This window comes from Micropterus salmoides, unplaced genomic scaffold (genome assembly GCF_014851395.1).
Source record: "Micropterus salmoides isolate LMB-PRFRI ecotype aquatic unplaced genomic scaffold, ASM1485139v1 Ms_hic_scaffold_20, whole genome shotgun sequence".
Lineage (NCBI taxonomy): Eukaryota > Metazoa > Chordata > Actinopteri > Centrarchiformes > Centrarchidae > Micropterus > Micropterus salmoides.
Genome location: NW_024041151.1, coordinates 3,207,048 through 3,495,405, shown reverse-complemented (window position 1 = coordinate 3,495,405; position 288,358 = coordinate 3,207,048). Strand labels below are relative to the sequence as shown.

The window sequence follows — 288,358 nt, the reverse complement described above, 5'->3', positions numbered from 1 at the left end:
ATAGACAGGTGAGGGATGGGAACTTTGTGAAAGGCAGGGGAAACATGAAAAATCCCATTTTCACGAAGGAGCTGTGAACAAACTGGCAGCATTAAACAGAGCAACGTTCAATGTGCTGCTCTGACATGCAGTTTCTAAAGAGAAAATGACTGTGCAGACTGAGCTGTGCAGACTGAGCCGGGCTGTCGCTCTGTGAAGTTCTCAGGCCGCGAGGGGCTACAGACGAGGATGCACTCCGTGTTTCAGCAGCTGATGCCCTACCTGCTGCTCATGAGCGGCTGCTCTAAACAGAAGGACAACTGGACGGCCAGAGCTTCCCCTCCTTTCTTCGACTCACCTGTGTCACCTCCTGCGCTTCCTTCCTTCTCTACCGCCGCTCCATCCACTCCTGCAAACTGACAAATCTCTCTAACTAACAAACTAAACAACCTCGGCAGAGAAGTAATTGCTACATTTCCCTTCCAAACCCTGCGCCTCTCTCTGTACTGTATACTTGTTTGTCTTTGATTGCACTCGCGCATGCTAATGCACTAATGTTTTGCTCTGCAGGCATTTCATTCCAGCGGGTTTCAGTTTAGCTTTGTGGTTTCTCGTGATCGTTACTTGGCAATAGTAATTGAACTATTATAATTTGGAAGAAACAAAACCAAAACAGCCTCTATCATGTGGGTACGTGTGAGTGGAAGTGGGTCAGGGATGTTTGTGCAGTAGCGCTAGTTGATGTGATTAACTGTTGTGAGATGAAAGATGAATAAAACGGCATTTGACTGTTGTTTGTAACGAGAAGGTTCCCAGTAACGAGCCCTAGTTTCCACTAATGACTGATCTGGGATATTATACAGGATTATTCACACACACACACACACAAACCAGAAGAGCGACCTGTGTTTCTTAACTGAAAAATAGTTTGATTTTACTGGAAAGTTCTTTCAGGTTTGTCAAATTGTTTACTGTAAATTCTCAAATAGTTTTAATCTATCCCCTGTCTTGTGTCTGCTCTTGGATCCGAGCGGTATGTATGTATGGTAAGTATGAAGCCTCTTTTCTGATCTGCTCCTGTTTGTCCTGTAAAATGTTTGTTACTGCATTATGCTGTATGAAAATGCAACTAATACAAGCTTGACACCTCCTGTATCCTTTTCAGATTAAAAGCCTTCTAGTGTTTCAGTGGAAAAATCACTAATACCTAACAAGGCTTTTATTGTGAACCATTTGCAGGAATGTGTTCAGTGACTCTCACGGTTCCCCTTACAGTACTTCACATGTACCTTTATGATAACATGATAAAATGAAATCATCAGTATGCTTAATTGGCATTATATAACAGGCAACTGGGGCCACATGCACAAGCCTCGTTTCCACTCCCCAGTTAGCCATTAATGGATGTAGAAACTTCAACTTAAACATTAAATATCAGTTTTCATATCAATACTTCTGCCTGATTCACTACTCATTAGTCCAGTCAATGAGAAGAACGGCAAAGAAGAGAAAGTGCAATTTAACTGATTGTGCTGCATCGGCGAACAGCTGCCATTACGTGCGACTCTCAGGCACTGCTGTTGCTGTTTATAGTATATGTTGCTAATTTACATGTCCTTGTAAACCAACGTTGTGTTGATATCTCAGTTATCATTAAACATCTGAAGGATGATTAATGATTTATTTACAGTTTACAAAGTGCTTCACAATTCAGGATAATGAAAAGTTCATTAACGAGGGCAAAAGGCTCGAATGTAAATGAAAAAATGATATGTGAAAAATGATATATGTCTTTGATCGACATTTTACAGGACACAATCCGTGAAATTGGCAAACAAACCGTGTGCATATCTGGTCTGAAGTATGTGTGAGGTGCACACGGTCTCACCACATCTTTAATAAATACCACTTTATGTGTGGGAAAAGGCGTACACAGGGTGTTTGTGCGTACACATCGTTTATATACCTGGCCCCAGGAGTTTATCCACCCCAGGCCTGTATTTGGGTCCGGACTTTATATGTTTGTAGTCACCACGCCCCCAGCTATTAGTAATATAAAAATAAAACATATTTCTCTAATAAGCTTACAAGTGTTTGTCATTCCCTCCATAAAACTATGGTGGCTGAAACACACTGGAGCTGTTGTACCTCCTCTGCAGGCTCGCTCTTTAGCAGGTAATCACATGTGGCCGGCCTACAGCCAGGATAGCAGCTCTTTGAGGTGTAAAAGCTCAGGTCTAAAATGTGTTTTACTTGAGCAAAGTAAATGTAATAATTGGCCAAAGGGTGGTGTGAGAACAAAAACAGACACACACACTACCACTAGAAATTGTTGAGGTCATGTGCCTCTTCCTCTTGAACCAGTCTTCAAAGGTTTTGTTTTATAACCTTAAAATAATCATTGGTTTTAATTGAATTTTTATATGTCACATTTAAAATTAGTTCTAGTAAGAATGTCTAATCTTTAGGGATATAAATGAAACAGGTGCCACAGTCCCCGCAACATACTGTACATTATTGCCTGAATTTAGTCCAAAAATACAGCTGAAATAAAAATGGAAATGTAATTTTTAATCAATAATCAATTAGGACTTCTAAAAGAAATCAATGTATAAAAGTAGGCCAGTGTGAGCTTAATGGAAGAGGTTTCATACAGACAGTGAATGAGAGAGCTCCACTTCCGGCTATAAAGAGCATGTTAACCACACATCTGAAGCAAACTGGAGCATGACTGCTACACTCTGTAACACCCTGCAGCCTCGGGACATGCACTGGCAATCAGACACGCAAGTTTCCTTCCAGTGGTGAATCAAATATTCAGATCCTTTACTTAAATACCTCTGCACGCCCCGTGACGCTCCCACACTTTTTGTTTTCACTTATTCCACTTGACTGGATCTCTTCTCAGGACTGTGACGCCTCAGTAGGTTCAGATCACCTGTGGGATTTCTATGAGATCGCCAAACCTAAGTCACATGACGGTTAACAGGTGGTAAACAATGTGAAACGGTTGTAGTTTGGTTAGGTTTAGGCAACAAAACAACTTGGTTAGGTTTACGAAAACAGTGTGCTTTGGTTAAAATAAGTACACTATGTAAGTCATCTACAAAACATTATTTAACTTAAGAAATGTCACACAGGACTCAAACCTCAGTCTCCTGAGTGAAAGTCCTGAGTTTACTCGACTCATCCATCCACACATGCCTAACAAAAAATTTAAATACATATAAGCTGCTGCATAATCAATCTGTACGGTGGTGTCTCTGGTGACAACAGCTGGTATTTATTTAACCCTACCCTGCACAAAAACAAAACACAACATTGCATACATATGAACTTAGGGCACCAGAACTGGAGCCAGGTGAGCAGACAACAAAATGCTCAGCTAATAGGTTAGCTAGTTGTACGGCTAACTGAGCTAAAGGCAGCTACAGTGGGCTACAGTTTGCAGTCCATCAGGAAACTCCGGAAATCATCGAGAGTTGAGGCAGAGCTGTCGGAGGACATCAGAGAGAAAACCAAAATATTTTCTGTGTAAAATCTGATCCAGTTTCACCAAAGCCAGTGAATAAACTTGTGTTTTTTGTACAAAAAGGTCCGACCGCCTTCCCGCCTTTTCTGCCACATGCAGACTCCACACATGCTCAATACAGTTCACCCAAAAACAACCTGAAGAAGAAATTTTGGTAATTTTGTATGTATATATATATACACACACTTTATATATATTTATTTACATTATATTTTCTGCACTGTAGTTTTACTTACGTAGTAATCTCAATACATCTTCCACAACTGAATAGTATTATTCATCCTGACCAGAGTCTGATACATTTGCTCTTTACATATACTACACTTGTGTATGCATACATGTTTGTGTGTGCATGTGTGTATTTGTGTCTTAGCAGTCAGATTTATAAGTGGATCTGAGCTAATTTTCTTGCAGATCATGAGCCCAAATGACAACAAACAGTTTTTTTTTCTGTTCCTGCTGCACAAAGGCGATGAATTTTGAATGTGACAAGAGATGAAATTCATTGTAGAGTCTTTGCCACCAAAATAAGGTCGTGTCTGCCAGAGCTTTCTCTCGCTCTCTCCCTCATTGTGCGGAAGCACTTTAAGTATACAGTATGTGGTCGAGCAAATCCCACCACTCAGTCAGCTTTATAAATATGTATTTAGCATACCAGAGGCCCTATTTGTCTGCCCTATATTCAATTTATAACTGAGAATAATCTGTGAACTATTAGGTAAAATGTAATCCCTTCTCATTCTCTGCTTTATTGAGGCTATTCACACAGCTGGCTGCATCCACAGTGCAGTACAGGGTGGAGAAGGTAGGTGTTTGTGATGCAGTTTATCACTGCATACCATTTACCAGCAGAGGAAAAAGTATGTGCATGAATTTATGTTGAAGCGACATATGCACACATTAGAGGATAATTCACGTCTTATAGAGTGTTTACATGTACTTTCCTCATGGTATCATGGAGCTGAAAACAAAAACAAAACTGCAACTGATACGATGCATTAGTGTCATGGATTATATTTTTGCATATATCTAATTATACTTGGGTGTCTCATTAAAAGCAAATGAGCAGACTACTTTATTATTCTGAATAATGTAAATGCACTCAGTGACAAAGACGGTCCACACAGACCAAGAAGAGAAAGCCTAAATGCATTTTACTTACACAGCAGTCCATACTATCTTTGCAGATTCCCAGTAATTATACAGAATTTTTTATTTGCTGAGTTATGTGCAAGTCTTCAAAACCCAGAACTGAAACTTCAACCTTGTCTCCTAAAATTACAGTCATTACAGTAAATGCATTTTGTAAGAAACAATGCAGTCGATTTAGATTTTTAAGACCAACATAAGCAGTCAAAGGTTTTATTAAATGTATCTACAAATGCTTGACTGTCACTTCATTTGTGTTTTTCTATTGTGTGTGTGTATATATATTTATATATAGAAATGTACACCTAGCACCTCTTAAAAAGTATCCCTAGAAGTGTCTCACTGATCCCTATAGGGACCTCTAGAACCTCCTCAGTGGCTGTTACGACCGCTTCAAAGAACTGTAAAACATCCCTAATAACCACAAGAACTTCGAAAATGTCCAACAAACTTCATTAACATCTGGTAGATTTGTGGAACGTCTTAAAGACCCAATATTACCTCTTAAACTTTAGGTCTCTAGAACCTCCACAATGACCACCAAGACCTCCCCTAAAGGACACCTAGAACCTCATCAGTGAACACTAGAACCTTAGAACGTGCACCTCAGTGACCACAAGAGCATCTTAAAGGACTATTAAAACATCTCAAGGGACGCCAATGGTGACTAGAACCTCTGGAATGACCCCTAGAACCTCTTAAAGGACCCCTAGAACTTCTTCTGTGAACACCCTGCAGAGACCCTGCTGAACCTTCTCACTGACCACAAGAGCCTCCTAAAGAACCCCTTTAAACCTCTCAAATTACCCTTAGAACCTCCTCAATGGCAACTAGAACATATTAAAAGGATCTCTAGGTACAACTTTAGATTTTCTAAATAATGTACAGATGAATGACATAAAAGTTAATTAAAATAATGTATATGTGGTTTCTCCGCTGAGAGCCTCTAGAACAGCTTCAATGCTTCTCACATGGAAGGATTCACATTTGTTTGTTTATCCAATGATTAATTCAGGTTTTTCTTCCGTCCATCCATGGTCAACCGCTTATCCTGCGTACAGGGTCGCGGGGGGCTGGAGCCAATCCCAGCTGACATCGGGTGAAAGGCTGCATGTCTTTGGAGGGTGGGAGGAAGTCGGAGCATCCGGGGAGAACCCACGCTTCTTAAATCTATGTTTCCTAGGTACTTGACAAGTAGCATATAAACGTATTTTGTGGGTTACACCTGAGAGAAACCTGGTGATAGCTCACTGTAATTACTGTAAGATACGACACCTTTGAGGCTCTATTTGAATAAGACTTTATCGCCATCGTCCTGCTTTACACTCCATCAAACAGAGCAACAGGAATCAGTGCTGATAGTAGTGAATCTCTGCAGACAGTGAAGCGAGCTATATGGAGAGCAGGAGGAGGATAAAAAGACACTCCAGATTAGCTCAACTGCCACAAGAGTGAGAATGAGTCAGAACGCTCCTTTCATCTGCTTTACTCACTAATTGTCAATCTGATTGGTTGTGTTTCCTCTTAAATACGAAAAGGAAACAGAGAGCGACATAGATGATGACTAAAGAGGTCGTAAGTACTTACTGGGATGTGTGGAACTGCAGTGTTAATTTAAGCAACTGATTTAGTTTAGTCTTTTAATGAAAATGTGCATTGGCTTTAATCTAATTTAGTTATTTATATTTTACTGCCGTCACCGTCTTTGTTGTGTAAGGTTATCATGGTGCCGTTCTTGTCACTGTTACTCGTTCACTCGTGTCCATGTGACTCTGTAGTGACACGACAGACTGACTCCTTAGTCACTTCTTGAAAGACTACTAAACATCACAAACCTCTTCTAGACTTTTATAATCTCTTAAAAAAAAATAAAAGAACATCCTGAAAAACCTGCAGAACCTGGAATGACCCCTATTACTAGAACCTCTACAAGGACCACTAAACCTCAAAAACTTCTTCTAGATATTGAAAACTTCCTCATTGACTGTTACAACCTCTTCAAGGACCTGTAAAATGTCCTTAATGACCGCCAGAACTTCTAGACTTCTAGAACCTCCTAAAGACCCAATATAACCTCTGTGTAAGGTTAGGTCTCTAGAACCGCCACAATAACCACCAGGACCTTCCCTAAAGGACCCCTAAAACCTCATCAGTGAACACTAGAACCAAAGTGACCACAAGCATCTTAAAAGGACAATTAAAATATTTCAAAGGACGGCTAGAACATCCTGAACGGCTACTAGAACCTCTGGAATGACCCCTAGAACCTCTTAAAGGATCTGTGGAACTTCCTCCTCAATAACCCTAAAAACCACCTTAAGGACCTCTAGAAACTTCTCAAGTGAACACTAATCTTCATAAACACCTTCCAGATTAGAACCAATTAAAAACCCAAATAGAGACTCCTAGAGTACCCCTGGAACCTGCAGTATCTGCAGACTACGCAGTAACACAACAGACTGACTCTCCTCAGTCAAACCTCTCAGAGGACGACTAAACATCACAAACCTACTCTAGACCTAAATAATCTCTTAAAAAACGAATAAAACATCCTAAAAACCCTGCAGAACCTGGAATGACCTCTATAACCTCTTAACTGCCTCAGTAAATCCTAGAATCTCCTCACTGACCTCTACAATCTCTACAAGGGCCACTAAACCTCAAGAGCTCACTAAACACTTGAGGAAATTCAGGGGAATCCAATCACACGTTTACTGAAGGCTTTTTCAGAGGTGTGTCAAGCAAACCAGAGACTCTTTTGAATTGTCCTTCAGAACTCTTCAAAGTAAAAGCTCTTAATTAATAATAAACTCGACATGAAGCATTGCTGCTAAAGACGTTCTTGCCCTTTTATTTTAGAGGCGCAATCACTTAAGAGGAAGTGGTTATGTGAGTAACTGTTGCTGTCATGACTGAGATCTATTTCAGCACCAGCAGTTATCAATTTATTTAGTTTTTATTTTTCTGCTATCAAAGCAATCTGGCCGCGGGCCACATATTATTGCTGGCAGGCAGGTCCTATTGCTGACCACTGTTCTAGAGGCTGAAAATCTATAACAACAATAACACAAAATAACACAACAGACTGACTGTCCTCAGTAAAGTCTAGCGCAGGTCAACATGTCAGTGTGCAGAACTGATGACATTCCCATCAGCCTCAGCTGTATGCTATGTCTACTGCTAATTAGCTAATGTTAGCATACTAACACATTAATCTAACATCTTGAACATGATAAACATTATACCTATTAAATTAAATGCATGTTAGCATTTTCATTGTGAGCTTGGTGAGGTTAGCATTTAACTTAAAGAGCCGCTGTGCCTAAGGACAGCCTCACAGAGCTGCTAGCATGGCTGAACACTCGTGGACTGCATTCCAAAGTGACCCGAATCAGTTTTTTTTTTTTAGCTCGTATATGGCTTAGATCTGATTAATTTCTAACAGTATGAACAGCCCAAGGATTGGGCCACAAGGATCCGGGACAGTTTAGCATGTGGTCCAAATCACATCCAAGTCAGATTTTTTGACATGCAGTCTCAGTCTGGACAGGGAGTTCGGGATTCATGAGACTATCTGTGTCACGTGCATGCTACTTGCCTGGGTGGAAGCTCTTACACGCTGTACAGTCCCAGAAATAGTAATGACTGCAATTAAAAAGACACAAAGCATGAAAACATTTGTCATTAATAGGGAGAAATACAGGAAATTGTGAGAAAGGCGGCCCCGGGAGTAAACCAGAAAAGGGCGATGAAAATTGGGAGGGTTAGCACTTAGAGCTAACCTTTGTGGCCTCCACGTTTACATCCTACGACAGTCTGCAGCGTGTGACGTTGTATTACTGTATTGCGCATCTGGGTCACTTTCACGCCGTAGCCAGTTCACACTGGAGTTTGATATGGGCCACATTGACAATATAATATTGTGAACAGTCAGTCAAAAAAAATTGGATCTGAGCAATAAATTTGAATTGAGCATTTAAGCCTGCAGTGTGAACACTATATAGTCCTGTTAAATGTTATTTTAACGTATTTCTGTGCCTGATGTGTGAAGCACCTTGAATTATCTCTGGGTTTGAAAGGTGTTGCACAAATAAACCAGGCTCTCGCTGCTGCCTTGGCTGGAGGGCGAGGGAGGTGAGAGGGAAAAGGGGGAGAAAGGAGAGTATGGGGAAAAGAGGGAAAAAAAGATGGATGTCAAAAAGGAAAAGGGAGACTTCCAGCAAACAGATGAATGATCCCGCTTTCCTTATCACGTTCTCGCACACGGTGTGTACATGTGTGTGTTTCTATGTGTGTGTGTAGCGCTGCATTCCTAATTCACTCTGTAAATCAGTCTTTCCCCTTTAGTCCTAGTGCTCTTTTCCTCCTGTCCTTTTCTCACAGGCCGATCTCGTTGTATTCGCAGCATATTCAATTGCTATTGTGCATCGTGTTAATGTTGCTGACAAATTACAACATGTAAATAACGTCTGTGCAAGCGGCGGTCCCTTGGCAGCCGGATAATGAAGGAGAGATTCAGCTGTTTGTTGAAAGGCTTTCACTGGATTGTAGCTCGGGGCTAGCTGTCCTCTCTTCTGTCATGGTTGTTATATAAAAGACAGAGGAAGAGTCTGTGTGTGCAAATATGTATGTGTGCTTTTAGCCAGAGGTAAAGGAGGTGTCCCTTTGGAAGTTCTTATTTGGCAGCATGTCTGGCTCTTTGTGTGCAGTATTAATCTTACCCAGGGTGGCAGCGATGACTCTCTGGTTCATAGGAAAACGCTGGAAGCACAGGAGCACATGGGTCACTGTTTGGTTTAACAGCTCTGTCTTAAATCCTTTCCTCTCTGACAAAAGGAGATGATGTCCCCTGTATATTTTTTCCAGCTCCATCGTCATTATAATCTGTGCCATTATAACTGTTTGAATAAGCAATATCATCTTCATGAATGGAATTTCAGGGTGGCCTGATAATCAGACTGAATTACCATTTCATTTTCACTTCATTATTCAGTCTGACATTGTGGCATGTTAGCCAGGGGCTGCCATGGTTATTCTGCACTAACTAGTAGGGCAATAGTGTGAGCAGTGACTGACAGAAGCTGTTGTAGCATTTGCTAAGTGTAATTAACTGAGAAACTGACCAGAGAGAATTGTTGATTTAAAGAGGTCAGATTATGCTTTTTGGCTTTTTCCCTTTCCTTTATTGTGTTATATATCTTTTTTTGTGCATGTAATTGGTTTGCAAACTCAAAAAGTTTATTCTGACCATAAAGAAAAGTATTATCCTGATAATCATCGATATTAAATGATATAACATTTTTGGAGCCCGTATCGCCTAGCCCTTATTAGAGTCCAGCCTTTACTTCTATAAACTATCTGAGTCACTATGTAATACGCAGCGTAATGCTCACCTATCAGCTAATGTGGCACGCCCTCAAAAACACTGGTGGAGAAACACACTGAGCTGCAGCACTCAGTGACAAGATGTCTCGAACATGTACGGCTGAACCAAACTTGTGGTTACCGACTGAAGCGGCTTTGTTTTAGATCACACTACCTTGCTTGTCAGTACCCGCTCTTGTAAGTAAGTAAGTAAGTAAAGTTTATTTATATAGCACCTTTCACAGATAAAAATCGCAAACTGCTTCACAATAAAATGCTCTACTATACAACAAACTACTCTGCTCTGATTTGCTAGTAGTCCCCAACTATGTACTGCGCATGTGCAACTTCCAACAAAGATCAAATAGAACTGAGATGCATCACTCTGTAGCAAAAACAGAGCGTTTAACACACAGGGTGAAAAGAGAGGCTGCCACAATATGCAGTCTGACAAAAATATGGTGTTTCTTGAAAATGACACCATGTAAACCTGTTCTGGTTCAACCTCTAAATAAAATTCTGAACCTGAAAGTGGGCATAATGACCATAATAACATAAAGTTGGCCTATAACAGCCTACTGTACAGCTGTGTATAGTATTGTGTATCTACTGATTAGTTTCTTGACAGTAATTGTTGCTTGAAGAATCTGAGTCAGTGTCTCTGCTCAGTCCCCATTAACACATGATGATGGCATTATGATTATCCTGCTCAGTGTCTTTTTGTTGATCACAGGGCAAGCTCTGCACATGCTCCTGCACACACTCCCACATGACCATGCGCTGTTTGCATGAATGCATGCGCGCACAGATTTAGGTGTCTAGCTGCGGCACAACCATTTGGCAGAGCTGGTTCAGGAAAAGTGTTTGCTTCACACCAGCACAAGCAGGTCTGAACATCAATAACAGGTTGTTATATCATTTGAGTTTAGTGAACCACATGTGTATGATGTGTCAGGGTGTTTCTGTCAGAAGAGGCATGAGGCACACCTGTAGCTTAGCTGGAGACAGGATGGGATTAGGAAGAACGCACCATCAGGAGGGGTGACAGGAGCAGACCAAGGGAATCAGCTGCTCTGTATAACAATGTTGTGGTGGAGAGAACAGGTTCCCAAAACAGGGAACTGAAGAGCTTGTGGGTAGGAGCTGAATACCAGGAATTGAGATTTGGGTATTTATATACTTTTAGCATGTGTGTGCTTTTGTGTTAGTGGTCGATAAAAACATTTTTTTTTTCAATAGAATATATATATACATTTAATGTTAGCCAGTAATGCTTTAGAAATGCTTTCATTTAGGAGGAACGAGTTAACATTTAGAAAAGATCACGGTGACTGAGGACTTTTTCACCTTCTCAAAACTCACAAGGGGGAGCACTAACGTCGTTCACCAGCAGCTCACTGACAGGACTGCCTGCAGATGTGTCCGCAGACACTTTCTATTTATGGCCTTGCGAGTGCAGGTATCAGCCGATGCCAATTATCTCAAAATGCCAGATATTAGCCCGATTAATCCATATATAACTACTGTGTTTGTCTGTTATAAAGATAATACATTTTATTTGTAATTTATACCATGAAATGTTCATGGTATGTTCAGACCTTCATGTCTCCCTTAGGATGAAGGAACTTTTGCGACCCTCTGACTTCATGTAGCGCCATCATCAATTCATCATGTTAAAAGGCACCCTGTGGAGTTTTTGATAGTAGTGTTACGGAGTAATGTTTTTCCGTGTGGGTCCGTGTTTTTGTTATTTCGTGCACACTGGTAATGTAATTCACAGTCCTGCCGATGGTTTTACATTATACCACAACTAGCAGTAATTCACCAAACGCTACATATAAACTGAAAAATTGTTTAAAGGAAAACTCCATATGGCTCCTTTAATACGTCAAACACTTTGGTTTATGACCCAGTATCTGCAAAACATTCCCAAAAACCACATGATTTTCCCATGTTTTCCACGTGTGATCATGTGTTTTTGCACATGTGAAAATTCATGAGGTTTTCCCGAAAGGGCAGCCTCAGCTCTACTTTGTATTTAGTGCTAACGAATGCTGAAAAGATGGTGAACATGGTAAACATTATACTTGCTAATTATCCACAGTGTCACTCTAAGCCTGTTAAGTACACTATTGTAATATTGGCACTACAGCAGCAGAAATAAATCAGCCAAATCAAACTGAATGTGTTCTGGTAAACTACAAGTAACCAGAAAAATAATAAAAAAAACATTTTTCATGTTTGACTTCCCTGCACACGTGGTTTCTATGTGACTCATCATCTTCCAAACATCATTATGCACAGAACACAGAACCATTATCTGTTCACGCCACATTCATGTGTGGGATGCTGAACGTTTATACACAGTTTAGACCCCCCTGGTTGTTACAAATCAATTACTACATCACGGTGGGAGTGCACTGCTTCAATTCAATTCAATGCAATTTTATTTATATAGCGCCAATTCACAGCAAGTTATCTCATAGCGCATTTCATACAGATCAGGTTTAGGCCGTACTCTTTGTGCTGTGTGGTGACACAGGCAAGGAAAACTTCCTTTTAAGAGGCAGAAACCTCGAGCAGAACTGTGACTCAGGGTGGACGGTCATTTACACAGTGCTGATTCACTTGGTTATGACTGATTATGTATCTTACAGTAACACTGCCTTTACCGTTTGGTGGTTGACAGCATTTAGCACGACTGCACTGTTTATATTAATAGGAAAATGTACTCTTTTATATTATTTTGACCATCATCCTCACTGGTAATAATAACAATGTATTCAATTAAAAATAGAAAGGTTTAAAACAAACCTGTGGTGATGCGAAGTTCTTGAAAGTTTTTAATGCTTTTTTTAATGTCAAAATGCCGACACACAGCCGCTGCTAATAGAATAAGGCTCTAAATGGTCAAACGATCCAAAAGAATACATCCAAGCAACCGTTGCTGCGGTATGATCTGTTTTTTAAAAATCTCTCGTCAAAGAGAGAAAGTGCAGGAATCCCGCACGTTGTGTGTAGCTTAGAAATAGCCTTTCCCTCTGGTTGGTTACAGTCAAGTCACCTGTGTGTAGGATGGCCGAAGGAGGTGAACCCGCAAACATTTTACCCAGTTGAAAAAGACGGAGGCAGTACGACAAATATGATATCCCATCAATGGGAGCTAAATTCAAGGTAACACCATGTTTCCATCTAACTGTCATGTGAATTTTAAACAGACATTTGAAATGTTCTGAAAAATAAAATAGTGGTTTGGAGTGAATAAACTAGGCTACAGCAAGAGTAGTTATGTCAGTAGTTGACGTTACACATGGCTGTAATAAACAAGAAGTATGGGTTTCAAACCAGAAACAGAACCAGTCGCATGAACCAAAAGGCCATTGATCTTAGAAAAAGGAATGTGTTTCAAGTGGGCAAGTTGCTACCAGCCATGTCTCTGTGCGTTTTGAGAATATCCAGCACGACGGTGACAGTGGCAACAGCTGATCAGACGTGAGCAAGCGGGAAGCTTCTGGTCAGCAAACTGATGCAAACGCAAGAGTCCCTGAAACCTGCATTCTATTGAACAGGCAGAGCAGGGGGCGACTCTTCTGATTGCAAAAAGTCCAGCTCCATTAGAAATAATGGTAAAATGTTTCTACTTCTCAGCTGATTTATTCCCTCAGTAAACACTTTCCTGATGAGTTTATGGTCTCAGTCGCTAGTTTCATGTCTTCTTCTTCAATACAATATGATGTTTGGTCCAATTTAGAGGAAAATAGACCATAAAGCAGAGTATGCTTCTGGGCGGGATTATCTATGATTGACAAGTGACCTGTCAAGAGTGACTCGTACCGACGGCACTGTGTAAATTTTACCAGCGCCGTCGAAAAAGCTTATTAGGAGTCGGCTGTTCACTTTCTCTGGTGAGTACATTTAGTTTAAAGACTGTTGTTCGCTAGACAAAATTATCAGTCCTGTTAAAATAACAGTTAACGTGAGTTACAGTTGCACCTAGCTAAGCTAGCTAGCTCCACACACAGCTGTTAGCTCCATCTTGTCCTGGTTGCACAAACTCAACATGGCGGCCGCCCTATCGGCCAAACTCGAGGCTTCAAAACGGCAGTCCACAAACCAACGGGTGACGTCATGATGACTACGTCCACTTCTTATATACAGTCTATGGATGTATACAGTTACAAGTTTGCTACGTCAGAATTTATTTGGCAAAAGTGTTTTTCCCATTTAGCGCATTAACCCTTTTTCAACAAAGGCAAAAAACACCTGAAGCGAGTATTTTTCAAATTTTGCTGTTCCATCAACACTTTCTAATGTGATACTTAAAAATGTGCATAAATAAACATTGGTGGAAACACAGCTACAGTCTTGAAATGGACAATTACAACAAGCTAGGAGAGTTAGCGTGTTTGCTGAAATGGCGCATAGATAAGATGCCCACCTTTGGTGTGGGAGACCTGGGTTTGATTCCCACTGTAAGACATCCACTATTGTGTCCCTGAGCAAGACACCTAGTTAACCCCTAGTTGCTCCAGAGGCGTGCGACCTCTGACATGTATAGTAATGGATAAAAGCATCAGCTCAGTGAATAAATGTAAATGAAATAAATACTGCCTTGCTTGAGGCACATAACATGGCTTATTACTATATATTATCTTCCACATTCACTCTGTCGGAAGGTTTCTGTCTTCCTGCATGTGGCAGCTGGATTATGTGTTTTACTTCCTAGTATTTGTTTAATTTTATAGTTTTCTCTTGGTTTGTAAAATATTCCCCTCGGCAGCCAGTAGACTCGTCCATGTTTATGATTGGTCATCTGCTGCTCACGGCTGCATGGGGAAATCCTGGGCTGACTTACAGAGCTGGTAACCAGTGTGGTGAGACCGCTCAGCCTGATCGTGGCTAGGTTTAATGAAGCCAGAAAACGAAAAGATATCCTGGGTATGTTGAACTTGCTTCGTAGTACCCAGGTTTTATGGTGGTTTATGGTTTTATGTTTTGGATTTATTTTCCGGCCCGTGGTCCACTTTCCAAGCGCTGCGGTGTTTAACAGCTCAGGCTTCGGGTCAAGGTCTGGTCGGAAGCTGTAAATCCACCGGCTCAGCCTTCATTCTGTTTTTCCTCCTCCGTTGCTTCTATAGACACCTCTCCCACTCTCTTATTCTACACTCTTCTTCACCTCTGTGTTTATCTGCAGCCTGCAGATTTGTCAGTTCCCCCTCTCCTCTCCCTCGGGATTTGCTTCTTCCCTCATTTCATCAGAGAACGTCTCCTCTCTCTCTCTCTCCATGGTAACACCGGCTGTTTTCTTCAGGTTGAATTTCATTATTCTGTGTGTTTATGCTTCTTAGGAACTGTGTGTGTTTGCTGCAGTGTGTGTGTTGACAGCCTATTAGTGTAGGAGCAGCGTTATGTGTGACGTTTGTACAGTAAATATGTGTGCAATAACTACTCTCACTACATCTGTGTGTGTTGGAGATGTAAAGGTTTGATGTTCTTTTGAAGCCTGAATTTCTCCATCAACGAAGAAAGCGAGCTGGGAGCGAGGGATGGGGAAGATGTGACGAGAACGGCGGAGGAGGGGGAGAAGAAAGGAGCATTAAAGTGTAAAAAGAGAAAAGCTTATATGGAGAAGTCTGTGAGGAGAGGAAACAAGTGGAAAGGAAACAAGGAGATAGGAAACATAAGGGTAACCCTTTGGCTACACGTAACGTTTGCAGACCGTTTTGTGGCTGTCTGGCGCCCACGTACCACGGAGACGTGCTCTCCGAATATAAAAATGGGCCATTCTTCTATTTATAGTTTTTTACGCAAGGTCTGCCTGGACCTTTTACACAGAAATGGGTCATAAAGTTTCTCTCTATATATATATTTTAAGCATCCTCATACATTAACAACAAAAGAGGTTGATTGTTGATTGTCCCAAAACGACATATTTGATGTTGAAAAGAAGATATTTCTTGGCACATTTTATGCCAGTGGATAGTGGTAGGAAACGAGGGAGAGGGAGAGAGAGATCAGGGTGCAGCAAAGGACCACAGGTTGGATTCGAACCCAGGCGCTGCAGTAAAGGACTTGGGGTACGCGCCCTATCAGGTGAGCTGAACCGCACCCCTTACATTAAAAACAGTGTCTCACAAAAGTGACTCCACCTCTCATCATTTTTGGAAATATTTGATTATCTCTTTTCATGTGACAACACTGAAGAAATGACACTTTGCTAATAAAATGTAAAGTAGTGAGTGTGCAGCTTGTATAACAGTGTAAATTTGCTGCCCCCTCAAAATAACACATCATTAATCGTTAATGTCGAAACCGCCGGCAACAAAAGTGACATTTTCACTTAGGGGTACTCACTTTTGTCGCCAGTGGTTTAGACGTAAAGAAACAATATAACAATCATCTGTGTCTCTCTCTCAATTTCAGTTCAGTTCAATGTGCTTTACTGGCATTAATGTTTGGGTTAAACAATACTTTTAAAGCATTCTGCAGAAAAGTTACAACAATAAAAATAACATAAAACAATATTTAACCTACAATAGTTCACTGAGTCACTCGTTGTCCATCCGGTTGAGACACAGGGACACGTACTTGTCAGCAAGATTTGCTGTATTTACTTATACTAGGATGATTCTTAATTTATTGTTATCTGAAACTTCTTTGATATGTGCTGTTAAGAAATGAAATTGTTCAAAATATTGCTCTCTTATGCTTCTATATTTATCACATTTCTGTCTCTCAGTCGTTGCTCTCTGGTTCTCATCCCTCTCGGTCGCACTTTGTTAGCAGCGTTTCCTCTTCAGGTGATTCAGAAACACTTGCAGCCAAAACATTTTTTAAATCTTCAGCCTCAAACTCTCCTATAACTCCCTCCTCCGTCTTCCTCTTGTACACTTACACTCCCTCCTTCCTCCCCGTCTCCTCCCCTCTTTTGTTTGAAATCAATACAGCTTAACCTTTTCCTCCCCGTCTTTAACCTTTTCAACTCTGTAGTCTGCAGGTGTATAATGTGATTACTCACAGCTGGGCTCACACTGATCAGACTTTTGTAGCTGGGTAGCAGGAGGAAGCTCACGGTGGAGGTAGAAGTAAACATTTCACTGCTGCTGTACAGTTGTTTTTTTTACTGTTCATACCCTTGAAGTTCAACATAAATTAGAGCTGCATCACTCCACAGAGAGGGAACAGAAACTCAGTGTGGTGACATCGGCACTGCGGGGTAATTATAGCTGGTAAGGTGGGTTGATTTGTATTGTTATAAACATTTAAGGAGAAGCAGAAAACATGCCAAATGTGAAAGTGATGTTAAACAAAGTTGGCCCACTGTAGAGTTACCCGACTCTGCAACTAACTGTCCAAACGGGAATGAATAATACATGCTTGAAATGAATTAATTGAGCTTATTAGTTTTTTAAGGGTTGAGTAGCCCTAATTGTTGACGTCATTGCTCAGGTTGAACAATGCGATGCATCTCTGGCACCTTCATTACGCAAAGTCCGAATAACGATTACAGTAGTGGATTACGTTCATGTTCAGCCTTAAATAGAGGCTAAAAAGCCAGAAGAATCTTTAAAATTATTATAAAATCAAATGGTTGTTTCACACAGGGTTGTAAAACTCCATCCATCCATCCATTGTCAACTGCTTATCCTACGTACAGGGTTGAGGGGGGGCTGGAGCCAATCCTAACCGACATCGTGCGAAAGGCGGGGTACACCCTGGACAGGTCGCCAGTCCATCGCAGGGTGGTTGTAAAACTCAACATTTCACAGCTTCTTCTTTCACGATGCAAGTCTATAGGAAATTGTCTGGTTTGGTCACACAGCTCCCTCTGAGATACTAAAGGACACCTGGAAACACCTGGAGAAACAGGCTGATGTAGAAAATGATTAGAGTTCCTGTTTAAAAACACTTTCAGTTGCCGAAGTCCCTCCGTTCCGGTGGACCACCGTGGGACCTTACTTCGGGAAAAATATGTTCGGTGGTCAAAATCAATAACAAGAGATAACTAATATGAATTACACACGATGAAGGTCAATTTAAAATATACATTTAAAAGTCAAGAAAGTCACAGTTGATGTACTGTTGAAGTATAAGACTGTGAAAATACATAGTTACAAAGACCACAAACCCAAAAGTATGTGATGTCGTGACTTTTTCTCTCAATGACTGAAGCTAATGTCACTGAAGCTCAAAGAACTTCCATGTGTACATGATAAAAGGACCGAGAGTTGTTGGATAAAACACATCAGGTGAGATATATTTTTTATTTAGGGCACAGTTCAAACAGGTTAAAATAAGTTGTCTCTCGCTGTTGAGTACCGTACATATTTTTACCGAAATAAGGTCCCATGGGCCGGAAGCGGACGTGAGTGGCTCTCTCGTGGTCAGATAACAAATCAGATTTTAGTCTTCTGTGTAAATCAGGGTCGGCCCTCCTCCTGTGCTGATGCACCTGAAGCTGATGACCTTAATAGTTTGTTATGTCTTTCGAATGATTGTTTCATCTTGAAATCGCTGAAGCCAAATTTTCCCCGAGTTTTTAATGAGAGAACAACGGCTAAGTTAGAGTAAATGAAAGTGTCTTAAATCTCCTGTGGATTTTATCAGGACACAAGATATTTCAGGTGTAAAGTTTAAACCTGTGGTGTTTGTATCTACATTAGATTTGTGACCATAGTTGGACCTCAAGGCCTTCGTTGGCTGAAGTTTTACTTTTAGGGAGCACGCACGCGCGCACGCGCACACACACACACACACACACACGTAATGTGCCGTAACCATAAAGTGATTCTACAGACACACATGAAAACACACACTGTTTTTAAACCAGCACTGGACCTTTGGGTCGCCCCAGAGAACATTTCTGAGCACAATACGTGCTGATATTACAGTCCTGTGTGTGTGTGTGTGTGTGTGTGTGTGTGTGTGTGTGTGTGCCATAACTGATAGTGAATGCAGTGAATTGTGTTTTGTGGAGCGTGGGAAAGCTCTGCTGATTTAGCCAATTACAGCTCGGCTAACAAAAGGTCACCGTTTCATTACACACAACGCAACACAACGCTGCCCAGTCGTCCTGACACAGAGAAACAGAGAGAGAGGGGGGTGAAGGAAAATGATGGAGGACACTCATATGTTCTCAGAAACAGGACTGTAGCAGATATACTGTATTTGTATAAATGTGTGTGTCAAGAAGCGTCAAGCCAGTGTTGTCCTCAGAGGAAACCGTCTGTGTCAGGTTCACCACGTATTTCACTTCACTAACACCCGTGAGGCCAAGCAGTGAGCTGACGGAGACAAAGCAACCACATAACTGGGGCTGCAACTAACAATTATTGTCCTTATTCATTAATATGTGGATTATTTTTAAGATTAATTGATTATTAGTTGCACCAAAAACAATGTCAGGAAGAGAATAGTAAGAAAAGCCTCATCAAATTGTTTGTGTTTAACCAACAGTCCAAAAACTAAAGATACTCAGTTTAATATCAGAGAAGACAAAATAAACCAACAAATATTCACATTTGAGAGGCTGGAACCAGTGATTTTATGTATTTTTGGATCAAATGCAGCTCTACGTCTAACAAAAGGTGTGGGTTTAGTTTGAGAAGTGAGTCAGAGGTTGTTCAAATAAAATAACAAAAACCAAACAAAATTAGCATCAATTTAGCGAATAACAACCTATGAAATGCTTTGAAATTCTGTAATACTGTTTTTTTTTGATGATATCAAATCATGTGTTTCTTTGACAGCATGTCGTGGTGAACTAGAGAGTGAGCTGAACGTCTGTGGGCAAGTAATTTAACACACATCATGGCTGGGACAGTGTTGTGTGGGCCATTTACAGAGCCAGGACTGAGAACAAACACGCACAGAAAGGACAGCTAGCGGGCCGTGAGGAGATATTTGCTGGATTTGACAAATAGACGTGTATTGGATTAGAATCGCTGACCCCACCTTTCAGACCCTCCTGGAGTTCAGGTTTAACTGCCTGCCTGTGAAAACAGAATCTGTAGGCAAGGGACAAGATGTTGGTATCGGAAGCGTTCTGGTTTCATTTGTAGTCACAGTACTATTGACCAATTTAGCTTTTTTTTCAATCTCAGAAGCCCAAAGACCTTTTTATTAATGTATCTGCATTCAAATCGTCCACCATCACTCCAGCCAGGGTGGTGAGAAACTTGGGTGTCATAATTGATGACCAGCTGTCCTTTTCAGACCATGTTGCTACTGTCTCTCGGTCATGCCGCTTTTCTCTGTACAACATAATAAAAATCAGGCCCTACCTCACTCAGTATGCCACCCAGCTTCTGGCACAGGCCAGGGTTATCTCTCGCCTCGACTATTGCAATGCCCTCCTAGGAGGTCCTCCAGCTTGTGCGGTGAAACCCCTACAAATGGTTCAGAATGCAAGATTTTGTTAACTCTTACTTCTTCCCCGAGGTATTTACCCCAGGGATGTAGTACGCACTAATAGCTCTTACTAATATTTATTGCTGCTTTGTATGTATGAAAGCATTGAATGGACCGAACCTATAAATGACTGTTGGATCAGATGAATAGTCAAATAAAGGTATTGACATTCTATATTACAATACAATACAGGTATTATCTTCACTGGACGAGAGTTTGGTGACTCTGTCTCAAAACACTTAAATGCCTAAGTGAGACATTTAAAGGGACCTATTATGCTTGTTCATATTTTCTGGCATTTCTATAATGTTACAATGTCAGATGTTGAACATGGCCAAAGCTTCAAATAAAGAGGCAAAAGTATTTAATAGAAATGCCTGTGAGCCAAAACCTCAGATATCCTGTTCCGAACGCTCTGTTTTAAAATGCTTTTTCTACTAACGGCTCGTTATGATGTCATTCCGAGACTGATTTCCATATATGGTCATTCGCTCCAGGCAGAGAATGCTGGCCACGCCCACAAAGGAATGTGCAGCCCTATCCCTGCGGTAACCTGGTAAACACACAAGACAATGGCCAATTAGAAGACAGGGGGCTTTGAGAGGGGGGGCCTTAAAGAGACAGGAGCATCTACAGCTTGTTTCAGACAGATGCTGAAATGAGGGCCTGTATGATGTTCCAGTATAAGACAGAAAATTTAATCATACAAAGCTGTCATACAGGAGTCACAGAACTAAAATATAGGACTGGAGTGCAGTATAATAGGTCTCCTTTAAGATATGGATACTAAAATGCTTTAAGACACTGAACATAATCCACACAGTGTTTACGTTTCACTTTCAGCATTTGGCTAGAAACAAAGGAGTGAAATAGAAAGATCATTTCTAGGAGGCAGGGTTGCAATTAAAACAGCTCACATCCCCAAATACTGTGACAGTGCACGATCTGAGAGCTGGAGTTAAACATCGGTTAGAGTATAAAAGCATTTGTACAAGTGTGTCTTGAATAACAACAGCTTTGTGAGGGAGAAAACAGCCTGTGTGTGACTTTCAGGACAGGAGCAACATTCATTTCTCAGCCATTTTTTTCTGCTGAGCCATAAGATCTTTCCCCCAGCAAACACACACAGATCTACACATAACAGACATACAGGCGCTGGCCGGGCTTTAGCTTTGAAACGGTGGCCTTAAAATTAGAAAGCCAGCTTTCAAGTATTAATACATGATGTCATCCAGGAAAGAGGAGAAAAAACCCTCTTCCATTGACCGTGCATTAATTCAGAAAGCCTGATAAGAGTTTACAAACTGCTGCTGTATTTCTTCATGGAGCTTCTTTTTTTGGGGCTCCGAGTTTCCCTTCAGGTTTGTGTGAGGGGAGACTTAAGTTAGCTGATAGTGAACCAGTTACTGCAGCAGCTTAACACGACGCGATATACAGCGCTGATTGCAAAATGGAGGAAGAGAGGGAAAATAGCGAGGGACAAAGAAGACACAGGACAGAGAAAAAGACAGAAAGGGTCCAAAGTCTGGGATCATTTCAAGCTAACAGAACTAGCCGACCACAACAACGGCAACGCTTCAGCATCTGAGCAGAAAGCAACAGGTCTACACTCTGGACTTTGGATAACCAAGTATCCCAGAATGCATTTCCCACCACGGAATACAGTTTAAAGAGGGTTTTAGCAGGGATATAGTTGTTTAAACTCCAAATATGTGGTCGATATGTTAAGACAGAGCTGATTTGAAAATTTGTTACGACACTTTTGGAGATGTGAGGTCCCGCCTGCTAACAGGACGTGGCGTCATCAAGTCCGCTGCTTTTCCTAATGCTGAATGACTGACTGCGTGCTCCTGTTCCTGGGAGTTTGTACTCCCGAGCCGAACTCGCTAAGTCTGAGCTTCCAAGTATGTCCGTCTGAACTTGGAGAAACTGCATTTAGCAGGTAAATGATGATTGCTAGTTGAGATGAAGGCCAGGAAAGTTAAGGAACAATTCTTAGTTGTAAATGTCCAACCATGCATTTGTTGCTATTGTTCTCCAACTGGTAAGTCTGGGACTTTGGGTTGGAACGTTACAGTGATGCAAGTTACACAGCTGATCCCGGTACCAGGGTGCCCATCAAAAGTATTTCCCATCGGATGAATTGATGGAATAATCTGTAGAATACTCGATTACTAAAATAATCGACAGCTGCAGCCCTGGGTGAAAGTGCATCATTTTGCTATGTTATGGCTGAAGTAACTTAACTACCCTCATAGCTGCACTTTTAGGTAAAACGTGCTTCCCACAACAAGTCTGCGTCACCCACAGGTCACCCACAAGGCCACTTAGGGGAGGCTCAGCTGGTAACAGCAGTTAGGCTGTGGGATTGCTAAACTAACCTGTTAGAAAGCACAGTAACTCTAAAATATAATGAGAAGTACTCAAATAGTAAAAGTACCATATTGTAAAAATGCTCTGATACTCTGTCCAGCATTGGAAACGTTAGTTATTTAAAATATTGTAAGTTTAATCAGGAAAATGTACTTAAATGTATTAAGAGTAGTAAAAAAAAGGTACTCAATGCAGAAAAGAAGTTTCAAGATGGAACCATCAAATGTTTTTACATGCCCACAAAGCAAAATTAAAATCAGGTACTTCAGGAACACTACAGATGTCTGGGCTCACGTCACACGCCGTCACCCAGAGCTGCTTTCATGCCATACTTTGCCACACCGCCTGTGTTAGCACGCAGCGCACTGGAGTACATCCAGAAATTAGCTGTACTGAAAAGAGAATCAGAATTTCATTTTGAGTCAAGAATCGATTTTGAGTAAAATTGTGACCCTAAAGGTGCTTTCAGACCAAAAGTGAACTGCTAAACTTGAGGGAGAGGAGCAGGGAGCAGCTTGTGGACAAATAAACACCTGTAGTCGGACTTTATTACGCTCTGACTACTACGCCGTTTGTTCAAGGAGGAGCTCGGAGTAAACTGCTTTTATTAAATTAGCTTTTTACTTTAGTTTTTGGGATTACAACATTGATTTATCTTCACTCAAGCTTCTCAGCAGCGAACTTCCGTGCACATCCGGTTCCAGTGTTGTTAGCGTGGGTTGGCACTCAGAGCTCTGTTGGACTACTACTTCATAATTATATTTAAAAAACGGACAAAACTGGACCTTACTTGGAGAAAAGAAAGCGAGGAGGTTAAACTACCTGGTGAGTTCAGAAAACATGTGCATGTAACTTTATTCTAGCTATCGTTGTACATAACTGTGAACAAGTTAGCATAGCATAGCCCTGATCGTCCAAACTCCATTCAGAAAACAAACATTGAAGTTGTTGTCCTGCTGACAGACCTGACAAAGCATGAATTCATATGTTTAACAAATCTTCATCATGATGAGTTGTGTGCATTCGTGTTATCTTGTTATGTGTGAACACTTAAAACACTTAAAACACTTGAAACGTTGCGTGGATTAAATTCTTGTTTGGTCTGAATGCCACATAAGAACTGGAATCTAATTGTGAGATACTGAAAGATTCACACTCCTTTTTAGTCCAGATGAGTTTCACTGCAGCAAAATAATAAAGGTTCAGTCCTACCAGGATTCAGCTGTATGAATCTTTGTGATGGCTGGACTTTTGGAAGCCAATTTCTCCTGTAGGTGGCAGCCTAGTGGCAGGAAGGAAAAAAAGATTCTGATTATTCCGACACCACATGAATGCACCATCAGTCACCCCTCCCATTTTTTATTATACCTTTATTTTACCAGACAAGTTAAGAACAGTTTCTCATTTACAATAACGGCTTGGCAGGAGACAAAAAGCCTTTTGTGGGGTAGGGTACTGGGATTAAATAAAAACATAAAATAATAGACAGAGGATGCAGGACAACAACACAATCCCAACAACCAACCAGGCATAAGCTTTGCAAGCGAGCAGGAGAAGCTACTGGAGCAACATGGCGACTTCCATGAGTGTATGTAGATAGAAATGTGTTATTCTAAGGTAATAAAAACATAACGGTTCATTATGTAAGACCTTACACCACTGAAAACATAGTTATGAATATTATATTGCATTTCTGTCAATAGATCCTGAATATTACACACTGGACCTTTAACAACAATTACTAATTGATATAAAACTAAAATCAAGCTGCATGACATTTCTCTCAAAGTATTTGCATACATTTGTGCTAATTAATGCTAGATAAATGTATGTTTTTTAGCAGACAGGAGTGTGGAGTTTTATTACCTCACCCCTTCCTAATTGTCTGAGACAGCAGCAGCACTGAGACAAACTCATAGTGAAATACATCATTACTGTGCGTGCGTTGCATTCTCAAAACGAGTCACGATATCTTGTGACCTCGGCATAAAAAATGTAGTGATGGCAGGGAGAACTGGAATATTTTCTTAAAATGGAAAAGTGTGGAATAGACTGTCATAGTGTTTAGAGTCTGGGTCAGGATGGATGGTAAAGTCATCATCTGCAGAGGGAGCACAGTTGGAGGCCTGAAATCGGATGTTCCTGCTCTAAAAAAACCTCATAAAATGTGAACTGCCATAATCGAGTTATGGAGGCAGTCCTACCTGACCACATGTTGGGGTTATAGCTGTCATTCCAAATCTCATTCGATAGACGTCTAATTTAACTCCGCACCATTTGCATTTTAATATTTGGCTCCATGGAATACATTTTGTGCAGTTTTTTTAGGTCTGATAAAGGAGACGGTATTTAGGTCGGCGTGAAGAAAAAGGCTGAAGACTGAGATTAATGCAGTACGGAGAGTTTTACAGCAGAGAGCGAGGGAGCACGTGAAGGAGACGTTAAAAAGGACAAAGTGGAGATAAGAGTTACCAGAAAGATGATTACACACAAAGGGAGGGAAGTAATTAAGTACATTTACTCAAGTACAATTGTTAGGTACATTTACTGTACTTTAGTATTTTCATGTTATGCAACTTTAAACTTCCAGTCCATTAAATTTCAGAGGGAAAGATTATAGTTTTTACATGAAGCTGATAATACTTGTGTACTTTTACTGCTGAATCCTTTAGCTGAGAATACTTTTGTACTTTTACTGCTGATACTTTAACTACACAAAGCTGATAATACTTGTGTACTTTTACTTGCTATACTTTAACTTCATGAAGCTGATAATACTTGTGTACTTTTACTGCTGATACTTTAACTTCATGAAGCTGATAATACTTGTGTACTTTTACTGCTGATACTTTAACTTCATGAAGCTGATAATACTTGTGTACTTTTACTGCTGATACTTTAACTTCATGAAGCTGATAATACTTGTGTACTTTTACTTGCTATACTTTAACTTCATGAAGCTGATAATACGTGTGTACTTTTACTTGCTATACTTTAACTTCATGAAGCTGATAATACTTGTGTACTTTTACTTGCTATACTTTAACTTCATGAAGCTGATAATACTTGTGTACTTTTACTGCTGATACTTTAACTTCATGAAGCTGATAATACTTGTGTACTTTTACTGCTGATACTTTAACTTCATGAAGCTGATAATACTTGTGTACTTTTACTGCTGATACTTTAACTTCATGAAGCTGATAATACTTGTGTACTTTTACTTGCTATACTTTAACTTCATGAAGCTGATAATACTTGTGTACTTTTACTTGCTATACTTTAACTTCATGAAGCTGATAATACTTGTGTACTTTTACTGCTGATACTTTAACTACATGAAGCTGATAATACTTGTGTACTTTTACTGCTGATACTTTAACTACATGAAGCTGATAATACATGTGTACTTTTACTGCTGATACTTTAACTTCATGAAGCTGATAATACTTGTGTACTTTTACTGCTGATACTTTAACTTCATGAAGCTGATAATACTTGTGTACTTTTACTGCTGATACTTTAACTTCATGAAGCTGATAATACTTGTGTACTTTTACTGCTGATACTTTAACTTCATGAAGCTGATAATACTTGTGTACTTTTACTTGCTATACTTTAACTTCATGAAGCTGATAATACTTGTGTACTTTTACTTGCTATACTTTAACTTCATGAAGCTGATAATACTTGTGTACTTTTACTGCTGATACTTTAACTTCATGAAGCTGATAATACTTGTGTACTTTTACTGCTGATACTTTAACTTCATGAAGCTGATAATACTTGTGTACTTTTACTGCTGATACTTTAACTACATGAAGCTGATAATACTTGTGTACTTTTACTTGCTATACTTTAACTTCATGAAGCTGATAATACATGTGTACTTTTACTGCTGATACTTTAACTTCATGAAGCTGATAATACTTGTGTACTTTTACTTGCTATACTTTAACTTCATGAAGCTGATAATACTTGTGTACTTTTACTGCTGATACTTTAACTTCATGAAGCTGATAATACTTGTGTACTTTTACTGCTGATACTTTAACTACATGAAGCTGATAATACTTGTGTACTTTTACTGCTGATACTTTAACTACATGAAGCTGATAATACATGTACTACATTAAACTACTTGAAGCTGAGAGTAAAATAGTAAAAAAGTAACTTTTACTTATAAATGAGAATTTTGACATTATTGTAATTGGTGTACATTTACATGAAGATTCTGAGTACTTCTTCCACCACTGCAATAATACACAGACATGCAGTTATCACCAGTAAATGATTTTAATTCATACACATATTCCGCTAATTAACAGTGTTTGCTTACTTAATTTCCCAGGGTGCCGTTCTGCAGATGGTCAGCATAAACTGTTCAGTAGCCTCAGCTGTTCGCCAGTCATTATCTCGCTCTGTGTACACAAATACACAGGTCACAGTACACGAGAAATCATTTCTGCTCATGGAAAAGAGGATGCTTTCCTCCTGCAGTGGTGGAAGAAATACTACGATAGTATTTTACTTAAGTAAATGTACCAATACAACAAGGTAAACATCAGCTGTTAATTAAATGAGTCCAGTCCAGGTTCAAGTGGGAGAGGTGCCGAGTCTGAAGGCTCAGATAAAACTTGAATCGCTGTCATACGTTCAAGGTTCCACTGCTAACAGCTAATTCAGCTGCTTTTAATGGAGACAATTTGACTAAATATAAACAGTTCCCTGTATAGCTGCCGTTACAACAGCACATTTGATGGCTTTTATTTTTTCATATTGGTTCCCAAACCGGCCTGTATGTCGGTGTTAGCATCTATCAGAGCAGTAATACAAAAGAATAAATAAATTAGAAGCATGAGGACGTAGCTCCAGACGGGTTTTAAATGACCAAAGAACCAGCCAGAACACAGAACCACAGGAGGTGATTGTAGTTGTGATTATAACTGAGGTGAAAAATGACCCAGCTGCAGACAGGATTAAAATCACTGACCAGAGCAGGTGATGATAAAATCACCCAGCAAAGCTATTGCCTTTAACTTAAAGGTGGAGTGAGCAACACTGGAGAAACCAGCAAGAGTTTACTGGGACTGAATGAAATGATTGTCCATGCTAATTACATTCCTGCAGGAGCCACAGATACTGTGTTTTTCTCATTTTTGGGTCAGAGCATTTGATTTATTGATTGCTGTCGGGATGTAAAGAGAATTTCAACAAATATAACAAAAAATGCTTGTGAAAGAAACTGCCTACAGCAGCTTTAAGCAATCAATTGTATCCTTCTGCTTCCTTATTTACAAAGGTACAGCACTGTGATTATGCAGCCTCCCAAATATGCATCCACAGGCAGATTTAGTGTCCTTTTAAGGCTGAAATCACATTTCAAGTGCAGATCGTGTCACCGTGTTCACTGTGCAAAAGCATCCACACTCAGTTAAAGACAAATGTCTGCTGCTTCACTAACCTGCACTGAAGACAGACGATGGAAATAAAGAAAATAACACCCTGAAAGGTGTCATTTATTTGATTATTTCAGCGAGGAACACCGCGTTACAAGATAAAACCATTTATAGCAACAACTGGTTATATAGTCGTGTTTGGCATTCATGGCTCTGCATCAAGCTGCTCCCTGCTTACCCAGCAAGCATGCCTGAGGAATCAAATCCCCCCTGGTGTATATATACAGAGCAGAGCCAGGGCAGCAGCTCTGTGCCATATGATCACTTTAACAGCCATGGCAATCTCAACAGATCCTGTTATAGCAGGTGGAGGTTTGGCAGACTGGACGTATCAGCAGTTGGAGCAAAAATCTTTGGGGGATGTAAGCGTCTCAGCGGAAGTCATTCTACCGTTATTAAAACTAATCTGAGAAGCATCAGGCGGCTGTTTACCTTCATGAGGTTCCCCTAGGGACATTATTCAGAATTACCATGCATATACATGTACTTTCCCTCACACATACACATGAAACCAAACTCATTCACATACTATACTGAAAAGCTCACACACATACAAGTGAAACGCTCACACACACAACTGAAACGCTCACACATACACAACTGAAACGCTCACACATACTGAAACGCTCACACATACACAACTGAAACGCTCACACACACACAACTGAAACGCTCACACATACACAACTGAAACGCTCACACATACACAACTGAAACGCTCACACACACACAACTGAAACGCTCACACACACACAACTAAAACGCTCACACACACACAACTGAAACGCTCACACACACACAACTGAAACGCTCACACATACACAACTGAAACGCTCACACACACACAACTGAAACGCTCACACACACACAACTGAAACGCTCACACACACACAACTGAAACGCTCACACATACACAACTAAAACGCTCACACACACACAACTGAAACGCTCACACACACACAACTGAAACGCTCACACACACACAACTGAAACGCTCACACATACACAACTAAAACGCTCACACACACACAACTGAAACGCTCACACACACACAACTGAAACGCTCACACATACACAACTAAAACGCTCACACACACACAACTGAAACGCTCACACACACACAACTGAAACGCTCACACATACACAACTGAAACGCTCACACATACACAACTGAAACGCTCACACATACACAACTGAAACGCTCACACACACACAACTGAAACGCTCACACACACACAACTGAAACGCTCACACACACACACAACTGAAACGCTCACACACACACACAACTGAAACGCTCACACACACACACAACTGAAACGCTCACACACACACACAACTGAAATGCTCACACACACACACACAACTGAAACGCTCACACACACCCAACTGAAACGCTCTCGCCAGCGCTGGTGTGCTGGCATTTGATAACTAGCAGTGGGCTAAAGCCGACCCATCTGATTAGTTTGAAATTGAACATATACTTTGGAAGAAATCAAACTATGTGCGTCAGATGCAATAAACATAATGCCGTTGTACGATCAACAGTTGTTCGCTTGTATTGTGAGATGTGTGCTTTTATTTAAACAACTTCCTGTTCAACTGAAATGCCTTCCTGTTCAACTGAAATGCCTTCCTGTTCAACTGAAATCCTCTCATACAACGTACTGAGCGTTTCAGTTGTGTGTGAACTTTTCAGTATAGTATGTGAATGAGTTTGCCATTCATATGTGTGTGAGAGGAAAAGTACATGTATAAGCATGGTAATTCTGAATAACGTCCCTAGTGGCACCTCATATACTTCTGCTAACATTAGTCATACTTACAAAGCAGGGACGAAGACATTTGATTCCTGTATTTTATTTTAAATAAAATATCCAGCTGCAGTGACTAGAGACGATGTGAAGTAAAGGTACCAGTGTTTGTCCAGTGGTTGCATTATGGAAGATTCCTCAAAGTTTATGTCCAGAATAGAAAAGTCTATGCAAGAGTCAAACCAAGAGTGAATGCATCTGCTAACTAAGTATTGTGTATGTATCAGAGGCGGATGTATCTTCTTCCTCTGTGCCATACAGTAACATCATCTGAACATATATATATATATATATGTTCAGATGAAGTGCTTTGAGAAACACATGAAGAACAAACTCAACCCTCACACACCTTGAGAAAAACAACACCTACATCTGAATGCTGTTTGTGGATTTCAGCTCAGCGTTCAACACAATCTCCCCATGAAGCTGATCAGCAAACTCAGCACTCTGGGTTAAATACAACACTCTGCAACTGGATATTGGACTTCCTCACAAACAGACCCCAGTCAGTTTGGATTTTTGAACACACGTCCTCCACTCTAGTGCTCAACACCGGAGCCCCCCAGGGCTGTGTGCTCAGCCCCCTCCTGTTCACGCTGTACACCCACGACTGCATCCCCCAACATGGAGAGAAATCTTTGTCGTGAAGTTTGCGGATGACACCACCATCATCAGCCGGATTTCAAACAACAATGAGACTTCATATTCATAATCTTGTAGAGTGGTGGTCATAGAACAACCTACTGTTCAACGTCAGCAAAACCAAAGAGCTAATCGTTGATTTTAGGAAGAAGAAGATAAAGACACACACTCCTGTCTACATCGGTGGAGCTGAGGTGGAGCAGGTGAACAGTTTCAGGTTCCTGGGAAACAGCATCACGGAGAACCTGACACGGTCATCTCACATCTCCCCGCCAGTGAAGAATGCTCAGAAACGACTGGATTTCTTGAGGAAGCTTAGGAAGGCCAAATTCCCGTGCCAAGTTCTTGTCAGCTTTTACAGAACTGACTGGAAACATCACTAACATGGGAGGTGCACGGCCCAGGACCGGAGGGCTCATTGGTACCATCTCCCGAGCATCAGTGATATCGGTGAGCTGCCTACGCAGAGCCCAAAGGACACTAAAGGACAGTACCCACCCAGAGCCACAGCCTGTTCACCCTGCTGCCTTCTGGGAAGAGATATAGAAGTTCTGCTGCCGCACCACCAGACTGCAGAGCAGCTTTTTCTCCCAGGCTTTGAGACTTAAATTCATCAATTCATAAATTCACCTCAGCCCTGAACCATGTACAATAGTTTATTTCCAGACTTGTTATTTAACCAACCATCTACTATATATCATTTTTGTATATATTTTCTTTGGTGAGTAGCTTATACAACCCTGTGCTGTAAAATATCAAATAAATCTACCTTGTTTATTGCAGCCGATGGCAATCATCCAATTCAAGCACAACTTGGTTGGAAATCATGTTAAAGATCTAAGCTGGGAAAAAAAACAATGTAAACAACGATTATAAAGTAACTAAAAACATGACTGATTTGGGTACGGTGGCCCTGAGAGTTCTGCGCACTGCGACTCATGAAAACACATGTCAATTAAGAAAACTATTTGTTGGGGCATCCTGGTGTCCTTATCCATGTCACCCCGTCTCTCCCACTCCCTCATTTCCTGTCTCTCTTCACTTGTCTTATCTGAAACAAAGGAAAAAAGCAAATAATTTGTAAAAGATGCTGCAAAGTGAGAAAACACACCCAAATACAAAAAGAAAGTCGAACAAACAAGACATTATGAGTCACAAACCATGGCAACAACAAACGTGTGCTGACATGTTCATCACAACATTTCAGTTTTTGTCTTTGCTGCTTGCAGCATGTTTCTGTTTGTGGTCTCACTTTTTATTTCTAAATGCTGCACGTGTCTTGATTTGCTTGGCGTAGGACTGCTTCCTGGATCAGTAGTGTCTGTGTTTACAAGAAAACTCCACAGGAGACCATCAAGTGATGAGTAATGTGGCCCACCCAATCGCCCTATGAGTCGTGTCTTCAATTAAAAAGAATTTGTTGATAATATAAAAACAGATTTTCACACTCGTGGATTTAGAGCCGACATATTTTTAGCTTCCGGTGGAATATGGGGAGAGATATGTGGGGAGTGCAATCCAAACCAGTAATGAGCTGCATTAATCATCAGACCTCCTGCGTGTGAAGCAGGAAACGGGCAGCATCACGGCAGTTTCATGCTAAATACACACAAATGAAATTGAAAATCTGCCAGTCACATCACATGCCAGTTGGTGATTGCACAATATGTTTCCCACTTAAATCACTCTAAACTGACAAACTTGCCATCTGGCAAGACCGAACCTCCTCAAAGTAAATACTTCATACGTCTCTTTGTGGTCACATGAGCAGAGGAGCTGCTAATGCTGAAGATGCAGCGTGCAGGAAAAGCTTGAAGTGAGCATCCATGATGATGGCTGGAGTTATGGACTGTGGAGATTCTTCATCTGGCTCAGAGTGAGACGGCGTCTAAGGTAGAGGAGCAGTGTGGAGAATATCCAGCAGGGGGCTTCAGTGATGGTTTACCAAGAAGCAGACGCAGTCGCCTGCAGCTCATGTTAGATTACCAAGAGGGTGAAAGTCAGCTGCAGTCAACTAAAACGCACCTAATGTGTCCAACTCCAAATACCTGCAGAACTACTGACATTCCCATCATCCTCTGCTGTACGTTAGTGCTAACTAGTAATTGCGAGCATCCTCTGGGAGCCATGATTGTCTGTAAAACTATTAATGCCAGTGCATTCTGCTGCCATAATATATATATTTCACAGGTGAAACCTTGACCTGCTTGTGGTGCTTAGATGAAGAGTCAGAAGATCACCAAAGTCAAAAGAATACATCATTTGGCCACGGTGAATATCGGTCCCATGGCAGTCCATCAAAAAGCTGTTAGATATTTCAGTCTGAACCAGAGGTGAAACAACTGACGGGCATGACGCCCAGCTGCTGGCACGGCTAATGAGGAAAGCGTGGATGTGAAAAAAAAAACAGATTCAAAGAAACAGTAACTGATGACATTTCTAGTCACCGTTGGCAACATCACGAGAACAATTAACACCTATTAGAGTTTCCCGACCCTTTAGATTTAACTTACCAAAAGTTGCCCACTGAGGAGTGTGAAACCTCCAGTCTGTTTCAGCCCTCGCAGCTCTAATTGTTCTCTAAGGACTCGGGATTTTGCAGATTCCACATCGGATGACGATACGGTACGTCGTGTTGATAATTAGATGTTTATATAGATGCACCCTGAACAATGTCCTCTAACACGGACGTGTTTCTCTTTTTACACAGCATGTTTCTGTCTGTGGAAGTCTTTCAGTCTCGCAAAGGGTGTTTCTGCAAAAATCCCAGTGATATCTGATCAGCATGCGGTCAGTCTCAATTCACACACGGGCTTTGTCAGTTCTATAATAAAATCTACCAGTCGGCCAATTAGGTTCTGCTTCTCCTCGACGGTCTCCGCAGACCTTCCTCATTTCCTCCCTCAGACGGAGAACAGCAGGAGCAGAGCTGTTTTCCTTTAGGGTCCACTAGTTTTAGCGCAACCTACTTACCAGAGTCAGGATGTCAGACTGTCTCAGTATTCAGGTAAAGACACGACCAATTTATTTTGCACAGATTACAGTCTGCCTCAGCTCCCTCTTCAGCCTCTGTCTGTTTTTCTGCAGCTGGTCATTTATTATCTTCACTTACAGACTTGCTGTTGTCTGATGCAGCTATTTGTATCGTAGCAAAGGTACACACTGACACACATACTATACTTGAAACCAACCTTGACCTCAGATTTTTGCTCTTGTTACACCATCATAATTTGTTAGTTTTTGCTCTGCGTTCTGATGCTTTGTGTGTTTTAGTGTCCTGCCTGTGTCTCCACATTTTCAGTTTTAGGCCAGTGTTGGTCTGTCGGTCGATACACAACGTCGGTCCTCTGACTTTTCATCTTGGTTAATGACCAACAGTGTTGGGTAAGTTACTCAGAAATTGTAATAAGTTACTAACTTATTAATCCTTTAAAAAAAGGAATATATTACTTATTTAGTACTGGTTAAGTAGCTAGTTACGTTACTCATTACGTTACACAGTTGCAATGGACAACATTGTTCTTTGCATTGTAGACTGTGACACAATAATGGTGATACTTACAGCAGTTGATAAAACGCCTCTCTCCCATTCTTCCCTTAGTTTCTTAGCTAACAGCTGACTTGAACAACATTAGGTCCACCGCCGCTGAGCAGTCGCGCATTCACATCAAAGATGGTGCGTTCAGTAACGCAGCGTTACTTGGATTAGTAACTGTTATGCTATTACTGTTTTGGAAATAGTAATGTTACACTGCTAGTTACTGGGAAAAGTAATATTATTACTGCCCAACACTGGTGATGACCAAATACAAATATTACACCACTGACTTTGTATCATATCGCCTCTAAAATTCACTTTACATTCCTAAAGACACAGTCAGATTGGTCTTGTTGACAGTAATTAGTAGCTAAATATTGTAAATATTGCATATAACCTGTAAATCTATAAAACTGCCGAAGCAGTGAGGTAGATAGAAATGTCGAACACTTTAATTATAAAAGTGACTGTGGATTAGTCTGTATTCTGCTGATGATGGTGTTTGAGGGGCTGTGAGGCAACTTGAACATCTCTTCACTATTCAGACAGCAAACCTCACTTAGTCATGACAGTGGATGAATATAATTGTACGTAATTGTGAGTTTGTGCTATCGTGTGTGTTGTTTACATTTGCTGACTGAATTTCTACTTAGAGTGTGTTGTTTAAAAACACAGTTATGTGATAATCGGTGTGAAATTAAACTCCAAACTGTGTTAAAGCCTGTTGACGTGGTGTCTGTGCGGAGCGGACTGTTGCAGATATCTGCGTGATCAGAGCTGGATGACGGTGCTGCAGGGCCAGATTACCAGCCCGCTGTGCCCGGTGTCCTATTAAATACTCAGTGTGCCTCAAATAAAGGATGAGTTCTATTGAAGGCTGCTGTTGGAAAATAAAAGCACAGTAACATGACGCTGCTGTTCCTGAAATAGCCCGGAAACAGAACAGTGATGCAGCGTGTTGCCCTGAGGACAGAAATGGGAGGGAGTGTGGTTAGCGGGAAGGAGAGGGGAGGACTGAGAAAGGAGTAAAAGCCCTACCCAGTGGTGGGTTTTGGTGCAGACCTCCCCCCCACCCCCGTAACTGTTCAAATATAAGTCATTGTGCTGTGCCTTTGAGGCTGCACATCAGAGAGTCTTCTACCAGCAAAAGCCATTAAGACATTAAAAGTTGTTCTTAAAAGGTTAGGTTAGCTTTGGAATTGGCATAAAAGGGACTGAAAACAGGAAATTCAGGTGAGAAACACGTTCAGCATAGGAGGACGCAGCCCAGGTGAACCATCACTGACTGACCTCCGCTCTGCTGGGCTTCCTCCTGGGAAAGGGGGGGGGGGGGCACACACAAACTAAGACACAAATATAAAGGTGCAATCTTTTTATGAATCATTGTTGAACAAACCTAATTCCCACTCCCACAGTTACATGTCAATGGGGAAACATCAACAATTTGCATATCAGTACTTCTATTCAATTCAATTCAATTTTATTTATATAGCGCCAAATCATAACAACAGTTATCTCACAGCGCTTTTCATAAAGAGCAGGTCTAGACTGTACTTTATGATGCTATTTACAGAAGCCCAACAGTTCCCACCGAAAGCAGCACTAGGCGACAGAGGCAAGGAAAAACTTAATTTTAAGAGGCAGAAACCTCGAGCAGAACCACGGCTCAGGGTCGGCGGCCATCTGGCTCAACCGGTTGGGATGAAGGAGAGAGAGAGAGAGCGAGAGAGAGAGAGAGAGAGAGAGGGCGAGAGAGGAACAGAGAGAAAAAGAGAGGGATGTAAGGAGAGAGAGAGGGGAGGGAGGCAGCCTACACAATATCCACACAGAGGTACAGACAGTAAAGGTGATGTTGCTATAGACTAAATGAAAAATGGTACAGATATTTATAGTAGTGTTAATGGTAACAGTCGTAATGTTAATGATTATAATAACAATAATAACAATAAGACTAGCAACAATAGTCGTTGCAGCAGAGGGTGTCGAGCAGGAACACGGGGGCAGCAGGTGACCCGCAACCACAGATCCAGACTCCACAGCTCCAGAGCCAGAAAACCTGCAGGAAGTGATAGGAGGAGAGAGGAGAGAGACGAGAAAGCACAAGACTACCGGAAAGGGGAGAAGTTGTGTTAGTAACATGCAATAATGGGATAAGGTTGCATACAGAGGGAGAGAAAGTAGAGGAGAGAGGAGCTCAGTGCATCATGGGAAATCCCCCGGCAGTCTAGGCCTAAAGCAGCATAACTAAGGGATGGTTCAGGACTCACCTGTGCCAGCCCTAACTATAAGCTTTAGCTTCTGCGTGCTCCACCATGTTAGACCTGTATATGATAAGAATGGTAAACAAGTTTTTAAAGAATTGGTCAGCTTCTAATGCTGCCAGAGCAGCTGTCATTGTGCACGACTGTGGCAACCAGTACACCTGTACATCAGCAACAGGGATATCTCATCATCATCTTTTATATCTATCTATTTTAAAAACGTGGGATACAGATTGACATGACATCTTCAAATGTCTGACCAACAGTCAAACCCAACCAAAAATCAGTTAAAAATTTATTTACGACAACAAAAAGCAGGAAATTCTCACATTAAAGAAGCTGCAACCGGAGATTTTTACAATATTTTTGCATGAAAAATAACCGCAATGATTAATTACTTATTTAAACAGTTGCCGTTTTTTCTAATCGTTTTAAGCTTCTAAATTATTTTACCATATACAGTACCTATTGTACTATGACAACCCTGCACATGACTGTGCAGCATGTGTGTGCTGTGTGTTGGGCTGCTCTGGGTCTCAGGACTTAAACACACACATTGTATGATTAATGTCAGGCCGGGATACACTGTGACATAATTCATGTTAATCATGGATGCTGGCGAACAGCCCAAGAGTGCACATCATCAGCAGTCAGATCACATTTCAACACAATGTGAGCAGCACGAGGGTCGCACCATCTCCAGTGAACACAAACATCCTCTGGCAACCTGAAAGTTTCATTGTGCCACCAGATTCCTGCGCTGGCCGTCTGCAGAGATCTGACCTGAAGGTGACACTGACTGGTGATGCAACTCAGGTCCTTGTACCAGAAACACAGTGGGTATTTTTAGAAAGGTTTCCCCAACACCTGACCTTTACCTAAATACTAACTCACATGCTCACAATGACAATGTTAGCCTGCTTACCATGTTCACCATAATAGTTTAGCACATTAGCATGCTAACATTAGCCAACCAGCAGTAAACAAATGTCAGTAGTTCTACAGGTATTTGGCCATAAACCAAAGTGTTGGCCACATTAACATGTTGACCTGATGATGGCACTTTAAAAGTAGCTTATGAACATCAGCTGGCTTGTTTTTGTAGTGGTTTCAATATTACTAGAAATAAGTTTGTTTAAAATTAATAAATCTCTGCGCTCAGTTCCAAGCTCGTAACTGCAGTAATGAATATTTTGACAATGTACTTTCCACTTGTGTTTATGAGCGGTTTCTTGATAACATAGCAAATGTTCAGTTGTGCTCTAACCCCATCATATAAAGCTGTAGACATAAGATATAGCCTACTTCATTGTATTAGACTGGTATCAGATTAAAGCTGGGAAACACAGTAAAGACACACTGTGGGTGGAAGAAAAGAAGAAATAAACAGCCGGAGGGGAGGAAGTTATCGCACAGTGTTTACATTCATCCTCCCGCTGCTGCTGCTCTACCTCAAAATGAATTGTGTGTAAAATCATGCAGCACACTGCAGGATGGATGCACTGTCCGGTCCGGGGAAATATATACCACTGCAGTCTTTTGTCAGACTGCTTGTTTGGCTTGTTTGGCTTGTTCAGTTTTGACAGGTGACTTTGTTTAGCAGAGCTACAGCCACTTTTTTATCCGGATAATTTACGTGAGGCACAGAGCCTGCAAGGCTGCAAATGACTAAAGAGTCTGAGGAGAAAAAGAACGAAACTCTGTAAACGGCGGGGGCCGCAGCGCCGACAGATGTTGCTGCTGTTTCACCACATTTAATCATCTGCTTTGATATGAAAGCCTGAATCTGTTTGCGTGTTTTCTGTTCGTTTACTCACCTGAGAGCCTCCAGGAACCAAATGATGGATGTTATTTTGAAGTTGCACACAGCCAATTAAACACACAAACATCCGCCAATCAATGAATCAATTAGCATGTCAATCCCAAATAATGTGTTACATAGTAACCAGCACATGAGGCGGACTTGGATAATAATGAAGGTTTTGAAATTAGATTAAACGTGATACCCAGGGAAATATTACTTACAGAGTACAGGTACTGAGATGAACGAAATACAGTTTAGCATCTAACCAGTATGTATATATATCTTTTATAGTATGATGTTGAAAATTGTGGTGTCTCTTAAATTGTGTTGTATTATATATCTAATTTAATGTTTAGCTGTGTTACCTTGTACTTTGACGACCTGCTGGGGGACTACAGATGTAAAATAACCTATGGGCTAATTCTGGCATATTTACATTGCTAAAAAGCTTAGATGTTCATTAATATGCACTGTCCCTTTTAAATAAATGAATCCACAAATAGAAGAACATAGGCTGTGAATACTGACTTAGGGAGTGAGTGTGTTTGTGTTTATTTGGGTGAATGTGGTGAACTTGGTGCATTTTTGTTTCGTCTGTCTACCTGTGTTCTTCTCTTCTCTCCATCTCTCTCACTTTCTTCACATGGTTTTGGTGCCTGTCCTACTGCACATGATCGCGCAATATAAGTGTGTCAGACTGATTGTTTAGCTTACCTACAAGGCTCACTTGCTTAACACCAATGTACTGTTGCTGATGGCTGAAGATTTTTAGATTCCCAGGGAGCTTCTGATCTCAACAATATGGTTTATAGCTCTCATGTGCGATGGGATGTCGCAGGGTCTTGACATCATTTTTGGGACTACATGGAACCCTCCATGCAGGCTTTGGTCAGCTTCACTGTTCAAACTCTCACTTACCCCCTTGGGAGACACCAGACATCATCACAATCAGAATCAGCTTTATTGCCAGGTATGTGTATACATACGAGGAATTTCACTCTAGATTGTACAATGCTCACGATGTGCTTACTTATGCAATAATACAATAACACAATAATACAGTAATAAAATCAAACACATGCTACAATATAGAGAACACATACACACTAAACAAAAACAAAATATACAGATTGAGACAATAGTGCAATGAGCAGAGTGCAAAGGATGCATGAGTAAATTATTATTACCATTATTGTTGTTATTACGTACATGTCGGAGGTGGATGTGATATACAGGTGCACATACACATACAAGCATACATGTACACAGTGCGATGGAGCACAGTGCAAAGGATGCTGGAATAAATAAGTATTATGTGTAGGTGTTATGCACTTGAGGTAGGTGGATTTGGCATACAGTAGTATACGTGGTAGCCAGTAAACAGACTGATTAGAGACAGAGTTACTGGGTTATTGCACAGGAATTATTCCCGACATTGTGAGTCACAGTCAGCTGTTCATCAGAGCGATGACTTGTGGGAAGAAACTGTTCCTGAGTTTGTTGGTTTTGGCGTAGAGTGCTCTGTAGTGCCTGCCAGAGGGGAGAAGCTGGAACAGGTTGTGTCCGGGGTGGAGATGGATCTGCAGTGATGTTTCCTGACTCTGGAAATGTGGAAATGGAAAGTCCTGAATGGAGGGCAGGTTGGCACTGATTTTTTTTGCAGTCCTGACTGTCTGTTGTAGTCTGCTCCTGTCCTTTTTGGTGGCAGATCTAAACTAGACAGTGATGGAGTTGCAGAGGACAGACCGGATGATGGCTATGTAGAACTGGATCAGCAGCTCCTTAGGCAGGTTGAGCTTCCTGAGCTGGCGCAGGAAGTACATCCTCTGCTGGGCCTTCTTGATGATCGTGTCAGTGTTGGGCTCCCAGAAACCTGAAAGATTCCACAGCAGACACAGGGCTGTTGAGTATGGTGATGAGGGGCAGAGTGTGTGTGTGTGTGTGTGTGGGGGGGGTCCTCCTGAAGGCCATGATCATCTCTACAGTTTTGAGCGTGTTAAGCTCCAGGTTGTTCTGACCGCACCAGAGAGGCAGCTGATCAACCTCCCGTCTGTAGGCCGACTCATCACCGTCCCGGATGAGGCCGATGACCGTTGTGTCGTCAGCGAACTTCAGGAGTTTGACAGATGGGTCTCCTGAGGTGCAGTCAATGGTGTAGAGGGAGAAGAGCAGGGGGGAGAGCACACACCCCTGCAGACTCCTGTCAGTCAGGAAGTCTGTGATCCACTGACAGGTGGAAGCTGGTACAGTGAGCTGGGTGAGTTTGGTGCTGAGGATGTCCGGGATGATGGTGTTGAACGCCGAGCTGAAGTCCATGAACAGGATCCTTGCATATGTCCCTGGGGCGTCAAGGTGTTGCAGGATGTAATGCAGTCCCATTTTGACTGCATCAGCCACTGACCTGTTAGCCCTGTAGGCAAACTGTAGGGGGTCCAGCAAGGGACCTGTAATCAATCAAATCAATCAATCAACATTTCTTTCTATTTATTTCTATTTCTATAGCGCTTTACTACAACCGTCAGGTATCCAAAGTGCTTCACATCATAGAAAATAATAAAACAGCATATTATACAATAGATACATATAACAAAAAAAAAGAAAAGAAAAGTTAAAAAGAAACAAGAAAAAGGAAATTGTCACACCACTACTGCGTATTAAAAGCCATTCTAAACAGTTGGGTTTTAAGTTTAGTCCTAAAATTAGTTTCATCTGCAATTGTGCGAATATCAGGGGGTAGCTTGTTCCAGAGTCTCAGAGCAGCAACTGCAAATCACCCCATCGCTTATACTTCGACCTTGGGACCTCTAAAACCAATTGGTTTGAAGACCGTAACGACCGGCTGTGCTCACGCAGGGTTAAAATCTCAGGTAAGTACTCCGGGGCCAGGCCATTTAGGGCCTTAAAAACGAACAGTAAAATCTTAAAATTTATTCTATACTGCACTGGGAGCCAATGTAAAGTGTAGAGGACGGGAGTGATGTGAGCACGCCTAGATGTATTTGTTAAAAACCGAGCAGCAGCATTTTGCACAAGTTGAAGTCGTGAGATGAAGCTTTGATTTAAACCAACATAAAGTGCATTACAATAATCCAACCTCGAACTAATAAAGGCATGAATCACTTTTTCTAGGTCATGCCTGTTAAGAAAAGGCTTAACTTTAGATAGAAGACAAAGCTGGAAAAAACTCATTTTGACAACATTACTGATTTGCATGTCAAATTTCATGTTGCAATAAAAAGTAACCCCCAAATTTCTGACAGCAGGCTTAGGGTATGGAGCCCCCAAATTCACAGCTGAACCATCTGGGTTACCGAAGATGATGCACTCAGTTTTTGCTTTCTTTAAATTAAGAAAATTTTGTGACAACCACAACTTAATATCATTAATACAACTGAGTGGGAGTCTAGTGCGACACTAACATTCGGTTTTAAAGGCAAATAAATCTGCAAATCATCGGCATAACAGTGAAAGGACAGCTTGTGCTTTCCTATAATAATCCCTAACGGCAACATATATAAAGAAAACTAGATTAGGCCAAGTATTGAACCCTGGGGTACCCCACAAGAAACAGGAGCAGCTGTATTTGCTAAATAGGAGCTAAACCATCGAAGAGCCAAACCACGAATGCCTACATCATGCTCAAGGCGAGAGAGAACTGCATCGTCCACCGTATCAAACGCCGCCGTGAGGTCCAAAAGCACTAAAACAGCAAGATTCCCGGCATCCACAGACAAGGCAATGTCATTGTGTACTCTGAGCAACACAGACTCAGTACTGTGACGTGATCTGAAACCAGATTGAAATTTTTCAAGCACAGAATTTTTCTGCATAAAGGCTTGTAGCTATATAAAAACAACTTTTTCCAAGACCTTTGACAGAAAAGGCAGATGAGAAACTGGTCTAATATTAGATAACACTGAAGGGTCAAGATTTGGTTTCTTAAGTAGGGGCCTGACCAAAGCATGTTTAAATGCAGCTGGGACACAACTTAGACTAAGACAATAATTAATTAACGCAAGTAGACTCGACCCAATGGCGCTATTAAAAACTTCCTTCACTATCCTGGCTGGGACAATGTCTAACAGACAGTAGGTGGGTTTCATGTGTTGCACTACTTCAGAAAGCAGCGTAAGCGAAACTGGTTTAAAATCCTCAAAAACAGCAGAACGCACAGGAGCAGCAGGTACAAACACGTTAAAATTAGCACTGCAGTTCTGCCTGACAGATGCTAATTTGTCAGTAAAATAGCCAAGAAATTTCTCACATGTACTAATTGAAACCTCTGTCGGATCGGAGGTACATGGATTCAACACAGAGTTAATGGTATTAAATAAAACTCTAGGTTCATGGCAACTTCTAGTTATGATTGAAGAAAGACATCTTCGACACCTCTACAGCCTTCTGGTATGCGGCTAGGCTGTCCCTTAATAGACACATTGATGTAAATAATTTGTCCTTCTTCCACCTTCGTTCGGCTTGTCTACAATGTTGCCTAAGGGCCCTTGTGGCGTTATTTAACCAGGGATTCACCTTAGGTTTAATAGCTTTAGTCTGAAAAGGGGCAATAGAGTCTAAAAGTTCAGTGCTTGTGGAATGAAACACATTATGAGAACATTATCTGGGGAAAAAGGAGAGACCAGACCATTCATAGCATAAAACTCTAGACTCGACTACTGTAACAGCGTCCTTACAGGCTCCCTAAGAAATCCATCAGACAGCTGCAGCTGATTCAGAACGCTGCTGCTCGAGTCCTCACTAAGACCAAAAAGTGGATCACATCACTCCAGTTCTGAGGTCTTTATACTGGCTTCCTGTATGTCAAAGAATTAATTTCAAAATCCTGCTGTTAGTTTATAAAGCACTAAATGGTTTAGGGCCAAAATACATTTCTGATCTTCTGCTTCGTTATGAACCATCCAGACCCCTCAGGTCGTCTGGGATCAGGTCTGCTTTCTGTCCCCAGAGTCAAAACTAAACAAGGAGAAGCAGCGTTCAGTTATTATGCTCCGTATATCTGGAACAAACTCCCAGATAACTGCAGGTCTGCTGAAACTGTCAGTTCTTTTAAATTAAGACTGAAGACTTTTCTTTTTACCATTGCTTTTAATTAAATATTTAAGATTTTTCTTTTTATTGATAACTTACACTGCACTGTAACTTTTACTGTCCTGTTTTCTTTTTCTTTGTTTTTAGCTTTTTATCATTGCTTTTTAACCCTGATTGTAACACTGAAACTTTTATTATATTTCCCTGTTGCTTTTATGTTTAATGTAAAGCACTTTGAATTACCTTGTTGTTAAAATGTGCTATACAAATAAACTTGCCTTGCCTTGTCTTGCCTTACTGCGTCTCCTGCGGCTATTTCTCTGGAGTGGCAGGCAAGGTTTACGCCATAGATGGGCAGGTATGGACGTAAGGAAAGGCGGTGGCGTACCTGTCGACTGACCAACAGAGTTGTAGATCGGCACTTTCTCCACAGAATTATGTATATTTAACAAAGTCAGGCGGTCATACACCAGTAGCGGCGACACATTTCGAGTCAACAATAATCCCAGTAAAGATAAGCGGCGAGCCAAACACAGCAGCGCCATCTTGATCTCATGCAATCAATGTTCTTCAGGTGGGCCAACATCAGTCTTTCAAAGGCCTTCGTGACTACAGATGTCAGGGCGACAGCACTGTAGTCATTTTGTCCAGAGATGGAGGGGTTGTTGGGGACTGGGATGATTGTGGAGCGTTTGAAGCAGGAGGGAACTTCACACAGCTCCAGTGATCTACTGAAGAGCTGTGTGAAGATGGGGGCCAGCTGGTCTGCACAGATTTTCAGGCAGCATGGTGACACAGTCTGGGCCAGGAGCCTTCCTGATCTTCTGCCTCTGGAAGAGCTGCCGCACATCCCCCTCACAGATCGTGAGTGCAGGTGAGGGGACAGAGAGGGGGGGGTGAGAGCATGGCATTGGGGGAAGGTGACTGTTTGAAGATGGTGTTGGATGGAGCGGGGGAGAGGTGTGACTGTGGGCTTCTCAAACCTACAGAGAAACCATTCAGCTCGTCAGCCAGTCGTTGCGTATGTCATGTCACAGCCTGTGCTGTGGCTCTGGAGAGCCTTTGTTGTTTTCCCATGTTTCCCCTTGTCTGTCTGTGTGTTTTGGGGCGTGGTGGTGATCAGGACAGCTGATGGAGTCGCACACCGTTTTCCAGTCCTGTCATCAGCCCAGGGTTTTTAAGACTCCAGGCTGCTTATGATAAGTGGGAGATTATTTAGTACCTTACGACGGTAGAGTATCTCAGGCCTAGTGTAGGTTCTACTGTTTCTTGTTTTGTTGCTTGCTAGTAACTTTCATTGTGTTTATTTTCTCTTCAAGACTCTCTTGTCACGCCGGAGTATTCACTTTGCCTAAATTGCCATATACTACTTTGGAACCTGCCTGCCCCTTGGTCTAGCCAAGCTTCACCAGCCTCATCATATTTACATGGAAACTTTTATGTCTCCTGTGCTTTGTGTCTGCGCTTGAAAATTCTGCAAATCTGATTGTAGACTCTGACGTGTGTAGGTATATGCATTACACACATACACACACACTTTAACACTTACATGCAAACACACACTGTGGTTTTGAGGATCTGTGTAATGTCCACAACTCTGTACAACTGCACTGAAGTCAACTGTGAAAATCCATTTTCTCTGTGTGTGAGCATGTTTCATGTTTTTATATCCCGGTGGGGACTTTAACCTGAACGCACACTAACCGATGGGGACTCGTGTCACTGTAGGGTACAGAATCTATTTGAGAGTTAAGACATGGTTTTAGGGTTAAGGTTTAGGGTTCCACATGTAGTTGTGATGGTTAATTATGATAAGGGCCTAGGGAATGCATTATGTCAATGAGATGTCCCCACGGGGATAGAGGAACAAACAAGTGTGTGTGTGTGTGTGGAGAGTGGAGGGGATCTGATAAAGTGGCTTAGAGGAATTGTTCTCTCTGTTCAATTCCTGAAACGGCAGCAGAAGTCTGATGTTGTTCGCAGAGTAAACACTCTGTCACAACCTCTTGTCTTGTTTCTTTTCACCTCCTGTACTGTCCCCCCATCCCCTCTCCATCCCCTCTCCATCCCCTATCCCTCCCCACCACCACCTACTCCCTCCACCTTTTCTTCAGCACTTGCACACAAACCTTCTGATGCTGAAAACCACATTTAAGGATCCCTACAAAATAATCTAAAGTCTATATAACAGTTTTAACACAGACTATCCCCTCAAGCTGTTTAATGTGTGGGTCTGTTGCTAAGCTAAGTAGCTCTGTTTAAAATGTCCAGAGTAATGTCAGAACATGTAGAGGACACCGATCAGTGTAGTTAGTAGACAACACATGTAATCTCTAAATGTCTACTGGAATTTGTCATTGCTACATTTTTTGAAAAATGTTGTCTGATAGAAAACACTGGTTAACCTGCAGGAAACATGCTCATTACTGGTAGCGTTAGCTTAGCTACCCCTTTGGTCACGTGACACTTGTAAACTAGTACATGGAGCAGGGCTGAGGATGAATTTAAAAAGTCTGATAGCTTGGGGGGGAAAAGCTGCTCTGCAGTCTGGTGGTGCGGCAGCAGAAGCTTCTATATCTCTTCCCAGAAGGCAGCAGGGTGAACAGGCTGTGGCTGGGTGGGTATGGTCCTTTAGTATCCTTTGGGCTCTGCGGAGGCACCTCACCTCACCGATATCACTGATGATCGGGAGATGGGTACCAATGATCTTCTGAGCAGTCTGAATCACCCGCTGCAGAGCCCTCTGGTCCTGGGCCCCTGGGCCGTGCACATCTCATGTTAGTGATGTTTCCAGTCAGGATGCTTTCTGTTGCTCCTCTGTAAAAGCTGACAAGAACTTGGCGTGTGAATTTGGCCTTCCTAAGCTTCCTAAAGAAATCCAGCTGTTTTTGAGCTTTCTTCACAAGCGTGGAGATGTGAGACGACCATGTCAGCTTCTCTGTGATACTGATTCCCAGGAACCTGAAACCAGGGGCAAAGCACAAAACTGCAGATCCTTTCTGAACTCACGGCTATCCATTCTAATATCTATTATGTACTCCGTCCCCTTGTCCAGTGCACCTGCCTAAAAGTGTTGACCTGCTCCACATCAACTCCACTGACGTAGACAGGAGTGTGTCTTCACCTCCTTTTTCCTAAAATCAAGCTCCTTGGTTTTGCTGACATTGAGCAGTAGGTTGTTCTCTGTGCACCCCTCTGCAAGATTAGCGATTTTCTCTGACCTGATAATGATGACGCTAGATGAAGTCGGAGGACCAAAGTTATTCCTGAGGGGAACATGAAGGTCTCAAGTAGGCTTGTGCCGGTTGGTGACTGGATCGGCTATTGACAATTGAAAGGATTATCGCCAATTGTTTGCGTCGATATTAAGGCAATTTTAACTCACTATCAGAAATAAGATGACATAAAAACAGTCACTAGAATCTGCACCACACTGCAGTGTTTCCATTCATTGATTTATGTGTGTGACACGCCACAATATCAATGCTGACCGCCACATATTATATACTATTTAATGAGTAAAATCACAGTTCATTACCGAGCTGCACGCAACGCATAGATTTGCTCAGCACCTCGGCTTGTTCGCTTCCTCTCTCTAACACATTGAAATGGAACCGTGTGTTTAGAGAAAAACTAAAGCATTCAAGTTCAATGTCGGAGACCCACCTTCAAATAAGTTTTAAGCAAGCATGTCAGGAGCCTAGCTAATAAGGATAGCTACGTTAACGTTTGAATACAGCTGGGCTATCAAGGTTAGCACGCGGTCCATAGCTGCTATCGACTGCACTCCGACTCGGTAATCATGTGGGAAACACTGTACTGTGCATTTACAGATGTTTCATGTGGTTTCTCTGAAAGCTAATAAGCCTGTTTCTTCAGTGCTGGCATTTCACTGACTTGCTACAACATAACACCCCCCCGGTGATGAGATCACCAGTCGGTGTTCTCAAGTAGCCATGATTAGACAAAGTGAAAATCGCCCAAGCCTAGTCTGAACCACATTCCATCACAATCCATCCAACAGCTGCTGAGATGTTTCAGTCTGGACCAGAGTGGAGGGCCGACAGGCCGACATCGCTGTCTGTAGGAATGATTGAAATGTTCCTTCTCTTTGAAGAAATTCTCTTCATACTGGGACAAGATTTGTGATATTGCGTTACAGTGCAAACCAGGAGGAAACCCTCTGTTCTGTCAGGGTAAATAAAGTTAAACAGTTTCCTTCAGTGGCAGATGGTGGTGGAGCGAAACACATTCAGACTCGCCTGGAACATCTTCTTCGGCTTTAGCTAATCCAAAGAGAAAACAAACATGTGGAGTGACATCTGGAAGGGAGGGCGGAGACAACGTTCACTTGTGACAGACAGCAGTGGGCTTTGTGAGAAATATGGTCTTAATTTGTGAGATCGCATGGACATATTTTTCCATGCTAGATTTTGTGTATTTTTTCTCCTCCCTGCCTGTGATTTCTTCCCTTCCTGTCTCAGTTTCTTCCTTCCCCCGATGCTCTTATCCAGTAGATACGTATCAAGTGGGTGATGGATGCTCTTATTCTTCCAGTACTACAGATTTAGCTGATAGTGGCACCTTTAAACATAGCATCTTATCACGCAGATAACACCTCTCAAAGAGCAACAAGCTGCACTTTGAATGTACAAAGAGACGACGAGAGACACGAATAAACGATCAGCACACTGGACAACAAGTATGTTGAATCGACGGTACTGTTCTTCTTTTCCTTTGTATAAAATGTCACCGTTAAACAACACAAAGAGGTTTTCCAGTCCTGAAGCAAAGGCGATGTAAAGCTTAAAGCGGGCCTTGAAGTTTACAGCCAAAGAGGAGAAGAACAAATCAGGCGGGAAGAAAGAACTTAGGAAGGGGAAAATGAAAGAACAGCGTTGCTGTTTCACACATTCATCCACTCAGCTAGTAATAAGTGCAGCCTCAGCCCCCGCAATCCACAAACTTTCTTGTTCCCCTGAATAACGATTGCGGTCAGTGGAGTGCGTCGGTATCGACAGAGAGAGAGAAGCATTGGATTTGTTACGTCCACACACTCACATTTCTGATCAATGACCAGCTGAACCCACTGAACGCACAGATGAGAGCAGCGAGGAGACACACAGGCGATTTCACTGGCAAGCACACACGTGTACAGCGGATTTTTCTTTTTCAGGATCAGAAACCAAACTGTGCAGCTTCCAAGAAAGAATATTGAATGTATGGATTAAAAATGCTGCTGGAGGTGGTTCTGGATGTTTCCTTCCAAATATTTAAACAGTGACAACAAACACATCACCTAATTATCAGATATAACAGCTCAAAATGTGCTCTAACAGAAGGTTGATAAGGATAAAAATAGACAAAAAGTAGCCCCGTGGATAGGGATAGGGATCAAGTTACCTGCTCTTATGTCAGATCGTAGTGGTGTTTATTGTTGATAGGTCAAACATAGAACTCCTCACATAATATAGCATTTTACGTGTTGAAATTCCTTTTTTTAATCATATGGAGGTTTTCCAAGCCTGGCATCACCAGGTCCGACTGCAGTTTGCATCCTCAGTCGGCTGTGGAGAGCAGTGAGCTCAGAAACACCACCAGTTTCCTGACTGAAGTTGTTATTCTGCCTCTGTTCTCTTCCATTCATCTTCTGCTTATTTATCCAATTTAGCCCCTAGTCTGTGAACTCAGGTTGGCCGTCACAGGGAAATGACCCATGATCGTGCTCCTGATAATCTGCCTTTGTAATGAGCTTTTTGAATTTCATTAGAGGACAGTATAACCACAGTGAAAATCACCCTCGCACGTGCACACCAACCGGCGTGCGCGCATGAAAATGCAGAGTGATTTGATCAGCCTACAGGCAGAGGCCTCTGTAGGTCGCCGTAACATCCATTCAGGACGGCTTCGGTCCGACTCAGAGACAAACATTTGAAATGATTCATGGAAGATGTAGGGGAGAGCCGGGACGAATGAAACGTGGGACAAAAGTGACACAGAAAGACGTACAGAGCGCAGCACTTACTGATGGATGTGTCAGACTTTCGCAGTTATATGGAAGAAGTTGCTTCAATTCACGGAAAGTAAATTCACTCAAGCGAGATTTTCTTCTGAGTTGTGTTTCTTGTTTCATGTGTCGTTGTCATGATCATCCGACAGATTAGTTTGTACTTTACTAGGTCAAGTTGAACAGTAAGGAGTCAGAAACCCTTGTTTCTTTCCTCCCTCTAATGCAGTCGCACAGTCGTAATCAGTTGACCTCGTCTTTTATAATAAATTATATTTAGCTCAGGTCTGAAAATATCATCCAAACGTGCACTGATTTTTTGGTTAAAATGAAATTTAATATATTTTTATGTTTCACGTGAGAGTTTCTTTGTCCTGACTGGTGTCTATTTTTACTTTTGTGTCTTTCTGCTGTCTTTGAGATACCAAACACAATTTCACTGTAGCGACTACGACGACAATAAACTACCATATGTCCTTATTAAGAAGGACAATGTCAGACATTATAAATAAAAACAAGAATAACAAATGATTTAAATGTATGTAATGTCTGTGTTTCTTCTGTCCCGACTGGTGGGGACAGAAGAAACAATGCGCAACTTCATTCATTCCAAGTCAAATTATACCGAAGTCCTTGTGACCTGGTATTGATCAAACACACGTGTGAGTTGTTGATCACACCAAAAAATAGTTTCTGATTGTAACATCATCTTTTTAAATAACTTATCTGAAAAGTGTGTCCGCTTTTTTCTCATTCTTGTGTGCAAATGAGTGCAAAGTCAGCACGACCCACAGAGACACAGCTGGCATATTTATGGGAAACACGGCACTCTGAGATTTACCGGCCCTTTATCACCGACTCCCCTCCTCTGCAGCTCTGTGTGTGTCACAGCTACTTAACAGTTCCTGCACTGCCCTTCAGACCGGGTATCTGGGCCCGGCGCTCCGCGTTAACACAGGTCACCTCCTGAGGATCCTGGTGTGTCTCATTAACACCTGACTTATTCTACAGGCCGCGGCCACACAGCGACACACTCAGCTCCGCTTACAGCTTCCTGTCTCCCCTCCGGGCTCGGCGCTCTGCAGCACGCGTGCCTTCCACGTCTCGCTGCGTCTGTTTATCATATTTTATATTTCAAAGGTTTTATTTATTCTGGTTATTTTTAGGAGCTGCTCCCACACCACATTTCACACCGGGGGAGTGAAAGTGCTCCGTCTCGTGCACACATCCTCGCTCGGGATTTGTCAGACGCATAAATGACGACCTTCCTCCAGCCACGTTTCGCCTTGGGTGTGATAAGCGACGTGTCGGCTGAAATGAGAGAACGAGTCACTGCTTTGGCTGTGTGTGTACATGTGTGTGAATCTGTCACTGGTGATTGCTGCTGACATCCTCAGAGTGCTTTCATAGCCGTGTGTGTGTGTGTGTGTGTGCTGAACATCGCTGCGTACAGTAAATACAGACTGCCTTTCTTTCAAGAAGCAAATCGTTTTTCTCGACTGTGATCATCAGTGTGTGGCGGGTCCGACAGCTGTCCGTTTGATTTGACATCAGTTCCTCCACTTACTGTATGTGTGTTTCTGTTTGTAAGTGAAATTTGATGTCTAGGAGTATTTCCACCTCCCATCTCCTCCTCCTTGTCTAGTTGCCATTTCCAACCTTTTAATCCCCTCTGCCACCTCTCACTTCTTCCCTTCCAATTTCACAGTGTCAACAGCAGCCACATGTTGCAAGTGGTGGAAATTGAACGGAACGCACGGGAGCGATGTTCAGAGAGTTACAGTCAGAAGTGAACGTCGTTCCTGGTCAGTCTTGAAAAATCTATTCAGTGTCTTTATAAGGGGGAATCGCTAATAATTGTTTTACACTGTTTCTAAAGCGTGGTCATAAAACAAATTTATTGTCCATGAATGCACCACAAACTGCTACTGCCCATACAGCCAGTGGGAAGGTGTGACACTGCCTCTCCAAAGTAGCTTTTCTGTGTCAGCATCATGGCTCCTGGCAACATGTGTGCTGGAAGCTGCAGTGATGTTGACAGGTAAAAACTGTCATGATCCTGGTCTGTGCCTGTCTGTGGGACTCTTGTTTCAGTCTTCAGTTTTCCTGCTCACATGGTTTTGGTCTCTGTGGTTTTGATAATTTAGTAATTTAGTCCCGTTTCTGTCTTATTTTGAAATGTCTTTGTTGGTTGTTTGTCTGTGTGCTTGTTAACTTGTGTCTTATGGTTACGGTTATGTTGGGTTTTGGTCTTGTACCCGTTCTTGATTTCGGGTTTGTTGGTTCTGTGTCTCAGCATCTTGTCCTGTTTCCTGTTTTAGTCTGAAGTCGTTTGCGTCTCTTGTCTGTGTCTAGTTTTGCTTCCTGTTCTGTCTGATTACCTTACGCGTTAGACATGTTTCTGTTCCGCCCTGCTCGTTTGCCGTTGTCGTGCTCTATCTTGTGTTGTATGTCGAGTGTTCCCTGCTTGTTCTACCTGCTGTGGATATTACTCAACCTGGATTTATGTTTACATGTTTGAACACATGTAATCCTGAGTATTTTCGTGAGTGCTTTAATAAATCCTGAAGAACTGCACCTCTGTGTGTCCTCTGTTTGGGTTCTAAGCAGTTAATCACCTGGTAAACCTTGTCAATAACCCTAAAGGACACAGGAAAGTCTCTATCGACCGACCCGGTTTTCCTTGTGATTATGCTAATGTTACACTGTCAACAACAAATCCGTCTTTAAATCAAAGAAAAATGCTGCACACACAAACACGCACACACAGATGTTTGTCTTACTAATTGACATAATGCATTCCTGAGTCCCTTACCCTAACCTTAACCCAATTCTAACCTGAACCCTAAAACTAAGTCTTAACCCTCCAACAGCCCTTTGAACTTACAGTAAATCCTGGTTTTTGGACCCCAGGAGTATAGTAAAACACATACACAGAGCAAAGTGAGCAGAGAGGCTGCGGTGAAGAAGTGAAGATCACTTTTGATGACAGCTCTGCTCGTTACTGTAACTGAATGCAATAAATCCTTTGCAAGTAAAAAGCCAATACAGAATCAATACACCTGTTCAACAAGCAAAACATGTAATAGAGGCTAGAGTCCACGTCAAGTCTCAAGTCACTGAGCTAGAGTCCACGTCAAGTCTCAAGTCACTGAGCTAGAGTCCAAGTCAAGTCTCAAGTCTTTGAGCTAGAGTCCAAGTCAAGTCTCAAGTCTTTGAGCTAGAGTCCACGTCAAGTCTCAAGTCACTGAGCTAGAGTCCAAGTCAAGTCTCAAGTCACTGAGCTAGAGTCCAAGTCAAGTCTCAAGTCTCTGAGTTAGAGTCCAAGTCAAGTCTCAAGTCTTTGAGTTAGAGTCCAAGTCAAGTCTCAAGTCACTGAGCTAGAGTCCAAGTCAAGTCTCAAGTCACTGAGTTAGAGTCCAAGTCAAGTCTCAAGTCACTGAGCTAGAGTCCAAGTCAAGTCTCTGAGCTAGAGTCCACGTCAAGTCTCAAGTCAATGAGCTAGAGTCCAAGTCAAGTCTCAAGTCTCTGAGCTAGAGTCCAAGTCAAGTCTCAAGTCTCTGAGTTAGAGTCCAAGTTAAGTCTCAAGTCTCTGAGTTAGAGTCCAAGTCAAGTCTCAAGTCTCTGAGCTAGACTCCAAGTCAAGTCTCAAGTCTCTCGTGGTTATAATGAATGTTGTATCAGCTGCTGCGTTCAATCCAGGCTGCTTATAAAACTGCAGAGCTATAAGGGATTCTGTAACTGTAACCTGTTTTAAACCTAAAGAGCACAACCATGTAATGCAACTAATGACAGCTTATTAACTACTGTAAGTCAACACCAACCGCAGACTCTCAAACCAGTGTAACGTTATAACTAAATAAAACTGCAGCGTTACATTATCAACAATAAACCTGTAACTTGTTTGCAGCCAGCATTAATAATTAACGTGATGGCAGCCAGCGGGGTGTAAATGATTAGTTTAGCAAGTAAACAAACACTCATTCATCTTTTCATAACGAACGACAGTCGGTGGTAACCTCTCACAGGTCATAACTAAAGCAAGAAGCAAGCTAACGTTAGATGCTTGTTAACTTGTGTCTTATGGTTACGGTTATGTTGGGTTTTGGTCTTGTACCCGTTCTTGATTTCGGGTTTGTTGGTTCTGTGTCTCAGCATCTTGTCCTGTTTCCTGTTTTAGTCTGAAGTCGTTTGCGTCTCTTGTCTGTGTCTAGTTTTGCTTCCTGTTCTGTCTGATTACCTTACGCGTTAGACATGTTTCTGTTCCGCCCTGCTCGTTTGCCGTTGTCGTGCTCTATCTTGTGTTGTATGTCGAGTGTTCCCTGCTTGTTCTACCTGCTGTGGATATTACTCAACCTGGATTTATGTTTACATGTTTGAACACATGTAATCCTGAGTATTTTCGTGAGTGCTTTAATAAATCCTGAAGAACTGCACCTCTGTGTGTCCTCTGTTTGGGTTCTAAGCAGTTAATCACCTGGTAAACCTTGTCAATAACCCTAAAGGACACAGGAAAGTCTCTATCGACCGACCCGGTTTTCCTTGTGATTATGCTAATGTTACACTGTCAACAACAAATCCGTCTTTAAATCAAAGAAAAATGCTGCACACACAAACACGCACACACAGATGTTTGTCTTACTAATTGACATAATGCATTCCTGAGTCCCTTACCCTAACCTTAACCCAATTCTAACCTGAACCCTAAAACTAAGTCTTAACCCTCCAACAGCCCTTTGAACTTACAGTAAATCCTGGTTTTTGGACCCCAGGAGTATAGTAAAACACATACACAGAGCAAAGTGAGCAGAGAGGCTGCGGTGAAGAAGTGAAGATCACTTTTGATGACAGCTCTGCTCGTTACTGTAACTGAATGCAATAAATCCTTTGCAAGTAAAAAGCCAATACAGAATCAATACACCTGTTCAACAAGCAAAACATGTAATAGAGGCTAGAGTCCACGTCAAGTCTCAAGTCACTGAGCTAGAGTCCACGTCAAGTCTCAAGTCACTGAGCTAGAGTCCAAGTCAAGTCTCAAGTCTTTGAGCTAGAGTCCAAGTCAAGTCTCAAGTCTTTGAGCTAGAGTCCACGTCAAGTCTCAAGTCACTGAGCTAGAGTCCAAGTCAAGTCTCAAGTCACTGAGCTAGAGTCCAAGTCAAGTCTCAAGTCTCTGAGCTAGAGTCCAAGTCAAGTCTCAAGTCACGCTAGAGTCCAAGTCAAGTCTCAAGTCTCTGAGCTAGAGTCCAAGTCAAGTCTCAAGTCTCTGAGTTAGAGTCCAAGTCAAGTCTCAAGTCTTTGAGTTAGAGTCCAAGTCAAGTCTCAAGTCACTGAGCTAGAGTCCAAGTCAAGTCTCAAGTCACTGAGCTAGAGTCCAAGTCAAGTCTCAAGTCTTTGAGTTAGAGTCCAAGTCAAGTCTCAAGTCACTGAGCTAGAGTCCAAGTCAAGTCTCAAGTCACTGAGTTAGAGTCCAAGTCAAGTCTCAAGTCACGCTAGAGTCCAAGTCAAGTCTCAAGTCTCTGAGCTAGAGTCCAAGTCAAGTCTCAAGTCTCTGAGTTAGAGTCCAAGTCAAGTCTCAAGTCACTGAGCTAGAGTCCAAGTCAAGTCTCAAGTCTCTGAGTTAGAGTCCAAGTCAAGTCTCAAGTCTTTGAGTTAGAGTCCAAGTCAAGTCTCAAGTCACTGAGCTAGAGTCCAAGTCAAGTCTCAAGTCACTGAGTTAGAGTCCAAGTCAAGTCTCAAGTCACTGAGCTAGAGTCCAAGTCAAGTCTCTGAGCTAGAGTCCACGTCAAGTCTCAAGTCAATGAGCTAGAGTCCAAGTCAAGTCTCAAGTCTTTGAGTTAGAGTCCAAGTCAAGTCTCAAGTCACTGAGCTAGAGTCCAAGTCAAGTCTCAAGTCTCTGAGCTAGAGTCCACGTCAAGTCTCAAGTCACGCTAGAGTCCAAGTCAAGTCTCAAGTCTCTGAGCTAGAGTCCAAGTCAAGTCTCAAGTCACTGAGCAAGAGTCCAAATCAAGTCTCAAGTCTCTGAGCTAGAGGTCAAGTCAAGTCTCAAGTCTCTGAGCTAGAGTCCAAGTCAAGTCTCTGAGCTAGAGTCCAAGTCAAGTCTCAAGTCTCTGAGCTAGAGTCCAAATCAAGTCTCAAGTCTCTGAGCTAGAGTCAAAGTCAAGTCTCTGAGCTAGAGTCCAAGTCAAGTCTCAAGTCTCTGAGCTAGAGTCCAAATCAAGTCTCAAGTCTCTGAGCTAGAGTCCGAGTCAAGTCTCAAGTCTCTGAGTTAGAGTCCAAGTCAAGTCTCAAGTCTCTGAGCAAGAGTCCAAGTCAAGTCTCAAGTCTCTGAGCTAGAGTCCAAGTCAAGTCTCAAGTCTCTCGTGGTTATAATGAATGTTGTATCAGCTGCTGCGTTCAATCCAGGCTGCTTATAAAACTGCAGAGCTATAAGGGATTCTGTAACTGTAACCTGTTTTAAACCTAAAGAGCACAACCATGTAATGCAACTAATGACAGCTTATTAACTACTGTAAGTCAACACCAACCGCAGACTCTCAAACCAGTGTAACGTTATAACTAAATAAAACTGCAGCGTTACATTATCAACAATAAACCTGTAACTTGTTTGCAGCCAGCATTAATAATTAACGTGATGGCAGCCAGCGGGGTGTAAATGATTAGTTTAGCAAGTAAACAAACACTCATTCATCTTTTCATAACGAACGACAGTCGGTGGTAACCTCTCACAGGTCATAACTAAAGCAAGAAGCAAGCTAACGTTAGATGGCAAATACTGAGCTAAATATGTTCACTCACCTCAGGTTACTAATCTATTTGCATTCAGTGCTTCTTTTGTTTGGGTCTTGTTGTGTGAAGTTTTAAAGTCAAAATGGCTCGTTTTGTTGTCCTCTCTCACACACGGCCGCGCACAGCTGATACTACGTGTTACGTAGGCAGGTTATAGGTAACAGAGGGAGGGAAAAACAGCAAGCTCATCAGATGTTTCCTAAAAATAAACATTGTTCATGAGTCGAGTCAAGTCTGAAGTCTCTTGAGGACGAGTCTCAAGTTGAGTCTGAAGTCACTGTGTGTGCGACTTAAGTCAGACTGGAGTCCCCATCTCTGAAAAAACATTACTGTTACTGCTCTAGAGACAGTTAGTTGGAATTTATTCTAGTTTGTAACATTAGTGTTTTATTATTTTGAAACTATTTAAACCTCATTTTAAAACACAGTACACTGAAAATCTCTTCCATCTATCAATGTTTTTTTAATAATCTGGACTAATTTGTAGGTCAACAAAAATTACTATTGTTCCAAAAATGTCCTGTTTTTGTAAATATAATCCAGAAAAGTCTTCAAGTCCAGTTTCTCATTTATCTGTTTTGGGGTTGAACATGGTCGAGAAGACATATGTTCTGTGTTTTCATTTGATGGTCTTGCCTCAGTTTTGACCAGATATTCTAGCTTTGTAGGGCAGGGTAAACATCCAAAACTCTTTTCTTAACAATCTGGCCAATAGCTGTGGAGATCTGTGCTGGTAAGAATGACTGGCCAATTCCTTTAGATCCAAACAAATCATCAAACATCTTTTCTTCAGTAGCCTAAAAATGACACGTTCAAACATACATTCATATCTGTCTGTGTTTTCACATCTTCATTTTCTGCACATTTGCACTTCCAGCTTTTGATTGGCTCTGTGATTGGCACCTCACCCCGTGTAGAACACAGAGGACGCTGCAGACAGATGGACAGACAGAACCAGCGGACTGAGAATTAATGAGGCAGAAGATGCGAAGAAGGAAGGCCGTTTAAATATTCTCTTTCCATGGCTGCTGTGTCACTCTCCTTTTTTAATCCTGTCTGCCTCTCCGAGCACCTCTGCCCTCCCTCTCTCTAGGCTGTTTCATAATTACTATACACACACACATACATACACTTGTTGCTATAGTGACAGGCTGAGACCGAGTGTCCCTTTAGTCACAGACATTACATACAAACCGTTACAAGTGATTTATGTACACACACACAACTCACAAGCTGGGATGTGCCATACCAAACTCTAGTCTTAATTTGTACAATTCTACCCACAATGTTCGGTTTGGCGTCCTGGAGGACCCCGGGCCCTCTTTAAAGGCCCTGAGGACCTATTCTTCTGAACATAAAATGTTCAGCCAAAGTTTGAACAGTTTGGTTATTTCTAATTAGAGCGTTCTGGATCTGTGTTTTTGTTTGTGCTTTTCTCACTGGTTTGAAATGGACTCCACTCAGTTGGAACACAGTGATGTTTTTCCATAAATGAATTAGACCCTCCAGGATTTTCGCGATCACAACTATTAACACAAATTCAACAAATCCCTGCGAATTCCGCGCAACTTGCAAATTTGACCCATGATTGGCATTCCCGCAAAACGTTGTCATATGTCAGCTTGTCATTTCCTTGTTTACAAGTCGCAGCAGACGTGTGCGATAGCAACGTGTCATATTTGCCGACAGCAACAAAAAAAATGACTGTGAAAAACAGTAGCGATCTTCTTTACCGAAGCGGGCGAAACTGTTCTGCATAATGTGCAGTATTGTGGTCGAACATAAAGGAAACTGTGATTGACACACAGGGTGGCAGACGAGACACATCACTGTGACACAGGCTGTTGGTGTACGACTCCTGCTCCTTTCATCACACCATCTACACATGGAAGCTCTTTGACATTAGCTTCAGTAACGTTAGCTTCAGTGAAGTTAGATTCAGTCATTGAGAGAAACAGTTATGACGTCACATATGTGACTTTTGAGTTTGTGATCTTTGTAATTATAACTAACTGCGACTTTCTTGATGTCTGTGCAGGTTCTCAGTCATCCAGGTCATAGATAATTGTAAATGTTTGGCTGGTGTTGCCTTTTCAGCTGCTACCGACCACCGAATGGATCACATTCTGATTCATTTCGCTCGGGTTGCGACGGTCAAATATATTGATTCACTGTGTTACAGCCACCGTTTTGGCCGCTAGTAAATGTTACTTCAAAGTACTTCCGGTCCAATCACAGAGCTTACGGTCCGCGTCGACTCGACGTGTAGTTACATTTTGGAGGAGGTGCAGGTCAGGCGACGGCGTAGCCTCTGCTTAACCTCTGTGTAGCCTATGCCGTCGATTTGACGCAGAAGTATAAAATGCACTTAAAATGTGCACCTGGTGATCCTCAAACGAGTGTCCTCTGTCCTTCAGATGTGGGTGAACTGCTGAGTCTTGACCTGAGGAGTTAGTCCTTCTGTGTTGAGCCATGCATTTGTGTAGTGGTTGTTTAGTTTCCCCAATATACAGGTCTGTGCGTTTCTCATTGCATTGGACCGCATACACTGCTTTCTTGTGTTTGGGTGTGCGGTCTTTAAGGTGTACCAGTATCTGTCTTAGCGTGTTCTTGGGTTAAAATAAACACAGGGATGTGGCATTTGTTGAAAATCGCATATGGAATCACAATGTTGCGTTTACTTTCTTGACTTACTAAATTGACAAAAACTTTGTGTGTAATTCAGGGCACAATTGAAACAGGATAAAAACATTTGTTATCTACCAAAATAGGTCCCATGGTTTGCATCGAAAACTAAATGCAGTGGAAACACACTAATCTTAAGAGCAGTGGTTGAAGCCCTGGCTCCATAAACAGAGGTAGCGTGCAACGATGCAGACAGACTCAGTGGACCTTCGGAGTGAGTCCGGGGTCATGTAAACTTGTTTTAAATGACTTGGTAGCAGGTGGGCCCTGTGATGAAGCTCCTCAGCACTGTGCTGAGAGTCGCCTGGCTCCAACTGTCCTTCGGCAAGATACTGAACCCCAGTGCTCCAGATGGCTGTTTCATCAGTGTGTGAATGTGACGTAGTGTAAAAGTGCTTTGAGTGGTTGGAAAACTAGAACGAGTACATACTACAAGTACGCTATACAAGTACAGACCATTTACCATAAACTCAAACTTCCAGTGAAGAGCTGAAAACATCAGATGTGTTGAGAGATGAGGAGGCCGCAACCTTCATCACACTCCCACATGAAACAAACCGTCCGTCATCATCAGGTTTGCTCACTGCCTAGTAGTTCATCACCTGCTCCTGCCACCAAGCTTTTAAAACTAAATATGTTGTTAAGACTTGCAGATGTAAAATTTGTTGTGCCCTATCTTGTGCGATGAGGCTTTTAGTCATAATGACACAAATAAAAACTTACTGTCTGAAATGTTATGTCATAGAGAAAGTGTGAAGGTCTAACAGTTCAGTCTGGTCCCCACAAGGACAGAAGTACCACAGAAAAAACACACAGGAGTGTGACTGCAGAGGCACGCTGACAATTTAAACAGGGATTAGCTTTTTTGAATAATTCTGAAAAGACCTTTTTGACACAAGCACACAGTCACATAATCACACACACACACACACACACACACACACACAAATAAACATGCTTAAATGTGTGAAAGCTAAAGGCTATCAGCCGGGCTGCAGGGCTCGGATCGTCACTATATGAGTCAGTGGGGAGATCTTTACCAACGCTGGCTCTCTTTTCACACAAATTTAAACTTCATTATTCCGTTTGGAGACGGGCCGTTTGTCGGCTGCGTCAGCTCTCATTAACCGCAGCCCAGGCTTCCTCCCCGCAGCCTCGCCCGCACTCACCTAACCTCATCTGGTGGCTGATTATGGCTTCTTCCCCAATCCCTCTCTGGCCACTGTGTCCTGATGGAAACAAGGTGGAGCAGTAACACTGTCGCTGCGAGCCCTGCTGACATTAATCATTACAGTAAATGTCCAACACAGTTAGACTCTTACCTTGCTTACCGCCAACCTGCTTTGTGCTGCAGGAGAGGAGAGGGGAAGAAGAGCAAAGGGTGGGAGAGGAGAGGAAAGAAAGGAAAAGAAACAGGAGATCTTGGGGGCTCTTAAACACAGACGGAAATATTTTTGGGTGTGTGAAAAAAATTAAAGATAAGTAAAATGTTGACGTATTTATCTCTACACATGATAAAAGTTGACGGTTGAACGGTCTTAATCACATCACTAGAACCCGTCATGAATCTACTTTCTCTGTAAGTAAAAGGTAGTAATACCACAGTGTAGAAATACTCTCCACTGTTACACATCCTGCATTCAAAATCTTCAAAAAAGTTAAAAGTACTTATCATGCAAAATTACTCCATTCAAAGTGTTAAATTTATTCCTGATTCAGGACCAGCTCAGCAGCATCTGAATGTTGGCATGTATATTGGGAAAATGTATCTATAATAAATGCAGATTTTAGTAACTGATTATTTGTAACTACAGCTAGGAGATTAATGTGAGCATATCCTCACCAGAAAAACTACAAACTACGTCAGGCGTTCTTAACCTTTCTGGCAGTCCGAAACACATCCATCCTACTCACTTAATGGGATCAACATTAGCTATCTAGCTTAACGTTGCCTTTTTAAAATTCTTATTCTTCTTTGGCGTTTTATAGCGGTTGGCATTACCGCCACCTACTGGATTAAACAGTGCAGAATATTTACAATGTCCACCCAAAGTGATTCCATTCACAACTATAGTCCATCTAGTTATTTTAGGTTTTTTTTCTCTTCTATTTTTGTGTCCATAGTAGCATTCTCCAGGGGGTCCCGACCCCCAGGTTAAGAACCGATGATCTAGGTCATTTGTGCTGCACATTATTACAACTCATATTTACGTTACATACGTTACCTCTAGTGGCCATACAACAGCAGCAAAGTAGGAAATTGGGTGACGTACTATAAAAAGGCAGCCGGCTGTACAAGGAGTTAGGATGCGTAAATCCCTGGACTTTCACTCATGAGAACAGTCTCATGTGAAACCAAATAAATAAGTTTGAATTTAAATAGCGTTACTGACGTCTGTCACGTGACTTAAGTTATGTACTTACCTTAACCCAAACCACTATGTTTTCCTAAAAACCTCAGCAAGTAGTTGTTGTTGCCAACTTAACCAAACTACGAACGTTAACCACATGTTTAATGTCATGTGACGTAGGTCACTTACATAATGTAGTAAACTCATATGTGACGTATTAGGAGCCATAAACAAACAACATATGTTGTCATTTAGGTCGAATGACTTGTTGATAAATGTAAAAAGTAGCAAAGACGCCCCTCCGACGCTTGGCGGTCCAGGTCAGTGCGCCTCAGGCTTCAGAGGCAGCTGCAAAATGAGAGGCTACACCACTGCTCCCCCACAGAAGATATTCCCCACTGTTTGTCATCATGCCTCTTTGCCACTCGTCAATATGATCACCACGGCCTCGAACATAACTAGCCCGAAGCTCCGGATGGAGTCTGGACGGGCAGCTCTTTCACTGCTATGCTATTGAGCACGGCTGAGGGAGAGTATGTGAGGAGGGGGGGCTGTACAGCGGGTGCACGAGCAATGATTGACACTGCGTTAGAGACTGCTCTTGGCTCTGATTGGTTGTTTTGTTTAGGCATTCTAGCAAATGGCATCATGAGTAATAGCAGGCAGACGACATCCACATAAAGATACACATGCAGATACAGAGAATAGCTCTGTGTTACTCCCCCCACTTCCTGGGAAATAAACAGTCAAAGAAGGTAGTGAAGAAAAGGGAGATATGAAAGAATAATTAGCGGAACAGACAAAGTAATAAGGAAAGGAGAAAACAGATGGATCACACAAATGGAGATGTAAAAGAGGATGAAGCAGATGTGACAGAGGGATTCAGCGTGGAGACAGAGGAAATGGAGATGGATGGATGGATAGCGTACGATTTCACACAACCTGCTATCAGCGTCGTCAGAATCAAACTCAGAGAATAAGTGCACGAATTAGGCAGAGTGATGCTGAGGAGGAGATTCAAAGGAGTGACAGAGCTGTGTGTGATAAGATAAGAGCTATGAAATGCAAAAACACACCCCTCAACACACACACACACACGTACGGTCCGTAGATTGTTTTATTCTTCTTATTTAATCGTCCTTTTGATGGCCGATTTTCAAAAACATTCCCGCGTGTTTAACACATCCAGACGCCTGTCTTTCTGTCTCTTATCTTTTCTGTTTGAGTCAGTGTGTGAGAACATGCAGGTTTTAATCATCTTGTCTCCTGGCTGCTGCAGAAGAGTTCAATCTCGTAACTTATTCAGCAATCTCGGTGGCTCAGGAAAAAAAAAAAACATGGTACAGAAAGGGTCGAGTCAGAGGTCACATTTTTAAAAGCCTCTTACTCTGTTCTGAGCACATTAACCGATTTTAAAAAATGTGGGATCCAGTGGCGTTTTCTCCCAGAAGCTAAGGGAAGCCAGGCTTCCCCTGTTTTTATCATTTACATTTATTCATTTAGCTGACGCTTTTAGAAGAAGAAATACTTTATTAATCCCGCGAGGGGAAACTCAAGCGACTTGCAATATATATATGTCAGAGGTCTCTGGAGCAACTAGGGGTTAAGTGTCTTGCTCGGGGACACATTGGTGGAATGGTTACAGTGATGGATTGAGATTCTCTCGCACCAAAGGCAGGTATCTTATCCATTGCGCCATCACCACCCCACCCCAGACTCTATTTATCATTTCAATAAAAACACAATGTTTATAGTTTTGATGAATCTTATGATCTGTTGCGGTCATCTCTTCCACCTTTCTCACTATCTTATAATAAGTGAACCAGCGCCCCTCTGAATGCTGTGCGTTGGATGTGTGGTGAAACACCATATTGCACCATCGTAGACTGACGTGCAGTCTGACTACGTGGGGAGGCCCGGCAGAGTGGGCATCCCTTCGTGAAAAAACCCCCCAAAGAAATATTAACCAATCAGATGAGGCCACTGTAATCACGCCAATCAAATCACAGCATGCGATCAACGTCATTCAGGTGAAATAACGGGAGCTGTTAGCAACTTTAGCTGGTGCAGTTATGGAGGGTGGGGATTTGGAGTTTTTAGTTATAATAAATAGTTTTACTAAACTACCACTACAGCAGCAACTTAATATTAAATCTGATGGAAGACCAACACCAAAACTGGAGCTGCGCCTGGAGAGGAAAAAGGGGTTATGGACGTTCAATGAGGAAAACTAGATCCGTACAGAGTGGCTATCTGGTCGCGCCAAACTTCAACTGACTCTGTTGTTGCAGAGGACGTAAAAACCAGTGGGAAATTCTATAACTTAACCACCATGACAGACAGGAGAATGGCCTTCCTTTTCAGATAGGGTGAGTGAAATGTCACCTCCTTCTCTCTCTGAACTTAACTGAACTGCAGCTCTGTGTGCGAATTTTGATGTGTTTATATTGTTTGTTTTGCTTTGCTTGCCTGGATTTAGCTGCTGAATGAACAGTCCGTAAAATTAACCTTATTGTTTTTACTGCGGTTATAGATAATGAGCATCACAGACAGCACCTGGCACAGGGTACTGGGCACAAACGGTAAATGCAAAGTGTGTATTGATAACAGAAAGTGCCCATCTTTAAAGTTTGATTACATTTTTGTAAAATTATAAATGGCACTGTAATAGCACAATGCATTCAATAATTGCCCTCCAAAAAGGACATCTCCTCTCACCTGGCTTCCCCAAAAATTTACCCCGCCCCACACCACTGGTGGGATCCCACAGACATAACAACAGAATGAACCGATGTTTAATATTTTTATCGGGGAGGACCCTGTGATTGTCAGGAGGGAGAATTCAAGCCGAAATCGGCCCAGTCATCGTCTAGTGTGCAGCTGTAAGGATGATGAAAATGATGTAATACTGAGTACATTAAGTGAGCACGTAAGGACGATCAAAAAGGTGTTATACTGAATAAATTGAATGGGAGGATATAAGTTGGGTTGATAGGAGTTAAAAGATACTTAAAAATGTCCATAAAAAGGGAAAATTAGAATGCTTTGAATCATTGCACTGTTTGAGTAAAAACTGATAATTCATTCCTTTATAAAACAGGACAAAGTTAAAATACAATGATCTGTAGATCAGTAATCTATTGCTTTTCGGGTAAAAGAGGCTAAAAAGGTTAGTAGGATAAAAAGACGATCTATGTTTAAAATGTTTTTCTTATTTAACTTCTATATCAATTTGGGGAAATGCATCTTAAAAAAACAATATGCAGTGTTTGATTGTTTACATAAGTTTAACTTTCTTTTTGACGTATAGTTTTAAGTACTAGTTTGTGATTGGAGGATCTGTTCACGATTGCTCATGCCTCGTTCAGCCTGTGTACGGAACGTGTGACTTACGTTCGTCCATTACAACATTGGACTTGACTGAGGCTACATCGTGTCCGTGTCGTACTTTCTATTTCCCCTTTTTCAGGGGCGTAACACAGCCACCACCATGAGTTGACCGCGGAGCTCTACATGTGCAAAAGCGACGCTAAAGAGTACGACCAGGTGTTCATATGTGACGCCCTGGGATGAGAACGTGTTGCAAAAACACTAACGTAACTAAGTACATTTACTTAAGTACTGTACCTGAGTATTTCCAATTCTATTTCTTTATACTATTATTCCACTACATCTCAGAAGGAAATAATACTTTATACTCCACTACATTTATTTGATATTTGCTACAATTTCCTTTGCATATTCTGATTATTAATAAAAAAAGTGTACATTTAGCTGATGCTTTTATCCAAAGCGACTTACAATTGCTATACATGTCAGAGGTCACACGCCTCTGGAGCAACTAGGAGTTAAGTGTCTTGCTCAGCAACACATTGGTGTCTCACAGTGGATTCGAACCCTAGTCTCTGACACCAAAGGCACGTGTCTTATCCACTGTACCATCACCACACCATAAATGATATAATGTAATATTCACTAATCACCGTAAACTACCCAGCAGTATATTTAAATTAGATCCCCCTTTACCAGCTGCAACAATAAAGTGGTTTTGACCAACAATGTATCATAATTTATAATCCAATACTATATATTATTCTTAAATATACCAATCTGCATAATGAGTACTTTTACTTTTGGTACTTTAAGTAGCTACACTTTATTGGAGTAGTTCTTCTGCCACTGCCTAAAGAAAAGTTCATGTGTCTCTCTTTGTTTCATCACTGTGGCTGCAACAATAACATGAAATACAGAAGTTCAAATTAAAGCCTGTAAACTTGACAGTCGATTATAGAAACAAACATGTTCATAAAAACAGCCTGACCTCCATCCAGCTGCTGTTGATTAGATATCAGTCATGGACTGTTTCAAATCAGTTTTATCTAATCAATTTATAGGACAGCTAATGATATGCCTTTGGTGTGTTTAAAATGTCACGATTGAATTATGTTCATCGATTCTGGACTAGTGGCATAGCCAGGAAAACTGTGACGCATCCAGGCGCATCTGTATATGACGCCCTGGGGTGACTGGAAACGCTAGGGCTTCCAGTTGCTAACTAGCTAGCTAGCAAAGTTTGTGTTTAAGGCGTTGACAGTCCCCCGGGTCAACTTACCCTAACCTTAACCATCACAAAAGTTTGTGCCTAAACTTAAGTGAATAAATGTATGCTTGTCGACCGGCAGTCTCCAAACTGCAGCGTATTATACACACATAAAATTGATGTTTTGCGTACAATAACCACAGTTTTGTCAAAGCGTGTATATATGACACCTGAGATGAGAACGGGTTGGTTTAATAGATGTACTTGTCAGGGTTTGCTGAGAACAGGCAGGTAGTTCTTCAGTTCTTGGTATTCATTAACATAAGGTGAGCACACTTACAGTGACGTGGCTGAGGTCATACAGAATCCAAAAAGGTAAACATAAGAACAACAACAAGCTACAATGATCCAACAGAGACTGAACAGAACACAGGCATTGAATACAACAGCTACAGGCCACCAAACAAACTATAATCAAAATCAAGACAGGCCAACAAGCGGACTAAAACCAGAATGAATGACAATGGACCAGGATGAATGAAACAGAACACAGAATACATGTAAAGTCTGAACGGGAAACTAAGATACAGAACTGAGGACTAAAACTGAGAAGCAGGACTACACACTACGATAAGTAAATATGGTATGAGATAATAATAACCCAACTAAACAAGCAAATAAACGTAAGAATAAACAAGGCAAACAGAGGAAACACAAGACATTGAACAAAAAAATGACAAATAGTACAAGAAACCCTAAAACCATGACAGTACCATTGGATGGTTTCACAGTGCAAAACAAGGATTAGTATTTATGAATGCAAGAATGTCAGTGAACAGTTGTGGTAGAGAACTTATACTGTGCACCATGGGCAGTATGAGTAGTTGAATCATATTATCATGTTGGAGTCAAGTAAAGTGTTAGAAGCTCTCTTCCTTTTTATGTGCAGAATGCAGTCAGTTTAATGTCTTCTACTGTAATCCCAAAGCGTGCGCTGGTCATCAGTAACTGATTGTATGTTACAGAGAAACCTCAATTTGGGCCGACAGGTGAGTGTATTTTACCAGCAGGAGTTTGTTTAAAGGGCCACCACCTGGAGCGGATCAGATCCAACTGCATTAAAGACTTGGATAGCAGGTGAGCCAAGCTCTGTTTGCTCTAAGTGGGGCTGGAAACTCTTACTTCTTCCGCTGTGTAGCCTGGTTTGTCAGCTTGGTGTCTGTAGTAATAAAAGACTAGCTTAAAAATGTTTCTTTCTAGAGCTGTTTCTTAAAGATAAGATTAGTGCTGGACAACGATTACATTTTTTAATCACGATTAATCGCATGATTTTCTTGTGATTAATCACATAGTTATGTGCAAAACTGAATAATGAATTCTAAAGTAGTCTATTGTGCACTTTTAATTTAAATGTACTGCTATATACACAAAGTGTAATAACATGTGGTTTGCAAACACTTTTGCTTTTTACCAGCAGTATTCCCTTTACACAGCAGCAACAAAATATTTCTTGTAGATCTCAACTTAAACATTAATGTAATCAAATCAAATATTAAACCAAAGCTATTTGGTTGCAAAGCAAAGGGCATTACCTTTTATCTATCTTGTTAAAACAAGTTAGAGTCCAGAGCCACGATCAGAACATCAGAACAGGCTCCTTCTGAGCAGCAGGTGAACATTTATAAATCAGCAGAAACATTTTTCTTTTATCGGGGAGCAGCAGAAACCGTCTGTGTTCAGTAAAAGTGTCCCTGTTAGAGGGAGGTGAAGTGTTCGCCTCACGCAGACGCCCGCCGCCGAAGCTGAACTTTTTTGTACGCGACACGCAGCAGAAATCATTGGAAGAGAGCCTGATCCTCGCTGTTTGTGAGTTTCCAGAATCTCTTACTGTTTACTGAACAGGACATCAACAGGAGGGAATTCACACGGCAGAGCGTCCCTGCAAAACTAGATGAAGGCCCATCAGGTAAAGTTATGTATAGTTAACTTAAGTTAAATTGGCTACAGCTGTGTAGCACACAGAAGCCGTTGCCATGGTTACTCTCAATAGAGCGCCTGCCATTTACTCGCAGAGCGCTTGTCTCCCTTTCTGTTCACCTGAGAACCCGTGGGGCCAAGCGACTACGTTGTGATTTTGAGAACGTTCCTAAGACTCACATCTTTCCCAATACTAACCAGCATGCAGTGTGCAGCTCTCCACTTCGCTATGGCATTTGTTCACTTGTCCTGCTTTTGTTTATCTACTTCTCCCACAAGCTGCATCCAAGTAGTCTGCCGAAGCCTCCCTGACCCTGAGCAGCGGATTTTCAAAATAATAATAAAAACTGCGTTAACGTGCGATAAAATAATTGTTGGCGTTAGTTAATTAATGCGATAATAGCAATAACGCGTTAATGTGCCCAGACCAAGATAAGATATGTGCTCTGTTTCGCCTCTGTACAGGGAGTCTAGTCTTCTTCATTGAGTTAAAAGCGAGGAGATCTTAGTTGTTGTTGCCTGCTAGCTGCCTTAATTTCCCCTAATTTTGACACCTTAACCATTTGCACTGCTGCACACCTGCAAGAATATATCAGTTATTTTAGTACACTCCATCTGCTCCAGAAGGGTTTTATTAACAGTTTCTTAACAATGTCCTTACACGTTTTTCTTCTTCTTGTGTACAGCAATGTTGAAATTCAGCATGGATTAGCAAGTCAATGTAGGACTGTCCACTGTAAGGTGGGCTGCTCACACAATTCCTCGACAGGGCATACATTTTGAATGTAGATCTAGAGAATGCACAAGCACACGTCAGTCAGCAGTCAGCAGTCAGCAGCTATTGTTACAGATTTTACTTTTATTTAGATCTCCAGACACATATTTCAGTTACACTGCTGTAGCGCTGTTAAAGTTTACAAATATATCAGCAAATTTACAACCTTACTTTCACCTTTTTCCTCTACTCATTTCTTCTTCCCGCCACATTGTCATAAAGTGTAAAGCCCTGCTAGCGGCCCCTGGATGCTGCAATGTTCATTACAACCAACAGAATTAAAGTTTTGGACAGAAGAATAAACTGATAATTTAGCTTTTATTTAAAGCCTTAACAGTATTTGGAATTTGAAAGGTAATGTTTGTCCTGAAGGTGGCACTAGATCAGTGGTTCCCAACAGCTGATCATAATGTTTTGCTTATTAAATTACCACATTAAATCATATTAGTAATCTGAAACACTTTGTAAATGTAAATTGACTGACTTCTAATTTGGCACGAGTTACTTGTGGTGTCCCACAGGGATCCATTGTTGGACCGATTTTATTCCTTATTACATTAACTGCTGGTTAGCTGAATACTTAATTTGTTTTTTTACTTTTTGCTGATGTTGTTAACTTTTTTCTTTCACATAAATACTTACATTTGAGGCAAATTCTGAATTAGATAATATTTCTAAATGGTTTGAATTGAACAAACTTTCTTTAAATGTCAATAAATGTAATGTCATAATATTTACTAAACATTGTATCAATGTTTTGCCTTTTTAATTAAAACAAATTGCTTAACAATAATTTGACGGGTCTCATCTACTATATATATATATATATATATATGAATTTAATCTATGTGTGTCGCAGTTGGATTTGGTGCTTATCCATTACACAAAATTTCCCAAATTCTCACGTTTCAAAAAAAAAATTTCTGATGAACTAACCACAGAAGAAAACTGTTTTCTTTGAAAAATACTTTTTGGCCACTGGTCACAATTCAAAGACAAAGAACTGTGACAAGGGTCCACAAATTTTAACATTTTAAGCGGTCACAAACTGAAAAAATGTTGGGAACCACCGTTCTACAGTAAAGGTCATGGGGACAATGACCGAAAGACTGTCCTCCCATTAGACTACGAAATATCCTTTGTTCAAAATTTTAATTTGGCTTAATTATTGTGCTAGAGGAATTTTCACGGAGTGCCCAAAAAGACAAGACAATTAATAAAAGTTTAGTTTAGTCTGATGGTGGCCCCAGAGGAAAGGTCATGAGGTCATCAAAAACACAGAGATACATCTGCAGTCGACCAAGAATATCTACAGCAAGATTCAATGAAATCCAGTCAATAGAGTTTGCCGTTATTGTTTGTGTCATAAATGGAAATATTTAATTCTCTGGGGAGTATGAATGGGCCTGCACACTGTCAATTACTTGTACTCAATTTATTTCTGGAATAAAATCAGAATTTTTAGCCGGAGGATGGCAGTGAAAGGTTTAAGGGTCACCAAAAACATTTGGGGACCATGAATATCAACAGCTGATTTGAGTTTTGAGGTTTTTTTGAGTTTAAGTGTTGAAATGCTGAGGAGATTGATCCTCTGGCGACCATGAACAATCGTGATCTACTTGTGATCTGGCTAGTTCACTGCACAAAAGTGGTGAACATTGTAATTCCCTTTTCCCGACCGCTAGCAGGGCAATAATAATCATTCTCCCTCTTTCAAGTATGTAAGAAAGAACAGTAAAGTAAGGCCACACCATAATCACAGAAACTGATCTCTCTGTTACTTCCAGCTGACGGAGGGCAGGAGGTGACGACCCACGGCGACACTGATCTGGTGGTCGTCTTGAACAGGCCTTCATGTTCATGTTCCACATCCTGGTAGCTTCTATGAAACATAAAAAATACCCCACAGAGTGGCCAGAGGTAAAGTACACACTGAACAACCCACCCACACACACACACACACACACACAGACATTAAACATGTTTATGGAAGCAAAAAAAGGACCAAATTACGGTTTTTGAATTTTATGAGCAACTGAACACCTAATTGTGAAATTGAACCACTACTGAATGCTTCATGTAGAACTGTACATACAACTGAACGTAAAGCATTAAATATTTTACCTGATTTGAATTTATGAGTTCATTTCAAGTTTTGGAATTTAAAATGATTTTGTTTTTTTTCAGGTTAGGGAAATCAATATTGAAAATTCAAGTGTCCAGGTTTCCTATTGCTTATCAGACCTGATCTTTCTTGGATCTTGTAACTGGCACAACATAACCTGATTGGACAGAGGGGTTTGATCAGGCTTGACTTTTCATCCCCTAGCAGCTCCGGATGTTCAAGTTTGAAGTTTGCTCCTTTGGGAAAATGATGTAGAGAGACGTCTTGATTTGAGGCAGTTTTCATGTCTATCTCAAAACAGAGAAAATGGATGTGGACTTCACAATTACATAAGAAGAGCAGCAAAGTAATAAAGTTTAACAACTGTAAATATGGATCCCAGCGCTACTTCTTACATCTGTGAGGTTGCAGCTACATATTCGTACACGCAGCCTTATAATAATGAGCCAGTTCAGCATCCAAGTCACCGGGAACAGAAATTACTGAGTCGAAATAACAACTAGTGATGAGCTATTATATTATGGTGTGAAAAGGGTCAGAGTGAACTTGGTGAGTGAACAGCTTTTGAAAACTAACGCTGTGTTGTTACGGCAGAACCAAAACTAGTCGTGATCATGTAATACAAGACATAAGACATATCTTACTCTTCCAGACATCTGTCCCTCCTCTCATCTGAGTATGATTGAGATTGATGGAGTTTAGCTGACTCTGCTCGACACGCAATACATGATTACTGATGATTTAGATGCCATAATACCACAAGTTTGTGAAATTTCATGATTCTCAATATCAAATTCGATACCACGGTAAAAAACAAATCAATAAATCCCATGTACTTCAACATACACTAATTTAATAAAAACAATTGAAAATTTCAAAGAACAACTAACAGCTGTGAAAGAGAAATTGAGGCTTTGATAAGGAGCTATCGAAGGTAACAGCCTTAAAAACTGATGAATGTTAAATATTAAACTAATTTCACCCCGTCACTGCAGCTGCACTTGTTGCCATCTTCCACGTGTTGGATCGCCGGTACTAATGGTACCTAGAAAAACGGGTACAGGCCTGTTTTCAGAATTTTGGTATTGACTTGGTACCGAAGTATCGGTTGTCATGACATCTCTACTGATGACCAACAAAACCATTTCACTTCAATACACTTAGATCGAAACTCTTAGAGGTGATATTCTGCTTTTTGGCTTTTTCCCTCTCCTTTATTGAGTTATATCTCTTTTTTGTGCATGTAACAGGTTTGCAAAGTGAAAAAACCCAAAGTCCAGCCCAAAGGGAGTTCCCATCTTCCACAGAAAACTCTGCTCTGATCTGCTTGAAAACAGCTCGTTTGTAGTCCAGCCGCTTCCCTTTCATCCCTGTGACGTCACAATGAAAACGCGTCATATAGCTTGCCAAGCAGCTAGCGGGGTCAGGCACGCCCTCAAACCAAGCTAGTCTGAGCGGAGGCCCTTTGGCTCGACTCGCCTTTGTTTGGTTTTCCATTGTAGAAATGTTGCACCTGTATCTGCTTCCAGGTACTTTTTTTCAAATCACGAATGTCGAGGTTCCAAGTGAGCTGAGGGAAACTAAAATATAACGTGAAAACACGACAGACTGCTGATTGGTCAGAGAGAATATTCACTATTCACTGCATCATCACTGCTGCGCCAGACAGACGCCAGCAACAGAAAGTTTTATATTTTACAGTTTTCGTATGGAATTTCATGACTAAATCCACTTCTGAGAAGTTTTGATGTGAGAAATCATCTGTGTAGATTTTGAATATTGACAGTTTTACGAGTGATGGTGGAACAAAAATGTGCTTGAATATTTTCGGAGTTGAGGAACTCCGCAAGTGGCTGCGGGGGAAGCCTGCTGTGACCCGCGGGAGGAGCGTGTGAGGCCGGCCAGCCGCCCGCTCACGGAGCCCTCTGCTCCCGCCGTCACACAGACCGCTGCAGCAACAACGGCAGAGGAAAACACAGCTGGAAGCTTTTCATACCGCTTATCTGTCTTTACATTCTGAGCAAGGTTCAAACGCTTTAACTTAAAAAAGAGAAAGCTGTGTGGATCGCTGGTGTGTGTGTCGCGTTGAACATTACGTCGCGGCAGTTGTGTGTAGTGTTGCTATGACGACAAGCTACGTAATATCTCTGGGTACTGTCTGCAATGGAAAACGGAGCAGGGCCGAGTAGAGTCGAGTCTATCAATTTGCGCTATGGTAGCATTTTTCTGCAAGGCAGCATAGATCGTCACCGGCAACAGTTCAACGTTCAGTCCTAAAAGACGATGCAACTCTGGAAATTCACAATCACAACCTGTAAGTGTGCTTTATTGGTTGTGAATTATATTTAAAATAAACACGGAAATGTAACTTCACAGACTGTTCAACGTTGGCTAACACAGCTAAAGTTACAGCTATAATGCTAACGTTACACCTGATGTGAAAGCTACTGAGCAAACGTTCAAATTGTTTGGCCAATTTTTATGTAAAATTGAGTTGAAATATGGTGATTTTTGTAGTGGTTTATGGTAAGATGTGGAACAATGATGTTGTGTGGTTGTGGACTTGTGAGTAACTTCTACCATCTGCTAGGTTACGGTCTCAGTCTGAAGCGGCTTTGATTTGGATCACACTACCTTGTTTCTTACGACCCGCCCTTCTCTGCTTCTGATTGGCTAGTGGTCCTTACCTGGGAACTGCGCATGTGCAACTCCCAACAAAGATTTTGTACAAGTCAGATGCATCACTCTGTAGCTCAAGAGCGGAGCGTTCAACACAGGGTGAAAAGAGGAGCTGCAGCAATGTGCAGTATGAGAAAAATATGGTGTTTGTTGAAAATGAAACCATGTAAACCTGTTCTGGTACAACCGCTAATTAAGATTTTGAACCTGAAAATGAGCAGAATACCACCTCTTTAAAAGCGTCGTGTTCTCATAAGATTTGTTTTCATTACTGTAACTGTATTTTTGGGTTAATTATACTAATAAAACTAAAACAGAAGACTGAGTGGGGTTACCTCTCCTCAGTGGAAATTATTTGGGTGGGTTTAACGCTCTGCTTTGGTGTAGGTCACGTCTGCCAACACTGACTGGTTTTCTTTTCAGGTGCAGCAGTGAAGTCCCATCGCTTCAAACGGGGAAACTAGCACTGTCCCTTCTTCATGTTAGTAAAACACTGAGATCCAAACTTAAACTAGTGATAAAGATCAACTGACACTGACTCAAGTCGAATTACAAACAATCTAGCTCTCTGAATTTCTGCTGTTATAGCTTGTAAATCATATAAAATAATACTTCCACGAGTGAGACATTTAACCTACAAGTTAAACTGCAGTTTTTGAATGTTCACTGCTTAAAAATCCTCAAAGTGAATATTTCAAAGCCATCAATTCAGTGGTATTTAAATGTCAACATCAAGTATTCAGCAGTGGTACAAGTTTTCAGTTGCGTATAAGATTTGAACCCTTACAGCCTCTCTTTGCTCACATACACACTGAGCATCCACACACACAGCCCACGCAGAAACACACACACTCCCCAACAAACACACTCACGTAAAGAAAGACACACACACACACACTTTGTGCTCACACAGCTATACACTGACAGTATGTGAAATATACACTCTTCCATTGAGACTCCGCTGGATGGACTTTTTTCATATTCCACAGTAAATGAAGTTTGTACAGAATGTCGACACAAAATTGAGATAAAGACCCGCGAAAAGCACACTGGTGTACAGCATGAGTGTTTGTGTCCGTGTGGGGACCCTGTTTGCCCGCTAACGAGGTCTAAGGGGAGGGCGACACTGTGTGTGTGTGTGTGTGTGCATGCGCGTGTACATGTATGTGTGTGTTTGTGCTTTGTATGTATGCAGTATAGATTTCTTGCCACTAGAGAGGTCCAGGGGAGTGATAAATTGAGCTGACAAACACCGTGGAAGGATCTGTACCATCTGTCCAGCCCAGAAAGCCAGTCGTCGTCTCTCTCTCTCTCTCTCTCTCTCACGCTGCAGATTTTAAGACTTGCTGTCCGATTGTGTGTGTGTGTGTGTGTGTGTGTGTGTGTTTTCAGCCCAGCTGTCTCAGATCCAAAAAAGCTGGAGGGAATGAGTCAGAGCCGGGCTCCACAAAAAGCACACAAACCCTGCAGACACGGAGCACTGGAAATGAAGTCACTGTGATCCAAAATCCCAAGAGTCTCTCCGTCTCTGCCTTTGTTGTTTCTCGTCCTCAATAAACACAGTCCAGTTTCTTCTTCTTTATCATCGATGTGTGTGTGTGTGTGTGTGTGTGTGTGTGTGGTGGAGAGAGACGGCTAATCTGAAAAGTCCTCCTGAACACTTTTCCTCCTCAAAAGACCGTTGTTGATGTTTGGATGTCTGTTTGTTGACATTTTCTCATACAGTGAAGGGCGCCGAGTCACGTGACTTTCTCTGGGTCTTGCCAATTATGGGAGTGTGTGTGTGTGTGTGTGTGTGTGTGAATGTTAAGCTTGTGGGTGTTTGTGCGGTGTGTATGTGCGAGTTCGTATTTATGAGACGAAGAGTAGAAACGTTGGCAGGACGGACACACACACAGTCACAGAGATGTGGCAGAGGAGTGGAGCTGATTGCCGGCTGCTGCTCTTGGGCCCTGCAGAGTCCTGAGAGTCCATTGACCCCTGGGCCAACAGAGCCTGAACAGAGAGAGGAGAGGGAGGTGGAGGGGGGAGTTTAAGAGGAAGGGAGGAAAGAGAGGTGGAGAAAGAAGGAGGAAGTGATGGAGGGGAGGAAGGGATAGGCATAGAAAAAGGTAAGAGCATTAGTTTGTATCACATAGATTAAATACAAGATGTTTTTCCTGTAGTTGTTCTAAAGGGTGAGAACGGAAGTAACCCAGTAAATTCTGCTGTTGATTTAGCAGAAACCTCCTGTGAAAATAGCACCACATGAGACTTGACACTGTAGTTGTCAGAGGTGTGACCAAGTAATTATTTTGAAAGTCACATGTAACCTGCTTTCACGCCAAACAAATGTGTAACACTGCACAGAGTAAGGCCATTATTTTTAATGAAAAGTGTCACTAGGCTGGCTTGAGAACTGTGCTGAAGCTGAAGTTGTCATCATTGGCTGCGCCACTCTTGTTTTTGGTGAATGATCTCTGCCAACCTGTTTTTGTCCGCCGCCTGCCCGCTCAGCAGACTCCCAGCAAGAAACCACCGTTTTCCGTGCATTTTTCCTTTACCGCTGTCTCTGTGTCCTGCTATTGGGTCCTCAGGAATACCAAAACATGAAAGAGGTTTTCTGATGTTGACAGGAAATGGAAGTTATGATTGTGTCAGTTTCACCGTAGAGAAGAATACAGTTAATTTTGTGCATCTCTTGCAGAATTATGTAACTTTTTTCTGTGATCACACCTGCACTGAAAAGAAAATTCTGATTTATTTCAACCTGGTGTAATGTTGTAACAGGTTAGCCTGCCCAACACCCTCTTAACACTGGCCTGTTTTAATGGGACAGATTTGACTCTATGCGTCGTGACAATGATCCAATGGTAGCTGAGAATAAAAGCCACTATTGTGCTGGATACTTAGCCCCAGGTTAAAAAAAAATCCCCAAATAAAAATAATATGATAAAAACTGCACAATGTTTATCATCTCATTTTATTATTGCAATTTGAAAAATGCTTCTCTGGCACGAACACACTAAATAGACTGATCCACAGCCTCACACATGAAAACAAAGTGAAACAAGTATGCAGGTTGACCTGCATGCAGATCCCCCTGCATCCAGCATCTATCAGCCGGCTGCTCTCTGTGTTTTCTTTCAGTCAGACTCAGAGACAAGTGTTTGAATTTATATGGAAAACTGTAGGAGGCTCCTGCAGCTCGCCTGATAAACACTGTTTTGCTTGCGGCCTCGTCTCCCAGAGTCTTTACAACAGAGGTAGAGAGTGCAAAGTCAGCACAACCCATACAGCAACAATAGCCACATTTACAGGAAACACAGCAAGTTGAAATAAACCGGAGTTTTCAAGCATGGCAGTAAATATTAGAGGGTACGAGGACACCACTAAATATTAAATATTAATATTCCAGTGTAGTTAGAATTCTTGTTTGCTGCTTTGTAGGATGTGTGAAACTTTACATAACATATAAACACTTAATTTTAATAATAGGTTAATCACATTTTATAATTGTAAGAAGACACACTGTCCATTTCTAAGTGTTTATTAATGTATTTGTCAACAAATATAAGTATAAACATCCACAAGTGATGTACAAATAGATATTAACGGCTGTGATCATATGAAACTTGTTTTTTATCATTATTCGCCTCTTCTTAATTTAGTATATTTAGCATTTATCCATTTAAATTCACTCTATGACAACTGAGCAGACCATCCACTGAAGGATCCGAGTTGTGACTGAAAGCTCTGGAAGAAATCTAGTAGGTGTACCTTTTGTTTGTCAAATATTTGTTATTTCTGAGGTGAAGAATGAATCTTAAAGCTCCACATCCATGTGTAGAGACAATTAATATATGATTCATAACACTTAGGGTTTATTCATTTGTGGTTTATATATATATATATATATCTCAGGCAAACTGAAATACGCCTTTAACCTCACAGGTGCCCCCCACAACAACCCCTATAGAATCTTCGTATGTCCACCCAAAAGGGCTCAGGCAGTAACTTTTTAAAGAGTAAGATGCTGTGTTACCAGAAATAGCTGTTATATCGCTCTCTTCAAAGCCACCGAACTCCATTGACAAAAAATGTTACCGCTGCCAGGTTCTTTTTTCTGTGACTTTAAAAGATTAGTTCGGATGCGAACTAACTTAAGCTGTTGTGGTGGCACCTGTGAGGTTGAAGGCTTGTTTGCCTGATAAATGGGAACTCCCTGGGACGGGAGGTTTCCTGCATTCGGTCTTCCACGATGAAAGAGAATAAATTATTTCATCAGGAGAACTACTGGATATGGTTCCCAGTGTTATGGCTTGTACATGCATTTGCTAGTGTGTTTGTAATCTCTTCAATGCTCCAAATAGTGTCACAATTAATTACATCAAAAACACAAGATGGCGCCAGGGCCTTAATGACGTCAGATGATTCAGACTTTCATTCCATATTTTCATATTTTCTCAAATCTCCTGTATTTTTAACCTTTCTAAAAAGAAAGTAAAAAGGCAGCATTTAGAACATTAGCTGTGACATGTAGTGACGTGAAGTCATTTGGTCAAACGGCACCCGCCAATAAAACAAGAATAAGAAGGAGAAGAGCAGCGTGAGGATTCAGTTGGATGAATGTGAGAGCGATGAAGAACCTGCCAAAAAGACTTACCAAATGGGAGGAGGCTTACATAACATATACATATACTCATTAAACGCCCTTTTGTGTTCTTATTTATTAATGCTGGGATGTTACATAAGAAAAATCAATTATCTCTCGCCTCGACTGTTGCAATGTCCTCCTAGCAGTGCGGTGAAACCCCTACAAATGGTCCAGAACGCAGCTGTGAATCTGGTTTTCGATCAACCCAAAAGGACTCATTCCCCTCTGTATCTATCCCACTGATGCAGCATCTACTAGAATCCGTTGTCACTCGTAGATCTCTTACTCTACTGACGCTTCTGTGTTATTCCTCACATGTTAGTCACTTTGGATAAAAGTGTTTGCCAAATGAGTAAATAAACGTTCACAGCATTTCACTTTCAACCATCACATTCTTCACTGACTTAATGTAGGAATTAGTTGACTTAATCACTGTTGCACTGGTATTTTAAAGCAGCTGGTTGCCTCGTGGTGATTTTAGTATTCAGCGTGTGCACCCTTGTCTAAATGTAAGCGGTGTGTGGACTGTGTGTGGTAGGGGAGGTGAGATGGCCCGAGGCGGGGTGCCTGAAAATGTCCCCTATTTTAAAATCCCAGTGTTGACAGGTATGTTTTACAGAATCGCAAAAATGTTTGCCTTCCAAACCAACCACTCCGAGCACACAAGGCATCGAGAGGAGGCTGCAGAGGTGGCTGCTGGGAGCTAAACTGAGTCGTGTTTGCAGGAGGAGAGTTTTTCTTGAGTGGTGAAAGATGGTCTCGTCAGGAATGTGGATGATGTACAGCCTATGCCAACAAGACGCTGGTTAATGTTATATAGCTTATAATTTAACTACATGTGTTGAGTTTGAGCAGATAATAAAACATTTAGCTTTAAAGAGAAAAGGCTGAACCTGTTCTACATAATGTTCCATATAATTATGTTATAATGGCTTTAGAAAATGATGTGACGCTAAAAGGAGAGCTGGTAAAATCATCTTATCATGCATCTTTTAATTTGATGCAATATTCTTTACTGCAACTATTAAAACCATATTACTGTGTGTCTCTCTCTCACTTTGCTTATCTGCTATAGTCTCTCTCCCTCCTTTTGTGCCTAATAAAACAGTTGCAGAATTTACATCTGCTTTTCTCAGACATGAACTTTCAGAGACAGTTTCCTCCGCTGCAGCCGTACGTCAGAGCTCATAAATCACATGCAGTAGCGGTTTGTATAAATCTCCATTCTTTCCTCTCACATTTTTACTCCTCTAAAACTAGACAAACTGCATGAGCCAAATGTGAACCTTTCAGAACCTCTTTAGTTCTCTCTTACATGTAGTTAGTGCCTTACATAAACCCTCACAGTCAAGACACAGAGTTTACAGCGATATGTAGGTGAATCTATGGCAACCGGCAGCGCTGGTAGAAGCAGCAGCCGGTAGCTCCTTCAAACTTTGTTACACTTTTGGTTTTCATCTATTTTTTCCGGCTTTATTGCTGAAACACATGTTACTTCTGACAGAGATACAGTCATTGGAAAAGGAAGATGGGATAGGAGCCATGTTGGCCCAGCTTGGACTTAATTCTGCTGCTAAAGGTCCAGTCTGGACAAAATGGGACTCATGTCGGCCAAGCAATGAAAATCTGTGACTGTTGAGCCCACATCTTTACAGAGACCTGCCACATCGACATCCCGGATCAAGCACTCGGCAAGTGGTCCATGTTCAGAGCTGTCGGCGCAAGACTCCGGCAAGATGAGAGGAGGTGTTCTCAGTGTTTTTTGCATGTGTCTTCTGCATATAGTATGTTTTATATATTTGTCTCATTTTGTCTTTTATTGACTAGTTTTGATGATGTGCATGTTCCCCTCAGGAAAAAAGGGAACAGCAAATATAAGGGCAAGATGTAAACTGTTTTAATTTACCTGTTCTATTAGAGAAGTTATGCATCAACAGTCATTATGCTGTACAGTTTGAATAAGCGTGTACAACTGTTTTTAACCCAGAATAATCTACTATAAAGAACCTAAATAGAAAGGAGTGAACCCGACCACCTCACATACGTCAGCAGTTATTTCTGGAAAAACAAAAATACAAATCCACACAGGAGATACAGTAAAATGTGTGTGTAAGGCAGTGGATTTTATGTTTTTAATCATGCAGTTTAAAAAAAAACAAAAAAACTGTTGCTCCAATAATTAGTTTTTAAAGTGTCAAAACACAGAAGTGTGTAATCAAAGCTCCTCACCTCCTCGCACTCAAACTCATCAGAGGGGATGCACTTTTGGCCTCCATCCTGTAAAACAAGAAGTCATCATGAGAAAACATCAGAAACATCACAATCACCGCTCTTTAGTCCTCATCGTCCGCCCACGCTTGGTCAGGACAATTAACTCTGGCTCATTAAAAGAAGAACGGCTGTTACTCTCACGTTAGAACAGCAGGATGTTGTTCTCTAATCAACATGCTATCAGACACGATGACGACCGTATGCGTGATTGGCTGAACACCCGTCCTGTTCTAGTGAATCGACCGATCTACTGTCCCAGTTACTGCAGAGGTCAGAGCCACTGAGAAACACTGAGGAGATCATTAAAAGAACAGAACCAGCTGCTCTGCACACTTTCCCGTCGTTTCAGTGTTTAACAGCTGAGCCGAGCTCACCAGCTTCACGGTCATTGAAATGCAGAGCGGTGACGTCTGCGTGAACAAAGAAGCACACTTCCGCCTGCTCAAACACACACACAGCAGAGCATTTATCTCCATCTCCCATCAGCCTCTTTGTCAGAGCTTCATTTGCATATCTACTCCTGGTACCTGGGTGGGAGAGCCAATCAGATGTTATCGCTCCACGAGAAGGAAGAAAACTCTTTTCAGTGACGGGAAATCATCGAGAGCAGAAAGAGAAGCCTGGAAACGCTGCGTGCGGGATCATCATCATTTCCTTTGAAATGCACATGTGCAAACCCACAGATATGCATACATGCACATCCACCACGTTGTTATAGCGATCATTAAATGAATCATTATCATATGGACTATTACCGCGGTAACCTCCTCCGACAATGAACGCCTCCGCAGGTCCGTTTCCTGTGACGGCTCAGCAGAGCTCACAGAAAAATGTTCATGTGCTTTGGGCAAATGATACTGTTCAGAAAACAAATTCCCAGCAGCATGCGGGAGGTAACAGACAGCAGAGGGACACTTTTCTCCATCTCACTCTTTTTCTCTTATCATATCTCTGTCTTTATCTGTTTCCTGTCTGTTTCACCGTCCGTCTCTTTTCAGATGAAACTTCATCTCTGCTGTGTGACCATGGAGGTTTTCACATTTACTGGAAATGCACACGCTGACATTCCAGGTATTTAGAAATGGGTTTTGAAAGTGCTGACACACAGCAGTTTGCAGGTATTGCCACGTTGCTTCATGGACCTGGTGGAGGCGCAGTGGGTGAAATCAGGTTGTAGGTTAAATTGTGTACAGGTGTAGCCATTAAATATTATCTAACTTAGTGTTTCCTAACCTATAGGCCCCGAGACCATTTATGTGGCATTATTTTTATTTTTGCAGCATGTACAAAGAGTTGAGGATATTAACAAGAATAAAAGCATATATAAGTAATATAAATGTTATTTTCTTTGTTTATATACAACCACATATACTATTAAATTGCATGGTTATCATGATTTCCATAATATAAGCCTGCATTATAATGTCAACAATATCTGTTCAACTTAATAAATAAATAATGTTGTATTTCTATCTTTACAACACACAGTTGTTTGGATTATTTCTGGGTTTAACGATTTATCAGTAAATTAAAACAACTAAATATTTTTTCTTATCCTGATAATGCAGATGAGTTGAGGGACTTTTTACAGCTCATAATTATCCCACAAATAAGAGCAAGAGAAATAAAACTAGGACTGACAGAATCCAATAATATGAACTCAAACCTATTTTAAATTGCGGGTGAGGTCGTGCGTGTGCCACCAGTACAAAGCTAACGGTTCACTGGTCTTTTTGTTGCCTTAACTCCTTCATCTTTGCTGTCTCGGGAGAATCCTGGACCTGAAATGAAAGCACCAGTACCCTCCCACAGAATCTATGCGACATCTGCACCGGCTCAGTCATGTCTGCTGAATGGAAGATGGCCAAAAGCCCCAAAAAACCTGCTGTATATCGAGCGAGCCGCTGGCACCAGACACCGTCCCTGTGCTACAAGGATGTCTGCAGGCTCCACATAAAGGGAAACACCATCCACCCTGAGGCATGGCTGAGTTCAGGAAAGCATCAAAATGAGCCAACTGGAGACACGAGCCGTGGGACACTGCAGCTCCAACTCTGTTCTGTACAGCCAAAGCAGGCGCTGCCAAAATTAAATAGTAATGGCAGAAAAAAACATTATGACAAAGAATAAACAACTTCTCTACTTCAACAAACAGAAGTTACTTGATCTGACCACCCCAAATCAGCACGAACACATTATTTGTCAACTTTTACAAATCACTATTTGGTGATGTGACAACACTGTTGTTCGGGTTTCCACATACTGGGTAACTGGGCCGATTTTGGGTCTGACTCAACCTGTCCAGGGGATAGAAGTCTGAAGTCACGTTTGATCACGAGAGGTTCTGTGAGATCCCAAGTCGCCAGAACCGCGACTCTGAAACCATTTAGTATAAGCACTGAGTGTGTGGTCCTGCGTCTGGACTGAACCATTTGGTGTGTGCATTCTTAAGATTAAAATATTAAACATCGGTTCATTCTGTTGTTATGTCTGCGGGATCCCACGCTTTCAATCGGTTAAGATTTGAAAATCCTCTAGTGTGCACCTGGTTTTAGGGAACTATCAATGTCATTGTTACAATAATAAACATGTTGTCGAGGTTAGGGAATGATCGCTATCCCTCTGTGGACACAGCACAACAACAAGATAAACTGAACAAAATTATAAACGCAACGCTTTAGTTCTTGCCCCCATTCATCATGAGCTAAGATCTAAGACTTTCTCTATGTACACAAAAGGCCTATTTCTCTCAAATATTGTTCAGAAATCTGTCAAAATCTGTGTTCGTGAGCACTTCTCCTTTGCCGAGATAATCCATCCAACTCACAGGTGTGGCATATCAAGATGCTGATCAGACAGCATGGGTATTGCACAGGTGTGCTTTAGGCTGGCCACAATAAAAGGCCACTCCAAAATGTGCAGTTTCATTGTATTGAGGGTGTCTGGAAACCAGTCAGTGCCTGGTGTCACTGTCTGCCATCTCCCTGTCCAGTGAGAACTGGGATAAATCCGTGAAGAAAACACTCCTCCAAAGTGCCAGACGCCATCGAATGTGAGCATTTGCCCACTCAAGTCGGTTACGACGATGAACTACAGTCAGGTTGAGACCCCGATGAGGACGACGAGCATGCAGATGAGCTTCCCTGAGATGGTTCCTGACAGTTTGTGCAGGAATTCTTTGGTTATGCAAACCGATTGTTGCAGCAGCCGGACGGGTGGCTGGTCTCAGACCATCTTGGAGGTGAAGATGCTGGATGTGGAGGTCCTGGTCTGGTGTGGTTACATGTGGTCTGCGGTTGCGAGGCCGGTCATGTGTACTGCCAAATTCTCTGAAACGCCTTTGGAGACGGCTTATGGTAGAGAAATGGACATTCAATTCACGAGCAACAGCTCTGGTGGACATTCCTGCAGTCAGCATACCAATTGCACCCTCAAAACTTGCAACATCTGTGGCGTTGTGTGATGGAACTGCACATTTTGGAGTGGCCTTTTATTGTGGCCAGCCTAAGGCACACCTGTGCAATCCCCATGCTGTTTGATCAGCATCTTAATATGCCACACCGGTCAATGGATTATCTCGGCAAAGGGGAAGGACTCACTAACAAAGATTTTGACAGATTTGTGAACAATATTTGTGAAAAATAGGCATTTTGTGTATATAGAGAAAGTCTTAGATCTTTGAGTCCAGCTCATGATGAATGGGGGCAAAAACAAAAGTGTTGCGTTTATAATTTTGTTCAATATAGTTTGAGCACGTAACTCTCCTAAAACTACACATATACAATCTAAAGAAGTTAATCAAAAGTATGTTTATGTGAGTTAAAAATGACACAGTTGAGTAAAATATCTCTACATCCAGTCACATCGTATGTCGAGGCATTCTATAATTCATGCTTTAAGTCTCTTACATAATGGATAGCAATTTAAATCGGGCCTTTAACCTCCAGCCTTACACCTCTTCCCTGTACATAATGGATAGGTTCCACTTTCCCAGAAGGCAAGCAGGACGACGCTAATGTGTGAAGGTGAAGAAGAGCAAAGCACACAAATCTGTTCTGCTCAGACATCCCCAGTTGTGTCTGGATGTGTTCTGTTTGCTCGCTCCTATAGTTGGCCCGAAGTCAGCTTCTGATAAATACAAGACAAAACTGATTTTTATTGATGTTCTGCTCAACAAAGACAGACACAGTGGATAAAGGTTTAAAGTTTTCATGCTGGCCAGGAAGCTGGAAAAGAACAGGAAATAAATGCATTTGTTTACTCTCCTTTATAACTTGTTCTGTTTTTGTGAGTTCTTACAGTCCATAATTCAGAGAAATAAGACATAGCTCTGTTACGTCTCCTGTTGATATTTATGTTAAAAACAGAATAATACATGGATGCACTATTCTATGTCCACTACTAAGCACTTCAAGTCCAGTGAAAAACCTTAAATGGCAGAAAGGTAAGCAGCAAACTGCCGAAGTTAAAAACAACGTTTACGTCACCAAAACAGACATTTTCAGATCTAAAATGAACAATTAAATGAAAGAGTTTCATTCATTATTTCACTGTAGGATGACCAGCTGCTCTGTCTTCCTTCATCTATATATTATATATAAATATACAATATAGTACAAATAAAGCTTCTGAGGATGTATTAACAGGCTGTTACAAGGTGTTTATAGAAATGTGTTTCATTTCCTTCTACTGCTGCAGAATAACCAAAGAAGGTAAAGACAAAGTTTAATAATAAATAATGACAGAAATAATGTAAATTTCAGAGATAAACAATTTTCAGGGATCAAAAAATGATTTAAAGAGGTGGTATTCTGCTCATTTTCAGGTTCAAAATCTTATTTAGAGGTTGTACCAGAACAGGCTTTTCACCCTGTGTTGAAGGCTTCGTTTTAGCTATGGAGTGATACATCTTGTCTCTACATGATCTTTGTTGAGAGTTGCACATGCGTAGTTCCTAGTTACTCACTGTTTTTCCACCAGTGTTTTAGAGGGCGTGTCGGAGTAGCCGCTTGGCGAGCGTTGTGTTAGGCGCATTTAGCTTTCATCCCTGTGACATCACAGGGATGAAAGGGAAGCGGCTGGACTACAAACGAGTTTTCAGGCAGCTCAGAGCAGAGTTTTCTGTGGGAGATGGGAACTCCCTTTGGGCTTTTTCACTTTGCAAACCTATTACATGCACAAAAAAGAGATATAACTCAACAAAGGAGAGGGAAAAAGCCAAAAAGCAGAATATCACCTCTTTAACAACTTCAAGTTAGTCTGCAGCAGTGGAAGTACACTGTTCCTGTGCTCTAATGGAAGATGCTAACATTAGCATGTTCAGCTAACTACTGCTAACAGTGGAAACCTAGCTGGAGTTACGAGTTACAATTGGTTTGTCCTTATCCTCAGAGACTTTTCTCTTTTAAAAGAGAAATATAGTGTAATGTCTGAATGAAATATTTTGTAGTCCTTAATGTCCTTTAAAGCCTTTTTTTCTTACCCACACAATGAATGAATTTAGAGAAACTCACCTGCAGGTTGGCACAAGTGGAAAACATACAAGCACTGTCCATGGGCTTGATTGCGTTGCCGTGTAGAGAGGGAGCGGGTTTAGAGATGACTGGCGGCTGAGGTGGGGGCAAGAAGGTGGACGATGGCTCGGTTACAAGAAGAGTCCCTCCTTCTGAGCCGTAACCAAACGACTGGATGGCATTTCCTGTGACGGGGGATAAAGAAAGCAGAGCGGGCATCTGTTATTAGCCAAATTACATAGTGACAACAAAATGACACAGTCCGTCATTTTACTTTACTACTTTAACGTCTTCCTGTCTTGTATCAGAAATATCTGTATTTGTATTCATACTCAGAGTGGGAAAGACCTACCATGGAAGTTTTGCTGCTCACAAAATATGCAACATAACATGGTTAACCATGTACCTACATTAATCAAAATCAAAAGAAGTACATCTAAACTGAGTTTAAATAGAAGCCGTGTATCTTAGTTAAAGTTAGATATGATAAAACCGAGCTTTAACAGTGTAAATACAACTCAGAATTACGTTGGACTATATTGCATAATTTCCCAATGGATGTGAAGTTGGCCTGAAGTGTCTATGATAAGCAAACTTTCCTTGCACAGCCTTGTGTTGTATAATGAGAAATAAACTACCTAAATACCTTGACTGTCTTGTATGTGCATGTAGTGGGAAGAGTTCCAGCAGAAAATAAAGTTGTTTTGAAGCCTCTATGAAAAAAGAAAATGAAAAAGCTGTTCATAAAAATGTCAAAAGCTCTCTTGGCCAGTGTACATGACCTTTGGAGCCGGTCACATGGGGTACCACGCGTCAATATCAGAATCGGGTTTATTGCCAGGTACATTTTCACATACGAGGAATTTGCCTTGGTATGAATTGGTGCTTACTGTACGAGTAACATAAATAGTAATATAAATATATGAAAAGTAAGGAGATCAGAAAAAATGTACAAGTATATAAAAAATATAAAAAAATACAATAATACTATAAAACAATATCAAACCATGAGGTGAAAATTACCCCTGTTCAACATCAAGCTTCATCCTGCACTGAACCGACAACATGATGAGAACTCTTTTGGAGGATGAACCTCTCTAAATGTCTGAATATTGAACCTGGAACGCCTCCGTGATCTAGCCACAGACTGTTTGTTTACATTTTGACAAAGCAGCACAAAGTCGTGCTGCCTCAGCTTCTGGCAGTTCACAGTCCGTACTGTACAAACATCATCATCTGTTGATATGTGAATAATGACAAGTTTGTTTTTTGTGTTATAGCCTATCCATCCATTTTCTGCCTCTTATTCCAGACGTCCCTCTCCCATGTAGCTTTCCCGAGGCTTTCCCAGGCCAGATGAGATATATAATCTCTCCGGTGTGCTCTGGGTCTACCCCGGGGTCTCCTACCCATTGGACATGCCCAGAAAACCTCCAAAGGGAGGCACCCAGAAGGACCACCAGCTCTACGCCAAGCTCCCCCCGGATGTCTGAGCTCCTCTCTCCAAGTCCAGACACCCGGCGGAGGAAACTCAGTTTGGTCGCTCACAGGGCTTGACATTAACTTTTTTGCTTACTAGCCAAAGTTACTAGCCACACAGCATTTTTAGTAGCCACTTTTTTGTTGGTGGGAAATGATGTTTTATACGATAAAAGTTGACTATAGTGTGCTAAAATTGACTAATATTATCATTAGCTCTGATAATGTTGTGTGTATTATAATGTATGTATAATGTTGTGTTTCTTTGAAAACATGTAGTCTATTAAAATAAACACATAAAAAGAGTAGCTTCTTATTGTAAATAACAAAAGCTCTGCATAAACTGAAAAAAAAATTGTTTAAATCCTATTTATTTATAACAGCAGTGGTCTAATTACTGTAATACAGAGTAGAAAATTATCTGCTTAAGAAACAAAGAGCAAAGATGAAAAATCCACAACTAAGGCATAGGATTAAAAACAATTATGTGGGCCTATATCAATTTGTGCACTTTGACTGTTTTACAACTGCATTTCCTCAGAGCTGGGACTGGATTTATGTTTATCATCATGAAACTCTGCAGTAGCTCTGAGTAAGGATACAAAATGAGTATAGGCTATATTTTCCAGATTATTTCCATTCAAACTACTTTTCTACATGGCATGACAACTTTTATTCAAACATAGAATCAACTCTGAAAAGGTAGCTGATATGATGATATGATGTGATATAGGGGCAGCCCTGCTAGAAGCCTATGCCATTTTCTATTTTAACCAGATGGAATGATCTCTGTCATCACACACGACTGGTTGCTTGCACACGCACATCGACACGGCGTTCAGTCAGTGTGTGAGTGTGCGTGGCCGAGCAGTGTGGAAGAAGAGAAAAAATGCACAGGAGAACGAGAGACAACGAAAAGGCAGAGCTGAGGCGGAAACAAGCCAGGAGTAAAGTGCTGTGAAATGCTGTAAATTTTCATGATTTAGGGAACTGGTGGTGTTTAAAAGCAAGCGGGAGGCTGACTGTCTGCAGGTCTGAGGGACTGTGGCTGCCCTGTGACAGATTAAACTTTTACATTCTCTTTGACAAAAGTCTGGATGTCATAATTGGCGCCTCAGCAGGCCAAAACAGGCCTCAGACCACCGGGAAATCTCCTGTTTAAAATCCACGTCTTTGTGACGGAGGGGCAAGAGCAGTCACCACACCCGGGTTTGAACCTGGGTCTACAGGGTACCAAACACGTAACTTGCCCGCAATGCCAAAGAGCCAGGCTCGTTGGCATGGCAGTCATAGTGCATACTCAACCGTAGTGACCCACCACACTGCCCTCCCCATTGGGAGACGCCCCCCTGCGCTTCACGCATTCAGCCGTCCATCACACTTCCTGCCAACCGTACTCCTCCCATCACAGGGTGCCCCCATGCTTCACCCATGTCCCTCACACACAACCTTGGGGGTCCGTCATACGCCTCACACACTGGGTAAACCTCTAAAAATCCCACCACTGCCACCACCACATGTGACGGAGGGGCAAGAGCAGTCACCCCACCTGGACTTGAACCTGGGTCTACAGGGTACCAACTCATGCAACTCGAGCCAGGCTCGTCGGCATGGCGCATACTCAACCGTAGTGACGGTAGTCCGTCACAGTCTTCTTGTTTACAGTGTCGTCGGTCAGTAGCTTGCACGACAATAGGCTTCCCTAATAGACCAATGAAAAACACTATGTGCAGGTAGTAGGCCTACTCATGGGAGTTATAGTGTCACATTGCATTTGTTTGTTATTTAATGTCTTTTGACAAGACTACAATTTTTCAACACGCCAAAGTGGCTAGTGGGAGTGACTGTGTTACCTGCCACAGATTTCAGCCGTAGCAGGTAACACAGTCGGGTTGGCGAGTGTTAATGTCAATCCTTGGTCACTCGTATCCACCTTCTCATTCTTTAAGCTCGTGAACACAGGTGAGGGGTGTTGTACCGGACAATGGTCTACTACAACGCCTGTTCAAATGGTTATGGGAAATTCTGTTTTCTTAATTGTCTTTTTAAAACAGCATTATATTCAGGGATTCAACAGAAGATGGTTGAATGTGTGGACTCCAGGAAGACAAGCGATAACTTTGTGGAAGCTAACGGAGATCTGAACAAGGAATAAACAGTATGTATTGGCCTACATACTGTCCATTAACAGCACTGTAACCACACTGCTGAAACAGTAGCATGAACAATGAACAAACAAACCTTTTAAGTCCACAGCAGTCAACAAAAACAAGTCCATGGAGTCATTAGAAATTCTTGGCAGGGGACGATGTATGTAGCATAATCCACTGGTGCGTTTGGTGAATGATTGATGAACACACTCTTCTGATGCAAACCACTCAACATGAAGCAAATTAAACTCTGTTAAACTATTCCTCATGCATTAATGTAAAAGCAGGATTTTACTGCTGTATTTTCTATTATTTATTTTGAACTGTTCAGTATTGGACAGCAGCTAATGATTATTTTCATTGTGGATCAATCTGCTGATTATTTTCTCCATTACTCGATTGATTGTTTGGTTTGTAAAGATTCTGAAAATAGTGAGAAATGCTGTCACAGTTACACTCCGACCAACAGTCCAAACCTCAACACAAAAATATCATTCAAAGGAAAAGCAGGAAAAAGCAACCAGACTCCATTGACAAAAATAGTGATTTTACCTCTCTGGCCAACAATTGCCTCGAGTATGTGCTAGTTGTTTACATTAATGCATGAGGAATAATAATCTGATAAAATAATATATAATAGTACAACAGGCACGGGGACATTTTACTGCACATAGTACTTACACTCAGTATGACCTCTGATACTGACCAGGTGTCAGCCAGATGTGACTGAGGCAGCGGTAGACCAGCAGCTTCAATGTTCCTTGATGTAAAATAACTGTTTTTATCAATGGAGTCTGGTTGTTTCTGGATCTTAGGTTTATCTCTGTAGGGACCCTTTCCATAATGCTGTCAGACACTTTTAACAACAATCTGAAGCTGTTAGCTGCAAAACCAAGCACTTTAGTGAACGTACTCTGAGGTTGACTAACCGAGTAATTGTACGTCCACCACTATCTCTAACTGTTACACAATGTTTTAGCATTTATAATTATCCTATATTTGCTGCTCGTGGCCACAGTGGAAGCTGTTTAGCAAGTTTCATGATGTCACAAACTTGGCAAGCTTGTGATTTTGTTTCCTGTTTCCCATTTCACGTCGGACTTCTTCCACGGCAGGTTTGTCTGATCAGATACAATCGATTAAGCACTCTGTGGCTTGTATGATTAGATTCTGATCATGTTTAATACATGATAACACAAAGCTCTGATTCTACACTGACGTGGTTATTCTTCGCCACAGGCACATTTCGCACGTGAGCATGAATGTATATGCCCACATTAAGTGAGAGAGGGGGAGAGGGTGTTTGACAGAGAGGAGGTGCCGAGGTGATATTGTAGCTGGGTTAGTGCTATTTAAAGAAAGTATCTTGGGATCTTCAACAATCGTCCTCCTTCGTCTAGCCTTTCTCCTCAGTTATCAGACTCGCTCACACTTTTTATCCCCTTTATCTACATATAACACTTTAATGTTGCCATACTTGCAAGGACCTTCCCTGTCTCTATAATCCAGTCCTCACTCCTGACCCCACTCCACAGAAAGCTCCACACATACAACTAGAGCTGAAACCATTTGTCGATTAAAATTCATCTGTATTTTGTAATAAATTTGAGTTAACGTTTCAAGTAAAACGATCAGTTTCTTAAATGAGAATATAATTCTGCTTTTCGCTGCTTTACATCACTGTAAATTGAATTAGAGAGGATACAATTAGTTAAAGCAAACAAAGGCCATGTTTGATGGCTCCGGCTTCTTAAATGTGAGAATTTCCTGCTTTCCTCTGCCCTACATATAAACTGATGATCTTTGGGTTTTAGACTATTGGTCGGACAAAACAAGAAGTCTGATTACGTCAACTTCGGCTCTAGGATACTGTGATGGACATTTATCACATTTCTGCAGTTAAATAGACCAAACGATTGACCAATTATTGGAAAAATAATCTGCAGATAACTATTTGCAGCCCTAAATGCAACCCTGACCCAAAACGTATTCTAATCCTAATGTCCACATCATTATACAACACAATGTCTAAGGTATATATATTTTTGTCTTCATGGCTTTGTGTCTAAATGTGGCCCTCTGGAAGCAACACACAAACTGAGGACTCACTGAGGCAAGTGTTGTGTGTGAAGTCCCGGTGGAAAGCGTCACACTCTGGCTCCTGATTGCCGGTGCCCCTGCAGGTGCACCACAGGCTGATGGTGATGTTGGAAGGACTGCTGTCGCTGTAGTTCGGCGTTACATCTGAGCCTGAGAGAGAGAGAGAGGGGGATGGAGTAAATATAGGGGAGGAATAAGAATTAGGATGGAGATTAGCCGGGAAGAAAGGTAAAGAGGATTTTTGCAAATTGGGAGTGGAGTCACTGAATGTCTTCCAGCGAGGAAGTGAGTCACCTGCAACATGTTTCTCTGACAAAGACATACTGCTTAAAGAACAACAGCATCTGCTGGAAAATCCCAAATAAAAGATGGTTTTCAAATAATTGGTCCATTCTAAAATAATAGCAGGAAAACAAGGCCAGTTCCTAATGAAGACAGAGTAAATTACAGTAATAACAGTAAATTACAGTACGTTTCCACAGCATTCATTCCATCATTGCAAGAAGAGAGTCATGTTATGCCAACCATTCTGCTGCGCCGAACAAAACTTAATTGAACATATGCTAAACCCTTCTTCTGAACAGTCCAATCACAGCTGAACAGCAGGTGTGTCAGTGTTTGTCCACACCTGCACGCTGTGTTCAAGGAGCTGCAGAGAGTTTGAGTGTTTGGAGGGTGGTGTCACAACACCAAGGGCTAAAGTGTAAAGAATCAGAATCAGGATCCGCTTTAATGCCAGGTATGTGTACACATACAAGGAATTCAACTCGGGTTTGTACATTACTGACGATGTGCTTACTTGTACAAAAATACCATAACTATAATAAAATAATAAAATAAATTCAGAAACAAACTACAGTATAGACAACACTAATATACACACTTTGAACGAAACAATATAGACATATTGACAAATAGTGCAGTAATCAGAGTGCAAAGGATGCAAGAGTAAACTATTATTCTCAGGCTGGCACAGTGAGCTGGATGAGTTTGGTGCTGAGGATGTCCGGGATGATGGTGTTGAACGCCGAGCTGAAGTCCACGAACAGGATCCTTGCATGTGTCCCTGGAGAGTCGAGGTGTTGCAGGACGTGATGCAGACCCAAGTTCCATCATCCACAGACCTGTTAGCCCTGTAGGCAAACTGCAGGGGGTCCAGCAGGGGGCCTGTAATGTCCTTCAGGTGGGCCAGCACCAGTCTTTCAAAGGACTTCATGACTACAGATGTCAGATAGTCATTTAGTCCAGAGATGGAGGTTTTTTTGGGACCGGAATGACTGTGGAGCGTTTGAAGCAGGAGGGAACTTCACACAGCTCCAGTGATCTGTTGAAGATCTGAGTGAAGATGGGGGCCAGCTGGTCTGCACAGATTTTCAGGCAGGATGGAGACACACCGTCGAGGCCAGGAGCCTTCCTGATCTTCTGCCTCTGGAAGAGGTGGCTCACGTCCTCTTCACAGATCTTGAGTGCAGGTGAGAGGTCAGAGGGGGAAGGTGACTGTAAGAATGTGTTTGCTGCTCCAACATAAGGTGCTAATATCAGCATACCAATCTAACCAGATAACTGCCTACAGTGGAGTGCTAATCTAGTGTTACCGCCAAAGAGCGTATCATTAACTAATGACATAGTTTTGTGGGGTTGTAGATAACATTACAAGAAGCCCAGTTTAGGAGCCAGGATGCTACTATATCTGTAGTTATGTCAAACACATAAGTAAGCCCTCATTTTCAAAGCTTTAAAAGTGAAGCATGAAAGAAAAAAGCAAAGCTAACCTGGTAAAGTACCAGTCTGATGTTAAGGTAATGGGCCTATTAGGACCTTTTCTATACGGCAATACAAGAACAACGCCATTTCTTTCTTCCCACGTCTTCTACATGAATTTTTACCTGCGACCTCAGTCTATTAGCATGATGTTGTGCATTTAGCTTAAACCTAAACACCTGCTTTCAGGCCCTGCCTCATGCTCTCAGTCTGCCCATCTCACAGCAGATAACAGGAAGCAACATAGCCACTCCTCGAGAAACTCTTCTTCTTCATCTTTTTTGCCATTTTAGCATCAACATCAGTGCATAAAAGCTAAAGCAACATCCAAGGTGGGTTAAAATCAAGGGCATCGTGACTGGTTGAAGCCAGAACTGAAGACGCCTCAGGCTACAAGTATCTTCAATCAACTCCAGTTGCCCTTAATTTTAACCTACCTTGGATAACTATGACTTGGATGGCTGAGAATCTTCACAGACAGCAAAAGCAAAACAGTTTTCATGGCTATCATTGATGGAGAAACACACACAGAGAGACCTTTCACCTACCTGTGCTTTCACATTTCTCAATTTCACATATATACCAGCTTAAACTTCCCAGCTTCTCTGTGGTTAAATTCAAATTTCATTTATAGCAAGAAATCCAGGGAATCCCAGTAAAAAAAAAGAGTGTGATATATTCCTTGAATGCAGACATTTTAAAATGACAGGAAGTTCTTCAATCCTAGTACTAATGGAATTAAACCGACTGATCCATCTGTGCTGCTCCAGGGAGCACTACCTGAACAAGTCCTGATGGTTCCTATTCATCATAAAATTGTTATTGTAATTCCACTACTGTCACTTTATACTCCTGCACTTTCTACTGTACATTTCACATACTCTGTATAGTTTTTATAGTAAAGTTTATTTTTGCACAAGGTGTATTATTTCTACTCTTTTTTATTATTATTTTTTTTACACACAGTTGATGTTGTATAGTGTCCTTTGTGTGTTATTGTTATTTCTATTTTTGAGGTTAATAAATGAGAATTTACAGTGACATCAAATGTGTACCTTTTAAAGAAAACTGATTTACTAAACTTACCAATGAGGCCGACGTAGGACACGAGGCAGCCGTGGTAGTTATCATGGGGGCAGCTGGTGGCAGTGTGAGATGTCATTTGGCAGTTCATGTGGAAATCAGCGAGCCGAGACCTACAACAGTAAAAAGACATCTGTCAGCATCACATCACATTTGGTAAGTTGTTGGAAAACATGTTCGTAGATCAAATGATAAGGTGTTTAATTGAAAGAGTAATATGCAGAAAATGGTCATTGGTTGAAGCCCGTACAGCGCGGTCACAACAGTCAGTCACAACATTTCTCTGAGCTTCTTATTTACCGGGCCGTTTACTCCCACCTCACATTATCAGAATCAGCTTTATTGCCAAGTAGGTTTACACATTCAAGAATTTGCTTTGGTCACCTGATGCATAACAATAAACATACACATTTATAAATATAAAAATGTGAAATTAACAAGATGTATTTCTAACACATTTGTGTTTTTCTTTTCTCATTTGCCACCCGTTCACACCACAGTGGAGTGCTTGTTGTGTAACAAATTATTAAAACAAACCAAAGAACCTCTCCTGAAAGCTGAAAATCCTTGGGGAAATAAAAGGCTGATTCATGCTGTAGTTTGGGAGATTATCTTTGCATATCCAGTACGCGTGTCCTGCAGTATCCACTACATCATGCATATGTTAATGCACGGGAAACTGTCACAGGCAATAACTGTACAGCTGCTGAGCTTAATCTACTGCCTGGCCTAGTTTTGTGTTTCACCATCCTGTCTCTCCTCTTTCTTTGTCTCTCTCTCTCTCTCCCCCCTTTAATTCCTGAGCCTCTCTGCTGCTTCACTTTTCTCACACAATTCCTCTTATCTTGATGAACCTAAAGTTGCAGCGTGTTGGAGAGACGGAGGCAGAGAACGAGGGGAAGAAAATGTGAGAGGTGTCGTATGGTAGGATCAGCAGGGTGACAGAAAGGTGTGATCACGTCGCTATGTGATACCTCACGACAGACGATGTCCACCTGTGTGTTTATGTGAATGTATAAGTGCGACTCTCTCACACATGTGACAGTGTTTGTGTTTGCTTGTCTGTCTGTCGGCTGCAGAGAATGATATAGTTTGACAGGCATGAGTGCTGTGCATTTGACTTTCACACATAGGTCAGTGTGTGTGTGTGTGTGTGTGTGTGTGTGTGTGTGTGTGTGTGTGTGTGTGTGTGTGTATTTGGGGAGTTGTGTGTTGGCCTGCTTCAGTAATCCTGCCAACGATGTCATCTCTAGACAAAAGACACAACCATTATCCACACTGACAAACACACACTTTCATGCAGTCTCTCTCTCTCTCTCTCACTTTCTGTTTCTCTACATGAGACACACACACACACACACACACACACACACACACACACACACACAGACTGTGGCACCTTCATCCTTGGCTTGTCAGGGCAGATTGCAGTGTGAGGGGATGAGTCAGATTGTTGAAGAGCTGACCGCTGTGGAGTTGTGTTCGTGTTTGGCAGTCGTTTGTTTCAAAGAATCATGAGGACAGTGTTTTCAGACGTGTGACTGGGATTGTAAAGGACAAAACAGCCACGTTCACGTCTGTCAACCATTTTCAAAGCTTAACATTGATTTCTAGAGTTACACATATAATTTGCCTTTCAGTCCAGACATCATCCCTTTATGGTTTGACAGTTACCCTTCAGACTTGAGAAAAGCTACTTCACAGAACATCTTGTTAGCTTTTATTCTCATCAAAGTTGTTTTAAAGTGTGTGTTCAAGCAGCTGGAAGCTCAGATGTCTGCTACTATGGTGCGTTTGTGTGGTGGTGAGCTCAGACTGCACTATAGTTATAGTGATAGCTACTTATGAAAGACTAAAGGCGACCCTCCAGTGACCTTTCACTTCAGCATGTGTTACCAGGTGTTTGGGAGTTCTACTACATATGTTTTAAGGTGTATTCACACCTGTCTTGTTTGGTTCGGCTGAATTGACCCTTCGCTAAGCCACGCCCCCTGTAGTTACTGTTGCTAAGTCCGACAAACTATCAGACCTGTATCACGGCGCTGCCACAGTCTATTACTGCGCTCCCTGGAGAAATATTGTCAAATTTTTGGAAAACGCGATCTCAGAAAGAAGCAGACAGTTTAGCAGTTGCATTGTGCATTTGAAGGTTTTATTCAGGCTGTCAGACTGACTCAAACTAATGTGAAAAAAATAATGACAGAAGCTAAAGCCTACCAATCAGAGTAAAAGTGAACCACCGTATTATTAGTGACTTTTGAGAAAGAGGACAACGATATGAAGGATGAGCACTTCTCCCGTACAGCTGGGTAGGTCTCTATTCACGACACTACAATTAGGGGTGTGACAATAAATCGATATGGCAATATAACGTACATTTTTCCATAATACTGTATCGATATATGTATATAATCCAGCCCATCATATCGATACATGATATTAATAAAAAATAAAGCTTCAACGGTTAGCTCAATGCTAACATATAATGGGAATCTCCATTAATGTGCTAAAGGACATTAGCATCGCGATGGCTAAAATACAATCTTAATTTAAACGACACATTTTGCTTCACATGCTGAACATCCTGAGTGACATACTGTGCAAATACTTAAAGTACATGTTTCCTGAGCTCTGTGTGAAATAAAAAGAGCTGCTAACTTCACTGTCTTGATCTGCTACTCTACTGCTTCTGCACTCCACACAGACCAGTTACAGCAACCCCAAAGGGTCAAAACCCAAACCCAATATTCCCAGTGGCTTTTTTATTATATATTTTATAGTTTTATTAACAGACTGAGCAGAATTGTGCTGTTTTCTAACAGTTTGGATTTGCAAAAAATAAATAGTAAACTTTTTTTGTATTAATAGTTAGATATCGTGATGCATCACTTTAGGATTGTCTCAAGATATATATCGATTATTGCAGAATTGCTGTATCGTTATTGTGAGCCATGTATTGTGTATCGTATGGTATCCTGCGATTCCCACCCTTAATTACAATAATTAAAAAGCAGAACAGTAGGGCTTTATAACGTTATATTCAGTAGGAACAACCCAAGCCAAATTTTTCTGGATTTGTTTTAGGTTTTTGAAAGTGAATAAATCGTACTTTTCCTTTCGACTTCGCTGGGAAGCAATTGTAATTATTACAAGCGCCTATCTTGGAAATATACGGTAAAATAAAGCTATAAAATAGCTCCTGTGGTGTCAATGGAGCGCAGCCATGACAGTGTCGGACCTCAGTTACAGCGAGTCCTATACTGCGCTGTGATTGGCCAGCTGCGTATTTGGGGTGTGGCTTAGTGAAGGGCCAATTGAGGGTTCGTTTCCCCTCTTGGTGTGGATCTTTTTGATGGTAGAGGTGGTCTCGGTTTGTTTAAGGTGTGATTGTGGCCCGACCTCGATCCGACCCAACTGCAGAAAGAACTTTGCTTTTTTTGAACTTAACAACCATTGGAGGCGTCGTGGTTTGACCTGGAGCTCTGAAGAGACACGGTGCCTGATTGACATTTGGGCAGATAGCCATAAAACAGCTAATAGAGACTTTCAAAGACTTTACTTACTTCCAAAAAAAGCAGCGTCGGTTGAAGACAACAGTGATTTGTTGTTGTCATACTTCACTGTGATTGGCTCAGCTGTTCCAGAGCGATGAGACTAGTGATGCGATTGGCTGAACATGAATCTTATAATCGCTGTTCACTCTGTGAGTCCATTTTTCCACCTCGCCCATCCCTTTTACACTTTGACATGGCATGCGTATACAAGAACCAAGACAGCAGGTGCAGGCGCCCACACAGTTAGTGCACCCGAGACTCTGTGCCTGTCGTTCAACTGAAACAGAGCCTTGGCTCTTGAACACACACAGATGCTGCAACTGACAACAGGCTCTTGAGGAACATGAGGTCCCCCATTTGTAAGAGCCATGTTGTCTTTGTACTTGATTCTCGCTGCAGTAGTAAATTGTGTGCCGTTTAAAATATTTAGATAAGGTCATGTTAATGTAAAATGTGCTGTGGAGTTTGTTTTATCTGATAATACTTTTGACCAACCATATTTAAGTTACAGTAAAGTCACTTTCAACATAAGGTCAGTTTTTATATGGACACATTTTTGTTTATTTTATATTTGGTCATGTCTGTGGAATAAATGTTTCACCCTCTCTACCTGTGTCTCATCCGTTATCATTGGATAACCAACCAAACCTCCAGAAGTAACATTTTAAAATTGTACATGATCGACTACATGAGTCAGAACCATTTACACCCTGCAAGAAGCGACGAAGAAGGATCTATTTCAATCACTGACAGAGATTCAGAGGTCACAAAGTCGGCTAAGATACTAGGAGTAAGTGACAATTTAGGTACTTCAAAATCTATCAATCTAAAACCTGGTTTAACAATCATGTCATTATGTACTATTTTCAGATGTAGAGGGAATCAATTCCATGGAAGCAGAAAAATCATGCATCTGTGGGGGTTATTCATTTACCAACAACCATTGTTTAGAATCATAAATGTTTTTTTCATTGCAATTAGTATTATATACATTAACAAGATAAAGGGGCTGAAATAAACAAGTTTTTTCAAATGAACTATATACTATATACAGTTATATACTATAACTGTCATAATGACAGTCTCCACCATTAGCCGCTGGGGGGTGCAGAACAATACTGACCTAATGCCAGTTGAGACTGCTAAACCCGCAAGCAAAAACTCAGTTGTAGTTTACTTCTATATTACCGGTAGACTCTGTATTGACTGCTGCTTGATTATGTGTTTGCTACTGTGTGTTGGCGGCGAGTAGTGTGTAAAATAATAACACTTTAATATGATAGCATAAAGGGCGGAATTGTGGTATCTCCTTTAGTGATGTGTCTTTGTTGGCTTATTTTGGGCTACTGAAACTTAGACACCTGGGGAGAGTTGGCTGCTGTGTGTGTGTGAGAGAGAGAAAGTGTTGGACCACATAATGAGCAATGAAGTCTCTCTCTCTAGGCTTATTATTTATTTATTTATTGATCTCCGCCGCCTAGCGTAGCGATATTAGAGACCCCCACAAAGCTCAGATTATAACTCGAACCCTGATTGAATCAGACATGATTTGGAAATGAGTTTGTAATGTAGGAATTTACCCTGCAGATTTAGTGAATGGACTTAATGATATCATGAGTCATTTCTCAAATCTGAACACACAGACATGATCTACATATTTTTACATCCAGTGTGAATATTATTATATTATATCATATTCTGAGGTTATCTCTACCTTTGATGTCCATCGTGCCTGACAATCATCATATTTTAAAGTTTTCTTCAGTATCACAGTAATGCAGTAATAGCTGTCTGTCCATCCATTGGTCCCCTGCTAACAGAAGCTGCTAACAGATAATTCAGCTGCTTTTAATGGGGGAGTGTCAAACACTTGCACTAACTCAGTACTGAAGCCTGTAGCCATCTTGCATGCATTAATGTCCTCCTCATGTTCACACTTGCTCTGTGCTGCTTTAGTGAAAAAACCTTGGAGCTTTTAGCTTGCTGTAATACCTTCAGTTATTTCTTATTTAAATATGTTTATTTTTTTATGCATTCTGGCCTAAATGCTTTTTATCGGGTGAGTGTGGAATCTAATTCAGAGGAAACATCTTAGGTCAGAGAAAGTACAGCGCATGCACTCTCTCTCTCTGTCTTTCTCTGCTGATGATTAGTTTAGATGAATCTTTAACGAGCCCTGTGGGGGAATGGGAAAGCTCGGGCAGGATTTGATCAAGTGGTTTCAGAGGTGGCAAATTGAACCACTCGGCTATCTCTGCTGCGACTCTCCTGCTGTCATCTCTCTCTGACCTTCATTTGTCGCTCGTACTAACTGATTCTCAGACAATTAAAGTGCATCAATTAGTGTCTCGTGTTTTCATTAATAGTTATATTAGCTGTCACATCAACATCAGTCACAACTTTTAAAGCTCCACAAATTTAGATATACTAATTATAGCATTTCCAACTGGTCTAACCTCAGGCAGGGGGACAGTTTCACAACGATAACGACTGGTCTGTGGTCTTTACTTTGCTCTGAGATTAGTCTAATGCAGAAGTTTTCAATAACCAGAACTTTCTATGTGAAGGACGTGGACAGTATGGCTTTTATGGCAAAATCCTCCCCTACAGCGCTAACGTTACAGCTAATGTTAGCTTAGAAATGAAGTCTGCTAATGTCAACAAACGACCAACACAAAGTCCAAAGTCAAAGCTAACATTGGTGAATATATTTCTGTTTCCCAGACTGACCCTTATTTAACCCCTGTGTATAACTGAGTATTGCTTTCCACATGCTAAGAGAGATGAAAGGCAGAGCGGCCAACTGGACTGTAAGGGCCGTAGCATTTTATTCACATGATTTTCATCCACACCAACCCGTTCAGTGAGCCCTGCTGCAAAGAGACGTCTGCTCCCATCTCTATAATATCCTTAGATTATTATTATTACTCATGCATTAATGCAAAAGCAGGATTTTACTGCTGCAGTTAGCTGAGGTAGAGCTCATTTTCAACTACTGCAACTAAAGAAGTACAGGTACCCGAACTTTGTAGTTCCTAAGTACAGTAGTTGAGTAAATGTACTTTGTCACAATCCACCACAGATGTTTTAATTTGGAAACTATCCGGATCTTGACTGATGATTTAGCAGAAGTACTGAGTCCTGCAGCTCAGCTCTGCACTTCCTTGTGTTGTTATGATCTCTGCAGGATTTTCACAGTAAAACGTCCTGTAACATGAGTTCTCCCAGAAGGCAAACATTTTCTGTTGGAGTGAACAGAGCTGAGTAGTTTGCTGCAGCTGCCTGTTCAAAAATCTTAATTTACACAGAATTCATGGCAAATTAGTTCCACTTAAATTGGTCAACAACTAGACAGCTTTGTACAGCTGATACATTTAGATGTCCATCGGAAGTCTGTCTATATCTGAACCACAGGGTAAGTCTTGTGACCATGCTCACTGCTCATCATACGCCACACACTACAACACCTAGAGACTCACAGGAGAAGGTAACATTACTGTAAGTCAGTCAAACAGCAACCGAAAACAACACAGTTTACATTACTATCCAAACCCCCCCCCCACATACACACACGGATTAAACCTCCTCCCACACAGAGCAATTTGCTCTCATGTCAGTTCCATGTGTGCAAAATGGTCCACAGTGCAGCCGTGATGTCTCTGATGCTCTCAATTATGCCTGTGTAGTCACTGTGTGTGCAAGGTGAAGAATATTAAAATCAAATTACACCGAGGCTGAGTGAGTCCAAATGGCCTTATTACTGACTGTCAGGCAGCACTACACACCCAGAATGACAGGGACACACACACACATACTGCAGCAACACACACACATATAATTATCTCCAATGTAAACACACATTCAAACCAAATATTATACTTTAAAATAGCTTCGATTCACTTCCACCTATTTATGCATGAAGGCTGGTTTGCTGTCAGAGATGCATCTCACTCTGTCTCCCTTTGACCCTGACTTGTCAGTCAAGGTGTAACGGACTCAGAGTTCCCTCGAGTGTTATTCAATTATCATGTCTGCGTTAACGGGGATAAACAAAACACACATACCGAGAGACATGTGTACACCTAGCTCAACTCTCAACACACACACACACACACATATTCATTCTGTCTGTGAAAAGACCTTAATATAATTATTTTTTAACCCTTTCCTATAACCATAAACATTTACTTTAACCTATAAATATGGTATTTATTGTATTTGAGGAAACACTAACATGGTATGTTGGAGTGGAAGAAAAGCAATTTACGGCTCACTCTCCTCCCAAAATATGACACAGAAGGCTACATATAGCTGATAACTAAATAAATAACTGTTTTACTGGACTTGCTGTGATAATTGTGTTAATGCAACATATTTTGTATCATGACAGTAGCACATGTGACGCCCTGTAATGAGAACAGGTTGGGAACACCAAAATTTCAGACTGAAGTGTCGGCAGTTGAGTTGCAATGTAGGCACCATATTTTGACAAGGAAGAATGTGTGGAATAAAATAGACAAAACATCTGGTTCTGCTGCATCGATTATTGATCCTCTTTTTCAAAACTGTCCATCGTGAGTGTGATAATGTTGCAGGAGATCAGTGGATTGCGTGGATTCCTGAAGCAGCGCACTACAATCTAAACAGCTTCTGCAGCACTTTCTAACTTTTTGTGGAGATAATGTGTCTCCAGGGTTTAGATCTCATTAAGTTGTGCAAATACAACACAGAGCGTTTCTGTTTGTTGAGCATCACCATGAACCCCCTCTTAAAGTTATAGTGGCGTGATATGAAAAATGACACTGTGGTTACTGAAGGTGTCTGTTGAGATGTCTTTAACCTTGGTGCTCATCCGCCTTCATTTATGTAAGTGTGTGTGTGCGCACACATCTGTATGTGTTTGGTGATTAGCTGCTTTGTTTTGTCTTGATGTTCTCTTTAATTAACAGTCCCTCTGTGGGACTGCTCATTTGCATATTTACATATTTGCATTGGTTATGAGTTGCTGGATGCTGCTGTGGATATCAGCTTCAGAGGAGATTGCCTTTGGTCACACCTCTGGTTATATCGCTTTCTGCTCTATCTCCTTAGGGTTAGCTTGCCTTATTTCCCTTAAAGACTCATCCATCGCTCCTCGCCACTCCTGTAAACCAAGCGGACACATTCAGACGAGCACAGAGGAAATGAGATGAATCAGGGAACGTTTTTGTGTAAACTCAAACACAGACACCGTCACAGCGAGTGTAAGTGAGAGGGCCTGTTGTGTTGCCGGTGTCCTCTGTGACCTACAGAAAAGAGGCGGCTATTTCCATCACGCCACCACCTCACCTCACTGACCGTGTAATGGAGCGATGCAGTCGCTAGATTGGCTTCCTCGCCTTAAAACACCACTCAGCTGCTGCTGCCGGGTTTGGAAAAGCAGTTTAGCTCAACACGCCTCAGTGCACGGGCGTGTGTGTTTGCATACATACCACTGTCATTAGCGGGAGTGTTCTCCGTTTGATGGGTATCATGAAGAGCCAGATACACATACATCTCCATTCCCGCCAGATGTGTCCTGATGCTGATCCAACAAGTCTGTTAGAAGTTGAGTGTTCTTTGTCTGATCCTGTTCAAGGTCATAAAGGGTCGCACAAATCAAAATGTGTTTTCGCTAAAAACTTAACTCGAGCACCTATGACTGATAGCTGCAGGGTGACACACCTCTAGGGTTTGAAAACATGTTTATAATGATTTAAACTAACCCTTTGCATCTCTTTAAACCACCACACACAGGTGATATAATAAGAATTATACATAAATGTGAAAATATGTTTAAAAACTCACACACAGGCCCATTCTTGTCAACATGTGCCAGAGATGCTCACAAGTCTCTGAGCTAGAGTCCAAGTCAAGTCTCAAGTCTCTGAGCTAGAGTCCAAGTCAAGTCTCAAGTCTCTGAGCTAGAGTCCGAGTCAAGTCTCAAGTCACTGAGCTAGAGTCCGAGTCAAGTCTCAAGTCTCTGAGCTAGAGTCCGAGTCAAGTCTCAAGTCTCTGAGCTAGAGTCCAAGTCAAGTCTCAAGTCTCTGAGCTAGAGTCAAAGTCAAGTCTCAAGTCACTGAGCTAGAGTCCAAGTCAAGTCTCAAGTCACTGAGCTAGAGTCCAAGTCAAGTCTCAAGTCTCTGAGCTAGAGTCCAAGTCAAGTCTGAAGTCTCTGAGCAAGAGTCCAAGTCAAGTCTCAAGTCTCTGAGCTAGAGTCAAAGTCAAGTCTCAAGTCACTGAGCTAGAGTCCAAGTCAAGTCTCAAGTCTCTGAGCTAGAGTCAAAGTCAAGTCTCAAGTCACTGAGCTAGAGTCCAAGTCAAGTCTCAAGTCTCTGAGCTAGAGTCCGAGTCAAGTCTCAAGTCTCTGAGCTAGAGTCCAAGTCAAGTCTCAAGTCTCTGAGCTAGAGTCAAAGTCAAGTCTCAAGTCACTGAGCTAGAGTCCAAGTCAAGTCTCAAGTCACTGAGCTAGAGTCCAAGTCAAGTCTCAAGTCTCTGAGCTAGAGTCCAAGTCAAGTCTCAAGTCTCTGAGCTAGAGTCCAAGTCAAGTCTCAAGTCTCTGAGTTAGAGTCCAAGTCAAGTCTCAAGTCACTGAGCAAGAGTCCAAATCAAGTCTCAAGTCTCTGAGCTAGAGGTCAAGTCAAGTCTCAAGTCTCTGAGCTAGAGTCCAAGTCAAGTCTCTGAGCTAGAGTCCAAGTCAAGTCTCAAGTCTCTGAGCTAGAGTCCAAATCAAGTCTCAAGTCTCTGAGCTAGAGTCCGAGTCAAGTCTCAAGTCTCTGAGCTAGAGTCCAAGTCAAGTCTCAAGTCTCTGAGCTAGAGTCAAAGTCAAGTCTCAAGTCACTGAGCTAGAGTCCAAATCAAGTCTCAAGTCTCTGAGCTAGAGTCCGAGTCAAGTCTCAAGTCTCTGAGTTAGAGTCCAAGTCAAGTCTCAAGTCTCTGAGCAAGAGTCCAAGTCAAGTCTCAAGTCTCTGAGCTAGAGTCCAAGTCAAGTCTCAAGTCTCTCGTGGTTATAATGAATGTTGTATCAGCTGCTGCGTTCAATCCAGGCTGCTTATAAAACTGCAGAGCTATAAGGGATTCTGTAACTGTAACCTGTTTTAAACCTAAAGAGCACAACCATGTAATGCAACTAATGACAGCTTATTAACTACTGTAAGTCAACACCAACCGCAGACTCTCAAACCAGTGTAACGTTATAACAAAATAAAACTGCAGCGTTACATTATCAACAATAAACCTGTAACCTGTTTGCAGCCCCCGTTAATAATTAACGTGATGGCAGCCAGCGGGGTGTAAATGATTACGTTAATCGACCACCACAAGTTTGGCAAGTAAAGAAACACATCATTCATCTTTTCATAACGAACGACAGTCGGTGGTAACCTCTCACAGGTCATAACTAAAGCAAGAAGCAAGCTAACGTTAGATGACCAATGCTGAGCTAAACATGTTTACTAACCTCAGGTTACTAATCTATTTGCATTCAGTGCTTCTTTTGTTTGGTTCTTGTTGTATGAAGTTTTAAAGCCAAAGTTTATGATGAACGGCTCAGCAGCTGCCGGGGTTTGTTGTCCTCTCTCTCTTGAGAGAGAGAGTGGCCACGCACAGCTGATACTACGTGTTACGTAGGCAGGTTACAGGTAACGCAGGGAGGGAAAAACAGCAAGCTCATCAGAAGTTTCCTCAAAATAAACATTGTTCACGACTCCCGCACCTCGAGTCTCAAGTCGAGTCTGATGTCACTGTGTGTGCGACTTAAGTCAGACTCGAGTCTGAGTCTCGAGTCCCCATCTCTGACATGTGCAGTCTCAAACCAACTGTGTCCTGTGTGTCTCACAGCCTCATATCACCTCTTCCTCCATTCTTGTCCAGAAACTATTAAACCCATCAGTGAGACTCACTGCTGCACTAGGTCACATGTTCCTTCATCACCATGAACACACTGTAGTTTATTCTGACTCAGTCCCCCAAATACTCACTAGAGCACAACATGTGGATTCATCCGCCACTGAAAATAGTCCCCAACAAATGCACATCTGTTTAAAGATTTGCGTCTTGAGAGCCACAGACAGGAAATCAGACAGGACTGAGAGATGGACTGACATGTTGCTGGTTTGAGTCTGAACACGAGATTTAATGACAGCAATAAAAATATATAATAAAGTCATCTTTATGCTTTAATATGAAACTCCAATGTCCATGTAATATAATGTGCTCTTTACTGACAGACAGAAGGGCCAGTCTGCAAGATCAGAAAGTAAATCCATTTAATAGCAAGGAAAGAGAACTAATTCACAACATTCAAAACTATTTGTAAGTTTCTCCTTTCAGCACAGAACTTTTAATAACTGCTGTATTCGTGTTACAGCAGTAAATCTGCTGTCTTTCAAACAGCTTGTAGGGAGGTAGGGGGTATTTAATTATTACCAGAGCATCCCTGTGATTTTAATTCTGTCCAGATCAGTCAAACCATCCTACACACTCTCTTTTTCATCCTGTTAGAATCAAATTAACCTCAGGTTATAAAAGTCCCATGTCAGCTCACATTGTTGGTAATTATTTAGACGTTTCCAATAAAAGAGGAGTTCAGGTACTGGACTCTGTTGTTCCACCTGTCAAGCTTTCCACTTTAGTGCAGCACACATTCAGTTCACAATGATGACATTCGAAGATTTACCATCAACACCCACCAGAATTCAAAAGTCAGATTCCAGTAGGTCCTGGATTCAGACAGAATCTCATTTCCAGCTGATGGCTGTCAGATTTTGTCAGCTGGACTGTCCCAGCCTTCATGCAGACTCTTTTACACCCAGTTTGTGAACACCTGTCTTCATACCTGCAAGATGGCCTCACTAACTAACGTCAAGCCGCCTGTGCTGGTTTTTACAAAAAGGTCCGGCTACGGCCTGTAGCACCTCAAGCCATGCCTCCACAAGCCACACCCCCTTGCGTTAGACTCTCTCCACCTCAAGCCGGACTTTCAGTAGGGTCTGTTCTGCGCCCAATCTGTACATTGTAGTTGACGAAAGCCAGCAATAAAAAAACTAAAATACTTTTAACGATTTTATACAAATATCCTTTAACAGGGAGTCATAGTGTTTGCTAAAGTGAATTAAAATTAAAGTCTCACGCTTTGTTCTTGTTTCCATAAAATGCCTACATGCCTTAATAGTCCAGTGATTAAGGCATTGCCCTGCGAACGCAAAGACTGATGGTTTGATTCCCGGTCACAGCATGTCAACTTCAATACTGGCCTGGGGAAATATTTCTGTAAACACATTTCATTTACCAGGGTGGTTATGGCGCAATGGAGAAGACACATGCCTTTGGTGTGAGAGACCATTGTGTCCCCGAGCACCACACTTAACCCCCAGTTGCTCCAGAGGTGTGCGAACTCTGACATACATAAATTGTAAGTTGCTTTGGATAAAAGTGTCATTTTTAAACTTAAACTCAGATTTTCATTAGCACAAAAACACATTGGTTTCCACACCAGTGACAGGAAGCTTCATATAAGCAGTACTGCTTGCAGTATTAACAGTTGTATGTTGTCATGATAAGCAGAATGGACATACAATAAGCTGAACCCTCCTTGGTCAGCAATGATGGAAAATTAACTCTAGTGGATATTACATTTTTATATTGGTAAAGGACATAAAACCAATTCAAGCCTGCTAAAAGAGCGGGGTCTGTGGTAATTATTGGTCCAAAGTAAACTCCGATTCTCTCACATGCTGTGTTACACTAAATTACTCTGTCAATAATAAATGAGCAACAGTTCTCCGCAGAGCTCAGAAAAGAAGCAGTTACTGTACACCGATCAACAGCTCTCTCTCTCAGATCATTAAAGGACTAGGCAGCTCAGTGTCCTGTAGCTGTGTGGAGACTGAACAAAGGAGAATCAAGTAAATGTATATGGATTATACATATTATGTGGTGAATCATCCAAGCATGTGCAGATCTACATCATCCATCTAAATATAAACCCAGTTATTTACTGCACTGAAGAGTCTTTCTTCGTGATGGATGTCTTGTCTCATGTACGGAAGCCCATTTCCACCACGGTGATAAAAAAAAAAAAAAAAAAAGATCCAGTAAGCCATTATAATGAGAAACCTTCTCAAAATAATGACATATAGTATCTCCAAATGTTGACGTAGTATCATTATTTTAAGATGCTAAGGTAATGACTTACAGGAACTTTTTTTTTTTCATCACAGTGGCAGAAATAGGCTTCCATACTATTTACAGCACAACTGCCTCTGACTTAAGTTTTTTTTAGGCAGGTAGGTAACTCCCTATTGGAGGTAAATTGTCTAGTACTATCTTTTTAGTTGACTAATGTTCGGAGACTTTTCTGGTATGTGTCAGTTATGGGTCGTTCTGGAGGTCATATGGTCATATGACCTAGTCTGGGCTTTAATTTGAAGGGTTTGTTGCTTACAATCCTGCCCATGCAGTTTCCTGTCCCACCAGCTTTTTGTCTCAACACACGAGTAGAATTATGACCAAGTTCTGGTCTTCTGCTCCTAACGAAACACCTAGCTACCAGGGCCGTGCAGAGACCTTTGGAAGGGCAGGTGTTCAAAGTATAAAAGGGGCACATGGAACAAGGATTTAAATAGGGCTGTTATATCGAAACAGAAATATATTGTTATGTATTCCTTGATTATATACGTATACAGATGCTTCTGTATTGGAAAAGAAACACAGGGAATCTAGCAGTTGCTGTTGAGGGGTTGCAGGGGATGTTGCTGCTGCTGCTTTTGTTGCTGCTGTTATGACTGGAGGTGATCTGTGACTAGAGATATTATAACAAACATAGGAGATATATTAGCTGATGAAACAAATATGTGACCATGACAAGATGTAAAGATTGCTGACTATATACCACTGAGTATTTGGGACTGGCTCACTATGACTGAGCTGCTGTAGCTGCAGCTGCTGCCAAGGCTGGCTGCTATGAGAAAATAAGAGGGAGACGTTCACAGAGACTGCTGCACATCAAGAGGTGCAGGTAGAGAAAATAAGATACCGGGTTAAAAAAGTGTGGGAAATAATCTGGGAAGGAAACATTACTGGGAGAAAGGACTAGGTTAGCCAAGGCAGGGGTAAGAGTGAGACAGATCTATAGACAGTCTAAAAAGATGTGTGTGTGTGTTGATTCTGTCGGCCCATAATAACCATGACAGAGCAGCGTTTACCTTCACATTAACATTTCATACCTTTGTCTGAAATCTATATAGGGCCATTTCTTCTTCACTTTGATGTCAGGAATATTATTTATTTTATATTGACACTGACATTTTTACATGTATTTCCAGTTATTTAGTTCATATAATTGGTTTGTTGTTAAATCTATTCAAATAGTGTTCTGATTTAAATGATCGTCTTAAAAAGGGCTGATAAGTAGGCTATAATTCGGAGGAATAAGTAATAAACCTGTTTTACCAATGTTGTTATAATCATTTTAAGGCACACTACGTTTTTTATTAAGTTACTGTAATAATCCTAGTTCAAGTGAAAGGTTTTTAGTCAAATTACATAAAAATCGGCACAGTGTTAGTCGGCGGCTAACGTTACTTCTATAAGCGACACGCAGCAGTATAAAACTACTGTGCTGCTCTCTTTGCGTCTTTCTTGTAAAATACATCCAACAACCCACAACAAGCACATTGGGGTAAAGCCCTCTGACTGGTGGAATCGCAGGTGTCCTGCAGGCAGAGCTGCTGAATCACTAACGGATGAGGTCATCAGGTGAAAGGTCATAATGTGGGTTACTTTATTTAGTACGAAATTATTATTAATTCGTTTTACTAATAGTTTGATTCGGCAGGCCTTCACCAAAGGACCTTTACAAATTTCATCAAAGGGCAAAAGGGCAGGTGCTCAAGCACCCATTGCACCCCCCTCTGCATGTGCATGCTAGCTACACATCTCACATTTACAGCAACGGGTACAAGAAGATGGTGGCGTCATATTCACATGACCCTTTCCTCCTCACACAGGCCAAGTTTGGTTTCACACACAAAACACAAACAAACAAACAACAAGCAGCTGAGGAGCTAAGGTTAGCAAAACTTACTTTTACAGGAAACAGCTGTTCAAATAAGGTTTATTTTTATGCTCCACCAGATTTAATAATCTAATGTAAATGAAATTGCTGCATTATAACGCAGCAACCCAACAATTTCCTTGATAGAGACATAACACCTTTTGATTATTGTTGTTATTTAAAAATGGTTTACAGAAACTTCAAACCACTATTTTCTAGTCTATTACTATTTTAAGTCAACGATGAACCTCAAAACTCAGATAGTTTTATTTCCATCTCTACCTTTAACTCTTTATCTTTAACAAAGAGTTAAGTCTGTTATAGCATTATCTTTGAATGATAATCAGCTCGAGCGTCTTTATGGGAGAATAATCTGTAAATAAAAACAGCCAAATTGTGTTTTTACCCGACAATACAGAGGGGTAGAGGTAGTTTATTCAGCCCTGGGTAGTGTCTGAAGGCTCTCCTCAGAAGCTGCATACAGCTCTAACAACCTCCAACAGGTTGGTAGGGCGGCGTGTTAAAAACTAAAGCGGGTAACTGATGACTAGCGAGGAGTTTATTTGTCCACCTGTCCCACTTTACACTACACACAGTCTCCTCTGACTGTAGTCCACAGAAATGCCTTTCTGCCAGTGAAGGAGTACTTGTGTGGAGCACAGCAGGGTTTGTTGTAATTACTGCACAGAATGGTTCTATTAATATGGATGTTCAGCGTCTACGCTCCGACCTTGTTACTCCCATGCAGCAGCTTACTCTTCAGGCTCCCCTCTGGAGCTCTCATGTAAACAAACAGTTCTGTTCACATTCAGCGTTTCACACCAACAGATGTCTGTATCCTTGACGTCTAGTAAATGTGCTGAATGCTTATCATGAAACATTTTAAAAGCACATTTTTAAAAAGCATTTTAAAACCTGCATCGTTCACAGTCTCCTTCCTCACCAAATTACTGCATTGCTTGGCTACTAGAATTTTATCGACTATAAGTCTTTTCAAAGCTTCAAAGGGTTTCAAAAATGATCCACTGTATTGACCAGAAGACGTTTAATATTTAAATGAAAGTTACATAACTGTGTATTTATTACTAAAACTCTGAGACAGCTGAGTATCAACATAATCACTGTTAACAACCTGCAGCTCTGACCTGAACATGAGCTGAACAACAGATGATGTGAAGTGTTGATTAAATAACTAACAGACACATTGAAATTAGAGCCTGAAGACTTTCAGCTTATTTTCTACAAGCTACTCGATCCAAAAGTCCTCATTCACAACTGTGAAGTTGATCAGCTTAAAATATCGTTATGATATTCAAGTTAAATAGGAAATTCTGCCTGCTGACACTGACATGATCAGCTGATTGTTTCAGCAGAGAAGAGACACTCTGCTGGTCTGTTAAACTATGAAGGCACAATTTTAAAGTGATTGTAAAGAGATGAGATTTGTTTTACTCCTAAATAAGCACAATGCCTTTAAGACACTGAGCTTTAAGGCAGTATGAGAGAGCAGTCCAAAAAGCTATAGCTGTAAAGTGCAAGTCAGAAAACAAATGCTAGCAGGGGTGGCAAGGCCTCAGACAGATCACTAACTATAAAATCTTCTGCTGCGAAGGCAGAACGGCAGTGAAACAGCAGGCCCTGATGCATCCTCTACTTAAACAGTTGTGCAGATGAACTTGCTACTGTCTTCTTACAATGTTGTTGTCGGAATCCAACTCCTACTGTACGACTGAATCGTTTGCGATGTAAAGCCAGAGCTCACGCTGTATTAAAAGGCCCTCCCATGGCTCTATAAGTCTTCAATATTTTTTTCTCTTAGAGTATTTTATTTTGGACTATTTCATTTATTTAAGAATAAAACTGTTTTATTAAACATGTTTTATTGTTGTCTCTAAGTGTAGATGTAGTTTCTGCAGCAACTTATGTTACTGTAAAACTCATTTGGCAATAAACTCAAGCACACAAATATATGTTTGGTGTTGTATACGAGCCTTATACTGTAATTGATTTGTTGTCTGCACATCAGTAAATAGTGACATGTTGCTACTGTTGCCTTAGAATGTTTTGCTACTTTCTCTTTTTGTTTGAGAAGCAAATCATTGATTATATTTTCTGTTACAAGGTCATGTTTACTGGGATTTACACAAGCCTGTAAATCATATTTTTACCTGCAGTACATTTATAAAAGAAAATATAAAAATGTTTTAATGAAAGTATGGAGGGGAATTCATTTGTTGGGGTTCTTGTCAGATATCGGGAATCGAGTGTGTGACAGGCTGAATGTCATTCCCCCGTAATTATCATGCGTAACATCATCAAAACCACCAAATCAAACTTTACCAGGCACCTGAAAACACACCCGCGTAGGTTAGTCACCTGGGCGGTTAGCAAATATATTTAAATATGCTCAGCATGAGGTATCTAACGTTAGCTTGCTACTAGCTTTGTAGCTAATGGAGATTAACTTGACTAGACTGGCGTACTGAATAATTTGAAAAGATGAGTTTTGCTGGCCGTGACAATACAAATGGCTGGGTAACATAATCGTCCTCAGCTGCAGGCAGGTTCCAGGTTAATTGTTTACCATATAACGATGCAGGTTAATTAGGTTAGCTAGCCGGACGTGTTCATTTAAAGAGGATTAGAAGCTGTCATTAGTTGGAGTAATTAAACAATACCATTACAGTTATTATTGCATGCCTAATAATGTTAGTAATATTTTCCTGTTACCCTGAATCTCATTAGTTTATATCATCCAAAGAAGGTTAACGTCAAGGGCAACTGAAGACCATGACTTACTTGCCCTTGACTTTAACCTTCTTTGGATAACTGTGACCTTCACAGACATTTGTTTATATCCATTTTTTAGCCAGAACTTGGTCTGTTCTGCAGCTCTCTGTTCATGTTACAATTTTAATTCATTGTCTGTTTTCTTCACATTCAGTTTGAAGTGATGATATAACAACTAATCAGCGCTGAACACTGTGTGCCAATAGATGAAGGAGTGACGGCACATGCTCATTACAACCATAAGAGACTTGAGACTTGACTTCTAAGGTTCTTGTGAGTCTGTTTGACTTCTGATTCTGATCTCTAATCCTCTTGCAGCTTTTGACAGTAAAATTTCACAAACCAGCTACTCCAAAGTGAACATTTCCTCTATGGTTCTCATTGAAAGTTAACTTTGAACTAAAGGTGTGACTGCACTCTTTATTTGAAATGCAAATATATATTTTTTAAATTAGAGCCTTGGTCCAAAAACCTTTTAGAGCTCTCATGCATTACTTGTGGCAAAGACCATATTTAATTACGCTTTCTGTCAATCAGCGCCGTCCCTGAGCAGTCATTTCCTTCTGCCCGCTCACATCCACAGCAGGAGACCAGACCCCCACTCCGAGGCTGTCAAGACCCAAAGGACCTGCGGGATTCCTGCGATTATGCAGTTCTCTTCTTTCCATCTGAGGGTAATGGAGGCTACAACGAAAAACCTACGTTGGATTCCTTTTTACTGGCAATCAAACATGATTTATGCTCCACGCACGATATTGGGGTGAAGCCTTTACCTGCCACGGACCGTATTGTTGTCTAACTAAGTGTGGGAGGTAAATAGCGTGGGTTTGGGGGAAATCTGGGACAGAGCTCGTTAGGGTTTTTTGGTGGCCTGTAGGCTCTGCAGTGCTGTTCTTCTGTTGTATTCCCAGTTACAGATATTGATTTATCCTCGCTGCTCTCTTCTTTTCTGTAAGTCGCACATGCTCGCTCAAAGAGACACCTACTCAGTGCAAGAAACACAGAGCAACATCACACTGAACACGGCTCGCACAGCACCAGCAAATCATAAACAAGGAGGCTGCAATGGCTTTTTAACAGCTGTGTGTGTGTGTGTGTGTGAATCCTCTGAAGGCTGATTATCTAAAGGAAGCTCTTTCAGGACGGTCTTATCCTGCTTTCTGCCTCCTCTGTGCTGAGGGAGATCTTTGAGACACACACATCCTGTACACAAACCCAGCATGCAAACGATTCTGGGTTTGGCTCAACGTGGAAATGGAGAGCCAGAAAATCTGTAATAATGTAAATAACTTAAAGAGGTCATATTATCCTCATTTTCAGGTTCATAATGTTATTTAGGGGTTGTACCAGAATAGGTTTACAAGGTTTCACTTCAAAAAAACAGCTGCAACTGCACATTGCTGCAGAACCTCTTTTCACCCTGTGTGTTAAACACTCCATTTTAGCTACAGAGGGAAGCATCTCACTTCCATTCAGTCTTTGTTGTGAGTTGCATATGTGAAGTAGGTAAGGACTAGCTAATCAGAAACAGAGTAGGGCGGGTCCTGACAAGCCAGTACCCAGGGGCGAGTTCAATCTCAAATTACTTTGCACCGGTTTGCAACGTTGCACGTTGCAACGACATGTTTCCTCGAAACGGTTTGTAACGTTGTGCAACAGGCTTCGAGGTATGTTTTCTCCCGCTTGGTGGGCGTGTCAAAGGTATTAACCAATCATCTGCGACAAGTCTGTAAACACAGCGGTGCTAAAAAGGCAGGAAAAAAAGTGTGTTCAAAGAAACACCGTTTCCGTTGAAAAAAAAAAAACGTTTTGCAATGTTTTGGTGCCGCTGAACTTATCCCAGGGCTTTGGTTCAGCTGTACCTGTTCAAGCATGAGTCCGATCCCTAAACACAGGCAGAAAAACCAGAACCAGCTTCGAAACCTAAACTGCAGCAAGAGCCTTAGAGTGGTAAGTGGTTAATCTGTCACAAGTTTATCTTTCATATGGAACATTTTAACTGTGCACTGTGTCTACATCACAGTAACAGCTTTTTGTCCAAAGACTGCCTGGATGGTGACGTTCGGTAGGGAGGGTGGGGGTGAGGAGAGGCAGCGGGTGGATGTCTTATCATTGTGTGCTGCAGCTCAGTGTGTTTCTCCACCAGCGTTTTTCAGGGCGTGCCACAGTAGCCGCTAGGCGAGCATTACGCTGCGTGTTTCATAGTGACACAGATAGTTTACAGAAGTAAAGGCTTGTTGTGTTGTTAGCATGTTAGGATTATCATTATGAACATATCAGCATTTAGCTCAAAGCAAAGCTGGGCCACAAAAAACTCTACATTTAGACAAATATAAATTATGTAATAGTATATATTGTTATATCGAGTTAAATCATTCAATATCTGCCCAGCATTCACAGTATTTCTGAAACTAGTTGTTTCTTGTTCCTGTCAGACTTTTCTCAATCCAAATGACTCTGAGTCACTGAAGTGAAGTCTCAGGTGACTCACTGTGAACAGGAAGACAACAGCTTTATATTTTGTTTTCTGGTCTTGTTTTTACTGCAGTCAAGACAGATGGACTGTGTTGTTTTTATTATTCAGAATACCAACAAGTTCAAAATCAAATTTATTATGTTAGTAATAACTGCTGTTTAAAAAATTGGGTTTGAATCTGATTTTAAAAATGCAAAATACTCTTGTAGCTGAGCCATTTGGTGTTATTTAAATGACTAAGCAGCTCTGGTGCATAATGAGCTGCTCATTTTCATTGTCTCTCTATTTCTCTTTACTTTCTATTACTGGAAGCATTTTCTGAGCTGTGTTCATCAAAAGAGCACATTATTTACTGTAAATGACGAGCTTCTCCTTACAGCAGAAACTCCTGCACATGTGTGGACATAAAATCCAGCATCAGCTACATAAATCTGGGCATTTTTGGGGGTGAGAATGTGTAAAACCTGAAAACGCTGAGTGCAGCGAGGTGATTGGTGCTAAAGCAACAGGCAGCTAAGCCTCAGAAATGTAGAGTGACGGGAGGGAAGCACCTTACAGAAGCTCAAGCCTCGTCCAGGCTTCACTTCACCCACTGTCCTCTCAGTCTCTGTTGTCTGGAGCCAAAAGCAGCTCACAAAGCAGCAGAGGATCGTTGTTTACATGTGTCTGTGTTTACAAGTGTGTCTCTGAGCGTGTTCAAGCTGCATGAGGGACTGAGCCTGACATGAAAGACCAAACACACCACTGCTAACAACAGGAAACACTCACTGTAGGTGGTGGATGCAAAACAACCTGGATCCAAAGGATTTGGATAGAACATGTAATTAAAAATTGGAATACGTAATTAAAATCCACCAATTACATTAAAAATCATTTGTTTAAATAAGCAGTAATCTTTCCATTTAAAAAAACCCAGCAAAATAATAATAAATAACTGTCTGTCTATCTTGCCCTTTGTTTTTATCAACCTTTGGTTTATTAAATTTGTTTGTGTTTGATATATTTTTTATTTATAAGACACAGTATTTGATTAATGATAATAAATAAGATTATTTGAATTATTTTACATGTAGTTTGGTCTTGAAAAAACACAATAATAACTGTAATCTAAAACAATAGGATCACTTAACAAGATGAACATCCAGATGATCTAAAACACTTTATTCAGAGGTCAAACTGAATGTGAGCGCGCCCTAAATGTTGCTGTAATTCATAAATACACAGAAAATCAACCAGACAGTGAGGTTAACGCAATTGTGCAAAACCCCAGATTACATCCGATGGCAGCGGTTTTAAATTCACACTTTGCAGTATCTGCACGTCAGCTGCAGTCTGGTTAATGTTTATTCATCCGTCCATCCCCCTCCACACCTTTACTTTCCAATGTTTACACTGGATGTAAATTATGAGGTGCAGAACTGTTAAATAAAACTCACAGGAATACTGTGTGGCACAGGTTGTAACAAGATAGAGAATATAAACCACACCTGAAGTGTCAGAAATAATAATTCACTGCGCAGGAAAAGTGTGTGCCGGGTCACCTACAGCCCGTCCTGTAAAGGTGTGTTCAGGCAGAAAGTGAGATGAATTTTCACCTCACATCATTCACGCACATTTGAACGCTGAACCGTTTGTATTGGCCCCAACGTACAGACATATGTTGGGGCCAATATCTCAGCCTCTGACTGATCTCTGAACTCTGCAGGAACTCCAGCTCTGTTATTTCCCTCCAGTCTCTCTCCTTCTTCCTCTCATTTCTGTAATTTTATGAAGCAGATTCATAAAGCTCGCTCACTTGCTGCGTTTTCAAATCACACAGACGGATCTTTGAATCAACTCGAGACCCCCTCAGAGGAATTAACCACCGGCTCTGTATGCCACAGTGTTGAAATTAATTTCTATTGATCACAGTCGAAATACAAACAGTATTCAAATATAAAGGATCTTGATCATCATTTAATGTACTTTCTAAGAGAATCAAGCTCAGCCAACAGAGGGTGAGTGACTGCGGCTCGCAGCACATGTAAACTTACATTTCATTCTGATGTGTTATTTAACGTAAAGTTAGAGTGTGCGGGAGGACCTGCAGACATCTGGCCCAACACGTTCTGTCTGAACTCGAAGAGGTGGACTAGAGTCACATGACTTGGACTAGAGTCAGACTCGAGTCACAAAAATGATAACTTTAGACTCGACTTGACAAAATCAAAGAAGACTCGACTTTGACTTTAACACCAGTGACTCATGACCTCACTTGGACTTGAGCCTTTTGACTTGAGATGACTTGACTCTCCGTGCCCAAATATAAATTATGATATAAAAAAACTGCGCAGCGCATCAACATGTCCAACAACTGTGGCTTCCTCCAGCAAGGGGGAACAATCACCGACCAATCGCAATCTCTTGTCTCTCACACTCGTTTTGTTTTATAAATCCAGCGCGCCTCTTTCCTTCACAGCTGAGGCCCTCCCTAAAAGGTGTGTTCTTGTAAAATATCCACTGTGTCTGCGTCTAACGTCACAGCGATTTATAGTTTTCTCACTGCTGGTTTCTGTCACTGCATCTCCCGACAAAACACCACGGTTCTATTTCAGCGTTCTGTAAGTAACTTCGTCAACTCGAGTAGTTCACCTGTCACCTGCTCTGCTCCCCTCTGTGTACACAGACACACACACACACACACACACACACACACACACACACACACACACTCACCCAAAGCTGAAAATGTGCTGCTACCTTTTGCACTATAGATGCTGCTTAAAGTTAATAATGTTCTTATTTCATATTTCATGGGCTATATGAGATTTTGGAGTAATGCATATAATAGTTTTTAAAAAGAAAGTATCACATTTTAGAAGTTCAATAGTTTAATGTTTCCTAAGGCAATGAGTAATCCTGTTAAATAATTGTGATCTCATTATTGACCAAGATAATTAGCAGCCCTACATGAACATTTAATTTAATTCATGATATTAAAGAACATCTGTTGTGTGAAACTGCACCTCTACCTTCTTTCTGTACAGGCTAATGCTTCATTCAATACATATTTTTTTATTTTTAACATATAAAAACTTTTGAAATGGTTTTTAAATTTGGTGAAGAGCACATTATGACTTGTTTAGGACTCAAAACTCAAAGTTTAAGACTTGGACTTGGATTTGTTGGTCCTTGACTTGAGACTTGACTCGGACTTGCCACTCATGATCGGTCTGGACTCGACTTGGGACTTGAGTGCTAAGACTTGAGACTTGACTCGGACTTGTAAAACGATGACTTGGTCCCACCTCTGGCTTCTCCTCGATCTACTGTGGCTCGGATTGAACCTTATTTGTGTACCACTTCATACAAATGTAAAGTGTAACTGTACGGTAGGTCCAAATTAAGGCAGGAAGTGGGTCTTAATAATAATAATAATTAAAAATTAATAATTATAATAATAATTTTAATTTGCTTGTCCAGATAAGTTTGTTTAAAACCTCTCTGACTGCTTCTTTTTTAAACTTCTTTTTACTGATATCACATATCTCACATTTTCAAACTTTTAAATTAGTAAAATTGATTAAAATTATTTAATCATATTGTCCCCATTCAAATAAGGAAAGTCAGCCGCTCGGCACAATGTGGATTATCGGTGTAATTTCAGACCCGGGATGTTAAACTTTTTTGGCTTCATGCGCCACTGAGCAGCTTTCACAGGAAGGAACAGAGCCCCGCCTCCAACGCTGTGTCCAGCTCCCTTTATACATCCATGACTTCACACCCAGCTGTCGGCAGTCGAGTTGCATTGTGGGTAACGTAGGCACCAGGTTTTGACAAGAAAGCAGAACGTGTGGAATAAATAGATAGACGATATCTGGTTCGAGGCATCGATTTACATCCTTTTCTTAACTGTCCATCGTGAGTCTGACGATGTTACGGGACTGCGTTGATGAATCTGTGGAGGACTCTTAACATTCGCTCACGTGACCGCAAACAGCACAACGCGGTCTCATCTCAAACACCACCATGCCCTCACAATGAAACTGTGGAATCGCAACACAACCCGTTTTAGTAATAACTGAATTTAAAGTTGTACTCCATGTACTCTACTTGTTTCTGAAAAAAAAGTAATCTGACTGCTTAACACTGCTCATTATTACTGATGGAAAGAAAATCATACAGTTTGACCCTGACGCCCACACAGCTTTTACATGCTGATGTACGTCTGAGAATTTTGAAAGAAATCAATTAAAGCCCATCCTTTGTGCTTCCGTGCTTTTACCGACAGAAACACACGCTCACTTCTCTCAAGGTGAAGAGTTACTGTACGCTGTGAGAGGCAAAAAAATCATTAGTCACATTTAGCTCTCTAATTGCTGAAGACGCTCAAACTTCAGAGAAAGACAGCATCTGAGCAGTTCTGTAAGCTCGGCCTTGACTACGAGACTGTACAGACGAAAATACTGAAAGTGTGCAGCAGGAGAACAGCATCACCACCACGACTGGGTGAGTGAATTGAAATGATCCGATGTGATGTACAGACTGAATGTGTAAGCTTTTTCGTCTTTCAACCTCCTCACTCCTCAATTGTGTCTGAAACATCCTCCATAATCTAACCTCTACCCACAATTAGGCCGGCAGCCAACAACTATTTTTATTATTGATTGATCTGCATTAGCAATTGTGTCTGTAAAATGTAAGAAAATACTGACAAATGTCTGTGAATTTCCCTGGACTCAAGATGGCATCCGACCAACAATCCAAAACGCAAAGATATTCAGCTTAATATCAAAGAAAGGCGTGACCTGGGGCTGGAGGTGCAGTAACAAACTACTGTAACTCAGCTTAGCGTTAACTAAGTAATGTGCTGATGTGGGTCTTTGAGGTTCTGACTTGATCTTCTTTTATAAATACACAAAGTTCTGTTCCACCTCATTTAATAAAAAGTGGAAGAACAGATCAGCCGCAGAGCTTTTCACATTGTTTGTCGCTTCATCATCAGCAGCACCAGACTCAACCATCCATCCATCCATCGTCAACCGCTTATCCTGCGTACGGGGTTGCGGGGCCAGACTCAACCAAGTACTTTAATATGCTACAATTGTGACGGCCCTTCTGCTCAGTTCACACTGCTGTTGATTTGTTCTTTGTCTCCAGGGCTGCAGACCTGATTGGCAGGGTGATAAGCAGCATGGGACACACCTGGGCCCGGTGTGCCTCATGCATATAAGCCACAGCAGCAGCCAGTCCTTGCACAGACCTCCTCACCTCACAGCTGGTTTGGTTTCCTTTTCCTTGTTTTTACAGCACAACATCCATGCAGCACACTTTCACTCATCCGCTCCCTCCACGACTGACTTTACAGTTTCCTCCCACACATTGGTTTTGGTTGGTTTTGCTTATTTTGTTATAAATAAAGTACTGTGTTATTTAATTGACCCGCGTGTCTCCTGTTTCTGTTGCAGTCCAACACTTTACATCATCCGTCACTTCATGTTGGCCACTCTTTGGTAGTAGAAGGCAAAGACGGGATCATGTCAGCCTGTGTAAAGGTGTGACAGGTGTGCTCCCACATCACTTCCTCCCAAAAAACTCCCTGAGCAAAAAAAGGGCCTGAGCATCACGTCGCTAAAGCCTTGATTCCACCAGGCACAGCTGTGGCCCAGAAGCGGTTCTCGCTCTGATCTGTGGAGACTACGTGGCTAGTTTATATTTGACAGAAATTGTGTCAAGCTGCACAGATCAGAGCCCCAAAGTATGACGGGAGTTCAATCTACTCAGGTTTAACTCGTGGTTATTATGTCTATTGTAAGAAATTCATTACGTGTTCTTTATTTTATGTATTAAAAGAATGTATTATAGTATGTAGTATTTCTATTGTTTCTACAGAGGAAATCCACAAGAAATTATATATATTATATATTATCTGAAATTATAGTCATACATTTATGAAAGAAAAATATTGGGGGAACCACATCGCTTCAGTTTGCAAGGCTGCAACATCACACACACACACACACACACACACACACACACACACACACACACACACACACACACACACACACCCCTCTGCTGTGTATTGAAGATGCAGTGGAAAATGATATTATAGCCTACTTTATAATCCAATTTGGCAGTGAGGAAATACTTGTGATTTTAGCCCACGTCACCATATTATCATATGAACTGGGACTACAGAGACGTGAGTTGGACAAATTCAGATGAAAACACCAGAGTGAATTTTTGTGACTTTAATTTCAGGGAATTTCTGAGTTTTGTGTTTGTAAATTTAGGACTTTAATCTAGGAGAATTCTTCTCAGATTATTACCCCCCCCCCCCCCCCCGTGTCTCTTTATTTTTTGGACACATATAAAAGTCAGTCTTAAAGGGCTACATCTCAGAAAATGCCTGCTTAATGAACAAAGATCTCCTCCCTAAATCACCGAGGCTGCAGGGCTCGCTGTCTGAATGTAATGCTGTTGATTTCATTTCAGCTGCAACAAGGATGAAATCTAAAACTATTCAATGACGTTGTAGGCTATTAATAGTTCTCATTAACACCGAGTACAGATGTGGTGTGTAGGCATGTATACAAAAGTAACCTCAAGTTAACCACGAAGATAACCTGCTCTGAGCAGTTTAGAGATGGAAATCACCATGGCAGCAGACCTGCGGTAACACCTATCAACCTTTCGTAATCCGGGTTAATTGGAAAGTTACACCTGACGTCACGAAGTTACTCCTGAAGTAACCTGGATAAAACAGTTACCTCGCTCCGTAGGACAGGCCACAGGAAGTCAGACACAAAAATAGCATTTAGAATCCAGTCAATTTTCAAATTAAAACACTCTGTGCTGATTCCTGATTTTATACTAACAATAAACACAAATAAAACAGACAAAAAAGGAAACCATTTCACTACGTAGCCTACGTACCCATGGTAAAGGCACAGAAATCACAGAAAAATGACCAAATCAACAACATCTGAGCCAGTCAGGCAGGCAAAACGCTCCCTGTGGGACATGAAGCCACGGGTTCTAGGTGTTAATAAGGGCCCGATATTTCACACATTCCTTCTGCTTCTCTGCAGTAGCCCTCATTTGAACTTCCTCCCACCTGATCTTCAAATCTGCCCCCACAGAAACCTTCCCTGCATTCAACATATATTTATCCATGGAAACTCAACCAATCACGCGTGAGCTTTTTCCCGGCGCTTCTCCTTTCTCAAGGGCACCTCGTCTGAAGTCACAGAGGCAGGGAGCGAGTGCTCATTCACTTCCCCCACTTCAAGCTTCTCTAACCTTTAAGCCCACTATTTATCAATCAAACATGCAATTTTGACCCAACAACGTGCTAGATTTATCACCAATTAAACACTTCAGCAGCTGATTTCACTGATTAGTGCCTCCTCCTGCTTGATAATAATCAGCGAAACAAGCTGCATGAAGCTGAAGAGATTTCCAGAGTTTTTTGTGAGAAAAAAAAAAACGCAGGTAACGATCACACCCGATTGGCTGACGAAGGCCACGCGTCTCACCTGCAGAGAGCGTCGGAGCGGCAGGTGCGTCTGAGCTCCAGGCAGGTGGGTTTGTGCCTCTCCTGGTGGGAGCAGGAGGGAACGATGGTGCGGCGGCGGCGCTCGGCACACGCCTGGTCCGGGCACGAGCAGAACAGCAGAGGGTAACTCAACTCCCATGATACCCGCTCGAAGAACTGACGCAGGGCCTGAGACACACATAGTGCTGAGAGTTAATCATCTTTTTATCACTCATTTCTTTCCACCATATCACAAGAAATTACCAGTAGCTGTGCAAAGGTCAGAGCTTAAATACAGAGGATGGTTTATGTAAAAATGAAGGCGAGGAAGAGAAATTACATTTAGCTGTTAGCAGCCACAGTAACAGCTAAAACGTTTGCTCAGTACAAATGGGGCGAGGGAGTAGACAATGAAATGTTAATAACCTTTTAGCCTTAAATAAGCTTTTAGATTTTACAGATGCATCGCTAGTGTTACGTTACTGCACTGTGCAGCGCTCATATTCTCATGACAAAAGACTCGAGAGGTCATAAATCAGTTTTCTTCAGGAGCAGAGAAGCATTTTCTCCCTGCCATGATATTTCTGCAGATAAAAGATGTCACTGTACGATGTTATCATGAAGCTGAAAGGTGACCCTACCTGCTGGAGATGCACAGAGGAGAAAACACTAATGAGTGAGTTGCTGAACTGGCTAATGGTTGTATTCTTTTCGTTGGTCAGGATGTTCACTACTCTGAACCCCTTCGATGCTTTGTGAGTGGATTCAAACAGCCGTGATGCGAACAGGAGGTCTTCTGCACAACAATGAATGTCAGCGTGTGCTTCATCGCTCACAGACCCTGAGTGGCCACATATAAAGGGTTTTTTTCCCTCTGCAGAAGTACTGCAGGAAATGTGGAATCCTTCTTAGTTATGTTAAGGTTCCGCGAAGATACTCTGAAACTAAAACTTATATTCAAGCAGCTCATCCTTATACTGCAGCCTCTCCATCAGTTGCTTTTGGGTTTAAATCTACTGTAAAACTTAAATTAATAGCCCGGCCTTTTATTTGCTAAAATCACTGCCTAGACACTGCCTACATATAGGACAGGCCTTTAATTCCTTCTGCACAAGACTGAAATAGGCCACTATGAAACAGTTTCAACCAGTATGATCATTCATTTGATCTAGCTCCGACAGACGGCTTAGTCGGTTTTATTTTGTAGGCAGCACAACAAGCACACCCAACATCAGGTGCAGGATGAGAGAAGTGTGGCAGAAGTTAGCAGTGAGCGATGACAGGATTCATTTTTATGAAAAGCTGTTTTGTTTCTTTTGATCAGTGGACCCTTACAGACGAAACAAATACAAATAATCGAGGAACGGACAGACTATGGCGCTTCAAAGGTCGGGAGTCGGCACGTTTACTATGCTGGTAAATCTGAGGGAATTAGACTTTGGGACTCATGTTTCCGTAAAGTAAACTGAACGAGTGAATTGTGGAGAATCTAACTGATCTAACGAGGTGCAGCATGTCCATACTGACAGAAGCTTAAATATTTATATTTGTATTCACGATCTAAGCAGCTTAGAAGCAGCTAGAAGCAGCTAGAAGCAGGCAAACCGGCGGACTTTAGGAGGTCCAGGTGTCTAATCGAGACAGGCGTTTATTTGTCAAAATGTGGACCCACACCAGGCCAGGAAATAGGAAAGGCGGCAATTTGGGACTCGGCTATTCTAAGTTTTACAGTATTTATTTATTTTGTTATTATTATTATTACAGTATTTAGTTTCTGTAAAAACATATTCCACATAATGAGTCTTAAATGGCTATTTATGTAATATATATTTAACTTGTTATGTGTGTATGTATACTGTAAGTCTATCAATTTATCCATCTCTGTGTAACAGAGTTGTAAATTGAAATTGAAAATGTAATCAGTGGTTTGGTGTCTCTTTACACTTACTCTACTCTAAACCTGTCTTTAATGTCACAATGCATTTATTAAAATCCTCCGAAAACACACAAAAAGATTAGCATCGTTTTGCAGTCTGTGTAATTCTGGACCAGTTTTGTGAATAACTTACATAAATAAAAGATGTCCCTGTGAGATTTCAAGGACAAGCAAGTCTCTACGTTCCAGATGAAGACACTGAGCCGCACTTCTAAACCCTAGAAATCACCTAAAAATAGACGATTGACTCCTCAACATCTTTCCCTGTTCAGTTTATTTAAGCAGGATGTTAGCTGTTTTTTTGTCCACTGTGAGAGGGGCTTTAGAGTTTAGTTCACTAAAGACCTGGAGCAGTTTCTGTTTGTTGGAAGCTAACGCTACGCAATAAGTGGGTTTTCTGAAAGATTGTTCTTCAACTTAAATTTGTGTTTTTCCTGTTTTTTCTTCTCACAGCAGGTCAGAGCCAGTGCATCAGCCAATCACACACTTATGGATTTATTTAATCCCTTTACAGCAGTAATCCTGTCAGAGGAGGGACACATGTTTTACTCCAACATGTTTTGTTGAGGTGCCAGCATTATTTAACATTATTTTATTTATATTCTTCCTCCTTGAGTGTATAGCTGTTCTGAAATAGCTCCAGTGAATAAACCCTTTAGTATTTAACATTAAAGCAATAATAAATCATCAATGATTAAACTAAAGACATTTCTGCACCCACCTTCTGACATCTTTTCCGGCTGCACGGCTCCTGATTGGCCAGAGAGGGCTGAGGGGGCGTGGCCTTGCTGCAGATGGAGTTGTAGGCAGATCGTAGGCGTTTACACGTCTCGTTGAGGTTACAGGCCTTCGCTGCGTCCAGACAGGGGTTACAGGGTTTCCCCGCTTCAGAGCAGGGGCTCCCCTTTGACAAAGACGAATCTGAACAAAAAGAGAAGATTAAAACGAATGTACAGCCACGGACAGAAACCTCAGAGCCGTTTTAACACTGTTGTATATCAGAATCCATCTGCTGAAGGATTAATTGAACATTTCCAGATGTGTGTTTGAGCTGAGTGGACGAGGAGACCTGGTACTCTGTGTTACTGCTGGTGATATTATTATTAAATACAAATGTTTTTATAATCACTGCAGCCACAATCACTATGAATTAGTACAGCTTCATTCAACATGTAAATGTTTTCAAATATATTTTGTATTTATTACCAATCGCACATATCGTTTATAGCTTGTAGCCTTTTGTTAGCTCAGTGATCAACGGGTGTTTTTTGTCCTCTCCTCTCTCATGGTGTGTTTATCTGTTGGTTTGGGAGGCAGGCAGGTGCACTTGCAGGGAAATACACATGATTTTCATTTAACTAAATCTCAATCTACATCTGAAAATAAATATAGGAGTCAAGAAGGTAAGACAAATCCTTTCCAAACATTACAATAACTGAGCGACCTGACTTAGAATCAGTTTTAGCCTGATAACAGTGGCATCATGGGAAGCAGACTGCCTTCCTCCCTGGACTTATTTTGCCCTGGGTTATGGCCTTTGGAAAATAATCAAATACTGATATTTTGATGGTGGCTTGATAGGTGGCGTAGGCAACAAATGTGTTCTCTATATATTTAAGGACACGCCGCTATGATGATTAAATAAGAACCAAAGGAAAGATTTCACATCAGATATGCCTGGGACTAGAGATGGAGAGTAACACAAAGAAATGTGATGATGCAAATGTTTAGTCAGCCATCTGTGGCGGCGCAGTCCTGGATGTTCTGGAGCCATATGGGAACTCTAACTTGTATTTAAAATATATGCGGGTTTTTTTCTAGGTGTTAACGAACACAAGAGATTATAGAAGCATTGATTTCTTTCTAAGAACTATAACTGACAGCATACACAAACTTTTCTTTAATGTAAAATTCTTCCTTTCTTTATTAGGATCCCCATCAGCACCAGCAGAAGCACTGGCTGTTCTTCCTGGCGTCCTTTCAACTGTATGTTCATAAGTAAACATTATTATTAAATAATAAACTTAGTTAAATAACCCAAAGTGCAGCAGGTCACTGGACCTTCTTTCACTCAGACACATGTCCAAGCTTCTGTTCAAATAAAATACAACTGAAAACACAATGCAGTATTAAGGACATTACATAAGTCATGTGAGGTAACACCAGATTCACTAAAGGTTTGCTTGAGTAAAAACGTGTGCAAACTTGATATCACCAGCAAATTAACACGTAAGCTGATCTACTAACAGTGTGCATGCAAAATGACGTCTTCCAAAAGTGTTAGATAGCACCTGTTTTTAATTTAGTACTTTTGTCTTAATGAATATGCAATTTGGGGTCTTTCAAGTAGTGGGAGGGTAACATGCAAATACATTTATTTACTACATGCAATGTGATCTAACAAGCCTAAACGCAATTTCTGTAATACATTTCTGTATGTAATACTTTTGAAAGGAAAGTGTTGTGCAGAGATGGCTGCTGTTATTGTAGCGAGAAGGAGACACAGCCGTAATGAAATAAGATGTAAAGAAATTAAAAATATTAGATAATATCATTTTATATCCAATATATAGAAATACAGTTATTTTATTTTATTCATTCAATGAACTTTAAGAATTTTTTGTATTTTTTCTTTAGCTTTGGCAATACTGTTGTATTATCCAACGAAGGTTGAGGTCAAGGGCAACTAGACTTGGTTGAAGATGCTAGAAGACGTTTCATCCCTCATCCAAGAGACTTTTTCAGTTCTGACTGACTGGTAGGGAAACTAAGCTATGACACCTCTGTGGGATCGTTAACTAGGATCGTCGATACCGCTGGTTCGTTAGCGCTCCTGGCTGTGATAACAGTCGTCATGGTCGCATGACTCTGGCTGGATGAAGCACGATCTGCTGGCATTTCCTCTCATCTGGGTCATTCCAGCACACTGTATCTGTTTCTGCTGGGGTTTCACAAAGAAGTTTTTCAGGTGTGCTGTCCCAAGTACTTAGTGTAATCTCAGGCAGGACGGGCAGGACGGGCAGGTACAGACGATTTCCACATACTCAGGACGCACTGAATGAAACAAACCGAGGTTTTTACGCAGTGGCTGCTTTCCCTCCCGACTCTCCATGGCGGAAACCATTAAAACACGCAAAACACTCATTTAAATACGACCACCTCTGTTGCGTTTGCATCTGTTGTAGGCTACGCAGTAATTCTTAGTTGATAAGCCATAACAGGTGCGACAATGACACGTGCAATATTTTAGAACGCACGCGCAATTTAGTACTCTTTCTTCGGGGTGTTAGTAAATCAGGCCCTCAGTGTTTCCCAGAGAATCACAGTGTAACTTTTGTGGAGACACTTACATACAAATATTTCTGTATTATTTGAAAATATTTGAAAGACTACGTTACCTTATTTGTAGCAGGTTATTTCTTATCTCACCATTTTAAAATCTATGTAATTCTCCAGCTTTTTAATAGTGTTTCCCCACATACTGCTTTAATCTGCTCACCTTGCTTTTCCCTTCAGACACACATCTACACCTCTCTCTCTCTCTCTCTCTCTCTCTCTCTCTGCTTGGTTGACTTTCTTCATCAGCAGTTTCATAAAGTCGTCCAAGAAACACAACCAGTCTAAACCAAAGTGGTACCAACAGGTGTGTTCACTGTCCGAGCTTGTCTATCTGGCCCGATAATGTCTCTCTCTCGCTCTCTGTTTCTCTGCCAAATATACTTTGGCAGCTGCTAATATACCTTGGCGGTCCAACAAGCTTATTTTGTCACCATCTCTCACACAGGCTGTTAATGTCTGAAACATCGTTCAGCACAGCATGCGAGTATAAGTAACCAGCTCAAAATCGAATATGTGAGATTGATCGGAACCGGTCACCGGTCACCGGTCACGGCTGAAAACCACCAATTCCAGTCGGCAGCCGATCGATTGGTGCATCTGAGTGACTATGCAGGACAAGACAGTTGCAAAATGGTCACAAATACAAAGATACTTCAAACGACCTTTTATATGTCTGTACCCAGGGGCCCATTGTCTCCAGTCTGTCCATGCCAGTACATCTATTTTGTTCCGGTCCAGACAATAAACCAATCAGCACGTTGCAGAGCTTCAGTGGTGTCGGGTGCAGGTTTGAGTTGCTGTGTAACAGGTGCCAGGTTAAATTAGAAGGGGAAAATAAATGTTCGTCAATGTCTGTGGATGTATTCACATTTATTTACATTGTTAGTGCTGCTGATTGGTCACTATTGGTACTTTTACCCGCATATAGTTCAGCACAGTAGTGAATCAAGGTTACTGCATAGATTTAAAACCTGGTAGTGCAGTCATTACATCAATCCAACGCATAAAGCAGTGACTTCACTGACACACTTGTCAAGTCTAATAGACATTTGCAGAGGTAGGGTAAGTGCCTGAGAGGAAAACGATGCATCACATGGACACTACCAGACCAGCTGATCCTGAATCAGTGGAGCTGTGTACACGTGATAGTAGTGTTTACTGATAACAAGCTAGTGTGACTACAAGCTGATAAAATCTTAAGTGGAGCTTAAGTGGGCTGAATTAAACTGACGGAGAACAGATGAAAGTATGTAATAGCTCTCTGCTCGTTGGGTAAAATACATTCCAGGGACAGATGGTCAGCTAACAAGACAAGACAGAGCATTTTCTCTTCAGTTCGTGTGCCTCCTGTGATAAATTCTCTCCTTTGAGGTTTTCCTTCAACTTATCTGCAAACTGTTCACTGCCAATGTATTTGATTTGTTTGCCTTAAAAATATCAGGATCAAGATCAAGAGCCGAGTCCTTTAATATTTAGTCCCATCCAATACTTACATTTACTTAATTGTTGATCAAAAATATGTATCTGACACATTTACAACATCTGCAAGTGTAGATACAGAATCTAACACTTTTAAGCTACTTGATCAAAATAATAAAGATTGATAAAAAGTTTGTGATCTGATATGAATGAAAGACTGACTGGAGAAACTGACGTGAGATCAGCAAGCTGTTACAGAGTGGAGCTTCTTCCCTCACAGGGGATCTTTGGTCGAGTTCAGACACAAACTGAGCAGTTTACTTTTGCTCCGTCATCATGTGTCTCACAGCATTTACATGAATTAGTGACAGCGGATCTGATCTGACGCTGCTGGAGACGTTTGTCAGTTTAACCGGTGAACTACATGAATGCTGAACTGTAGAAGCTGACCGCCGTAAAGGAGAGCGGCGCTGCAACATTAGCAAGCTGAAGAGGACAAAACACATCAGAGATCAGACAAGAAAGGATTTGACTGGTTTTATTTTAGCGGATAGAATCCATTAAAATATGCCCTGAAGACCGATCCTATTGGGACCAGTGCGGAATCAGCTTAGGATCAGTTTGGCATCAGTTGAGGATCAGATCAGGACAGGAGCTATGCTAATGTATCACATAACTCATGTTTGAGGATCAGGAAGGCGGGTGGTCTTGGTTGAATAACGAAGTGAAGTCAGCAGTCACAAGGAGAACGAGACAGGACGTGTTTACTAGTATAAATTGGCCTTTGAGCACCGTGTCGCCGTGAAGCACCTTTAACTGCTGCTTATTCCTCCACATAGCAGAATTAAGATGGCGTCCGCCACCTCCGCAGTCAACATCTACAGAAAGGAAGAAGACTCCTCGATGCACCAAGTGCCATCTTTGCTCACATGCTGCAGAGTTACTGTGACATGTGATCACGTGTGAATGTCACGTCACAGAGTCAAGTGTGAACACACATACGTGGACACCATTAAATTCCAATCCAACACATCCAATAACCCAAGTCTAATGGAAAAGACAACTGTGAACCTGGCTTAGGAAAGGCCTTTAAAGTGTGGCATGATTTCCGAGTCAAAGCTGCAGCGTTATTACATATTTTATCAGTAAAACAGCAACAACAAAGAGAATTGTCTTCTGTTAGAGAGCAGAGAAAATAAGTGTTGCCTGTTAAGGTGAATAAAATGATACTGTTAGGAACAGTGATATAATTTCACACTGAATGTAAGAACTCTGTGTTCATCCAGTCCTAACATACAAATACGATGTTGATATACACGCAGTAGGGCTTCAGTTTTGTACATCTTTAGAAACAGGAAGATGCAAATCAGGCAGGAAAGGTGGTTTTAGTTTGGCTCTGAATCACAGAGCTGGATGGTTATGGGATGTAACCGAGGCTGGATTGAATCCCCAAAAGATCCAGGTCCTGCGTTATTACCTGATCGTGTAGAGCTGCTCGTTCTTTTTACATTGTTATCAGCTCAGTGCTGAATTTGACTTTTGTGTAAAAAAATGGAGGAAGTCAAAAATGTGTTAGATGGAAAGCTGCTAACACATTTAAGCCTGTTTGGGAACCAAAATGACGACATAAAAAACCAAAACCATCATCAGGAGAGCAAGCCCCTGTGAAAGCTCATCACATGTGCTGTTGTGAGGTCAGCTACAGGTCGGTTCGCTTTTTAGCCTAGATTTGTTTTTATTTGAGCGAATGAGCTCCTATTAAAAGAATCTGAATTAGCTATTAGCAGCTCCTGTTAGCAGTAGACCCATAGTTGTACAGACAGCTATGCCTGGATTACTGAGATACTAAAGAAAACTTAAACATGATGGATGACATGAAGTGGATTTCTGGACGTTTATTCTGGACATCAGAGATATATATATCTTATGTCTGTGCGCTCAGATCAGACTGAGTTATGCAGTATCTTTGCCTCCCCTTCACCTCTGCGTCGCCCCCGGGGAGGCTTTAGTCTTTCTCTTTTGTCTTTGTCCTGCTGAATGTCCATGTCTGTTACAGACCACATCCTGTCCCTTCACCAGGGTTAAAATGCCGTCCTGAACTATGAGTTAAATTACTGAGGAGCACAGTGACCATTTCATTCCACACGTCCCCCTGCGATGTTCATCCTGTCCGAACAAAGCTTTAGTGGAATATACTCTTTTCTGCTTTTTGTTCCTTTACACCTGTCTGATGTCAGTTTTTCCACGTTGAATTGAACTGAGAGAGACAGAGGTGACAGAGAGGCCACCGTTGTGAGCTGTCATCACCTCCATCTGTGATGTCAGGTTTAATTAAACATAAAAATGGCCACTATTAACGTGTGTGTGTGTGTGTGTGTGTGTGTGTGTGTGTGTTTGCGGGCATCGTGGTGTTTGTCTGCAGTGTCAGTGTTTTTTCAGATAGAGCTTCACACGATGTTGCTTCAACTCCAGATAACCTTGGTGCTCATCTGAACGCAAACAGTGACGACACATGCACATACACACGCCCTGAGCTGTACAGATAAACTGCGGTGTAGCTGTGTGTTGCCGGGAAAGGCTGATTTCGTATTGACAAGTTGCTACAAAATGAAACCAAATACTCCTCTGATGACTGAATGTTTAAATGACCCACTCAGCCTTTTCCCCCCTCTTCTGATGGAGTCAATACTGCACTGTCGAGTCCTTATAAAGATGTTCTCATCCACTGGCCTTTCATCATCACTGTCAGTTCAACATGCTCGAACAAACAAAATTTCACTCTTATTCTTTGGTGCCATTTTCTTGGGCACAACATTTGATGGAGACATTCATGGTTGCCAGACATATTGTAGATTAAGCCTAATGACTTTGGTGATACCCTGATTGTTCCTCCCGCACCATCATGTGGTTGACTTTTTAGGGCTCACTGAAACATCTTGACATCTGTCGGATGGACTGACATTAAATCTGGTGCAGACATTCATGTTCCCCCCGGGAGGATTCATAATAACTTCGTCGAGACTCTACTTTTGTTGGGAGACAGCTTAGTTGTATCTTTTGACATTTACTCGCATCATTTTTAGAGGAAGCTGTGTGTGCGGCTACTACCCAAAAAAAAATGTTTGTTCCCATGGCAACAGCAGCTTAAACATCATCTCTTCTTGGTGGTCAGATGAGTTTTCATCATCACTCCAACATAGACACTCAACGTCACATTACACATCTGCAGTAATGACAGGGAAGCCAGTTTTCTCCCTTTATGGGGCACAGCAACAGGCCTGTTTCTACGATCAGCTTTAGCGCTGACACAGCCAAACAGAGGATTTGGACCTAGACGCAGACACGTAGAGCAGATGCAGTTTTAAAAAGTTTATTGATACAAGGTGGAACTTCATGTAGACTAAAATCCATAAATCCAAAAAGCTAGAACACCAAAACAGGGCTAAAGACAAAGACTGAACAGGCCGAACAAACACTTACACAAGAGAGGTGGAGATAATGAGACACAGGTGGAACACATTAGGGCAGCTGCAAACAATTAAGACCGAAAGGACGACAAACAAGACACAATGACAGCAGAGACAGAACTTCACAATAAAACAGGAAACAGCGTCCCAGAACCGTGACACCTGTTACAGAGCTGCAATAAAAGTTACATAAAAATACTTATTCCTGCCTAGTTGGACTGGCCAAATTGCAGCACATGAACAAACACAAGGGAAAATTTTTAAAAGTCAATTTTGTATGCATTTCTGCAGGGCCCTGACAGTGGCTTTCAGGTATTCTGTATGCTATTGCTTTTAAATATGTTTTCTCCTCTTGATCAACTTTAATAAAAACCCTGCTGAGTCAGTACACATGCTGAACCTTCCCTCCTCTTTTGAGTCTCCATTTGGGGAAATAACCTCTTTTAATAGGCCTACATGGGACCTTTTCACCTAAATGATAAATTAATTCATTTTATTTCAGTTATAAACTCCTGGACTTTAATAGCTCCTGTGTTTCAGCAGGTTTTCTGCTCATGTTCAAAACTTTCTGCACGTTCAGAATCTCTCCCAGTGTTTTCTGACATTTCCAGAAAAATTATTTATTTTTATTAATTGCAATATTACGAGACTAACGTCATAATTTAATGAGAATTCATAATATTTTTAATTCTACCTGGTCTCTGTGCATTACGTTATTGATCCGCGTTAGCCTATCCCCTTTAGACCATTTGACTGACACAGTTTGGGACTGCATGCTGCATCTGAAATCAAAACCGACCAAAAACACTTCTGATCAGCCAGAAATTTGACCACAAATCCACACATGTTAACTTCAGAAGCTCCGATAAGGTGCAGTCCAAGACAGCAAGGGTGTGTTTCAGTTTTAAGATGTTTATGTTGCAAAACTCTACCTGTTATGTTGCTGTCTGGACTCACAGCGGAGTTGATTTGCGCTGAGTCTGAGTTCTCTTGCGGCAACCCCTGACATTTTGCACCGTAGGCGACTGCCTATATTGCCTATGCCATGGGCCGGCCCTGCATTTCAAAATTAAATGTAAATGCTCCGTATTCGTATAGCGCCTTTCTAGTCTTTTTGACCACTCAAAGTGCTTTTACACTACATCTGCATTCACACACATTCATACAGTAGGTTCAGTATCTTGCCCAAGGACACTTCGGCATGCAGCCTAGAGGACTGAACCGTCTTTTCAGGTTTTTTGGTCATTTTTCTTCATACGGGTCTCCTGCGGAAGGTGGATATCTTCTTTATATGTTCTGCTTTTGTTTGTGTGGGTTGCTTTTCTTTCTCTCTGCTGCACTCAGGTCTCTCTCTCAGTGAGACTACCTGATTAAATAAAGGTCATAAAAATAATGATGCAACAAACTATTCATGATCTGATATAAAAGTCAGCGTGTTTTGACCCCTTCTGTTCAGCTTTCTGTCGTTAAATCACACCTGCATATAGTGCATGAATTTAACACATGAAGCTTTATTTCTGAACAGCAGGTGGGCTATTAATGTTCTAATGTTGGATTATAGTATCCTTGGCTTCCATAATATAAACAGTTTTCTTCTTCTTGTGTCTAGTGGGTTTCATGAGGAGCAAAACTATTGTCTGGGAGTGCCGTGGCAGCAGAAGTTTGGGCCGTTTGCCTGATGTTGGATCCATCCACTGTCGACTATTAAAAACTTTTCACTTTGTCCAACAGTGCAGAAAAGATTTGACAGACAGGCAGACAGAGAGGAGACAGAAGAGAATCATATCTGCAGAGAAGATGAGCTTCAATCAAATTTTTGGGTGCACAGAGTCTGTAATAGCATCTTTCTGTCAAATCACATGATAATAAATTAATGAGCTGATCTTGCCGGCTCAAAATTGGTCTACAGTGTTGATGGTTTAGAGCTTCCTGAAGTCAGTGAGTACAACATGTATCTTGTCAATGTAATATTTTAAGATTTATATAATTTTTGCTTATTGTTATGCAGCAAGTCACCAAATCAAATTCCCAAATGTGTCAACCTACTTTGCAATCAAGTTGATTCTGAACTACATTTATATACGGCTAATTTCAAACAGTAAATACAGTTTGAAAGCAAACATAATGAATGTACCAGGCAAGGTGCAATATGTTTATAGTGAATGTGCCCTGTAAAAGATTTTCTTGAAATATCTGCTCATAGCAACTAAAGCATGATTCATGTTTTTGCTGAAATATTGAAAAAGTCAAAAGTGACTTGAAGCACCACACAGGACACATTTCCTATATTAAGATTTGAGTGAAACTACCATCTTTCTCGTTACCTTAACCAAAGGGCTTTTATAGCAGGAGCCACACTTTGGACTTTCAAGTCTCTTCTGTCAACCCGTTCTCACTCCCAAGTCATCACATATGGACGCATAGTCAAGAGCCACATTCATCAGTTTGTGACGCACTGGGGATCCCTTTACAGTTAAACACAGTGGAGGAAGTCCTGTAGCGTCAGTTTGTGAAGGTAAAGGTAGGTATAAGATATTTAAAGTTACATAAATTGACGTAAGTGACATTACAGGTTAACTGACGTACGTAGTTATTTTAACCCAAACCATGATCCTTTCCTAACCTTAACCAATTAGTTTTGTTGCCTAAACACAACCAAGTACTTTTAGTGCCTAAACCCGATATTTCGAAACGCCAGCGTTTCATTTTGAAAGTCTAACCGGACGTTGCGTATTTATTCTTGCTAACTTTAACCGGATGTTGTATGTTTGTTGTTGCTAACTTGACCGCAGAGCCCTAAACATCAGTAAATGACGTAAAAGGGGTACCCAGGGCGTTAAAAGGCGACGGCAAAGGGCTTTGACCAAGCGTAAATATGTGACGAGTCGGGAGTGAGAACGTGTTACTTCTGTCAAAGTCAGCAGAGTCATATAGAGATTAGATTTATTTGCCATACAAACAGGTACATTCTTCTTCTCATCTCTCTGAGGCAGCTTTAAACTAAGAATGCAAAGAATTGCATTTAAAAAACAGTAAATAAATACACCCTATATCCAATGAAAATACACAATATGAACAAAATAACACTAAAGTTAAATACTAAACTAAACTACAGTCTGTAGGGTGTGAAAGTGAGGTGTTTCATGAACATAGTGTAAATGAGGTGAGGAGTGTAGGATTTCCTTCTTTATGTCCTTTGCAATCATTCTGACAGCAGAAAACAGCTGTTTGTAATGTCAGACGTGACAGAGTCTGGAGACGCCGTGGAGAACGTTCTGCTGCCTGCAACATCCTCCAGCATGACCGGTTTGGCGGTGGGTCAGTAATGGTGTGAGGTGGCATTTCTTTGGGGGGCCGCACAGCCCTCCACGTGCTCGCCAGAGGTAGCCTGACTGCCATTAGGTACCCAGATGAGATCCTCAGACCCCTTGTGAGACCATATGCTGGTGCGGTTGGCCCTGGGTTCCTCCTAATGCAAGACAATGCTAGACCTCATGTGGCTGGAGTGTGTCAGCAGTTCCTGCAAGAGGAAGGCATTGATGCTATGGACCGGCCCGCCCGTTCCCCAGACCTGAATCCAACTGAGCACATCTGGGACATCGTGTCTCGCTCCACCCACCAACGTTGCACCACAGACCGTCCGGGAGTTGGCGGACGCTTTAGTCCAGGTCTGGGAGGCCACACACACTACTGAGCCTCATTTTGACTTGTTTTAAGGACATTACATCAAAGCTGGATCAGCCTGTAGTGTGGTTTTCCACTTTGATTTTGAGTGTGACTCCAAATCCAGACCTCCATGAGTTGATAAATTTGATTTCCATTGATAATTTTTGTGTGATTTTGTCGTCAGCACATTCAACTATGTTGTATTATATTTAATAGTATTTAATGAGATTATTTCATTCAGACCTAGGTTACTTTAGTTTTCACTTAATTCTTTTGAGCAGTGTATGTCAGTAACATGTAAATTAATTTAGGATTAAGCCTTTAAACTTGGACCACTCATGAAATTAGTTCTGGAAATAAAAATACGTAATAGAAGATAAAAGGTCAAGTAAATGTGCAAAGTTCTCTTAACTCACCCGTGTGTGCTACTTCAGATAAATCTGCTCAATTTGGCAAATTTCCTCACAAAATCTCGGAAAGACGTCAGCAGCAGAACCACAGCTGCCTGGATTTGTTTTATTTAAAGCTATGACATACTGTTTTGGGTCATTCACGTTAGGCTAAATCTGGTGGAATATGTCTGCACATCTTCATTCTTGACAGAAGGCAAAGATAAAGCAACAACGGGCTCATTTTCTCATCCTCCATATCCAGAGCGGACTTTGAAGGTTGGACAATACGGCGAGAGAACATGCACAAGGACTTAGCTGCATATGCCTAGAAATCTCAATGAAGGCAGCTCTGTACCACTGAGGTTTGTGAAGTACTTGTTATGCAGAACATTTGACGTTGTATTCGGGGGCGGACAGGAAACATGTGCTTCCATCCCATAAATAAACTCTCCAGCCACTCAGTGTTTCCTGCCTTAATGCAGTCAGTTAAATGGGCATATCTGGTCTCTGAGGAGCAGCTCACACCTCCTCACATCCGAGTTTATTGATTGTGTGAAATGAAACAGGCCTCCATCGCTGGAAGCGCAGTTAATGCTCTGTGCAACTCTGCGCACTTATAGTTTGAGGTGTGTGTTAATGACTGCAGAGTAAAGACTAATAAGAGCATATGAGCCTCAGATGGCTGGAACATGAGATAGATAAGCTATTCATATACTTTTGTTTCACTCAAATGTTGTATGTACTCTGCCAAGTATATGTACCATTATAAAGCTGACATCCTGGATGCTTTGGCAAACCTGGGGATTTATGACAAACAAACATGATGGTAAAGTTGACCCGTGCGCATCACATTAACTGGAGAAATGAGAAACTGTGACTCACATGGCAGAAGGATGAAACTGTTTGAAACGGATATCACTGTGTAAAATAAATCTAAATATTACCGCTGAGTACTATATAAGACGTACTATATTTTAATATTATATGAATTAATTTGCAAAAACAGATAAAAGCCACTCTTAAATGAATAAACAAACCACCGTTTGTTTGATAATCCCTGAAGTGAGCGATAAAAAACATGATTTAGATAATAAACACAAACGGAGATATCTGTTTGTGCAAAAGAACACCTCAAATATGTTTCCAGTTTAAATAAGGAATCATCTTTAATTAGATCTGTAATTAATAAATGCATGCTGTGAAATTTACTCTCATAAATAAGGTCAACAGTTGGACAAATTACGTTTAATGGATTCAGTGTCTCAGAAGAGCATACTTTCATGTATACTGTATGCATATATAAACAAAGCCTGGAAAAAACACACCAATCAGAAGGCGCCAGCAGCTCCCAGCATGAGTGGGAATTATCCCCAAACACAATAACACTGATCAACTAGCTCACAAGCAGTAGAGGTGGTATTACTTCTACTGCTTCACAGAGCTGGACGCTCAACTTTTAACTCTGTGCAGTCTCTACTTCTGATTTCTGTCATCTGTCCTTCTGACAAACCAAACAAACTTTACAAAGCAGCTCCCCTACAGCAGCTGCTGTTAGAAACCGCAGAAACTCGACTGTCCAGCTGTTATTACAGACACATGAACTAACTAGACTATTGAGTGAAATTAGATTCATATGTACTACATGTAGGGCTGCAACTAACAGTTCATTTCATTATGGATTAATCTCACAAATTTCCATGATTAATTGATAATATGTTTACTTGTGTTTCTTGAGTCCTCAAACGTGCTGTTTTGTCCACAACCAGAAGAAATTCGTAGAGTAACAAAGAAACCAGAAAATTTTAATTAATTTAAGAAGCTGGAATCTGTGAATTTGGATTATGATTCACAGCGATTAATAGATTATCAAGAGTTATAGATTCATTTATTTGTTCACAACTAATCGATTAATCTTTCCAGCACTAATTACATGATCTACAAACAAAAAATAAGATTTACAAATGTGCGCAAAATGATTTGTGCATAATTCGGTGGTCTTCACACAAACACAATGTAAAATCTTTTTAACAGCATCACAACTTGAACAACTATCAATAGTTTATGTACAGATGTTTAAATCCTGCTTTACAGATCTGATTATTTTCACTTTCGTAAAGTCAGTCTGCATCTGCAAGTGCTGGTGGAAAATCTGGGCCTTTGGAGAGTTCGTGTCTAATTTAAAAGTTGATTGTCAGCCCTCCATTACAACACACACCTATAGGCTCGATAGAGCAGCTCATAAATGTAGACATATGGTTTAAATAAGCGACTGCTAGCTGATGGGAATATTACATACATTCTTAAATCACAAAAGATGAAGTTACGCTTTAATTTAATATAATTTTTTCACTTGAACTTTAGCTGTGAACAAACAGCAGGGAAAAAACCTGATGAATTAAAAATAAACATGCAGCAAAGCATATTTCGCTCCACCTGGAGACTTTTCAAACAACCAGGACTCATGAAATGATCCATGCGGCAGCACATTTAAACCACGGTGTTAAAAAGAAGCACTAATTGTGTGTTGACACAAGCTGGATACATAACTGCCATCAATTTCTATTTTCAGTGTGATATTTTCATTAGCGTCAGTCTCGCTGTTTAACCCTCTGAACCTGAGGCACCTCCTCCCCCCTTCCTCCCCCCTTCCTCCCCTGCGTCTTTAATGCATCGCCTGGCTCGCAGTAACTCACAGCAGAGAAGAAGAAGAAGCAGCAGAAATGGGAGAGCTGTGTTTGAAAAGGAAGAGATATATATATCTATGAGAGAGAGAGAGAGAGAGAGAGAGAGAGAGAGAGAGAGAGAGAGAGAGAGAGAGAGAGAGAGAGCGAGAGCGAGCGAGCAAGTATCCAGGGCAGGAGTGCGGGCCAATTAGAGAGTTGCCCTAGGTTGTCCTGTTATCTTTCTCACACACAACCTCAACAGGATGAACACACAAAGCTCTGGCCTGGGGAGGAGGCACAACACACACACACACAGTATAACCACTCACTCACATGATGTTTTATTAAAACACGGTGCGCTCTAGTGTCCGTTCTCCATTTTACACACACACACACACACACACCACTGAGACATGATCTAACAAGGTCAAAAGAAGAACTAGAGGGAGGAAGTGGGCGTGTGGGGGGTGAATCGGAGAAGAGTGGGGAAATAAGAAAAGAGGCCGGGTTGTGACAGAGAGAGAGAAAATGAAAAGAACGAAGGAAGACGTGAAGAAGAACCGAAGGCGCTGAAGGAGGGCGAGGCGCTCTTCTGGTTAGCAGCACGCTGGAAAGGACAGCTCGCTCTGTTCTAAACAAACATCATTCCTGCGAGATTAAAAATAACCTTGTGGAGCTTCATCTCTGTGTGCTTCTACAGACGCTGAGCAGTAATTTAAACACAACGGCACAGATGTTTCACCTAAGTGTGTTTCCGAGTGTCGGGGAGGGCTACTGCACGTGAGGGAAGCCGGATCCTGTCACTGGCCATCACACAGTGTTTTGATCTATGCAAAGCTGCCAGTAGGTTTTCTGCAAACCGTCGAGTATTTTGATGAAGAGTCGGAGAGAGAGATATGGGGCGATATCTGAGATGATGATCTGGCAACCCGCTGCGCTACAGTTTGTCTGCTCGCTGCAGCACTGACAGTCTGAGCGGTGATGAATGAACAGTATTGTAACGTATTAAAAAGTCGTATTTCAACATTTCAAACAGAACTAAAAATGTCTTCCCTTGATATAACTCACGCCAGTCAACAATATTATATGAAACTTTAATAATAACTAAAGTTTTTATGGCGCATTTCTTGAAACCCAAGGACACTTTACAGAATTTACTATGTGACACAACAACAAATATTATTTAGACAGAAACTACTGCTTAAGGGAGTTTCCAGGCTGGAGTGTGGATGGAGGAGGTCAGAGAGGAACGGTGGAGCAAGGGCATGGAGGGATTTGTAGGGGATGCGGGACTTGATTGGGAGTCAGTGAAGGTGGATGAGGTGCTGGGGAGTTGCCAGGTCTTGGTGTAGATAGAGGTGGGGCAAGCCGGTGTGTTAACCTGAGGTGTAGGGCGGAGAACAGAATTCCGAGGAAGGTGCGAAGCATATTTAAAATTTATAACAATAATGTTCATAGTGATTAAAACCTGCTTTCACATGGCGGTATAATGATTTTTGTTTTGCGAGGGAGGGGGTTACAATCACGATAGCAACGTCTTTCGGTCCAATCCTAACTGGAGCCTGTCCAGGGTTTTTCTGGGGACCGCTTACAGGACTCCATTACCGTAGTCCAAACAAGAAGTTATGTTTTTATGAGTAAGGTGTCAGCTAATTTGTGATAATTGCTTTTTATCAGACAACTAACTTCTTGGCAGATGTCTGTAGGTTCTCAGTCTTGCAGGTCAGAGTTATCCAGTTCAATTCAAGGGCAACTGGACAGGTTAAGGTTACTCAAAGACATTTAGTTTCTCATCTGAGAGGCATCTTCAGTTCTGACTAAAGGGTGAGAAACGCATTTTACCTATTTAACCTCCGTTGGTCGTAGTCAAGATGATCGATACCACTGTTCGTTAGTGCTCCTGGTATTTTTAAAGAGGTGGTATTAAACTTGATGGCTTTTTCCTTCTCCTTTATTGAGTTATATCTCTTTTTTGTGCATGTAAAAGGTTTACAAAGTGAAAAAGCCCAAAGGGAGTTCCCATCTCCCACAGAAAACTCTGCTCGTTTGTAGTCCAGCTGCTTCCCTTTCATCCCAGTGATGTCACAGGGATGAAAGCTAAATGCGCCTCATATAACGCTCGCCAAGCGGCTACTCCGACACGCCCTCAGAAACAGCGAGCTGCAGCACACAGCTCTCCTCTCCCTTCCAAACACTAGCTACCCTCCAGGCAGTCAGTGGACATAAAGTTGTTCCTGTGATGTAGAGACAGAGCTCAGTTAAAACTTTATGGATACAGATTAATAACTCACCGCTCTGAAACTCTCGCTCCAGTCCATGTTGCCAAGCTGGTCGGCAACATGTACAGCTGAACCCGAGCTGTTTACCGGCTTCTCGCTGACCCGCCCTTCTCTGCTTCTGATTGGCTAGTAGTCCTTAACTAGGAACTGAGCATGTGCAACTCCCAACAAAGATCATTTAGAGACAAGATGTATCACTCCATAGCTAAAACGAAGCCTTCAAGACAGGGTGAAAAGAGGAGCTGCAGCAACGTGCAGTATGACAAAAAATATAACCATGTAAACCTGCTCTGTTACAACCTCTAAATAACATTTTGAACCTGAAAATGAGCAGAATACCACCTCTTTAAAAGACATTATGGTCATTGGAGACACCCGAGGCCGAGTGTGAACGACCATCGTTGGCATCTTCCCATGAGGCCAAGTGTGAGCTTTTGTTTTGTCTCCTGGGAAGGGATGAAAGGACAGCATAGTGAGTGGGGGATAAGTGGTGTTGTAGACAATTATTGGCAAATATAGTGAGTTAAATCATTTAAAAGAAGACTCAAAGTGTCAGTAACAGGCTAATCAATCCAAACATTTATCATCTCTGACATTTGTAATGGGAAGGATTCAAGTTTAATGAACTAACACCATTTATACCACTGCACTGTTTTATGATTGTATATAGGGTGAATTAACCATGGATCATTTTTTCAGCCTGCAGCAGAGACGCACACAGGCAGAGATGGGTGAGCTGCAGGTGAGCAACTATAATGAAGAGCCGTCTTTCAGTATAAATGCACTTCAGACACTTCCTGCTCACTTCCTGTTTATGGCACATGAGTCACACAGGTTTGTTACTGAGGAACAGTCTGTTAGCAGCTCAGCAGAAGCTGTCAGGAGCATGAAGCTCGACACTGAACACAATCCATATGATGAAGTTTGTTGCAGACAAGATTTTTTCAACTTCTCAACTTTTCTACAGTCCTTAAACACTTGATTTATAATGCAAACCACAGTCATGGTTTTCACTTGACGGTCTCCTAAGAAAGTTAAAATTGCATTCAAACTGCATGATGTAGCACCAGGCTAATCCTAATCCAAATCCAAATCCTAATCCAAGTGCTTATCCTAATCTAGCCCATTAACGTCCAAATCAAATAGCTTTTGGAGAAAATCTTGCTTTTCACATGTTTACAGTTTGTCCTGTTGTCTCAAATCTGACCTCAGAACGTACAAACAGTGAATCACGTGAAATCAGTGTAAGGATCTGTCAGCTTTGGAACACTGAAGCTTTGCACAGCACTTCTTTATCTCCATGTCTGTTACACCATCCAAGTCTCTCCACCTGCTCAGCCTGCAAACTATCTCCCGATTACACCGAGGCCCGAAAGCTGCAGCTAAACTCATTACTCTCATTTTAGCTTCAATGCATTCAACGTGGAAAATGTAGGATTGATTTAAGTTTTTAACTCACTGTTAATCCCCAAAGAACCCAAAGTCTATTCTCACACAAAATTAGCAAGATTGAAAGAAATGTTTTCATTTAATTGGGACTTTGAAAAAAAAGAATTCAGCAGCAAAATGTGCTTTTCACAAACCCTCAAGTTAAAAAAATACATGAAGCTAGGAAAACCTAAATGTTATGGTGAAAATGCGCATGTGCTCACTGCTGAGAATTATCAGGTGGCAGTCAAAATAGTTTTACTTTGAGAAGTTGAAATGGCATTAAAAAGGTCCTGGGAGATACAGTTTTTCTCTGGGTCTGTACGCCCATGAGTACACAAACTCTAAAATCTATTCACAGCCGATGGAAATGACTTGCATAATTATGAATCTCTAATCACCTGAAACTTCTTTCAATCACCAATCAACCCTTATCCATCTGTTATCCATGGGGCCATGGCAGAGGGGTATCAGTAGCAGTATTTGAGTTTGGGTTAAATTCTTTATTGGTTCTTTGGTGACGAAGGAATGCAGTACAAAAGCTGTACCGTAATCAGCGTCGGACTTGGTCTAGTCTAGGTGCTTACTGTAGGTCTTACATGTCAAAGACACACTGTACACAAGAATAAAATGAATGAAGTTTCGGAGCAAAGTCTTTTTTTCCCTTTTTTTTTTTTTTTTTTTTAAACAGTATTTCAACAGGGCATCTCACAAAAGTGTAAAAAGTGCAGGTGCAGAGTGCAGCATGGTTTGTTATCTGTTAAATGCAACAAAGGCAGCAGGCTGGATTCAAACCTGGGCCGCTGCAAGAAGGATTCAGCCTTCGTACATATGCTCTCTGCCAACTGAGCAAACAGACTGCCTGAAATATTTGCTTTTGTTGTCCATTCATCCATCTTCAACCACTTATCTGGAATCGGGTCGCGGGGGCAGCAGCTTAAAACCTCCCTTTCCCGAGCCACATTAACCAGCTCTGACTGGGGGATCCTGAGTTGTTCCCAGTCCAATGCGGAGATATAATCTCTCCACCTAGTCCTGGGTTCTTCCCCCGAGGCCTCCTCCCAGCTGGAACACCCCTGGGGCATCCTTACCCCATGCCCAAACCACCTCAACTGGTTCCTTTCGACGCAAAGGAGCAGCAGCTCTACCCCGAGTTTCTCACGGATGACTACCCTCCTGAGAAAAACCCTTTTGGGCTGCTTGTAGTCCAGTTCTTTCGGTCATGCCCCACCCTTCATGACCGTTAAATTGAGAGTTTTTCCTTCCGGCTCAGCTCTCTTTTTGTAACAACAGTGCTGTAAAGTGAATGCAATGCTATTTTCTTTTATTACATTTTTTTAATGTTTAGTGAGTGTTAGAGTAATTTTGGCCAGTGAGCTTCAGTTAGGCCTGCGTGAACTGTTTGAAAATATAACTTCTGAATGGACAAAGAACGACTGTAACGGAGCTGAAGTCATTTGTCTTTTTTTGTTCAACGTTGAAGACCTGAAAGGTTTTGAGGTGTCGGTTCAAATAGTTGGTAGTCCAAATACAGTCACTCACAGAAGTTGACACAGCAGTTGAAATAAAAGTCCAGATATTTGAATCTTCAGTTTAAGTCCGAGCACTGGAGGAAGTTGTGTCAAGCGTCACTTTGAGCCCTGAGCTGAAACCATCTAAGTGTACAGGATGAACTGAGCTGCCAGTGGAAGTCTTGAGAGTTAAGTGTATGAACTAAATTATGTACGCTGTGTCATTTAAGTATAAGAAATAAAAGGAAGTGATGTGTCAGTTGAATACAGTAATAACTGATAGGAGTGAAATACAGATGAAAGCAGTGGACCTGTCAGCTGATGTGTGGGCGCTGAAAACAAATTAACTGTCAGTCGAAGAATAAGAGAAAAGTAGCTATGAGGAGAAAACAGTGGGGCTGTCGACGGAATAAGAGATGAAAGCAGGTGAAATATCAGCAGACATGTAAGAGGGGAAATCAGTTTGAATTTCAGTTGAAGGGCCGTATTTTAATCACTAAGGTGCAACGGTGGAATATAGCTCAGAAGATTTGGTGCCGGTTACTAAACTCCCAGCTGAGCCAATCGCAAGTGCTTCTCCAGGAAATCATGTTGTTGCACACAGCACCGCAAATCTGTAGCCGGACGCAGATGGTGGGGGGCTTTTACATGACTAGTGTAATGATGATAGAACAAATAATAAAAAACTACTTTAGTGAGGCTGTTTATGACCGCATCCATTCTAATTAGGGATGCACCGAAATGAAAATTCTTGGCCGAAGCCGAAGTTGAATATAATGAAAAAATTTGCAGTACATTTCCATTTATTTTCTCTTTTTTTACCATTGCATAAATTAAATAGTCAAAATGTGCTTGTTACTCATGTGTACTCACTTTTAATGGCCTAATTTTGAAAACTGGACGTTGTCACATGTGTTTCCTCCTCGCGCTAAATTCATCCAGTCCGACCCAGTTTGATAAATAATATTGAATGTGGTTCTTGTCTTCACAGCCTCTCTTCAGGCAGGACTCTCATACTGCAGCACTTGTCTTTGTAAAGAGACAAACTGACAGGATAAAGTCTCTAACCTGCCTGTCAGCTCGCACTGGGCCGTTTCACTTACCGTAAAGTCTAGAATACGTGTATTCCAAATTTAGGTGTGGCTACAGATGGAGTGGATGTGCTAGGAGACAATTCAGCAGAACAGCGTCTGCAAACGGCCAATTTTTGCGTCTTTCTAGGACACATTGTGCATATTTACATACTTTAAAAGCTACACAGTGATGTTTGCTGAACAAACTTTTTAAACATTAGAAAGGAGCTTGAGTGGGTTAGTTGACAGCTCAGAGTGCTGGAGGTGTCTTGACAAAGGGGGCACTTTAGTTTGGGGAAAAATAATGAGTCTAGATATCCCCTTCTCCCCCAGCCTAGTCTGAATATTTTGTGTGACCACTCTGCATTGAGTGACTTGACCTCACCGCTCGCAGACTGGACCCGGACTGCCTTTATGTTAGGACAGAAAGCTTCCTCTGCACTGGCACCATCGTTGTGGCACACTTCTCTCGGCTGCCCTGGATCAACGATCGTATAAGCTGCTTGATAATATAAGATACTGCTCCACCTTGAGTGTTTCATCGTGCTTTCAGCTCATAAAAAACAAAAATCATATCGAGGGCAAGAAAAGAATTTCCTGTATCACTGTTATGTTATATCGTGAGTATGAATGTGTATAAATTTATGCATATACTTTATATATGTATGTATGTGTGTGTGGATATGTATATTTACACTTATTCTTTGTTTGTGGTCATGTTTGTATTCATTACTTTATATTTTATTTAATTGTTCCCTTCTTCACTACTTGATATCGTTCCATGAGAATGAAATATTTGCATACTTTTGTTCATCGTGAAAGCAATAAAGGGAAAGGAGGCTGTGATGAACAGGATCGATGAGCTCCGGTAATCTGGTGTCTCCGTCACAAACAGGCACATCCTGAGTTATAACAGACCAGTCAGGTGTGTGTACAGGTGTGTGCGGTTCATTTACAGTTGATTTAATGAAGGTAAACACAGCGGACAGCCGTAAGTAATGACTCTGAAACAGCACTTCTCCAGTCAGAGGCTTTATGTGTCCTTCAGGCGGCAGCAGGGATTTAATGAACTGAAGCTTTCCATACAGTGTAAAGCAGCTGTGGTCAACAGATACTACATTTATTTAAACACATCTTCCGGCTGTTTCATTAAAATCAGTTTATTTACATTGCTCCACATGATTAGTTTGCTCTTGTTAAAGTGGCATCAGATTGACGTTGCACGAGAAAAATCTTTTCGACCAAAATACCAACAACTCGCTTTGCCTCATTTGAACAAAACTCCCACCTGTTTGTTCCTCTCCTGTGCACTGAAATACTGCACAGACTGGAAGCAAATTTCAAGGTCAGAGAGCTGCTTGTGCTGGTTTGTGCTGGTGCCAGGTGAATTCACTGTAATGTTTCTGCACACTATAGCATGATTGGACAGATTTTGGGTCCGATTTGCCCTCCCATTCCTGAGCCGAGGCTGGTCAGAACCGATTATCAGCCCAAATGATCCTGTAGTGCGAGTGTTTACAGACGATCTGTAGGTCGCCTCCGATTTCAAAACGTAAATATAAAACGATGTTTGATATTCTCAGCCTCGAGTTCATCCACAGTTTGATTCTCGTCTTTTGTTTTTCCGTGCAAAAAAAACAGCACACACAAGGTCAACCAGCTGACGACGACAGTTTGTTTCGGTCTGAAGTCACGTTTGATCACGCTAGTTTCTGTGGTCTCCCATGTTTTTAAAGTAGGTTAAGATCTGAAAACCCTCTATAGAGCACCAGACATAGGCAGTTGGTATGTAAGCACTGTGAAGATGTTTAGCGCTGTAAGCTAAAGTGTACATACACACACAGTAGAACATGCTTCATTTCATTGAGACTTTGAAAAAGTGAGCAGCAGCAAGATTCTGTTTCTCTGAAGTGTCTCTGTGACACACTGTGAAAAACCACGCAGCTGCAAACACAGAACTTCATGTCGAATCTACAGTCGAGCTGTGTCAGGAGGAAACGTCTCACTGTTCACTCCCCTGTGGACTGATCATCTATTCTCTGCTTTTACAGCCTCGTCTCACGTTTCCTCTCCTTGTTTTGTCTTCTCCTCTCTCCTCAGCTCCTCTCCTGTCCTTCCCTCCTGTGCCCTTTGTCTCCTCTTCTTTCTTCTGCTCTCCTTAAATTGCATGATTAAAGAGGGGACAGTGAAAGCCAGCTGAAGCCTGAGTGCACTTCTGGAGCGTCCTGTGACGTCTGAACAGTCGCAGCAGGCTCTCTCAGTGCAGAAAGGGACAGCTGATTGAAACAAGATAGTCAGACAGACAAAGCCTCTGCACGGAGGCTGAAAACACACAGAGGAATCTCGTGGATGCAGATTTGACAGAGCTTTAAAATTATGAAGACTGAGATGAGAAATGAGGGAGAAGAGCCATTTATTTATAACCCGGTCATCAACTGTGAAGTGATTGTGTCTGATTAAGAACTGTGCAATCCAAGTGCTGGAGGACACAAACAACATGCTAATGATGTTAGCTTGTGGTGTTTTTCCTTACTGAAAATACCACGAGGTAGGTAGGAACCATTTTTGATTGTACATTAGGTTTTACAGCCAACACAGAGTACGTTTTTTAAAAAGCAAAGCAGCGTCTGTACGTGATCTGGAAATTGGACTCATATGACATAAACAAAATTATTTAATGTTAATCAAAGCCTTTTAACTTTTAATATGTAAATGGTTACGGACACCTAGGGTCGAAAGACAAAAACAGATATGGATTATGTTATTGGATTATTGGGAAAGAGCCGACACAACTGACCCTTTGGAAAGCCACGCCCCCTTTGTTACTGTTGCTAAGTCCGACAAACTGTCGTACCTGTGGGACTTTTATCACGGCGCTGCCACTGTCTGTTACTGCGCTCCCTGGAGAAATATTGTCTAATTTTTGGAAAAAGCAATCTCAGAAAGAAGCAGACTGTTTTGCAGTTGCATTGTGCTTTTAAAGGTTGAATTCATTCTGTCAAACTGACGTGAAAAAAATTAAGACAGAAGCTAAAGCCTACCGATCCCAGTGTAAAAGTGAACCACTGTATTATTATAACTATTGAGAAAGACGACATTAAGGATCAACACAGTTCCTGTACAGCTGGCTTCTATTCACTATCACAGTCATTAAAAAGCAGAACAGTAGGGCTTCATAATGTCACATTCAGCAGGAAGTTAGCTAGCGTTAGCTAACTAACATCACATTGGGAACAATCCACAGCCGACATTTATCTGGATTTGGTTTTGGGTTTTGGAAAGAGAATAAATTGTATTTTTCCTTTCAACCTCTCTGGGTAGCGACTGTAATTATTACAAGTGCCCCAAGAACAGTACAGAAAAATACAGCCATAAAAAGCTAGAAAAAGACTATTTTTGCATTAGAGTCAAAGGAGCGCAGCCATGAAAGTGTCGGACCTCAATTAGAGAGAGTACTATACTGCGCTGTGATTGGCCAGCTGCGTATTCTGGGCGTGGCTTAGCAAAGGTTAAAAATAGGGTATATATAAATCACAGGTGAAACAAAAAGCTAGACAAATTGCATCTGATCCTGTACACACCTTAATGAATTTATTAAATTGCCCTCTGGAAGGCGCTATGGAGCAGCTGCAGCAACTAAGAACATTTATAAAAAGTCTCTCATACCAACTGCAATAACTTATACTGGAATCATATCTGTTACTGGCTGTACTGTGTATGTTGTGTTATTCATTGTTTGTATTGTGATTTTTAACAATGTGGTTTATTCATCAATCAGTCTGAGAAGCCAAAGACAAATTTACACATTTGAGGACAATAAAGATCCTTTATAAATTGTATGTATTCAGTATTTGTTAAATGTCCCAATCAGGCACTCAGTTGCTTAAATGATTCTAATTATCACAGCTCTGATTTGCCAACACACATTACACACTCCCTGAAACTTAAATATTCTCACTGCTGTTACTTTCTGCAAACTGTTCACTACTTTTTTGAACTCCCTTTGTCATAAACACACACACACACACACACACACACCCAGCTCTATATTCACAAACACTCTGTCACGCCTGGCTTTTCCCTGCAATCAATTTGCGACACTCTTGTCTGAAACATACTTTAATGTTCCAGTGCTCTTTCTTCTGCCACTGCTATTTAACACACTTCTATACTATCCTCTTATCTCTCCCTCCCTCCGCTCTCCCTCCTTCTTGTTTCCTCTTTATCTGCTTTGAGCATTCAGAGGCTCTCTGGCTGTGGATCTTCACATCATGCTTTCAGATTCCAGTAGACAGGTGATTTGAGAGACACGGACACGCTGCAAAACGGCTTTACCAGACAGCAGTGCACCACCGGCTGCTGGAAACCACCGTGCACGATAACAGAATCCTGCACATGTATGAGCATATGTGTGGAGATTGATGTCATGTTTTCCAGCGGTGTTGTAGGTCAGACATTTGAAATAAATGAAACGTTACACACCACCTGCACCGTTGCACTTCCTGCGTGTTGTGCGTTTGTGTGGGAGAGAGAAAAATAGGGAGATCGAGGGAAAGAGAGTGCTTTTGAAGTTGCATTGGTTGCAGCTCTCCTGCTTTCACCATGTTTGTACTTGTGTTAATCTGAGAGAGCAGAACCCAATTTAAAGAGCTGCGAGTCTATTTCACAGCTGTTTGACCACACACACACACACACCCAGAGAAAGTGTAAATGACGATGTATTGCTCGGGGCTTCTGACATTTAAACACTCCTCAGAAACGTGTGTGAAGCGGACACAGTCAGAGAAAGAGAGAGTGTGTGTTCTGCAGCAGGTCTAATGTAGTATGACCAATCGCTGCGGTGCTGATGGACTGATGGAAAGTGGGGACATGTTTAGATTTTGTTGATTTGGTAATGTTTGCATTTTGTGCTTCTGCTGTGATTAAGTAGGCTACGTAGTTAAATTGTTTCTTTTTGCGTTTGTTTTAACCGTGTTTATTGTTTTATGATTGGCAGGGTGCAAATTATACAGTGACAAGTTGGGGGGGGGCAACTTTTTCACTAAAAAGAATACAGATTTATATTCTTCCTAGTAATCTCCCCCAACACATCCCGGAGACTATCACTCACTGCTGCTGCAACCTTGATAAGTGTGTGTCAGTCGTGAAATGACAGTGATCATGAAATGACAGAGTGGGCTCTCAGCTAGCTGACATCAGATAGCTCATTTTAAGGACTAGAATGGCTGCGATTAGCTCCGGCAATGCGTAACGTGCCATAACTGGTGTCAGTGGACTTAAATGCTTAAAAAATAGCAACGTCTCACGCTCAGGTATAATACACAGGTGAGCTGATGTTCACCTTTTGTACTGAAGGGAAACCAATGATGACTACAAATTATTCAATCAACACATTCTCACTCCCGACTTGTGACATACTGACGCTTGGTCAAGGCCCTTTGCCGTCGCCTTTTAACGACCTGGGTACCCCTTTTACGTCATTTACTGACGTTTAGGGCTCTGCGGTCAAGTTAGCAATGCTTAGCAACAACAAATATACAACTTCTGCTAAAGTTAGCAAAAATAAATATGCAACGTCGGGTTAGACTTTCAAAATAAAAGGCAAAACATCGCCATTTTGAAACGGCGCATTATTAAAGTTGTGAAACGTTGCAGTTTGGTTGGGTTTAGGCAACAAAAGTACTTGGTTAAGGTTAGGAAAAGATCATGGTTTGGGTTAAAATAACTACGTACGTCAGTTAATACGCAAGTTAACTAACGTGATTTGCCTAAATAAAAATATTTAATGTTGACTTTTTGGTTCCCACAGGACTCCACAAGAATCCTGGTCTCCTGGTTCAAAGTTGGGGTTCTGGCCCTCCATCCACTCCTTACTCAGTCTTTAAATATCATATACCTACCATGGGCTTCCTCCAATATGTTGAACTGTGACGGTAACAACTGACGACTATGGCTCTCGACCATGCGTCCATATGTGACAACTTGAATAGGAGTGAGAACAGGTTGCTTCAATATATATTTCTCTTAGAGATGAGTCCCCAGAGACGCCCCACTAGTACAGAGACTCCTTTCACTTTAGCCATGAAGGGGAAGATGAGCGAGGAGGAAGAGGATGAAGGTCACTGAGTGCTGACAAGATCTGTGGTGAAGGAACCAGAACCGAGATCAAAAAGTAGAATTAGAATAGATAAAATTGGAACAATACCCAACCCTACTTACAAGTAACACATTATTAAGGAAAATGGCACTTTCCAAATTAACGTTTGTCTAAAAAAGAATAAAATAAGTGCTGTTTGAATGGCTGATATTAATAGACCAAAGCTCCATTGGAACTGGATTTATGTCTCCAGGGAAGGTGGCATTTGTTTAACTCTGCTTTTAATTCTGTCCAGAACGACGTCCTTGTATTTTAAAGTGGATCTCTGAGCTGCTTGTTCTTCTACTTTATTTTTATCAATTCAGCGTGAAATTTGACTTTTGTGTGAAAATGGAAAATGCTAAAATGATAGCGAACGCCTGCCTATATGCCAATCTGGGAGCCAAAATGACCACAGAAAAAGCCATCAGGAGAGTAAAAGCTCATCAGATGGTCTGTTGTAATGTCAGCTTCAAGTAGGTGCTGCTGTCTCTTTTTACAGTTTATACAGTTATATACACTATATTTGTGTTTACATTTAGTCAAAATTACTCCAGTAATATCGTGCTGAATTAGCTGTTCGCAGCTTTTGTTAGCAGTGGATGGATGGATGTACAGACATTCATCACTGGATTACTGTGATATTGAAGAAAACTACTAAACAAGACGTGGAAGTCACACTGAATGCGTTTCATATCTGTGAATTCAGAGCTGACAGATCTGATTTGTCTTTGTCCTGCTGAATGTCCATGTCGATTACAAACGATATCCTGTCACTTCACCAGGGCTAAAATGCCGTCCTGGACAAAGAGTAAAAGTGAAGGAGGAGCACAGTGAAGATTTCATTCCCCACCTCCCCCTGTAACGTTCATCCATTCTGAATCAGGCTTAACTTAATTAAAATCACACTGACAGAACTGATCTATTTCTCCATATTCCCATTACTGCTTTATATTTGGTTGATGTTCAAATCTAGTAACTTTTTTAAGAGAATATTAACTGTAAAATGAAATATATGGCATATTCCCTGAGGTCTTCCACAGCAAGTCTTTTGAAACTTTAAAACTGTGCTCAAAACTCATCTTTTTAAACTAGCATACTCACTGTAATAATGTACAACACCGATTCTTATTTTGATTGTTGTTTTAAAAAAATTTTTTTTCCCCTTTCGTTTGTTGCAATTTTCATGATGCTATGTACTTTTGCTTCTTGTTGTAAGGTGACCTTGAGTGCCATGAAAGGCGCCATCAAATAAAATGTATTATTATTATTATTATTATTATTATTATTATTATTATTTATTTTATACGGTGGATTTTGGCAGTTGGACAGACAGAAGACACTGTTGAGAGAGATTTTATTGAGGACGTCAAACTGAAACTGGAAAGGTGAGCAGGACAAAAATAGGATCTAGAAAAGACAAGGAGACGTGTCGTCCCACCCACATTCACCCTTGCCATTATCGATTGAGAGCTTGAAAGATCTGACAACGGTATTTAATGCATGATTTGTTTGTTTTTGTTTTAAAACAAACAAATAAACAATCCCTTAAATCAGCTTCGTAAAGAATTGTGCCCCTGATAGGACTGAGAATGACATTTCACAGTTGAAAAATAAACATTTGGAAAGTGCAGTACCATCAGCCAAATAAAGGTCTTGTGACTTTGTGAGTTTGACTCGAGTCCAGGTCTCAAGTCTACAGCTCAATGAGCAGAAAACATTTTAAACTTGTGAAAAACAGATAGAACGGTAAAATCAAAGCAGCAGAGGCAGAAATATTCTGACTCTAAACATTTCCCACAATGAAACTCTATGGGGTTTTCACAAAGTGCAGAGGCAGGTAAACTAGGAGGTTGGACCCAGACGAGCACGACACCGTTCTTGTAATTTATTAAACAAAAAGGACAACTAAACAGGCTTATATTAAAGAATGGCTGGCAAAATCCAAAGTAAGGTTGCTGTCCATCAACACGTAACAAAAATCCAGAGTAATCCAAACAAGGGCGTCATTTTGTGTTGAGGACATTTAAGGGCTGATGAGAACAAGACAAAATATATTTTAAAACTTTTTAGAATAAATATTAAATGAAATCTACCATTGGGGGGTCTGGGGGTCCTCCCCCTGAAGATACTGAGCATTAAACACTTAATTTCCTGCATTCTGGAGACATTTTCTGCATCAATTTATGGTGTGAATGTCTTTATTTATATAAAAGGGAAACACAAAATTAAGGTGGCAGGTGACAATTCAAAATATAAAAATATACTGGAATATAATGCAGTAATCAGCAGCTTTTTTTGTAGCTTAGGCAACTTGTTTTTTCTATATCAACTTCTATATCTATTTTTTTCTACATCTACATTGCAATGCAATTCTTATTGAATTCTTGTTGTGCAAATAAACCTTTTTTACAAATGCTTTTAAAAAAGTGATAGGGACATGTCCCCAGCGTGAATGACACCTATGAATCCAAACAAGCAAAGAAATCCACACAGAACTGAACACAGGGGCAAACAAGCAGGGAGGGAGTGAACAGGTGAAACACATCAGGGTACTCAGGAAGACAAAGAGAGGAAAGACAGAGACGGATAGCATCAGAGTAAAACAGGAAGTAAAGCATGCACCATCACACAACGATGGCAAGGAAGGTAACAGAGAACACAGCCATGACTTAACAGAACCAAGGCAGGATCAAGAACACAGAATCAGGAAAAAGTACACTAACAACAAAACTTAAAACCCACAACCATGACAAGGGTCACTAGAACCTCCACGCCTCTTATCACAGGCTTTCAGTTAAATGACTGAGTAGGACTCACTACGGCTGGTACACTGACCTTTACGTGTATAATTGGTGGAGACTGGTGAGTCTGATAGCGATGTGTACGGCAGGCTACGTGATCAGCTAAAACCAGTCAATAATATGGACCGGGACCAGAAATAAATACTGAAAAATAAACAAGGGTTATCTCTCTGCCCTTTAAATAATGAGAAATGAATGTTGTGGCACAGAAGAATTTTGGAAGGAAAATAGGTTTTCAGGAAAGGGCCGCTTCAGTGCGAGTCTCTCTCTCTCTCTCTCTCTCTCACACACACTCACTCACGAGTTGTAATTACAAAGACACGCATTCATTCACACATTCACAGATGGAGCGAGCGGGCCGAGCGGCGGGGAGAGCTGCTCAGTTCATCTTAATCAGCGGGGGAGCCGCACAGATTAGTATTCTTCCTGGTAATCCCCCCCCAACACATCCCGGAGACTATCACTCACTGCTGCTGCAACCTTGATAAGTGTGTGTCAGTCTGTTGTGCGGGGCGTGAAAACACACGCACAGCTGTACCTGAGATGATGGAGGCATGTCGGAATTCCTCTGAGAAATGGATCGGCTCGTAGGGAGACGTCTCGTAAAACTCCTCTCCTGAAAGACAACAGAAATCAGAAAAATGTTAGCTCGTGCGCACACACACAAACACACACACACCTGAACATCTGGCTGTTCCCGGAAAAAAAAGCTGTTGTGTGAAAAAGCTTACAGCAGCATGAACAGATTTTATTTCAGTGGGTTTTTTAGAGTGTGTGGAGAATCGTCATTTTCTCATTTTATTAAAAAAAAAAACAAGACTATAGCCCCTGACATCTAAAAATCAGATGTATTATGGCAAAGTCATGCTCTATAATTTTGAATAAAGTGCAGCTAAATAAATTTTAAATTTGGTTATTTCCAAAAGTAAAAATGAAAATGAGATAGATCAGGTCTGAAGACGCAGTAGCACAGAGGCTTTTTAAACTGTGAGGCCCCTCCCCAGAGGGCCCGTGGGAGGTGAAGATGACTGGTGTAAGGGACAGGCGCGTGCAGGTGCTATAAGAACAGGAAGTTGCTAACGTGGTCAGCAGTTGGAGCTGGAGGATATTAAGGTCATCTAAAACACTTGTCGGCCCATTACTGCAATTTGAGTTAAAACTTGCTCTCCTCGGTGAGACACATCTTTGAAGTCCGTCATGAATAAACATCCATAAATCCACACACAGAAAAGAAGATTCTTCGTTCTCACTGCAGAACTTGGCCCAGTTACACCCTGATGTGTATGAGATCGGTCGCCACACGTGTTGGAGACGTTTCCTCCAGACGGCGGTTTCAAAGAACGAACCTTTGAATGCACCAGCAGCGGCACGTCTCTCACTCTGCGGCATTCAGACTCTGATTTGTTGTGAACAGCCCAGGTCAATCTGATCTTTTGGATTTGGGCCACTTTCATAATATAGTCCAAATCAGCGCCATTGCCATATGCATGCTACTTGTCCCCTAGTTGCTCCAGAGGCGTGCGACCTCTGACATATATAGCAGTTGTAGTTTGCTTTGGATAAAAGTGTCAGCTAAATGAATAAATGTAAAATCATGTATTGCGTATACATATTTTGCAAACATGTCATTTGTAATATGGTTATAACAGTTAGTTTTCTGTCCATGTAGAGTGAACTAGATGTCTTGTTGTTTATATGCTCTGATAACGTTAATCCAACACATCTTTGTAGTAGCGTCCATGTTGATTCCACAGTCAGACTTAAGAGCACATGAACACACACTGAAGTCGGAAGAACGACCTCACAGCTCGGTGAATGGGACCATCCGAGGAGCATGTGAATGCACTGTGAGCCACTGGTTGCAATTCACAACTCTCACCACTAGATGCCACTAAAACTTACACACAGAAACTTTAATATAATTGATTAAACTTTACTGAACTGAAGGTGTGAGCCACTGTTAGAGAAAGCCGACGCACTGTCTAAAGAGATCACATTTATTCACTAATAACCACAAATCAAAGTTCTGTATTCTTCTTTATGTCGCATGTACACTTTATTTCTCTATTTGTATTAAAGACTTAAGGAGGAATAAAAGATTCTGATTATTCATACACCACATTTGTCCATTGGGGCTACTGTAGAAACATGGCGGCGCAACATGGCAATGTCCATGTAAGAGGCCCCGCGGTGTATGTAGATAGAAATGTCTCATTCTAAGGTAAAAAAAAACATAACTGTTCATTATGTAAGGTCTTTACACACCACTGAAAATATAGTTATGAATATTATATTGCATTTCTGTCAATAGATCCAGCGAAATATTACACACTGAACCTTTAATATATTTAAGTACAATTTTGAGTTACTTTATTCTTCTACTCAATAAACAAAATCTTTTTTTTTTGTTTTACCAACACAAAATCCTGTAACATCAGATTTCTCTTTTCACATCTATATTGTGCAGTTACAAGAGCAGAAAAGTCATTTGACGTGACAATGTGTTGCGTCAGCCCAAAAAAATAAAAAGACACCAGAAAGGTGTCACCATCCGACAGTTTTAATCACGTCGAGACAGTGATTTCAAAGGTTTCCAGCGCGGTCATTCAGAAGGTAATTTGTCTTTTAAACATCAGCCACTAGGAGCCAAGGCCTGCCTGAGACCCGGCTGTCACCATTCCTCATGTTTTCAAAGCTTCACCCACTAAAACTTTCTGTTTGACTGCCAGAAAACATTGTGTACTCTCTTCTGTAATGCATCAAGGACGACAAACAAAAGCGCTGCGACTGTAAATCACAAATAGAGACAGAACTAAGAGCAGCGAGTGAAACAGTCACAAGAATTAAATGAGCTCAATTTGGCTGATTCTGGAGACATCACTCATCACTTAATATGAGCTGTCTTATGTTGTGTTTCTGTCTGGACTGGGCCTTTTCTTCAAATCATGTTGTTCTGTATAAATACGTTGCGATGGCGACAGTTCTTTTGTTTTGTTTTTTTGTGATTATCATGTTGCTATCAGATGATTATAGCTCACAGTAGTGCGATCTGTTTCGGGGGGTGCAACAGTAAAGTGACTTATAAGTTCCTGTGAATTTGAGCTGCAGGGAGGCGAAGAGAGTTAATTAGCACCTTTCAGCAACGAGGGCAATTCAAAGTTCTTCACATGTGACATAAAAATACTTTGACAGAAGAAACACGAGGGACTATATAAACACATATAAACAGCATTATTTAAAAAGAAAATAAAGTAGGAGATAAAAGTAATCTAAAATGTTATAAAACCGATGAACAGGACAATGAATGAATGAATTGTCCCAACTGTTAAAGGCTGTGTCAGACAGAAACAGTTTTCAGCCTCGACTGAAGGTTGTTCGAGATATGTGGTTATCATCATGTGCACATGGACACATAAAGACCTCCACACTAAAATAATACTCTACCCATTATTTCAATTCATAGAAAAAGTAAATTGCTGATATGAATAAACTTCTGCAGCTACAGCATTTTATAAACCGTAAAACTTCAATTAACAGCAGAGTCCCAAATAGCCGCCCTGTTTACTGGCCTGGTGTGGGAACACATTTTAACAAATAAATGCTGGTCTCCATTAAACGCCTGGTCTGGTTTTTGAATAACTTCTTTGGATGTAAAAAACCTCTTAAACCCAGCGGGGTCGCCCGCTTTAGCTGCTTCTAAGCTGCTTAAATCGTTAATACAAATGTTAATGTGTAAAATTATGATCAGTATGAACACGCTACACATCGTTAGATCGGTTAGATTCTCCACAATTCAATCGTTCGGTTCATTTAACGGAAACAGTTCGAATATGTCCGTTCCGTGATTATTTATATTCCTTCAGTCTGCCTGTATCAAAACAGCTTTTCATAAAAATGTATCCAAGTTGTGAATCCTGTCATGTGAATCCATCGCTCTCTGTCTGCTAACGTCTGCCACAGTCTCATCCCGCATCGGGTATGTTTGTTTTTGTTCCGTTGTTGCCTACAAAATAAAAGTGCATAAGCCGTCTGTAGGAGCCTAGATCAAACAAATGAGTGTGATTTGATATTATTTGATATAATATTTCTTAAACAATTCAATGACTTTATCAAATAAAAGCCCGGGCAATTAATCCAAGTTTTACGGTATACAGACACACACACACACACACACACACACACACACGTCCTCTTACCTAATGACAAAATAGGCCGATGGTCAAGCGTCCCAAAATGACGTATATGACCATTGGAAAGCACGACAACATGTAAGACCATTCCCAAAAACATGTTTGAGCATTGGCAGGTACCAGTCCAGCGACAGGCATAACGGACCTTATGTATGTATGCTAGGCAAGTCACGTGACCTACTGTATGTCACAACGTTGTAAAAAAGGTCACAGTTTGGTTAGGTTTAGGCAACAAGCGATACAAAATGTTATTTAACTTAAAACACGTCACCTTTGATTTTCTTTCACTCTTTCGAACTTCAGTCTCCTGAGTGAAAGTGCTGAGTTTACTTGACTCATCCATCCACCCCACCGCCTCCTCACATGGACTTTATCGCTCTTTATACTATGTCAGCTGACTTCTTCTGCCCCTAGAGGTCGCGGCCTAGCAATAAACCTAAATATGGGTCGTAAGAAGCTGCTGCATAATCCACCTGTACGGCTTTTCTTCTGGTGAGGACGGGCAGCTCAGTCTATATGGCGTCACACTGTATTTTGCTCCATCACGTTGCTGTTGTGCTGCAGTGAGAAGACAACAAGATGAAATGGCTGAATGTCACTTCAGGACAACACTGTGACAGAAGGAGACAGCAGGGAGCTTATCATGAACTTCACTCTCTTTCTACTGCAGGGACATTAACAATAAACCAGCACAGAGTCTTCCAGAGGCTGCTCCTCTCTCCTTTCTGAAGGAGTGTAATGTTACATTCATGGCCCGGCTCTGTCCAACAGAAGCAGCGGTAGAATTAGTCCGGCACATAACCTCCAGTAAAACACCAAAGTATCTCTTTCACCCTTTGTTTTTTTTGTACAAATTAATTAAAGGTTCAGTGTGTAATATTTCTGAGGATCTATTGACAAAAATCCAATGTAAGCTCCATAACTATGTTTTCAGTGGTGAATAAAACCTTACATAACGAACCGTTATGCTTTTATTACCTTAGAATGAGCCAGTTTTATCTACATAACCGCGGGCACCCCCTGCTGTGGAGGTCGCAGTATTTTGTCGTCATGTTTCTACCATAGCTGTCAACGAACAAACAGTGCTACAGAGCGCATTTCGTCATCACGGCGTTCTTCTTGTTGTTGTGTAATTCCGGTAGTGTAGACGCCCGTCACTCCATTGAATACGTACAAAGAAGAAAAAGCGGGAATAATAATAATAATGATAGTAAAATACAGTCTCCGAGTAGTCTTCTGGTTTATTAGAAGCAATAGGAGAAGTGACATTTGGACAACTGAAGGAGCACACGTGTTGTTTAGCACCAGAGCCGACAGCCAGACGGAGTCGGGACAGACAGCTGAAGGCAGAAATCACGGATTTTGAGGATTTTCCCATGATGGAAGGCTATAACGTTAATGTGGGACAGATGTTTTCAAAGCGGTGCTGAAGTTGTCGGTTTTCTGCTGGACAGGTAACTTTTTTTGTCAGACTTTAGCGATGCAAATGCCAACTGTTGTTTGACAGCTTTAGCTAGAAGCTGACCATAATCACAGAGAGCCGTGTTTCCCCTGTCAGTGGTGTGAAATATGGATTCATTTCACGGTGCCTACTTATTCTCCAGCCTGTGTGTTGGCTTTGCTGGTTACGGTTACGTTAGTGAGACAATCAGCTGATCAGTAACGTTAATTGGCAATAAAACCATAATGTTAGCTTAGAGCATGGAAGCATCAGCCAGCTAAACTTTTACTGACTGGTAGAACATTTTTTATTGTTAGCTGGATTGGTTTATTCTCCAGCACTGTGCTTTGGCTTGTGGTGTTATGTTAGTTGGATTAATTCCATGTAGTTACTCTCTCTCTCTCTCCAGCACTGTGTTTGGGCTTTGTAGTTTATGTTTGTGAGAATCAGCTGATCGCTAATTGGCAATAAAACCGCAGCTTCCAGCATCAAAGCTCAGATCAGCCAGCTAAACTTTTACTGCGCTGGTAGAAATAAATATGTAGTTGGATTGTAACTTCATGTAGTTCTTCTCCAGCCTCTGTTATGGCTTTGTTACATGGACAGAAATGTGCTGTTACCTTCCTGAGACAAACAGCTGATGAATATTATTGGTAATGAACCGATAACAGCAGGGAAGCTCAGATCAGCAGCTAAACTTCACATTTTACTGCCCTGGTGGAAAACATGTATTTATTTTTACTGCTAATGGTGGTATATAACAAGACCGTGTGCCTGTCAAGTGACCAATAATGAATACTTTCTGATTTTGCATTAAAAAAATGTTAATGATATTGCTTCCCACTGTGCACACAAATATGTAATTTGTACTTTCACATGCTAAATGCCCATTAAAACGTTGCACCGTTTTACCACAAGCTGAAATTATGGCTGTCAGTACTACTTTGTGTTTCTGTTGCATTTCAAAAAATTAAAAAAGACATTTTGGTAAGATTTGCATGCTTATCTAATTAAGCAAAGTGAGAGGAGCCTTGATCCTCACCTGACAATGCCTTTTTAAACTTCATGTATTATGTGGTTTATAATGGACTGTGGTGCAGAAACAGTGAGGCTTACATTGTCCTGGTATCTGTCAGTGGTCATACTTCATGCACTAGATGTGATAGTGTTCATTTACTTTGGTGTGTTAGTCCAGATGAGCCAACCCTCCCAAGATGTAAAATAATGAGACATCATGTAGCACTTAATTTCTTCATGTGGCTGCTGTTTATTAATGAACAAGTAACAATAATATTCAAAAAAAACATTTGGTTTTACATAATTTATATATAATTTCTTAACATATCTATCTAAAGAACCCTAATTTCTTGAATGCCAATCTCTTTTATCTCATAGATGACATTTTTGTCCCGTCTCGGGCACCGTAGCTATACTGCTCGCATGGGTAGGGGAGGGGTGGTGCAATTCGCAACCCTCACCAATAGATGTCACTAGAACTTACACACTGAACCTTTAAACAAACAAGATAAAATGTGTCAATCAGTGAGCTTTAGAGGAGCTGCTCGGGGGGGGGTTAGGTTTCCTTTGGATAGAGCCAGGCTAGCTGTTGCCCTCTGTTTCCACTCTTTATGCTAAGCTAAGCTAACCAGCTGCTGGCTCTGGCTTCATATTTACAGCACATACCTAACAGTGGTGTCAACCGGGGGATCTAACAGTTAAATGGACATTAGCATCAACATTAAGCTTGCTGAACATGTTTTGTTGTGCTTGTTTGTGTGTTGCATGTTACAGAGCATTTTAACAGCCTCTTTTAGCCTCAAAACGCACCCTTCAACATTACATTTAGCCGACACTTTTATCCAAAGCGATTTACAATTGCTATTTATTTATGTCAGAGGTCGCACACATCTGGAGCAACTAGGGGTTAAGTGTCTTGCTCAGGGACACATTGGTGGGTGTGTCACAGTGAGGAATTGAACCTGGGTTTTTCACACCAGGGGCATGCGTCTTAACCACTGCTCTATCACCACCCCAATGGGTACCATGTGTCTCTGGAAAAAGGAAAATAATGTAATCGGTGTTCGTTTGTCTTACACTCTCACATGTTGCATCTCATTGTCAAATTCTGCATTTCTATATTTATGGCTGAAAGAAAAGCTTCATGCTCTCTCCCACACAGAACACATCTCTGTATGACACATGCTTCATCTGACAACGGCGGCACATTAATAATGTGTGTGCCTTTGTTTTTATATTAAAACATGTGTTTATTACTGTTACTGTTCTGTAAAGTCTCACATGAGGAATCCAGAGGTGGAACAATATCAACGTGTTGATTTTATGTTGTTTTTGAAAGTTACATTTGTCTGTATTTCATTATTTCATGTCATTTTATAGATACTGAATGCCGCTTTATGTCTCATGTACGGGTGGAGGGTGCATGTGCATGTGGTTGTGTTGTATCGAGCTTCAATTCAACCAACTCAGACACATTAGAAACCTGATAAGTCCAATGAATTTCATCCAGAAACAGACAGTTCCCTTCAGCCGAGTGTGAGTGTGCATGTATTAATATTTTCTGTGGGGACATAAAGCTGTTGAAACACACATTCTGACTCGATTTTGGGGACGAAACGCAGGTCCCCATAGTGTAAATCCTTCCATTTTAGGGTGAAAGGTTCAGGTTAGGGGGTTGGGGTTAGCTGAGGGGGTCAGATTGCTTTGGGTAGAGGTAAGCGTTAGGCAGGTAGTTTAATGCAGGTCAATGTAATGTCCTCTGAAGTGATAGAAACTCGACTGGGTGTGTGTGTGTGTGTGTGTGTGTGTGTGTGTGTGTGTGTGTGTGTGTTGCCTTCGACGCATTACGTGCTGTTTACATCATGAGTCTTCCAGCAGCTGCTGCTCCTCATCACAGGCTGAACCTCTGAACAAAAGCAGCTTCATGATTACTTGAATGTAAAAATATTTTCTTGTTGTTTGAAATCTGCCCCGTGGCGTTGATTATATACAAACAACTTTTAATTACTCATCTGTGCGTATTTGTGCATTGAATGTATTTTCATCCTCACAAAACATGTTAACAGCGGATTTTTCCTACATTGTTCACACGTCTGCCCACCTGCACTCTCCTGTCTTCACTGTTCTTGGCATGTTGTTACACGTCTTGATTAATGATTGTCCGTCGGCAGAAAAGCATAAAACTGGCTGCAGGAAAGTGTTTTGCGTGTTCATGGCATTGACAGTTGGTGTGATCTCACCGCCCCTTTCCCCGTTCTCTTTCAGGTGTTGTCCTTTCTCTGTGGTGAGATGTTTGTGGCCCCCCAACCCCATTTCTGCCCCAGTGTCCGGCCCGGTGACAAAATCTGTCTGGCACAACATGGTATCCAGCTCCTCACACTATCTATACCAGGCTGCTGGGCAGGACGTGGTTTAAAAAATAAAAATAAAAAGTTATTTATATTTGGTGGATGGATTTGTGCAAAGTGAGAGCTCCAACGATCCTACGGGGGAATGACCTCAGTCAGCACTGTAACAATAATTAAATTTAAGTTTAGAGAATAATTCATCTAAGAACTGACTGCCAAGAATAAATAATGTGTTGCTCCATCACAGAAACAGTCTCCAGACTGCAGCTCTCACAGGCAGCAGGACGGGACGACGGGCTCGGTTGTTCCTAACATTAACGTGAGATGTGGTTGAAAGCTGCTGTTGTTGTTTCACACTAATGATTCTATTTTATGATTTCACTGTGTGCACGACAGACCTGTTTCTTTTGTAACCCCCCCATTTAATAAGCAGTGCACACATATGTAATAAATGGTTTATAGAGACTGTGATGCAATTGTAAACAGATATAGCTATACAGAAGCCTTTATTAATATGCAGTATTTGTCATTAGAACTTCTCTAAAGACATATTGTATAGAATTACAACCATTACTAGATTTTCATTTATTATCTGTTTATGGAGGAGTTACAGTTGTACATTAATAAACAAGTACAACTACATAATAGTGTGTATAGTAGTACTATATGTTGCAAAAGAAACTACTTTCCTAATTTTATTCCCATCAAGCTGCAACACAGTGCAGCAGTCTGAACACGACTCTGGAAAGTAACCATAGACATACTAAACGTGGCTTTGACGCAGCAGCCGTTGATCAAAGAGCTTGTTTTTCTTTTTACCTTTAACAGGAAATGGACTGAGGATTATGGTAGATTGCTCCCAACAGCCAACATTTCCCTTTATCCCTCAGGTAAACACTCAGCAGAGAGTAGCTTATTCACACAGCATTCAGAAGCAGCATGACATTTTCACTGGCATCTCCGGGAACTCTGTGCTCTGCCAGGATTTCCAAACTAACAACTTCTGTTCATTTGGTGTTTTGTCTTTAATCTTTGCAACACACATTATCGTGCCAGAGAACTCAGCTGCTGATTTACTACAGTCCTGTTTCAAAACTGCCCTAAATTCTCCTGCAATCATTTGCCACCCGTGAGCATTTGTCTGGCGTTTAGCAGAGATACGCCCTCCCACTGCTCGACTGGCACAGCTCCTGCCTACAGTGACAGAGTTAAGATCATCATATCCCGGGGAGCTCCAGCTAATTTACTCTTACAGAGGGAAGTAATACTTCATGAGAGACAAACAAGGTTGCTACAGACAAGTGGAGCAATAAATGAAAAGATGGACTATAGAAAATGTACTGCACTCCTGTGTTAATTCTGCCATGTTCGTCATCTCTTTAGAAAAGAAACTACTTCTCTAGAGGAATGATTTCTTATCAAGTAACCTCTAAATAAATGCAGGATATGAGTGCAGACTGCTTGTGTCTATTTTTGGCAGGCGGGGTAATGTCCATAGATTGGAGCTGAGGGCAGATGAAAGGAATACTAAAAAAAGGCGGAGGTATTGGCAAAAGTGCTGCTCTGAGTCTGCAATTACTGGCAGCAGCTACATTTGGAGGAGCTGCTTTTTGCATTGTTAACATGAGCAGACACGGCGCAGTATCCTGCTGGGAATTACATCCAGATTGGATGATTCTGCATTTTCACTGTTTACGTTCAGTGCCAGTGAAGGAAACAGTGTGACCTTGATGCAGAGATGTGGAAAGTCAGGGTGTGGAGGTTGGAGTGGTGGATGGACGTGAAGAAAGATCAGCTGTGGTTGAATCACTGAAATATGAGGTCTGGGACCGGGTTAAACCGGTCAAAACCCCTCGGCATAGCTTTTTAATGCACCGGGTACCCTTAAGCATCAAGTTAGCAATAATAAAGATGTCCGGTTAGATCTTCAAAATAAAACTAGTTTGGTCAAGTCACAAGTTACTGAGCTAGAGTCCAAGTCAAGTCTCAAGTCACTGAGCTAGAGTCCAAGTCAAGTCTCAAGTCACTGAGCTAGAGTCCAAGTCAAGTCTCAAGTCACTGAGCTAGAATCCAAGTCAAGTCTCAAGTTACTGAACTAGAGTCCAAGTCAAGTCTCAAGTCACTGAGCTAGAGTCCAAGTCAAGTCTCAAGTCACTGAGCTAGAGTCCAAGTCAAGTCTCAAGTCACTGAGCTAGAGTCAAGTGTCAAGTCACTGAGCTAGAGTCCACGTCAAGTCTCAAGTCACTGAGCTAGAGTCCAAGTCAAGTCTCAAGTTACTGAGCTAGAGTCCAAGTCAAGTCTCAAGTCACTGAGCTAGAGTCCAAGTCAAGTCTCAAGTCACTGAGCTAGAATCCAAGTCAAGTCTCAAGTTACTGAACTAGAGTCCAAGTCAAGTCTCAAGTCACTGAGCTAGAGTCCAAGTCAAGTCTCAAGTCACTGAGCTAGAGTCCAAGTCAAGTCTCAAGTCACTGAGCTAGAGTCAAGTGTCAAGTCACTGAGCTAGAGTCCACGTCAAGTCTCAAGTCACTGAGCTAGAGTCCACGTCAAGTGTCAAGTCACTGAGCTAGAGTCCACGTCAAGTCTCAAGTCACTGAGCTAGAGTCCAAGTCAAGTCTCAAGTCACTGAGCTAGAGTCCAAGTCAAGTCTCAAGTCTGTGAGCTAGAGTCCAAGTCAAGTCTCAAGTCACTGAGCTAGAGTCCCAGTCAAGTCTCAAGTCACTGAGCTAGAGTCCAAGTCAAGTCTCAAGTCACTGAGCTAGAGTCCCAGTCAAGTCTCAAGTCACTGAGCTAGAGTCCAAGTCAAGTCTCAAGTCAAAGAAGTTCTGAACACAACAGCATTACGTTCAGACAGCGAGCCCTGCAGCCTCGACTCTCAAACCAGTGTAACGTTATAACTAAATCAAACTGCAGCGTTACATTATCAACAATAAACCTGTAACCTGTTTGCAGCCACTGTTAATAATTAACGTGATGGCAGCCAGCGGGACGTAAATGATTACGTTAATCGACCACCACAAGTTTGGCAAGTAAAGAAACACTCATTCATCTTTTCATAACGAACGAGCGTCTGAGTTAACCTCTCACAGGTCATAACTAAAGCAAGAAGCAAGCTAACGTTAGATGACCAATGCTGAGCTAAACATGTTTACTAACCTCAGGTTACTAACTTATTTTGCATTCAGCGCTTCTTTGTTTGGGTCTTGTTGTGTGAAGTTTTAAAGCCAAAGTTTATGATGAACGGCTCAGCAGCTGCCGGGGTTTGTTGTCTTCTCTCTCTTGAGAGAGAGAGTGGCCGCGCACAGCTGATGCTACGTGTTACGTAGGCAGGTTACAGGTAACGCAGGGAGGGAAAAACAGCAAGCTCATCAGAAGTTTCCTAAAAATAAACATTGTTCATGAGTCCCGCACCTCGAGTCGAGTCAAGTTTGAAGTCTTTTGAGGACGAGTCTCAAGTTGAGTCTGAAGTCACTGTGTGTGCGACTTAAGCCGGACTCGAGTCTGAGTCTCTAACTCAAGACCCCATCTCTGTTGCAAACTGATGCCAAGGGGTCTTGACCAAGCGTCCATATGATACGATTAGGGAGTGAGAGCGGGATGCTAACCTGGCCCCTGCTCCCTTAGACAGGTCACTTTAATGCAGGAGCCCAGAGTTTATGTCCCATCACAGACCTGCAAGTCATGTTTTTTTATTAAAATGTGACCACAACCTTTCCCTAACCTCAACCATACTGTGTTTGCCATTTGCAGATATTCTAAAGCGAATAGATAACAGATATTCTAAAATGCTGGCATGCAATATAATCCAGGGTTTTGCAGAATCATCCAATATCAACGTTCTATACTGGTGAGAGGGTTGGGAGACAAAAAGCTGACCAAAATAGAAGGAATTAAATATTGTATGTATTATTCTTTAGTGACAGCAACCTCTAGAGTCTTGTTCTCCAGTGGGTGGGAATTTTTAACTCAAACTATGATGGCACTGTAATTTAATTGGTCCAATGTCTGTGAAAGCGGGACATCAGTTTCAGTTCCAACTATTTAATCCAGTGTTAATGTTATTAACTGTTGCTTAGACCCATCTGTTACCCTGTGAAGCTAGAATCATGCTTCTGCAGTGATCTTTGTGAAACCATGCAGACAAAAGTGTGATGGTTAACAGAAAATTTGACTCTCTAAAGTCACGTGGGAAATTCTGCTAAAGGCCTAGCTTGCTACCTTCCACTTGGTATACAAACTTAACAGCATCATTTGTCGTCCACAATGATAAAAGTGACAGCAGCTTAAATCACTACTTGATAACTACGGTTCAACATTTATAGTCTATACAGGATGACACTGTCTACGCAGTTATATTGATATGTATCAATGGATGTTGTTGTATAATAATTATCCTGCTTTGTTGTTTCGTTGTTACTCAGGAGAATATGTTCTGTAACCTGGTAGATGGGAACCACTGAGTAACCGTGATGGGAAAACTGCTTCTGGAAATAGATGCTGCTGTTGATTTTTTTATTTTTGAAAAAAAAAAAAAACTCCATTCACCTCCATTGTATCGGCACAGAGCCAGGGTGTCATGTGGGTGAACTGACTCTGCGTAAAGATGGATGCAAGTGTGCATAAATCCAAATAAATAGATAAATGCAGTGACCTCAGATGAAAAATAGGCGCAACAGGATAAAAATGACTTTGAGTTTCTGCACAGGAGATACATGGGGCAGTGACGTCATTAGGGAGTATGTACTCGTTTAAATTTTCTGCTCAGCCATACGTTTAATGATGACACGCTCTCTGTTTCACCTGAAGGTTAATTATCAGAGACATGTTCTTGAATTATGAGCCACCTTGAAAGCACAGAGTGAAGCAGCAGGAGAGGAGAGGGTGTATCCATGGGGGTGTGTGTGTGTGTGTGTGTGTTTAAATGAAGAGGCAGAGGAAAGAGATGGTGTGTTAGCGGAGTGCAGGGGGTGGAGATGAGGCAGCGACGATAAACAGGGCAGATGTTTATGTATGAAGCTGTAACAGTGATTTTACCTGCAGGCACGGACACACACTCTGCTTGCTGAGGCTCTACACACACCTGGCAACACACAGTGTAGGTCTGATGCAAATGTGAAGAACGTCATGAATAGTATTTGTTTTATATTTTTTGCTGGGGGCATTTCTTATTGCAGTTATTGACTCCTGGAAGTTTTCTCAGCCTGTGTCATATCAACCTCAGATGGAGCCGATAAGTCTGAAGACTAAACACATTAAAACTCTCCGATCTTCACGCCGTGAAAAAAGTACAGAAGCGTTTCCAGCAAAACTTATTAAAGTATGAAAGTAAAAGTTGTCATGGTGCACTAAAATGTACTGTCAGTGTTTCTCTGATGTTTCTGGATTAATATTCCCGCTGCAGTAATGTGTCACATTTTACTGCTGTGGATGTTTAAGGTTGAGCTCATTTTAACTACTAACTTTATGTCCTGTTGGGTGCTTTAATCTGCAGCAATGCCTCATGGTCTATAGCATCATCATGCGTTTGTAATGTTTCTGCCCTGTGAAAACCATGTATCTCTAAACAGTCAGAAAAACAGCTTGTTTTCAGCTTTGTCACGATGCATTTTACAGCTGATTCAAGGGGGGTATAAAAACTAACGGAGGCCTTAGCTTAAGGAGGAGGAGGATTTTCTCAGATAAAGGAACACTTCATCCTGTAGTTCATCACAAACTCCTGGTAATACGGTGGTTTTCACTGGACAGGATGGGGATGGACAGGATGGGGATGATAATCGTTAATGGGGTTGGAAAGTACGGTTTACTCCTCGGTGTTTGCATCACACACATGAAAGTGAAGCTGAATCCTTCTCATATATTCTGAATAGTTAGCCTGGTTCCAGCCTGTCCTCCCGAGAAGGTTTGTACTACCCATATTTACATTTATTGTGGCAGCAACCTCTAGTGGCCATTCGACGGTAGCGGAGGAGGAAGTAGGGTGAGAAAGTCCACGTAACAAGGTGGATGGGTCAAACCTGGACGATCACTTAGGAGAACGGCGCCCATGTGAAATCACGTAAACGGTGAGTTATTTTGAGTTTTAAGTTATACTTATGACATACATCACGTGACTTACATAATGTACTTATTTTAAACCAAACCACATGCCTACACCTAACAAAACTGTTCGTTTCACAAGATTAACCATGTGTTTAATATCAAGGTCCGGTCGCAGGACTGCTGCGGGAGACGCTCATGTGAGTGGAGAACAGGTTTGCCTGGTTCACAGTTTGGAACTTAAGCAAAAGTACTAATACCACAATGTGAAAATACTATTGATGATGCAACCAGAAGAGTTTCATGTCCACACAAGACTTGAACAGAACTGCGAGACTTCTCACATCATCTATGGAGAACATTCATTTTGATAAATAGACTTCGACACCGGACACCAGAGTTCGGATCCTCGCCGTCGCCTAACAGCAGTACTATTTTACTTGTACCATCTCTCGCTCTCTCTTCACTCATTTCCTGTCATCTGATTTCTAATAAAGCTAAAACAGAACCCCAGAAACATGAAGCAATAACCAGACTTGCCCCAGGACCAGGCTGTTGTACTGAAACCATCATAAAATACTGAGAAAGAGGTCAGGTTGTCTTCCTGCTGGCTATCTTTCTAATATGGACATGTAATAAGATACTGAGGTATGCAGAGCTGCTTTAATTCTTCAATTGAACAAAGATAAAACTGAAGTTATTGTTTTTGGAGCCAGGGAGGAACAATTGAAAGTCAGTGCTCAGCTTCAATCTGTAATGTTAAGAACCACAAACCAAGCCAGAAATCTTGGTGTGGTCATGGACTCAGACCTGAATTTGAGGAGCCATATTAAGACAATTACAAAGTCAGCCAAAAACCTATCCATGCATTTATCTTCAGTCGACTCGACTACTGTAACAGTGTCCTTACAGGCTCCCTAAGAAATCCATCAGACAGCTGCAGCTGATTCAGAACGCTGCTGCTCGAGTCCTCACTAAGACCAAAAAGGTGGATCACATCACTCCAGTTCTGAGGTCTTTATACTGGCTTCCTGTATGTCAAAGAATTGATTTCAAAATGCTGCTGTGTACTTCTGCTTATTCTCTTTTCAAAATAATTGTAACTAAATTATTGGCTCAACCCCTCAGCCTGTTCTTATTTTCCATTTAACTCTTTGAACCCTGATTGTACACTGCACTGTAACTTTTACTGTCCTGTTTTACCCTTTATACAAATAGACTTGCCTTGCCGTCCTAAAAATAATGTTCATTTATAACTAATCCACCTTCAGTTTTTTTATCAGCATTAAAAAAGTATCTGGAAAAAGAAATAACCTATTCTTCCCCAAGGAACATTTAATTGCATTTAATTTAGTCTCTCACAGCTCTGTGTTAAAGTTCAGGCTTAAAGACTGTGGTCTTTGTTAAATATTGAAAAGGTAGATGCTGCGAGAACCTCGAGGCAGCGCATATTGATTATTCAATATATAAAACCCAAACCACAATCTCTCCCTAACAAAGTGTTTTAGTTTGTCAAATCTACCAGGTGGGCTGCAGGATGAAGACACAAGTCTCTGAGCCATAAACTGTCCATCCCGACCTCCTGCCTACCTCCTTCTTTTCTGAGTTAAGGCTGTTAGACTTCCTAAACCGGAAAAAGACACATTTCCTCCGAAGTTGGCAAAACGAATCAGGACTGCATGAATGTGTTTTGTCAGAGCAGACAGCAGATGTTTCCAATCATCTCTGAGTGTAATGAAATGCTCAAGTGTGTCTTGAATTACGATGATTGCATTACATGATTTTGAAGAAAAGACGCTTTAAGACAAACACCCATTTAATTGTGAGGTCATTACAGCGCCCATTCTGCGGGTTAACAGGCTGATGAAGATGAGACGGCGGTATGATGAAGCAGCTGGTGAGAGGGAGCTGTGCTGCACTGCGCCTTCTCTAAGGGTCAGATCTGCATACATGCATTTTGCCTGCTTGCATGTAGAGAGAGTGTGTGTGTGTGTGCATGTGTGTGTAAAAAGCTGAATTTGAGAAATCACAAAGTGCTTATTTGCACTCCTCCTTGGTGCTCCTCTCAGCTTTCACCCCCTTTGAATTATTACTGACAGAGGAGAGTGTCCACCCTCTGAAAGACTAATTTCCCTTCCCTCCTCTCACTTTGTCTCTTGTCTTTTCTCCTCTCCTGCTCTATCTTTTGTCCTTAAAACAGACTGTGGTCTTTGTTAAAACAATATTTCTATAGTAACAATACATCATATAGCTCCTTTAAGTGAGCGAGGGCAGCTGTCTCCCGTCTTGAAGCTGATTTATAGTAATTCTTGACATATTTCACTTTATAACCATCAATATGACAGAATAATTTATTGTATTGCAGATGAATAATCATGCATATTTATTTCTTGCAACAACTAAGGATGTAACTCAGCCAGCGACCAGCAGATTTGGTACTAAACAAAGAGCCGGCTCTTGGAAAGAAACGGAGGCATAAGATCTGGCTCCCGTCAAAGAGCCGTTACTCCTCCTATTTTCAGATCTTAAGTGAAGCCCATCGATTCAAATCATTTTTTTAAATTCCATTTTCCAGTGATAACGGGATAATTGTCTCATGATCTTGATAACAAAACAGTGGTTTAACACAGGGGTCGGCAGCAACGTTTCTCAATGGTAATTTTGGTGTGGTTTTTAGTGTCACTGGTTACCTCAGTTGGTGGAGCACAGGACTCACACTCACAGGGTTGTGTGTTTGATCTTCACTGAACACCTATTTTTTTTTTCTTGTTCATGTTTTTCATAATCCTCTTCAACAAAATTCTTATGAAGAGACTGTTTCAGAGTCTCACAATAAAGCCCGTGCTGGACTGTGTGAATCCCGGCCATTGGTCCACATCCATCAACCTGCGGACTTTTCATTTCCACAATTCCTGCGCTTCTCATTCTGGGGAATCCATTTAACGTTACACATTTCCTGACAGCTATTTCACAACCTTTGAAATAGCCGTCGGGAAATGTGTGTTTGGATTCCCCTGAAACTCTTCATAACAACTTTGTTGACGCTCGCTCTCACTGGCTGTTGCAGGTTTCTGATCAGAGGCTCCCCGATTACGAACTATAAACATTACAATTTGAAATCGGGGACCCTCTGATCCAGTCAGTGACAAAGATTATGTCTGTAAACCCCTCACACTACAGGCGTATAAGGGGGGCTGAGACAGAGAGGGGAAATAGATTTGTTTCCTTTATCCTTAATGAACCCACACATACTCATACTGAGCATTGCCAAAGAAACAATTGAGAATAATTTCATCCCTAATCACTGTAATTAGCATGTGTGTGTGTGTAGCAGCTCTACATTACATAAAACACATGCCATACGTACTAATGTTGCTGTACCCAAGAGAGCTCATTATATTAAAGGTGCTTCTCATCTACATAAATCCCTCTATGAAGTTCATCTACCCATCATCCTGATCTTCTCTTTATTTGACAGTTCACAGCAGAGAGAGATGACAGGAAATATAAAAATAAAAGCCGTAAAGGATTTGAATCTAACAGGAAACTGAATCTCTAATTGGAAAATGTAGTCATACTTAGTTACGTTACTTTAAAACACAAAGGTTTTTATTTGAGAATCTTTATGAATTTATGTCGTTTGAACACAACTTGGCAAATTTACAAATTTACAAAGCAGATTTTAAGAATTGTTAGGGTTGACAAATTCAGGGTTCAAAATATATTTTAAAAAGCTATACTAAAGTTATAGTATTTAGCATCTTTAATTTGCTCCAGAAAATCAAGAAACTAAATTTGGAATTAGTAAAATTCAATGTTAAAATTTGAATGTCTGGGCTACCGAGTATAATCGGTCATGCCTGATTGAAACTGATCTGAACTCTCTCCTGTCAGGTTAAGTTCTGTCAGTCACATAATCCAACAAAGAGGAGCTCAGATTAGCGACGAGAAACCGGAAACAGGAATTTACCATTTTAATTTGAGAACTAGAAAAAATAAGATCCTGCTAAGATGAAAATTCAAACCACAAACATTCAGGTAGATTCTGTTTTTTCAAATTAAAATATCTCCATGCCATAGCTTTTATTTGTCTTTAAATCCCAACAATAAATATTCAGTTCAGTCAGGACACATGTTCAACACTTTCAAAATCACCTACAGCAAAGACTAAGACAGGAGGAGGTGGAGTTAGCAGACCAAATGTGACAAATGTGTCATGGACATACATGACTGGACATGTGACTATAAAATGACTTCTGCCTGAACTACCAGGTTTGGGTTAGCCTGGCCAGGTTCCATTAATGGTTTAAAGGTACCCTGTGGAGCTTCAATCCAGTGGTAGCACTATGGAGGAATCTTTTCTCATTTAGCTTGTAGTTTTACACTACTCTGCTGATCAACAGCAAAAGAAGCCAGCAAAGACTGCAAGGCAGCAAACATGAATGTGAACAATGCAGGATTTACAGTCTGCTTTGTTTTATGAGGAAGGACATTCATTCAGCACTTTTGTTAGACCTCAAGGATTCACACAATGTGTTTCAGTGAAAGAATCACTGAAAGTAAACATCTTTGTTTCCAAGAAAACTCCGCTGGGCTTCTTCAAACTTCACAATTATTGATGTTAAGATGTTCCGATACGAGTCTTGGAGCCAATCATCATCATAATCCACACTAACACAAACCTGCCTGAACCACGACAGACAATCTTCCAAAATACTGTTACTCATATGGAGCTGTTTTAAGCAAACACACACACATTAGTTGTATATCCTGAGGCTTGTGTAGTCAGCAGTATCCAAAATGAGCCAATAAACACAGGAATTAGGCCACTTAAGTTTGTCTCCTTCCACATACCATAATCAATATCACTACTGTGGCCCAGAGGTGGACAGCTTAACAATAAGGCTGTGTGTGTGTGTGTGTGTGTGTGTGTGTGTGTGTGTGTGTGTGTGTGGTATTAAACAGTCTGCATTTAGACATAATGAGAAAAGTACAGAGTAGGGCTGGGGCAATTCATTGGCGTAGTCGACGGCATCGATTACGTAATGTGCGTCGCTGCACCCGGTGTAAGCAGGAATTCCCCCCCCGACAACAGTCTGTAGCTACAAGACCTCGCCTTTGACCGTCTAAAGTTTGGGAGTTTTCAGACAGACGCATCAACATGGTGCTCTGTGAATTGGAAATGGCTTCACTGCAGCACGACTGCTGTGCACGAACACGCGAAGCAGCATGAACACGTGACGCAAAAGCTAAAATAGGTTTTCTAAATATTTCTTCGTCGCCTTGATGTCACTTCTGCACTGCTGCCGTCATGGTAACATAACGTTACACCATGTGTCATCTAAAGTCACTGTGACCCATCCACCATTGTGTCCCTGAGCGAGATACTTAACCCCTTGTTGCTCCAGAGGCGTGCGACCTCTGACACATAAAGCAATTGTAAGTCGCTTTGGATAAAAGTGTCAGATAAATGTAATGTTCAGACATTTAAATTTTCTGTTTTTTTTAACAGCCCCGTATGACCGAGACAACGGCTGAAACTAACGTTACAGACTTTGCTGTTAGTCCTGGTTGTCGGTTTCGGTTGTTTTCTTTGCCCCACATTGATGCAGAAACACGTTATCCTGTGATTCTCTCTCTATCTGCCTATTATCATTATTCTAATGAGCTTTATGTGTCTTTTTCAGGATGACTGAATAAAATATTGATTTATTAATTAAAACGGTTGATATTTATTTGGGATAAATTATTATATTAATCAAGTAATAAAAAAATTATCTTTAGAATAATCATAAAAAATGTGTCGTTGGATTAATCCACTCATCGAAGAAACGGTTAGATTAATCAAAATTATAAATAATGGTTAGGTGCAGCCTTAGTACCGAGTACAGATGTCACCATCTCTGAAGCCCATTGTGAATAAACGTCCATAAATCCTATTAGACATTACAGAAACAAAGACTAGCTGTCTGGACATCCAAAGGTTCACTGCTAACAGGAGCTGCTAACAGCTAATTCAGCTTCTTTTAATGGAGCCAATTTGATTAAATGTTAAAAATATAGGCTAAAAAAAATGGGGTTCAAGTTGTAGCTCACAGCTAACTCACTGACCACATGGCAACATCCTGTGTACATCACCTAAAGCCCCCACATAATGTGCATGATTATTCCACACAAAGAATAATTAAGATGATGAATCATATTTTCTGATATTACTGAGGCTCAAAATGTCTAATCACCATGGTCCTTATATTTCTGGTGTGATGAAAACCTCTGGACATACAGATGAAAAAAAGTTAGTATTAAAAAGAAACCACGGGGTATCAGGGGAAAACCTCTACAGTAAAGAGAATAAATTAGACATAAAATCCTTTCTATATGTAATTATAGACAGCGAATAATCCACAGAGGAGTTGGAGAAGTCTTTCTAGCGTCAAGAAAACTCCAATTTGAGAGAAAGAAATGGGCCGCGACAGCACGACATCTGATTCTGAAGTTTGTTTTTCTGGAACTGTCTTCTACAAAACGCTCATATTCACTCATACATTTAAAGAAAAAAAAACAAACACACATGCTGTCCACATTTATATGCACGCTGTACTGACACTCGCCAAACTGCCAGACTCGCAGCGACTCTTTCAGTGTGTGCATCTGTCAGGCGGCTGAGAATGAGATGAGTAAACAGCGAACAGTGGTGTCTCTCTGTGGAGCAATACTAATCAGCCTCCAGCTTGCTCATTAGCCTGCATGCTAAATACCTTGCTCATTAGCCTGCATGCTAAACACATCAGTCATTAGTCAGGCTCGTAAATTAGCCATTTATTTGACTGCATGCTAAATACCAATGTCAGTGTTAAATGTGTAATTTAGCAGGCTGAACTCTAAGCACCTCTGTGATTAGGTACACGCACGGGCCAGTCACTGGACAGAATACTTAAAGCCTGAAATATTAGCATGTATGCTAAATAGCTTCGGTCTAAGTGCCTCTATTAGCTAAAGGATTTGGAAATCTAGTCCGACCAATTACTTAAACACTGACTGGTCATTGTGTGCCTGAACCACAGTTTATAAATTCTGCACTTTCAGCAGCTCAGCCTTTAGCTCTGGGAGGTGGTGGTGGTGGGGAGGGGGAGGGGGTCCCACAGCACCTCCTGGCAGCTGAAGTACGCTATGTTTTTATTTTTGCAAGGTTGTTCTTTCTGTCACATTACACCCAACGTTTTAATTACTTAGCTCCCCTAAAAGAGACACGAGTTCCCCTGAAAAGAACAACTTCTTGGGGACATAATAAATGTAAATAAACCCCTCTGTCCTGTCAGTTTAGTAGTTTTAAATGTGTCAGTGTGGCAGTTTGTGTTTTCTGTCAAAAACATGACTGATCTGGACATGTAGCTTGGTGCTTTGTGTTTTCCAAATTTGAGCTTTCGTGTTGGGCCAATGTGGAACCAGAGCATCCATGTTCTGTTCCAGAAGTGAGAAAACCTCATTTATTATCCCTTTGACATTTGTAAAGAACTAACTCAACAGCATGTTGTGGGGTAAACTCTATATGTTTAGAAAAGGATAATATATTTATTTTACAAATCCGTTTTTAAAGAGGTGGTATTCTGCTCATTTACCGGTTCAAAATCTTATTTAGAGGTTGTACCAGAACAGGTTTAGATGGTTTCATTTAAAAAAAACACCATATTTTTGTCATACCGCACATTGCTGCAGCTCCTCTTTTCACCCTGTGTTGAAGGCTTCGTTTTAGCTATGGAGTGATACATCTTGTCTCTAAATGATCTTTGTTGGGAGTTGCACATGCGCAGTTCCTAGTTAAGGACTACTAGCCAATCAGAAGCAGAGAAGGGCGGGTCAGCGAGAAGCCGGTAAACAGCTCGGGTTCAGCCGTACATGTTGCCGACCAGCTTGGCAACATGGACTGGAGCGAGAGTTTCAGAGCGGTGAGTTATTAATCTGTATCCATAAAGTTTTAACTGAGCTCTGTCTCTACATCACAGGAACAACTTTCTGTCCACTGACTGCCTGGAGGGTAGCTAGTGTTTGGAAGGGAGAGGAGAGCTGTGTGCTGCAGCTCGCCGTTTTTGAGGGCGTTTAGGAGTAGTCGCTTGGCGAGATTTATATGAGGTGCATTTAGCTTTTCTATGTTTTCTGTGGGAGATGGGAACTCCCTTTGGGCTTTTTCACTTTGCAAACCTATTACAGGCACAAAAAAGGAATATAACCTCACCATTTCCCATATGCACACAGACCATCGTGGCCTACATGACACGGCTGCGACCCCATGAGCGAGTCGAGGGGTCGCAGCTAGTTCAGATGTGTAATTTCACATTCAGCCTCTGCAGCATGAACAAACTACTTTTTCTCCAGAATTGGGATCTTTAACAGTAACTGAATTTTTTAAAACACAGAACTACCATATAAACCAGATAAGATATTGTTTCTAGAGGTATTTCATATTCATTTTATTATGTGCTCGTATTTCTTTATAGAAGGAGAATTAGCATTAGACATCGTAGAGTTGGGGAAATCCTCTCCACTCTGCGGCTCGGATTCAGGATGGACGTCTGCGGGTCTGATTAAGATATTTGTTGAACCATCTGCAGAATTCACATTTACAGATTTTACACTCCACTAGCTCAACGAAACCTCTGCAGCAGAAAGGTTGATCCAGTAATATCACTATTATTCTCATTACATCATTAAGTCAAGGTCGGACTGTAAAGCTCTATGACAGTTGTGCGGTTAGCGTGAGATTTGGCAAAGACATCGTTGTATCCAAACATTGACATTCTTCAGACACAAAGACACACAAGCACTCAGTAATAAGCCCAGGATCCTGCTGCAATGTTTCCTGGGAAATGGGACCAGAATTTGGAGAACATTCCCAGGATACCCTGGGATCTGAAATCCAGGGATTCAACCTTAATCCTGGGTATTGGTGTACATTTCTGACCTATGCTGTTTTCATATTATGATACTGCCGTAGGGTGCAGTCAAAGGTGATTCAGTGCTGTATGGCCCCACGCTGTGTTATCGTGTTGATATCCACAGCTAGAAGCCCCTGTTACATTGTGTTATGTGTTTTATTTGTTAGCAAGTGTCAAGGGCGCGGTACGCCCTGCTGAAAACATGTTCCAGCAAGTATGGCTGAGCCTGTGTGCATGTTTTTATGTCGTCTATCTGCCTCCAGTGTTGATAAGAGTCACAACACATTACAGACCTGAGCGGAAGCCGCCTCCTCAGCACTGAGAGTCTCTGGGTAATTCTCTGTCTGATAGCATGTTGGTCATATTGTTGTCCGATTCCGCCTCCATATACAGTCATCTTTGTTGGCACGCCACATGTGTCAGTTCACAAACAGCAGCTGGAAGCAATCAGACAGCAGGTGTCTGCAGGGGTGGACGTAGACTCAGCAAGCAGAGCTGATGGCACTGCATCTCTGTGAATACCACAAGAGCACCTTGAACGGCTGAATTACTTTCACCTTTTCAACTCTTATCCTATCCTCTCCGAGCTATTTAAACCATGTGTCCACACTTACTTTAATCTATTTTGACTTCTCTGCTCGCTAGATAACTAGTTTTCATGCACTTTCAATGGCAGCACATGGCTTTAAGGAGGATTTTCAGGGTTAATGTCCTTCTAAACACAAATGAGTGAATATATTCTTCGAATAAAATCACATTTTCAACTTTCTTTAAAACCCCTGGAAACTATAGAGGAGCCCCCTGTGAGGTAAAAGTACTCCTTGTTGGGAATCACTGCTTTAGACCTCCAGCAATCTCTGATAGTCAACTTTAAATGTATTCCAACACAGGACAGCATTGTAATTCTGAATATCATTATCTTTTGGAGGACGAGGGGCATTTATTTATCCCTGCTTGGGATGAAATTCAGAAAATATTTTTAAAACTGCAGCCTTTATCTGAAATGATTTAAACTGTATGTCGCTTATGTTTTATTCAACACTCTGGATCAATACTCAACAACTCACACGATGGAGTCGTCGAGGTTTTTTTTGTTAATCCCCACGCAGCCTGATTATTTTAACTCCTAAAAAATACATTTGAATGCAAAATGGAATTGTTTTAAAAGAAACACTGTGCTGCCCAGATTACTATCAACATAATAAGGGAACTGATGTATCTGAAATTGAGCAGAAGCAATTAGTTGATTAGTTATCTACAGAAAAATAATTAATTTGATCAATTTGATCAAAAGAGACTTTAGTAAGATGATCAACCTGAAATAATTCATTTTTAACAGTCAACTGGTGTCTGCTGATGATCATTAAACTACTGTGTTTATGTTTACTCTGATTACACGATCACATTAACATAATTGGAGTTTGTTGTTTACTTGAGCTCTGACTTCCCCACATTACTGTCTTAATGACTATATAATTGCATTTCGATACAAACTTGGATGATTGTAGTCGTAAGGTCCAAACATGACAAACAAAAATGAGCATTGTGACGGTAAGAGAACATTTTCGTTACAGACGGGTTAAAAGTTTCCCAGAGGACACATTTAGTAGTTTAGCTCCATTAGAAAACTGCCTGTGTGCAAATGTCTAAATATACAACAAGCAGGCCAGAAAAAACAGTGACGTCGGAAGAAGGTGGGGTCTCAATGTAGATGCACTTTGTCACATTTGAGGATTAGCCCAGCCCAGAAATCTTTCATGTTCTGACCTGTTTTCAGCAACAGTAAATTACCTCTACACATTAACTCTAACATCATTTTCTGTTGCTACCTTGTTTTGCTATTTGTTAAACTGAACTTCATACCTATTTTACCTGTAAATCATTGAGCTACATCTTAATTCAAACAAAATGTAGCAATGTTATTGCAAGTAGCCTCCACTCTTTGAAGACCTGCGAGACAGGATGCATCATGAGGATTATTGCATATTAACATGGAAAATATTTTTGTTGCTGTTGTTTGAGTACAGTCAAAACATAACCACAAAAATAACCTGGCAACGCAGATGGAGGCGACTCGTAGTGTTGGTCTTGGTCTCGAGACCAGTCTTAAGACCACTTTTTGAAGGTCTTGGTCTCGTCTCGGATTCGAGCGCATTTGTACTCGGTCTTGTCTCGGTCTCGTCCATTGAGGACTCTGGATTTTATTTCAAGACCAGTCAAGACCATAACAATCAATATCAATAAACTGCTTTTGCATTGTCTGATTTATTTGTTAACATCTGAACTTTGACTGGATGGAAAACTTTAAATTAAAAATGTGTTGCTCCCGTTAAGGACTGTCTATCCGCAATGGTAAACATGGAAAAGGAGCGTTGAATAAAGACGCTTATGTTGGCTTCAGCTCTTAGTCTTTGTATGTGGGTGTTTTAGTGGGAATGTGGATCTTTCAGATGAGTTTGAGAAGCACCTAAGATCACGTTTCACATTTTATTGTGTGTCATGTAATGTGGGAAACTGGTCTTGGTGTTGACTCAGTCTCGCCCTCCCTCAGTCTTGGTCTCGACTTGGGCTCAGCCCCTAAAAGTCTTGGTCTTGACTTGTTCTCGGTTTGGGCGGTCTTGACTACAACACTAGCGACTCGTATCAGCTGCTCTGTGTACATTTATCCAGCGCTGCTGAAAAAAGCTTCTTAGGAGTCGGCTGCTCATTTTTACGGTAAGTACATTTTGTTTTAAGTTTGTTTGTCGCAAGCCCAAATTCCACATATGGTCACGTCTGGTTCCAAGAAAACAAGATGGTGATGGACAAAATGCCAAACTCGAGGCTTCAATACAATAGTCCACAAACCAACAGGTGACAGAGAAACCAACATGTACACCCTCCTACATTTCAACCCTACTTTCAGAGGCAAAGTATAAACATTAAATTAGACCGCATTATACAGGCAGGCCGGTGTATCCGAGCAGACCCCACAGCCTGGAGAAGCATCATTCATAGCGTTATCTGTGCTTTCAGCTGCTTTCATATAGTTGTGCTCATTATTATAAGCTGAGGGCTACATATAGGAAAAAAGGTTTTAACAGTAGGCAACCTGAAACTGCAGAATGTTAAATGAATGATGTTAAAATACAGACAGTTCATCAGTATTATAATTGTAACCAATCAGGAATGGCTACCAATTTGAGAACCCGTCCTCAGCTGCTAGTGTGGCTAATGATATCAGCTCCCAATCAAAGGAAGCACACATATTAACAAAAAACTAATTTCTGATGTGAAGTGTTTGTTTAGAGACGCGCTCAGTTCTTCCTCTTCCTCCGACTCTCCACTGTGGCCTCCAGAGGCGGGGTCACCTGACGGGCCCTCTGCTCTCTCTGTGCGGTGAGCGTTGCACTTTTTAGTATCCACGGCAGCAGCGAAAAACAGCAGGCAATAGAGCCATTTCCCTGGTCGGGTTGTTCGTGTGCTTTGGTCCCACCAGGAGCTCAGAGCAGAGGTGAGGAAATCAGCTAGCCGTGCAGAGAGCTACCCATGACTAATGCTGCTGCCTGCAGCCTGCCCTCCTGTATGTGACTCCCTCCAGGGACAGCTTAGGCCAATCCCTGTGCAGATTACTCCAAAGCCTCCACACTCCATCCTCCCTCAAGTCATAGGCAGACTTCTCGTTCAGATAAACCAATAATTATACAGTCTGTGTTGCCTTATAGCCTCACAAAGGCTTTATTTTTCTGAGAACAAATGTGAGCAGTCTGATCATCTGTCATGCTTTGATGTGGCAAACACTTTCAATTTTACTGTTTTTGTCCCAAAATGCTGGATCTCAAAGGGATTTAAAATCAATGAAAACTGTTTGTTTTTTTTAATCAAAGCTTTTCATGACTGTATCAAATCGATTTAAGAGGAGATGAATTATCTTCTGCTCACTCTTCTTTCAGCCATCGTTCACCTGTATCTCTCCAAGAGTAAACTGAAAGGCCAGGCTCTGAAACAGCCTCCAATTTCCCCGATCTACTGTGTGATCTGGTGCACCTCGATAAGGAAGGAAAGAACTGCTGATTCACACTTTAAAAAGCTATTTGTTTTAAAGTCATATATGAGGATGTTTTCCAAGTGGTTACCTGTTGGTGCTTTCACATAGTTTCATGTCATCAGTCTGTCCTGGGTGCATTTATTTTCTGATAACGCTGGTAATCTTCTTTTCTGCAGTACCCACTTGTCTCAGTCTGCCTTGTCTGCTTCCATTTCTGTCATCTGCTGCATATATTTTCTATAAAAGCGACTATTCGAGCAGAGAAACGTATTTGTCCTGAATATCTCTGATGAACAGTAACTCAGGAAGGAAGCCATTTGTCTTAAATATATATCCTCCGTCTCCCTTTCCTCTTTTCCTCCAACATAACTGAGCGAAAACAACCCTGTGTTTAAAAACGCTCGAACTGGCCAGTTCGCTCCCATAATACCAAGACAGTTTTGCAGCCGCACTGTTACAGTGTGTTAATGACACCCATAGACAAATAATATGTATTTATCGCTGCAAAACACAACAATGACATTTTCTAATTTAGTCTGGTTACACCAGAAAAGTTCTGCCGTGGAATTAATCCACTGATTCCACTTATTATCATCATCATCATCATCATCAATGGCTTATCAATTTGCCAAAGACAGCAGAGCAGCTAAATCATAATTCAGCAAGGGCACCAGGGAAACATCATCCTCAGACTGAGCCAATCAGAGGCAGAGTGGGGCGGCTCAAAGCTTTCAATCGCAGGGTACCTCACGATACATGGCTCACGATAATAATATCACGAGACAGCAATTCTGCGATAATCGACATATTGCTAGACAATCCTAAAATTATACATCACGATATTACCATTAATACAAACTGCCCGTGAAAAAGTTTTCTATTTATTTGCTGCAAATCGAAACTGCACAATTCTGCAGCACACATTTTCAGTCTGTAAATTAAAAATACAGAGCAACTATGGACAATTATAAAATCATTTCTTTATAAAAAGACACATAAAATGCAAATGTACTGATTTTTTGCAGATAATTCAAATTGCTGTGTACCACCTAAGTCTAATATGTACCTCACATTATAATATAACTGTTCAGTGACACCAGCGTTGTGCTGCTCTTTCTCCACCTAGTGATAGCTGTATTTTTAGGCAACAGGGAATTTTGGGTTTGAGTTTTGACCCTTTGGGGTTGCTGTAGCTGGTCAGTGCTGAAGTAGACAGTGAAGTTAGCAGCTCTTTTTTATTTCACACAGAGCTCAGGAATCATATGTACTTTAAGCAATTGCACAGTATGTAGCTCAGGATGTTCAGCATGTGAAGCAAAATGTGTTGTTTATGTTAAGATATATATATTTTTTAAATATACTGATTTGATGGGCTGGAATATTGATACAGTATCATGTGTAAAACGTATAACGATATATTGCTGTATCGATTTATTGGCACCCCTATTTAATAGACTGTGTGTCGGTGGTTGTTCAGTAAGGTGGAGTGATTGTCATGTACTGAAATATATGGGTCCTTTGTTGTAATGTTTTTGTGTAAATATACTGAACACTGAATGACAACATTATTTGTTCCTTCATTTAGTGCAAACATTTCAAAAGTGGCAGACATTAAAAAATATTTTCCTGCCACAGTGGCAGGCAGAGAAAAGTTCCTTTCAGACTCTGTTGTGGAACAAGTTTATACTGGTCCAATGAAAATCACAGATAATAAGCTACATAAGCCTCCTCCACTTTTGTCCAGCTCTCTATCATCTTAAATGTCAGGACTGTCGAAATGGCTTGAATTTGCAGATGACCAAAATTGAACTTCAGCAAAAAAAATTGGATTATGAGGCAATGCACAGGTTACAGGGGATCACAGTGTGCCTGTTTGATAAATTTGCTGCAGTTATTTCATGTGTCCTGGGCTGATCAGATATCAGGGCTGGTATTTATCAAGCTTCTCAAACAGCCATTTTAGTCTTAAGTGCTGAGAATTCATGAAATTTACTCCTACTTTAAAACTTAAGTATAAAAACAAGTTATCAAATTTCTTAAAGCTAAGAATCATTCTTACTCTCCCAGTTATTTAAGACAGCTCCAGAGGTCTCTCAAGTTGTTAGGAGTTGCCAGTAGGGGCTTGTGGACTGAGGAGACGGAGACACGCGCAAATCTTCTAGGAGAGGAAGAATGTTTCTGAATTATTTGATGATGTGCAGGTAATTATACAGTATAGTTTGGATCATCTTTGTCAGTGAGTTGGTGAGGGATGTCATCTTACTACTGACTTTATGTGGCAAAATGTTTTCAGCTAAATTGACGGTGGTGAGGACACTTTGTTCATTTGCCGCAAGGAAAAATGCAGCAATGCAATGCTGATGATTTGGAGCCATCACAACCGATATATTGTCATGGAAACAATTATGGCACCTACAGCTAGAGTAAACTTCTCTAAATTTATCAGAGAATATTCTTAAGGAAATCTATTCAGTGATTGGTCCTTGCCTTAAAAAATCCCGTGTGCGGCAGAGAAAAGTGTTGTGAAGTTACTCTCAGACTGACCCTTAAGATTTATTCCTACACTTCACTCACTGACTGAAATGCTTGATAACTACTTAATAAAAGCAGCGCTTAACTGCTTTGAGCCAAGAATGGTTTTACTCTTAAATCAATTCTTGGCAGTGTTTTTATGAGTAATTCTGAGAAGCTTGATAAATACGGGCCCTGATCTCTACAAAGCTAAACAGTAAATGGACGAGGTCTGAGACTCTCGCCAGACGTTGAAAAGGTGTAAAAGACACCTGCAACCTTTCCAGCTCCCACAGTGTGGGAGAACTGTGTGATGATCAGCAGCTAAAGTTTCACTGAAACGTCTCTGAAATTATCGTTTGTTCTGTCTCGTTAAAGCACCAAGTCTGATCCCTGATCAGTTCAACCGCTGAGTGATCCTTATGGGCGAGAGAGAAGATGATAACATGTTTTTCTCTAGCTTAACTGTCGTCGTAATTAAGTTCTTTCAGCTCCATCACCACCTCCTTCAGGACTGGAGGATGACCAACTGACTGATATAGCCAAGACGGACTGTGATCAGAGTTGTGATCTGACCAACAGAGACGTAGATATGTGACTGAGTGCACATGACAGGGGCTTAAATCTCATCTTTTATCTGGTTACAAGACACTTGAAACAGCACATGGAAATGGGATCATAAGCAGCTGAAAACAGGTGCAAAAGCCTCATTTATTCTGACCCTCAGTCTATAAGATCCACCGCTTGTGAAGTTGTATCAGGTCTGTGATCCTGCAACACCTGCAGAATAATGACAAATATTTCATTAAATATGAATGGTTTATTTAGTGTGACCTCTTCTCTTCTCTGTATCTGTCTTTGCTTGCTTTTTTTCTCCTTTGAGAAATAACTGATCTTTATTCCTATTGCCCCCGACTTCCTCTCTGTTAATGCTTGAGGCACACACACATGCAAACACACACGCACACAAACACTTAATAGGGTAATGATCGCCATTCTCGAGCGTGGTTTAATGGACCGGCAAACAACAAACATCACGGCATACACCAGGCAAACATCAGACATCAGTGGCAAAGTGATGGATCATTGTGGGGCAATCAAAAATCAAATCTCCATATATCTCCTCCACCGTGTTCAGCAGCACGTCGACGGGCCGTAATGAAAGAGTCAGACAGTGATTCATTGACCGTTTCACTGTTTCTGCCACCAAACAGACCGTAAAAACTTTACAATCAAACGTCCAAAGTTTCCCAGACGGACTTTAAACCTCTAACATGACAACAAATAATGGGCCATTTAAACAAGAAGACATAGTTTAACCTCTGTCCCAGACGCCGTCCTCTGTCCTTACAAATAAAGTATGTCAGGAAACAGATGAATGGAGGTTTGATCTGTGTTTCCACTCAGTGCCCTCTCGTCCATCTAATCTCATGTGTCTGATTTCTCCCTGCTGTACTCCATTTCCTGCCTTTTCTGTTCCTCATCCTCAAATTGCTTCTTCCTCCGTCATCTGCTGCCATCACACTTTCATCTAATTCCCTGGATATCACTCTTTTATCTGCACTGATCCTCCTCTCTTACCCTCAGCTCCTCAGCTCCTTCTGACATTCAGACAAACACTTTGGTTTAATCTGCGTCTGGTTTCTTTCAAACAGCCTGCGGACTCATTCTTTTAAAGTGAATGACTGCAGATAACCGAAGTGATTGATCTGATGTCAAAAACATTCGGAACACATCATTTTAACCACCCTCCCATTTATAAGCAGTTTATTAGCAACTAATTCATGGTTTATGATGTAGTTGGAAGCAGGTATGAGGCCATTTTAAAGCGGATATAACTGCATTTTTCAACAACGTTAACTTATGTGAAACAAGGGTAATAAACTATTGATAACGCGTTCAAAAACCCCGACACTGAGAGAACTCTGTTGTGAAGTTTGAAATCCGGCCGAAGATGGTGGTGTCGTCGGCAAAGAACGATGAGACTTCATATGGGGAGGAAATTGATAATCTTGCACAGTGGTGCACAGAGAATAACCTACTGCTCAACATCAGCAAAACTAAGGAGCTGATCGTTGATTTCAGGACAAAGGAGATGAAGACACACATTCCTGTCTACATCAGTGGAGCGGTTTTAAGTTCCTGGGAGTCATCTTACATCTTTACGCTGGTGAAGAAAGCTCAGAAGCAGCTGGATTTCTTTAGGAAGCTTATAAAGGCCAAATTCCTGTACAAAATTATTTTACAGAGATGCAACAGAAAGCATCCTTACTGGAAACATCACTAACATGGGATGTGCACGGCCCAGGGGCCCAGGACCGGAGGGCTCTGCAGCGGGTGATTAAAACTGCTCAGAAGATCATTGGTACCCATCTCCCGATCATCAGTGATATCGGTGAGGTGCCTCCGCAGAGCCCAAAGGATACTAAAGGACTATACCTACCCAGCCACAGCCTGTTCACCCTGCTGCATTCTGGGAAGAGATTCATTAACTCACACATTCATTAACCCTTCACACAGTTATGGGGTTTTATTTGTTGACACTAAATGTTTACTATAATAATGTGTCATCAACATTTATTAATTGTGTATATTCAGCTTAAAAAATGCTGAATAGAGTTGTTAAAAGAAATTAGCGCTTTGTGTCCTGATTGTTCCTCCCTCTGTTTGCCTGTGAGGTTTCACCTTGTGCTGTTTATCAGCTGCTTCCTGGATGGTTTTTTTTGTTGCTCCTGAGACTTGGCTCGCAACTTTGGGCGATTGGTATTGCAGGTAGTGTGGGATGATAAATAACATACCAACAATGAGCTCTGTAGAATATTGCTTTTCTGTTCTCTCTGTGGTCCTATGGCCACCTGCAGGCTGCTGAATAATGTTTGAAATCATTGAGATGAAGACTGCGAGTACAACATAAATTAGGATGGATGATGAGCTTTCAGGTATTCGTGCATGAAGCTGGATGAAACAAGATTTATATTTAAAAACAGCCATTTTATCAGGCTGCAGTATAAACTAGGGCAGCAGGGAAGAGAGCCGAGCGTCTCACACCTCCTAATTGAGATGTCATAGATTCGCCCTGTTTACCTAAATGAAAGTCTGCTGCTGAGGACGTACTGCAGAAGAGTGGAACATTTCTTTTTGGCACACAGGAGGCGATGATCCCAGAATGGAAAATGAAAAGCTGTCTCTTGAACAGCGATGAGGAAACTCTCTTGGCAGTTGAAAGAATGGTTGAATCTCTTCAGCATCTTCACCAAGGGGTGGGTGTAGAAATGTTTGAATGGGGGGGGGGGGGGGCAGACTGGAAAACAACTTTAAAACAATGGGGGCACATTTGTAATATGTGAAAGTTCAAATTTATAGCTGGTTCTTGGCAATAATAAACTGTATATTTTAAATAGTGATGTGGTTTATTCAGTGAAATAAATGAACTCCAAATAAACAACTTCAAATATTCTAATATGAAATAAATATCTGATATTTGTAACTCCAAATACAGACATGGACAGAATATGAGAAAGTAAAAGACTGACTGTGGCTGTTTGTGGTCGTTTTGTGGACTAACTGATGTGTTTTGCGAACGTTATCTTGGCTAACGCTGGTTGGACTTTCTGGAGAGTAAACTTCCTCAAATCCAATAAACAGCAGGACAGAATTGTGAACTTTAGCATCATTTAGCTCTGATAGCATCCAAGCCCTGCTTCCACACAGTGGATCTGTTACTTACCAACAGTTTTATATGTAATGCTGACTGCACACTGGAGGATAACTGGGCCAATTTTGGGTCCAATTTGCCCTCCCGACAATCATGGGGACGTCCCTGATCTGAGGCTGGTCAAATAATCCTGCACTGTGAGGGGTTTACTGACATTAGCCTCTGATTTGATATCTGGGAGCTTCAAATCAGAAACTTGCACCAGCCAATGAGAGCGGTTGCAGGTTGAGATGGTGTGCATCTGCTCGCACTATAAAACCTGTATGTATGTAATGTAAACAACTACGATATCTTGTATTCAAATTAGCTGCTGAACTCTGACCTTTCAAGTGACACCAAATTCAGCCCAATAGAAGCTCACATGTCTCTTTCACAGCCTACAACAGCCAACGAGAGCCCGCGCTGTAAGGAAGGGCCGGCACCCATTATTTCATGAGTAGGCTGAGCCAATTGTAGCCAATAAAATTCAGAAAAGAACGTTATCCAGCTTTAAGTGGGAAGTTCATGATCTACCAGCAAAAAAAACCCCAACACATCTGCGTCAAGCTACCGGCTGATACGGAGCGATGCAGCAGCAGCCGCCTGCCGCCAAGGGGCAGTGCTGTTTAAGAAAAAAATGTGATTAGACATATACGTAGAAAAACCTGTGTAAAATAGTCAGTTTTCATGGTATTGGTATGAAATTGGACTAGTTAAGGCGTTATGCTGTGGCCCTACATTCACTTTACTTTGGATATGCCTTGAAAAGGCGTTTTGCATTAATTTTACAGGGATGGTAAGAGATGAATTCTTCATTTTGGAAGTAATGCTACTGTGACTGTAGACAGTAAACTAGTTAACCAGACATGCTAACATTAGCACCTTCGGTTGGACCAGACAAACAGTTTAAACCTTTGCTCTTGTAACGGAGTCAGTCAGTTTTTCTGTAACTGTAGATACATCATGGCATTTAGTTGCTGCTTCCTAGCTGCCACATTTATGTTGAATTTATTCGTTCCTCTGACCTCCCACAAGTTTTCACAGCTGCCAGTTTGTTTTATTTCAGCACATTTTTGGAAACATCCGTTTCCACGACCCTTTTGTCAGCAGGCCATCTTTTCCACGACAGGCCAAGTGTAGGATTGCTTTTCCCCACAGAGAGCACATAAAAAGAAGGAACCTTAATGAGTTTGACTTTGTTCTCTCAGCATGAGAATTTCCTCTCCTGTGTCTCAGGCTGGGAGCGGCGGTCCTCAAAGAACGAATAATATAAAAGAAAGAAAAGGTTGCAGGAAAAGACTCCGGTTCTCCGTCTCCGCTCAGCTCTCTCCACCCACAACCATTTTCCTCTCCCTCGGCTCGTTAGTCATCTCCACCCTAACCCCTCCAACACCTTCTAAACTGCTCTCTGAGGATCTGCTGGCTAATCACAGATTCAACAGAACCTCCACTGTGTAAAACCTGGATGCTGCTGTCAATCACAGCTCCCTTAATTATCCTGCTGATTCTCTCAAGTGAGATGTGACATCATCCAAACTGTGACTGGATCAGCCTGCGACGAGTGAACTCAGCAGCTTTTATAACTAACTGCCTTCGTCTCAGGTGAATTTCATCTTTTCAATTATCTGTTTGGCCTCAGTTGTGGAATAATGATTTAATAATATTAATTCATGACAAGTGGGCCATCATCCTACAACACCAAGGCAGTCAGATAGCAGCATATGAAGAAGTTGCTGTTGCTCCTGAGACTGTTTCGCAGGTAGAATGAAATGCTAAAGACCGCGCCACCAACGACTTCTGTATATATATATATTATTAGGTTTTTCTGTTCTCAGTGGCCCCTCTGTGCTCCTGTGGCTGCTGAATAATGTTTGAAATCACAAAGATGAAGGCTGCAAGCACAAGTTCATTCATGACTCCTGTAGAAGTATAAAAGAAAACACACCACCTGTCCGAACGACGCCGATGCGTTTGTTTACATGTCCAGCTTAATGCCAACAAAGGTTACACAGCACATTCACATCCAGACTGTGGAGGCTGGACAGAAGCAGCGGGTCTACGATAGACCCAAAGCCTGTAGCAGAATCTTACACAAATACTACATCGCTACAGAGTAAGTCAGGTCCATTTATGACTGAATTTTATAATAATTTGAAAGGTAATATTTTTCAAATCTCTCAACTCTTACTATAACTGCTCAAGAATAATCAGAATGACAAAAAACTTTAAGCACTCTATTTCTGTGACATTTTAATTTGAACACATATTTCAGTCTAATGAGACATAACGAGCCACTAATTGGTACACTTTCCTTCAGAGTTTTTTAGCATTTCGTGACTTTGTCTGGTTTGATCTCAAGGTCTTCATGTGTAAGACAAGGTCCAGCTTCTTCTCAGAAACTCCACTGGCAAGGCTTTCATCCAAAATAACCATGGACCACTTTCCAAAGTGCCAAAATCGATGAAAAGTCAGTTTCATTACAGCTTCTTGAAGCCTGTCAGGTTTTAAAAGTCACCCGTTAATGAACGCAGAAGCCGGACACTGCTCCATTCCCATTTTACTAGACTTAAGTCCAGCTTTTTCACACAGTACATCAAAGCATCCTGATACACAGACTTCAGCAGAGGGTTGGTATCTCTGATTCAGCCTTGCAGTTGTTCATCGTATTTGTAAAGTCATTTTTTTATGTTGTTTAGATTGGTGACACTGCCTCTTCTTTAGCCCTGATAGCATGAGAGCCCCAGGGTTCAATTTCTTTAAACAGCACCAGCTTCCCCTGTCACATTATACAGTATGAATACAAGGTGTTGCATGTATTTGTTTCACAAAGGGCAGAACAATTAATCATTTTCAAATTGAAATTGCGATTTGAAAGAACGCAATTAGCTAATCGTGAAGACAGCGATTAAAATGTAGGTTAATTGTACATCTGACCTGTTTATTTGTCTGTGCGACAGACCTGCTCGCCAATCACAAGTGCCATGCTTTTCCTGTTACGGTCCTACTCACCAATCAGAGCGGAGTGTGTACGCATTTTACAACAACAAACGAAACTGGAGGATAACATGGGATAATCGTGTCAGCTGAACCGACACAGGCGGTGGCTATGTTGAGGTTTGTTGTTTGTTTATCATTTTGTGTGCTTCAACTACAGATATCAGCTCTCTGCGAGCCCGCTCCGCTCTCTGCAGGCTAACGTTACATAACCACACGGAGCATTTCAGAATTAGAGCTTTTTGCCTGCCTGATTTTGCTGACTTGCTCAGATTGTGTTAATTTTTTCAGCTATCCTTGATTTTTGGGCCTCTACTATGGGTTAAGTAGATACATAGTTAAAAAAAAAATGTTGTCTGTTTTAACTGTGTTTATTGTTGATGTACGATCGAGAGTCTGCAAAGGGCGTTTTATTTTGAAAATTGACCATATTCTCTATGCTGTTCTGTGTCTGACTTCCTGCCCGGTTCAGCTGCTCTGTGCTGCTTGACGTGGCTTCTGTAAAAAAGTAAATATTGTATATAACTCTTTTTAAATATCGCAAATTGAATCGTAAATCGCAATTCGATTTTTTCCCCCAAATTGTTCAGCCCTAGTTTCCCTGATGATCTCCATAACAACTACTGTCAGCAGATTGGATGGCCACAAATTTTCTTGTATTCAGAAAAGACGGATTTTCTAACCACTGGGCCAGAAAACCTACTGTACAACCTACAATTACCTACCTACAATAATCAGCCAGTTCATCCACTCCTTTTGAATCATCTTAAAAATTGTTAGATTCATTTTTTACCTCCAGACTGGACAAGACCATGTATCACTTGTCCCAGGCCCCAGCAGGGACAACATACAGCTGCTTTTAACCATCTGTTTTAGGATTTTAATTATTACATTTAAAGCTCCAGATTACATTTCAGCCGCCAGAGGGGACCCTACTTTGGTCCCCGGCTCTGACCTGTATAAAGGAGCTCAACAAAGCATTGTCTGTTGTATTCAATACGCTGCACATGTTTTGTGTTGTTCATTTGTATAAAGCACTTGGTTGTAACCTGTTTAAATAAATCGTTCCTATATTTAAGTCTTGTTAGTTTGCTTTTGTAATACTGACCATAACTTTGTCCTTCTTTTTTATTTATTTAATCCTAAAATCCAAACTGCTGTTTCCGCCTCCTCTGCTCGAACAGATCCCTAACCTTGGACGAAGAGAAACTTGTGAATAATTTCACTCTCACCTGTTCTTCCTCTCTGGATTCTATTATAAGTTTTAAGCTGAAAAGCCAACAAATCCTCTTCTGCCTTGTTAAATATTCATGCATGAACGAAAGACAGAAGAAAAGATGTGCAGGAAAAACTATTTTGTTCATTGTCACATGAAAGAAAAAGTATAGCTGAAAATTAAAAGTGCAAGAGCACAGTTTCTATCGGACTTATATAAAATCATCTGCAATGCAATTAACCATAAAGCAGATGAACCTTCCTCTGAGAAATAAAGAGAAACAGAGACATTTTTTAAGCTTCTTTGTGATCAAACTTCTGGTGTTGGAGAGCACATATCTGCACACTGATTGCTGCAGTGTTGGAATCCTTTGTTTGATGTGTTAAGACTGATGACTCAAGGCTGTATCCAACATAAACCCATCTACCGGTGCCCTTCAAAGTCTGCCCACTGAGGTGCTCAGAAAAAGTGACACCCTGCACCCATCCATCAGAAACAACACTTGAGATTTGACTGATTATCATCCTGTTTAAGGGTTTGGAGGAAGGTGCAGCCGCCCAGTGAGAAACCTTTATGAGCCGTGATCCTCTCTTCTCTTAATAACTGGTGCTTTGCTTTTAGTGTCTGATGGTTTCACTCCATTTTCTGAGGTTTCCATAATATATTCTCAGGAATTATTCCCTAAATAGCCTACCATAATATATGGATATACTGTACATATAGAGATGTGTGACAAATGAATGTAAAGCATGCAAGGTGTTACAGAGGTGTTGTTCCACCACGAGCCTCCAGCTCAGAGCTCCTTGCCAGAGAGATGAACTCTACTGAACAGCGTTCTTCCAGTAAGGTGCAACTGTTTGGTAAAAGGTCCTTTAGTATATGCCTCAGCATGTCAGGGGGGTAACTTTACCATTAGGCAGGTAGGCAGCAGTCGAAGTAACATAATAATTTCAACTAGACAGTATCTACATCAGAGAGAGATTTTAGTGGTTTTTATTTCATTAACCCAGAAAAAGATCTGACTTGTGGCTAGTATCCAAAAAAACCATCTGCGCCTGTAACTACTGTATGTGCCAGTCGATCAAGGCCCATACCCATCGATTTTCAACTGTAGTTTTTTTGTCTCTTTTTTATTACTATGTTGCTGGACGATTTCACCTGAAATCAAAATCACAAACATTTTACCTCGATTACAAATTATTTTGTTTTTGGATGTTGGGTTTTTTTGCCCTCATAGTTCACTGACAAGGTTTGTACAGTAAATAAGCTCAGTTATTAAAGCTGGGTCTATTCATCCATTATGAATCCATTATCTAAATGTTAGCTGATACGGTCATGTTGACGTCCACATTATTGAGACACGGTTCCTCTATATTCTGTGCATCACCGCTGCTGAATTATGACCGCTGCTACTAACTCATGTCAATGTGGATTGTGCAGCGGAGTTAACGCCAGGTATTTTAAGGAGTGCAGTGTGTGTTCGTAGCGAGTAGCAAATAAGAGAGCAAGCGTCAAAAAATGACGGTAAAAGCGAGCAGGTTTTTTGTCAGTCTGGCAGAAAATGTATCTATATAATATATCAGGCAGCAGGTGAACATCGCGTCTTCATATCTGATGTGTTAGAAGAACTTAGTTAGAATAAGGATTTGAGCGACTTTGACAATGACCAAACTGGGTCAGAACATCTCCAAAACGGTCAGTACAGTTCAGAAGATCGATCAGAAGTGGTCAAACTAAGGCGCTGAACCAGCAACAGGGTCATAGGCCGCCAACGCTCTCTGACTAGTAGGTACAGAAAGTTTTAAATCCGTGCAGTAGATGCTTCAGCAGGCAGTTGAAACGGCTTTGTGGCTGCATCGTACTCCTCCGTCAAAATGGCGTCCACAAAAAGTGCCTCAGCAGGCTCAGACTGTTACACCAGGTGTCTGACAACATCATGGAAAGGATCCCTACGAGGGACTCCCGGTGACCCACTTTGTTTTTAACAGGAAGCTGAAGTCCCGCTCAAGGACAATCCTCACCCTGACATCTCGTGAGAGGAGAGTTGTTGCAGGAAGACGCCGGTGGAAACGTGAGTCAGAGCTGGAGAGAGGACTTTGTTGTGTTGGAGCATACACAACAAACTCTCATCCCATGTTTCCACTGGTGTTACAACACAATCTTCTTCCAAGTAAAACACAAACAAAAAGAGCTCACAGCAGGAGGTCTTCACACAGCAGCCTGTTGTGTACCGTTCACGAGCCAAAACATTTAAGACGGGCTCCAATAGAGATGTTTTATAACAAGATGTTCTTCTCTCCTATAAATACCTCACAAACACACCACAGTAGTGAGACACCCGAACGCACCACAAAAGCAGCACGGAAGTCAGACACCTGAACACACCACGCTATATGTCCTTGAGTGTTGCAAAGGTCTGAGACAATGTGTTTTGCGTTTCCGTACATTGCAGCTTTGCCTTGCTTAAATGTATGTCCTGTGTGTGGCCGCCAAGTGTGTGTGTGTGTGTGTGTGTGTGTGTGTGTGTGTGATGCAGGGGCTTTGCGAGCATTGCTGGCAGTACAGAAACATCCTTAGTGGAATGGAGAACAAAGACAGAGGCTCTTAATGAGCTCTGCCACTGCTGAGACCCAAACTAGGCCAGCCAACAGACCGTGTGTGTGTGTGTGTGTGTGTGTGTGCTGACTCACACAGAACACAGTGCAGGACCAGCAGTGGGACCTGTACCAACCAAAGACGTTAGCCAGGTGTCTGGGGTGACTCAAAACAGGGCAGTGCTGCAGTGAGAGAATGTTTCGTGTGATGTTGCTTGTTTGTTCTATTAAAATTCCCACAGCACATCAACCAACCAACGACCGCAGCAGCAGAACAGGTTACTGTTTCACTCCAGAAACGCTGTCGGACTCAACTTAAATTTTTTTTAAAAAGGATGTAAATCGATGCTGCAGATATCCTCTTTTTTATTCCACACATTCTTCTGTCTCAAAAACACCCACAATGCAACTTGACCTGCTGAGAGGGGTGTGAAATTGGGGTGTGTTTTGCTAGTGGCAGCTAATGTAGATCAGCAGCAGCTACAGAGGTCCGCGAGCGAACTTCTTTCTGACTCCACACAGCTCCCTCTGAGACACTAAAGGCAGCATACTACTCTAAAACATATGCAGTTGAACTCTCCCACACCTGGAAACACACACTGAGGGGGAAGAAATCGCTGGAGATAACTTTAAACAACAGTAAAAACAACAGCAATATCTTCCTCTACTTCTGATATGTAGGCAAAATCCAAACAGAACCCCGCAATGAACGATGCAGAGCCCTCTTCGACCTCTGCATACGTGGAAAAACACCAAGATGTTGTGCTGTTTCATCTGCCAGCTCGAAACACTGAGGAGAAATCAACAGGCAGCAGGAGGCTTAATTAACTCTCGACACGCACTGTGTTGGCGGCTTACCCTCAGTCAGACCCATGTGGATGCTCCAGTAGTTCTGCAGACACTGCAGCTCTTTCTTCATGCCTCTCTTGCAGCGGCAGTCGTACAGCGGCGAGTCCTGCAGCACCTCCAGCGCCCCCTGGCACTCCTTGGAGGCCAGCATGGCGCTGCGCTCCTTGTCCCCACCAGAGAGGCACTGGCGCATGATCCGGTAACGTGAGCTGCACTGGCTGTTCTGGTTGCACAGTTCTGACGCTCGGACGCAGTCCAGAGGTTCCCTCCACCCGGGGGGGCCCAGCTCTGAATCACACACACACACATCTGGAGGGGGAAAGAAAAAAAGGAATGAGAGCTAACACCGCTAATAAGGCTCCTTCTGTGTCTGTGTGAGGGGTCTGACATGATTCACTTCTTTAACCATATTATTTATTTATAATTATATTAAAATCTGGTTATTGTTGTGGTTAAAGAAACAGAAATGCTAAGTAACTCTGGAAACATACTATATCTTAAATGTTTTGAGCAGCTTGTGCAGCCTTGAATAGCGTCTGCAGATCTTGCTTTCAGGCATCTTGGAGCCCAACAACCTTCACCAATAAGGTATGTTAGCCTGAGAAGGGCAACAAAAGGGCTGCAAAGCGCTCGCTGCTCCTTAGTGCTTTGAGTGTGCAGTAAAAGCAGAAGAGAAGCAGATCAACATTTTTGTCTATTTCTCATATCAGGAGCTGAGCAGTCAGAGGACGATGTTGAAAAAGACTTTAATAAAAGTGAGTGGGACAAAAATAGGATTTTGAAATGTCCCCAGTGCAAAGTAGGCCCTTTCAACATACTCACATCACCAGGTATATACATCACCTGTCAGGTCAATCATCTAAAACACAGGTAAAGTGATACTGGAATACTGGAAAACACGTGACATAGACCCACAATTTACTGTAACAGATGCTCAATACACACAAGCTTTTGGCAGCAAGTTCCTTTTTTCCACCACTGCAGGTGGTGAAGTCTTCTGCAGCTCTGCTCCAGTGCTCTGTAAGTTCAGTAATAAACACTGAAACTGATAAGAGGCGTTTATATTGAAGAGGCCTGAACATGTGAGTAAGTGTTCTGGGTCATGCTCACAAAGCATCCCGAGGATGATAGTAGCTGCTAACTGGCTGAGTGAACTTCTTTCTCCTGACTTTAAGACTCCTCGGGTCGGAGAGTAATTTTTTTCTAAGCTGTAAAAGTATCTGGTCAGTATGAGTGAGGAGTAACTGAGAGCTGCTCACAGTCGTGAGCCTCATCACATCAGTGTAAATACAATCACAACAAACTTCTACATCCAGAGTTTGATGGCAGCCATTTGATAAGGATTCAGTCGGCTACAGGTGGAAAGGATCCAGTAAAGCCTGAGATGACAGCTAGAACAACTCTGAGCTGATGATCTCAGCCTCAGCTGTCTGAAATCTATTTAATTCAATTATTTAGTAAAAGTGTCTCTTTGTGAAATGCTCTTAAAGAAGAGGTGTGGAGGATTTAGCGCTGTCTAGCGGTGAGGTTTCAGATTGCAACCAACAGAATACCCCTCACCTCACAAGTGTAAAGGAGAACCTACAGGGGCTGTGAAACTCTCTAGTGCCAGTGTTTGGTTTGTCCATTTTGGGCTACTGTTGAAACATGGCGTGCAAAATGGCGGACTCTGTGGAAGAGGACTCGTTCTTCGTAGATATAAGAGGCTCATTGTAAGGTAACAAAAACACAACATATTTTCAGGAGATTGTAAACTAATGAAAACAATCTTATGAATACTATATCTTCCCAAATCCTACACACTGGACCTTTAAGAGGAAACTCTTCGTTGGAAACAATTTAGGAGGATCGCTAGTGATATTTTTCGACCTCTGGACTCTGTAGGAAAGCATTTAAAAGGGAATAATACAGCAAGTCAGTTTGGGGTTTTGCAGATCAGAACTGTTGCACCAAATTCATCATAAAATACTCCATTTTGTGTGGAGCTCCTTCACATCCACACAAACTGTTGAACTCCAGGACTTCCTGAACAGCAGCCCTTTCTTTCATTTGGCTTCTAAGTGTCTGTCTCAAGAGAAAGCAACACTGCTTTTAGCTCCCAGCCAAAACCAATTTAATGGACACATATCAGAGCTCTACTTAAAGAAGGCAACAATGAGGCTGCACCAGCACAGTCCAGAAGAAATGAATATGGTGTCAGATGCATATTCTGTATTCAAACTGGTATCAACACAACACAATGTCACCATATGCAAAGCAGTCAGTCATTTATCAGCCAAACTTTAAAGGGTAACTTGGGTTTACCTCAACCTGTTATATTTCCCATAAATGTCAACAAGGCTTAAGCTGAACTTCCTTCGCAGTACATTTACACCTCACATATGCATCACCACGCTTCTTATGTGTTTAGCCACGGCTCCGTCTTTAATCTGTGGCTTAGCAAATGTTTACTGTCCTGGGTTTATTTGTGTTTGTGTCTTTTTGAAGTTCAGTTCTTTTTCATTGATTTAATCTTTTGCTTTCTTGAGGGAAATGTTATTTACTCACCAGCATGCTTTCCTGGAGTTTAGCGGGTACCTGCTCTTATGCTCTTCCTGACATCATCGATGATGTCACGGGTTAAACCAAGTACGGGGGAGATTGTATTAAGTTGACATACTGATTTGTTTGCTTTGCATTGGTAACAGAATTTGTATGTACATGGTGAGGTTCACTGAAACTCACTGACCTGTTTACAGGAGAGACAATCTGAGAGGAACTTGGCTGCCTGCACTGATCAAGTAGATTGAAAGCTTAACTTAGGCAGCTGATTTATTTTATTTAGTCTTCTCCTCCTTAGTTTTTGCCTTCAGTCATTATAATGAGTAATATTATATATATATGCACACTGAGTTCCGTGACTGAAAACTGATGACCAACGAAAACAAATGTCATTTCAGACGGCCGTGAATCAGCTGCAGTCTCAGTGTACGACGGTGGCCTCTGCCAGCTGGTTCAACAGCTCCCATTACTGTAGTGAGAACAGGAGGAGTCCAATTAACTGAGCGTCAGAAGACAAGATAAGGATACTTTGCTGAGTCTCACATCAATGTTTACCTGCAGCTGTACCGACAACTCTGTGACGAGGTGAGAGAGGACCACAGCTCCCTCTGACGAAGCCATTACTTCATCGACTACCAAATACTTTTAGTCAGATAAATAAAATAAGTAGAGCCGCAGCGATTACTCGATAAATAAATTAGTCCACAGAAACTGAATCAGCGACAATTTGGACAATGGAGCGATTGTTTCAGTTTCTTTTCCTCTTACATGGTAGTAAACTGAACATATGTGAGTTTTGGACTGTTGGTCGAACAAAACAAGACATCTGAAGACGTCACCTTGGGCGTAGGGACATTGTGGTGGGCATCTTTTGACCATTTTCTGATATTGTCCATCGATTTTCTTTGAGCTCAAGATGACGTGATTAAATGTTTCTTTCTGACCAGCAGTGCAAAAAACAAAGATATTCAGTTTAAAGCTTTGACTCCAAGAAATATTTTTTTATCTTCTCTCTTTAGCACTAAATCAAAGTAGTGAAGTGCCAGAAATCTATTTATTAAACATGCAAACAGCACAGTAATCATCATCAGTATGCAGAAAGTGGCAGGCAGTGAATGTGTATTTTAACAATATGTCCACCATATGGAGGCTGCTCTGTCACTTGCACAACATAAATAACATGATCCAACTGAGAAAGAACTTCTAGTCCCTAAAGAAATGGTATGATCCTGTCTGGGGTCGTATTCGATAGGTCAGAATTGTTCAATATGTTACATCTTCTTCATCTACATTGTAATTTATTTGTAGCTTTGGCAATATTATTGTTTTACAATCATGCCAATAAAGCTAGATTGAATAAAATTGAATTGCTCAAAGTTTTATTGTGCTCTGTTTATTGTAGTGACTTTATTCGTTTTTGCGGTAACATTTTCATCTCCTTTTATGTTTAATATGTTTTGCTTTGTGACCGGTTTGTTCTCTGTGAGGTGATGTGATCCATGCTCGATGTTTCAGGTTTGTGTTTCAATGTTCTGAAATAAACCAGATTTGGCTCAGACTGATCCTGGTTCAGTTTGTTAGGCTCATCCCATACAGGCTTTTCACAATAAGAGCTGCTGTTCTGAGCTCCCTTTGTGAAACAGCCCTCTAGAGAGCCTGAGGAACAAATCAGGCGCTCCCTGTGTAGATGAAGTGTTTCAGGACCACGGACAGCACCAGAAACCAGCACTGCGGTGGAATATGAGCGCATTTACTCAAGTAGACGTTTGAGGAACTATCATACTATTTACTTTCACTCCACTACACCTCAAGAGAACTACTATACTTTTTACTCCATTCGATGTTTAGCAGTTGCTTTGTAGATGATATCTAAAACTTGATTAGTTTACCAAACACACTGCATTGCTATAGATTTATCCACCCAACAGAAGAAAGATTAAAACTAGCTTTACCTCCACCAGCTGCTACATAAAAATGCAGCTTACACACTAGAGCTCGACTGATATATCGGTCAGGCCAGTAAATTGGCCGATATTAGCTCATTGCAGATTTATCGGTATCAGCGTACAACCCCAATTCCAATGAAGTTGGGACGTTGTGTAAAACGTAAATACAAAGAGAATACAATGATTTGCAAATTCTTTTCAACCTACGTATATTCAATTACACTACAAAGACAAGATATTTAATGTTCAAACTGATAAACTATTGTTTTTGGCAAATATTCACTCACTTTTTTGATGCCTGCAACACGTTCCATAAAAGCTGGGACAGGTGCATGTTTACCACTGTGTTACATCACCTTTCCTTTTAACAACACTCTATAAGCGTTTGGGAACTGAGGACACTAATTGTTGAAGCTTTGTTGCTGGAATTCTTTCCCATTCTTGCCTGATGTACAACTTCAGTTGCTCAACAGTCCGGGGTCTCCGTCGTCGTATTTTGTGCCACACACTTTCAATGGGAGACAGGTCTGGACTGCAGGCGGGCCAGTCTACGAAGCCACACTGTTGTAACACGTGCAGAATGTGGCTTGGCATTGTCTTGCTGAAATAAACAGGGACGTCCCTGAAAAAGACGTTGTTTGGATGGCAGCATATGTTGCTCCAAAACCTGTATGCACCTTTCAGCATTAATGGTGCCTTCACAGACGTGCAAGTTCCCCATGCCACGGGCACTAACACACCCCCAGACCATCACAGATGCTGGCTTTTGAACTTTGCGCTGATAACAATCCGGATGGTGCTTTTCCTCTTTGGCCCAGAGGACACGACGTCCATAATTTCCAAAATGTGGACTCGTCAGACCACAGCACACTTTTCCACTTTGCGTCAGTCTATCTCAGAGAAGCCGGCGGCGTTTCTGGGTGTTGTTGATATATGGCTTTCGCTTTGCATGGTAGAGTTTTAACTTGAACTTGTTGATGTAGCGACAAACTGTGTTAACTGACAATGGTTTTCTGAAGTGTTCCTGAGCCCATGTGGTAATATATTTTACACATTGAAGTCGGTTTTAATCCAGTGCGGCCTGAGGGATCGAAGGTCACGGTTTTGTTGATGTTGGTTTGTTGATGTTGGTTTTCGGCTGAGCCGCTTACGTGCAGAGATTTCTCCAGATTCTCTGAATCTTTTGATGATATTATGGACCGTAGATGATGAAATCCCTAAATTCCTTGCAATTTTACGTTGAGAAACGTTGTTCTTGAACTGTTGGGCTATTTGCTCACGCAGTTGTTCACAAAGTGGTGAACCTCACCCCATCCTTGCTTGTGAATGACTGAGCCTTTCGGGGATGCTCCTTTTATACCCAATCATGACACTCACCTGTTTCCAATGAACCTGTTGACCTGTGGAATCTTCCAAACAGGTGTTTTTTGAGTATTCCTCAACTTTCCCAGTCTTTGGTTGCCCCTGTCCCAGCTTTTTTGGAACATGTTGTAGGCATCAAATTCAAAGTGTTAGTTTGAACATTAAATATCTTGTATTACATTGATTATAGGTTGAAAAGGATTCGCAAATACATGTATTCTGGTTTTATTTACGTTTTACACAATGTCCCAACTTCATTGGAATTGGGGTTGTATATGTCAGCCGACACTTTGCAAGAAAATGAAGAAATGCCAAAGATTTTGAAGTGTCACCATTCTACAGTTTGTCCACCAGAGAGCAGTGACGAGTATCATTTTTCAACTGTAAATGTCCTGATCAGCACCTTCCTGGTCTAATTTGGTTCAAAAACACCTAGGTAACACTATCTGACAGGAGACATTTTTCTGCATAATAAATACTTTTAGTTTTGATACTTTAAGTAAATTTTCCTGTAAGTTAATTATCCTGTGATAGATACGTGTTGATCAATTGACTATTCAGGTATACTAAATGTCAGCATTTAATCTCTAGTCATACATTTAAGTGTGCAGCTTGCACTCTCTGCTCCGGCCTGGGGGAGGTTGGTTGGAAGCTCTTTTTTAGCAATGAGGCTAGTTCCAGGAAAAGCCGAAAATGTCCAGGTGTTCAACCACTCTCAAAACAGTTTATCTAACAGGCATACATCTGAGGTTAGGGGAAGGCTGGAACATGACAATGAGCCATCACTATGTCCAACAACCATTGAGAAACTCCAAATTGAGCCAAACTTTGTGACGCAGTTTAATTTTAGCCATTCGTGTTTGTGTGTGTGTATCTTTGGGTATTAAAATGTAGTTTAGGAGGAGTTTTTCAAACCTTCTCTGACATCAGCAAAGGTCTCCTTGTTCGATTCCTTTGTCGGGTGTTCTCGGATCTTTTGCATAATATAGAACTATTAATTTGATCTTAATTCTAATAGTTATCTATCCAAATTCATGTCACTATTAAATAATTTGAATATCTCCAGCATTCGCATCTTAACAAAGGTAAGTCTAGCATTCCTGATAATTTGATGTCTCTATTAATTTGATTATTCCAAAGCTCAATGCTTCTAAAAGAATATTTGTCTAATATATTGTCATACTTCAGTTCATTCATTTCTGACAAACTATTGCTATTATTATTGTGCTTTGTTTTGTTGCCTTTGTGAATGATATCCCTTTTTTACTTTTCGTAATACATAATTTATAAACTTTCAGGTAAGTCTAATGATTCATTTGGGTTTTTGCACTTGTACAAGGGGAAAATTACTCTACAGGACTCCAAAATCCAAAGGAGGTGACATTTATATGCGCTCTCTTCCGCTCCCCAACAAAACTAGCTAACGTTAGCTTAGAAATGGAGTTTGCTAACGACGGCAAACAACAGGCACCCACCACAACACAGAGTCCAACACAAAGTCCAAAGTCAAAGCTAACATTACTGCAAAGCATGTGAAATATATCATGATATTGTGGTTTTAGCTGGCTAATGTTGGCTTGCTGGCTAATGTGGACAAATTGCTAGCTAGCTAACATAACAATATACTGTCCTGGGTGGATAACGTCAATTAAGTTGGCCAACGATGCATCTCTCGGAAGATGACGTGGGCCGTGATCGTCTCAGCGTTAATCCAATCCCTGCGCTTTCTTTACGATGTTTATGAATCTCTTTCTGACAGCCCCCAGCCTGTTGTAGGCCTATGTGCCTGACCCCCTAGACAGCCAGGATCAATTTAACCCCTGTGTATAACAGCTGCTTTCTACTTGCCAGGATTTATGCAAGGCAGGGGCCGACATGCTAACTGTAACCTAAGCTAAGCTGGCGTTGGCCGGATGGCTGTGGCAAACTGGTCAGTATCATGGAGTCCAAATAAATAGAAATGTTATTCTAAATAAGATTATAGTTTATTTTTCAGCATTCAGTGTTCATATCAGTCTCCCTTATGTCACCTCGCTACAGAGTGCAGTTCAGTTAAGGGCCACCGGTGTCATCAATAACAAGGGTTTTCTGAAAGTTACACAGAACCTTTAAGTGAAATATTAAATGCATGATTGTACTTTCAATAGAGTCTTTTTACAGTGTGGTATTGATCATCAATCTCAGTACACCACTGAGAGTACAGCCTCTGCAACCAGGAGACAATAGGACAATACGCACACACATTCATTATACACTACACACTTTGCTATCATGCACATATTGCAGTTCCGCACATACCACCCTGTAGGCTACTACACAACCACCGTTGTACTGTTAATCTCACTATATTTTGCTTTTATTTATTTAACTTTTACGCGTCACACTGCTGAAGGGCTGCTAAACCATTTTTCATCAGCACAATTACAATAAAGATGGGCTATATTCTATAGATTTATAGCCTACAGCTTAAACATATAAACGCACACATTCATGCAAGTGGACGGATGAAGTAGCTGAAATGAAATGTGAAAAGTGTTTTCCTGTCAGGAGAAACTCCGACGCCTTTAACAACATCAGACGAGCATCTGAATGTGGTTTTAATCCGTGCACCTTTACCGGAATGATAAAAGGGGGGGCACACGGGGGGTTGAAGGAGAGGTGAAAGGTTTGGGGTGACATCTCAATGATTCCCGGAGGACCGAAAGGATTTAGCCTAATGAGAAAGAAAGCAAGAAATCCACATGGACCGCCTGTAGACCCTCTGCCCTCACCTGTGAATGTGTATGTAGTGCGTATGCGCGCGCGCGTCGGTGTGCGCGTGGGTGGGTAGAGGCACTGAGGGGTTACTCACCCAACACAAAAACCAAAGTGATGATATTAATTAGGATCATTTCGCGTCCAGCAGTAATCCCACAAGTCATGAAGACGAAATACAGGCTCGGTCTCTCGCGCTGTCCGGTCCGGTTCAGCCCCGTCTCTCTCCCTCCCCCGGTGTCTCTCACTCACTCACTCTCTCTCTCTTTCACTGAAAACCGGCAACACTGCCGCCGACATGGTGGAGCGAGCAAATACCCCTGGACAGTTTTAACGGGGAGCCTGGACCCTTCTTGGTGCACTCAAAGCAGGGCAGAGGGAGAAGTGTTCGCAGAGTCCGTCACGGACCGCATATTCCGGTGAAGCAGCGCGTGTCGGAGTATCCACGGTTTATCCGGAGAAGTCGGTCCATGAACGGCGAAATAAACACTTTCCTTCCTGTTGTTTAGCTCGTTCTTACGCGTTAAACATCCAGGTGCTCCCTCTCACCGCGTTACTCCAACTTTCCCCGGTGGTCTGTGATGACGGTGTAGTTTGGACGTCACAAGGAGAAACGCGACGGCTCTCCTCTTCTCCCCTCACATTAATAATATTAATAACAACAACAACAATAATAATAATAATAATATGCCTATGTGGGCTAGTTGAATGGATTTACTCCACTCTGATGCGTAAAGGCACGCGCGTCTCCCTGGAATATTGTTCTTAATCCACTCCAGCTGCCTCGTGCGTCCGCTCGTATTTCCTTCAGGAAACCTACCGCGTGCGACCACTGTGGAAAACCTAGAAACCGTTTTCCCTCCTCCCCCTAACACACACACACACACACACTCAATGCGCGTGTCAGCCATGGAGGAGGCACCATCTCTCTCTCTCTCTCTCTCTCTCTCGCTCTCCCTCCCCGTTACCTTCCTCTCACCAGGTGTCTAACAAGCACCATGTGCGTGATGACCCGGGGTGAAGCAGCGCGCTGAGGCATCAAAGCGAACAAACACAAATACACTTAAATGTGCGCGTGCCCCCACGCTCTTAACTACAGCTACGGGCGCAGTTTGGTTTCACAATCAAGTAAAAACAAACAAACATTTGTTGGTTGCAATAACAAATAGAAATTGTAAACTTCTGTATTTATTGTACTTCTTTTGCAGAGTAACTTTCTTTCAGCCCCGAGTTTAGTCTGCAGGTATGCTAACCTTTCAGGCTGCATACAGCTCCAGGGCAGCCTGTAACCTGGCAGGGGAAACCTGGGTCACCAAAACATGCTGCAGAGCACCTGTGGCACCTTTAGCTCTGCTTTATTCCACACTCTTGTTCTTTGATAAAACCTGGCGCCTGCATTACCCAGAATGCAACTCCACCTGCTGACAGTTTTGTGTAAGATTGATGTGTGTTATGCTACTAGTGGCTAACGTAGCCTGCAGCAGATTTGAGCAGCAGCTACAGAGGTCTGGGATCTCACTTCTTTCTACTGTAACTCCTCACCAACAGATTCTTTTCAGTTTCAGACTCGTAGTCTTCAGCCGAAGCCGACTCAAGTGACATCACTTCAAGACATTCACACAGCTCGCTCAGAGACGTTAAAACAGTCTTTCAGTCACTTTTTAATGTGATTCATGTAGTGTCATAAACAAACAATGCTCTGATGCTAGTAGGGCTATTTAGCTAACCTGAATCTTGTTTATTTCAATATTTTTGAACGATTGATAAAAAATTAAATCCACTGTTGCTGGGGTGGGGTGGGGCATTGACTTTTTTTGTGCTTCTGAATGGGGTGTGAAAGAAAAAGTTTGAGACCATCAGACCACTTTAAAACATATGTAGTAGAACCCCCCCCCCCCCAACACCTGGAGACACACGCTGAGGCGGAAAATCTCTGGAGTTCAATGTATTGGGAAGAACTGGAGGCGACTCAGGTGAGCATATCATCATCTTCCTCAGCTCCTGTCCTGTCTCTTGTAGACTGTGGTGGCTGGACAATCAGAGACCGATGCTTGAACCTCCATCAGCTCCAGAGGAAACGCCCCTCTTGTCCTGAAACAACCCTGCTGCATTAATTTAAGACCTGAGAGCGCAGGTTAGAGTTTTTATTATCTGCTCAGTGATTATTTAAGCCTATATGAGCCGGCAGCCTAATCTTTGTTTACTTGTTGACATAATTACTGTAGAAACAGAAACATGAGCAAACTCGGTAACACTGTAAAATAGATTAGCCCATGGTATGTAGTCAAGGCATTTAATTAATCTGCAGATTATTTACTCGATTAGTCGATCCATGAAACCATTAGACTATTAAAAATGGGTCGGGTTTTGAACTGTTGGTTGGAGAAAATAAACTATATGAAGACGTCACCGGAGGGAAAACGTGATAGGCATGTTTCAATCAACTATTTTGATCATTTTTCATGCAGAAACATTTGCTGCATTTCAAATGTCTGTCTGATAATTAACTCTTCTTCTTTCTCTCATGTGACAATAAATTGAATACCTCTGGGTTTGGCACTGCTGGTCGAACAAAAAGAAAATTGTGATGGACATTTTCTGACATTTTATAGAGCAAATGATTAATGTAGAGCTGCAATATTCAATTATTTTCATTGTCGATTACTCCGCTGATTATTTTTCAGTTAATTGATTAATCGTTTGGTCTTTAAACATCATCTTTAAACATCGTCTTTTGTTTTTTTGTCGGACCAACTGTTAAAAAAACAGAAGATATTCAGTTTACTGTGATATAAAATCAGTAAATCGTCACATTGTAAAGCTAAAATGAGAGAATTAAAATTAACTGTTGCATCATTTGGAAAATTGCAACCTCTTCTTCACCACTGCAGGAGAAGTCAATAACCTCAAGTCACTCTAACGTTAATATTGACTGTTTGCTATTAAGTCATGGCCTCGACACAATAAAGGTCAATCCCGCTGGTTTCCTATACATATTTCCAGGCCTTAAATAATAGCTAATGTCGCTATTAAATCCCCTGGGACTCAACACAAGCTGCCCATTCAACAAATGCAATATGGTGCCAGCGGCTGAGTCTGTCCTCCACTGTCAAAGCATTTATTGCATGTACAAATTCTCATATCACAACGCTCAAACCATTCATTGTTACAAAAGAGCGATTGTCCATTAAATCACATCTAGTTCACCACAGGGTTCGTGGAAATAAATGTCCTTATGCAAATGATCTGTCAGTCATTCTCAATATGGTTCACTAACATCTGAGTGCATTTTAAAAAAGAAGTATTCAGGTCTTTTATATAAGTAAAAGCTGCAATACTGCAGTGTATAAATCCTGTATTCAAAATCTTAATTACACTAATTAAATCTCATTGTGCAGCTTTATATTGTTAAACATTAAATTACTGAATTATTTTATTTGTAGGTATCGTTTTTTATAATTTTTTTAATTTTATAAATTTCGATTCTAGTGAAGGGTGAACTTCCTCCTCTCCCTCCTTCCTCCTCTCCCTCCTTCCTCCTCGCTCATCTTCCCCTTCATGGCTAAAATGAAAGGAGTCTCTGTACTAGAGGGGCGTTTCTGGGGACTCATCTCTAACAACATATTCTGTACATTCACTGCTCAAACTGATTAAGGGAACACTTAAATCACACATCATATCTCAATTAACTAAATAGTTAAAAGCCAAATCTTTACTGTACATTGTGTGATTCGTTGAGAAGAAAATGATGTCAACGGTCAATGGAAACCAAAATCAGCAATTGATTGAGGACTAGATTCACACCAAAAATAAAAGTTAAAAAACTGAAATCACAGGCTGATCCAACTTGACTTTCATCATGGCAACTCACAATGTGACTCAGTAGTGTGTTTGGCCCCCATGTGCCTGTATGCTCCTGATGAGACGGCAGATGGTGTCCTGGGTGGAGACCTGGATCAGGGCATCAGTGAGCTCCTGGACAATCTGTGACACTACTTGGCTGTGTCGGATTATTGATATATAACATCCTAGAGGTTTTAAATTGGATTCAGGTCTCGGGACCTTCAGGGCCAGTCAATGGCATCAATGGCTGAGCATTATCCTGCACCAAGGGGAACCCAGGACCCACTGCACCAGCATAAGGTCTGACAATGGCTCTGAGGATTGCCTAACAGTAGTCAGGGTATCGTTGGCTAGCGAGTGGAGGTCTGTGCGACCATCAGTGAACCACCACCAAACCAGTCATGCAGGAAATGGGATGCTACCAAGCCGACCAATCACAGTTCTTTTGGCCTGTGTCTCCACAACGTGTAGTTACATTTTTCGGAAGGTGCGCTTAGATTCGAGGAAGAGGTATAAATTGTCCTTCAGACCTACTGCATATAGAATTGTGGCAAATGTCCTTTGCATAAATAAATAAAAGGAAACATGAAGATATGGAAATTAAAAACAACATCAGGAATGTCAGTGGAGATGAGGATGTGATATTTTCTTAGTTTCTAATTTAAACACGATCATTAATTTTACACCAAACGTCACTTAACAGAGAATGTCAGTGTTCATGTTCGAAGTACAGATTTAAAAACATCCGTTCAAACATGCAGTTTGGTTCCTCCTGCAGGTTTGAGAGCTTCTAAACACTCCGGGCAGATAAAGAACAGTGTTTGATTTCTGTGGCGGGAACAGGAACCTGAAGGAGGATAAGATGTTCCAGGTCATTACAGGCGTATCCACTCATTTTATGTGGTTGTTTGCTGACTGGGGACATGACAAGTGTTCAGAACCTGAATAAACTACTGTGGTGTGTTACAGAGTAAAGCTTCAAGCTGGAATATTAAATGCACTTTAGTATCTACAGTATGTTAATGTGGAAGCTTTTAGCAGTGTGAAGCATGAGCTCGTGAACCAGCGGGCCCTTCCTCCTTCTAATAGACTGGATGATACGTTCAATTTGAGATGTTCTCATCCGACCAGCAGATTGCAACAAAGGGCACCGAGCGGCCCCCTCATTATGTCAGATTTGCCAACAAAGATCAAAGGAGTTGAAGCGGGCCCTCACACAGAGCTGTGCGTCAGCCGCGGCAAAAATAAAACTCATTTAGGTGGAAGAAGACCAAAAATACTTCCTCAACAATCCTCAACAACAACCAGTCCATAGCAACTACCTGTCTGTCATTTTAACTGCCTATCTATCTATCTATCTATCTATCTATCTATCTATCTATCTATCTATCTATCTATCTATCTATCTATCCATCCATCTATCCAACTATCTATCCATCCAACTATCTATCTATCTATCTATCTATCTATCTATCTATCTATCTATCTATCATCTATCTATCTATCTATCCATCCATCCATCCATCTATCCAACTATCTATCCATCCATCTATCCAACTATCTATCCAACTATCTATCCATCCAACTATCTATCTATCTATCTATCTATCTATCTATCTATCTATCTATCTATCTATCTATCTATCTATCTATCTATCTATCTATCTATCTATCTATCTATCTATCTATCCATCCATCCATCCATCTATCCAACTATCTATCCATCCAACTATCTATCTATCTATCTATCTATCTATCCATCCATCCATCCATCATTTATCCAACTATCTATCTATCTATCTATCCATCCATCCATCCATCCATCTATCCAACTATCTATCTATCCATCTATCATCTATCTATCTATCTATCTATCTATCTATCCATCTATCATCTATCTATCTATCTATCCATCCATCCATCCATCTATCCAACTATCTATCCAACTATCTATCCAACTATCTATCCATCCAACTATCTATCTATCTATCTATCTATCTATCTATCTATCTATCTATCCATCCATCCATCCATCTATCCAACTATCTATCCAACTATCTATCCAACTATCTATCCAACTATCTATCCATCCAACTATCTATCTATCTATCTATCTATCTATCCATCCATCCATCCATCATTTATCCAACTATCTATCTATCTATCTATCTATCCATCCATCCATCCATCCATCTATCCAACTATCTATCTATCTATCTATCTATCTATCTATCTATCTATCCAACTATATATCTATCTATCTATGCATCCATCCATCCATCTATCCATTAGTCAGTGGTATTAGAGCAGATGTATAAGAGTAGATGTGTTAGTGCAGATTTTAGAAACTGCAGTCCTGGTTTTAATGAAGCTCAGGTGACGTGTATCTAACCATGAAGAGTCTGCATTTATAATGACACTCTTTAGCCCCGAGGGAGGATTACAGCAATTAACTGACTTCCTGTAACAAAAACATTTCCTTCCTGTCACAAAATATGAATCTCATCATGGCATCATGGGGAGGTGATTTGTCACACAACCATATGAGCTCAGTCCCCAGGAGACTTTCCTGAACAGGAGACAGTTAATGGGGAAACTTAATGGGGAAAGAGTGGGTTAGGCCCGAGGGTGGCCCTGCGTGACAGGAGGCGAACCTGGTGGACGGGTTTGTACATTAAGGGGTTATGTTAACCTAAGTAGCATGTAGAAAAAGCTATAGGCAACGCTCGAACCTCCTCAATAATCTAATCAAAGCCATTTTGAGCGCATCAACTGTTTTTACATAAAATGAATAATCATTCACAACACTTTCATGTTTTGTATGCAAATATCTTAGTTGTTATAAAGTAACTAGTAACTAAAGTCAGTAGATGAATTTAGTGCAGTGTTTCTCTCTAAGATTGGACAGGCACCTCTGTTTCACTTTTCGGGTCTGAAAAGTGGAGCCAATGCTGAAGTGTCCTAAACCTGCATCAGCCAGCAGGGGGCAACTCCACTGGCAGGAATGAGAAAATGTTGCTACTTCTTAGCTGATTTATTACCTCAGTGAACACTTTCCTGATGAGTTTATGGTCTCAGCTGCTAGTATAAAGTCTTCTTCAACACAGCATGATGTTCATTTAGTAAATTATGGTCCCATTTAGAGGAACATAGACCAGAAAGCAGAGGAGGCTTTAGGGCACGGCTACCTTGTTATTAACAAGTTACTACCATGGCGACCTGTCAGTCAGGATAGAGGCAATCAATCAAACTTTTTCAATTCTGTCTCACATTCACTTTGTTTGCTGAATCTCGGATTCACACTTTGCACTTACTGGAACCGACTGGCACAGTATATCCGAGTTCATCATGATTCAGAGGCTTTCTGCTCATTCTGCCTGGATCTGCTTGAAATCGTAGCCTGCAGCAGAGCGTCAGCTGTTGCCAGTTTTCAAACACAGACTCACAGTTTTTACAGCCGCGGCGGTTTGGCTGGAAAACAATCATCTTTACATCACAATAGCCCTTTAAGATAACAGCTCCTACAAATACATCCCTATGCATGGACATGGGAAGTATGACGCTGAGGGGGCTGCAGCACCCCCTCAATCAGGCATACTAAAAACCATCAGCTACAACAGTTCAGACTTATGTTTGTACCCTTTTTACTGTGATATATAGGTGTAGTATGCGGGTATTTGTGTCAGGAAATATGTTTTACTTTATTTTATCTTATCAAAATGTATTTGACTATTAATAATACTTGCAAGTCGATGCAAGTCGCAGCAGGTTGGAGATTTTTTATAATTTTTTGGAGAGTTTCGTTTAGTTTAGTGATTCAAAGTGACCAAAGATGTCACATCCTTACTTGCAGGAGTCCAGAGATCCAGTCAGCTCCAGCTGTGGAACTGTAATTACTGCGGCTGTACATGAACAGGAAATGTAAACTGGTTACAGCCTTTGATGATACATAAAATATAGGTTGGTCTACAATTCGGAGGTTGGGCAGATTATGCATTGAATCATTTTAAAATGTTGTCTAACCTGCTTGACTTCAGTCAACAGTGCATTGGTGTTTGAATGTGCAGTCTGTTGTAGTTTGGATTAGAATATTTTACTTTAGATTTACATTTATTCATTTAGCTGACGCTTTTATCCAAAGTGACTTACAATTGGTATACATGTCAGAGGTCGCACGCCTCTGGAGCAACGAGGGGTTAAGTGTCTTGCTCAGGGACACAATGGTGGATGAGTCACAATTGAACCCGGTTCTCTCACGCCAAAGGCATGTGTCTTATCGCCCACCCAGTGGAGACAAACCACTAACCACCATCCTAGCCATTCTTCAAATCAATGCAAAAAACACCAATGCCATGTCACAGTGAAGTCAGTATTCACTTCATTGTATATACTATATAGAGTAACATCATGGGCGCTGGACGTTGGGGGTCCAAGGGGCCATTTTGTACTCACACGTCTCGCAGCAGATAGCTCTCATTTTAATCTGTGCAGCTGTCGGCGCTGGCTCTGTGCTGGCTTGCGTCTCACGCCAGGACACAGCCGGCTCACGATCTGCAGCAATAGATGTGTTCTATTTTCTCAGAGAGAGAATCTGGCAAGAAAACGCTAGTCTATTATAAACTTTTAGTCTATTTTTAGTCTATTATAAACTATATAATATGATTATATACAAATGATCAGATTCTGATAAATGATGCCATGTGCATCCCATTCTTTCTAATCCTTTTGATCTGCTCTCCTTGAGTTTCATTCCCCCGACCCACCCATGATGAAATATGAAAATCTGCCACTGTTGCAGAAGAAGTGACGCTTAATTTCTGGGGTTATTATAAAGTCTACCCTTCATGGCGCTTTCACCTCTTGTGCGTCCCCACTCTGCTGTGTCTCACAGCGTCTATTGTTTCGACAACACACATATAAACATGAGGTTGATGCCCATTAAGGCAGTGGACACACATGAATCTACATTTTGTAACCTAGGCAGAGCAGACTGTGCTGCTCTCTACTCCGGTTTCTGATGTAAGTTAAAAAATGGTAGCAGTGGCCCATGTTTCCCATCATGCAGTGTTGAACTGAGTAGTTTGTTAAGTTCCTGTTTTATATTCCAAAATGCAAATGTTACTCAGTGTTAGTTTTTGAAATGTCTGTCAGAACATGGTGGTTCATATTATGAGATCATTGTCCTGTCTTTATTCAAGAGCGTGTTCTTTCAATCTGACAGCATGACTTATTGATTTCACCTTCAGATTTTGTAATGCTTTCCTCTAAACCCTGCCCTCACACTCAAACAGCTGCTGCCTGCACTCAGACATGTTGTTGCTTGCACTCAGATTTCCTGCCTCCAGCTTCAGCCCTTCTCCTCGCGCTTAGGCGGCTTCTGTACGCTCGTGAAACGTGTGCTCTCAGATTATATCTTCTCTTATATCCTTCTCTTCAAATCATGGTTTAGAGTCTGCTCTCACATCCTGACTTGCAGGAGTCTCATCTGTATATCAAACATTTAACATGGGTTACATTTCATACATTAAGCATGACTCCAGCCTCCTGATGGGACGCCGGTGTGCTATATGGCTAGTTATTGTGGTAAAAAAGTGCAGGCACTAGTTAATTTATTTTCATAATAACTTTCCTTTTATTCCAAAAGTTGTAAAGAAAGCAAAGGAAGTACATAATAAAGCTGAGGAGGGTGGGAGTGGATGAGTAACAGCCTGTACGGGAAACTTGAAGAAGTAAAGGGAGTTATTGCAAACAAAAAAATCAGAGAGCAGAAAGAAATCTGAGAGCCAACTTTTGTTTATGCATTTTTAAATGAGAGAGACTGAAACATCACTTACTACAATGTCTGAATAGAAAGCGATCTGCGGTTGAAACATTTTGTTTGTGAAAATTAAGCAGAGAAAGTGTGACAGCCCAAAGCAGATGCAGTCTGCTGGGAAATCACTTTTACAACACGATGAACAGCAAACTCTGAGACAGCTCCAGGATTAGTCCGTCATGATTTTCCTCATCATCCTCCCTGTTACATGCTCTCTACACATCCACTCTTTCGTTACTATTTACCGTTTGAACTTCATCTCTCTCTCTCTGATTGCTGCTCTCTCTCTCTCTCTCTCTCTCCACATCTCCTGTTCTCTTTCAAAGTAGCACAAACCTGAACTGCAACGCTGACCTCTTTTACCTTGGTCTCTCGGCACTAATTCAATTACAGCCACCACTAGAAAAGGCAATTATAATTAACACTGATTAATGAGGTGAAGTCAGAGGATACATCAGTGATAGAGTGATTGGACAACATTAGGAGGGGACAATTACGCTGCAGCAGAATGAACTGAATCACACCCACACTCATTAGAGGAGGACTCGGCGCTCGTTGGGAGGAAAGTTAGGCCAGACATTAATGTTCTGCTGAGCGGCACTCCAAATCAAGTCAAAATCAACTGGCTTTTTATCAGAACGAACAGGCATATATGTGTGAATAATGTGTGTAACTCAAACTGCATCCATTACACAAAGTCAACGTGCTTCACAAAACCAATGAGAGGAAGACACAAAAACTGTGTGGACCTACAGAGAAGAGACAGAATATGACTGCTCAATCATAAACAATCTGAGTCTGTCAGTAAGAGATTCAAGTCCTCATGTTGTGGAAAAATGTTCCAACCTCTTTTTTTTCACTGAAATCAACTTTTTTCAAGTACAGTTCTAGTGCAGCAACATGTCTTAGTGGTGAAAGAAGTACTCATGAGAAGTACTACTACCACAGTGTAGAAATACTCTGTTGCATGTTGCAAGTAAAACTACAGAAGTATCATCAGCAAAATATACTTAATGGTGCAAAATGTATATATGTAGTATATTTAATTGTAATTATTGATGCATTCATGTGTTCAACATTTTGAGGAGAGTGGGAATGACGTTGTGGGGGTGGAGCTGGACTATGTTGGTGTCAAAGAGGAGGATGCTGTCCAAGCTACATGTCATCTTGGACAATGTCTCCCACCCACTCCGTGACTTGCTGCTCAAACACAGGAGCACTTTCAGTGCAAGATTTATTCCCCCAAAATGCACCACAGAGCGCCACAGGAAATCATTCCTGCCTGTGGCCATCAAACTTTATAACTCCTCCCTCTAAGTGTCTGACACACGAACACTTAGTTAGTTTTAAACTGAACAATATTATCTGTTTTGTGCAATAACACCTGCTTAAATTATAATATGCAATACGCTGCTGCTGCTACTGTTTATTCCTTTACTGTTCACCATAACAATTCCTTAATTATGGAAATACTGTATCATAACAATTCCTGTGGAATATTGTACATATCCACACTCCTTTTATATTATTATTATTATTTTATTTTATATTTTACTCTGATATTTATATACCACTATCTTTATTATATTCCTTTGCCCTTTGTGGAATGTGTGCATCTGTAACACAGAATTTCCCTTCGGGGATCAATAAAGTATTTCTGATTCTGATTCTGATGTTGCAGCTGGTAAAGATGGAACTAATTTGAATTAGTATATTAATTTATATACTGCCCGTAGCTTGTGAGTAAATTAAAATCTTAACTATAATAATTTGTTGACAATATTTTGGATTGTTAATCTGAATCTGCACAGTAGCTATGATACAATAATTTTAATTTAATTAAATGTACTACTATATACAGACAGTACGGTGCAAAAAACAAGTTCTCTTTATGCATAAAATGGCAAACAATCTGAGTCTGTAAATGTTCTTAACAGAAATATGAAAAACGTTATAACCATTTTTTATGGTTAGAATGTTTGATTATAACGTTTGACAATAAGTTTAATAAAATTACAAAATAAAACATGAAGTAAAGCTACTGACGATACACAAGGATATATGTAACTAAACACAACAGAGAACAAGGAAGCAATGATCAACTAACAAAACCCAAACAAGAACTCAGAGGCAACGAGTAAAACAGGAATGGACAACAAAATAACAGAAAAACACCACAAACACAAGCCCAAGGTCATGACACATGATAGGCTGCTGTGCCAGAAGGAAGTCTCTTCTAAAGATGATGCACAAAAAAGCCCGCAAACAGTTTGCCGAAGACAAGCAGACTGAGGACATGGATTACTGGAACCATGTCCTGTGGTCTGATGAGACCAAGATAAACTTATCTGGTTCAGATGGTGTCAAGCGTGTGTGGCGGCAACCAGGTGAGGAGCACAAAGACAAGTGTGTCCTGCCTACAGTCCAGCATGGTGGTGGGAGAGTCCTGGTCTGGGGCTGCATGAGTGCTGCATGAATGCCAACATGTACTGTGACATACTGAAGCAGAGCAGGATCCCCTCCCTTCAGAGACTGGGCCGCAGGACAGTATTCCAACATGATAACAACCCCAAACACACCTCCAAGACGACCGCTGCCTCGCTAAAGAAGCTGAGGGTAAAGGTGACGGACTGGCCGAGCACGTCTCCAGACCTGAACCCTACTGAGCATCTGTGGGGCTCCTCAAACGGAAGGTGGAGGAGAGCAAGGTCTCTAACATCCACCAGCTCCGTGATGTCGTCATGGAGGAGTGGAACAGGCCTCCAGTGGCAACCGGTGAAGCTCTGCTGAACTCCAGGCCAAGAGGGTTCAGGCAGTGCTGGAAAATAATGGGGGCCACAAAAAATCTTGACACTTTAGGCCCAATTTGGACATTTTAACTTAGGGATGTCCTCACTTTTGTTGCCAGCGGTTTAGACATTAACAGCTGTGTGATGTATTATTTTGAGGGGACAGCCAATTTACACTGTTATACAAGCTGCACACTCACTGCTTTACATTGTAGCAAAGTGTTATTTCTTCAGTGTCGTCACATGAAAAGATATAATCAGATATTTACCAAAATGTTAGGGGTGTACTCACTTTTGTGTATATATATATATATATGGAGCCTTTTATACAAAAAGACAACTTTTACATTTTATAATTAACGTAAAAAGCTGTTTTCATTGTGAACATGGGGAGCTAGACGTTGCATGTTTCTGATTAGAGAAGCTGGTCTGAGCTCTGCTGTGGTTTCAGAGAGCAGAGTAACCTGAACCCTGACTCTTTAAAAGGTATGACATGAATAATGTGACAGAGAAGACAATTTGACTGCAACCGAATTCATTCAAAACAGAAGTTACAATCAACACTTATCAGTTGTTTTCCATCACTGCTGCTCAGAGAAACATGGTCAGACTGCCAATAGAAAATCTGATGTGATGATTGTAAATAATAATAATATCCCCCGGGTAACCTTTATTTTCATTCCAAAATATATCCGTTCACCAGCTCCTAGTACATTTTACAGAAACTTTTAAGTAATAATGAGACTTTTTTTCACTTTTAGCTCCTTTTTGCTGTTTTTTCCCTTAAACTTAATGTTCTGTTTTGCTTTTATTTAGTCATTAGTTTATTCATCTTAACACACAGGAGCACAGATATCAATAATATATGTTTAAAACGTCACATAGGGCCTGAATGATACGTGACTCCCACTCTTATTTATATTTATTTTCTACTGTCACTTCATGTTAGTAGTCTTCATGTTGCTGAATGTTACCGTTAGACTCTCCACAGTTTCATCTTTTATCTCATGTTAAATATGCTGCCCTTGATCTGTGGATGTTGTTCATTGAGTAGTCATCATCAACCCTCTTTCATGTTCACAGCTGGATCAGAAAACGCAGACTTAAAGTGAAACACAAGTAGAGGTTACAGGACTGGTAAATGCCAATGTGTACGAACATCGGTGTTGGGCATAGCTACAGGGCTGCAACTAACTGCAACTTTAATTATCGATCATTTTCTTTTTTAATCAATTAGTTGTTTGGTCCAGAAAATTATAAAATAGACATCAATCAGAGTTTCCCAAAGCCCAAGATGACGTCATCTAATGTCTTGTTTTGGCCAAAACCCAAAGATATTTAGTTTGCTGTCATGGAGGAGCACAGAGATCAAAAAATATTCACATTTAAACTGTAGTTCCTGAAGCTAAAAGCTGTTTTTAGTTGAATGAGATAACATAATTACATCATTTTAAAACCCGTCCACTACAGGAAAATGTAGGCTAGTTAAATCAGTAGCTTGATCACAACTGTAGGCAGTAAGCTAGTTAGCTAACAGCAGACAAACACACAAAAACATTCTTCACACTGTTGACTCACCATCATCCAATTTAACTGGATGTGTGTGTCTTGGGGAAATGCGCAGAAGTTAATGTTACCTTGTGCTGGCTGGTGATTTTTGTCACCTCTGGAGCGGCGTCCCTATATATTGAAGTTGACCTCTGAGTTTGTTACGCAGAATGAGCTGCTTGTTCTTCTATTATTATTTATTTTTTATCAGCTCCCTGCGAAATTAGATTTTTGTTTGAAAATGGAGGAAGTCAAACATGTTAGTATGCTAAGCCGATGGAAACATGCTAACAGCAACATATAGGCACATTTGGAACCAATCTGATGCCAGAAATATTTTAAGCCATCAGGAGAGCGCGACCCAGGGGCACATGGCCGGTGTTGTCGAGGTGGGTTTTGGCCCTCGCTTTGGGGGGAACGCGGGAAGGCCTTGCTGCTGGGGGTGGGGGCCTCTGGATGCCTCATGGGTCGATCCGGTTGTGGTTCGGAGGGCTGCGATGGGATTGTCGATGCATCTTGATGCATTGTTTTTTTCTGTGCGTAGTCTCTGGATGGCTGCGTTAAGTTTGTGCATTGGAGTCATTTCTGGTTGGCTTGGAGGGACTAGTTTGCGTCCCTGGTTTGCTTTGTTGGACTCAGATCCGTGCTCCCCAGTTTCTCTGTCAAACGTCGCAATTTTGTTAGGTTTAGGCACCAAAAGTGTCGTGGTTTGGACGTGACTTTGTATGTGTTTGTGTTCAGAGTGTTTCTCTCTCCCTATGTTGTTGTCTCTGTGCAGGGAAGCATAGCAGTCAGCTCGGTATCTGGTTCTCCTCCACACCTGCAGCTGATCAGCTCCTCACAGCTCAGCTCTTAAGCACCTGCTTTCCGGAGGGCCAGTGCCTGATTCGTTTTTCACCATCCGTGGTAACATTTGTAGGTGTTGCCACATACCTCTGCATATCTCCATTCTCTCCAGCCAGACGCCGACTCACAGATCCACTCCACCTCCTCGAAGGCAGTGTACCCTCGCCCTTTTTCAACTTTTGCCTAGTCTCTCATTTGTAAATTAAACCCTTATGTTAAATCATAACGTCATGTCTAAGTCTGCGTGTGAGTCCAACTACCACCAAACCCTAACACAAAAGTACTTGATTAGGTTTAGGAAGAGATCGTGGTTCAGATAAAAAATAACGGTGAGTTAACTTACGTAAGTTAGGTAAAGTTACTTGCACAAATTTTTCCACCTTTTAACGCAAAAAACAAACGCTGGCCTTCTAATTCAAAATTCCACCCCAACCATCTCCTGACTATGACATTTCTGTTAACTTACAACTACCTTTAACATTTAAAAGTCACAGACACAGGGCTTTCCACAGTTACAGTTACAAACTGGCGCAAACATGGTCTTTACCATGCGTCAATAGTTGACTTGGGAGTTAGAATGGGTTGAATGTTTATGTCTGTTACAGACCACATCCTGTCCTTTCATCAGGGTCAAAATGCCGTCCTGAGTGATGACTTTTCAGTATCTTCAGATTATCAAATGGTTTACAAGATTTATATCTTACCACTTTGATGCACAGACATTTTGTATTTTTGTAGCAGCAGCAGCAGCAGCCTGGTGTTGGTTGCACAGGTCTTAATTAAAGTCAAGCATTATCTAAGTACATGATGTTTCCAGCAGGAATCAGACTGTTCATTTTCTTCAATCAGCTGGAGGCACTTTACTGCTACAGAGACAGACTTGACATCCTTCTGAAAGGTTTTTCAGCCGACTGACCAGAGGGCAGCGTGCTCTCCACACTGCTTTTGTCTTATCAAGTTCATTAATTCAAACCTGTATCACGTGCGTGTTTCAGGGACTTAAAAGAAAAAAGCTGACTGTAGATCTGACTAGTCATGGAGGAAACACTCATGTCTGTGTCTCCCAAAGTTTTTTTACAGCAGATGTCATTTTCAGTTACACACAGCTTTGTTCATTTAATAAAAATGTAATTAAATCTGAAGATACAGACGTCTACTGGGGAGTTCTCGGCAGGGTTCATATCCACTCGTCCCATCACGCAGGCTAAATCGAATCTTGTTCAAATGAAATCTCAAATGAAATCTCGGTTTAAGTCAAATCAAATTTACAGTTATTTTGACCAAAGATGTGAGATGTAGTAGGAAGGTAAGTGAGAAAAAACAATCCAGTGATCTGTTTTCTAAGTCTGATCTAAATTGTTTTCTCTTCTGTGTTTATGGCCTTAGAACATGTGAGGGGAAAAAAGGGTTTGCCTGCAGCCATGCTAGCAGCTCTGTGAGGCTGTACGTGGGCACAGAGGTGCTTTAAGCTAAACGCTAACTCAGGTCTAGTGTTTACTATGTTCACCATCTTAGTTTAGCTTGTTAGCATGCTAACATTTGGTAATTAGCAATAAGCACAAAGTACAGCTGAGAGTGATGGTTATGTCTATTTATTGGTCATAAACTAAAGTATTAAGTAGACAATACATTCTAATGAGCTTCTAGTGAGTTTCTTGCCAATCAGCATGTGGAAACTCAGTGTTAAGTTCTCCCTCCCAGTGTTTTTCAAATGATTTGAGGATTCAGCTGCTTTATTGTTGCAGATATAATATGTCTCCCCCAACTTTTTTAAGTTGGACCCGACCAGACTCCCAAAAGCTGAAAGAAAGCTCAATATTCAGCATTCAACCGACTCCAAAATGCACTGGATCTGCAGCAGTTACTGAACACCTCCCTTTTGATGTTGGTCAGCCAGCAACAGTGAACGTAAGTAGTTAAGAATTCTTTTTTTTTAACCCAGATGATGAAGTCAACTGACTGGTGCCACCAGCAGTTCCAGGTTTCCACCTATCCAGCTAATTATTTCAGCACCATGAATTGTGCAAACATTGTAGACACTGTAGACTCTCAGCTTGTCTTGTGTATTTTTAAAGTGAAATATGTGAGAGATACTTCCTGATGGTGTGTTGTGATTTTTATGTGAATCAATTTTCCCCTCTTCCAGTTAACAAGCTGCATTCACAAAGACTATTTCTCAAACAAAACAAAAAAACAACTGATTTCAGTGCGATCGAGCTGTGGCCATAATTTCATTTACAGACTTTAACGATCCGGTGAATTTGCCTTCACCATTTGCTGGCAGATGCAATCACCCAGCTTTCACAACAGTACTGTGTCCATCCAATGGTCTCAGGGTGCTGTGACCTCTGTGTGCGTGGGGATGGGGGTGGGCAGTGTGTAGGTTACCACAGGTCACCCGGGGTCATCCCCGCTGATCGATGGCTTCAAGTGGTTTGGACCTGTGGCAATCACTACTGCTGAAGAGAATTGATTGGCTCATCATAACCACACCAGAGGCAAAAAGCTCACAACATGAAGCATTGTTTTCCACACAGTATGCACTTCTACACACACACACACACACACACACACACACACACACAAAACAAAACCTGCTGTTACAGTTACACAAGTACACTCTTTTTCCATAATTACGTGTGAGCCATCACAATTTTTCCACATAGAAAATACGCTCGTTTTTCTCAACAAGCCGACTGATTTGTTCTCTTCCCTGCTTTGGCTTTCTGTCTTACAATACACTCACACACACCTCCAGGAACAAATACACCTGTGAGGCAGTATCAATGCGAGACATGTTCGTGAGGTTACAAAGCTCTAAGCTGTAAATGGGGACTTTCTCGCTCCCTCCGCCGAGCAGACAGTGATTTAATTTAATTTAATTTCAACTCTCCTCCACAGGGACGTTCAGATAACATTAATTAGGTTTTCTCTTTTAACTTTTTAACACCACCTTGTGTTCCTGCGGCTTTTATGCAAAGTGAGACCTGTGAGCGCTGTCTACCTGTCCCTGCCTCCCCTGTCTGTCTACCTGTCTCTCTGTCTGTCTTCCTGATTGATAGTCTGCCTGCCCATCTATCCATCGCATTCTTACATGCATATTATTTTTCACCTTTATCTCGACCTGCCGTCCTGACAGGAGCTATTTCGCCCACACACAAGCACACACACACATAAATATTTCCTGACACAGGCAGTCTGGGTGGTAGTTATGGATACGGTCCAGCTTTTTAATGTGTTTCTGAGAGCCCAGGACTGATGCTATGACTGCTATATAATTACAGTTGACAGAGGGGAGGCAGACACTGGAAGGGAATAAAAGCAATTGCTGTGCTGTGGATTTTATCTATGAATACTTAAAATACATACTAACCCTACACTAGATCACTGGAGGGACTTCCCTGAGAAGAGAGTCCTGAGCTCTCAGACCTTTATTTTGGAGAGTCTATCCATCCATCCATCCATCCATCATCAACCGCTTATCCTGTGTTCAGGGTCGCGGGGGGCCGGAGCCAATCCCAGCAGACATCGGGCGAAAGGCGAGGTACACCCTGGACAGGTCGCCAGTCCATCGCAGTTTTGGAGAGTCAAAATGGTTAAATTGCACCTGAGGTCGCAATCTGTCTCTCCACTGTCTCCTGCCATAAAGATTTCAGATATTTAAAATGTGGAACACAAAGAAATTAAAGAAATTTTTTCTGCTAAAGCGTACAGCTCTGTAAAAAGTTTGCACAGTCTGCTCAGGCCTCCAGCTCACTGTCAGTCAAACTCAAAAATCGACGTGCAAACAAAGAAACATTTATTATGTTTACCCAAAGAGAAAAAGGGATGACTAATAGTGATTTCAGCTTGACTTTTGAGGAGAGATGTTCAGGTCCCAGAGCTGTCAAAGGATCATCCAAAAACATTTTGTCTAAAAAACTAAATGAAAAATAAACATATAACTGTGAAATAAATGTTTTATATATTACTGATAAACCTTTAATAATCTATAATATACTCCTGGGGCCTCATTCATAAAACTCTACACTAAATGTATATACAAATGAGAAAATTTGCATATGCCAAAAAGTATTCTGATTTAGAAAACCGTGAATGCCCTCACCTGCAGGTAACTTTCCTTTTATAAATCACAGTCCATCTGGAAATGTGCGTGCGTGGCTAACCTCATACCCTGCCCTCTACACACCCACATGCAACCATAAATGTTCGATGCAAAGCACTCATGAATACTGATGTATAGAAATGAGCCTGCTTACGATGAATCACAGCAACAACAAACAAAAGGAAGACGGAAAAAAAGAGTGTGACACCGAAATGGAGGCGCTTGTGAGGTTAGAAAGCACTTATAGTTTGATGGCCACAGCAGCGGATCACTAACAAAATAAAATGCATTTTCTTTTGTTTGTGACCCGCTGCTGTGGCCATCAAACTATAAGTGCTTTCTACAGCAGCGGGTCACAAACAAAAGAAAAAGCAGCGAGTATAACAGAATTTTATTAATCTGAAAAAAGGTAGGTAGGTAGAAAAGTAAACATATATTGCTGATCATCTGCGTTTTTGTCATTTCAATAAAAGTAACTGCTGTTTGCCATCAATCTGCTCCAACTCCAACTTGATCCGCTCACTTTAAGTCACCATTGTTTGTTGTAGCCTACTCCAACAAAGAAGAAGAAACTGACTGTGGAACATTGAAAACCTCACCACCAGCTAGCGTTTTGGCGGTGTAATTGCAGAGCAACACAGACACCAACGCACAAGTATAAATGGTCACGATAGCATGAAGCCTCAATACTGAAGTATAAATTGGTCTGCTGAAGGCTGCCCCTGATGGAGGTAAATTGCTGCTCGTGTCTGTGAATAATGCTCCCTTGGGCTTTCAAGCTTCTCTCTGTCTCTGTCCAATAAAAAAACAAGCATTGTGGAGTTTTATCAGTGTGTATTCACAGGACAGATGCCTGGTCAGAAGACTCCAAAAAAAACTGGCTTTGGTTTTATCTCATGATGAATGTATTATTGATTCATTCAAGGCCAACAGACACAACTGAACACCACAGCAGCAAAACCTTCAGGAACATTTTAACACTAAAGCAATAATGTTTTGTGAAAATCTCCCAAAACGACTGTAAAAACTTGAGAAAGAGAAATTATCCTGACAGACCAAAAAACACAGAAAATGCAATGTTTTTATCTAACTGGGACAAGTGAACATAATGCTTTTTAAGTGAGTATTTTCACATTTAGCTGTAATCTTAAGGGACACCTACACGGTACCAGAACACCAAGCTGCCCGTTTTTGTTTTGGTCTCAAATGAAAAAACAAATGACACAAAAGCAATTAAAAACATTTCCTTTCATCAACAAGCAGGACGGCAAAAGTGTGTTTGCTTTCAGATATGTGTGCGACTGTGCGGGTGAGAAAATGGAGGCAACAAATAGAGAGCATCTGTGTTTATACATATTGACAGTGTGGGGCAGTTGTGCAGCTGCAGGCATATTGATCCTGTTGACTTCATATAACTCCCAGAGGCTTTTCAATGCCACAGTTACACACATGCATGCACTCACAATCTAACACACACACACACACACACACACACACAACAGGGCTTAATTGGTTCAGTTCAATATCAGTTAACGCTGCGTCGTTTTGTGGCTGCTAAATATCAAATAAAAGTCAGCCGGATAATTGCAAAGATGGAGGCGTACTTTTTGTTTTCCAAAACAAACTAAGTGCAAATGTTTACCATATTCAAAATGCCTGAGGAAAAACACCCTCTATAGTCTCTTTTGGTACAGTTACTCTGAAGGTTGCTTCCATGTTGCAGTAGATTTCTAAACACCCAGGACACCAGCAAAGATCTGTCCAATCATGTTTGTAATCTTCACTGATGCAGTTCTTTGCCCACAGTCCACCACATAATAACACAGCTTGTGATTAGAGAGGAGAGAGTCAACATGGCTGCCGGTGATTTCATTCACCAAAACAGAAGCCCAAAGATATCCAAAGAAGGTTAAAGTCAAGGGCAACTGAATTTGATTGAAGATACTAGAAGACGTTTCGTCCCTCATCCAAAGGACTTCTTCAGTTCTGACTGACTGGTAGGGAAACTCAGCTATTTAACCTCAGTGGGGTCGTTTGCCAGGATCGTCGCTACCGCTGGTTCGTTAGTGTTCCTGGCTGTTGTAACGACAGTCGTTATGGTCGTGAGGACTACCCAAGACTGAACAACGACTGACAAAGTCCTTTGGATGAAGGACGAAACATCCCCTATTATCTTCAACCAAGTCTAAAATAACACAGTGTTTCCTTCATGGATTACCAAGATCCTGGATGTACTATAAAATAATAAGTGTTGTCTCGTGGTAACGGCTGACAGATTATAAACACAAGCGTTGGCTAGTTGTAACGGCTGACAGATTATGTAACGGCTGACAGATTATAATAACAAGCGTTGGCTAGTTGTAACAGCTGACAGATTATGTAACGGCTGACAGATTATAAGAACAAGCGTTGGCTAGTTGTAACGGCTGCCAGATTATGTAACGGCTGCCAGATTATAAGAACAAGCGTTGGCTAGTTGTAACGGCTGACAGATTATGTAACGGCTGCCAGATTATAAGAACAAGCCTTGGCTAGTTGTAATGTCTGACAGATTATAAGAACAAGCGTTGGCTCCTTGTAACGGCTGACGGTTTCTCAAAACAAGTCTTGTCTGGTTGTAACGGCTGACAGATTATAAGAACAAGCGTTGGCTAGTTGTAACGGCTGACAGATTATAAGAACAAGCGTTGGCTCCTTGTAACGGCTGACGGACTCTCAAAACAAATGTTGTCTGGTTGTAACGGCTGACAGATTATGTAATGGCTGACAGATTACAAGAACAAGCGTTGGCTGGTTGTAACGGCTGAGATTATGTAATGGCTGACAGATTATAAGAACAAACTTTGGTTTGTTGTAACAATTGACAGATTACAAGAACTAGAGCTGGCTCGTTGCAACGGCTGATGGATTATAAGAACAAGAGTTGGCTCTTTGTAACGGCTGACAGATTATAAGAACAAGCTCTGGCTGGTTTTAACAGTTGATGGATTATAAGAACAAGAGCTGGCTCAATGCAACGGCTGACAGATTATAAGAACAAGAGTTAGCTCATTGTAACGGCTGACAGATTATAAAAACAAGAGTTAGCTCATTGTAACGGCTGACAGATTATAAGAACAAGCTCTGGCTGGTTTTAACAGTTGATGGATTATAAGAACAAGTGTTGGCTCGTTGCAGCGGCTGATGGAGTATAAGAACAACAGTTGGCTCGTTGTAAATGGTGATGGATTATAAGAACAAGTGATAGTTTATAAGAACAAGTATTGGCTCATTGTAATGGCTGATGGATTCTTAAAACAAGCGTTGGCTGGTGTTAATGGCTGACAGATTATATGAACAAGAGTTAGCTTGTTGTAATGGCTGACAGATTACAAGAACAAGCTTCGGCTGATTGTAACGGCTGATGGATTCTGAAAACAAGCGTTGGCTGATGGTAACGGCTGACAGATAATGAGAACAAGCGTTGGCTCGTTGTAACGGGTGATGGATTATAAAAACAAGTGATGGTTTATAAGAACAAGAGTTGGCTTTTTTTAACGATTGACATATTATCAGAACAAACATTGTGGGGTTGATGTTGTAATGTTGTGACCTATTAGCTGCGATGCCTTTGGTTGATGAACAGCTGGTCGAGCTAATTCTCCAGTTGTGACATTAAACCATTGCAGAAGGAGAGGACAAATCGAGATGTCTGTCTCCCACCAGAGCATCAATGTGAATCTGATTACTGTACAATAGGAATGGTGGTAACATCAAATATACCTTTTAATTGCATCCCTCCAGTGTCTCCACCTGCCTCAATGTCATGACACACACACACACTCATTGAACACTGCGTGCCCTTCTAGCTCCTGCTGTGATGGCAGATTTCGCTGCACATCTAAAAACTGAACTTGCTGTCACCTCTATACACAACCAATCAGAAATCACTCGATGTTTTGGACCATGTTTCTGTGCACAGACACACAGACACACACACATAATCTGTGAATTCACTACATGCTGTGTCAGTGTGTCTGTGCGGTCAGTGCTTCTGACCAGCGGATAGAGGCAGTGTGACCGAGCTGAAATGGCAGCGGCTGCCAGCCCACCGACCGAACTTCTGAAGCTGCCGCGTCTGAATACCAAAGAGCAGCTCCCACTGTGTCTAAACATAGGGGCCCAGGGGGGCCATGACAGATGATGGCGGCAAAACACATCCAGCTCTTAGATGCTAAAAGTCAGCAGAGAAGAGATAATCACAGGCAGAAGATACAAGAGGAGAAAACATGGAGACAGAGAAGGGGGAGGGTGAAGTGTCGGCCAGTGGAGCGAGTAAGAGAAAGGCAGTGAATATAGTGATGCTGAAGGGAAGCTGTAAGCACTGTAATAGCCTCACCACAGGACGCCAACCTGAGAGAGGCCGGCACAGCTCGTCTCTCAGACCCCCCCCCGCCCTCATACCTCGGACACAGTGTCACAACCCGAGGCAGATCTCCACTGCAGAGCGCTACAATGGCTTTATTCTCTCTCACATATACAGGTGTGTATATAGTGTGCTTCACTTAACTTCACAGTCTCCAAGAGATTATGTTTATAAACTATTTTGTTGTCCTAATTACACTGTGATGGGAAACATATTTAACATAACAACAACATAATTTTTTTTACAGTGGATTTTTTTTTTTAAAGTTTTGTAGTGCAAAGTGTATTGTTGTACAAAGTTCACAACCTGGAGTCCCACCTGTGGTTTCGTTTAGGCAATAAAAGCACTTTGGTTAATTGAAGCTAATATGAGGCTTCGGCAGTCTGATGAAACAGGTGGGTTTTTAGTACAAAATGTCCTCTTTGTGTTACGGTCCTCCCACTGCAGCTCAGCAGGGTTAGTCTCATGGAGGTAATTAAGCTGCTTTGAATCGCGTCAAAAATCTGACTGCAAACCGGAACACACAGACATTATACATATATTGTTAGATTTAGGAGTCACACTTCCTGAGCATATTGATACCTGTCACGGCCATCGGAAACATCCAAAATCTGTTTACATATCATCGAAAAAGGCGCTCCTTATAACTGCAGAACATACCTGTGAATCATGATATTTAAAAAAAAATTTCAGTATCATAGTATTCAAGTGATAACAGTTAGAGTATATCCATGAGTACACTGCTAACTGGAGCTGCTAACAGCTATTTCAGCTACTTCTAATCGGGGGCACGGACTCAGATGAGTATATCAGCATTTCAGCAACTCTTCCCTTCTCTCATCTGTATTTTGTCAGCTGGATGATAAGAGGACAGTATTCAGAGAGATCTGAAACTATTAAAGAGGCGCTCACACAGAGTCTGGGCCTGAGTGGACTGTGTGCGTAAAGATCTAGATCGGAGCGGATAGAAGGCTATTAGCAGTACAGTGTTGAAGCATACAGTTTGAGGAAATCTGACAGCTATGATGACAACACATTTATTAGTGTCTCACACACACTTTGTGGTATGAGAGCAGATGTCTTTGTTGGGCTGATAAGTGGTACTGCACTCCCTGGTGTATGAGCTTAAGAGAGCTGCTGCCGGCTATTTGTCAGCACAGAGGAGGGGGAGATGGATCCCTCGTGTGTGTGTGTGTGTGTGTGTGTGTGTGTGTGTGTGTGTGTGCGTATAGGTCTGCAGGAGAGGAGTTTTGCTTGGGAGACTTGTTGACATGTCAGTGAATTGATTTGCATTAACCAGGGCAGATCACCTATTAATCTAATCACTACACTCCACTCATTTGAGGACTTCAGGCCTGTTGCTGCTCCTCTCAGCAGTTTAATGGATTGAACGCTTAAACACTTCCCATCTGATCTCATCTGTTCATGTACCGCAGTGAACCACACAGTACATACAGTGGTGGAACATTTCCTCAAGTAGTAAGCTACTGTACCTCACTTGAGTGTTTCCATTTTCTGCCACTTTATACTTTCACTCCACTACATTTATTTTGATAACGTTCGTTACTAGTTACTTACTAGGTTATTAAAACAATATATCATCAATATATAATTGATGAATTGATATTAAAAAAAGGGGGGAAATGCACACGCTAGCAGTATATAAAGTCATTCAAATGAGCTCCACATATCAGCAGCAACATTAAAGTGATGCATCAATAATCATAATCCAGTAATGCACAGTGTTGGACAGTAACACTTTACTAGACATTAAACTGTGATATTGCTACTTTTACTACTTTACATATCCGAGTACTTCCTCCACCACTGACCATATATCTATATGGTTAACATTAAAAATGGTCAACTCTGCAACTTACTGACAACTATTTCCTGATTCATGAAAGTAGAGCTGTAATCCTTAAATGTGTTTTAAAACCTTCAATGTTTCAGTTCATTTTAGTATCAACTCAACAGTATTTACTCGCAGAGACTTGTTTTCATTGAAGTTCCTTATTTTTTAGAGTTTTCACCGTTCAGCTGCCACATAGTATTCCATTCCTGATGTTTGGAGACTCAACAGACATGAATGTTTGAAGGCACATTTAGCTCATAAACGCACTATTGCTCTACATGGAACTGAGATGTGAGCTCTCATTGGAGGATCAGGGAAGAGCAAACAAAAAGTAGTCAGCATTGAAGTAACTGCAGAGTAGAGACGCTTGCACAAGAAGATGTCAGACACAGAATGATGAGAAAACGATTACACTTTCTGGAGAGCAGCTGTTGTAATGCCCCAGTTCGAGTTTCGAGTTCGAGCAGAAGAGGAGATGATGCTGAGACGAGCAGAGCGAGCTGCATCATCAGTGGAGCTGCGGCACAGGCCAGACTTCCCACCACATGAGCGGGACATGGAGCTGCTGTTGGAGGAGTCACAGTGAGGCAGCGAAGCAGCTGACAAATCTACATGGTTGATATAAACATCCTGATATCAGTCATCCTATTGGCTCGTGGACACTTTGTTAATGATTTCTTGCGAACATCATTCACGCACAGACATTTCCCAAAACTGGTGGGATGCTGCAGTACAACACACTTCGTGAGCGTCGTTAACTATGTTCACGATCATTAGTTCACATTAGTGAACAGTTCATCAGATCAAAACATGATGACGTACAATGGCAGTAATTTGGGTGCTATTTTAATTTCTCTTTAAAAATGCAAATCAGAAACTTGAAGAGACGGGTCAATCGTCTCAACACACACAAAGTTTGTTTATGGTGTGTGTGTGAATTTTAATTACCACAGCAGCCTGTGGTGTAGAAGACAACACTGTGTTAGATTAACACACATCCTCGCTCATTTTAAAATGTTAATGCTGTCCCTATTGTCTCCACAGGAACATGTAGACACATTTTGTTGTTTCCAAATATGCCACCAACTGAACTTAAGGAATATTTTTCCGCCGTTTTGCAATTTTCCTGCAGTGTCTGTGTGTTTAGAGTTTCAACAGAAAAGGACATTTTAGTAGAAAGTATACCAGAAACATCCCTTGCCCCAGGACACCTCCACCTGAACATCTGATGGAAGAAGAAGGAACAGAAGAATCTCGGTCTGTTCCTCAGAGACAGACTGATGAGATCAGAGAGGAGGATGTTTTTTTCAGTCTGAGAGAAGAGGAGCTGAGTGACGACAGCAGCTCTGTTCGGGAGGAAGTAAGCTCTTCAACATGTCAAGTGTCCAGGAAATGTAGGTGCTGTGCATTACTTCTTCTTCATACTATGGCCAAGTGTCACTGTAATGTGGGAAAATAAAATATCTTCTGATGATTTTGTTGGGACTTTTCATATGTAGGTTGATGTCATTAAAATACCACTACAGTTTATGCGGTATTACGTGAAATAACACGAACTGACTCAAACCAGCAGTGAATGTTAGTCCTAACAAGTCCTGTGTGCGTCTCATAGCCTGATGTCTCTTCTTCCTCTGAGCCAAAGAAACTATTAAAAACACAGTGAACCTCTCTGCTGCACTGCATGACATGTTCCTTCATCACCATGAACACACACACTGTAAAGAGCTCATAGTACCTTACTACCCCAAAAGAGCACTGCGCTCTCACAATGCAGTGTTCCTAGAGTCTCCAAAAGAAGAATGGGAGCCAGAGCGTTCAGCTATCAAGCTCCTCTCTTGGGGAACCAGGCAGCATGTCGATCTGACCGGCACTTCAGCAGCAATCTACTGTTCCACACACCAGCCCAGTTGGTGGCGGTATGCAGTAGGTTTGCCAAGAAGAAGAGGTCAGCAGCAGACTTTCAAGAAAAGGAGACTTATGGTGAGATGTTTTGAATAAAACTCCTGGAGCTAGTCTGCAATTACCGAGATAGTTTTGATGTCTCATTAAAATCATAACCTCCTCAAGTGTCTCTATGTTTGGATTGTTTATGTTGTTCAAATTCGGAGGTTGTCAAAGAAGATAATGCGGTGATGGCGAGGGATGATCTGGCCCTGATCTGTCCCCTAGTGGATTCACGTTTAATCATCCAGTTACACGCAAAGTACGCAGGCAAGTACATGAACAATGCCGTTTGCGACGGCGACGCCTGTCTACGCGTATGCTTGTTAAAAAGCAAGTGTGTCTGCTTTAGTTGTGCTGCTATAGGCCTAGTCTGCCGTGGGCACTTCCAATGATGCACCGAGCTCCTCTCTCCTCCTCCTCTCTCTCCATCTGTATGCATTTTTATCCCATTAATGCATTTTACTAACTCACATTCTTCCCTGTAGTTTTGACTTTTCTCGTACCTCTCCTCTCCTTCTGTCACTTTCTAGCAGGTGTTTCTGGTTCCGGAGCTGTGGGGTCTGGATCTGTGGTTGCAGGCTTCCTGCTGCCCCGATGTTCCTGCTTAGCACCCGCTGCTACAATCAATATTATTAGTCCTTTTATTATTATCGTTGATAAATGATGATAGAAATTACAGTGAGCAGCTGTATGATTTTTTGTCATATTGGATCCCAAAGAGGCCAATCATCACTGCTTCAAGTTGCATTTGATAATCCACTCACATCCATTAGATTAACTGAACCTCTCTTGGTAAAAACAAACATGTTGGAGCCCCAAAGTTCCCCAGACAAGCCTCTGTTGCTGTGGTCTGTCAAACCTGACCTAATCTGAACCATCTTAAACCCATCAAGAACCAGTTCAAACAGCTTGACACTGACCTTTATATGTAGAAAGCTTCTGACATTTCTCCCATTTATCAGACAGAGACTTTTCAGCAGGCCAATCATCAGCACAGAAGCTCTAAAGGATATTAACACTGTTATTATACGACAGGAGAATGTCGAGATAAATACACAAAGTCACTCCTATAGGGAAGTGAGGTACGGGGCAAATGTGTCAGCTGGAGTTTGATGCTGTGTTCATGTCAGATTAAAGTTAGCGTAATGAACAGTTTCTGACATGTAAAGAAGTTAATGTCAACATCCAAGTCATAGATGTAATTGGAGATGTCACACAGCAGATATTACTATCAGGTTGGATTATTCTTTCAGTTGATTGCTTGACATCATTTGCTTTTATTCCAGTCTTTACTTTACTTACGAAGGAGCTGAGGAGTGGAAAGCGAGTGGCACAGCAGCACAAACAGCCAGTGAACTGACTGTCCAGACGTTAGCTGTAAGCTAGCTAGCAAAGGACTGTGGTTTTGCGTGTTTGTGTTCAGTAATGATTGTCTTTGAACTCAGCAAAGTCTCTCGCCTGTCCTTGAGGATATACTCAGAATTTCACTCAAGTTGAAACAAGTTGAACTCACATGGTCACGTCTTTGTGTCAGATTGTGCTGCTCCGAGAGACTTCATGTCTGATTGCATCTTTTCATTAACTTTGTATGTCTCTAAAATCTGCCTGGCCTTCTGTCTGAACACACAGTAAGGACATCAGTGTCCGCCTGCCTGTCCTCCATTCTGTCCAAGACTGAAACATCTCACCAGCTGTTGGATGGATTGTGATTAATTGGTTCAGACCTTCAGGTTACCCTCAGGATAAACTGTAATAACTTTGATCCACTGACTTTCCATTTAGCAACATCATCAGGTCAACTTAATTTGAGTTACTTTCAACTAAAGCTCTTATTGTTGTTTTCATTGTTGTATTGTGTTTGACTAAATTTGGATATGCATATTTTTAGATTCTACAATCCTTAAAACGTAGGTGTTGTAGTCTGCTTTTATTGTCACTTTCGCCAAGTGCAGAAGCAAGGAAACGGGTATCTGGACCCAAACACTAGACGCCAGAAGGAGCTGATACAGTTTATTGAGTTTATTCCAACAAAAACAGAAAACTAGGCGTACATGTAGTGGTAGCAGGCAAGAGTCCAAACGTATAGTATTCCAGACATCTAACACAGCAGAGAACACACGGAGAACAAGCAGAGTCACTGTACATAATACGATGACGGCTCGACAACACAAAGAACAGGAACAGGAACAGGACAATAAATACAGACGTACACAAGGTCATTTAACACAATTTTAATGTATACAGAGCTATGTTCACCATGCACAGTAGTTCAATCCTCACATGGCCAACTATCTTGAGTTGTCAGGGGAAGTGAATGCTGTAAACACAGGAATCTCTTCCATCTCTACCACAAATCACATGTTACATTTATTGTTCCAGATGGATTAAAGGGTTCCTTCATCATAATTCAAACAGATTCTGTTTTAGACAATTAGAACTTTTTTTTAGAAAAGCCGTATTTTTTACAATGACCAACAAGAAGCCAAAACAGTCATCATTTTCTTTTGGCTTATTTATAAAATGTCAGACATTAGAGTTGAGCAGCAGCGGTCTCTTAATATTCCCACAGACTGTCAGGAACAATGTGACGGCCGATCTCAGGTCAGTGAGGGAGGACATGGACTGGCACTGAGCCACGGCCTGAGACTAATGCCAGGTAATTTTTTGTTTTGATCGGAGCTGTCAGCCAGCTGTTCTGACATCTGAAGCCAAATTACAGGAGGTCAGACTGTATGAAGGGAGAGAGAAAGAGCTGCTTCTCCTTTGTTCTCTTTTTCTGAGACCATCAACTGCACCGCCTGAGACGAACACATATGAAAGTATGTTGTAGCTATTTTTGTGTCATTGCTTCCCTTCTGTATTAATTACTCCACGACTTCAACCCAACACTTGTACATTGTAAATGTCTGTGTCATTACTTTTTCCAGGCCATGCTCAAGTAATCAATGCATAATTTTATTGACAGTTATATTTATTTGGAAAACCTATAAACAGCTGTTACAACAGCTTGCATGTCATTGGAAGGGCGCCAGCAAGTAGCATGTATTTAATCTAAAATAACATCAACACGCATTAGAAACAGTTGAGATTCAAAGGAAATACTTTTACACTTTTACACTCAGAGTTCAGTATGAAATTATAGAATAAAATATCTTATTTCAGGGCTAATTCCTGCTTTTTTTCAAATCTAGATGCTATTTTGCTCTGAATATGGTGTTACACAGAAAGCAGCCCGTCCTCGATTATGCAAAAGCTTCTTACGACCCATATGTAGTTTTTCTGTTAGGCCACATCCTCTAGTGGCAGAAGAAGTCAGGTGACGAAGTATAAAGAATGACAAAGTCCATTTAAGAAGGTAGCGGGATGGATGGAGAGTCAAGTAAACTTTCACTCAGGAGACCGGGGTTTAAGTCCATTTTAAAAAAAAGTCAAAGTTGACATGTTTTAAGTAAAAAAAAAAACATTTTGTAGATGACTTACAGCACGTGATGTACATATTTTAACCCACAATATTTTCCTAGACCTAACTCCTAAAGTGGTTCTGTTGCCTAACCCTAACCTAACTAGGTCAGTTTCACCACTTTTACCACGTGTTAAAAATCATGTGATTTACATAAGGTACGTTATGGTATGCCTGTGGCTGGACTGGAACTTGCAAATACTCGCACATGTTGTGTTGGGGAACTTAACTATATGTCATATTAGGCCCTGTCTTCGACTTTTAAAAGGAATACGATCTTCGCCACACCAGTGTTTTTGCTGCGTGTCAGAGTTGATCTCCATCTACATTAAAACGACTGAAAACGCACATCTAGTGGCCATTCATGTACACTGGCCGTGCGTCTGCCGGTGTAAACATGAAGCAGATGGTCTATTCCGTAGTTATAGAAGATTTGGCGAAAGAATAAAGACGAAGAACCACACCAGGATTTTTTATTGCATGGACCGATAACGAGCTGGGACTGTTACTGAATATAACACGGGAGTTAAAAGCGGCTGTGGCGGCAGAAAACAGACTCGTCACAAAGTAAACGCGACATGCACAGTACAAGTGCAGGCTATAAGTGCACAATACAAAATATTTTAATAAAAATACCAAATCAGAAACTCTGACGGTAACATTGTGTTTCTGCTTTGAACTATAAGACCCAATCAGAGAGCCAAACGTGAGGGTCTGCGTCATCGTTTCTAAAGTCCACCGTTTTTGCCCATCCGCACCAAAATGCTACCGAGAGTTCTAAAATTAAAAATGGGATCAGCACAACTTTATTTTAGGTCTTCTTTTTCGCTGTTTTGGTCTGAATAGGAGGTGCAAGCGTAGCAAAAGGTCTCCATTTTAAAATGAAAATGCAGTAGTGTGGATGGGGCTTTAGAAAACGGTCTTAAATGTTGTTTTGAGACACTGACAATCAACCTGTTTTGTTGTTTAGGTTTGAGGACGTGTTGACAGATGGGTGATGTGGTGCTGCTGAAGGCTCGTGCAGACTACAAGACTTTCAGCGTCGGCCGATGGCCGTACTGTTCACACTACACAACTTGCCGTCTTGTGACGGCAGTCTTGAAGTCGTTGTGGCGTTCACACTACGTGACTGATCTGTGACAGGGGGTCACACGCTACACGAGCTGACACCCAAACTGTCACCCGACGCTGGTCTCCAAGTCGGCTGACTCCTCCAGATATCTGGCAGACGTCAACGATGTGGCAGTGATGTGTCGGGGAGCCGTTTTGATGCGTCGTGGAGTAGTTCACACATAACGACTGGCAATCAACTGCTGATTTACTCCCGACGCACACAGCCTGACGGTCTCCGAGCTCGCCGAGCAGCAAATCGGGTTAAAAATCGTGTAGTGTAAAAATGTGTCGTTCTTAAACTCAGTTACAGACGATGTGTTTTGTCATTTTATTTGGAGGACTTGTTCAGTAGCAAGGTTATTTTACAATCAAATCAATAATCTGAGTAATTTTTTCACCAAACATCTGGATTGTAGCCATTTGGTAACAAGTAGGAAATATCACAACTATTGTATTACAACTAGAGGGCCGACAAAAAAGTTTTTCCCACTTGTAATTACTATCTGTCAGTGCTTGGATTGAGTGATCCGTGTGACGTTGGTTCAGTCTGTGATTTTAGTTGAATACTTTGCACTCGTCTTTGTCTTAGCTCTCTCTCTTCAGCTGAAGTGTCCGTCTGTAATTTGTTTGCATCTGTGAATGTCAGATGCTGTCTGCAGTTGAATCTGATCAATAAATTGAAGTTGAATCTGGCATCTTTAAAAGCTCAGCCTGACAACTAAATAGCTGAAAATTGCCTCAGAAGAGATTTGTTTTAGCTTTTGTTTTGACTTCTGCAGAAATTACATTCCTTTTAGTAAATGGCAGGAAGATAGCTGTTGGTAGATTCTGCGTCTTGTGAGGCGACCCTCGTTTAAACCCGGGACATTTCAACACTGCGTCTTTGTCTTTGGCATAATGTCACCAATTTCCTTCCCTCCGGACGCGCAGATAGAGGTCTGATGATGATAACGCCTGAGAATATTGCACTCACATATTACAACACACATTACAACACTGTGCTGTGTAGACAGCTCAAACTAGAGGTTGAGAGGCCTTCCATCCAGAAAAATATAGTTTTTATTTTCCATCTCCATATTGTTAAAGCTGTTTATTCTGCCTGGAGAAGGTAATCTGCTCAATCGACCGGCATGTACACATTTCTGTGTAGCGTTTTTTTAGAGGTCTAGAGGTGCAGTGGAGGGTAAACGCACGTAAAATACCTCTTACTCACCTCTCAAACTCTGAAATAGCAGTTACATGTACTTTACTTCAGCCAGAGACACTTTTATTTGTGGCAAATGGTTACACAGTTAGATATGGTGGAAAAGGCTCTGCTGTTTGAGTGAGCAGCGATGGGGCTTCTGCTTAGAGAGCTGTTCCTCCTTAATAAACACACAGATGGACATTAAGTATTAGTTGAATCAACAACAGGAAATAACACGTAAGGAGGATTTCGGAGGAGCTGCAACAGCTGGGTTATACTTTATACTGTCTACACATGCATCAATATTTGCTGAAGGAATCATGACTCTTGTCCGTCTGGAGCAAAGGAGGAAGTCAGGTGAGTTCTCAGAGGACGGGTGGATGGTTGAGTCATCAAAACATCAGACTTCAACACAAGAGGCCACTTTTCTTTTACTGTAACCAGGACCACCATCGTTCACCAACTTTAAACCTACAATCATTGATGTTTTTGTCCTCTTGTTTTCAGCTGAAACAAGCTGGAAACACAACATCCTCAACTTCTTCCAGTATTCTCTCTCTGTTAGCTCTGTGTTTGGTCTCCACCAGCTCCTGAAGGAAATATCTGTCTCTTTCGCTGCTAAATGCTCCACAATGTTCACTAGCGACTCTCTAAAAGGACTCTGAGGTTAGAGAGTACCCAACGCGTTCTCATCCTAGAGCTTTGTCAATGCGTTTGACGCCTTCAGCGTCCGTATGAATCGCGTTTTTAAGATGTTAAAGTTGTGGAATGATGGCAGTTTGGTTAACTTTTGGTTTCCTTACCTGATGTGGATGAGTAACATTGGAGATAGTTGAAAGCTCGAGGTGGAGTACAACATGAGAGAACGGCCGATCTGGACAAGCAACACGTTCTCATTTCAGGGCGTCCTCATGCTTTAAGCCTGACAAAGCATAGGTATTTGACGCACAAGGTAGCCTTCAGCGTCTGTAGGAAATGCCTTTTTAATATGTGTTATATTGTAAACTGTACCGATACCAATACTTTTTACATTTTATTTCTAGTTTGATGTGACCTCCCCCCTCCTGTTTCTGTATTTATGAGCAAAATAAAGAGTCGGCTGTGGGCTTCCAAATAATAGCTGCATAATGACAAGACATGAAACTACTGTCATATACTTAAATTACAATAAAAATCTCCTGCTCAGAACTGCCGCTTCATAACATCATCATATTATTGTGACTTATTCTCCGTCACAGAGCCGTAGCACAAGCATGACTTGCAGAAGGAAAAGTAGTTCCTATCAACCGAGTATAATTAGACCATCCTGGTGACAGTAAGATACTTAGTAAGATAAAACACACACTCACTCCAAATGACTGTTTAGATATTGATCCTTTTAAATGAGGATCGATCCTAGAGCAAGAAACGTTGGTATCAGAAATATCAATACTTTAGTATCGATCCGCACATCACTAGTACCTTGTGTGTCAAATACAAGACAGAATGAAGCGTGTTAATGCCAATTGTGGGGTTACCTTTTCACGCTAGATTCTCAGGTCCTCACACAGTGCTGAGGAAGATTTCAGATAAGGATTATTCAATTTCTACTCCAGAACGGAAAAAGCAATCACAACTTTGTCATATTAACCTGCTTGAGCCTTACTATTCTTAACAGAGAATTCTTATAACAGATGTATCTATGTCAGAGTTGGTCGAGCCTGTGGCACCTGCAAACACTGGTGGTTTCCTGGCTGCTGGTCAGTCAATGTTAGACGTTGAGAGTGCAGGCGGTAGAGCAGTTTCCCCCTCCAACAACTAAAATAGAACTAATGAGGTTCTTGGGGATGCTGGGTTACTACTGCAGGTTTTGTCAGAACTCTTCTTCCGTTGTTGCTCCCCTCGCTGATTTGTTGAAGGCAAGGTTAAATTTGTGTGGTCTTCTGTCTGTCAGCAGACTTTTCAGAATGCCAAAGAACTTCTCTGTAGTGCTCCTGTGCGGCCCGCTCCTTGTATTGAGAAGTCGTTCAGTCTGCGAGTGGATGTCAGTCACATACGTGCAGGTGCAGTATTGATGCAGTCTGACAGTCACAGTGTGGACAAACCTGTGGGTTTCTACTCTAAGAAATTTAACAAGCATTAACTTAACTATTCTGTGATCGAGAGAGACTCTGGTTTTAATGTGGGTGTTTACTCATTTTGATGTGTATGTGAGTTCTTTGGGGCTTTGGGACTGAGGCCCCAAAAATAATTATAAACTAATATCATATTATATATATATATTATTTATATTATATAAACCATCATCATTGTGTGTGTGTGTGTGTGTGTGTATGTGTATGTGTGATGTGTGTATATATATATATAATAAAATGAATGATCTCTTTTTACTTGTTTTTGGCAGTAAAACTTAAATATTCACTTTAGTCTGTGAGTGGTATTAACCTGTTGGCTTCATGTCCACAGTGACTGGTGTTAGCCTGCATTTCATCAACATTGAATCAGTGCAGGAAAACATGTAGCAAGATATTCATATTAAATCATTGTCCCTGCCCCTTTTAGCAGACTAACAACAGATGAGTCAGCAGCAGCCCAGTCTGCCCATCACTGCAGCCTCCCTGTCCCAGTGAAGAAGGTGAGCAGCATGGTGTTAACGACATGCCAGTTAGCAACATGCCAGGGAGATTTCTCTGTCTCTCATGCTCTTTTTAACAAAAAAAGACTAAAATATTTCTTAATGACAGAAATTCAAACACATAATGATCATTGTGAAATAAATCAAATAAAAAAACACCTTCCTGTCTGTCCTGGATGCTGGACAGCAGCTTACCTCAGCCTGCATGTAAGTTACTTACTATATTAAAATAATCCAGTTTGATGCGTTCATTTAGATCGAATTATGGCCGTTAATGACATCTATAGATACAGACTTTATTATTCCCCTCATGAAGGGCAATTTATTTGAGAAGCAAATAGTGAACTGCATCCTGTATGCAGACTTGCATGTACAAATCACCAGCAGTAAATATTGTGCTAGTACTAATATTGAACTGCAAGAAGCCAGACACTGGCAAGCCTTTAATTAGAGTTATGTAAAGCATTTAATGGGACAGTTAGGTCCTAGAGAAGTGGTCAGCTGCGCAGAGGGGGTCCAATTTCAGTTTTTTGTCATGTTGCCCAAAATTCCTGGCGGCCCCCGTGGTCCCAAGTAGCGATTAATTAAATGGCGTTACAGTCATACTGTTTGGACATACGCCACATCAAAGGGTCAGTCAGGATCCTGGTGCTGGGGGGAGTGTGACGAACAGATTGTAAGGTTTGTTTTCATATTGCACAGTTGGGTTTAAAGGTGTTTTGGTTGGCACCCAGTCTTTATGTGGGGGTGACGTCCCCCGGACGTCCTTGTCTCTGTCAGGTTGCTGAGTGTTTATGTGTGTGTATTCTGTTGTAGGTGTCAGTAGGCGGGGTCATCGTCATCAACATGTATTGGAGCCACCTGGGGCCCGTTGTTCTCCATATAAAAAGCAGGTCCTACCTGTTGCACTTTGGGAGATAGAGAGGAGGGAAACGCAGTTCCCTTTACTCCTTGCTCCTCATTATTTTGCTTTCTTTCTTAACTCTACATTGCACTCATCATTTCATTCATGCAAACATGCGGACACTACTGGCGTACTGATTACCACACGACACTGCCTTATTTAAGTAGTTATGTTAATTAAATGTTTGCGTTGTTGTAAAGTAATGGTACCGTTGCTGCAGCCTGTTGTTGCTGTGTGATTAGGCTGTGACTCTGTTTAAGGGTTGTTTACAACAGTATAAAAGTCAGATGGTTTCAGATAACATCCACCTCTATCCATCCAACCGAACTCAGACGTACATATACACACTTTGACAAAACACCAAATTTTGCGTGTGTATGATACGCTGCAGTACCAGGTATCTGTAGGCGATGTATGCTCCCCAAACATGTCATAGATAGATAGAGATATATATGATATAGATATTAATTCCCACAGTAGACTCAGTGACTGGAGCCATATTGGCAAACTGTAATGGCTCCCTTTCATTCAAAGCAGCTTTGATCACATTCCTGTGTAAACACTCCGAGTATTCAGCCTTCAGCTTCCAAACGTACGCTGAAATAAAACGACACAGAAACAAAAAAAAACGACTCCAAAGTCTCCATCCTTTCAACTGAGCGAGCGTCTCTGCGAGCACGCACTTTGTGTTTTGTCATGTTGAGATCTCTGCATGAGAGGAAATTGGAAGCAGCACTCTCCTTTCATCTTTCCACCTCCCCACTGACTCAAATTAGGAACACACACACACACACACACACAAACACAGTTACCTTCGCAAGACTAGCCTTTTTCCCTCCACATCAAGTCTTTCCTCAAGCAGAAGACGATCCCAGTTTGACCTTACAGCTCTCTGATGTTCACACACGCTTGTATATACATACTATAAATACTGATGCATGATTTAAAGGCCAACCATCAGACAAAAAATTTAAATGTCTCATACATATAATAAACGACTGTTAATGCATGTTAATAGAAGATGTGTGTGTGTGTTTATTTGTGCGGTCTGTGTGTGTCTTCATGTGTTCAAAGCATCTTTCCTCTCAGCCGCCTGTTAAAAGAAGAGGCAGGGGGATTTGGAGGTAGGCGTTCCTCAGTTCATGAAAGCATAACTTGAGGCGACACGCACCAAACAATGAAGAATACCTCCCCTCTGCGAGAGGAGATTCAGCAGAAATCAAAGTGGAAAACAAAAGAAGTTGACAACCTGGTGAATTTTAATAGGATTTGAGTCAGCAGCTTTTTACAAATTCGTTTTTTCGCAATGTCACTGACACACAGATAGGAAGGGAGGTAGTGCTGCATTTCTATTAGCCTGTAGGAGCAAGCTACAACACACATTTAACATGAGAACTGGAGGGGCCACGAAAAGTAAGGTTACTTTTAGATTAGATTTATTTGAGCCTCATACAGAAATGCAAGATAACATCCATAACCATGTTTTCAGTGGTGTGTAAGGGCCTTACACAATGAACCGTTTTCATTACCTTGGAAAGAGACATTTCTATCTACATACCCCGCGAGTCCTCTTACGTGGAAGTCGCCATGTTTGTCGCCATGTTTCTACAGTAGCCCAAATGGACAAACTGCACTACAGAGTGTGTTTCATTGCTATGTTGAATATGTACGAAGAAGAAGAAATAGTAGTAGTAGTCGTCTGGTTTATTAGAAGTGAGAGAAGAAATCAAATTTAGACCACACATATCATTTAGCAACAGAGCCGACAGAGCGTGTCGGCCACCGTAGCTTCTCCTACGCACATGAAAAGGGAGGGGTGAGCGGTGACTGATGATGCATTCATGTGATGTCAGAATAATCAGATTGATTTGTGCAAAATCAGGTATTGCCAGTGGTGGGCAAGCTACTTGGAAATGTAGCTAAGCTACTAGTTACCTCACATTAATGAAGCTTGACTACAGAGAAGCTGCCCCCGAGGGAAATGTTGCAGCATGGCAAAAGTAGTGTACTACATCTAAGCTACTTTTAATTTATCTTTATTTATGTAACATTATCACATTATTATTATTGTTATTGTTATTGTTATTATTATTATTATTGTTGGTTATTTAAAAAGAATTGTTGTGTAACATATGTTGTGTTTTTAGTTTGTTTTTATTCATCTCTCTTTAGTTTTTTATGATGTCATTTTAGTCTTTATTGTTTATATTTTTTAATGTGAGTTCGTGCTCTGGCAACATTGTTTACCTAAACATTCACGGCGAACCACTACATATCATAGTTTCCTCCTCACTAGAGGAAGAACTGGCCAGGCCGGGCCCTGAATCACACAGGAAGTAAACTCAATCATGTCTTTGTTCACCCACAGCAGGCATCAGCCCAAGGATTGGTGTGATGTCACCGTAGCCACACGGAAGTACTTCTGCCGGCTGCACATACAGGTCCATATGAGGCGGTGGCGTCACTTACTGATCCTTAGTTGCTGTATTTCAGACCTGAGCTTGGGAAAATGTAGCGTGTGTGGAAGCTACTCGGTCAATAAAAGAGCTTCGTTACTGAAAAGCTATTTGATTCAGAAACAGCGACGCTACCACTAAGCTACTGAGAAATGTTGTTAGTAACTAGTAACGCCGCTACTTGTAGCGCTACTGCCCAAGACTGCGCTAGCTAGCTAGCATTTCCAGTCTGTACGAGACACCCCAGAGTGTCTCATAGAGACGCATCCGGAAGCATCTCACACAGACGCTGATGGGTAGCTTTGGCGTCAAATAACTATGTTTTGTCACTTTTTCTGAAAGTGTTGGTATTGGACACTGTGAGATGAGAACGGTCTGTCTTATCTACTGACTGCTCTTAAGTTGTGCTTTTGGGTTCACTGCCAGTTCTCTGAAACTAGAGGTCGCAGCCTGACAAATATGGTTTGTAATAAGCTGCTGCATAATCCACCTGTGAGGCCGTTTCTCTGGTGTGGACGGGCTGTTACCATCCATCCATCCATCCATCCATCCATCCATCGTCAACCGCTTATCCTGCGTACAGGGTCGCGGGGGGGCTGGAGCCAATCCCAGCTGACATCGGGCGAAAGGCGGGGTCCACCCTGGACAGGTCGCCAATCGGGCTGTTACCAAAATACTTAATTTAACCTTTCCCTAAACCTAACCCAACCGTAACCACGGTGTTTTTTCATCAGTGTAAATAGTTATTTACTTTGATATTCTGAGTACAAAAGCACAGAACATAATCCACCCACCAGACCAGGCTGTTTGTTCTGTATCCTGTTGTCTTGCCGAAGGCTTCAGTTATTAATTATACATTTCTCACATGTGCAGTTTTATTCCGTTAACTTGACAGGCACAATTAAACACATCATTCATAATCTAGCATTAGTTATATTTAGCCCCAAGTGCTGATGCCTGTGCTTATAGATAATATATATAATAATATATATATATATATATATATATATATATATATATATATATATTAATTTGATTTAAAAAAAGGTTCACATTCGAGAAAAATGTAAAATAACTACACAGGCTTAAAATTAATCCAGACTGAAGGGCAAAACAAAACAAAATTAGAAAGGACTGAGACAGAACATCTGTATGCCAAGGAGGCAAAATCCTCTAAAGTTTATGCTTTAATAAAAGAAAATGTTCAAAATTTTACACCCAGTCCTGCATTAGTTCAGGCTAATAAATATGTGTTTGCATGAGTTGATTACAGAGATGGAAAGTAACATTTACTGGCTTTCTAAGTTTGAAGTACTTCCAGTTGTTTTATTTGCACTTGACTACATTTATCTGACAGATGTAGTTATTAGTTACAGATAAAGATACCTACAAGAAATCAGTTATAATAAGATTTTGTACATGCTTTAGATGAAACTAACAGGCTCAACTTTAAAACAAGGCATACATCTGAGCCTCTCCTGCTGTTACATTCTCAAGGTGGAGAAGCTTGTGTGTATCAAAGACCCGGAGAGCTATTGGTCTCAGGTGAGGGGCCTGACACATGACAGCACAGCAGCCCTCCATGTTAAGGGGTCGGACGAGGGGCTAACAACGCTGCCTTGTAAAAGAATTTCTGTTAGGGAAACAAGAGCTGCCATTACATTACATTCAGCCCATTCAGCAGAGCACAGCGAGTTGAAATGAGTACAATTATCATCAGAGTAAAACGTGTCAATATCTGTTTTCTGACTCAGTGGAAATATTAAACCTCTTTCATACAGAGATCCCGCAATAAACACAAAAAGAATATCTGCCAATATGCCGCATTCGCTCAAACACAGGTTTGTTTCATAATCCCGCAACCATGTGCGCTTTCACACAGTGATCCGGCTCTCCAGAACCAGCGGCATGGAGAAATAGACCATTATGTGTAACGCAACACCGACTTTTCACACAGACATCGTTCCAGCTGTTACTACTAATGTTCCCGGCACAGAGGCGGATCAAATATGACCCCTCTTTCTGGATCTGGATCTTTCGTACAACGCAGCGAGACGGCATATTGGTGCAATGTTTCCGAAAAATAAGGCAGTGTGAGAGATCAAGTCCTGTCTCGCTCAATTTCAGTTCAATTCGATTGGCTTTATTGACATGACGTTTTAGTTCAAACTAAAGTCACGTGTAAACAGAACAGAAATCTTAGTGTTATGTAACTATTATTTGTGGTTAACTCTCAGTTAACTCTTTTTCTTTGTGTGAACCAGACTGTGTTACCTTCTTCAAGTTCTTGCACTTAACATTTGTGTTAATTTAATTTGCTACTCTAAACATGTCATGTGCAAGGTGTCAACAAATCCTGACATTTCAGAGAAGATTCTTGAAATTAATTGCTGTAATTGCAGCTCTCATTCCCCAGCGTAGCAGCTCCGTTAAAAAAGCGTCAAAGGCAGTTTGTGTCCTCAGTTGTCATTTCTAAAAATAAGTGACCGGTTTGTGCACGTGTAAGCGGAGCTGTCGCTTTGTCCAGCAGACAGAGAGAGGAGAAAACAGATGGCAAACCAAGGTCCAGACCTCGTGGACCTCAAGGGTAACTTCAGCGGTGTGTGGAGTGGTTATCAATGAACGCTGACTCGACTACAGTGTTACACAAGGCAAGGTTAACTTTGTGAAATTCATTTTATAACCAGAGATGTGTCAATTTTGAATCAGTTTCTTTTTGTTTCTGGTCTTAAATCAAGTCCTTTACTCATGTTTACTGTCACCTCCTTAAAAGATGCCGCTGTGCCCACTTTCCAAAATGCTGACATTACCCCACACTGCATCCAGACACTATCATTGTTTTCCATCTGGGTTTAGGTGAATATATTTTGTATACCATATAAAATGAGGATGAATCTGTTTCCTAGCAACTGCTTTAATAGATGTGAGAAACTTCTGTAGTCTAGTAAGTGTGAAATGCTTTTAAAGATGTCACTTTAAAGTTCTTGAAGAAACATGAAAACAGATCTGCAGTCTGTCAATCCAGCACGAGTCCCTCAGAGGTCTGACGAAAAACGCTGCTCGGTAAACATTTACTTTACCTGTGTGATTACTGCAAACTCTGGCTCTCCGCAGGGAGTAAAACTCCAACAGAGTGTAGATAAACAGGAGAGGAGGGAGGAGGGGAAGATGAGCCAGCAACAGAACAAAGACGACAAACCTCACGAATTAATTAACACTTTCCATTAGATACACAGGAAAAATAATAGATTTGGAGCAGTTGTGGTAGATACCATTCAACATAACAGTTGAAAGAACTGAGCAGAGAATAAAGTGCAAGTAGGACGAGATGCCAAAATTTGAATTTGTGAGAGAGTTTCCCGGGAAGCTTGCCTGAGGACTTGAACTGTACCTATCCAACAAAAAAAAAACTTGCAAAGTGAGACTTCTGCAGCTTGGTGGGAGGTGAGTTAGATATGTCATATATTACATACCTGTCAACACTGCGATTTGAAAATGAGGGAAATATAATTTACATATATTTAAACGGGAGGACACTGAGATAGAAAAAAGGGAGGGTTGACAGGTTTGATAATGTTTATTTTTTCTGTGACCTCTAGTGGCCATACAACGATTATAAATACAAACAAAGTCTCCGTAAGGAGGTGGACAGGTCAAACCCAGGACTTAAGCAAAGGTGTCACTTTGTGTTGAAAAGTGGTGGGGACATAAATGCTCAGATTAGGGACGTGATGATAGAAGTCACTCTTGACTATGGTCAAAAACAAGTTGAGAAGATTTTTAACACTTGTGAAGCGTCCCCAGCGTCCCCAGCGTCCCCAGCATCCCCAGCGTCCCCAGTGTAAATGACACCTATGGACTTACGGAACATAGTTAAGGTCGACCAACAGTATTGTGTCGGAGGACATTTTGAAACCAGTGCTTTTACCTTCCTGTCTTCTTACTGACTTTGTGTTCTGATGTTTATTTTTACTTTATGCAGTTTAGCTTTGGCAGTAATGTTTCATCCACACTGTCCTATCCCTCCTCCTCCTCCTCTCCTCTCTATGGGAGGTATAATTCAGGTTTAGTGAGGGGGTGTGAGGTGCTGCAGTGAGATTATATAGCACAGGCAGTAAGTACACGCACACACACTCATTGACCACGGAGCTGGGCTAATACCCCTGACCAACATTTACACAAAAATTCCCAGTCCGGCTTCTTCTCTAAATAATAAAGTTATTAAACAAATGGATTAAAGCATAAACTGTGAATCCCGGAAGAGATTCCTGATTATAAACCCAAACTGCAGCCGAGGATTCAGTCTGTTGTTCTGTTTCTTTCTTTCTCCTCCGTCTCTTCACTGATTTCATTCCTTTGTTTTCTGCTCGGCAACAGAATATCGTGTTTTTCTTCTCCTATAAAGGCTCTTATATCAAAATTGGATTTCAGTGAAAAGTTAATGAATCAGTGATGTGGCCATCTGTTTCTGTGTGGCCCAGTAATGTAATGACTGTATGATGGTGGGGCCCGTACAGTCGCGGCTGTCTCTTAGCCCTTACAGAGTCTCGGGGGACTCTGCAGACGGAGGGACGGACATGATAGTCAGGTTAGTGGAGATAAGAGCTCGTTCTTCTATTTTTGAAGCGTTTTATAGTTACAAATGAGATTGCTGTGTCAGTTGATCCTGCCGTGGTCTGTAACAAGCGTATTCTGAAGTGGTGGAAAAAAGTCCAGCAAGTAAAAGTACAAAAGCATTAGCATCAACATATATTTTCATAATCCAACTTTCAATTATATTAATGAAATCTAATTATCAATGCATTCATGTGTCATTTCAGCTACGTTGTACACTGCTGGGCAGCTTAATCTACTATAATAATACAGCATATTTTATTAGGTGATTATGTTTATATTTTAGATTAGATTAGATTATTAGATTAGATTAGTAACAACTAAAGTTATCCAACAAGTTGTGAAGTATAAAGTACAGTATTTCCCTCTCAAATGTAGTGGAGTAGAAGTATAAAGAAGGTTTATACTTAGTGTACTTCAGTACAGTACTTGAGTATAATAAGTACATTCTGGCTTTGTGTTCTGAGTGCATGATGGGACAGTTTTAGCACAGAAAGATGTCTTGCATGCACATACTTATTATTATTATTATTATTAACAACAATGTTTTTTACAGTTAACGGGCAGTTTGTAGAGGAGCTACTGCGTCATATAAACAACCATTTCCTTTAAGAGAAGCATTAAATCTGTTCTGTGCTCAACACATTTATGTGGTATCCACCCCCCCACCCCCACCCCTTAAATTCCCTAAGAAAAGTTTTATAACCTTCAAAAATTCTCTGAATATGGAAATATTTTTCATTTGCTTGGATGAAATTATCTTTTACATGATAACTTACAATTTATGTGATTGCAAATCTGCTGAAAATGTCTCATTTTGCACCTGAAATTTAGACACACATATGATTCCACATTTGTGTGCAAGTGGAGACGACTTGAGGAATAAAGGAGGGGGGGTGAGGGGTAAAGAAGCTCTGCGTATAGAGTTTCAGTAATCTGAGTCAGGATCAAAAGTGACCTCTCTCGTCAGTCTAAAGGGCTCCTCCCCACCTCCTGTGGCTAATGTTATACTCACATTGATTCTCTGCTGCAGAGTGGAACAGCAGGATGCCTCTCCTCTCCATGCAAGCCACCCAAGATGCAGCAGCTTCAGAAATGTTTGCTGGTCTGTTCACGATGCAGTGACGGAGCCATCGTCCGTGTTACAACAAGGGTCTGAAATTAGTTTTTGTTAAGATGTGGACTCTTGTGGAGCTGAAGGATTCATTCATCGCTGGTTGAACTTTGTGTTTTAACTGAACACTGACTGTATAACACACTGTGGTTTCTTGTCGTCTACAGGTTCCCGAAATAAATACCTGGTTGTTGAGTACGGTGGAGTGATTGTCATGTGCTGAAATACATGGGTCCTTTGTGCATGCAAACATGCAGGTAATGTTTTTGTGTTAACACTGAATGACATAATTTACATTAAATGATGCCACATGAGCCGGATGTTACTCCTTCATTTAGCACATACATTTCAAAAGTGGCAGATACAATTTATGACAGGCAGAAAAAAATATTTGCCTGCCAGTGAAAAAACTTAATTTCAGACCCAGGTTACAAATGTACAGGCAGTGTGAAAGCCGGGAGGGTTTTCTTGCAGATTAAAGGTTATGTTGTGTAGCTTTAAGCAGGTAGTGGTCGGCGTCACTTAGACTAGGGACGCTGGGGACATGTCCCCACCCCTTTTTGAAATGGCATCACTTTTTTAAACCATAATTTGTTAAAAAACATTCTGAAATATAGCTTGCATCAAAATAACAAATGAAAATGCCTTTAAAAAGAATTATTTGCACATTAAGAAAAAATGCAATGCAATTAAAATACGGAAGAAACAAATGTGCATTGTTCAAAAAAAGTTACTTAAGCTAAAAAGAAACAAGCTACTGATTATAAAATGACCCAAAGACGTGCAGCAACAATCAGAAACTTTAACAACTTTTGGACACAGTTTCTTTTTGGCCAGGTTTTTCGTTCTCTCCCTGTGAACATGACAAAAGAAGGGGGAAGACTAAATCATGCCTACATGTGTTGCCTCAGCAGGGATGATGTTACATGAGAAATCTACAGGAGAAACAGATCTGAAAGCAGCACAGAATGACTGACAGCTGCACTGACTTATGTTCTGTTATATTTATATATTTTGAAATGTCACCTGCCACCTGAATTTTGTAAGTAAATAACATCTCTACACTGACGACCAGCAGTTTATTCACTTTGTGAAGTGAGCAAAATGTTGGTAATAATCCAAGTCAAAGCTAAGTTATAATCCTTCTGTTCGCCCTCGATAATAATATAAGTCCTGAAATGACATGTACAAGTGTTAGCAAGTAGCAGTCCAGCGACAGGAGTTTGACCTTCAGTACGTTACACAAGTCACATGATGTTTAACATGTGGAAAATGGAAAAAAGGGGGTATTTGGTTATTTTTAAGCAACAAAACCACTTGGTTGGGTTTAGTAAGAAATCAGGGTTTAGTTTAAAATAAGTCACCCACAAAACGTTATTTAACTTCTTCAGTCAACTTTGCCCGTCTTTCACCATCCACCCCACCACCTCCTTACTTTGTCGCTCTTTATACTACGTCACCTGACTTCTTCTTCCACTCGCAGCCTAACAAAAAACATAAATATGGGTCGTAAAAGCTGCTGCATAATCGACCTATATGGATGTTTCTCTGGTGAGGACGGGCTGAATAGATGTGTTTAACCTATTGCATTTGCTGGGAAGTACTCTCAGCGTTTGGTGTTCTAGTTCCTTTAATTAACTTAACATCCTCCTCAGTTATAAAGAGTCCAATCATTTAAAAATCAAGTCACTCACGCAGTTCGTTTGAATCTGTCATCAAAGCAATTCAAAGCAAGCGAAAACAGCCGAAACACAGACCGGATTCAACAAACCGTCTGTACAGAAACAACAGGCTTTGTCACACAGGTGTTTCTTCACCGCCTGTCTGATCCACAGACTCCCACTCTGCTCCCAAGGTTAACCTTCAAAGTAAATTTGCAAACCTTGATGTCAAAAACAGGAAAGAAAACGTCCATCAATGTGATGTTTGAACACAGAGTAACAGAGGGATTTAGAGGGTTAATCTGCATTCAAGGATGCACTGGGAAAACAGAGCATTTTAAGCCTTTCATTTTGGTTTGATTTGAGGTTGCTTCTGATTTTAATTAGCAGGACTTTTCAAAAGGAAATTTAGTTCTTACAGGCAGTAGTGCATGAATGAAATCCAAAGTGAGGGAGGAAATACTGAATGAAGAAGCGCTTTTTGAAGATATTACATTCATGCCTCCCCAGAATAAATTAATTTAAAGATTTCCTCACTTTGCCTGTTTATCCAGTATTTTTTAGAACCATCAATCTCCACCTTTTTAGATATACGACAAATCAGAGTATATGTGTTCCTGTGTTTGTGCTGAGAGACTATGTGCGTGAGCTATGTTTACCGGAGTGTGATTGATTATATACGATAGAGGAGCGTAACAATTTGGAGCTCCACTGTGGAAATACCTGTCAGGCTTAGATAAGCATTAAAAAAAGCAACGAGGGTGAGAGAACAAATAGGAATACATGCAGAGTGAAATAGATGGAGAGGAGGAGAAATAATAAAGACAAAGCAAACACATTCTTCATTAACACGTATCATCATCAATCAGTCAATAAAATTCTGCATGTTCAGCTGCAAGAAGATTGTTTTAAAGGAGGTTAATATTTATAATCTGACATGGATGACAAACACAAACACATCAGCCCACCTGTAACACCTGCAGAACTGATGACATTCCCATAAGTCTCAGCTGTGTTTACGGCTAACTAGCAAATGTTTGTATGCTAACACACCTGGTAAACATCTTACCTGTTGCATTGTCATTGTGAGCATGTTAGCATTATGCTTTTAGCATTTAGCTCACAGCACCGAACCAAAGTTCAAATACAAGGATACATAAAAAAAAGCTTCTTTACTTATTCACCTTTGTAATAATTACCTTATTTATTTATTGTCCGTCTTCAACGTTATTTATGAATTACTTGCATTTTCTACCCTATTCATTTCCCGATTGGTATTTACTTCTGCCTCTCCTTTTGACATTTCTCTATACATTTCTGCCTCATGAGGAGGGGCTCTGTCTGTCTGTCTCAAGGGGTGAACTTCTCCCCTATTGGTGGACCAGTCAGACGGGAGAGCTCTAGGCCTTCTCTACCTGCACACGTCAACGATCTTGCTCCTCACACAGTCAGATGGCTTCCTTCAGTGTGCTGAGGTGTTTAGCAACTCTATTTGAAGACAATACTACCAGCCATGTCTTCCTTCCTTTTCATGTGGACACTCTGACAGACAGTGTTTTCATTTAGCGACTTATACGGACACAGAACTCCAGGAAAGTGAGCTGTTCTGAGAGCCACGTGATCAGTGCACTCCTATTCGAGTATTTACGGTAAATGCTCCCACACGGAGCAGCTCGTTGCTTTTCTGTTTTCAGCTGCTGTTTCAAAAAAAACGCCATTCAGGGTGAAAATTCAACCGTGGTGTTATGTCAGGAGATGCAGTGACTTAACCAGCATTTATGTAGTGTTAATATCATATAGGCTAAAGCTCTTAAGCTAGTGGTGGTGACTAACAAATAAACTAATCTTAACAGTTACCATTAAGAAGAATTTTATGCTTCTGTTAAATGTGATTGCTATTAAGCCGTGTTTTATGTGTGGTGGTAGAGTCAATTTAAAGTTAACTTTACTGCACTTAACCAGTCGAAATGATTTAATGTAGGCTAGTTACTGTAAGTTACTTTTATATCTTGCACAGAAGGCAGGAGGAGGCATGTGGAGAACATATCCATATTCATATTCAGAGGAAAAGAAGAAGGAGGAGGAGAGCAACAAAGAAAATAACCCCCAAATAATAAAATGAATTCCTTTTATATTCCCCCTTACATCCCTTGTTGTTTATGTGTAGATACAGAGGAAGAATGAGAGAACAGCACACATCTCATCATTACTGTGTGTTAGAGCATGGGAGAACAGTGGATACTTTTAATACAGCCCACACCCCTAATATTACTGTGCAACTACAGGATAACAAGTGGAGAACATTCAAGGTTTTTTTTACAACTATCTGCATAGTTTATTCATCTTGTGTGATGAATGAAAATAAATAGGCCTACTAGGCTCCTCTCTGCTTTGACATTTAAGAAAGCACAACACCAGCTACTGAACGAGAGAGTGAGACAGATACACTTCACAATTGAATCCCTGAACAAAGAAATGGACAACATACACCACAAACTAGAAACACATCTGCCCAGTACAGCACTGGGAAAGGTCATGGACTTCATCAAGAAAGCACAGCTATCCCAGCACAACAAGAGCAAAGAAAGACAGACCAGGAAATTCTAAAACCTACAGTCCAGAGCGAGCTGCACCAACAGAACAGGAGAATTGTCTTGGAGGAGAAAGGACAATAACCCCACAACACATGAAACAGACAACAGATGGGTGAAAAACCTGTCAGATAGGGAACTCACCCAACCAGAGAAAGACGTTCTGGCCAAAGGATTAAACTTTGCCATTACACCACAGCAACCCACCATAGAGGCAGTAGAAACCGTTAGGAAACGGCTAACACAAGACAACACCCTGGACAACAGAACCAGCCTCAGCCCCGACCAAATCTGCAAATTATTCGACCTCTGTCTAAACACCACCTACTTCCAGTACAACGGTGGATTCTACAGACAGAAGCATGGCTGTGCCATGGGCTCACCGGTATCCCCGATTGTGGCAAACATCTACATGGAAGAAGTGGAGAATAAAGCCCTCAACTCCTTCAGAGGAACAGCACCGAGCCACTGGTACAGATATGTGGACGACACCTGGGTCAAAATTAAAAGCCAGGAAGTGCAAGCCTTCACAGAACACATCAACTCTGTGGACAGTAACATCAGGTTCACACGAGAAGATGTTCACAACAACAGTTTGGCCTTCCTGGACTGCGCTGTTCACATTGAAGAGGACAGGAGCCTGCAGATTGGTGTTTACAGAAAACCCACACACACAGACCAATACCTACTCTTCGATTCACACCACCCACTGGAGCACAAGCTAGGGGTCATGAGAACACTGCACCACAGAGCAGAAAACATACCAACAAGCGCCCAAGCCAGAGAGAAGGAACAGAACCACCTGAAGGGGGCACTTACAGCCTGTGGAGACCCTAAATGGACCTTTGTGAAAACAGCCACAAAATCCAAGAAGAACAAAACTACAGGGGAGGAAAAGAAGGTCAAACACAACAACATTGTGATTCCATATGTGTCTGGAGTATCAGAGAAACTCAGGAGGATTTTCAACAAACATAACATCCCTGTGTTTTTTAAACCCAAGAACACACTAAGACAGATGCTGGTCCACCCCAAAGACCGCACACCCAAACACAAGAAAAGCAATCTAGTGTATGCGGTCCAATGCAGTGAGGAATGCACAGACCTGTATATTGGGGAGACTAAACAACCACGACACAAACGCATGGCTCAACACAGAAGGGCCAACTCCTCAGGTCAAGACTCTGCAGTCTACTTACATCTGAAGGACAGAGGACACTCGTTTGAGGACCACCAGGTGCACATTTTAGACAGAGAAGATGGATGGTTTGAAAGAGGTGTCAAGGAAGCATCTACACCAGGGTGGAGAAGCCGTCATTGAACAGGGGAGGGGGTCTACGCCACCACTTATCCCCCACTTACAATGCTGTCCTTTCATCACTTCCCAGGAAACTCAACAAACGTAACCTATTGGCCTCAGGTGAAGATACCAACGATGGTCGTTCAGTCTTGGCCACAGGTAGTCTTAACGACTGTAACGACTGTCGTCACAGCAACAAGGAACACTAACGAACCAGCGGTATCGATGACCCGGGATAACGACCCCACTGAGGTTAAATAGCTGAGTTTCCCTGCCAGTCAGTCAGAACTGAAGAAGTCCTTTGGATGAGGGACGAAACGTCTTCCAGTATCTTCAACCAAGTCCAGTTGCCCTTGACTTTAACCTTCGTTGGATAACTATGACCTGGATGACTGAGAATCTTCATAGACACATTTAAGATTAGCTGTGTTTGTTTGCTCTTTTCGTCGGACCAAATTTTGTCTGTTTGGTTTCACACCTGCAATTTTGGTTCGGACCAAACTGAAAAGTCCGAAATCCGGACCCAACAAGGTAGGTGTGAAAGCCTCACAGAGCTGCTACCATGAGTGTGCTTTGAGGCTACATTCAAATTTCAGAACACAAGTCTTGTACTTTGTACACAGGGATGTTGCCCTTTAAATATATTAAATTGGGTTGTGTGGGATGTGCTTTCTCCCACCACAAACATATACAGAGGGAGATCAGTCAGAATCCTCCTAATACATAAATCTACAAGAGGCAGATAAACCTAGACTTACCTTAATAAACAACATCACTCTCATGTTCGCCCCTCCTCTATGTTTGGCCCTCCTCTTGTTTTGTTGTCTCATCGTGCTGCCTGTCATTCGGTCACTGAGTCTTTTGGGGGTAAACAAACAGAAATCCTTCATTTGTCCTTGTTGTCATCACAAGTTTGCTGCAGAAGTCTGCAACTGACTATTTTTCCTGCACACACGCACACACACACACACACCCTCTCCTGGCTGTCAAATGTCAGTAGTTACAGTAGAGCAGCATAGTGTGCAGAGGCTTCACAGAGAGAGATGATTGCTTGTGTTATCAGTGTTGAAACAGACAAATCAATCCCTCCCCGACAACCAGACAATTAGCCGCTTTATTAGCCTGCTTGTAGACCAGCTCATCTGGAGGGGGGAGTCAAGTACCCACAAATAAATGTTCCAGCACACAGAAGAGAGGAGCGACGGAGGAGAAAGTAAAGAGACGGAGTGTGTGTGTGTTTAATATGGAGAGCGGGGACAGGGGTGAAGATTGATTGGGCTGATTAAAACTGTGAATTACAGAGAGGATCAGCGCTCTCTGCATATCTTACTTGTTGACCATAATGAGGGCCGTGCTTCTTTAGTCACTCATTGCAGCTGAAGGGGACACACACACACACACACACACACACACACACATGATAATAATAAACTTTATTTATACAGCTCTTATCAAAACAAAGTTACAAAGTGCTTCACATGGTTAAACCAGGATTAAAACATTTCAGGAGACAATGAGACAAATAAAACTACACAATAAAAAAAAAATTTAAATGCAGTAAAATTCCCAACAATAATATCAAATATAAAAAATAATAACATAAAAATAAAACAAACCAGACATGTTGGAAATTAAAGCATTAACAATGCTAGCTATTTTTAAAGAAAAGCTTTGGGAAGTGATTTTATCGCACAAAATTCTCGCTCAGCAAAGATGGGATGGTTTTCAGAATCAAAACAAATGTGAAATTTTAATGTAAGTACCACTTAAAACTTCCTTTTTTTCTTATGTAAGGAGAACAAGGCTGCAACTGATCTATAGCAGATGTTTGCTTTGGTATATTGGTGCATAAATAAAAAAAATATAAGCAATAAAAGCAAATAAAAAGCATGTAATGTAACCACAATTGTAAGATTACAATGTAATGTCTATTTAGAATAATGATAATAATAAAGCAACAAAAGTCCTCTTTCATACTACTTCTGTTTATTTTTTATGACAGTGCTTCTAAGTTACACAAACCTGTCCATCAGGAGCCAGACGTCTCTTGATTTAAGTTGAAACGTTACAACATTACTCAGAATATACTGACAGAATAACAGCGGTACGAACATTTAAACTGTCTCACAGCTGCGGGTCTCCACCCTCACGTTGTTGCTGGACTCGTCTGCTGCGTTGGCTGCAGCGCTCTGTGGGACCAGAGGGCTCCGTGAGCTGACTGGCCGGCTTGTTAGCTAACCCCGCGGGCCGGCTCATTAACGTTCATGCAAATTCTCGATTCGCCAACAATGATTTCTTCTCAAAACTTGTCAGAAGTGGATTTAGTGATGCATGAAAATTGCAAAACAAGTTCTGTTGTTGTCTTCTACACAACAGACCGGTTGTTGTGACACTTCTAGCGCTTTGCATTATGGGACACAGTACGCGAGGTAGACTGGTCTGATGCATACTTACGAATCAGTACACCATCCGGGTATTTTTGGCATACTACAGATTTTGCCTTTGTTTGCATACTACATACTACATTTAGGCCAAATCAGTACATACTACTAGTACAGAAGGCGGTTTCAAATACAGCCAGAGTCTCTACCCCTGTGATACAAGTCCATATTGGTTAGTGTACATTCAGGTTAAAGTCCCCACCGGGATATAAAAAAATGAACCGCACACACACACACACACATTTCTAAAAAACAATCCTACACATCAGCTATAAATCTTTAACAGCCAACAGGCAACAGCATCTATACAATCTCTGACCATCCTCTATTCTGTTGACCTATTAGGAAGCTGAGCTTATTGGTCTGATAATTTAGACTGTGTGTGAGTACAGTGTGTGTGTGTGTGTGTGTGTGTGTGCGGGTAAGGGTAGCCATTGATTTCCCTCTCCACAATTGTATAGGTTAACTGAGCTGGACCAGAGAGAGGAATGAGGGGATGGATCGGGATTATTTGGTGGTTCCACACACACACATAAAATCAATAGGGGTAAGAGGAACATCGCCCTGAAGACTGATTGTTTCCAGCCCAGATGCAGAAGGAGAGAAAATAGCTTTCTTATTGAATCAACACCAACCTGCTGCTCCCTTATCTCACACACAGTGTGCTTTCACACACACACACACCTGTTTGGTGTGGGGAAGGGAGAGAGGAGTGTGGAACAGCGAGCGGGGCGAGGACGAGGGAAAGAGAGTAGGGAGACAGAAAATTATCAATCAAAACCATCAGGCGCTTTCTAATGAGCCTGACGCCAGATGCAGCTCCCAGGAAAGCGCCGTGTATTCTGTTCTTGCTATCAGCATCACTTCCTCACGCTGGTTATTCACACTCAACACAGTGTGCGAGAATTCCTCCCATCAGAACTAACTACTGTTTCAATCTAATTTCAGCATTTTGCCTCAGACCTCATCAGATATTCAGACCTGTTGAGATCCTCGTAGCAATGTTTCCCCCTGGTTGACAGGAAGTTAATTCATACGGGTGGTGGAAGGAAACTCACAGCCTGATAGAGAGAAAAAAGAACCTTTTTAATTAACAGATCATACGATTATTCTACCGAAGGATATTTGTGAGTTTGGGGTATGTTCAGGATTGCAGTGCTCACGGATATTTTTAAGAAGATAAGCTGTAATGTCCATGTTTCAGTATTAGTAGAATAAGTGATTATTATATATAAAGAAAAGTTGTTTGTTGGCTCAAATTGTCTATAAAAAAAAACACAACAGCCAATGGGAAGGCGTGCCATTGAAGGGTCCCTGAAACCAGTCCCAAAGCAGCTTCTTTTTCGTTACTATGGATATGCCCTATTTTCCAATGTGATATCATTGGATGGCGTATAAATAGCACGCCACTTTTAAGGACATTCCGCGTGCATCATCAACACATTTTAAGCTTTTCGCGTGTGATTTCACGCTGTTCAGTCCCTATAGATGTAGCAACGCAAAGGAGGTTAATCCTATCTGCAGCAGCTGGAGGGTTGACCGGTCGACATGCATATAATCAATAGCCGTGTTTTCATCTAATTGTCATGCGAATTTTAAGCGGACTTTTGAAATGTTGCAAAAAAGAAAATGAAAAGTCAATGCTAAATATGTGCGTTTCCATCAGCTGGTTTGTAGCGAATAAAACGTAGCAAAACGTTTTGTTCAACGGGAACGGTGGTGCCTCGAACACCCTGCTGTGTGCGCAAGCGCACTGCATTTCCCTGCCTTTTTAACACCATTTTGTTTACAAACTTGTTACAGATGATTGGGCAACACCTGTGACACGCCCACCAAAAGGGAGAAAACTGACCTCGAAGGCCGTTGCGGAACATTGCAAGAAAACATGTCATTCATTGCCAGCAGCCAAACCAATGTAAACCCTGCTACTGCTGAATGATCTGAGCAGGTTTGGGCTTGGCCTGTACTTGGATGGGAAACCTCCTGGGAAAATTAAGTTGCTGCTGGAAGAGGTGTTGGTGGGCCAGTAGGGGGCAGTCTCCCCTCTGGTCATAATAATAAGATCCCAATATGCCCCAGTGCAGTGATGGGGACAGTGTGCTGTCGGAGCTGCCGTCCTTCAGATGAGACGTTAAACCAACCCGGTCTCACTCCCAAGTCGTCACATATGGACGCTTAGTCAAGAGCCATAATCGTCAGTTTGTGACGCACTAGGGATCCCTTTGACGTCATAGTTCGACGTATTGAGGGAAGCCCTGTTGTGTCAGTTTTTGATGGTAAAGGCAAGTATGATATTTAAGAAAAAAGACGAAGTAAGGAGGTGATTGGGGTGGATAGAGGGCCAGAACCCGGACCTTGAAGCAGGAGAACAGGGTTTGTGTCCCGTGCGAAACAAAACATTAAATGTTTTTATTTAGGTGAGTGAGGTAAATTGACATTAACGTTAGTTAACTTAAGTCTTAATTGACATACATAGCTATTTTAACCCAAACCATGATCTTTTCCTAACCTTAACCAAGTAGTTTTGTTGCCTAAACCCAACCAAGTACTTTCTGTGCCTAAACCTAATGAAACTGCAACGTTTCACGACTTTAATTATGCGCGTTTCAACATGGAGATGTATCGAAACGTTACGTTTTATCTTGAAAGTGTAACCGGATATTGCATATTTATTGTTGCTAAGCATTGCTAACTTAACTGTGGATCGCTAAACGTCAATAATTGATGCAAAAGGGCTACCCAAGTCTTTAAAAAGCGACGACAAAGGGCCTTGACCATGCGTCGGACATTTGACGAGTAGGGAGTGAGACTGTGTTGGTTAAACCGAGGTCCTGACTCACTGTGGTCATTAAAGATCCCATGGCACTTCTCGCAAAGAGTAGGGGGTTCCCAGGTGTCCTGGCAAAATTCCCAACCTGGCTTTCACCATCTGGCCATCTAATCATCCCCCATAGTAATAATTCAATGTAACTCAATGTTTCCCTCCCTCTCTGCCTCAAGATGATGTGGGGTGAGCGTTCTGGCGCTAAATGGCTGCCGTGCATCACCCAGGTGGGTGCCACACATTGGTGGTGGTTGAGGTGAGTCCCCCCCACTTTACTGTGAAGCGCTTTGAGTTTCAATGATAAAGCGCTAAATGTAATGCATTGTTATTATTATTCAATCTGAAAACATTGCAAACCGTTTTGATTGAACTCACCTCGAGCGTAGTTACGTCAGACGTTGACGTTACACATGGACAAGACGTATGTGTTCAGAACAAAACCAGAAACAAAACCATTGGCCATTGATCTTAGAAAAATGGAGAGAGGTTCTCAGAAGTTACAAGTGTGCTACGCCAGAACTTATCTGGCAAAAGCATTTACAAGCAAGCGTAAAAACTTTTTTATGAAATTAAGGATTTTTCGTTCGAATTTTGCCGTTTCCATCAACCTTGCCATCAACGCGATTCTTCAAAATGCGCATTAAAAAAAAAAAACGTTGATGGAAACACGGCTAATTACTTAGAGAAAAAGTCAAGACAGGAAAACAAAAGACACATTTATCAACAAATGAACAAGCTCAAACTCAGGATATGAAGATGATCAACATAAACATACGCCGTGTCTTACTCTTCAGTTTGAATACAGTTCATCTCTAGTGAGTACAGCCATCTTTTATCCTTCACCAGTGCAACCAGTGTCTTTAGATTCTGCCCATTTCATCCCTATCATAAAGTCTCAGGTGTCATAATTGTCCATTTACCCTACATTCACACCAGGTTTAACTGTAAAGTCCATGTTTGTATGTACTCACTGCTTGTAGTACTTCTACAGTATATGATTTCAAATTGAGTTGATTTGTTCTCAGCAAAAGCTATTGTCTATTTATTTTAACAGTTATGGTTGAGCCAGCTTGCCATGTAGTAGTGAGTGCCAGGACTTGTCTGGTCCACACATGTCACAGGTTGCCTGCAGTGTGCAGCATCTTGGAGAGCAGAAGTCAAACAAGAAGTCATCCTCTTATCTCTGAGATGAGCTGCTGAGGTCGAAGGACAGGGATTCTCCACAATCAGTGGATATGCTCTTATTTAATCAGTGAAATTACAGTTTACCTTAATGTGTGAACATGAAGGAGAGCTCGTCCCTGGATTTGAGTGTCTTATCAAGTCCCCACAGAGACATCATCAGCCGGAGAGTCTTTCACAGTGCAGGTGATTATGGAGACTGGCTGAAACACACAGGCTGCACAAAATATCCCCGTAGAGCTGAGATATCATTCTCTGAGGTAAAGGAAGTGGCATCAACTATAATGTATATCAAGCGATGCGGGTTTTAGGTAGCGGTGGGACTTCAGGGTCCTGCAGGTGTCAGGTAACGTGTAAAAGTGCCATCACTGTGTGCCAAGCGCAGACACAGGAATAAGGGATTTGGACCCAAACGCAGAACACATGATGACTTGAGAACAAGTTATAGCAACTTCCAGCAACAGATGAGGCGGGCGTTCCAAGGATTAAAGAAATCCAACAAAAGGTACAGACAGAAATCCAGGGGCAGCACAAAATCCAGCACTACACCCAAGACACGACAGAATCAATCCAGTAACAGGCAGAGACATTGAACAAGAAACATAGACGATCGACAAAGACCAGGGAGGAAACACAGACTTAATACACACACGCTGGCAGGGTGGTTACACAGGTGAGGAACATTAGGCAGTAAAGACAGGTGCAAAGAATCGACCAAAGAAAATACAAAGACAAGAAGTGAAGGTTCACACGAGACAGAAAACTTCAAAATAAAACAGGAAATACAACACAACAAAACCAAAAGCATGACAATCTGTGTGTTATGAAATGTTTGCATGCTGCAGTCAGTGCAGATGCAAATGTCACCGTTCCACCGGCACAAGGAGGAAAGAGATAATTGGAAATGGAAAGACATCAAACTAAAATGTTTCCAGCTCAACTTTTAGAATTAAAAACATCTCCTCTATACTGACACTTTCAGAAATGAATCAGTGACTGCTTTGATGATCAGTCGTTTCATCAGCAGTTACCGAAATGGAATAATTTTCTGTTTTTACTGCTAAACATGAAAGAGATCTGAAGATTTCACCTTGGACACTGGGAAACTGCTATGGACATTATTTTCACACTACACAGTTTATAATGACTGTGCCACGGCAGCACAAAGATAAGACGAGCTTTTATTGATACCCACAGGGGTAATTATAAAAACACGATGATGTCATTTTATTTTTCTACTAATTCAGTTACAGTTACCGTCAACTTTCATATAATTAAACAACCAACTCAGTTTGTTTTTGCATCCCTCCATTTGGTAAGTTCAGAACAACATTTCCGCTCTCCTAGTTCCTCACTTCACTTTTCGACCGCTCCAGTTCTTTTATCCATGCCCCGCCCTTAACTGCAAAACAAAAGGTAATCGCCGCATCCATCTGATTATCTTCTCCAATCTATCTTCAGCTCTGCTGAACCCAACTTTCATAGATCACCATCCTTGCCTCATGTTTAGGTTTTACTTTGCTTTGTTTTTCATTGTTTTGTCATTAGTTTAATCATTCATTTATTAGTTCATTCATATGTTCAGTGTGTGTGTGTGAAGCATTGTGTGTTTTTAAAAGTACTATATACTGTAAATGCTGTACCCCGCCTTTCGCCCGATGTCAGCTGGGATTGGCTCCAGCCCCCCGCGACCCTGTACGCAGGATAAGCGGTTGATGATGGATGGATGGATGGATATACTGTAAATGAAACTTTACGTATTTACCTATTACATCCCAGTGGCAAAGTTCATGGCTTGGTTGGTAGAGTGGATAACCTAGTAATCGGAGGGTCGCTGGTTCAGTCCAGTCCAATTGTCCTTGGGCAAGATTCTGAACCCCAAATTGCTCCTGATGGCTGTACTGTCGGTGTGAGTAGATGAAAGAGTTTAGTAGTATCATGGGCACTTTGGATTGAGTGCGTTGTATTGCTCAGTGTGTGAATGTGAATGGGTGAATGTGACGCTTTCTTCTTTGAGAGGTCGGACCAGAAAAGTGTCAATTTAAGAGTCAAATTTTCCTTCTTCAATAACTTCTTTAATGAGGAACAGATGACTTAAAAAAAAAAAAACATCATCTTATCACACCACAGATATTTCTTTGATTTATCAAAGGAAATGATACTGATGGATCTGCATGCTGCAACGTCCACTGACTGAATATTAGAGGAAAATTGGTTTGATGAAGAACCATTTAACTTTAACAAGTGGCTGAAATGGCCGGTGGGAACATCTGATAGAAAGGTTTAAAGATGAAAGTGATCCTCCTTTACGCCAGTGTGTGTGTGTGTGTGTGTGTGTGTGTGTGTGTGTGTGTGTCTGTCTCACCTGTGAGAAGTTTTTCCGAGCATCCTTCATGTTCTTTTTAGCTGTAGCCTCAGGAGAGAAAACTGAAAGCAGTTGAAAAAGAAGCACAGAAGAAGATGTAGCTCGAGTTCGCTTAGGTAAACAGCTTCATTTCTGCCATGAAACTCTTTCCATATCACCTACTTCATAATCTCAGACTTTACCCACATTTGTATGCATATATGCAGCAGTGCAGACAAAAAGCACACACACACTCGTGCACACGGCTGCACATACATACACACATGTGCGCCCTTGAGATCAAAACCCGGTTTGAAACGACTCCAACGGGATGTGCTGAGATTAACGGGATTAAAAATCATGGAGCCCCAGCAGCAGTAAGAGAGGAGGAAGAGATTCCCAAGGTAACACCGCTCGCAGCTTCCCTTCACCTGACACACTTAATCTGCCTCACTGAATCAACACCGTAAACTCCCTCTCTACTCATTTCCTTCTTTTCCTTTGTAACACCTTCTGTCACCACAATACTAAACTTTGTCTCAAGATACTTCTCCCTTCTTCTGCTTCCCGTCCAACTTTCTCTGCTGCGTCTGCAGTCGACAGCACTCTTATCTTCCTGTTGTGTTTAAAGTCAACTCAGTTTTATTTAAATGTCTCAACATCCTTTTTTAGACCCTTGATCAGTGGTCGAAAATAACTCAGCACATATACTCGAGTACATTCAATATTTGTTTCTCACAGTATTTGTAGTTTACAACTCACAGACACCCTTCACTTTTATAGACATTTTTTTGTGTTGTTGGTCATTGGTGCTTTATATATTTACAGTGAAAAAGTGAACACTACTTTACATTGTAGCAAAGTGTCATTTCTTCAGTGTTGTCACATGAAAAGAGATAACCAAATATTTACACAAATGTGAGAGGTGTACTCACTTTTATGAGACACTGTACATATAATACTCTGTATATTTGTCCTATACAGCTTTGTTGTCCTTGTCCTTGTCTATAAAATGTTATGTTATGTCATCTCTATCCCTGTGTAAGTATATTGAGAGCAATGAAATCCTTATAAGTGTGCACACACTTGGCCAGTTAAGCTGATTCTGAGTTACTTCTACTTTACTTGAGTATTTTCATTTACTGCTACTTTAAACTTGTACTTCACTACAATGTACAGCTTTACTTACTCTGCAGATTAAGATGAATAAAACTAAATACAATCGGCATTATCCAGGCATTGATTACGTTTGTCTCCAGAATTGATTACAGTTGATTTAGGGTCTGGACTCGTAGTTCAGTCTTGTTATTTGTACATTTGGAACCAGCCGGTGTTTGTTTTCATGTCTATGAGCAAAGTCACCACAGGCAGAAGAGCTGGTGCCCCCATTTATGTGTGTGTGTGTGTATGTGCATGCGTGATACTGCACAAGGCAGCTTCAGAGATAATTGAGTGTGGATGCACATTTTATCATGTCTGAAAGAGTCTGATAGCATCAATAAAGCAGGAGAGGAAGGTGGGGGGGGGGGGCAGACCCCCCCTGCAGCTGGACTGGAGGATAGAGGGCCTCATTAGCCGACCATCAGAAGCTGTAACTCACTCGGCGAGGCATCAGTGAGGGGCCCTGAGCTGCCTGTCCTCTCTGTCTCAAACCCCCCAGTGTCCTCCTGATCAGCCTGAATCACTCGTCCTCCTTCTCCTGCTCAAGCTATTCTTCTCTTGTTTGTCTCAGCAGCCACTTATGTAACTGCAAGCCTTCATTCACAGCAGAGACAATGTGAAGTGCACACACACCCTGTGTTTCTGTGTTTGCAATATACAAGGTAGATATATTTATTATTTTACAACACAAGGTTGTGTAACGAGAATAGTTTGTAGTTCCCTTTATGCTTCTCACAAAACAAATGTTATATACAAAAATGATATACAGTAGATGGGTGGATAAATAACAAGTCAGGAAATAGAACTACACTGAACAAAATTATAAACGCAACACTTTTGTTTTTGCCCAAAAGGCCTATTTCTCTCAAATATTGTTTACAAATCTGTGTTAGTGAGCACTTCTCCTTTGCCGAGATAATCCATTGACCTCACAGCTGTGGCATATCAAGATGCTGATCAGACCGCATGGGTATTGCACAGGTGTACATTAGGCTGGCCACAATAGCCACTCCAAAATGTGCTCAGAGTATTTACACGGTGCAGGGCTGAGGATGAATGTAAGAGTCTCGCAGCCTGGGGGGAAAGCTGCTCTGCAGTCTGGTTCAGTCTGGTTCAGTCTGGTTCAGTCTGGTTCAGTCTGGTTCAGCAGATTCTTCTGTATCTCTTCCCAGAAGGCAGCAGGGTGAACAGGCTGTGGCTGGGTGAGTACTGTCCTTTAGTGTCCTCTGGGCTCAACAATATCACTGATGATCAGGAGATGGGTGGTTTTAATCACCCGCTGCAGAGCTGGACTGTGCACATCCCATGTTAGTGATGTTTCCAGTCAGGATGTTGTTTAAAATCCGGCCGATGATGGTGGTGCCGTCCGCAAACTTCACAACAGAGTCTCTCTAGCATTTTGTAGCCTGTGATGTTTTTCATTGCGTGCCACATTTCGTTGGTGGTATTGGTGTCGTCTCTCTCCAGTCTCTGCTTTGCCTCCTTGGTGCTGTATGAAAATCCTAAAAGCAGCATTTGGTTCAGGGTATAGCTTCTCCTGGTGGGACTGTTGTTGTGGTCTGGCGCTATATAAATAAAATTGACTTGAATTAAACAGCAAAGACAAAAACACTGGAGAATTATCTGGGCAAATAATATGAGAGACATCTTAACAATAAAAATTCCACATCTGGTAAACACCGTCCATCCACTTCGACTACATTTGAGCACCAAGCGTCGTTAATGTCCACCTCCTCTGGTCTTACCGAACACACACTGCGCGTTGAGTGTGATAGGTTTATCCGGGATGTTGTGATGAAGTTAGGTCTCAGTAGACGAGGGCCAACACATTCTCACTCCCAGCTCTTCATATGTGGACGCTTGGCCGAGACCCCTTAGATTAGTTTTTTAACACTCTGGGTACCCTTTAGCATTGTTTTTAGACGTACAGGGCTCCGTGCTCAAGTTAGCTATACTAAATATGCAATTAAAACGTGTCAGGATTGGTGTATGGTGAGCGGTCTTGACTACAACACTAATACAGAGTGACTACTGGGTCTGCACCATCTACCTCCATAATACAAGTTTACGTTCCTTCTGGGCCACTGCGCTCCTGCAAAGAACGCCGCCTGGCTCTGCCATCCCTTCCCTTGCTGTTCGCATCGGTGACACCACGATGGTGGAACGAGCTCCCACACGCCATCAGACCACCCTCTCTAACTTCAAGAAGCTCTTGGAAACTCTTCAGAGAACACTTCCCCTGATAACACCTCTAACATGCACTTCCTGTGCTCTTCTTCTTCTCCTTAAAATTCTCTTGTATTGATTGCACTTTTTATTAACTCTTGCTTTTTCCCCTAGATCTAGATTTTACTCCATTGGTACCGCATGCGTTAATAGCTCTAGTATTTGTTGCTGCTCTTACTAGTATCTATTGTCACTTCTCTTACTGTGTTGATGCTTTATTGATGCTTGCATGTTGTTCCCCAAATGTAAGACGCTTTGGATAAAAGCATCTGCCGATTGAATAAATGTAAATGAAGTCTGGTTTCCCACCGTCCCCCCACTCTGACTTCTGTGTTAAATGTCCTACACCTACCTTTAGAGTTCATAAAGGACGCTACAGGGCTTCCCCCACTGCGTTGAACTGTGAGGCTAAGGGGTTCCCCAGTGCGTTACAAACTGTCGCCAACGGATCTTGACCATCCGTCTGTGTGACGACTTGGGAGTGAGAACAGGTTGGCACAGAAGTCTCTTGTTGTTGTGGTGCTAAAACGTGAAAGAAGGGGGCCTATATTACCTGTATAGCATTCATTTTCAGACCGAAAGCTTGAGAGCTGGATACACCGGAATTATTCCAAACAACATTAAGCACACAGCTGGTCTGTGAGCTGCCAGCTGAGACCTGCAGTTGAAACGTTAATCCAGTTATTTTACCATGAAAACAACAGTTTAAGGTTAACTACGACAGTTACGGGGGGTAGCATCAAGGTTTGGACTAAGTATCATTGTTTTAGGACGTTTTTTCAGTAGGTGAACACACATACACAAACACACAAACATCCTGGGTTCCTACAAGCATTATTAATTCTTCAATTAATCATTATTTCCTGGCAGTCTGTGCAGCTCTTTGTTGACTTCACACCTCTCCACTTTAGCATGTATATGTTCTCTACATTAATGTTTATGTAGTCTTTGTATTCATGCAACGTGTCGCTCAGCACACTAATTGTTTGCGGCACAGGAGATGGATGCAGATGTTTTCCCAGCATGCCACAGTGATACACAGAGGGAGATAAAGAGTCCACCGGGAAAACAACAAGCACAGGATGGCGCTGCAGGGTCCGGTCCAGCTGTCCTGTGGCATGAAAACACACAAACATACCATCACAGAGACACACATACATGAAGAAAACACACACACACACACAAACACACATGTAATGGAGCATGCCCAGTGGAGTCAGGAGTCACATGGGGGCAGGCTGAGTTGACGCTACTGTTGATGCTTTCGCTGAAAGACATGTCAGAACTCCTTTACCTCTTCTTCCTCTAAGTACCTACACACAAATACACTTCAACCCTGAGGCTGTAATCAGGGAAATGTTCTAGCAAGTTTGTTGTGCAATAGCAACCCCAAAGGAGGCTGGGTAATGATGCACTACGACAAATACACACAGAGAAACACACACACACACACACACACACACTGTTCTATTGTCTGTCTTGTTGTTCATATTGATACAAACAGAGACAAGAGTGTGTGTCGTGTTTCCACATACAGAAAAAAATCAAGAGTGCACTACTGTTTGTTTTAATAGTTATTAAAGGAAGACTTTACTGTCTTGTTCCTAACGGGAGATGTCAGAAGACAACAGATGTCAGTCAAACTGCAGCTTATTATCCAGTGTATAATCTAAGCCAGAGAAAATACACTCCTTTTATTTAGTTAACGTTACACTGGTTTGAGAGTCTGCAGCATATGTTGACTTACAGTAGTTAATAAGCTGTCATTAGTTGCATTACATGGTTGTGCTCTTTAGGTTTAAAACAGGTTACAGTTACAGAATCCCTTATAGCTCTGCAGTTTTATAAGCAGCCTGGATTGAACGCAGCAGCTGATACAACATTCATTATAACCACGAGAGACTTGAGACTTGACTTTGAGTCTAGCTCAGAGACTTAAGACTTGACTTTGAGTCTAGCTCAGAGACTTGAGAGCATCTCTACATTTCACCTCCTCCTCCTCCTCCTCCTCCTCACCAGGCTGCTCTCCAAGCCTGCTCTTCTGCTCTTTTCTGATCACAGCTGATCTTTGTAATAACCCCATGAATATATCATTTATATCATGTATTGTTTATATAGTTTATAGGAAATTATCAGTGTGTTGTTTTGCCTGATTGGCTCATGGCTGCACCTACACCTGTCTGAACAGTTCGGTTAGTTAACATGAGTACCGAAAGGAAGCGGGCGGCAGTCGAGACCGGGAAGATCAAGTGGTGGCAGCAGACAAAAGAGTCGAGGCAGCAGAGGAACAAGAGGTCGAAAAGGGAGAGGAGAGAGCAGCTCTTGCAACAGCATTGATAAACAAGCCCTCAGGGCAGCTCTACTTCTTCATCCTCTCATGTTGGACTGAGGGCAGACTGGAGGCTACAGTGGCAGTGGGGTTTTATATAAATATATATATATATTATTGTCTTTACACTAATAAAGTGCTCTACAAATAAAGATTATTAATTATTATTATTATTATTATTATTATTATTATTATTATGTTCCACTGTGTTTGTTCTTCTTCTTCGTTGGTGTAGGTTGCTACAAATAATGGCAACTGAAACTGAGCGGATCATGCTGGAGTTGGTTACTTTTAGTGAAATTACTAAAATACAGAAAGGACAGAAGGCCTAGGAGGAGATGGTCTGTACGACCCTTGAATACGGTGGTGGAAGACGAAGAAGGACAAGCTGGAAATGTGTAGGAGGATCTGACGCTACCAAGCCGACCAATCACAGGTCTTGCAGTTTGCGTCGATGCGATGTGTAGTTCAATTTTTGGGCGATTTTGGGTCAGGCTGCAGTGAAGATTCAACGCAAAAATATAAACTGGACTGAAGTCTTGTGATCAGCTCAGTGTGAAATTTGACGTGAACGTCAACATTTAGGTGTACTTGGAACCAATATGGCAAAATAAAAGATCGAAGCCATCAGGAGAGCGAGACCCTGTAAAAGCTGATCAAATGTTGGCTACAGGTCGGTACTGCAGCCTGTTTTTAGAAAATCTATATTTGTTTACATTTGGTCAAATTGTCCCCATTGATTAGATGTCCCAAGATGAGAGGAGGAAAAACTCATTGTTTCCATCGATGAAGCTTGGGGCTGAAACGCAGTCAAGATGGACTCTGTTTCCCAAATGTCAGACTTTTTTAGATGAAGATGAAAACCATCTCGTTGCTGCTGTTTACATTCACCCCAGACTCAAATTCAAAATATGCACTGCAGATTTTTATGTTGTAAATGTGTATCTAATATATATAGTATATAAATAACTGTGTATATAGTTTATTTTACCATATTTTAATCACTAGATTACTGTTACACTGAAGAAAACTTAAAACTATGTTGGTTCCAGATCACATCCTGCCATCCAATTAAATTACCGTGAAGACTGTATAGCCCACCTCCCCCTGAGATGTTACTCGTTTCTCCTGGATGGAGCTTTATTATTATCATTTTCACCTCTTGTCAAGAGACTCTGCCCGAGCATAAAACAGTAAAAAGTTTTGGTGTGTTTTGGTCGCTTGTGTATTTTCTCTATTTTCTTTACAGTGATGTGTGGGAGCATGTGCAGAAAACACACACAGTTACAGTCGGACTGAATCGTACCCGTTCTAGCCTATCAGAGATCTGGTACACAAACAAACAAATGCACACGTGACACACACACACACTGAGCCCTGGGATCTGATGAGAGGAGATCTCAGTTCAATGCTATATTACTTTCCTGTCCTCAGGCCTAGTTCCAATCACACCCAGCTGCTGATAAACTGGTTGTGATATCACCCCCTCGATCCCACACATCCTCTCACCCTGTTACAGCCGCCGCCTTGCTTCAGGCATTCACACACAGAGATACACACCGACCAGCCTTTTACTTATAAAACATACAATGAAATGAATCCAGTAACCCCAGTGGAGGATTTAAAGATGGCAGAGATAGTGTCACCCAGATGGCCTCGGTGGCTCGGCTGCTCTCCCTGCTGCTGCTGCTGCTGCTGCTGCTGCTGCTGCTGCTGGTGAAGGCAGCGGTGATGGAGGGCTAGACGGATGCTAGAAGGGATGAAGAAAGCTGGTGAAGGGAGATAGAGGAAACTCTGGGTGGAGCAGAGGATGATGGAGAGCTGGAGGGAGGAAGGGTCTTGTAGCGTGGATGTATGAATTCCCGCTCCGTATGTTAAAGCATGTAAACTGTTTAATGTCTTCATCATATTTTCTCTATAATAAAGCAAGCAGATATATTCAAATGGTTCTTATGCTGATAGATCTCTAAGCACACACTCTGGGCTCACGTGGGCGTGACCAACTAATCGTTTCAGATTTGATGAGCTGAGGCACAAGTGCAATTCTGGAGCAGGCTGGAAGCATTATGTATAGAGTCCATTTGGAATAAACAGAACATTAAATAGGCTTCTTTGCTAAACAAGCTAGCAGCAAGATCGCAATGTCAGTCAGTCCAGACTGAAACATCTCAGCAGCTGTTGGATGGATTGTGATGAAATGTTGTTCAGACCTTCATGTTCCCCTCAGGATGAACTTCTGACTTTTCATCTAGCGCCATCACCAGGTCAACATGTCAATGTGTCCATGGTACAAAATCTCTTCGTCTCTATAGCTAATTTCCTCCTTCATGGCAAATGTACAGGGCGTGAAGTTTTATATAACTCACTCGTTTAAATTATATTAATACTTAAAGTTGTGCATAATAAAGGCTGCAGGATGCTTTGAGTTACAGGTGGTTGCCGTCAAAGGTGGCAACCAGGCTTCATTCGGCCCGCTTCAGCTCCACCAACACTCCTCCTCTTTGCCCATTTTTGGATTAGCCAGGAGTTATGCGAGTCAGGCACTGCCGAGATAGTAAAAGCCAGAGACGCCACACTGAGCTTCAAAAAACCCACAGAAACCTGAGGGGGATGTCATGAAAACCATGTTTAATACAGTCTGTGCCACATACCTGCAAAACTAATGACATTCCCATCAGCCTCAGCTGCTAACTAGTAAGAGAGGATCAGATTCTGAGCAGGAGAGTTAATCTACATTACATCTTCTAGCCTACAGTTTTAATAAAACGTGTTTTCCATTCAGTATTTATCAGTGACTTTACCTGAACTGCAGCTCTGAACTGTGGTTGGACACCTGTGGTTGTGAGATAATTAAGTCCAGCTAAGTGAAAAGATAAAGAGGTCTTTATGAAGAGATGAACAACAGATGAATTCCTCTTCTTTGGCAGTGAACCCAACACATCGGCCAGCTGATAGCTGTGCCTCAGTAGATGTTCAGGCCTGACGAATGTTGACTTAACCACAGTAAACAGCAGGAGCTCAGTAGGGCCCTGCTAGTGGATTAATCCAGCCCTGCACCCATCCACCACCCCCACCTCACCATAACTTTCCCTCTCTCTACATAAAGGACATACTACTTCCTGTTGTGTCATTAGAGGTGAATAGATTTGCGAACAGGTGGTGTTTTATCAAATGGTTCTGGTGAAAAACATTACAGCAGCAGAGGTTTAAATTAGACCGACCCTCCGCCCACTCGCTAACAATCCAAGGCACATATTAACAAACACATTTCTGTGTAACATTATGTGTAAGCACAGCGGTGATAAATATGAGCTGCTGTTTTAACCGCAAAGTTGAACGTGCACAGACAGTGTTCACTCCACGCACAAAAACTCTACACCACATGGCTGCATGATAATTATCTCACTCAACAACACAGCACTCGCTGAGAGAGAGAGAGAGAGAGGGAGAGAGAGAGAGACGCTCCAACATTTCAGAAAACCCACTGAGACCACAGGGTGAGCCGTGTTTCCAGGCTTCTCATCAGCCTTCGGATACCAAGGTTGAAAGATTGTCCTCATGGATGGGGCAACTTTTAAATCATGAAGCTATGTTTTGGTTTCATTCACACCTGTGATATGCTAAACTGTAAAATGATATAGCAGAAGTTTTCTTCACTGACACTCAGCACAAACGGAAAAAGAAAGTTCTCTGAAATGAATTGAGTTTGTTTAAACTGCACATGCACTGTAGGTTAAAGATATATAGATGAGAACTGGGAGCTCTGAGTCCATGGGTTCCTGCTGAAGACCCATTCTGGGTCTGTTGGATCAGGTCTGTCATATAGACGGGTTCCTTGTGTACAAACACTACTGGATGTGCGCAGCCAGGGGGCAAAAGCGCTTTGGTAGCCGGTCAGAAGACTGTAGTCAACCACTGTAATCAACATAGTTCACGCAGTGTTTGTAAAGTCTTGTTGACTTAATTAATAACAATCTGCCATTTCAGAGTTGGATCTGTTTGTTTGTGTTTCATTTCACATATTAATATAATATACACAACTGTGCTGCAGGTCGGCTACACCGGACGTAATGTTGTTTAAGTCAGCTGCTAGCCAAAAGGCTAATGGGAGAGAAGCGTTCTTTCTACAGCTGTAAGTACTGTCATTAGGCCAAACTTTCAACTGCGAACAATTTTGTATTGAAGCATGTGAAACGTGAAACTTAGCCAGTAGAAAGAAATTCTGCAGCTAACATTACTGCCAGTGATGCATCCACTCGGCTGGACAGAGTGGCGTTAGTCAACGTATTGTGTTTTGTAAAAGCACTGAATACTTCTCTTATAAGTGCATGTGCAAAACAGTAACGTTAGTTCAAAAGTCGAGACACAGATTTCTTTAAATCTCAGACAACGGCGTGTTATATGCTTCGTAAAAATCTGCTTTGTTTTTTTACTATTTTTAAATAGCCTATATCTACAGCCTATATGATCCAGCATCCTCTGGTCTGAGAGGCTGCAGTGTTTTCAGTTCAGCTGCTTGTTGACTCCTCAGGTTAATTATTGTTCCAGTAAAGTGGATTTATTTCTGAAACGCGCTGCCGTCACTTTTAGGGCCGGGGTACAGTGGTTGGCAGTAATTGTAACGGAACGACTATTTACTTTTAATATCCAGTAATAAGTTTTCTTTAAAATGAGTAATAAGTTAAAAGTAAGTCATTACAATTTCTGAGTAATTTGCCAAACACTGCAGCTAGATATGTGCGGCAAAGACAGAGTGCTGCTTTCTGCCCTCTAGTTGCGCGTTCATCTCGGTGATGACGTTGCACAGAAACCCGTCTATAGTGTGTGATATGGAAAGAGTCTAATGTGAAGTCTGCAGATCCGGTCGCTGCCAGTCATTCTCACAAAGATTTTATTAAAACATGTTTGATATTTGCGACTGACACCGGCGACCACTGATGATGTCACTGAGAAAGACCAACCTGTCAACAAACAGCTTCACCTTAAGGTCCCTCAGCTCCAGTTCCCTCTGTGGGCTCTACAGTCCTACACGCCTCCATCCAGGATCTTACCAGACTCTGTGCTTTTTCACTCCTTTTTAGGTCTTTTCAGCTAAACTGTGGCTGCATATAAACAAAGCTGCTGGTAGGCGTCCATGTTTGTTTTGGTACACATGACAGTTGGCGTCAACCTGCAGAAATGTTCAGTGTCAGTTGTCAGTTGTCAGGTGGATTCACTCAGTTGGCAGGTTTCTGCTCCGTCCTGACCGCCAAACACTTAAAACATCTGCGTACGTTTGTGGAAACGCTCTGTAATGTTGGCGTGTTCAGTCTTTGTAGTTTTCAACTTGACTTCAGGTTTGTCCGAAACTTTAGGAAACCAGAAACAACCTCACACACCTGCTGAAGAACAGATAGCTGCTAACGTTTGGTGATAAAAGCACAGCGGTGAGCAAGAGAAGAGGTCTCATTTTGATGGACGTATATTGAAGTTGACACGACTCTGCCTCTGTGTATCTTCTGTTTATTTTAAATTTAACTGAACACCATTTAGAGGAGATGTGACAGGAAAGTTATTATGTTGAACTTAATATACATTTTCAGTTCAATTTACACTTCAGGAGAGACTGAAACTCAGTGTGGATAAGATGTACAGTTTTAATCAGCACTCTATTTATAGTAATCTTGACACTACAGTCAGGCATTTATAAATACTGACATCATTAGGCTGAGTCCCGTGTTGAAAACTGTTTGCTTTTACAGAAAATATAAAATACAACAAGTATTTATTGAGTTTGGGGCATTTAAGACTGTTTTCCTTTCTCCATGCACTTTGTAAGCAGTTGTGCCCACTCTACTACACCATAAACCCTGCGTGGGTTGCTAATATCCCCAGAAAAATCACAGAGGACATGACCTCAGCGTCCTCAGAGGTAGCTACAGCCCTGGCAGAATGTATATAGATTATCCAAAGGAAATTGGGTTTGGAAATTTGCCAAAAGTAGAGTCGGCCGCTATTCAAATGATCTCACTATATAAACTTGAGATGTTTGTAAAAAAGCTCAAAGTGTGTTGATAAGGTAGATTAATATTAAATAATGCAGAAAACTAGATGAAGGTACTCTCTGTGCAGCGATATCTGGAGACTGCAGATATTCCTGCTGCTGATGGGTACATGGAGTTGAACTGAAAACATACATTTATACATTAGGTGGACGTGAAATGTGTGCAGTATGCAGTATGTACAGCATAATGTATACTGTGTTTCATAGTAGTACGCAGTATGAAACTGTTAAATCAGTTTATTTTGTAGTATGCTAGTCCAGGCTTAGCCGGTTTCTGGTTTTGTAAAGTGGAAGTAAATAGGAGGAGTATAAATGTATGTACTTATAACGTAATTTAATCTTGTGTAAGGAGAACATCTGCAATGAATGCAACATTCTAGCTAACTGCATTTGTGCTGTTACCAATAACAAAGCCATACCGCTGTAGATAAGCCTGCTAAGCTAACGTTTGATATTATAAAGAAGGTACCAGTAAGAAAACAGCACAACATACATAACTTTAATCTAAAACTGACTTATAGTTCTTGTCATCAGTGACAGAGCAGGTATATTCCTCCTTGTCCATCACTGCGGCAGCAATGCTGTTTGCCATTTCAACAATGGGCGCTTGTTGAGGCCGCCTGATTAAATAAAGATTACATTTAACAAAAAGGCCAGTTGTGATTGTTGCACTGCTTTGTATTGTGGGACACAGCTTTCTACTCTTACTAGTGGTTATTGCTGCGCTTACTAGTATGTATTGTCATTTGTAAATCTCTTACTTTATTGATGCTTTATTAATGCTTGGATAAAAGCATCTGCCGCTTGAAGAAATGTAAATTTATGACATACTACATTCAGGGCAAGTCAGTATGCACTGCTAGTATAGGAGGCTGTTTCGAGTACGGCCTTAATCTTGTTTATAACATCGTTCAAATGCACTTCAGTAAGCGTTACGTCACAGTCATGGCATTCGGTGATGATTCAGAAGAGTGGTGCAACCTGTTAGACACTCAGCCTACTACTAGCCTCAGCCTAGTAGATGTTACCCAGTTACTTCTCCCTTCCCCCCATCAGGTTACCCTTATTGGTTTTGAATCCTGCCTCTACTCCTGCTTCCACATGGCTCTGCTCACTCGACTTCTTTCAGTCAACCTCTTAGACTCACTGCAATCTCCTGGACTAACTCGCTGGGATCCCTGAGACCCGTCAGATTCCCCTGAACCCCCACAAACCTTGCCTTCGCCCATTCAAGTAGTCTTGCTCTGAACTCAGTTCTCAGAATCTGAGTTTACATTTGAGTTCAAACTACCTGAGCTTAATGCTACCTGTAGTTAACATCTGATTTCAAACAAAGACTTTAATAAACAGGCCGCAATACTTAGTGTGTGTTAACATAACTCTAAAAGAGAGGAAGGGATAACACAAGCCATAATCCAATTCTTCAGATACAAACAGCACACTAATAAAAATATCGCCATCAAAAGTGAGATCTAGAGTTGGATTAATCCTCAGTACAACTCTATAGGGAAAGCCGCTAACGCCAAAGATGGTTGTCCCGCCCCTCCCGCTGGAAAGCCAATCGTCTTTTTTTAACAGCCGAGGCGGGAAACATATTTCAGCCAATCGTGTGGTACCACTGACGTAAGGGGTCTATCGCGAATGCGTCCCTACTACTACGCATGCGCAGTAGAAGTACAACCTTTCAGGGAAAAACGCTTTTTAAACCTTATTTTGGGGCAAAGTCGTCAAACTTGCACTAAAAGTGCAGTTCTGGCTCTCTGCCCCATTCATTCAGATAGGAGCCTCGTCATGTTAGTGTGAAATAGCTTCCTGGAGGCGTTGCCAAGACGGCTGCCGACTGGCATGACTTGCCTAATGTCTCTGGTGGACTCCCACCACCAGCTGCGGGACTAGAAACTATTAAAACCCTTTTCTATGTAAAATCAAACACTGAAACAATAAGAAGATAAATAAGACAGTCAGTTAACCAGAGCCTGGACTAATCAAGCAAGTTACCGCATCATGATCGTTTTGTGGTCTTTTAGAAAGCTTCAGTAAGATCTATAGAGTATGTATCATGGCTGAGCTGATAAATATGATGTCAGTCACTGAGAGGACCTCCACTGCCAAAAAACACTGATTGTGCCACTGACCATGATGGTATGATGATGAGTATAATCACATCAGTGTTGAAGATTAAATCATACATGTACTGAACACCTTTAGCCTAAATTGTCTTTGCCAGCAGCCAACTCTGAATCTCTGTTACTATATGAAATATTTTTTTCTGAAGAGCCCAACATCAATTATTATGCTCAGTGATTTTAATTTAGCTGTCCCATCCTGATGTAGTAATTCCACATTAAGACGTCCAATCAAGTCTTAAATGAAACATGTGAAGTGAAATAAGACACAGAAGACAGACCATGAAAGCTGATTCACCCCATTTCATTTTCAACCAGCAGTTTTTGTTCAAATACATCACAATAAATGAGACAGGCAGAGAGAAGCAGTTTGATTTGAGGAGATGTAGACCAACCGAGGACAGACAGTCGTTCCTTCCCTGTAAAATAATGACACGGCAACTGTCGTGTGGAAATCATAACGGCGTGTGAAAACTGTCACGGATGATGAGGCACAAAACACTGAGCTGCCAACAGACCTTTAGGGACGTTCGAATAAATCATGTGACAATAATAAACAAATATGTAACGAGTGTTGCTGTGATGAAGGCACAGTTGACAGGTGCATTGTGGGAAGAAGTATTCCCAGTCAATACCAAATATTTCTACATAGTGTATATCTGGGTTTTCTTCAAGTAAATGATTCTTCTGTTGTTCCTTGAATGTGCCACCCATGTGTATATGCAACACACACGATGCCAGTGACAGTGTGTATATCATATATAATACATGTATGTACATCATGCAGCATCAAGCCTCATTGACATGCGTGAATATTAACTATCTATCTGAACGTATGCATCAATATTGAATGTATTATAACTGTTTCATCATCATACCGTAGATCATATGACTCTTTGTACTTTGAGTTGCACCACTGTTGTGAAGGCAGTTTGTACATTTACATTACATTTACTCATTTGACAGACGCTTTTATCCAAATATACAAGCATCGAGAAAGCATCAATACAGTAAGATCTACAGGGGGCCAATAGCTACTAGTAAGAGCATCAATAAATACTAGTAAGAGTTAATAGCACGTACAGCATCAATGGGCTAAATACGGGAAGAAGTAAGAGATAAATAGTGCGATCAATACAAGAGAGTGAGATTGCTTTGTGTGTAGGGATGGCAGAGCCAGACGGCGTTTGTTGGAGGAGCGCAGTGGCCGAGAAAGAACGTAGGCTTGTATTATGGAGTTTATGTTGATGGTGCAGACCCAGTAGTCACTCTGTATGCAGCATAAGTGACTTGAATATGATTCAGGAGGCCACGTGGAACCAGCGGAGGTCGCTAAAGGAGGGGCATGAGTCTTTTTTGGTTGATCAAAAATCAAGAGGGCCACTAGGAGGTCATTGCAATAGTCGTGTTGAGAGGTAACCATGGCCTGTACCAGAAGCTGGGTGCATACTGATTAAGGTAGGGTCTGATTTTTCTGATATTGTATGGAGTTTGTAGACATTTACTGTGAAACCCTTTGACAATATCATACATGATTAGCTAACATCACCTGAAGATGACCTGATGCAGTCAGGAGGTCGATTTCATTTCATGTTTAACAAGCTCAGGGAAACAAGACGGATGACAAACTGGTTGTATTCATTAGATTGTGTTTGGCTTTCTCCTGGGCAGGGAGGTCTAGTATCTGAGGCACAGGATGTAATATTCTGAAAAGCCTTAAATAAGATTGTCAAAAACAACAAGCTTAATAAAGTAAGGGCGTAAAGTTTATTTAATATAGACCAGTCACAACGTGCGTTACAAGAATAAAATATTAGCAAAAAAGAAAAACAAAACAAAAGCAAGTAAAATAGGTATAAATAATAATCAAACAATACAACATCCTAACAATAACATCATAAAAAATCAGTTAAATAGACCTCTGAACACACATTTGCCTACTTAAGACAGCACATGGGGAGACAAGGGCCATCTTCACCTGTCTTCACCTGTCTTCACCTAACCCGAACCTTTTTAAAGGCTTCAGCAGAGACGGCAGAACGTAAGTCTAAGGAGAGAGCGTTCCACAGTGTCGGAGCCACCACTTCAAATGAACCTTTTGTTCTTAGTCGAGCACGGGGAGCAGCTAGTAAGCCCTGGTTTGAAGACCTAAGTGCCCTAGTGGTGATATACAGGTGAAGCAAGTCGGAGATGTACCCATGTCCAAGACCATGAAGGGATCTATATGTGAAAATAAGAACTTTTAACTGAATCCTGAACCTGACGGGGAGCCAGTGTAAAGACGACAGGACGGGTGTGATGGGACTTGTCCTGCTGGACCTGGTTAACAGCCTTGCAGCAGCGGTCCAGACTTGCTGACGCAGGTGGAGTCAAACCAGAGTCTAACACTTTGATTAAAGTGATTTAATATGTACGTAGGTAGATTCCTGAGGTCTGACTGTACAGCTGAAGAAAGACACTCTGAGCACTGAGCGACCATCAGTGGAAACAAGAACGGATGCAACTAATGTTACATCTTGTGAATGCCTTTGTCTCAGCGACTAGAGGAAAAATGAACCACTAAGGAGCTGGAGCTATGTAAAGGTGAAGAGGCCTTCTGAGGACAGAGAGCATGGACTGCATCTTTCATGTTTTTGCTGTGTGTTTACCTGCCATATCACGCCGTTCCCCTCAGGCACGTCATTCCCTCATCAGCAGCGGCCCAGATCTATTGTTCCTCAGCCAGACTGTGCTCAGCTTTCCAGTGTATTACCTGTCCATCTGACTCTGCCTGCCTGATACTCCGCCTGATGTGATGATCCGGCCTGCCTGGTATTTGACCCTGTTTTTCAAACTGATTAACGACCCTGGACTGTCTTTATGTCGTGGTTTTGGGTTCATGCTGTTTTCTGAGGCGTCACAGAAGCTGCTCAGAGCTGTCTGTCTGGTCTCTGACGCATTGTAACGGGACAATTTCATAAACTGTCTTGGATAATATAATAAGAATTTGCATAAGCCTTTTAAAGGATGATGAAACTCCTCGACCAGTTACAACCTCACATAGAAGAATAATCTCACATCCAAGGGGTTTACAGATTTTCAAGACGGATAAAAAAACATCACCAGTATAAGTTGGATACTTCGAATCAGTAAGAAAAAGTTGGTGCATCCCTAATTTATATATACACACGTTTATTGGAAATATCAACACATACTAACAAAAACAAGCATATGTGGTCAGTTCATAGAAACCTATATGACAACAATCATGTAGGCTCTTCTTTATATTGCCATGTGTGATTCCACACATGTGGCAGGCCTGTATAAATGTATGCGTGATCATATATTTCCTTTAAGAACTTAAGCGGATTATTTCTAAAGTCTAAAATAGGTCAAATCAGTTTGCCGATGTTCTCGCCACAAGGGAGCTATATTTATTTCTTGTTTTTTTGTGAACATTTCATGTGTAACAAACAAAACCCAAGACCAAAAGGGGCCATGCCTGCAGAGTGGAGGCTTCACTTCAGCTGACAAGGAGGTAAAAGGTTTGTGATATAGCCAGAAGCCAGACCCAGCTGTGCTGCAAATGTGATGAATGGAAATTTAAAATGCAGCTTAAAATAACCAAGAAGCACACTAAAATACATAATTGGTTAGATGCCTTTTTTAGCCTGTTGTTGTTTTCACTTGATCCAGTCCAAGGTTTTAATTAGTGAGGTTAAAGACAGCCGTCCCATGAGTCAGTCGTTAGTCTGATGAATTTTTTCTGCACTGGTTGACCCTCAGACCTTCAGGCTACACATGATACTAAACTTGACCACTAAATATCTAACTGCTAGTTAATTAATGCAGTGAAATAGGTGTAATTTGCAAGGGTGTGGAAGGGAATTATGATTCTGATAAAACTAAGACACAATTGAAAATGTTACTTTAAAAAAGGAGGCTATGTCAGTATAATCAGGAAAATGTACTTAAATTAGTAAAAGTAGACAATGCAGAAAGAAAACTGTGACTGTTACAGTATTACATTTTATATATATTATATATCATTATATATTATTCCTCATGCATTAATGTAAAAGCTGGATTTTACTGTTGTAGTTGGTTGAGGTTGCGGCGCGGCGGTGCAGTGGTTAGCACTGTCGCCTCACAGCAAGAAGGTCGTGGAGTTTGCATGTTCTCCCAGTGTCTGCGTGGGTTCTCTCCGCGTGCTCCGCTTCCTCCCACCGTCCAAAGAGATGCGGACTAGGTTGTTTGTCTGTGTGTGACCCTGTGATGGACTGGCGGCCTGTCCAGGGTGTACCCCGCCATTGTCAGCTGGGATTGGCTCCTGGCTCCTGTACACAGGATAACAATAATTCTACATTAGTCAATTCAGAAAAAAGTGAGAAATGTTGTCAGTTAGCCAGAGCCCAAAGTGAAACATCACCTCAAAAAAACACATTAAATAATTAAAAGAAAAAGCAGCAAATTTTCACGTGTGAACCGTGAAATGTTTTTAAATGCCAGATAAATGTAGTGAAGTAAAAAAGTACAATATCTCCCTCTGAGAGTGTAGTGGAAGAAGGAAGTGGTATGAAAAGAAAATACTCAAAGAAAGTACACGTACCTCTCATTTGTACCTAACTAAGAACAGTACTTGAGTAAAGTAAGCATAAACATGCAGGGATAATATTTACCATGTTCTACATCTTGGTTTAGTATAAAGTGAAGCATGACAGTTGGTCATAAACCAAAGTACTGGACAACATGAAGCAGGAGAACAGCGATGAGGAGACTGTGACCTTCCTCACATTACAGCCTAGTGTCATGCCAAGCAGGTGGAGGAGGCACGCATTCACAGCTTTCTTCAACAGACCACGAGGTCGATCACAGATTTGCTGAGGCTGAACGTGTGCCGCATTCTAAGCTAATAATGGAAGCTAATGAGGAACAGAAGCATGTGATAAACAGTGAGAAAAGCCTTAAAATATACATTTACTAACCACCGTCATTATAATTATACCATTCAAAGAGTTACTTGTCATTTGCACAAATTAACAGTTGTACACTTTTGCCTTAATAGTGAGAAGTGAGAAGTGGAAGTAATTATGTTACTTAATTAACCATGAAGACTGATTGCAACCGTTCATCCACAATGCTAGAACACAAAAAAACAAATAGAGTTGGCATAGGCGAAATTATCACCAATAAAAAAACACCACAGAGTCGGACCGCTGGAGTCCAGAGACCCCCAGCATGGCTAAAAATTTATTTAAATTACCGCTAAACATAAAACAGCTCATAAGCCACACAGTAATAAAGGTGGGATCTAGAATAAACTTAATGAAATTGCTGTAATTTGCAGTGGTATGGTATGGAATGATGATTCTCAAAATCACCACCAAGATACACATTAGATGAAATTATTTTATTTATTGAAAAGATCAGTTACTGTATGACTAAATATTACCTTTGTGTTTTAAGAGAGAGAATAACTGAATCCAATGCCTGTCGTCTAGCAGACTTTAGTGATAATGAAGCTCACTGGAGACGTTGGCTTTAAATGCTTCGTGTTTCAGACTCATCATGTTGGCTGAATGTGCACAGCATGGAGGATATCGTCCTCCTGCAGAGCCACAGCTTCCCACCTTCATGTTGACTCCTGTTGCTGCACTTGCAGCTCGCCCAGCACACAGTCTTCAGCATCTACCAGTCCGGACACACATTTCAACATGTCAGAGTAGGAGAAGCACAGGTGTCAATGATAAAATGATGGCTGAATTCCATTTAGATGCTTCAGTTTCAGTAGTGTGCACGTTGGCTCACTGTCACAGCTTTAATTGGGACAAAACTGAACCCTACAAGGACTTGACAAACTACAGCCCGCTCTCGCACTGGGGGAAGCCCTGTAAAGAGGTAGGTGTAGGATGTTTAACAGAAAAGTCAGAGTAAGGAGGTGGTTGGGGTAGTCGGAGTGCCCAAAATCAACACTTAATGTTTTTGTTGCGCAAGTGATGTTCCTTAATTTCTGTAAGTTAACTGACGTAAGTAACAAAGTTATTTATATGATCATTTCCTAAACCTAACCAAACTGCGACGTTTCACAACTTTACCAAGTCTAGCTGGCTGCTGCATATTTATTGTTGCTAACTTGACCGCGAAGCCCTAAACGTCCAAAAACTGTCTAGCGAAAGCTGCCGACTGAGTAAATCCACCAGACTACACACTGAACAGTTCTGCATGTAGACGACGTTTTGTGGAAAGGATATTTTCCTAAATGACCAACGAAGTGACAGCAAGAAGAGGTGCTCTGTGGAGCTCATGAGGAGTGAGCTTTTGATCCCTCTCAACTTTGAGCAGTCCTGTTCATAGTTTTACTGTCAGTGCTGCACGACTCCTGTACTTCTGACAAGAAAACACTTATAAAAGGAGGCAGGCCTAACATGCTCCAATACTGCACACAAGGCCTACTTCTTCTGGTCCACTGGTGTTCATGATGTTCATGGAAAATCCTTTGCAAAAGTCTCTGCAATCAAATCGTATCCAAGCATTTGTTTTAGCCTATTTATAGTTAATAAGTTATGGACATGTTGATACGCCTGCCCCATGGATTTGACCCAAGATAACTTCCATCAGGATGAGCTCACTTTCTTCAAACATTTATGTCATTAAAACAGTTTGAAAGATGTTTTTAATATTCTCTTCTTCTTACAATAAAAAAGCTTAAATCCAGGTGACCGGCTGCTGTGTGGGGGTGTATTACATTGTTGGTGGGGGAGGTAAAAGACCCCGGACATCACATTGAGAGCAAGGTGCCACAGACACAACTTCGACTCATCAGAGTCTCGTTTCCTGTACAACCCGTGTGCAACAGGAACGGTGTGTGGGCGGCTCGGAGGTAAATGTACCGCTGGGGGAGACTGAGGTTCAGCTCCCAGCTGCCTCCGGCCTCATGGCTCGCTCCAAAACACACAGCTGGCAGTGTTTGTGAAATGAAAAAATAATTGAAAAAGAAAAATGATTAGATGGGGTTTTCCTCACTTTTTAAATGTATCTTCTATTAGCTCTTTATTGATTCTGGTTTGTGTCCTCGTGTCTTTAAAGGACTGTTTAATTTTCGTTCCTCTTTCATTACCTCCTGGATTTTCTCATGGGACCACAGATTGTAGCTCCTGAAAACAGGATCCTCCAAGAGAAAGAAAAGAAATAGTGGATTTAATGATTGTTGGAGTAACGTTTATCAACTAAATTCATCATCAACTGAAAATTAGAGCAGAAGCAGCAACAAAACAGCTGAGACAACATTTATGTGAAGTTTAGCTAACATTAACGCAACATTATCACTTTGTCCTGTCACAGTCTGTCTCTGTCCCTCCTCTCCAGCCACAGTCCCTATTTTCCCCATCACCTGACTGCCTCGCCCACCTGTTCCCACTTCCCTCATCAGCTCTGTAGTTGCCCCGCCTTCCCTGCCCACCATAGTTTATATACCAGCCCTGCCAGACCATCAAAGTTGCCATGAGCTTTGTACCTTTGATTACAAGCCACTGGAACCTGGACCTTACCCTGAATCTGACACTTTACCTGGACCTGTATCTGCTCTGCCGCCTTCATCTACCCCTGTTCCCTGTGTGACAGGTTCACTAAAAGAATATCACTATTAATGTTATCTGATGTTTTAGCTTCTCCTCAAGTGAAACCCCAAAACAGTATTTTGGTGAACAGGTGAGTGAATCAGCTGCTGGGGCCTGTCCTACGCAGCAGGATTGAGGTCAGCGAGGTGACCTCAGGTTTGAACCTGGGCTCTCAGGGGTTCCTGCAGTGGTTCACTTCTTACATCAACATGGTAACTTACGCTGCACAGCTAAGCTGCTCCGGAGCAGGTTATGTTAAAGACACGAGATCAAGGCTGTTAAAGCACCGCCTACTGACCAATCAGTTCTCCTGGAAAATGACATCATGATTCGTAGAAGATCGAGTGGTACGCGGACCATGAGGGTGGTCTCTCGGGAGGGCAGGAGTGTTCAGAGACCAATAAAGCCCTTGACTTTTCCTGACGAGGAGGGCCCCATCCTGTCTTCTTCATTATGTCTTTACCCCTGTTGGCTGCATGTAATGTCCAAGTCGTTTCATTGTGCTTTTGTACACTGATATCATCCTACCTACAGAGACTGACAGAAGCGCCAAAACCGTTCACTTGTTCTACTTTTAAGGTATGAAAGCAAGCCTACTGTTTTTTTTTTTGCTTTAAAGTCAGTTTCACACAGGCAGGGTGGCAGCTTAGAGACTTAGGCTCCATCCACACAACGGAGTTTGAAAACGAACACGATCTCCGTCCACACCAGCGTTTTAGCTGCATATCAGAGTTGATCTCCGTCTATATTAAAACGACTGAAAACACACATCTAGCAGCCGTTCACGTACACTGGGCATGCGCCTGCCGGTGTAAATATGAAGCAGAGGGTCTACTCCGTAGTTACAGAAGGTTTGGCGAAAGAATAAAGTAATATAGAGGAAGAATGACACCTGATTTCTTTTTTTTGGTATGGACTAATAAGGAGCTGGGACTGTTACTGAATGTAACAAGGGAGTTAAAAGGGACTGTGGCGACGGAAAACAGACTGGGAGTCTTTGCAAAGTAAATGGCGACATGCACAGTACAAGTGGAGGCTGTATGTGTAATTTGTAAAATACCAACTCAAAAACTCTGACGGTAACATTGTGTTTCTGCTTTGAATGACCTAAAAGACCCAATGAGAGAGCCAAATGTGAGCGTCTGCGTCATCGTTTCTAAAGTCCTCCGTTTTTGCTCATCCACGCTAAAACGCCCTCTGGAGTTTTAAAACAAAAAACAAGGTTGGCAGCGTTTTCAAAATTCGTTTTAGATCTTTTTATTTATTCTGGACGGGAGGTGCAAGCGTAGCAAAAGGTCTCCGTTTTAAGGCGAAAAGTAGTGTGTGGTAGTGTGTGCGCAGTAGTGTGGATGGGACCTGAGGCAAAAACATGCCATAAGAACCAACACATTCTCACTCCCAACTCGTCACATATGGATGCTTGGTCAAGGCCCTTTGGCGTCGCTTTTGAACGCCCCGGGTACCCCTTTAGCGTCATTTTTAGACGTTTAAGGCTCCATGGTCGAGTTATCAATGCTTAGCAACAACAGATATGCAACGTCAATGTCCGGAAAAAGTTAGAAACAACAGATATGCAACGTCCAGTTAGACTTTCAAAACTTTTCAAAGCAAAAAAAACTTTTTGTTTCAAAGCGTCTCCAAACATCGCCATTTTCAAACAGCATGTTATTAAAGTCGTGAAACATTGCAATTTGGTTAGGTTTAGGCAACAAAACTACGGGGTTAAGATTAGGAAAAGATCATGGTTTGGTTTAAAATAACTACATATGTCAGTTAACATGTAAGTTAACTTGCATAACTTACGTAACTTCAATAAAAATATTTAACGTTGACTTTTTTGTTTCATGCGGGACACAAACCCCGGGTTCAAACTCCTGGTTCAAAGTCAGGGTTCTGGCCCTCCATCCACCCCGACCACCTCCTTACTCAGTCATTACCTACCTTCACTGTCAAAAACTGACACTACAGGGCTTCCCCCACTGCGCTGAACTCTGATGCTATAGGGATCCCCAGTGCGTTACAAACAGTTGCCGATGCGTGCGTGTCCATATGTGACGAGTTGGGGGGTGACAACGGGTTGTAAGAACACATCTTTTTTTTGTATTATTGTCTTTTTTGTATTATTGTCTTTACACTTGTTAAAGCACTTTGTAACTTGTTTTTGAAAAGTGCTCTACAAATAAAGATTATTATTATTATTATTATTATTATTATCTAAGCAACATGTTCATTTAATGGAGCTCACAAATGTAATTACAGTCAGATCTCCTCGTGCAGTGATATTATCAGCCTGTTAACTTCCACATTCAAGTAAACCTCCTGAGCAGATTAGCATAAGTTATAGCGTAGTAACTGATCTAGGGTTTATCTGATCTCTGTCTCTGAAATGGATAACCCAGAGTTTTCCTCATATCAAGATTAACAAACTCGGAGTTTTCAGTAATTCTGAATCAGGGCCCTGGGGTCCACACAATAATGATAAAAACACAGAAGCAATAAAACAAGAAAAGGTAAAACAGACCAAATATAAAGATCAGCAAATAAGTGAAATGAAAGGAGAAAATAGCTTACAATGGAAACTAAACTATCACAAATACACAAAAACAAAAAACAAAAGGATCCTCAAAAACAGCACAAAGTATCATCTATGTGAGAGTCAT

General features: G+C 41.4%; 1 protein-coding gene across 1 annotated transcript; it reads right to left on the bottom strand.

Moving 5' to 3' along the window:
• Positions 1 to 73,447: 73,447 nt before the first annotated feature.
• On the bottom strand, positions 73,448 to 206,103 carry gfra2b (GDNF family receptor alpha 2b). Its single transcript, XM_038734671.1, has 10 exons — positions 205,362 to 206,103; positions 196,671 to 196,970; positions 155,353 to 155,430; positions 125,359 to 125,558; positions 122,703 to 122,890; positions 94,293 to 94,402; positions 91,455 to 91,595; positions 85,717 to 85,901; positions 80,162 to 80,209; positions 73,448 to 75,291 (listed from the first exon to the last, which is right to left on the bottom strand). The coding sequence occupies exons 1-10, from the start codon at positions 205,429 to 205,431 to the stop codon at positions 75,148 to 75,150; spliced, it is 1,464 nt and encodes a 487-aa protein (XP_038590599.1). The 5' UTR covers positions 205,432 to 206,103; the 3' UTR covers positions 73,448 to 75,147.
• Positions 206,104 to 288,358: the final 82,255 nt, after the last annotated feature.

Coding starts and splice junctions, on each gene's coding strand:
- gfra2b (XM_038734671.1), bottom strand. CDS start 205,431: ATGACTTGTGGGATTACTGCTGGACGCGAAATGATCCTAATTAATATC. Junction 94,403..122,702: donor CGCTCCGACGCTCTCTGCAG/GTGAGACGCGTG, acceptor TTACTGTTGTAG/GTCTCGGCTCGCTGATTTCC. Junction 80,210..85,716: donor CCACTTGTGCCAACCTGCAG/GTGAGTTTCTCT, acceptor CTTGTTTTACAG/GATGGAGGCCAAAAGTGCAT.